Source organism: Erpetoichthys calabaricus, chromosome 15, assembly GCF_900747795.2.
Source record: "Erpetoichthys calabaricus chromosome 15, fErpCal1.3, whole genome shotgun sequence".
In the NCBI taxonomy this organism is placed as follows: domain Eukaryota; kingdom Metazoa; phylum Chordata; class Cladistia; order Polypteriformes; family Polypteridae; genus Erpetoichthys; species Erpetoichthys calabaricus.
This window is the reverse complement of record NC_041408.2, coordinates 72,447,314-72,681,512: the sequence shown is the minus strand read 5'-3', so window position 1 is coordinate 72,681,512 and position 234,199 is coordinate 72,447,314. Positions and strand designations below refer to the sequence as shown.

Sequence of the window (234,199 nt, the reverse complement as noted above, 5' to 3'; positions counted from 1 at the left end):
CCACATAATGCAAATGCACGCTTGAAGAGGGTCATGGGAAATGTAGCACATAATGCAAAGAACATTCTAGAATTTCATTATACAGGATTGATAAAAAAGTAACCGAGGGAAATTGAAATACATCCAATCGAGAGAGCGAGTCTTGTAGCTCAACAACACAGAAGTCCTGATCCAATGTGCGGCAGTGTCGGAGATGCCTTGTCTGTTTCTGTGTAGAAACAAAAGAAGTTAGCAAGTACCACCTCTCAAAGTTAAAAGCAAATATAAAGAAATGGTAATTCAAATTTGCCAGAGCAGCAGAGGAATAAGAGAACTTGCGTACAGGAGGAACTGCTGCAGACCCACTTCACTGTCTTTTTATTTTTTTATTTTTTCTAGGATGAATAAATCCGGAGGAATGTTAATTTACTGACCTTATAAATGGTGTTTCCTGTATTACTGAAGCACAGTGTGGTGATCTGAATAATTAAGGAAAATGTTTTATTAAGTGCCTGGGGTGTGGGGATAAATTGTTAGAACAATACACCCTATGGCGTCTTTTGATTATGGGGAATAAGTCCTGTAACCAAGGAAAAACTGATGGCCATAGTGTCTTTAGGAACCATTTGTGATCTCCTCCTCCTTCTACACTCTCCTGGATCCCAGCAAGACAAACATTGCTTCTTCCATTACTGTCTTCTAATTCTGTCCATTCAAAAGAAAGATTTGCCACTTGGTTTGAATCCTCTTGTCATGTTGGCTTACTGAACGTAGCAAACTTCCAGGATTGTAGAATGTCTGTTTTTGTTCATCTTTTATAATTAAGATATCCTGACGGATTATAGAAAAGTCTTCATATGGTTGCAGATATTTATCATGAAATCAATTTAAATCATTGTAGAACATGACCATGTTGGAATTGCCAGTATCCTTAGAGTCTGTGTGTGGGGATTTTTCACTTAAAATTCACTACTAAAATGTAATCAGTTGTCCCCATGGGGACTGTAGAAACACCTAGAATCTATCAATTATCGTTCTGTTTGTGAATGGAGAGTTTATTGTGATCTCTGTGTAGTTACAAGTACATCGAAGTGAGAACGAATAACTGCCACACAAACAAAAAAAAGGAACATAAAAATTGTGTTTACTGCTCAGGAGGGAGGAATGAACAAAGGGAGTATCCACAAAAACCAGTGAAACAAAAGGCCACCACCTCCCTGTGCAAACTTCGACAAGTGTGTTTGGGTCCATCGTACTCCTTTCACTTGACGTCTTTCTTGAGTTGTTTTCCTCTGACTGGTGAGGCCTCACCCCAGATTGCCTCCCAAGTCCGAGCTCATTGACCGCATTGAGGTTGCGATAAACCTGCTATCACTTCTTGCCAAGCCCCAAATTACTTTTTGGGGTCAAGGGTACATCTATAAAATCTTTGTGCCGGCCTGGCTATCTTCTGACTGCCACCGAGACCTCTGTGCCCAGTTTTAGGTACTTTGGCCTTAAATTTCCTCTGTGTGTGTTTGGGTGTTTATTAACTTTAGCATTTGTGTGCCATCTAGTGGACTGTAGTTGTAGTGTTCACTTTGTTTTGTAGATGAGATGTCAGATTGCAGATACTGAAATTTTTTTAATGGTCCACTTCTGATTTGTGTAATTGCTGACACATTGGTGCTTTGTGCCAGTGTATAGCCCACGTATCAAGCGGCCCGCTGCTTCTCTACTTTCATCGGCATCTTTTTGTGTTAAAACTGATTCACTGTTTGTGTTGCAATTACTTAGTGCGTTTTCTTTAATTTTTCATTTAAGCTGGCACTTAAGTCTTCAATCTGCCTCAAGAATGATTTAAGATATGAAGTGGTAGGGGAAGTGACGGTGAAGGTGGTTGGGAGGAGAACGGCACCCGTACACATGCACCGCATGGACGCCCTGCTGGCTGCTCCTGAGAGTTGATTCTACAATAAAATAAAATAAAAAGAGGAATAACATTTGAGGTCAATCATCACCCTAAAAGCAGATAGTAGACGTCACGTAGTATATGTGTACCAAATTTCAGCTCAATAGGTCAAACGGTTTGTGAGCTACAGGTGATTTAAAATCCTGGACAGACAAACAGACAGCCACGGTATGTATTATATGAGAAGATGATAACTCCACCATGAAACAACACAACTGCTTTAAAGCATTTTTGTAAACATTGAATTAAGAAAAAGCAATTTTAATTTTAAATTGTACACTATTTGTAAAACTGAATTTTAAAACGTACACTCTGTAAAACAACACAAGCCAAGATTAGAATATGCAAAAAGCAATTCATAATTTTGCTCAAATTTCTTGATCATTTCAAAAGCTCAATATTTCATAAATCCGTCAGTCAGTGCCATTTACTGAATAAAGACACCGAGCAGTGCGGATGCGCATTACTATGCAATGTCATTTTGTGCCACTAGGTGGCAATGTTGCTACACGGCTGCAGTACTGAATTGGCTTAATACGAACGGCTGGCTGTGCCATCCCGGGTCAGTTTCTGTTCTGTGCCCAGGCTGTCCAGTATAAGCTGCAGCTCCCCTGGTACAGTACATGAGCTTGATAGATTAGGTTTAATAATGTTGTGAATTAGGTACTGATGACTCTTTAATAACATTTATTCTTGCATTATTGAAGATCTCTGTCTGTGGAGATGGCATTCACTGGCTCCTTTCGAGAAGGTTCAGTGTTGTTTGCAAAACTCGGCCAAAATTTTGAAATCTAACTGATTTATGTTTCCTTTTCTTAACTATAATGGATCTTTCCACACAAGAAGGCAGTGGGTGATGTTTGTTTTTAGTGTGATGTATTCATTACTTTATTTTACAAAAACAAATCGGGTTGATGAAACACAGGATAAGTCGTTACTATCCATTGTGTGGGCGCTCACAGAGATGATCTTGGTGTTAAAGATAGTGAAGACTGGTTGGCACAAAGGTCTTTTCAAGTGGGCATCCTCCTCCTTGATATTTTTACAATTAGCCCACCACGTGTCTGAATTTGCCCCCCTCTGTGTCCACCTGATCTTCAGCATAACTATTTTGGAGACCACCTGACTGAGGTCATTGCCCCTTAAACCAAACCTACGGAGTGCCGGTTTCTCCCGTATCTCAGACAGATTTCATAGTTTTTGATCCACAGAGCAGCCTGGTGGTAGAAGTGGTCACAAAACATTTGTGTCTCACCTCCACTGGTTTGGCTTTACTGCTCCCACCTGAATCTTGTGCTTCACGTGACGTCACCCAGATGTCTTATCCATTGGTTCTTCCCAGGGTACAGCGAGCTGCCTGTATCCACTGAAGCAGAGCCGGGCACCAGGGCAGGCCCTAGAGATGTAACTCCAATTTCCAGTGGAATGGTGATCAGTTTGCCAATGTCTGCCTTCTTCTCCCAGTGAGGGTGAGTGTAACTGGTCAATCTCTGGGGTTGAGGAGACATTCCTGGCTTTTTTCCCTCAGTTGGGTGAAGGCTTTTGTTTTATGGGGTTTAATTGTTCTTGGGAACAAGAATGGATAGTAACTTGCTGGATTTCCAGGGCTGAAGCGAGCCACTTTTAGTTATACCGCCAAGTGTACGCCCTTGAACAAGGCTCACCTTACCCCGAGTTAGGATGTGTTTGAGGGGTGATGGCATGGAGATGGAGTACACTTTGGATCTTATCTTACCTGGGGCCAGGAGGCCAGAACGACAGGGAGGGACACAGCGACAACATCCCCTTTCTACAACCAGGACCCGGATGTGGAAGGACGTTACGTCATCCAAACACCATTGAGTGGCAAACTGGATGGACGGCACAGTGGGTGACTGCATGCTGTGGGCAGAGCGTCCCCCCCAAGCAATAGGTGGCAGTATCCTGTCTCTGTTGTCCCCAGTATGGACATCTGCAGGGCAGCAAGAGAGTTGTGGTCCCATGGCACTGCCCTGTCGGGTTCTGTGGGGGTAATCCATGGGGGCTTTTGGATAGTGATGACATAAGGACCATTGGGGTCCTGTCTGACCTGGAAGTGCTTCCTGGAGAAAAAAGAATAAGCATCCCCCCCAGGTCTGGAGTGAAGAGAGTCCTCAACTCTGCTTAGGGAATCAGGTGGGAGAGGAGATAGACAGCATTCACCTTGGGGGACTTCAGGAGCATGGAAGGAGCAAGGGGGCAACTAATGTTACTTTAAACTGGACTGACTTGTGAAGGAGCCACTCTGCCACCAAGGGAAGGACACCTGTAACTCAAACACAATATTGTATTGTTCTTGTACCTGCAGCTGCGTGTCTATAGCTGTGTCTGGGATTTGGGGCTCTGCAACGCCCCCTGCTGGCCCCAACATCTGTACGGCTGCATTTTGTCAGATGATGACCATGTCAGAGGTTATCACAAAGATCTGATGCCAGTCGACAGTTACAGACCAGGGGCCAGCATCCCACCCTTTGATTATTTTGTGATCTGAAAGGTGTTTTACTTTGGATGCTTCGCTTGTCGATGACGTGATTAGTTAGAGAAGTCCACACACATACTGGAAAATTCTTCCTCATGGAGGAAATGAACAGTCTAACAAATTGGGAATGGTGCTATAGAAATACAATTTATTATTATTAAACTGTTGTGAATGAGTAATTACTGAATGAAAGTGATGGAATGAAAACTTACTGGTGGTCAGTTAGTGCACACGTCTTTAATCCCTGAACCGTTTCTGTTGTGAACACACACACACACACACTTGTCTCGACACTTGGGCACACCAGCCTCAATGTAGCCCCTCATTTCTCGGTCTCGTTGCCCCCACAATGCTCTGCGCATCTTCCTCCTGGGCTCGGTCTTTTTAACAGTAGTGGTGTCTTGTTTCCTCTTAACAGTAAAAATGAGTAGTTTCAAGAATTTCCATAACTTTGAAGCATGACATATTGCACCGCTCTTAGAACCAGCATGATTATAATATGCGCTGCCCTCTAGAGTGGCAGCAAAGGAAAATGAGAAAATAAATAAATAATATGGGCGGTGAGTAACCAGCACTACTGTCCTACCACACCACCCCAAGTACGGAGACACACCAGTGAAAGCAGGATTAAGCAAGAAATGATTATTGGCAGAAGATACACGCACTTACTGTAACAAAAAAAAACTCCCATCTACATAATACCGCGCTGCCCACCCAACACAAATCACGGTACAAAACACTTCAACACACACACTACTAACACAGAAATTTGAGCAAGAGATAAAAGTCCTTTAAATATTCTCTGTACAGAATGACGACCTCAGTCTGCGGTGGGGAATGAGGCGCCAAACCGTACCTCCTGTTCCAGGAAACATACAGATTAACAGTTCCTTATGCTGTCCTGTCAGGTCCTCTCACAAATACCGTCACCAGAAAGGAAAAATAATTCGTCCTGAAATGTCAGGTTCACCTGACATTTTCCATGTAGTGTCAGTTCTTTTCCTCTCGCTTTTTTCCTGTGATGGCGTCCACTTCTCTCTTGGCTCTGTGCTTCTCCTCTCCTTTTTCCTGCCACCCATTTACATACCGTTGGCTGCTCCCCTTATAGTCGGTTGGCTCTTCCCCTTATAGTCGGTTGGCTCTTCCCCATATAGTCGGTTGGCCCTCCAAGTCAGGTGCTCACCTCCACCTGTACAATTGGCCAGCCTTACAAATTAGGTAGATAGATACTTTATTAATCCCAAGGGGAAATTCCCATACTCCAGCAGCAGCATACTGATAAAAAACAATATTAAATTAAAGAGTGATAACAATGCAGGTATACAGACAGACAATAACTTTGTATAATGTTAACGTTTACTACCCCCAAGGTGGAATTGAAGAGTCGCTTAGTGTGGGGGAGGAACGATCTCCTCAGTCTGTCAGTGGAGCAGGACGGTGACAGCAGTCTGTCGCTGAAGCTGCTCCTCTGTCTGAAGATGATACTGTTTAGTGGATGCAGTGGATTCTCCATAATTGATAGGAGTCTGCTCAGCGCCCGTCGCTCTGCCACAGATGTCAAACTGTCCAGCTCCGTGCCTACAATAGAGCCTGCCTTCCTCACCAGTTTGTCCAGGCGTGAGACGTCCCTCTTCTTAATGCTGCCTCCCCAGCACACCACTGTGTAGAAGAGGGCGCTCGCCACAACCATCTGATAGAACATCTGCAGCATCTTATTGCAGATGCTGAAGGACGCCAGTCTTCTAAGGAAGTATAGTCGGCTCTGTCCTCTCTTGCACAGAGCATCAGTATTGGCAGTCCAGTCTAATTTATCATCCAGCTGCACTCCCAGGTATTTATAGGTCTGTACCCTCTGCACACAGTCACCTCTGATGATCACGAGGTCCATGAGGGGGTCTGGGCCTCCTAAAATCCACCACCAGCTCCTTGGTTTTGCTGGTGTGCAGGTGTAGGTGGTTTGAGTCGCACCATTTAACAAACTCCTTGATTAGGTTCCTATACTCCTCCTCCTGCCCACTCCTGATGCAGCCCACCATAGCAGTGTCATCAGCAAACTTTTGCATGTGGCAGGACTCCATTAAGCCATTCCACTAATAACAGGAATGGGGAAAGGTACAAACTCACAGTGACACACACATATTCCAGGCGACCGTTACAATATAACCTCAGGTCGTATTAAATTTACAGTATCTAACATCAAATCACAAAAATAACAGACTGCGTTTACTGTTGCTAAAATACTGTATAAATTGAAAGAAAGGAGAGATTCTTAATTTAAATCACCGGGATTCTAACTTAAAGTTTAAAGTCTGAACCTTCCCAAGCCTCAAGTGGATTGAGTTGATTTAATAGTAAATAGTTTGACGGGTGGGACAAAGAAAGAAACAAAAAGAACGTCGCTCAGTCTTTGAGCACAACAAAGCAAAAAAGGGTTTGGTCCACGGGCTGCTCTGTCTCCATTGCTGGTTGGTTCCAAAATGAGCAGCCATCTTTCAGAAGGACCACCTGGTTTTATTGTGTCCTGACCAGAATGGGCGGAGCCTGCTTGGGGCTGAAGGCGGGCACTAGGCATCTAGGAAGGCGGTGTTAGAGACGGCGCCCCCTGTCGCTCTGGGATGGTACCACACTTACCTCAAGAGAGCCAGGGTGGTGATCTCCAGGCACATACATGTGTGGCAACAGATAAAAATGACGACATTTGAGCCCAGTGCTTTTTGTACGCCGTGTATGTCTTCTAAAGCAGGGATGGCCACCTCCAATCCTGGAGGGCTGCATTGGCTGCAGGTTTTCATTCTAAGCCTTTTCTTAGTTGGTGATCAGTTTTTCCTGCTAATTAACGTCTTTTGACCCTTTCATTATTTCTTTTTTTCATTAACCAGCAGCCAAACGATAATGAGATACAAACCGAGCCAACACATGACAAGTTAGCCAGCGTCCATCATGCAATATCTGAAAAAACAGAAAGGCGAAGGTCTCGGTAATGCTGATCTGCTCAGGTCACCAATGCAAAAGAAAAATCAAAATCGTCCATTTCAGAAATGAGAGCACCAGTGGGCTATAAAATGAAACGAACAACACCAAGAATCAACACAAATTAAGAAACTGGCTGGAGTTTGAGGCCCAGACGTAGCTGGTCATCTGTTGGCTCGCTTCACAGCTCATTTGCCATTTAAGCAAAATACTAAGCAATTCAGAGGACTGAATCTTACAAAACACGGAAATTAAAATGAAGGGAAAAGAAGTCGATTAACAGCAGAAATGTGTCCTCGACGGAGAAAGTCCAGGAAGGAAAAACCTGCAGCCATTGTGGTCTTGCAGGATCAGAATTTAGACCTCTCTGTTCTCGACTACTGCAGATACAATGTGATGCCACTAGAGGGCAGCCTGAGATACCTGAAATGCCCGTCACACGACAGTTTTATTTTTTTCAGATCTAAAATAAAATATTAACAAGATTGACAGGTTTAAGAATGGATTGTTACTCTTTGGAGATTCTTTACGAAGCTTGTGCTGTTGTACTGTATGTATGCTGTGAGGCCTCTTAGCTCCTTGTCAGTTGAGTATAGTGAGACCCTGTGTCAGGCACAATTAGTCATCATTATCATAATAATCATTTTTTAGGTTTTGCAATTAGTACTTCATTTGTTCCAACAGGGAAATTTAGTCCAAAGCCCATAATGCATTTATGACACAGTGTGGAGTCTGCATGTTCTCCTTGTGCACGTGTCGGTTTTTCAGGCTGCGCTTCATTTAGTCGCTGATTCCGAACTGGCTCTGCCTTTATGTAAGTGCGGGTGTGTGCAGGTGTGTGCGTGAGGGACCCCAGCCATGGATATGCGGAGTGGTGGCCCTGAGGCTATGGATCTACACTGGCAAGCAGAAGGTTGACAGTTCGAATCTCGTAAATGGACTCTGCTCTGTTGGGCCCTTGAGTAAGGCCCTTAACCTGCAGTTGCTGAGCGCTTTGAGTAGTGAGAAAAACGCTATATAAATCCATCCATCCATTTTCCAACCCACTGAATCCGAACACAGGGTCACGGGGGTCTGCTGGAGCCAATCCCAGCCAACACAGGGCACAAGGCAGGGAACCAATCCTGGGCAGGGTGCCAACCCACCACAGGACACACACAAACACACCCACACACCAATTTAGAATCACCAATCCACCTAACCTGCACGTCTTTGGACTGTGGGAGGAAACCCACGCAGACACGGGGAGAACATGCAAACTCCACGCAGGGAGGACCCGGGAAACGAACCCAGGTCTCCCAACTGCGAGGCAGCAGCTCTACCCACTGCGCCACCGTGCCACCCCGCTATATAAATGCAAACAATTATTATTATTATTATTATTACAGGCACTCCACTCGTCCCTGCCTTGATCCCACATCCACAGACAGGTTTGGGTACAGATGGGTCAGTGGAGGCCGCAGTAAGAGCAGCACAGCAGGTAAGGCACACGCTGCTGATTCACGTGTCCGTTAGCCGGAGACGGTGGTCCAGCATTTTTGATGCCCTATGCCAGGGGTGTCAAACTCCAGGCCTGAAGGGCCGCAGTGGCTGCAGGTTTTCATTCTGACCCTTTTCATAATCAGTGACCAGTTTTCACTGCTAATTAACTCCTTTTCCCTTCATTTTAATAGCCCTGTTTTTAAGGATTCAGTCCTCTGAATTGACTCGTTTCTTCATTAAATGGCAGCCAAACAGAAATGAGACGTGAAACGAGCCAACAGATGAGCAGCTAAACTGGGATTTTAAACGCTAATAGAACATCTGCAGTATCTTATTGCAGATGTTGAAGGACGCCAGCCTTCTAAGGAAGTATAGTCGGCTCTGTCCTCTCTTGCACAGAGAATCAGTATTGGCAGTCCAGTCCAATTTATCATCCAGCTGCACTTCCAGGTATTTATAGGTCTGCACACAGTCACCTCTGATGATCACGGGGTCCATGAGGGGTCTGGGCCTCCTAAAATCCACCACCAGCTCCTTGGTTTTGCTGGTGTTTAGTTGTATGTGGTTTGAGTCGCACCATTTAACAAAGTCATTGATTAGGTTCCTACTAGGGGGCTCTGCCCCCTGCCCGCTTTGCTCGCCAACCCCTGGTCTTGGGTAACCCGAAATAGATTTGAAAAAGATTATTGTCGGCGTAACCCGAAATACATTGATGAATGTATGTGATATGTGCCTGCATTGCTTGCGGCATTTCAGACGCGCGCTGTAGGCGCCTGCGTCAGTTGTGGTTGTTCGTTTTGAACCCGTGCCTGCTTTGCTTCCGCAGTTTCTGACGCGCGTTGTAGGCGTCTATGTACATTGTATTTGTTCATGTGGAGCTGTTTGGTTTTGGAGCAGAGACAATTTTGCTTCCGCGGTTTCAGACGCGCATTGTAGGCGCCTACGTCTATTGTTTTTATCCATGCGGGCTCGCTTTTGTAGCTCCGTTAGTTGAGCTGGATCGTTTTGTGACTCCATTAGTTATCCGTTGTCTACCGTTAGTAATATGGATAATTGCACTTACTGTTAATACGGAGCGTTTTCTGTGGTTGTACCGTTAATAATGCATCACTGTAATGTGATTCACATATGCTAAATGGTTTGGACGTGTGAGGATGCCGAACGTTTAATACAGAGAGTTCGTGGCGCGTTGTTGCTTCATGTCATATTCAGAAGCGCGTTTTGGACGCCTGCACCTTTCGTACTTTCCTGCGCCTTTCGTACTATCATTGTGGACCTGTGGAGCCTCCGTAGCTTCTTCCGTTTGACTCTGGGGTGCAGCGCAGATTCCTCTTTTTTGTGTGGTTGTGTCGTTAGTCGTTAGCTATGGGCGCGTTGTTGCTTCATTTCTCATTCACGTTAGTTGAGCTCTTTCGTTTTTGGGCCATGACTCCTTCGTTCGCGGTGGATAAGACTTCGCTTGCGGTTTATGGGACGTGCGCAGGCGCAGTACGTCTCATGGTCCCATCGCTGTGTACCTGCGTCCATATCCGGTTTATTCTCGGTTAGTAATATGGATACTCCTCTTCCTGCGCACTCCTGATGCAGTCCACGATAGCAGTGTCATCAGTGAGCTTTTGCACATGGCAGGACTCAGAGTTGTATTGGAAGTCCGATGTATATAGGCTGAACAGGACTGGAGAAAGTACAGTCCCCTGCGGTGCTCCGGTGTTGCTGACCACAATGTCAGACCTGCAGTTCCCGAGACGCACATACTGAGGTCTGTCTTTAAGATGGTCCATGATCCATGCCACCAGGTATGAATCTACTCCCATCTCTGTCAGCTTGTCCCTAAAGTGGATGCAACTGTCCAATCAATGCAGGACTTCAGAATGTTGTTCCGAGTGTCCAAGCGCAGATCTCATAGATTTTGGCCCAACGTTAATGTAAGCCCATCTGGAAGACGATAAATCAACCTTTGGCATGGCGTTCAAGAGCCGCAGTCCCGGTGACATTAAATCCTTTAATTTTGCCGTGTTCTGTGCCTTCTGTGCTATGCTAGTTTGAGAATTATTATTTCCATTATCATTACTGGTGTTGTTCATGTTTGGGTTATTATCTCTGTTGATGAAAACAAAAGTAAAACTACAAACCCGCAGCACATGAAGAAGCGTACGGAAGCTGAGAGCGGCGCATGCTGGGGTTTGAAAGGCCGCAGGGAAGTCGTCAGATCTGAAGGCACGCGATAAAAAACATACAACAGTGTATTGAGTCCGAGTGTCTGCAGGTCTGTTTTGTTTAAGTAATGCCGCCCCCCCCCCCCCCAAATTTTGCTACCCAGTTTGCCTAAATGGTGGAGCCATTCCTGCACCTAACTTAAAAAGAGAATGAGGAAGACATTACCGGGATATGATTGAGGCAGCAGCACTGGGAGCCACCTGGACGGGACACCCAATCCTTCAAGTGCTGGTGGAAGCCCCCGTATTCACATAAGTGGACTTCAGTGTTGTGGAAGGAAAATCCCAGCAGACTTGAGACAAACGGGGTCAGTGAGGCAGTAACGCCATTAAAAGCAGAGAGTCACACGTTACCCTTAATATCAACAAGGACACATTTGGTTTATTAACATGCCGTCTTTCCCAGGTAGTTAGCAATGTGAAGTCTGATTTAATGGCGCGTGGAGACGCAGGTAACGGGCTGCTGCTCCGCTCCTGTGACTTGAGTTCACTTTCAAGCCCGCTCGGTGTCTGTGTGGAGTTGGCATGTTCTCTTTGTAGATTTTCTCACCATACTTGGGCTTCTTCCCACATCCTAAGTATTCACACATCACTTTTATCTGCAAGTTTAAATCGGCGTCCCACTCGGCCCGACTCATTTATACCTTCGCTCTGATGCTGTCGGAATGAGCTATGCAGTGGAAGCATTGGGTTCAGATATGGACTTGTGGGCACACTCACACACACACACACACACACACGACTGCTCTGGAAACATGTCAGCCTGTTAGCACCCATTATATGCCCCTTAGGTTGAATGGAGACTCCAGTGTGCCAATGTATGAGCGAGTGTGGCTGTGCCCTGCAAAGGATGGCATCTTGTTCACGTTTAGCACTGATGTTGTCGGGAGAGAAAAAATAAAATATAAATATGTACCGCAAAATTGCCCTGCAAGCATTAGGAAAATTGTATGTCTGAACACCAATGGGAAATCAACGTTATATAGCGCCTTGCACATCAACCCCTCCAGCTCAGGACATTTCAGTCTAAATTTAAAGTTCATGGAAAACGTTATGGCCACACAGCCAGTAAAAAACAAACTAACCAAGGATTCACAGAAGAGAGGGGTGGCACGGCCATTCATTTCTGTCCCATTTATAGATTATGTAATGGCCGTACACAGGTATATAAAAGGGTGTAAATGATGGGATTTAATTCCACAAATGCCTCCAGGAAATCCATTTGCTGTAATTTAAAGGCCTTGGACGCGATTTAAATGGCATGGCTGACTTCACATCCCCACCACCCACTACCTTATCATTAGCAGCTTCAAATTCAGGAGCGTTGTGTCAGATTTAGTAAGTCCTGTCACGGTGTCAGTTTTATTGATGGAATGCGCTCAGCTCAGCAATTATTACATAAAATGTTTGATTACGGTGACAGGGCCCTAACATAGCGCACATCAGGAAAATTGACACTGAGTGCTGCAATTGTACATAAAATGAAATGAAGGTTTAAGTAAAATAATAAAAAAGACGTCCTGCCGGTCTAAGGTAGTCTGAACCCCTTTGTTTTATTTATAGCGCCTTTTACATTAACGCTGTGTCCAGCTCCCACATCCAGTGTTCTGAGGCCTACTCAGTGTCTATGCAGTTCTCCCCTTGTCTGGGTGGGTTTCCTCCAGGTTTTCCAGTTATTGTCCCACACTCCAAACATATGCATGTTAAGTCAATTGGTGCTTCTAAACTGTGCCAGTGTGGGAGAGTCGGGCATCCTGTCCTGTCTTGTGCTCCATGCTGGATATTTGACATGCGTACCCGGCATTGCCCAGGTATATGTGTATAACAGGTAAAGGAAAGACAGCTAATGTTTATACATCTTTTAAATGTTGACCCAGTTGTCACTGCTGGCTGTCCCATCTGTCACCTACACAGCAATGTCTCTGCTCTCACGAGTCGACAATTTATTCGTTTTTTGTTTGATTGGATTCCATAATTGCTGGGTTGGATCTATGTGTGCTTCTTCTTTGGCATGACATATTCTATCCTGCTTAATCTGGACCTTTGAATGGGCTTTGTTGGGACTCCCTGGAGCCCATAGGACACAACGCCAGTCAATCACAGGGTGAACTCTCACCAGGGCCGCCAATTCACTAACCTGCATGGCTTTGGACTGTGGGAGGGAACCGTAGACACAAGGAGAGAACCTCCACACGGTGAGGACCCAGGACACAAACTCGAGTCAGCAGCGCTACCACTGCGCCACCTGCTACTTCTTAGTATTTCCTGGTTTAGAGTTTAATCCCACATTAAGAAACTGGATTGGTTGTTGAATAACTCAATCCATGGACTGTGGAAAGCATCTACAGTAGAGGACCAGGACGTTCTGATTGGAGTTACATTGCGGCAAGACTCTGCGTTATTACAGGTGACCCCACCAGTGGTGACATTCAATAATTCAGAATTGATCCACACAGCAGTGACTTAAAATTGCTACAAATCATGACCCTGTATTGGCATCAAAGCCTAAAATTCTAACTGAACTCATCATAAACTGAACATGACCTCCTTGGCATTAATGCTCGGAATTCTGTGTAATCACAGATACACCTGAGTCCGACTCGGGGTGATGTATGATGATCCGCTTTACCAGGTTAAGCCTGAATAACTGTCGGGACAGTAGTCTGCTGCCATCTAGTGGCTGAAATAACATCATGCTGTAAAAAAATCATGAATATCTCTATGCATTCTGCCACTTTATGGTAACTCATCAATATTCATGAGAGGGCGGGGCCTGCAACCATAAACACAATGGCAAATGAAAAGCCGTAAAGCTGATTTTAGAACAAGCAGAAACTGAACCATTGCTCATATTGAGCGATGGTGATGGCGATGTGAGTTGGTCCTCAGACGTTGACACGGACAGTGAAACTGACCCCCGTTCGGTAGATTCCAACCCTAAAGTTTCAGTAATGTTTATGTTAGGTGGGTGACTTCATATTATTGCTGGTAATCCTGCACCTCCTCATTGCCCGTATGGGTAACTCCAGTTTAACGATGTCTGTTGATCAATTTGTCAGATGGAGACACAAACTGTTCTGCTGAGTAGTGTCGGAATAATCCCAGTAAACTTGCTTGTCGCAGTCACTGGCAGACAACATGTGGGTGTTTTTCAGTCTCCTGATACTGCAGGGCCAAGTGGATAAACCAGTGCGGAGATGATGATGGTCCACAAACCCATTGACGCAGACACCCACTTTCAGCAAAGTTCTGAGTATCATTTTTCATTCCTTATGAAATACCTGCATTTCACTGCGGAGAAGCCAATCAGGCAGCACCAAAACTGTATAAATGGGGGGGGGGGGGATACGTATCAGACGATCATCAAAAATATGCAGAAGGCACGTGATCCTGACTGTGACTATTGACGAAGGGCTGTCATGAGGAACAAGTAAGGCTGTTGTGGCTTACAGAACATCGCAGCCAAACAAACACAATTCACTATCAAGTTCTACATGCTGTGCGAAGCAATAGTGTCTCCTATCTTTCATATCTATCTATCTATCTATCTATCTATCTATCTATCTATCTATCATATAGTGTCTTTCACCCCATCTATCTATCTTTCTGTTATATAGTGCCTTTCACCCTATCATCTATCTATCTATCTATCTATCATATAGTGTCTATCTATCTATCTATCATATAGTGTCTTTCACGCCATCTATCTATCTTTCTGTTATATAGTGCCTTTCACCCTATCATCTATCTATCTGTCTATCTATCTATCTATCATAGTGTCTTTCACGCCATCTATCTATCTATCTATCTATCATATAGTGTCTTTCACGCCATCTATCTATCTATCTATCTATCTATCTATCTATCTATCTATCTATCATATAGTGTCTTTCACTCCATCTATCTATCATATAGTGTCTTTCACGCCATCTATCTATCTCTATCTATCTATCTATATAGTGCCTTTCACCCTATCATCTATCTATCTATCATATAGTATCTATCTATCTATCTATCTATCTATCTATCTATCTATAATATAGTGTCTTTCACGCCATCTATCTATCTATCATATAGTATCTTTCACACCATCTATCTATCTATCTATCTATCTATCTATCATATAGTGTCTTTCACTCCATCTATCTATCATATAGTGTCTTTCACGCCATCTATCTATCTCTATCTATCTATCTATCTATATAGTGCCTTTCACCCTATCATCTATCTATCTATCATATAGTATCTATCTATCTATCTATCTATAATATAGTGTCTTTCACGCCATCTATCTATCTATCATATAGTATCTTTCACACCATCTATCTATCTATCTATCTATCTATCTATCTATCTATCTATCTATCTGTCGGACTCTTTGAGATTCTATTTAAGAGTCCTAATAATGGATATGAATTCTACATGAAAGTCCTAATCAAAGAGACTTTTAAGGCTCAGGTGCCTCCGGTCACTGGCTAGCTGGCCTCCCCACTGAGGTGGTTTGTAACCCGTCACAGGACCACATGTCTGGTCACGTGCTGTGCCCACTGCATGCCGCCCTCTCATCTCCTCACATTTATGTTTTATTTTGGCCTTTGTGCCACGCTGCCCTCCGGCCCCTCAAACATTCTACTGGTCAAGGCAGGTGAAAGAAATGGATGAAAGTGATGGTGTGCAGTGCGCCGAGTTTGCTGCACATTAGGCCTACCGGCCCCCAATTAGCGTGATCCGCAGCTAACACGATGAAGACATGCAGACGATCACATCTGTGACTTCGCCCCGTGTCTACTGTGTCTCCCTGCTAAACACACCAGCTGCCAGCTGACCCCGGAGTTCTGACTGGTGACGTCCGAGTGCTGGGATGTGCCCATCCAAATCGTCCTGTGGGGGCTGCGCTTCTCCGTCCCGCCAGACCCTGGTGCTGCGCACGCCGACTCCCCTTCAGCCCGTCAACCATCTTCGCTTTCACATTTTAATATTCCCATTTTCTTTTTTTTCATTCAAGATGTTAATTCCTTCTGAAATCTCCAGCAATAAGCAGACGTGATTTCCTGTGTGCTAATTTTAGGAATTTGCTAATTAAAGGAAAATGAAAGAAATGACACTTGTAAGACGAGCATATGCTGCTGTGGCTCACACGATTCTTCTGTCATTAAATAAAGATTCCCACACGATGTGGCAGTAAGTAACATTCCATTGGCAGCTGAAGCAAACAAGGAGGTGCAAACTGATGGACAAATATGCGGCAGCCGACTCCGTGTCCACCGAGTGCTGGGCAAACTGCTGTATGCCAGTCAGTGGGCGGGTGTGTACAATGAAACACTGGCTACGGGTGCAAGTCAATGCCATTTGAACAGTTTATCAGTTCAGCACACACCATCAAAGCCCATCCACCCATCCATGAATCCATTTTCAAACCCGCTTCATCCTCCTCAAAGTTTCGGAGAAGCTGGATGCAACCCCTGCAAGCACAGGGCGACAAACCATAGCGGGGTGAAAACACACAAACAAACACACACGTGCACACACACACACGTGCACGCGCGCTAAGGGCTCCTCTCACAGTCCAAAGACAACTGAAGTCGTCCCAGCTTATTCAGCACTGCAAGTGGCCAAGCAGAGATGGGCGTCCGCCTGCCCACTTACCCGCACTGCAGTGCCACTTGTGCTGCCTGACTGAACACAGGGATCCACAACGACCACATTTACGGTACTCCTGTGGCACATTTTTATACATGGGATGATGTAGCTCAAAGCGCTTTACAAGACTGTGACACCCACTTCAATTGGGGTCACAATAAATAAATAAATCATGGAGAATCCACTGCATCCACTAAACTGTGTCATCTCCAGACAGAAGAGCAGCTTCAGCGACAGACTGCTGTCACTGTCCTGCCTCCAATGACAGATTGAGGAGATCGTTCCTCCCCCAAACTATGCGACTCTTTAATTCCACCATATGGGGGGGGGGGGGGGGGGGGGGGGGGGAGGTGGGGGTGGGTGGGAAACCGTTAACATTTAACATTATACAAAGTTATTGTCTGTTTTTCACCTGCATTATTATCATTGTTTAATTTAATATTATTTATTGTATCAGTATGCTGCTGCTGGAGAATGTGAATTTCCCATTGGGATTAATAAAATATCTATCTATCTATCTAAATAGTTTGCTAGGATTAGCGTTCTCCTTCCCTCCCAGATTGTGTATATAATATTCGTATCTGTGATCTGCTTCTCGCACCTGTGAAGACATGGCGGATGTTTACGGATTGGCAGTCCAAACACACACGTTACATGGAAAGTAACCATCCATATAACCCGATTGCCAGTCAGAGCTATGAATGTTACCGTATACTGTACATGTATATAAAGCCACTAGAGGGCAGGCTTCTCCTCACAGGAGGTATCATTACACTGCTCTGCCGGCTCACTCTCTTAAAACTATTGGTTGAGGTGAAGAACGCCACACTGTGTTCCTGTTGCTTAAATCGGACTTATTTTAAAACCTACATATATATGTTTGGTACCATTCTTTTCAGAATTTTATTGAACTTTAATGTGATGTTGTTAGTATTTTCGGATTCTTCCTCCATATATAATTATAAACTAAAAAATATCAAGAGATTTAACCACACACGGCCAGAAATAAAACACAAACGAGCAGGACAGCTGCTGTACAGGCTTTTAAATGTTCAAAGCGCCGCACGAGATGCAGATCACGCAGCACAGCAGCAGCAGTAAGCCAGCAGCTAATCGAGCAAAGAGGAGGTAAAAAAAAACTGTTTTTGTATCACCATTGTATCACCGTTTAAGAGGGGGTTTCGGAGGAGCGACCGCATCTCCTTGGGGTGCATTCAGCCCCCCTCATCAAAACATGAGCGGCAGAGACATGAAGTGGCTGGTGAGCAAAGCGAGCAGGGGGTGAACCCCCCTAGTACTACAGTATATATATATATATATATATTGTGGGATACAGCCCGGACACAGACAGGCAGACACCGATGGTTTACACCCAAACACACGTTTATTCATATTTACAAGTGAATATCCAACCGCACACAACCCAGTGCCCGAGCACTAAGCCCCCTCAGTCCAGACCTCTATCACAATGCCTTTCCTTCGCCGCCTCCACTCCTCTCCTCTGAGCTACAGCCCTTTTATGTTTACCCAGATGTGCTCCAGGTGCCTCCCGATGAACTTCCGCCGGCACTTCCTGGTGTGGCGGAAGTGCCGGCTGAGCACCCGGAAGCACTCCGGGTGTCCCTGGTAATCCTTCTGCCAGCCCCTCCGGGTGTGGCTGACGTCCAGGGCTCTTCAGGCATCTGGGCACCTCCTGGTGGTGACCACGGGCACCTATAGGGTTGATTTTCCATGCTCTGTTCCCGTGATCCCCATGCCAACCAGGGCTGCTGCCCTCTCGTGGACTGGAGGAGGCGTAATCCCTCTTCCGGTCCTTCCAGGCATCTGACTGGGTACTGCCCCCAGCCGCTCACCACAATATATATATACATACACACAGTATGTTATGTAAGCTTCTGTGGGTTTTTATGTATGTGTGTGTGTGTCTAATTAGTAGAAAGGTTGAGTCTTTATATATAGAAATTGTATTGCATTTGTCCAAAGATGAAGGAGTACAATGATAAGGTCAGAAGGCCCGGTTAAAGCATAAAGCGCCGGGTGTTTTGTCTTCAGAACTGAGTCTTGATATTTTTAGGTCACGTGGCGATGTTTCAGCGTTTTCATTTCTGTGTCAGAATGAACGTTGCTTTTATTTGCACATTGGTATTTCTCTCCATGAACAGAACACACACACACAGAGAGTCCCAGGGCCGTCTTAGCGTATGGGCACAATGGGCACTGGCCGGGGGACCCGTGGTGTTTCTGATGCCCCCCCCCCCATGTCTTGCTATCAAAACAGGGACCCCAGCTTGTTACTTTTCCTGCCTATGATGCTGGTAAGTTGGCCCTGCACAGTCCATTAATGGCTTGGTAATCACGCTGCATGTACTGTAAATCTTTTGTGTTGGTAAACACTGAAATCTTCACTGTTTCTCTGTCACTCGCATCTCATAGTTTTATAGAATTTTAAAGTATATTTTTTGGTATTGTGTTACAGCTGTCAGTTTACAGCCTCTTTCTCTCTCATCAAGTTCAGTGTGATCAGGTAGTCGAGACTCACATACGATTGGGTACAACCTGCTGAATCCGAAAACAGGGTCACGGGGGTCTGCTGGAGCCAATCCCAGCCAACACAGGGCACAAGGCAGGAACCAATCCTGGGCAGGGCGCCAACCCACCGCAGGGCACACACAAACACACCCCAAGCACACTGGGTAGAATATTCAAAATGAAATAAAACTCGATCTGCAATCTGGATGAAGTAAGACATGAAATGGCCTACTCCTCAATGACGAAGTGTGGCCTGAATTATGAATATCTTCCTGGCAGCAGCAGCATTTCTTCTCTGTGCACTTTGAACCCCAGCCTGTTGGCATCTGTGGAGTTTCCATGGCCTTTCTGAGTTAGTTGAGCTGGCGCAGCATGTCTGAGTGTGACCAGCTGCAGACTGCCGTCTCGGCCAGAGTTGGCACCTGCCATGTCCCTGATGCTGTCTGATTAGCCTTTGTCCCCATGGCTATACAAATGGCTTAGGTGGTCTTGTAAATAGGTGGGGAGTGGTGTTTAGTCCAATCGGTGCCCACAGTATGTGGCAGGCACAGCGTGGCAAACAGAGGTCTACTGTCTGGTCTGGTCCTGCCGTTAACACTTGAGGTGGTCACGTTAGGCCTAACAAAAATTTAGAGCAAAGCACAAAGCAGTGCTTATGTCATAATTAACATCATCCCGATTAGTGCCTGTAGAGGACACCAGGAGACTTGCCAAGTATCTCTCTTTTAAATTTAGAATGATGAAGGCACCACATTGACTTTATTAATTTCTCAACCCTCATTTCATTCCTGTCCATCTGAAATCTCATTCGTTATCTTCAAAGAGGCCATTGAAGTAGTGACCCTCTGCAATACGACCTAAGAAAACAAACCTGCTGGCAGGTGGCCTTGCCTTCCGCCTGCCCCGTGTCTGCCGGTCCTTCTTGGTCCACAAACTACAAATGAGACCTCAGTGGCTCCAGGATTAGAGTGCTTTGGTATGGTGGGAGTGTGCCGCTGCCAGAGATTAAGAAGACAAGCTATAGCCACGCGTCAAATCCCTCGCCTTCACTTATTAGCAAGCAACGGTGGGGATGGAGCTCCTCGTGACCCCGAGTGGGATAACCAGCTTATCATTAGGGGCCGACAGGTGAGAAGAAAGAAACAAAAACACCAATAAGCGAGCTCTCCGAGCCTGCTGGTCATTTTCAATGAGGCTCATGTCTCTCATTTCACTGACCTCCTCTCCGCTTTAAATGAGCTCCATTTTCACTGATGTGCACCTTTTCAATTCTTCCGGTAGCTGTGGAGTGGGCCGATAGACTACTGCCCGTCCAAAAAATAACCAACGAACCTCGAATCAATCTGCTCATCCAAATCTACAATTGCAGCTGGGCAAAGGGTAAAAGCACTGAGAAATAATGAGCAAGTCATCAATAAGGAAAAATGAATGAAAATACTAACAAGAGTTAAATACCAAGTGTCATTATCAGCAAAGACTGAGTTCTAATTAGGAACGTGGCTGGATTGAAAATCTGTAGCCACTGCAGCCCACCAGGGCCTCTAAACAAGTCAAAATATTCAGTTTCTCCACGAGTCTTAGCATTAGGGTGGATTTGGCGTCACTCTAAAAATTCACACATTTGCTGTTATCCATTCCTTTCTTGCTGCTACCGTGATCCTCTATGATCAAATGTTTATGAAGACGTTACTGGCCATGGACACGTGCAGGCTACAACATCCTTAACTGCAACCTGGTTAGGGATTAGATAGACAGATAGATAGATATGAGAAGCACTATATGATAGATAGATAGATAGATAGATAGATAGATACAGGATGGTCCAGATCTAATTATGCAACTGTTTGACTGACAACCGTCTCCCCGTCATTTTGGAATGCAGGGCAGGTGCTGCCATCTATCAGCAACAAAAAGAATTGTAAGTGAAATCTCTATGTGCAGGGCGGGTGCTGTGAATTCTCTATACAGTATAATAAACTTAATAATTTATAGCGTAATGAAAATTGCATAATTAGGTCTGGACCACCCTATAAATAGATAGATACTTTATTCATACCCTTCAAGGAAATTTAGACGTCCACTTACTCAAACACATCAGTAAAAATTATTATAAAAGCAACAAGATCAAACATAAATAAATAAATTAATGAATAAATAGTACTGCGGTAGGTTGGCGCCCTGCCCGGGATTGGTTCCCTGCCTTGTGCCCTGTGTTGGCTGGGATTGGCTCCAGCAGACCCCCGTGACCCTGTGTTCGGATTCAGCGGGTTGGATAATGGATGGATGGATGGAAATAAATAGTGAAAAAACAAAGTACAAATGGTCAATTGTAACATAATCACGTTACTTGCAGAGAAATCTTTAATGTGTTAACCCAGTTTCTCAGAGCATATATATATATATATATATATATATATAGTAATATATATATATATATATATATATTCACGGCATTCGTAGTCTGTGTCACAATCTGATTGTATGGGTGGTTACCTACCAGGTAACGCTTGTGGTTGGCCAGCAATCTGCTAACATCTGCCACGGTGCCCTCAGTTTGTGAGGAGCAGATCATAGAATGGTTGAAATAGTTTACTGTCAAATAAATGCAAAGAGTACACGACACGTGTTTCACCCTCATTCTGGGCTCATCAGGTGTACACACTCCACTGCACTCCATACAATCAGATTGTGACACAGACTACGAATGCCGTGAATGTAATTACCCCGATCTACATGCTGTCAAATAAACGAACCACACGCCGTGGCGCAACGTTAGGGGCATCGCCTCTGGCGCTGACGTCCGAGGTTCGATTCCCGAGAGGGAGTGCAGTGGAGTGTGTACACATGATGAGCCCAGAATGAGGACGAAACACGTGTCGTGTACTCTTTGCATTTATTTGACAGTAAACTATTTCAACCATATATATATATATATATATATATATATATATATATATATATATATATATATATATACTGTATATATGTACACCAGAGCACCTAAAGGTGTTTTGGAAGCCGGTTATTAAAGCACATGTATCTGCACTGACAGAGAGTGAGACGCCCGCTTAGTACTCCTTACCAACCCACTCTGCGTTACTCCCACTGTTCTGCTCTTTGTCACGAGTGCTCCTAGTACCAGCAGTCCAGAGGATCGAGACTCTGACTTTAAAATGAGGTCATCAAGAACATGGGGACACAGTTAGGAAACCTGTTAAGGGTAAATTTCACACAAACCTTAGGAAGTCTTTCTTCACACTGAGAATCATAGACACTTGCAATAAGTGGTGTGGTAGACAGTAGGACTTTAGGAACTTTCAAAACTCAACTTGATGTTTTCTTTAGAAGTGAGTAGGACTAGCGAGCTTTGTTGGGCCTAATGGCTTGTTCTTGTCTTCATTGTTCTGATGTTCCTCTTCACCACTGATTGACCTAACTATGAAAGGAACTCAGTAAACAACTGCAAAATGCAACCAGAGGAACAGACTCAATAAATTGTATTCTTCTACCAATAACTGCTGCCATAAACAAAAAGGAATCAGAGTGTGGCAATCCACATCACGCAAAGCAGACAAAGATCAGCAAACCATTCAGCATGTGTGTAGTCATTCCAGGGAACTCTTCTCTTATAACTTTGGCAGCGGAGTGGCTCTATGCATTTTTATTTTGGCTTCCCTTACTGATTGATCAGCTCATTATCTGACCTTTTTTAATGTATATTTGGATGTGGTGTGGTCCTGTTCCCTATGGTGGCTTAGTTAATGCTCACTCATCTTTCCTTCAGGGCTCATGAAACTAACATCTGCCTGTCCCCGAAACGACTCACCTCTCATTCATGGGCATATAAAGCGAAATCCTACCTGTGAACAAATATGACTCGCCTTTCTTTTGAGACTAACGTACACTTCTGACTTCAGACATGAGACTGCCGTAGAAAGGTGCATGTGTGTATATATCTTCACCCTGCAAGTTTTCTTATTTCTTAACTGTAAAAATTTACATAGCCAAGTAATCCAGCATACCTAAAACAAAACATCTCCGGACTTACAGTGCCACAAAGCCTTGACACTTTCTACTTAAACTAATTACCAAATTATTATTATAATTTATTACAAGATGAGTTTGAACAAAAATGTTTGGCCATGGTAAGGTCCATCTTTCTTGTATCATCACAGGCTTTATTGGCACTGAAGAGCACTGAAGTGACTTTGTAAGGTCCTTGTAAGGTCAGTGCCAGTCACAATTCCTCCGCAGTGCAGATACCTCGCTCTCCTGCACAATAAATCACTCAACAAAGAGACACAAAGGATGTAAGAAACGTTCTGCTCCTTCTCCACACATTTAGGATGAGCAACTTTTCACCATTCACAGAACTGGTGGGCTTCCAAATTATCCCAAGGAATGCCTGCTATTTTATCATTTTTAAAGTCTTATGTCTCAACAAATCATCTAATTGGGGACATACTTACTGTATGTTTAAAACTATTAATAATAATCTACGCTGACAAACGTAAAAACAACCAATGACATATTCCCCTTTCATGATGAACCTTCAGCCTTGAAGCGTTTCCTAGACGTCTTCTGCACATCTTTTGTGTAAAATTTGTGTGGCTCTGGCAACATTTTATGAACAAGCTAATTATTTTTTGTATTTCAATAAATAAATAATCATTATTCTTAGATTTCACAGTGGGACGTAAATGGATAGTTAATTCAATAAAGAAAGAATAAAGCAGTGCAAACTCCCAGCATGAAGAGGCTAGAAATTCTGGGCAGTATGCTGCAAGTTGGTCTTCTGTCTCACGTAAGCTGACGGATCAATTCAGTCTGCTTTAGACAATGAGCTGTGAAAAAAAATAATAATAAATAAGTGAAAGGATGTGTTTGAAAGCTGCCCCTGTGTCTCGGTGCCACAAGCGAGGGCATTCATCTTTAAAAAATCAATTTAGGGTCCTGAGCGCCCTCCAGACGCCTCCAGAGGAAATTAAATTTGATAGACAATTCAGGCTGAGACTTCATTCTGCACTGACAGGCATGAGATCTTCACTGAAGCAGGATGCTTACCTCTGGAGAGGAGCAGGTCCAGAAGGCAGTTTGGAATAAGACTGGTGTACCCCAGTGTCAGAAGTGCAAAGGCATGACAAGGGGCCATCAGTGAGCCGGCCATTTGATCAAGTCTGTTGGAACGGCCCCCTCCTTTAACCGCCACCTTATCGTGGTGGAGGGGTTTGCGTGTCCCAATGATCCTAGGAGCTCTGTTGTCCGGGGCTTTATGCCCCTGGTAGGGCCACCCAAGGCAAACTGGTCCTAGGTGAGGGATGAGACAAAGAGCGGTTCAAACCTTCTATGATGAATGAAAACTTTGGACGCCGTTTTCCCTTGCCCGGACGCGGGTCACCGGGGCCCCACTCTGGAGCCAGGCCTGGAGGTGGGGCTCGATGGCGAGCGCCTGGTGGCCGGGCCTGCACCCATGGGGCTCGGCCGGGCACAGCCCGAAGAGGCAACGTGGGTCCCCCTTCCCATGGGCTCACCACCTATGGGAGGGGCCAAGGAGGTCGGGTGCAGTGTGAGTTGGGTGGTGGCCGAAGGCGGGGACCTTGGCGGTCCGATCCTCGGCTACAGAAGCTGGCTCTTGGGACGTGGAATGTCACCTCTCTGAAGGGGAAGGAGCCTGAGCTAGTGCGCGAAGTTGAGAGGTTCCGGCTAGATATAGTCGGACTCACCTCGACGCACAGCTTGGACTCTGGAACCAATCTCCTTGAGAGGGGCTGGACTCTGTACCACTCTGGAGTTGCCCCCGGTGAGAGGCGCCGAGCGGGTGTGGGTATACTTATTGCCCCCCGACTTGGAGCCTGTACATTGGGGTTTACCCCGGTGGACGAGAGGGTAGCCTCCCTTCGCCTTCGGGTGGGGGGACGGGTCCTAACTGTTGTTTGTGCGTATGCACCGAACAGCAGTTCGGAGTACCCACCCTTTTTGGAGTCCCTGGAGGGGGTGCTAGAGGGCATACCTTCTGGGGACTCCCTCATTCTGCTGGGAGACTTCAATGCTCACGTGGGCAATGACAGTGAGACCTGGAAGGGCGTGATTGGGAGGAATGGCCCCCCCGATCTAAACCCGAGCGGTGTTTTGTTATTGGACTTCTGTGCTCGTCACGGATTGTCCATAACGAACACCATGTTCAAGCATAGGGGTGTTCATATGTGCACTTGGCACCAGGACACCCTAGGCCTGAGTTCGATGATCGACTTTGTGGTCGTGTCGTCTGACTTGCGGCCACATGTCTTGGACACTCGGGTGAAGAGAGGGGCGGAGCTGTCAACTGATCACCACCTGGTGGTGAGTTGGCTTCGATGGTGGGGGAGGATGCCGGTCAGGCGTGGTAGGCCCAAACGTGTTGTGAGGGTCTGCTGGGAACGTCTGGCAGAGCCCCCTGTCAGAAGTAGCTTCAACTCCCACCTCCGGCAGAACTTCGACCATGTCCCGAGGGAGGTGGGGGACATCGAGTCCGAATGGGCCATGTTCCGTGCCTCTATTGTTGAGGCGGCTGACCGGAGCTGTGGCCGTAAGGTGGTCGGTGCCTGTCGTGGCGGCAATCCCCGAACCCGTTGGTGGACACCGGTGGTGAAGGATGCCGTCAAGCTGAAGAAGGAGTCCTACAGGACCCTTTTGTCCTGTGGGACCCTGGAGGCAGCTATAGGTACCGGCAGGCCAAGCGGAATGCGGCTTTGGTGGTTGCTGAGGCAAAAACTTGGGCGTGGGAGGAGTTTGGGGAGGCCATGGAGAACGACTTTCGGATGGCTTCGAGGAGATTCTGGTCCACCATCCGGCGTCTCAGGAAGGGGAAGCAGTGCAGTGTCAACACTGTATATGGTGGGGATGGTGCGCTGCTGACCTCGACTCGGGACGTTGTGGGTCGGTGGGGGGAGTACTTCGAACACCTCCTCAATCCCATTAACATGCCTTCCAATGAGGAAGCAGAGCCTGGGGACTCAGAGGTGGGCTCCCCCATCTCTGGGACTGAGGTCACCGAGGTGGTCAAAAAACTCCTTGGTGGCAGGGCCCCGGGGGTGGATGAGATACGCCCGGAGTTCCTCAAGGCTCTGGATGTTGTAGGACTGTCTTGGTTGACACGCCTCTGCAACATCGCATGGACATCAGGGACAGTGCCTCTGGATTGGCAGACTGGGGTGGTGGTCCCCCTCTTTAAGAAGGGGGACCGGAGGGTGTGTTCCAACTACAGAGGGATCACACTCCTCAGCCTCCCTGGAAAAGTTTATTCAGGGGTCCTGGAGAGGAGGGTCCGTCGGATAGTCGAGCCTCGGATTCAGGAGGAACAGTGTGGTTTTCGTCCTGGTCGCGGAACAGTGGACCAGCTCTATACCCTTAGCAGGGTCCTGGAGGGTGCATGGGAGTTTGCCCAACCAGTCTACATGTGTTTTGTGGACTTGGAAAAGGCATTCGACCGTGTCCCTCGGGGAATCCTATAGGGGGTACTCCGAGAGTATGGGGTACCGGCCCCCCTGATAACGGCTGTTCGGTCCCTGTACAACCAGTGTCAGAGCTTGGTCCGCATTGCCGGCAGTAAGTCGAACCCGTTTCCAGTGAGAGTTGGACTCCGCCAGGGCTGCCCTTTGTCACCGATTCTGTTCATAACTTTTATGGACAGAATTTCTAGGCACAGCCAGAGCGTTGAGGGGGTCCGGTTTGGTGGGCTCAGGATTGGGTGACTGCTTTTTGCAGATGATGTTGTCCTGTTTGCTTCATCAGGCCGTGATCTTCAGCTCTCTCTGGATCGGTTCGCAGCCGAGTGTGAAGCGGCTGGGATGAGAATCAGCACCTCCAAATCCGAGACCATGGTCCTCAACCGGAAAAGGGTGGAGTGCCCTCTCAGGGTTGGTAGCGAGATCCTGCCCCAAGTGGAGGAGTTCAAGTATCTCGGGGTCTTGTTCACGAGTGAGGGAAGAATGGAGCGTGAGATCGACAGGCGGACCAGTGCGGCATCCGCAGTAATGCGGGCATTGCATCGGTCTGTCGTGGTGAAAAAGGAGCTGAGCCGTAAGGCGAAGCTCTCAATTTACCAGTCGATCTATGTTCCTACCCTCACCTATGGTCATGAACTATGGGTAGTGACCGAAAGAACGAGATCGCGAATACAAGCGGCTGAAATGAGTTTCCTCCGCAGGGTGTCTGGGCTTTCCCTTAAAGATAGGGTGAGAAGCTCAGTCATCCGGGAGGGGCTCAGAGTAGAGCCGCTGCTCCTCCGCATCGAGAGGAGTCAGATGAGGTGGCTCGGGCATCTGATCAGGATGCCTCCTGGACGCCTCCCTGGTGAGGTGTTCCGGGCACGTCCAACCGGGAGGAGGCCCCGGGGAAGACCCAGGACACGCTGGAGGGACTATGTCTCTCGACTGGCCTGGGAACGCCTTGGGATCCTCCCGGAAGAGCTAGAAGAAGTGGCCGGGGAGAGGGAAGTCTGGGCATCTCTGCTCAAGCTGCTGCCCCCGCGACCCGACCTCGGATAAGCGGGAGACAATGGATGGATGGATGGATGTTGGAACGGCACTCGACAGTCTGTGTCTAAACCTCAGTCACCATTCTAGTGGAGATCTCTGTCTAGACAGGGCGCCTCTGGCTACTGCTCCACGTGATGGTGTAAGCACTTGAACGGAGCACAAAAAAGCCAAAGACCACAGAAGCAGAGCATCAAGGGCCTGCAACTCCATGGGATTCGATTGGAATTGAAAACTGCAGCCTTACAGCGGAGTCAGGAAGTAGTCAGACTTTCTGCACACTTTATTTAGTTTTAAATGGATACATTTGCCGTTTTTGCTCATCAGTCTACACTCAATAACCCATCAAGATGAAGTGAAAACAGGTTTACTGAAAGTTTTGCAAATTTACTAAAAATCAAAATGTATATACTTGAGTTTAAGTTCTCCCATGGATAATTCGGGCTTGATTTTACTGTATAATTTTCGGTATTTTATAATGTCGGTCGTATAAATTGAATGTGGAAAACTATTGGACGCTATTGGTCCACGAGATTACGATATGCTAACACCCACCTGAGAGAGTAACCACGGAGCACACGGCCTTTTATGTCTATGTAGATAGATAGATAGATAGATAAGATACTTTATTAATACCAATGGGAAATTCACATGTATTGTGCCTACGTGACCACACAGTAATACCTGAACTATTCTGAAGCAATGTTTGAACTGTTTTGTGTCTTTTTGTATCTCACGCCCTCATACACCTTTATTGTAAGAGCATCCCTTATCTACAATGGGAGCGTTCGATCAAAAGAAAATATGAAGCTGGTTTTAGATTAAACGTTGTTGAAGTGGCGAAAGAAATTGGTAACTGCGCTGCTGCAACAAAATTCGATGTGTCTGAGAAAGTGGTGTGAGATTGGAGGAAGCAATCATATTTTTGAACGGGCGTATAATTCGGGATCTGATTTTATGATCGATTTTTCGGGTTTCAAGACCTTTTTTTTTTAAACCATCTCTTAATGGTGTCAGGTAGCACATCTTTTTGATGTTGTAGTTTTCTTTCCGGTTGTTTCCTTTTTTTCTCTCTTTAAAAAATACTAAAAATGTTGAAAACAAAAAAAAAATGCTTTGTTATCTGTGTAGGCCGTAAGCCTGCTTCTTGAATTTGGGTGAAAGGCTTATTTTTATGTCCTGGCTTCATTTGGAGCTTGAGGCCTAGTTTTTTTTTACTGCCAAAAAAGGCCACTGCTCTGCTGGGCCCTTGAGCAAGGCCCTTAACCTGTAATTGCTCCAGGGGCGCTGTACAATGGCTGACCCTGCGCTCTGACCCCAAGGGGTATGCGAAAACTACCAAATTCCTAATATAAGAAATTGTATAAGGCGAAATAAAGAACAAAAAAAAAAAAAAAGGTCTCAGTCTAAAGTTTTTGAGAGTCGGGTATTGGGGGGTCCAAGCTGACCAAGTGGTCTGCACCACTGCACCGCATGAAGTGAACTGGGGCCTGTGCTTTAAATGTCTCGTCACTGCCATACTGTAACTCTAAAGGTGTAAGCAAGTGTTTACGGTCTGCTTCAAGTTCTGTGAATGACATTTCTGCTTTTATAATCGTCCTGTCAAGTTCAATTCCAAAGAAATGTTTGGTGCAAAAACAGGAACCGACCTTAGATGGCATGCTGGTCCTTTTCTGCTCACTATGAGAGGACAACATGAAGATAAGGTCACTGATCCCTCTTCACCGAGAGGCACATGTTAAGGCAGGTGGGGTGCGTCGCCCACATGCTTTCTCTTGTTAAAACTACATTAGGGACCCTGGCGGTATTTTCCTTTAAAAATAAATAGCAAGTTAAGCACGCGGGACCCGCTGCTTAGTGGTCTGTGGCCGACTGAAGATGCTGACGCATTACTTATTGATGAGAACTCCTGAGGCTTGTGCTTTAAGCCGATTTCCGACTTCTGAATTCTGAAAGTGCTATTAACTCTATGTTAGAGGTGAGGGCGCAGATTTACCTGCTCTTATTTATCTATTTGGTGCCCCGGCATGGGGCTCACGTGTTTCCATATCTTATGTGTTCCAGTCAGTGGTGTGCTTTGGTTCCTTCCTGAATGTAGAAGGCTGAATTAATCCATCCATTTTCTAACCCGCTGAATCCGAACACAGGGTCACGGGGGAGGATGAATTAAGTAAAAGTAAAATTCAAATAGAAAGAATTGTAGCTCAGAATATTACTGATGTTGTCGTCTTGGATTTGTGAGTCTTTTTACGGTCTGCAGGATGGCAGAGCATTCTGGGGCACTGAGGTGGGTACTGAAGATGGGACAGGGTCATGTTCTTCACTTGGTGTTGTGTTCCAGCATTAGTGTCCTAGGTCAGGGTGGTCTCCAAAGTGCTCAGTGTGTTCTGCTTATGTCTCCCCACCCCATTGGTACTGAATCTGACCTCCATCCTTTGTCTTGCTGGTTCTAATGATTATCTCCATTTAGCCCTATTTTAGCCGACTAATCAAGTTGGTTGACATGGGGGTCTCGTTAATGAATACTCTTCTCCCACTGGCTTGACTTCCATTACCTGTGCCAGAATGACATTCCTGTTTTTCCTTATATGACCTACCATCAGGGTTTAGTTGTGGATAAGCCTTTAATGATCTCCTTGTCATCACAAAACATTTTGGTAAATCCGGTTATCCACACAATTTGGATGACATCCTTTGCATTAAAATGAAAAAATCACCAGAGTAATCAGCGAGAGACGGGTGATTAAAGTAAACCCGGGCTCAGTCAGATCAACGGCTGTTTGAGGGCAGCAGAGGAGCCGTCCAGGAGCTGCAGGCTGGGAGATCAGGCCATGTTAGAGATCCGGACCCCTGGCCATTCCGTGGTAGCAGATTTTGCATTCTGGACGACACCTTGACTGGGCTCCTTCGGTTTTCACCTTCTAACAGATATGCCACACAGTAACACAACATACTGTAACATTCTTATCCCAGCCCAATCCAGCTCACCATCTTGGAGGTCCCTATCCTGGCAGCAAAAAAAAAAAAAGGATGGCAACATTGGCACAGAATATGGTATGTGAGACCTTTAAATATATCACATCATTACGATGGGGAATATGTGACGCTTATATCACCACATGATGAAATAGGTGAAGAAAAGCACCATGAATACATTTGCATATCAGCACTCAAGTTTGATGATTTGCTTCACCACATCGAACCATTCATCAAACATCGAAGCACGCAGATTTATCCTGTGGGAGTGGCATTGTGGTTGGCCCTCACATGTTGATAGTAAACAACGATGCTGACGTCACGTACCAAAAGTTGAACACACACACACCACCCATGTTTTTGCTGGTACTGCAACTCTCACACGCATCGTGTTAATTCCTGAAGATGTGTTCAGAAGACGCATCAAAACAGCGCTGGGAACACCTGGCACCTAATGTGTGTGTGCGTACGCGTTCTAAGCGTGAAGAATAAACTGGCCTTTAGGGAGAGTCTAGCCACCACGTGGAGAAAGCTCATTTCAGTCACTTGTACCTAATTTATGGTTCATTGTGTCATGATCGTAGATGAGGATAGGGACGCAAATTGAGTGGTAAATCGACAGATTCACCTTTTGGCTCGGCTCCTTCTCCACTGCTACAGATCAGTGTAGTGACCACAAAGCTACACTCGCCACCCCTGTCTGTCTGTTGATCTCACCATCCCTTTTCTTCTCACCCGTGATCGAGACCTCAAGGTCCTTAAATTGCTCTACCTGAGGTAACCAGTAACTCACCACCCACTCGGTCCACCTTTTTCCTACTTAGGGCCATGGCGTCAGATTTGGGGGTGCTGAACCTCATCCCTCCACTACACACTCGGCTGCAAACCGTCCCAACACAGTTCACAGCCCGATGAAGCCAACAGGACCGCGTCATCTTCAAAAACAAGGGACACAATTCTAAGGCCACCGAACTGGACCCCCTGCACTCCCCGACTGCACCTTGATACCCTGTCCATGAAAATCACAACCAGGACAGGAGACCCAGCACAGCCCCATCTGCAACTCCCAATAACCATGCAACCTCGAAGAGGTGTGAAACTAACAATTAAATTAAAAAAAACAAAGGAAATGTTTTAAAGAATAAGGTTGTCAGCTCTGAGTATATTCATTGTTTTTTCCCAGCATTCCGATTTCTCTGGTCTGCTGTACCCCAGTATCCCAGCATTGGATTCCCGGCAGCTGCTTTTCATCTTACATTCGTCTTTGCCGCCACTCGCCTTTACTTAAGGCTTGAAATTCAATAAATCAAGTAAAACAAAAAGTGAAATCCTAATTAAATAATTAGGCCATTTATTTTGGCTTTGTAAATCTCAGAAGGACGTGGTCTTTGAGTGTTGGTGGTGCCTCTAAGTAGGCACTGGGGGTGTGTGGGGGTGCCGCAGCACTGATATGCTGCTCTGTAATCCATTTTTACTTGCCGATTTTTATCCTAATTAACTTAACCTTGTCTGTCTCCCTTTGTGTGCCCCCCAACCTCGCCCGCTCACATGCTGACGCAGCATTCCTCCTTGTCAGCTTATCAGGTGTGGCTTTCATTCCAATTTATGAACGCCCCAGAATTCACAGATGATGAATCGTTTGGAGTCGTAAGGTCCTTCAAGGTTGCCCAGCGAGAATTCATCGGGGAGCAGTCAATCCTCATCAAAAGGGAGAACAAGCAATTCTGACATTTCAGAAAGCGTTTGTGGTAAAAGGAAACTTTTCACGCATAGATGAGCACAGGTGAAGGTTTTACGCTGCCATTTGTGAGTTTGTCAAAGTGATTTAAATGACAACTCTTTTGTACTCTGTAGAGAGAATTCCTGCTATGAACAGCTGCTTATTATGTGATATTAGTGTCTTCTGTAAATCTGGGCTTAAATTGAACGTAAATGTTAGTTGATTTCCTTATGTCTTCGCATTGAAAAGAAGGACATGTTCTGACCGTGTCAGTCTGATTCATTTACACTGCAATGTGTGACGACTGTAACTTTATATGCACTGAGTGGCCACTTTATTAGGATCTTCCACTCGCTAACAGAAATAGCCAATCATGTGCCTTACCTGTGCATATGGTGAATAAGACACAAGCAATCCGTGTGATGCCCCATGCCATTGTCCATTGCTGGGGTATCTAGTAGTTCATTGACTGGGGGTGGACCAGCAAGTGAGGAGACAGACAAGAAATAAAGTGCAAAAAAGAATTAAAGTGTCCAAGCTGCTTCAATAAAATTAGTGTCTTCAGATGAGTAAATAACTCCATTAAAAGCAAGTGAGCAACATGAAACTGTCCGTCAGTTTGAAAGAGAGATCAATTAAAGTCAGTGCATTAAAAAGTCATTTAAAACAGACCTCTCGTCCCATCTAAAGTGTAACAGGGCACTGACCCTGTGCGTCAGTGAGTTCGGCCCCTCCCAGGAGTTCAGGTCGGACCCCGGGTGTCCTGCCCTTCGCTGCCATTGTCCCAAGCCCCCCCACGCTCAGCTATGCCTTGTATGCATCCTTCTAGACTGCTCCTTTCCAACCAGCAAACCCGCAATTCTCGAAAGAATCGCAAATCTAAGAGTGGCAATCACTTTCTGTTCCCTCCGATATTTGGAGGGAAGAAACATCATGGAGGGTGGGTGCGTCCTGGGAAAGTTTTCATTTAATTAAATAAACATATTTGCACTAGTAGCGCTGCTGCCTCGCAGTTAGGAGACCCGGGTTCGCTTCCCGGGTCCACCCTGCGTGGAGTTTGCATGTTCTCCCCGTGTCTGTGTGGGTTTCCTCCGGGCGCTCCGGTTTCCTCCCACAGTCCAAAGACATGCAGGTTAGGTGGATTGGCGATTCTAAATTGGCCCTAGTGTGTGCTTGGTGTGTGGGTGTGTTTGTGTGTGTCCTGTGGTGGGTTGGCACCCTGCCCAGGATTGGTCCCCTGCCTTGTGCCCTGTGTTGGCTGGGATTGGCTCCAGCAGACCCCCGTGACCCTGTGTTTGGATTCAGCGGGTTGGAAAATGGATGGATGGATGGATGTACTAAAGCGGTTTCTTTTTGGAGCCGTGACTCATCTGGTTCTCGTGTTTCAGAAGCACGTTGTAGGCGCCTGCGTTCATTGTTTTTATCCATGCAGTCTGATATTTGTTTTTCTATGGCTGTGTTGTTAGCTAGAAGTCGTTTGCTGACGACGGCGGATTCGCATGCTGAAGTGACCATGGCAGTGGATCCGGGCTTGGAGGGCTACATTACTAAACGAAGGAGGTATATGCACTGGTGTGTGCAGGTCGTACTGTGTACAGCTTGCTTGTGGCCTCTGGCATCTGTGCATATATACAATCTGGCGTGCACGCTTTACCTAAAGTTTAGTTTACAGGTCGTGTTGTGTTGTTTGGGCGCCACCTACTGACTCTGGGAAGCCGCTGGGTTTGACTCGGGGGCGCTGAGGCGCAGTGCGCATGCTTTCGGTGCGTCTGGCATCCGTGCATATATATAATCTTCGTTTAGTAATATAGATGGCCGGTCTGCTTCTGCCGTCACGGCTACTTTAGAATTGATCAGCAGATTTGGGCCTCTCCTCTTAAGCGCATGTCACACTAGACAACTTTTCCAGCCATTTTTTGTCGTAGCTTTCATTTACAGTGCATAATCTTAGCCAGATGGAGGCAGTCGGTGGTGCGCTCCTGTGAAGTCAATCGTTTAGGCTGTGATTGGCTAGTCTGAGGGGCGGGCTGTGCAGACTGAAAGCTAAATGAACCAATGAATGCTTATCCAGAGGTACAATGGTTAGAACATAGTGATGAGGAATATGGAGCATGCGCTTTTTGAACGTCACAAACAGAAGTGAAGCTCAGCTGTCTGATGTCTTGTGTTTTTTTTTTTGTTCCATAAAAGAATAGAAAAAAGAATTTAAAGGACTGAGCTCGCTGCAGCTGTTAAACGTCCATGAAGCGCTGCTCAGTCAAGCAACATGCTGCTGGGCTGTCAGAAAAAGGGATGAACACGACTGTGTGGGAAGAGCAGTGCTCAGTCAGTAAATGTGACACAGGCTGTGTAATTTGACATGCTGCAGCGACGAGATCAGCGACTGTGACATAAACCACAACAAAATATTGCGTAATGTGACATCAGCTTTAACTGGATTGCACCGTCTTTTTCCTCTGCATACCCTGAATAGAGCTGACGCCATCCTGTTCCGCTCTTGTTTTTGTTTTTTGTCTCGTGCTCACTTCCTTTTTTCCTTTCAATTTCAATTCTCCCTCCTTCTTTTTCCTTTTGAGTTAATGGGGGCTTGCACCAGTCTTAAAGGTGCACTATCACCACCTACTCTATCAGAATATGAAGGAGACTAGGTCATATCAGATTCTTCCACATAACCCTGTATTAATTAAAAACTAGTGGTATACTCTGCTCTCCAATTCCACAGCGATTTATTTTTACTAGGCCATGCAGCCTTCTACAGCCCCGACTGCATGTTGCCGACGTAACGCTGATTACCACCATCATGTAGCACACGTTTAGATGGAGTGTCTCCTCTGTTCAAGGGACAAACATGAGGGGTCTATGCTATGAGCCTGAGGTTCAACCACTTGGCTGTCTATCAATTTCTGGCACAGACTCTTCAGGAGTGTCGACCATCCTCTTCCTCTGTTATTTTATGGGTGGCCTCTGCAGATAAGCCTTATTGAACAAATTGTTACGGTGAGGTTAATAATCTCCTGATTAAACACGGTGAAAGCTCAGTGTAGCTCTAAAATATTTATATGAATTATGAGCAGGGTCATCTTACTCAGCTCCTCTGGTGGCTTGATCCTAATGAGCCAACTGATTTTTCTTTCTCTTTTTATGCTGATACAGTATATTGAAATTGATCATTAAATAAAAAAGGAACTACAGATAGATTATACTGTTTTCTGGAGCATTAGGGAAGGCTTATTGGAAATAATCACACTGGAAGCGAGCTTAATGCGGGAAATGGCTGTCGCTTTTATTGCCTTCCTTTAGCGAGATTATCTGCTAATTTATGAAGATGAATGTCTATCTGTCACTGTGCTCTTACTGTTGAAGCTGACCAAGCCATTCTGTGTGCAGCTGTGGATTACATGAGCTCAAAGGTCTTCGTTTCAAAAAAGCTAATTTCTATAGCACTTTAGGACGAACAGATGAAGGACAGACCGCCACTCCATGTCTTTAATCTGAATGGGGGGCACATCCTGGATGGACTTCTGACTTACAGCTTCACTCAATCCAGGCCTTTTCAGGTGTGTGCCACATGTAGCATGCAGGATTGTGCTGAAAAAGGAGGGCTAAGTTACACCTTAGAACTGGGTGTGCGGGACAGCTGGGCAGACTGGGGCTTTCTTTGAGGAAGTGTGTGAAACATGGATGGCTCCTACTGATCTCTGAGACAAAGAATGTCCAGCACTATTTTTATTTTTTTTTTCATTATTATTTGTAACCCTTGAATGAAAGAAAAAGTGGTCAACTAATGACTAGTCTTATATTTTTCATTTCAGTTGTTAATAAGGGGCGGCATGGTGGCACAGTGGGTAGCGCTGCTGCCTCGCAGTTAGGAGACCCGAGTTCGCTTCCCAGGTCCTCCCTGCATGGAGTTTGCATGTTCTCCCCGTGTCTGTGTGGGTTTCCTCCCACAGTCCAAAGACATGCAGGTTAGGTGCATTGGTGATCCTAAATTGTGCTTGGTGTGTGCCCTGCGGTGGACTGGCGCCCTGCCCCAGGGTTTGTTTCCTGCCTTGTGCCCTGTGTTGCCTGGGATTGGCTCCAGCAGACCCCCGTGACCCTGTAGTTAGGATATTGCGGGTTGGATAATGGATGGATGAGTTGCTAATGAAGAGAGAGCCCAGGGTCGACACTAAGACAAATTTAGCCGAAGGGCATTGGGCTTTCATGGTGGGTCTGACGCGTGATCACAATACAAATAAAACTCAGTATTTTTGATTTACAACAAGATAATCATTGCATAAGCAATGGTTTCAAGAAAGCAGAACTTCAATCTACACAACACAACACCTCTAGTGAATCCTGTCATTCAGCAAACCGAAAGAACTGGGCAATCCATTAGATGACATGTACTACCATCTGTGATGTAGATGCTGTTAACCACTGGGCACCGTTTATGAAAACAAGACTGTGCACGCTCTGTACACCAAGGGGCATACGCTCCATAAAGTCCATGGTATAGACACAAAGAGGTGCCATTTGTGCTACTGAAGGAGCGTGTGCTCCAGACACAAAGTAGGGCACCCACCCTGGTTGTCAAACTCTGATGATACAAAGTGGGCACTGTTGCCCGCAGGGCACCGTTTGTGAAAGTAAAAGTGCACACACTCTATACACCAAGGGGAGCATGCACCTTAAAGTCCACACACAGTATATACTCAAAGGGGCGCCATTTGAACTACTGAAAGGGGCAAACGCTCCAGATACTGAGCGGGGAAAAAACAGGGCGTCAAAGTCTACCAATGACTTGCTATGGACAATGAGGGGAAATGTCCATCCATCCCACCTAGTGCTCCAAATGGGCTTCGAACGGCACTGAATACACTGTTCTGAGCAACAACACATCATATAATAAAAATAAATTTAAAAATTAAGCATAAATGTAAAAAGTAAAGAATGACTCTTCTGTAGCTTAGCCTACTACTGCATGTTGCTAACAAGGTTACTAAAATAAAGCCATTAATGTACAGCGGCACGGTGGCGCAGTGGGAAGCGCTGCTGCCTCGCAGTTGGGTGATCTGGGGACCTGGGTTCGCTTCCCGGGTCCTCCCTGCGTGGAGTTTGCATGTTCTCCCCGTGTCTGCGTGGGTTTCCTCCGGGCGCTCCGGTTTCCTCCCACAGTCCAAAGACATGCAGGTTAGGTGGATTGGCGATTCTAAATTGGCCCTAGTGTGTGCTTGGTGTGTGGGTGTGTTTGTGTGTGTCCTGCGGTGGGTTGGCACCCTGCCCGGGATTGGTTCCTGCCTTGTGCCCTGTGTTGGCTAGGATTGGCTCCAGCAGACCCCCGTGACCCTGTGTTCGGATTCAGCGGGTTGGAAAATGGATGGATGGATGGATAAAGTAAAGTAAATCTGTAACCAGTCTGATGTCTAACATTTATTGTTGAATATGTTGTTAAACCACTGACCTTAGCAATTGGAGAGTTGAACTCAGTGAGCCTGAAAACCAAATCTGTACAACAACGATGTGATAAAAATGTGTAGTGCAGAATGCACTTAGTAGTGTTTAAACATTTACAACAAGGTAAGCCATAGAAATGAGCTTTTTTGAAACAAAGACCTTTGAGCTTGTCTGATCCATGGCTGTGCACAGAATATCTTGCTCAGCTTTCAATACACGTATAGTACAATATAAATATCATTTCAACTATAATCTACAAGCCTCTCATGAATTGTGATTTTAACACTGAATTGTTTAGAGGAAAGATTATTTCTTATTTAAAACAATAAAAAATAAAGAAACTGAAATAAGGCAAAATAAAACATATAATGCAAGAAAGAACACAATATACACGTGGATAGAAGACACAAAACTATATAAATAAGAAGGTAACTGTACTGTGGATGTGTGATGTGGAGTGTAAACCCTCACATAAGAAGTCTACAAGCAGCACCCATCCATTTTTTGGTGTTAACTGCCACAGGTAACAATTAACCAGGGGATGTTTTAATTTGGACACCTCTAGCTCTGGAGTGGGAGTATCCACAAGCTCTTCAAAAGCAGCAGACATGTAACCTCAAAACTTAAAGCACATCTTTTTTTTTTGTTTTTATAATTGTCATCTAAATAAAATTCCTACACCTGTGTTAATAAAGACTGCCCGTGAAAGAAAAAGCGACCAGTTAACTACGTCGTTGGGAAAGCAGTTTTGAATGCATTCTGGAAAATATGAATTATATATACCTGGATACCTTTAAACGTGAGCACATTTGTCACAGTACATCTTCTTCTTTCAGCTGCTCCCATTAGGGGTTGCCACAGCGGATCATCTTCTTCCATATCTTTCTGTCCTCGTCATCTTGTTCTGTCACACCCATCACCTGCATGTCCTCTCTCACCACAGCCATAAACCTTTGCTTAGGCCTTCCTCTTTTTCACTTACCTGGCAGCTCTATCCTTAGCATCTTTCTCCAAATATACTCAGCATCTCTCCTCTGCACATGTCCAAACCAACGCAATCTCGCCTCTCTGACTTTGTCTCCCAACCGTCCAACTTGAGCTGACCCCCTAATGTACTCATTTCTAATCCTGTTCATCCTCGTCACACCCAATGCAGAACTTAGCATCTTTAACTCTGCCACCTCCAGCTCTGGTCAGTGCCACAATCTCCAGCCCATATAACATAGCTGGTCTCACAACCGTCCTGTAGACCTTCCCTTTCACTCTTGCTGATACCCGTCTGTCACAAATTACTCCTGACACTCTTCTCCACCCATTCCACCCTGCCTGCACGCTTTTTTTCACCCCTCTTCCACAATCCCCATTACTCTGTACTGTTGACCCCAAGTATTTCAACTCATCCACCTTCGCCAACTCTACTTCCTGCATCCTCACCATTCCACTGACCTCCCTCTCATTTACACACATGTATTCTGTCTTGTTCCTACTGTCCTTCATTCCTCTCTTCTCTAGAGCATATCTCCACCTCTCCAGGGTCTCCTCAACCTGCTCCATACTATCGCTACAGATCACAATGTCATCAGCAAACATCATAGTCCACGGGGACTCCTGTCTAATCTCATCTGTCAACGTGTCCATCATCATTGCAAATAAGAAAGGGCTCAGAGCTGAGCCCTGATGTAATCCCACCTCCAACTTGAATGCATCTGTCACTCCTGCTGCAGACCTCACCACTGTCACACTTCCCTCGTACATATCCTGTACAACTCTTACTTACTTATCTGCCACTCCCGATTTCCTCATACAATACCACAGCTCCTTTCGAGGCACCCTGTCTTATGCTTTCTCCAGGTCCACAAAGACGCAATGCAACTCCTTCTTGCCTTCTCTAAACTTCTCCATCAAAATCCTCAGAGCAAACATTGCATCTGTGGTGCTCTTTCTTGGCATGAAACCATACTGCTCACTTCTTAACCTAGCTTACACTACTCTCCCATAACTTCATGCTGTGACTCATCAATTTTATTCCCCTGTAGTTACTGCAGTCCTGCACATCCCCCTTATTCTTAAATATCGGCAACAGTACACTTTTTCTACACTCCTCAGGCATCCTCTCGCTTTCCAAGATTCCATTAAACAATCTGGTTAAAAACTCCACTGCCATCTCCCCTAAACACCTCCATGCTTCCATAGGCATGTCATCTGGACCAACGGCCTTTCCATTTTTCATCATCTTCATAGCTGTCCTTACTTCCTCCTTGCTAATCCGTTGCATTTCCTGATTCACTATCTCCACATCATCCAACCTCTTCTCTCTCTGTCATTCTCTTCATTCATCAGCCTCTCAAAGTACTCTTTCCATCTGCTCAACACATTCTCCTTGCTTGTGAGTACGTTTCCATCTTTATCCTTTATCACCCTAACCTGCTGCACATCTTTCCCAGCTCAGTTCCTCTGTTCAGCCCATTGGTCCTTTTCTCCCTCCTTAGAGTCCAACCTCTCATACAACTCATCATACGCCTTTTCTTTAGCCTTCGCCACCTCTCTCTTCACCTTGCGCCTTATTGCCTTGTACTCTTGTCTACTTTCTGCATCTCTCTGACTATCCCACTTCTTCTTTGCCATCCTCTTCCTCTCTATACTCTCCTGTATTTCCTCATTCCACCACCAGGTTTCCTTTTCCTCCTTCCTCTGTCCAGATGTCAAGCCAAGCGCCCTTCTTGCTGTCACCCTTACTACATCTGCTGCAGTTTCCCAGCTGTCTGGTAACTCTTCACTACCACCCAGTGCCTGTCTCACTTCTTCCCTAAACTCAAACTTGCAGTCTTCCTTTTTCAACTTCCACCATTTGATCCTTGGCTCTGTCCTCACTCTCCACCTCTTCTTCTTGATCTCCAGTGTCATCCTACAGACTACCATCCTATGCTGCTTAACTACACTTTCCCCTGCCACTACTTTGCAGTCTTCAATTCTCCCTTCAGATCAACTCTTCTGCATAGGATGTAATCTACCTGTGTGCATCTTCCTCCACTCTTGTATGTAACCCTATGTTCCTCCCTCTTCTTAAAATACGTATTCACCACAGCCATGTCCATCCTTTTGGCAAAATCCACTATCCTCTGACCTTCTTCATTCCTCTCCTTGACACCATACCTACCCATCACCTCCTCGTCTCCACTGTTCCCTTCACCAACATGCCCATTGAAATCCGCTCCAATCACCACAGTACATAATTATTGGAATTCTTGTGTCTCACCCATGCAATACTGTCCAAGAAAGTTGTCACAATTCAAATTATTTATTTGCCAAACAGTAATTTATATTATGAACAACATGCACTAAGAACATATATGCATATATAAAAATATGCTTTTAATGAATGCATGTTGGATGCAAGTGTGTCTGGACCCTGCAAGCCCTCATTGGTACCAAATGTGAAAGGTGGAGGGCCCTGGATAGGAGTAGTGGACAGGAGCTGGGCTGTCAGACATGCTGGAGGAGAATGCAGTGTGTTAACGTATATTTGGCTTAAGACATTACCTAAGGTAATGTAGAAGGGTGCTTTACAATTGTTAAAGTACTTTGTTACAATTAAAGTACAATCAGGATAAGGGACTTGCACAGCAAAGCGGGAGTGGGGGGTTAATCAACAGCCTTGAAGTTGTTAAAGTTCAAAACCCAAACCACCATCCCACACGTCCAAAGTAATTAAAGGTGCATTAATTCTTCATGGGGTATTGGGCCAGCATCCAGAGAGGTTGATGTGCTTTTTCATTGGGGTGGAGATCTGGAGATAGTCAGTCTGGAAACAACTATTCAAAAGACTAACAGTGGGAGACATCAAGTAATGAGTTATGCTGTAGTAGAGAGACCTGTTATTCTGTATGTGGCTCAGTGATACCCATTAGAATGGACAAGGTATCAGGAAGTTAAGGCAAATTGGAGGTCAGTAGAGCTGTGGCACCTGTTAGTAATACAGTGAGCTGCATAGTATAGCACTAGCAAAATACCCGCGCTTCGCAGCGGAGAAGTAGTGTGTTAAAGAGGTTATGAAAAAGTAAAGGAAACATTTTAAAAATAACGTAACATGATTGTCAATGTAATTGTGTTGTCATTGTTATGAGTGTTGCTGTCATATATATATATACATACATATACACATATATTATATAGCAAAATACCCGCGCTTCGCAGCGGAGAAGTAGTGTGTTAAAGAGGTTATGAAAAAAAAAGGAAACATTTTAAAAATAACGTAACATGATTGTCAATGTAATTGTGTTGTCATTGTTATGAGTGTTGCTGTGTTTTATATATATAAAATACACACACACACATATAAACATATATATACATATACATATACACATATATATACATATCTACATATATATATATATATACATATACACATCCACATATCAACATATATATATACACATATATACACACACACACGCTTTATGGGTGATGATTGTTTTACTCTTTTTATGTTTATTTTATTTTATTGTAGAATCAACTCCTATCTGCGCACAGCAGGGCAGCCGTGGGCGGATGCGTATGGTGTATTCACTCCATGTTATCGTGCATTGCGCTGTCAGTGGTATTTTGATAAAAGAATTTGAACAACATATAAGAAGCGTATAAATTATTAAACAGTAAAACATTAACATTTAAGAAGTAAAGTTACATTAAGTACTACTGCAGTGCCTTCGGGTATACCTCATTTTTTGTTTGCCCATTACATGCTTAAATGTATACAGTTTTTGGTGCACCAACCCGAGAACACGCGACATAGAACCGAGCGTGGGAGAAGCATGGATTTTAAACACGCGTTCAGTTCCTCTGCTGGTCTCCCTCGTGGAATAACTGGTAATGTTTGACTAAAATGTATAGCGAGTAAAACGACATTACCTCTTTTTTTTTTTTTACGATCTCTGAGATCTTGCTTTTTTCGGTTCAAGGCTTCATAAGCTCTTTTATGTTGTATGGTGTACTTATCCCAAACCATCATCTTTGAATGTTGCAAGACTTTCGCCTTGTATGTAGATCGGGGTAATTACATTCATTGCATTCCTAGTCTGAATCACAATGTGATTGTATGGGTGGTTACCTGGCACTGTAGGGTTGCCACCCGTCCTTTAAAATACGGAATCGTGCCGCGTTTGAGAATGAAATTGCGCGTCCCGTTTTGAATCAATACTGGACGGGATTTATCCCGTATTTTTTTTATAATTTTTTTTTTAAAGCAGCGTCTCATGCAAATCATCCGACACGTATTTTATGAAGATGCCTCCTTTCCTACTTTTGATTGGGTAATACTTGATGTCATCATTAGTTTGATTGGTGTTTTTAACTGTCCAGTGAGGAGGGCGTGTCTTTTAAGTAGAGTGTGCAAAGTGTTGGCACTGAGATGTGGCGTCAGCGCCATAGTTGAAGCCCCTAACGTTGCGGTCAGCAAGTCGGCTAACATCCGCCATGTGCCGTCTTTCAGTTGCGAGAAGCAGATCATAGAATGGTTGAAACTGTTGCCCCTAACGTTGCGCCACAGCGTGTGGTTCGTTTATACGTCGTGTCTTCTTATTAAACTTTAATCTCAAGAATATGTTATTGCAATCCGCAGCGGGAGCGTTTCTATAAACTTAATTTAAACTTACGTTTTACACCGTGCTTTGTTTCCCTTATGAACATGCTTGTATGCTTAACTCGCTCCGTTCTCAATTGTTTAATTAATTTTTTGCTGTTCGCTGTTTGCGGGTGTTCCTCCATTTCCCCCTACTTCGTTCTTTTATCTCGCGAATATGTTATTGCAATCCTTAACGGGAGCGTTTCAATAAACTGATTGAAAATAGTTTTGCATTTACCTTTTTAGTAAAAGGCGAGCTTTTAAGCCTGAGAAATCACCCCGTAAATGCACACGTTTAATTGCACATGTGTTAATATGTATGCATACACAGTATTAAAAGACAGTCAAAAATTAACGTCATTTACCTTTGTTCCCGCGTGTGACTCGTGCTGTAAATGTCTTCCTTGTTTTTAGTTCACGTGATTACGTAGGAGGCGTGATGACGCGATACGTGACTCCGCCTCCTCCATTACAGTGTATGGACAAAAAATATGTTCCAGTTATGACCATTACGCTTTGAATTTCGAAATGAAACCTGCCTAACTTTTGTAAGTAAGCTGTAAGGAATGAGCCTGCCAAATTTCAGCCTTCTACCTACACGGGAAGTTGGAGAATTAGTGATGAGTGAGTCAGTGAGTGAGTGAGTCAGTCAGTCAGTGAGGGCTTTGCCTTTTATTAGTATAGATTCTCAACTAGAGTATAGCAACTAGAGTTTTAATCTAATTTAGAGTTGTGGTGTGATCAGGGTTTGTGGTGAAACAAGAAGTGGTGGGTGTTTTGGCTTCTTTAGCCCAGGTGGGCCCTCAGCTGGAGAAATGGGGTTAAGGCTGATAAAATTAAAAAATAACCAGAAGTTTACAAAAAATGAAGAAAACCATGAAACCTCAAATCCAACACAGCTAAATAAGGTCTTTTATAATCAAAGAATGTATTAGTGAAAAAAAGAAGAAGAAATAGGTGATACCTAATGAAAACAAATCTAGTGCAAATGCCAAATGGGATGAATGGGCATCCCAAACAAGAGAGGGGAAAGTTCCTTATCCAGATAGGAAGCCCCAGGTGGATGGACGGGCTTCCTGGGCAGATTTGTTTTCAGTACTTTTCCTAGCCAGGATAAAATGGAAAGACAAGGAAGGACTGTCTCTGGGGTCTGCTTATTCCCCCAGTACACTAGGTGGCAGCTTCCCTCAGGCAGAGATCCCATTCACACTCCCACAGGGCACCTTGGGAATGTAGTCTTGGAGAACAACCCTGTCTGGGTGTGTTGGTGCCGCCAGATAGTGTTTTACGAAAGGTACATGCCTCAAAAGAGGTTCTGCCTGACCCGGAAGTGCTGCTAGGCTGTAATCATTTGACACCAGAAGTACTCCCAGGTCCTGAGATGAAAAGAGCTACCCGGCCTCATCCAGGCGAGATGAATCGGTAGGAAGTGGACAAAGCTTGGCAGTTAGAGAGACAGAGGATTTATAGTGAAGGAAAGTCTGTTTATGGAGTATTGAGACCTGTGTAAGGTATTGGATTTAATAAAATCACTTTTATTGAAGCCTTTTGACTGTGTGACAGCACTTGTGTTCTGGGTTTGAGGAGCTGTAGTGCCCTCTAGTATCCACACCTGACAAAATTCAAAGACAGTACTTATCCAAGAGCCATGGGTCAAAGTCAGAAAAATCCTACAATCAAAAGTCAAAAAATGAAACACAAAAACGAAAATGAAGCAATTCAGAAGCAGACGTATTCCTCCACATCACCAGGGGCCTCATGTATAAACGGTGCCTACGCACAAAAATGTTGCGTACTCCCTTTTCCATGCTCAAATCGCTATGTATAAAAACTACACTTGACGTAAAGCCACGCACATTTTCACGGTAGCTCAAACCCTGGTGTACGCAAGTTCTCTGCTCGGTTTTGCAAACTGGCAGCACCCAGCGTCAAAGCAGTGATTTTGTTCCAGTGTGGTTTTACCTTTCTTTTTTAGATCCACATCATATACACTGAATTAACTGCATATTGTTTATTAGTTTAAGGCATCTGATTGTAATTAACCTGTAACAATATAATGGTCCACAGAATGGCCAAACTATTCCAAATACCATAGCTGCTTTAGTGTTGTTCCTCTCACTGCAATACTCAAGAGTATTTATCCCACTGTATCTGAGTGTGCAATCTGATCGGAAAGAGAATTATTGGTATACAGCATCAAGCACATGCTGCTTCAGCCATGCACACAGTCTATTGAACTGCCCTCATACAACAAATGCTTCAGAGCCTTTCCTGCAGGGACCTCGTGATTCAAACACAGTTTCATCCCAAGAACTCTAAATGCACTCAATCAGCCCATCAAGTGCTCCTTGTAGAACTGTTTGTATTTATAAGTACAATCACCTCACTGTAAACTTGCGATAGTTATAATATTGCACAACCTGAGCCACTTTATAAAGCACGTATTTACATATGATGGTGATATCATTTTTAAGATGAAATGCAGCAAAATATGTTTATTACATTATACAGATAAAATGTTAACATCATTTAAATAATCTAGTGACGAGCTGGTGCCCCATTCAGGGATTGTTCCTGCCTTGCACTGTATGCTTGCTGGGACTGGCGTGACCCTGGATGGATAGATGGATGGAATAATTAAACATGTACTATGAAAATATTTCAATGTTCCTTACAAGTTTTGAAGAATCAGAGTTCTAAGCTTACAGATGGCTTGACATCTATTACTGAGCTGATTGTGTGGTGATTGGGTACTTGGAGAAAGAAAAGGAAGGACAGGAATTGGGGGTTAGTACATTTGAAAGAGACAGTACTGCTGCAATAAATCATTTCATCGAAGGTTGCGCACAGCGCAGCAAGCATCTTGCGGGAGGCAGGAACAATCTCTGGACAGGGCGCCAGCTCGTCACTATCACTGCACCACCGTGTTCCCTTGTTTAGTACATGTTTTAACTCCTATCATCATGAAAATGACATCAAGTATACATCTCAGTATTTCAATTATTCAGAGAGCTGTAATATCACGAATGTAATGGATTCTGTGTCCTGTCATTGGAAGAGAAAGCCCATTTAAGAAGCATGTAGTGATTCACATACATAGAGCACATAGAACAACATATACAATACTATATACAATATAGCGTGCTACTTTAGTTATGATGGTATTTGAGAAGCTAGTAAATGAAACAATTTTAAGATGAAGTTTATGATGTTCTACTTTAATGACAACATAAACTATGTCATTAAAGTGGAAATTTCGAGATTAAAGTTGACATTTTGAGCTTTTTTCCCAGTGTGTGCCTATTTTTTTTTCTTTTCTCTGTACCCTAATAAGCTTTCATATGACACTCAGACGGTGGGCTATGACTCGCCTTTTCACGGCGACTTTAATATCTGAAAACTTCTTTTTTATTTCGGGCACTGTGTGACTTGTGAACTTGAGCTTTCCAGTTTCTCCGACACTCTATGTCACTCGATCAACTTCCTTTTGTTGTTTATATCACTGTTTAAACCAACAAATAGTACGTTTTCCTTGCCTCCACTTGGTATTTACTGAAATTCTTCTATTTTCCCCCATGCTTTTGCCATTGCCTTTTCACGGAACGTTGAGCTTAAGGGCTATTTAGATTGATTTGCATATTCAAAGAGGCGTAATTCTGGGAGGAGTTTGTGACTGGCGGCAGGTGCATGCACGTGCGTTACTTTTCACGCTGACTGGAATTTATAGAGTGGTAGAATGTGGAAGTTGGCGAACGCACAGATTTATGCATCTGGATTTTTTTGTGCATATGCACATTTTCACTTTTGTCCGTACGCCATGTTTTAGTGTGAATTCTACGCACGGCGTTATGCATGAGGCCCCAGGTGAACCTGCCACCTTGAGCTCCACATCAATGAGACATGGCAGATAACAAAAAACAAAAGCGTAACTAGACTCACAATAGCAAAATAATTCATAAACACAATATCAAAGAAAATCATGATATTAAAATTATAAAGAATGAAACCAAAACAAAAACAGAAGTAATAACAAAATTAGAAGAAACAGATTTAAATAAAAACAAAAAGACTAAATGAACAAAATGCAAACTTGAGCCAGGGCACCAACCCTGGCTTACCATAATAATAACCTGCTTGCATTCGGCCCCATAATTCCAAATTTGTCACCACAGTAGGAGCTCACATATTGCCAAGAGGGCAGGCCTCTGGCATGATGGACTTTGTGATAGTTGCAAGTTGACAATCACTTGTATGCCAGGCCCCAACTGAACATGCTTCTATCCCATTCCCCTACAAGTCCTTCAGTGAGTATTCCTCTTTTTTTAATTTTTTTTTTTGTTTTCTCTTTCAAAATTTTCCTTTAAGCAAGACAGAAGGAGCAGATCTTAACTTCAAAATCTACTGAAAATTAAATAACTGTAAGTGCTGGTATCGGAAGCTGGCAGTCTCTGAAGAGCCCTGCAGTGATTGAGAGCAGCTCTTACTGCCTGAAGCAATGGCGAGATCCCAGCCTTATTACTTTATTAAACCTTTGAAAGAGTTCTTTGAAAAATGAAAGACAAAATGATTGCTTAAAGCATTTTTATGTCGTTCTTTCGAGCCGATTGAAAAGCTAGTAATGACGGCCGAGGCAGACATGGCAGTGAGTAGCTAAGGTGAGAGTTGTTGCTGATTAGCAGAGTTTCAGTAAAACGAGAGAGTTTCATGCACTGAAGCCTCAGGATTATTCTGACCCTCAAATGAAGTCTCTGCTGCACTACGTGAAATTGTGTGTCATGATAAGAGGTCACCAGATTGTTTATTTCACAATTATTACTTAAAACACCACACTGCCTAACACAATTGATTCTGAGCACAGAGGGAAATCTCCTCATGATGGAAGCGTGGAATGTGAAACTCTTTAAAAAGCTTTAGAAGGTTTTTAAAGTTTTTTTGAGGGGTGGGAAACAAGAAACTCTGCTCCCTGATGCGTCTTCCACTCGTCAGTGTTTCCCTGTGTAATCTGTAGCACTCCACTCTGATCGATTCTGTTTCATTACCACAATAGGTTGCAGTGTGTTATTTTGTTGCAAATTTTCCACACCAAGACACACCAACAGACACCATCATGCACTTTACTGTGTTGTCAACTCTGCTGCCAACATCACACCATTCCCCATCCCCAACGTCTCTAGCAAGTGATCGCTTTATCCTAGTTGAGGATACGCACACTTCTGGTGATTTAATTTTTTTTTTCAGTAAAGGTCTTTGTTTTTAAAATACTAAATGACAGGCAGATGCATGCAAAATGAATGCATGAAAACATTTGCCGACAAGAACTAAACATATTTTCTTCTGCTGTGAATGGTACAGATTCCATTGAAAGTGAATCCGTTTATTTTGCCCACTTTTTTTTGCAAACCAAAACATTGAATTTCACTGTAAATTCTGTGCAAATTAATTTGCTCATCACTACTGCCAACAAAATCCAGGCATATGCTGGGGTATGTAATCATGAAACCGCATCCCATTTGGTAATTCCACCATATTCAAAGTTATTTCTCTTTTACGTCTTATTGGTCACTATATTATAAAATGTAAAGGGATACTTTACCAAATCATTAAACTATTAGTGGTACAAAATGTAAGACTACAAAACTTGGCACTGATGAGCTAACAACTCAAAAAAAATTAAAACCATGTTGAGTTTCAAATAAGGACTCTTCACTATTTTTCTGTGTATGATTGAGCACATCGACCCCACGAAGAAGTGAGAAAATATGAAGAGGAAGAAGAAGATAACTCATTTTTTATTTGTAGTCTCCCAAATGATCAGTTGTTTTTTGTCAAAGTGGGCCATTTGTGTGCCGTCTGTGGATTTAGAAAGCAGCAATGTCCTGTCCTCTCTTGGACATGACTTCAAGGCGCAGTCATCTAAAGCCTTGTTGACACCTGATGAGTCAGTGCTGGTTGCGAGGGCCGCATGGTGAAAACAAGATCAGTCTTCATTGACACGACTGATTGCTGAATTTTCACTGAGCACGGAATCTTTTTCTGACTGCATTCCAAAGCAGATGCTCCACCTTGCATCCCAAATGGTGAATTTGAAGGGGAGACTGGTGGCAGATGTGGTCCTACCAAGCTTAGGGGGGGGGGGGGGCCATGATGATGAACAAAGAGCTGAGTTTGATACAACAGGCCATTAAAGCTTAAGGAAGGCATGAAAAAAATATTTGAAGTGCATCTCTTCTTCATGCATGTCCCCACACACGAGAATATTCTTTCTTTTCACCATAAAGTCAATAATAATAGGCACTGTCACTACCTGACCACACAGGTGGTCTCTGCTGCTAACATCACACCATTCCCCATCTCCAACGCATCTACCAAGTGGCCGCTTTATCCTAGTTGAGGATACGCACACTTCTAGTAATTTAATTTTTTTTCCAGTGAAGATCTTTATTTAAATACTAAATGACAGGCATATGCATGCAAAATGAATGCATGAAATCACTTGCAGATAGGAACTAAATATACTTCTTCTGCTGTAAATGGTATAAATGTCATTGAAAGTGAAACAGTTTATTTTGCTAATTTTTTTGCAAACCAAAACACAGAATTTCACTGCTTTTCACTACATCTAGTCCTTTCTTTTCTTTCATAAAGTCATTAATAATAGGCACTGTCACTACCTGATCACACAGGTGGTCTCTGCTGCCAACATCACACCATTTCCCCATCCCCAACGCCTCTACTTGCTCTACCTGCCTGCTACCATCGACATCTTTTGCTGAACACTCATATAAACAATTTATTTCCTTTTGGGGAAAGTGAGTGAGATTGCAGAGTCCCAAAGACAGTTGGGGTGCCAATCAAGCCTCCCCTTTAAATATTCATTTCAAAATCAAAATAACTGCACTGAAATAAACAAGCGCACAGGTTGGTCACTAAAACACTAAGTACATTTTGCTTTGTCCAACTGGGAGCTCCGTTCTGCTGTGAGTTTTGGATCGAAGTAGGGCACCTCTTTCTGGGGGGCGGAACTTGAGGAAGGGATGGGGGCGTGGTCAGTCAGCTTCCTGGCTGGCCTTCTCTGTGCTGTAGAGCAGGGGTCCCCAACCACCGGTCCGCGACCCACTACCGGGCCGCAGCCGTCTGACAGCCGGGCCGCGAGAGAACTGCCGGCAACGGAGACTCACTCAGACTTTTCAGAACGCTTGGCGGGCGGGGCTTTGCAGCGGCGTAGGGAGAGGAGAGAGACCGAGGTGAGAGAGTATTACAACAAAGTTTTGTTACGGTCCCGACAGTTTCCCCATATGACGCGAGTCTATAGAAATCGCGTTACTACGAAGTACATTCAGCAGATGCTTTCATTACAACGAAGTGACCTTGAAATGCTTGAATGAATCATCCACAGAGCAGTTAGATCTGTGGTCACAGCTCAGTTGTACACATTTACAAAACGATCCCCAAACAGAAACATTGTAAAAAAAAATTCTTTCTTCGAACTTTCCTCGTACTGTTTTTTTTTTTTTGCTGTTTTTGTTTTCTGTGGTTTTCAGTGATACCTTTTACTTATTGCTTATCAACATTTGAAAAACATCCATTGGAATTTAACTCATTGTCACCCTCCTATAGAAATGGCAGACACGAAAAAAACGATAACAGTGTTAATGTTTGTGATGTGCAATCTGTTGGATTGGCAAATGCAAAGCATATGTCTTTGTTATATGCAAAAAAAGAAGAAAAATCTCGGGTTGCAAACGTATGCGAACTGCTTAATAATAAAAGAAATGTTATGTAAATTGTGTATAAAACTAACCCCCCCACCCCACCCCGACCGGTCCATGGAAAAATTTGCATCTAATAAAGTGGTCCTTGCTGTCAAAAAGGTTGGGGACCACAGCTGTAGAGGACAGAGACAAGTGAGTTAGACACAGTGCTCCCCTCTCACTCTGGTGGTGGTACCACATATTTGATCAGAGCTGTCAAGTTGGTCCTCGGACGTCCCTGCATGACAGACCGTTATAACATTGTAACGTAAGTGACACTGAACAAACACTGTCACCAACTGGCTAGGAGACTGTCATCGACTGCCTCTAGTAGGGAAGAGTTTTGGTTGCTGACCGCATGCGTTCAAGGTTCAAGCGATACAACAAGGCATTAGCAAATCGAGCTAAAGTGGGAGCTGTGTCCCCACAGGTGGTCAGTCATGCCTCTACTTGGAATGTGTCTTCTTTTCACAACAGGTCCTGTCCACTTCAGTGTCACTACACAGGGGGGAGCAGTTTTGTGATTTTAGATTTTTATTGTTATATATTTCACTGATTTAACTAAGGTGACTGTCAAGGTCAGGATGCATTACGGTTACTCGCATGTAATATTAACGGCTTTAGCACAGGCAGGTTAAGTGACTTACTGAGGGGCACAGAGTGAGTCGATGGTGGGATGCGAGCCTGCAGCCTTTCGGTTTGAAGTTGAATGCCCTGGGTACTGTACTGTAGTGAGGGGCATTGACAAAGCATTTGACGTGTTAATCAGAAGAGTCCTCGTAAATCAGTCCTGTGTGCGCCAGCCTCTGTACTGCTGTGAATATTTCATCATTCCCTTATCTTGGCTACAAAAGAGATATTTGTTTGTTAGCACATTACATGACGGGTGTGATTTTAAAGTACATTAACCACCGTATCACGCAATCTGCCTGACAAAGTAATCTTTCTTATACCTGCCCTTGAGGATACAGTCTTCCCAGTTTGAGATCATTTTAATAAGCTTCTGAGCACTATGTATACATTAAGGCAGAAGATGGGTGAAATAATCTAAGCTGCAGAGGGATTAAGCACATTTACAGTATTGATGGAGTGAAGCTCCAAACAGAAATTCAAGCAAACGACAATTTTGTTCAACACATCGAAAACCTCTCTCCTTCAGTCCACCTCTAACAGGCTTGTGAGTGACATTGACAGAGTGCGCCTCTTTTTGTACTCTTTTCTTTTTAAATAATTTCCCCATACAGTCACGCAGGATTGTATACTTCTGGACTTGGGTAACAAATGACCGCATGGGAAGGCACTATAACTTGCAGACTGTAAACCATCAGGCTGCCAAGTCAATCCCTACCACCGACTCAATGAGTGGCCCAGAGTTAACCAAGTAAAAAAGGGCATTCCAACATCGTAACATTAAATGAGCTGTGATGAGACGTGTGGAGGTGGCATGACGGAGAACACTGCTGCCTCTCGGGTTCAGAGCTCTTAGCTTGAATGTTAGGCCTGCTGCCTGTTTGAGTGAACTCCATGTCTATGTGGAGGAGGATGTGTTTGTTAAACAAATAGTCCACCCAAATATATTTATTATTAGATGTCGTTTACTCCATTTAGTTTGTTTTGATGGGTGAGGAAGAAATTTGAATCTCATGTTTTCATGGAGAACAGAGATCCGGCCCTGCGTGTGCTCACCAAAATCTTGGAAGCAAACAGGGCCTGCCCGGTAAAATCATGGCGGATGATCCAGTTTGTCAGGCAAAGGAGGCAAAGCTCAGAGCAGCAGCAGCATGAGGGTATGGACCCCCTGTCGCCAGATATTGTGCTTTGGTCCATCCCTTCAAAGATGATCATTATGGTAGGGACTGACTGTTCCATGAGAAGAGGGAATGGGGTCTGCCTTGGGGAGAAATAATTAAAAGTACACCAAGCTGGCAGCTTTGTGCTCACCAGCACGATGGAGGGTTGTTACCTATAAAGTTGAAGTTGGGTGCAGAGGCTATGCTGGAATATCGACACAGCAGTTCCTTGGGATCCACAGGCTCCAAACTGAGGGAGACTCTGAATAAATCTGGCGGATAAGGTGGAACAAGGGAGCTTCTTGCTTTGGAAAGGATAAGGCGTGGGGAAAGCAAGGATCTTAGGGCTGGCTGCAGGTGCAGGTGGGGAGATGTTCCCACTGCTACTCCACCACCTTGAGATGTTTCGGGACTAAAGGATCAAAGCAACCCTGCAGCAGGCACAATGGCATCATGGGAGTTGTGTCATGCAGAAATGTCCAGCAGATGGATTCACTTGTACTTATGTTTTGGTAGCATTGGCATTGTAGGGAGCCTCTATCAGGCTCAGGTATAGTAACACCTCCGGCACATGCGCTTCAAGACATGCATCTGCTAACACCTCCTTCCTTTTCACCCACAGAATAGAGGATGAGTCCTATGGTGAACTTTGACATCATTCCCAGATTTATTCTGGAGGTCCCTCTGCTGCCACCCTTGGACCCACTTAGAGGGTGATGGCGCCAAGAGTGCCCATTTCTAACACGTATTGAGCTCCCAGAGGAGACACTCAAACTCAAAAAGAGCACAGGCTCAGGAAAGGCTGGAAAAGCCTCTGCATTTTAGGATGACAAACGTCCAATTACTTTCTTTGGACTTTACATTCTTTATTTTCATTTTCGTTTGTGTTAAATGACTGTGCCTGGATGGACCCCAAAGCTCTAACAATCTCCCATTCACTTTTCATTTTACAGCATCTATGGTAACCACCTCTGGACAAAAAACAAGCAACATATAAATGTCCATGAAAAAAATCTCACGTCACATAATCCATGTCAAGCCATCCAGTTGTATACTCACAACATCCCAAACGCATGTATTTTTACTAAAATACAGTTAAATAAACCACTTTCAGGAAACCTGAATATGCTCAGAAGTTAATGAGCAGTTGAATTGTTAACCATCCTTCCGTTGTTACATTTATATTCAAATCTACAACTGGAGTACAGTAATCCCTCGCTATATCACGCTTCGCCTTTCGCGGCTTCACTCCATCGCGGATTTTATATGTAAGCATATTTAAATATATATCGCGGATTGTTTGCTGGTTCGCGGATTTCTGCGGACAGTGGATCTTTTAATTTCTGGTACATGCTTCCTCAGTTGGTTTGCCCAGTTGATTTCATACAAGGGACGCTATTGGCAGATGGCTGAGAAGCTACCCAACTTACTTTTCTCCATCTCTGTCTTGCGCTGACTTTCTCTGATCCTGACGTAGGGGGGCTGTTCGCAAACCTAGACGATACGGACGCTCGTCTAAAAATGCTGAAAGATTATCTTCACGTTGCTACCTTCTGTGCAGCTGCTTCCTGAAGCGACATGCTGCACGGTGCTTCGCATACTTAAAAGCTCGAAGGGCACGTATTGATTTGTGCTTGTTTGTTTTTCTCTGGCTCTCTCTCTCTCTCTGCTCCTGACGGAGGGGGTGTGAGCTGCCGCCTTCAACAGCTTTGTGCTGCGGTGCTTCGCATACTTAAAAGCCAAACAGCCCTATTGATTTGTTTGCTTTTTTTCTCTATCTCTCTGACATCTGCTCCTGACTTGAAGAGGAAGATATGTTTGCATTCTTTTAATTGTGAGACAGAACTGTCATCTCTGTCTTGTCATGGAGCACAGTTTAAACTTTTGAAAAAGAGACAAATGTTTGTTTGCAGTGTTTGAATAACGTTCCTGTCTCTCTACAACCTCCTGTGTTTCTGCGCAAATCTGTGACCCAAGCATGATAATATAAAAATAACCATATAAACATAAGGTTTCTACTTCGCGGATTTTCTTATTTCGCGGGTGGCTCTGGAACGCAACCCCCGCGATGGAGAAGGGATTACTGTACCACGAAATTATTTTGCGTCAATCTGAGAAACTGCATGGGTGAATAGACCGCCTGCTGATTGAAGCAACTTAGACATGCACAGGTACGAGGAATATTCTCTTCCTAATAATGTCTTCACTCACTTTCTTTAACTTTTAAATCTTTAGTTGTATACGTTTCTCAGTAAAGCTGGTTGAAGTCCATATGAAGCCCTAGGTGTGGTTGCACGTTCCTTTAGTAACCAAAACAGAGCCCCTCAGTGTCCACAGCGTGGATGAAAGGGGGAGGCAGAAATGTCTGGAGCACACACTACTTGAGTTACATAAACGGCACCCCACGGTGTCCATAGCGCATTTTTAGTAATACTAGACTTTGAGGACCGTGAGGGAGTCCCCCTCTGTGTCTGTAGTGTGCCACCCCCCCCAGACTTACCAAAACGGTGTCCCTCAGTGTTTATAGTGTGCTTTTAGTATAATTAGACTTGAAGTCCGGTCCCCCTCAGAGTCCATACCGCATGCCCCTCACTGTCCATAGAGGAGGCATAACAAAAAGGTACGAAAGGCACACCCCTTAAGTTATAAAAATGACATCCCTCTGGTTTCATAACTGGTACCCATCGGGCTGCAGCCACCTAATGGATTTACGGGTTCTGTCTCTCAGTGAACTTTGTAATATTGATATGATGTGGAACACAATGTTAGCCAATCAATAAATGGTTACTGGGCTGGACTCCTGACCAATGAATGAGAGAGGTGGGTCTACAATTCAAATGTTCGTTTGCATCTGAGTGTGTTCAGTTTTCAATGTTCAATCTTCTTGGTCGCTCACAGACTGCCTGTAAGCACTGCAAGCAGGGGCTTCCTGGTTTACTGGCTGAGCTTTCTCATTCACAAGAGCACTTGTTTAAAAATATTTTAGTTGAAATAAATGTGCTTGCGATGTTGTGAGCACACAATTGAACTACTTGAAATGTGGATTATGTAACACGAGAATCGTGAGATTTTTGATATTGTTTACTGCTGTCCAGCATTGGTCACCATAGGTGTATGGAAACATTGGATTAAAAATTTTTCTAAGAAATCCTTGCAAACTATATTGGATAAGTAACAAACAAAAAAAAATTTGGGTGGAGTATTTCTTTAACATCCAAATCTTGGGAATGTTGGAGAAAAATCCACACTGACATGGATACTGAGTACTGTGCAAATAAATACCATTTTTGGGTGGAGTATTCCTTTAAGTACATTGGTCCTGTGCTTTGTCCTTGGGCTACGCTTTGGCTTCAAGTAGCCATGAGCTGGATGGTTAAATTTGTAGAATCTACAGTGACATGCAATGGCTTCTATGTGGGCTTATGGACATGTAATACATACTCGCATATAAGTCGGGTCTTGAAACCTGACAAACCGATCATAAAATCAGACCCTGACTTACATGCCCATTCAAAACTATCACACTTACATTTTTTATTCTTACTTCCTCCAATCTCACATCAGTTTCTCAGACACATTGAATTTTGTTGCAGCAACGCAGTTACCAATTTCTTTTACCATTTCAACGACTTTTGTGGATAAGGGATGCTCTTATGGTAAAGGTATATGAGAATGTGAGATACAAAAAACACAAAACAGTGCAAATGTTGCTTTGGAATAGTTTGTGTATTACTGTGTGGTCACATGGGCACAATACATAGAAAAAAAAGACAGTGTGCTCCGTGGTTACTCTCTCAGGTGGGCGTTAGCATATCATAATCTCTTGGACCAATAGCGTGAGTTTTCCGCATTTGACTTATATGGCCAACATTATAAAATACCGGAAATTATACGGTACAATCAAGCTGCGACTTATACGCGGGTATATACGGTATGTGAACATACAAGTGTAACCTCAGATCTATTTAGGCAGATTTTACAAACTTCACTTACCTGATAGGTGGCCAGTCCTTCTTGCTGGTTTGAAGATGAATTTACTCTCAGTCCTCAACGCGGTCTCCAGTTTCAATCCACATCTCTTTAGTGCTGTAGAGTCTGGTAATCCATCACAAGGGGAAAATTAACCTGGGGGGATTCAACATACTGGAAGCTCAACTGAAGATGCAGATAATTCCTATTAAGAGAACAAGGCGCATGTGGAGCTAGGGGATGAATGGCCCCTCAAAGATACAACCTGCAGAAAGCTCACTTAATTATATCAGAGGTCCCAAGTCAATTCACTTTAGCACTTTCCAGCCATTCTTTATTTAGAGCCATGTGAAAAAATAAGCACACTCTCTTATAATTCTACATTTTACATAGTCCTTGCAGAGCACTAAAATTAGTTGAGTCTTACATCAGATGACAAGCAACGCCACACAGATTTTATTTTGTGTGTTGTCATGGGACCACACCATGATCCATCCCAGGCTGCACATATTGCACTATGGTAACTGTCGGTGGCCAGCTGCAGACCCACACCGTCTGGATTACAAAAGCCCTCAGAAGCAGCTTGTCTACAGCAAATAGATCTTCCATTCTTGGTGGAATAGACACCACCTGTAAGCAGTGCAAGCAGAGGGCTTCCTGGTGACATTAGCTGAGCTCGCTCATTCGGCCCACACCTTTCTGGGCAGCATGGCCACTACATCTTGCTATTTCTGTGTTCAGCCAAACAAAAGAAGCCATGTGTTGGTACACGTCTTGATTCATCATCTTGTAGAACTGCCTGTAACAGCCAGATTGCAGGATTCCATTTTTATTTAGTTTGTACCAATTCCTCAGCATCTGCTGGAAAGCCAATGTCAGGATCCTGGAATAGATACTCTTCACAAACCACACAGCAAAACTCTGGATTCTCTCTTGTATTTAGGGGACATTAGGACAGTTATTTGTCTTGAGCTGATACGTATTTGATAGATCATGCAAGCTTTCCAACCCTGTCTTTATGTGCATTGTGCTCTTGGAAAAACTTTTGGAGGTGTACCCTGTGGTATTTTGTAGAATGTGAGGTTCCAGCAGGGCTACCATTGTCTGCCATTCATTCCCCTAATTTGCCAGGATGGAGTTGCGTTTGCATATTTGTTAATAAGTTGAATTTGTCTGGTGAGGATGTTCAAGTATGTCAAGGTTGTGTCTTATCTACTGTCCTGTTTGTTATCTTCATAGATATGATATTAAGGTGAAGTTTGTAAATGACACTGTAATGGCTTGATGTGTCTATGATAGCCAGCATGCACTGAGAACAGTTCTCGTAGAATGTGATGCAGCAGGAATGAGAGGTCATGGTCTTCTTGTAGCTGTCCAATGTGGAGGAGTTCATGCACTCTGGGATTCCCACATGATAGTGAAGATGACTGTAGGACTAACCAAAGTATTGTTCTGTCAGTTAAGAATTGAGTACACTTGACACTTTAAAGGGACCAGAAGATGAAACATTATGTCATAATAGCCGGAAAAGTGTCAAAACTACGAATTCAAAAAACCTTCACCAAAGCTAAAATCCAAACCAACTTAAAGCCTAAAGGGGAAATGCTAAAGTTTTCAATACCAAAAAATAACAGTTAACAAACACACCGACACTCTTCAGTACTGTATATCTTGAATGATGCTTACCTTAGGTGATGGCTTTTATATCATCGCGTTTGTGATGCAATCATTGTATCTCGTTTGAAGCCACACCCTAACAACAGATCATTGTGATTTGATGATGATTATACAAAATGGCAGCGTTCACCAGAAACAAAATGGCGGTGCAGTAAACATTTATTGAAATAAAAATCAACATTAATGAATAGACATTTAAGAAGGAAAATACTAAAGAGACATAAACCTACGCCAACAAATCCCAAAAAAACACCTTTAAAACCTGGGAGAAAAATGTATTTACACCAAAATAAATTTTTAAATGCCTTAGATCATAACATACAGTAGTGCAGTGGCAGTAGTTTTGCAGACTGTGGACCAGATGCTGGTTGTGAACTGGAAGTTTGATTTAAAAGGTACATACCCATCTTCCTTGTGGTCACAAGCTCAGGATAGTGAAGGGCTGCTGGTTCACTCTCTACGTATGACAGATAGAGGAGCTCAGCAACACTAGAGGGCAGCAGAGGCGAGCTGAGGTAGTGTGGGCATTAGTTAGTTAGATTGCCCCCATGACTCTCCTGCAGTGGTGTACCAGTCAGCACCCACTGGGGGAAGGCCCAAGGGTAGACTCAGAAATTTGTCAGGAGGTGCTGGAAAAGGCTGCCAAGAACAGGGTGGTCCGGTCTGTCCAGTTTGATATGATGTCACTGGAAAAAAAAAGTGATGATGATGGGAAAATGACACAGAAAACGACACAATACTGACTGTGCTTCAAAATATTTTACTATAAATGCCAAAAGTTATTGCGTTATTGACAATATTGGCCATATGCAGCCATAGGTCCACAGAATTACAAATCAAGAAACTCACTACAGTCACTAGCACATGTACATGATATGGACAATAAAAGAAAAAAGGTGCTCTAAGTTATGAATAATAAATTAAGAAATAGGCAATTGCTTGTTTTTAAAGTCTTGGAAAGGCACGGCGGCCCCAAAGCATTAACAAAGCCACTTTAGAAATGTCTGTAATTTCAAAGCCTTCTAGAAGCAAAATATGTTAACATGAAAAATGAGAGACATGGGTGCAAATTACAACAAAAAAAGTCTCGTTTCTTACCAAAAAATGTCTGCTTTGAGCATCCCGACTTGTTATGGTGTCAGCACATAAGGATGCCAAAATCTTTCATCTCCGCTTTCTGACGGTTCCATCAATGGACCAAGCAGCTGCACTGGCTTCTACAGCTGCAAACATGTACACTGCAATTTTCTTTTCGATTGTATAACAGAAATAAAAAAACGATGATGCTTTAAAGTAATCAGTGCCATTGTCTCTTTTTAAATGACATTTTCAGACCTGCAGTATTTAATGAAGATTTCTCATGGATTGGATTTCTGTGAATTGTGATTGTGTGTCCATCTGCCATATTTAATAGAAGCACAGGAAGAGGCACAACCAGCCATGTTGTATTGGGATGAAAATAATGCTGAGGAAATAAGACTTGGAATATTTTAATTTAGGTAGTGTGTTAATTTTGGAATACAGGATTATTTAGATGAGATGCAGCTTTTAAGTGAATAAATAAGAATGCAGATCTCATAAGGAAAGGCTAACAGTATATTTTATGTGTATTTTGAGTAACACTTTAAAGGATACATTCTGTATTTTTCAAGTCAAAGTTATTTCTTCACAAACATGGTGTATATGAATTATTACCAGGTGAAACTGTGTTCCAAAGTCCAGCAGTTTCTAAAAATTTAAAAAACATCTTGTCCAAACTGGCATTTTACATTGGAGATAATAGGAGACGGGTATAGCTGGAAAACGAAAGCCTTAAAACTTACCAAATACAGTGATCCCTCGCTATATCGTGCTTCGCCTTTCGCGGCTTCACTCCATCGCAGATTTTATATGTAAGCATATTTAAATATATATCGCGGATTTTTTGCTGGTTCACGGATTTCTGCGGACAATGGATCTTTTAATTTCTGGTACATGCTTCCTCAGTTGGTTTGCCCAGTTGATTTCATACAAGGGACGCTATTGGCAGATGGCTGAGAAGCTACCCAACTTATTTTCTCTGTCTCTCTTGCGCTGACTGTCTCTGATCCTGACGTAGGGGGATTGAGCAGGGGGGCTGTTCGCACACCTAGACGATACGGACGCTCGTCTAAAAATGCTGAAAGATTATCTTCACGTTGCTATCTTTTGTGCAGTTGCTTCCTGAAACGACATGCTGTACGGTGCTTCGCATACTTAAAAGCTCAAAGGGCACGTATTGATTTTTGCTTGTTTGTTTTTCTCTGTCTCTCTCTCTCTCTGCTCCTGACGGAGGGGGTGTGAGCTGCCGCCTTCAACAGCTTTGTGCTGCGGTGCTTCGCATACTTAAAAGCCAAACAGAGAAGAGCAAACAAATCAATAGGGCTATCTCTCTGACATCTGCTCCTGACACACACTCCTTTGAAGAGGAAGATATGTTTGCATTCTTTTAATTGTGAGACAGAACTGTCATCTCTGTCTTGTCATGGAGCACGGTTTAAACTTTTGAAAAAGAGACAAATGTTTGTTTGCAGTGTTTGAATAACGTTCCTGTCTCTCTACAACCTCCTGTGTTTCTGTGCAAATCTGTGACCCAAGCATGACAATCTAAAAATAACCATATAAACATATGGTTTCTACTTCGCGGATTTTCTTATTTTGCGGGTGGCTCTGGAACGCAACCCCCGCGATGGAGGAGGGATTACTGTATGCCCATTTTCAAGCCAATACAGTTGTTGAGCTTTGATCTGTGCCTCTCCATTACATACACATTATAAAATAGCGTATAAATGTAATTTTTTCACAAACCAAAATCAATATTATGAGATTCTGTCTCAGTCCTTCTGCCTTAGTCCTTATCTTCTTCTCCTAATCTTTTTCCCCTGCCAGGGTGTGGTTTCCTGCAAATCGGACCAATCACAGCAAACTGTTCGGGTCACGTACTTAGTTTTGTTCCCTTTTGTTGGACTATTTTGTTACCTTTGTGCTCCCTGTCATTCCTGCACCCTGCCACATTCCATGTTTATTGGCAAACTCATACAAGCAAAAAGAAAATATATCCTTACCTCGACAAAAATAGTACCAGGAATATGCGTTAAAATGATTATTTTTAGATTTCTTTTGTTGTCACAAACATACGTCGAAAACACGGAAGGCAGGTTTTCTTTTATCGAAACTCAAAACATATTCGATAAGTTTTAGACTTTTATTTTCCAAGGGTGATTCATGCCCCATGTTCTACACTGTAAAATGCCAATGCAGACAGATATTTTTCAAAATTTACAGAAAATGTTGAACTCTGGAACACAATTTCACATGGCAAATACATACAGTATATCCCATGTTTGCGAAGAAACAACTTTGAATTGAAAAATACCAAACTTGAACCTTTAACATGGCTAGGCTACCAGACATTATGCTTATTCGGTGGCCATACTAAATATATGAAAAATAATTTGACGGCTGATGGGAGTTATACATATGCAAAAGCAAATACTTGTATAGTGACTACTGATTGCTTACTGACATCAGTTATCACCGAGGGGTTAGCGGTCGCTTTCCTGCCTAATCCAGGTCCTACAAGGACTCAAGGGAGTGCTCACAAGGGTGCAAAACTGGGCGAAGCCAAAGGGATGGTGAAGGACTGAAAACCGTAGTCCCAGAATTATGTGGAGGTTCCTGGAGTGAGTATTGTGGGGTGTGCATGTAAAAACTGAGGTGCCCATCAATTACAAAAGAACCTATTGGCCTTACTGTATATAGGGTCTTTCATGATAAAATAACACATGTTAAAGATAATTCACGATTCAGCATCTTCACTCTAAGTAGTACCACATTCCTTGCAAAAGTAAACAAGCTTTTTATTTTTTAAATCAAATGACTGCACGGACTACCAGATGTAGTTGAAGATACTTGACTCTTGCCCAAGTCACCACTTTTAAGGCTACATTTACACTGTCAATTTCACCCAAGCCATTCACATTTTTTGGCACAAATTTTATTACTTCCCTGCTTTGTAATCTACAAAAAAAAAACTTCATGGAACTGAATCCTTCGTGACAGAATGCATATTGGACTGTGCATCTCACTTCCAGCATAATTCCGATTCTGAGAGTGTGGCCAGGTTCAGCTGAAATTTTCTATGTTAAAACAATTTTTTTTTCACACCCGGAGAATCTGACAGAGAAGATTGGTGTCATCAGTGGATGCCTACAGGTGAAAAGTGACTAATATTACAGGAGGGGTGTATTTTATTTGACTTGGAGAAGCAGGCAAAAGTAGATGAATGTTAGAGACATAAAAGGAGCTTTAGGAGAAATATCAACGTGAGAGATCATAACTGCAGTGCCAATAAAAAAAATGATAAGCCTTACAGGCAAGAAAAATTTCATTCTCTTTGTTAATATATATATATATTTATGTTGCACTACTGCTACCAAAATAATGTCACCTGTCTAAGCTGTCCTTGTTGTTTCAGAGAGTTGTCTTTGCAGCATAAGGATCAGGAATGCATGTGAAAATAAGCCTGAACGGTGTGACAAAAGATGTTAAGTATTAAACACAAAATGACTGATCGTATAAGAGTTCAGCCCTTTTAATAAGACACCCCTAAATCTTCACTGGTGCACCTAATTAATTCAATGGCGGCCACCTGTCCGGGATTTCAGCTGACTGCAGTATAAATGCATCTTATCCAGTAGGTCCAATGTCTGGTGAGACAGTATGATGTACTAACCTGCACAATGAAGACAAAAAGAACACTCCAGCAACTCCCCAAAAAGGGTACTGAAAAAGAAAAGTCAGGGGATGGGGACAAGAAAATATCCAAATCACTGAATATCCCATGGAGTCCAGCTAAATTAATCATTAAGAAATGTAAATAATAGGACACACATATGTATATGTGCCTAGAAAAGACCATCCACAAAAACAAGAGTGATCATGCAAGTAGAAGACATTTTGACATAATCAGCGTCAAGAACCTAAATTACATCCCCAAACCCATTCAATCCAATTTAAAGTTGCAGGGGGCCACAGTCTATTCAAACAGCATTAGGAACAAAGCAGGGATCAGTCCTGGATGGGGTGTCAGTCCATCACAGGGTCCATTTATATACACACTGTCACTCACAAAGGCGCCAGATTTCATCCACATGCCTCTGGATATGGGTGGTAAACAGGAGTACTCTGAGAAAAACCCCATTGTAGAGTATAATATCCAGAGAAAAAAACATTGATTTATGGCTTTGACTAGAAAAGGGCCTGACTGCTTAAAAATTACACTTGTGTATTGAAAACAGTCAGCTGACTTTATAACGTCTCAGACTGATCTCAACAAATTCACACAAATGTCTCTTCCACTGACTTAATTGCTTTAGTCTCAGTTTATTCTTATGCAGTGATCTTCTCTGATGACGGAGTCAGGGTCGTCACACAGATTTGCAAACTTAAAACGGCAGCAGAAAATGACAAAAACCATGCATCAAGTATGGACACATATTGAATGTACAGTATTAAAGTATTAAAATGATCCATATATTTTGTCACAACTAATCCCCATGAAACATCAATCAACGTTAATTGAGCTAAATTTAGGAGTATAACTGAAATTAAGCTAACAAGAGATAAGGGCATGTGATAGCAATAGAGAAGTTCCAAACATTAGAGTTTGCAGGAAATAGAAACTTTGTGGATTCAGTGTTCTCTTGAATTATCAAACTCAAGATTTGACTGAACTAATTCACTTGGCTGCTTTCCTGGTCCTGGGCGTCCTACAGTATGATAAGACACATGTTCCTAACCATGATATTATCGTACAATGGTCTGATGATACTGTGTCTTTGTCACTATTAATGCTAAAAGTTCCACAAACTACAATGACATTAAGCTGCATGGCCTGGAGGAGCAACATGGTCAAAGGAGTCATGGCACCAAGCACCACAGCAAAGCACCAGGAGCAAATAGAGAATGGGAAAGGAATAATAAAAGGCAGAGAAGATGATTGCCTCAATTGCACTTTACACTTTAACTAACATATCTTTTGCTGCATGGACAGCTGGTCCGACAGCTGAAATAAAGGTCTGCAATGCTACACTAATGCATGTTTAGACATCCCTCAGATATGAAGGCTCTATCTTCAACAGCAGCCTTAATTATCCCTGGAATTTTAAGAAGGCCTGTGTCTTGGGATTATAACACATGCTCTTGAATACATGAATAATAGTTGACTCTACATGTTTCGCTTGTTCAGTTCTTTAACAAACAAATCAACACAGTGTGGGATGTGGTGATAGTCGCTTCCATCCATCCTTTTTCTACTGTACTTACTAGTCTAGGGGTTTTGAGCTTCAGTAACTGTAAGTGCTAATCAAACAGATCCTCATTTTACTTAAGGCAAATAGTCAGTGATTAAGAAGTAAAAAAGACTAAAAGACTAAAGCCACCAGAGGCCTTTCGTCCTACGCAAAGAGAAAAAATGGATTTCTGAAACCAAATGTACACTTCAAGAGCTACCGTCACGGATAACTGTATAGCCTAAAACCAGGAAAATACTGCACACCACCATTTACACATTAAATAGGTCTCAAAATTATACATTAAATAAGCCTTTTTAAAAGAGCATAATGTATTGCTGCAGTCACTTTATTTAATGGCATTGACACCACCAAAGACACACTGGGGCTTGATTAGTGCAGAGCATCTTTTTCGTCTTTTCCCCCATTCACAGATTTTATCTTGCTGCTGTCACCCTCTATTGCTTTATTTTCAGTAGATGTTTGTGTTTCATCAGAATAACTCTTCTCCTCAGTGTCCTGTTTCTCTCCAGATCCACCATTCTGCTTGTCACCTGTATAGACCTGGTCGTCTGTCCAACTTTCATCACTCTTCTTTGTTTCATCTCCTGTTTGCTCCTCATTGCTGGGAGCAGTTGGAGTGTTTTTTGAAACAGAATCCTTTTCTGGCTTTGATTTCACTGACATTTTATCCACAGGGCAATTAATTTTGGCTCCAGCTTTCCTTTTTTTGGGGGGTCCCCAAATGAAATGTTCAGACGGTCGATAGTGTAGCTGTGCAAACCTCAGCAAGCTTCTCCGCTCTTTTCGGTCTCGGATGGTATACACAAAATACTCCAGGGCACTTTGCTTCATATTGGGAACTGTCTCTTCTATAAGAGCCTCCTTCAGAAGAAACTTTACAAGAGGGGCTTTGAAACTCTCAAACCCCAGCTCCCCCAAGCTTTTTAAAATGCGAGTGATTCGTAAATAGTTGTGCTGAGACCTGTCAGAGTAAGAGGTGATGGAAGAATTGTTAGGACCTCCAAGTATACACAAGGGAAATAAAAATATATGTATTTTGTGATACAAAACAATTATTAATAATACCTAGAAATATGTTTAAACACTATTTTATAAGAATTCGCTAATCAGAATTGCTAGGCTAACTCTTGGAGAAAATGCTGTCTGCTTGCCATAAATTCTTCACTGTATTTTAAACTTTTTGCATTGCCTCTCTGCAAGTGAGTACTTGACCCAACTTACTTCTTGGCTGAAAGCTCCTATATTCATAAAAGGCCATTTACACTCCACCCTGATATCCTCTGGGTGGTTCCTTAACACAATCCAATCTAAATTACAGGATATCACTTCAATTTACAAGTGGGAAGAGTGACTTAACACCCAAAGGTTTCAACTGCAAGAGACGAGACTGCTGCTTTAATACCCCCCGCTGACTCCCTGTGTAACTCCAAGCAAGTAATTTAACTAATAAAAATATAATAGAGTTACTTTATTGTGATCTATTAAGTGCCAGACAGAAAGAGAGATAGGGCTCTATGATAGATAGATAGATAGATAGATAGATAGATAGATAGATAGATAGATAGATAGATAGATAGATAGATAGATAGATAGATAGATAGATAGATAGATAGATAGATAGGAAAGGCTCTATATGATAGATAGATAGATAGATAGATAGATAGATAGATAGATAGATAGATAGATAGATAGATAGATAGATAGATAGATAGATAGATAGATAGATATGAAAGGCACTATATGATAGATAGATAGATAGATAGATAGATAGATAGATAGATAGATAGATAGATAGATAGATAGATAGATAGATAGATAGATATGAAAGGCACTATATGATAGATAGATAGATAGATAGATAGATAGATAGATAGATAGATAGATAGATAGATAGATATGAAAGGCACTATATGATAGATAGATAGATAGATAGATAGATAGATAGATAGATAGATAGATAGATAGATAGATAGATAGATAGATAGATAGATAGATAGATAGATAGATAGATAGATAGATAGATAGATAGATATGAAAGGCACTATATGATAGATAGATGGATACCTCTTTGAAGTTCTAGGCCCACCCTACAGGCAGGATTGCGGTTGGTTGAATTATGTCATCAGAGAAATCTGACTTTGATTGTGACTTTGTATGTTCTAACTAGTGTTGATCGGTGAAATTTGCCAAAGCTTTTTGTGTAGCAAATTTGTTGAGTTCGCTGGTGACCTTGTTTGCTGCATTTTTAGTTAATATGTAATTATCTTTTACAATTTTTTATAAGTATATATAGATATGAAGCCATAACAGAATGAATTATTAAGCATAAGGAAAAGGACCGTAATGCATCTCAAGGTTAACTAAATGTAACTAAAAGCTGACAGCACATGAGGTCTCTGTCTCGTCTTACAGAATCTACCAACCTCAGTTTTCACAGTTAGAATGAGGTAAATGAATAACAAACACCCCTCCAGAAAGTGGGGATAAACTGATGGGAAAGCCCATACACCCTTCTACGAAGTGGTGCTAAGATCAGTAGGACAATCCGCTAAACGCCCCTCTTAATGAAGCAGTGTTCAGAATAATGGGAGAATAGACAGAAGTCAGAAATTACTGGTGGCATTAGTTGATTGTAGGACATGATAATGTTCTACATATTAAGAGTCGGATGAAGTGAGGTATTAGATGAGGTGATATAATCAGGAAAAAAAAGCATAAAAGCAGATGGAATTATTGAATTGAATGCTCACTCCATTGACTGAGACATTTGTCCATAACTAATTGCAAATAAAGAAATGTTCGCATTCTCATCTTGGTCTCGTTACTGTCTTCTTTGAAGACAGAGAAAGTTTTTTTCCTCAACATGTGCTGCCAGCATAGACTAACTTCTTTCCCAGTGCACCATGATGCTTTCCAAGGCCAGTGTGATGTCTTTGAACCGTAGCAGCTATGTTAGATGGGGATATCACTACTAGATATGCGCTACCTGCCTGATTTGCGTCATGCAGGCACAAAACTTTCATGTATGGGTACTGCAAACATACTTCATCTCACATGTTACAGCACTGCCAGATCTGTTTGCAAATGCATGAATAATTTAAAGTGTAAACATTTATGCGTGATATCACTACCCTATAGGTACTCTAGCTGGTTTTGCACCCTGCATGCATTAAACAAAACAAAAAAAAAACGTGCAGTATTTTCATTTTAAGAGTACAACAGCTAACCCTAATGAGAATATAATGATAATACTACTTTGTTCCGCATAAGTAATTGTACATTGTGTCTTCACTGCTGGATTAAGCATGTTATGCTTCACGCTACGTAGTGCAGATTGGGTAGTATGTAAGTATGTAATACTGATCCCTTGGATCATAGGCTTTGTGAGTGTTAGTTAGTCATAGTGATTGGGACTCAGGAGACACAGAGAAAGATAAAGGACTCAGAGTATCGTGCATGATTTTATCTCAAGAAGGTTAGCACTGTGGTCTCATAGCTCAGGTCACATTTTTGGTCACAATAATCAGTCCAGCGTACTTGGCAGATATTTCTCTAACACTCAGGGACACTTAAAAGACCCCTGCATCATTATAATGCACTCAGTTCAGTTCACTTTCTCCTTCTCCATGGATTCTGTTGGCTTCAATGTATTTTGCTGTGTTTGTTGAAATTCCCTAACATTTGTATGATTTTGACAAACGTGAGGCAAACTGAATTTAGGAGGGTGTGCCCATCACTAGTTCTAATCAACTGCAACATGTTATGTTGTTTGTTGCCTCTCCTCCACTGTGAATTATTATTATGTTATTATTGGAGTTATGATTACTTGTGAGTTTGATGTACGTTTTTATGTACTATATGAAAATGCTGTATGGCTTGTAATTTGCCATTAATACATTACAGCTGTAGATATATTCAAGGCATACTCAGTGAATAGTTCTATAAAAAATGGAACTTGCTACAAAGCTCACTGCTGAATAAGGGGGCCAACAGAACGACAACAACATAAACAGGAGTGTCTTATAGATATTTGGAAGCCCATACCAGGTATTTGGTTATAACAGGTTAGCTCTTTTTTTTATTTCTGACACTTACTCATTTAAGTGCTGAAACCGTTCACACCAGTTTGAGGCTCTGGAAACACTTCCATTTTTATCAAGCAGCTTTATTCCAAAAAAATCCAGCATCACAGTGTATGCTATTATAAATCTTCTTTTGGCTTCTCGGTTGTTCTGGAACTCCTACCAGGCAGAAAAAAAAAAACAAAAACAAACGAGTAAATCAAAAATTTATAATGTGAAGGGGATCACCTATTGTACTGTATTACATGTACAGTACTGCGCAAAAGTCTTAAGCACATGTTATGAAGATGCTTTCAAATATAAGGAAGTGAAAAATTTCTAAATTCAAACAATGTACCATCAAGAGCAACAGACAGTGAAAAACCAAATCAAATCAATATTTGGTGTGACCAGCCTCTGCCTTTAAAACAGCATCAGTTCTCTTAGGTACAACGTTGTGAAGGATTATAAGAATCTTGGCTGGTTGTTTGTTCCAAGCATCTTGAAGAGATTACCACCGTTTTTTTTTGCAGATTTTAATGGTCTTGCTTGTCTTTTCAAATTATCCCGCTACATAAATATGCAGTGTGTGTGTGTGTGCGTGTGCATTAGCCACTGCAGAGCACTTAATCACAAATATGTATATGTTTATATGTAATACATATTTATTTTCTTTTAAATTCATAGTTGTTGGTTATCTCGGTCCAAATATCAAATTATATTGAAAATATATAACCCTAACCCTACAAAAACAGATTGTCAAAAAGAAAGTTCTTGTTTTATTAACTTTATAAACACTTATTACAATATATCCATATTTATTAAAATAAACAATGAATCTATCACTTATTGAGTGCACTGCATGTGTGATTATTTTCCATTTCTACGGAGATAAACTTCAGCTCCTGCTTCCCTGGAACCCTGACCACCACACTGAAGGTTTAGAAAACAGACATGACAACTGTTAATAAGGCCGGCTATTTCATGGACGGCTGCTCCATCTGGTAGGAGTTTCTATGCTACTTAGTGTTGCCAATTTGAGCTCATAAAATACATTAAAAGATTAACATTATATTTACACTTTTTATTTGTTTTTAAAATTTTGTTCCATTGCACGTGCTATAGACTAGTAAAACAAACGGCATAAAGACTCCTTTTTGTAACAGACACCTTTCTCCTGCCCAAAAGAAAACAGCTAGAATGGGAATAATTTAACTAGGAGTAATCATTAAAAATACTGAAATCAACAAAAGGTTTGCATGGTTTTTATTGACACATTTTAAGAATGTATTTAATACACGTTTTACAGCCTACAGCACATTGGATTTCTCAGATCTGTCCCATTTGTAAATTTATCAACAGCTAAAAAATTTAAAATTTTAAACATGTAAACATTTTAACATTTAAATTATTAGCATGTATGGAGTTTCCCTTGCACTTTTTCACCTCCTTTATATGTTAAACATCCTTCAATCCATCCACTACTGAACCACTTTAGGGTTGTGATGGCTGAGGACTTCCCAAGCAGTACTGGGCATAATGCAGGCACAAACCCCATAGGAGATGCCAGTCCACTGCAGGACATGCCCACCCTCACTCCCAGGGGGCTAACACAGCATTGCCAATTACCCTGGCAGGTATAATAAAGGAATGGAGACACAAAGAAGCTCCACACAGGGAATGCCCAGGCCTGTATTCTAATGCAGGCTTCTGCAGTTGGACAGCAGCACGGGTAACTAATGTTTGGTTAGCTGGGTCACTCGTAAGGTAGCATTGATGCCATATCCACTCTGCAGCTGTAAGGCAGCATTTCTGACAACTGCATCGTATGCCATCCAGTGTTTAACGAATACCTTAAAATGCTCTCTACAAAACTCTTATCTCCATCCTAAAGAATTCCCTTTATGCCTGTCTATATTTTTTGAAACTGTATTTAATAAGGATACAGGTATGAAATGACTTAAAACATCATTCTGAAAAGGAGTGTAATGAACTTGAGACCTGTGGATTTGCTTAAATGCCACATTAAATACCAAAATAAACACTAAAACTGAAAAATTGAAGCTACCTCATTTAATATCCCACATTAAATGCACCTTTTAATAGGTGATCATTTTTTCCACTTGGATGGCGCTGACATGTTTTTTAGAGGTTGACACTTTACAACCCTTTAATCTCTGAGTTAAGCCTGGGATGAAGGTCTTTCTGTATACCCCTTAGTATCCTGCATAGAAAAAGTGTGGCAGAAGATAAAACACAGCAGCAACTGTAAAACTAAATCTCAACCACTGACCAACCAGGTGAATCTTATTAAGCCATTTAACCTACCTGTGCCCCAGGCAAAAAAACATGGAAACAGTTGCATTGTGGTTGGGAGGTGCAGTGGTTAGTGCTGCCACCTCACACGTTCAGAAGAATGGAGTCAAATCCTGACCTAAGCCAGAACATGTGTAGAGGGTGCAGTTTCCCTCCATATTTGCAGGGGTTTCTAAATGGATACCCCACTGTTTATCCAACATACGACAGATGTTCAAGTTAAGACAGGAGGTGACCCTAAGATGGTGATGTGAATGGGCTATCAGTACCTCCAGGATTGGTTACTCCTTTGCACTCAGTCCTGCTTTGATAGGTTCTGGCTACCCATAACCCTAAGGTGGGTTGACAAAGGGATGGATCTATCTATTATAATTTTGAACTTACTTTGGATAAAGATTTATGTTGAAGAATTCAAAGGACTCTTCTTAATGTAAAGCATAAGAAGCTCTTTCAACTGCACCAAATTCAAACAATAAAACAATGCACACCTGGCAGAACATTCAGGTACAGTCAGAGTTGATTAGCTGGCTTGAAAATGGGAGCATTTTTAAATTTTCTAGTCACTTTATTAGAGTTTGTTATCACAATTTTGTTTATGACATATTTTTATAACAGTAAGTCACATTTAAAAACAATAATGATTACATATATTATCTGCATACATAAAATAATGTTTTTAACACCATTTTACAGAATCGTGTGGCTGAAATTGCTTTCGTAGGCAACAGATTCCAACTCGAGTGATCAAAAACGATTCATGTGCTGTTGTTAGTTGTTGTTGGATGTGGCGGGCCTGTGGTTAACTGGAGTTTAAATTTCTTAAACATAAATTTTTTCAAAGTACTGTATCTGAAGATGATAAAAGGTTAGTGCTGCAATTGCTGGCTGCATCCCAACAGGATAGATAATGTATCATTGTGGTGCTTTGATAATACATTACAGTGTCAGAGAAATATTGAATCATTATGATCTTTAGATAACGCAGCCGTGAGGGTGTTTTTGGAGTACACACTCAGTCACTGTAGCATGACATGTCACTAAGCCATCTTTCATATATCTCTGAATTTAAGACAAAGTTAAGATGCTTTTTATTGTTTACTTGTACAGATATGAACATCATGTCAGATTGATTTCAAGAAGCAGGAGAAGTGAAATTCTGTGACAGAGGTTCACGCAAGATGCCATGTAGCTTAAGAGACAAGCGTGGGATTGAACAGAGGCAGAAGGCAGATGTTAGCATATAACAAGGCATTCTAGTACCATAAGGAGACATTACTTAATTTGTACTGTGATGAATAAATAAACACTATCATTAATAGTGTATTGAATAAATAAAGAATATCACTGAATTAACAAATACACATCTAACATCGTACCATCCACAGTCAACTATCCCCACCCACGTCTGACACCACCCCATCCCACGTCCTGCAGTGAGGTGTATCTGCTCCAGTGTGCTCGACTGCAGGTGTTTCCCTGTCTCCTGTCAAGAGAGGCTGTCAAAAGTATAAAAGGAAAAAATGAACTCTACAGGATAAGAGGTAAAACTGACACAGTAAATTAATTCATAGTTGAACCTGCACATGTTTGCAAAACTTGTTAATGCTTTTAAATGGGAGATTTTGAAATTTCAAAAACGTGTACAGCATGCTGCAGTCGAGATATTTCAAAGGAAAATTGAACCATCCTAACAAATGCCCTTGATGAATAAGTGTGCTAAGTTTAAAAAAAAAAGTGGTCCACTGGGATCCAAGGTGTTCCATGTAGACAGATAGACGTGGCTACCTCAGTAGGTGCTTTTCACATTATACGCAAACACACCTAAAACGCCATCTGCACAAAGCATGTTATTGGTACGTGTTGCTCACTCTCTAATTCACTTAAAGATTTTCAGAGACAGGCAAGGAGCTGCCACATGGGTGCCTGAAGCTAAGCCTTCTGCCGATAGTCAGAAATTCACTACACAGAGGAAGGAAACTCTTTATTTTGTTTGGATCTTTTTGTCCCAACCTGATAAGCACAGATCTCAAAGTTTAGCTGTAAACATTTTATGTGCAAATGTATTAGTACTGCTCTATCTTTACAATAGCATTTTTATGCTACATCATATCAGATACAAACCAATTTTCAAACAGAATAAAAACTGAGACTAAGATGATTACAGCAGACACTACCTGCTCTATAAATTATTTAGTCACCACAGCTGCTAAAATCTTTTAAATTATTGATGTTTTCTGTTTTACTCAGATCCCATGCTGTTTCTGGGTTTAAAGGGTTGTGAACAAAATGGTAGATTTCTATAATAATACCTGCATTTTTCTTACAGTTTTCTGGTATAAACAGCCTTGATGGAATTTATGATACTTCTGTTTTTGGATATCATTTCTTGAGAATATTAATGGCCTTTTCCTTTCATATAAGCTGTATAGCAGAGAGAATACAATTTTGTTGTCCATTTCAATATTTCAGTGAGGTTATAATGGCAGAGGTGTGCAGGGCTCTAAATGCCCAATGTAGTTCTTTGTTGGTAAAGCAAAACATTATCTATGATAATTAGCAACAGATCTACAAAAAGGAATTTTTATATATGCAAAGTTGTGTACATGTCATTAGGCATTTTAAACTGCTTAAGTTACACAAAGATACCAAGAAAATGTATTAGCTTAGTTCTTCCACAGTCAGTCAGGCCTAAGTTCATCCCTTCAGGCTTTGGCAAATCCATTTCAGAGGCTAAACTCAGCCTACACTGTCCAATTCTGCTAGTAATAACATTACCTTTATCTCATCTTGAGTTAGCTCCTGGGCATAAAAGTTTAATCCTTGTTCCCGTAGAGGAAAAAGCCTGTAAAAGAAAGGAGGAAGAAATCAGCGGGTTGAATCAACATATTATATTTCCCAGTTAGAAACAGTATTAGTACTGCTGCATCACAGCTCTGGCTTCATGGGTTCATATTCTGGCACTTTTACTGCCTGTGTGCAGTTTGCAAGTTCTCCCTGTGTCTACAGTAAGTGTGGTTTTTCCAGTGGGTAATCCAGGTTTACTCATACATTGGAGATTTATGGATTAGATGACCTGGACTCTCTAAAGCTGGCCATGTATGAGTGAGTGAGAGCAGGTGAGGTAGTGTGGCTCCTGCTTCAAGTGTAATGGGCTTTGATCTAGTTAAATTATGCATGTTTGACAATGCATTAATAACAATTGATAACATATTACTCCTGTGATGGACTGCCACCCTCTCCATGGTTTGTTCCTGCCTTGTACCCTATGCTAGCTGGGATAGACCTCAGCACCACCTGTGACCCTGTTCAGGACTAAGCCACTTAGAAAATGACGGACTGACTGACTAAAAAGATTTTAATAAAACATTAACTGGTTATTAAATTTGCACCAAATAATTCTGCACATTTTAATAAAATCCACATAAAACATGACACTGTATAAGAATAAAAAAATGCTGAAGTAAAACTGAATGAGATAAAAAAAAAAAAAAAAAAAAAAAACCTTTGCTTAGGTAATGCTTTCATGTAAAGGCACCGGCAAATCTCAAATTCATATTCTTATAAAATTCTTTCCAAATTCCTTAAAGCACCGGCAGATTTACTGATCTACTCAGGATAATATGGTGAGAAAGAAGTAACATCTTGACCACAAGAAGCTCACACAGCTTACATTGGTAATAAGAAAAAGTGAAAATATACTATCAGGATTTATCAGGATCAAAGCAGTGCACTTCGGGACAGAAGCAAGGCACAGATAGAGCCTACAAGAGACAGAAAAGGAAATGAAGATGTATACGAATACGCCAGCATGGGGAAAAGAGCCCCACTAGGGTGTGCTAAACCCTTTAACTATATTAAGTGTCTCTGTGGGATTTCACCTGGGACATCAGAACAGATGAAAAAATATGGCACCCTGTGAGAAAGAAGGAGAGATTCCTACAGTACGTTATTAAAATGAGGGAGAAGCTACAGTGACTTCAGAAAGTATTCAGACCCCTTCACTTTTTATACATGCTGTTATGTTGCAGCCTTATGCTACAATCATTTAAATTATTCACAATCAACACCCCAAAATGACAAAGCAAAAACAGGATTTTGAGAATTTTTGCGAAAATATTAAAAGTACAAAACTGAAATATCACTCTGACCCAAGTATTCATGCCCTTTACAAGGACACATGAAATCTGGCTCTGATTATCCCATTCTGTTGATCATCATTGAGATGTTTTTACACTTTGCATATGATTATGAAAGGAACATGCTTGTCTATAGACAGTCCCACAGTTGAACAAAAACCAAGCCATGAGGTTGAAGGAACTGCCTGCAGGCCTTAGAGACAGGGGCACAGATGTGGAGAATTTTACAAAACAAATTCTGTAGCATTGAAGGTGCACAGTGGGTTTCATAATTCATAAATGGATGAGATTTGGAACAACCACAGCCCTTCCTACAGCTGGCTGCCTGACCAAACTGAGCAATTGGGGGAGAAGGGCCTTAGTAAGAGAGATGACCAAGAACCCTGTCTGGTTTGGTCACACTCATTGAGGACTGGAGAACCTGTGTGGAGATGGGAGAAACTTCCAGAAGGATCACCATCACTGGAACACTCTACTAATCTTTTTTTATGTCAGAGTGGCCAGACTACACATGAAAATATTCTTGGTGTATGTAAATGGCACCTAAAGGACTCTCAAACTATAAGAAACAAGATTCTCTGGTTTGATGAAACCAAGATTGAACTGTTTGGCCTCAGTTCTAAGTGTCACATCTGGAGGAAACCCTGCACATTGCTCATCATCTGCACCTTATCATTGCAGCGGTAAAGCATAATTGGGGCAGCATCATGCTGTGGGGTTATTTTTCAGCATCAGGGACTGGTAGACTAGACAGGGATGATGGAAAGGTGAAAGGAGTGAAGTACAGAGACATCCTTAATGAAAATCTGCTCCAGAGCACCCTTGACCTCAGACAGGGCTGAAAGTTCAATTTCCAAAGGAAAGTGACCCTGAGCATAAAGGAAAGACAACAGGGTCAACTCTGTAAATGTCCTTAAGTTGTCCAGCCACAGTCTGAACCTGAACCCAATCAACAGAGCTTGAGAGGATCTGCAGAGAAGAAGGGCAAAAATCCACAAATTCAGGTGTGAGAAGATTGTCTTGTCATACCCAAGTAGCCTCGAGGGTACCATGCTGCCTATTAGAATGAAGTGTGCCGGGGACAGTGTTCCTGGGGGAGTTCTAGTATAAATAGGAGGCCAGGTTCATGAGAAAGAAAGACAAAGAAAGTTAGAAGGTTTGGGAATTCTAAAGAGGGAGCAAAGCAGGCAAGCCACTCCACTGATTTTCCAAGACGTAAAGCCAATAACCTGTCTCTGAACGTAGACAAAACAAAGGAGATGATTGTTGACTTTAGGAAGACTAAGAGTGACCATCTACCACTGAACATTGATGGCTCAACTGTGTCAATAGCACCAAATTCCTGGGTGTCCACCTGGCAGAGAACCTCACCTGGTCCCACAACACCAGCTCTTTAACCAAGAAAGCCCAGCAGCGGCTCTACTTCCTGCGTAGGCTGAGGAAAGCCCATCTTCCACTAGCTATTCCAACAACATTCTACAGAGGAGCCATAGAGAGCATCCTGAGCAACTGCATCACTGTCTGGTTTGGAAATTGCACAGTCAGAGATCGCAAAGCCCTACAACAGATAGTGAAGACAGCTGAGAAGATCATCGGTGTCTCTCTTCCCTCCATCATGGACATTTACACCACACGCTGCATCCGCAAAGCCACCATCATTGTGAATGATCCAACACACCCTTCACATTCACTGTTTACACTCCTGCCATTGAAAAAAAGGTACCGAAGGATTCAGGTCCTCACCACCAGAATGTGTAACAGTTTCTTCTCCCAAGCAGTCAGACTCCTGAACACTCATGGACTGGTCCGATATCTGATACAGTATATGTGTTCTGTTCTGCAGTGTTGCAAATGTTTGCACATTTGACTCACAGGCACCTTGTTATATATTATGTCTTTATGTTATGTGTCGTGGATTCTTCGTTGTCCTGTGTTTTATGTAGCACCATGGTCCTGGAGGAATGTTATTTCGTTTCACTGTATGCTGTACTACTGTATATGGAAGAAATGACAATAAATACTCTTGAATCTTGGAAAAAAAAAAAGACCTGTGGTAGCTTGGCCCAGTGGGGCAGCTAAAGCTTGGAGTAGTTGTGAACTGTTTATTTATGCAACTTGTGTTGTACTTTCAGTTTTATTTTAATAATAAACATACAATTTTTAAATCTGGAGTCTCTCTGGTATTATTCTAGCTATGGAAAGTCACAACCAGGCATCGTCTCCTATTGCAAAGCTCAGTTTTTAAACTTTCTGAAAAATAGCTGTCACGTGAGGCCATCACTATTAAGACGAACGCTATACACTTCTAATTGGATCTATGTTAACTCTAAGACACCCCTACTTGGTTGACCTCAAAATCAACCGGGCTAACATAGTAAAAGTAAGTAAATAAAAACAGTAAAACCAGCCAAAATGGGTAAAACTGGAGAAATACATGCATTCCCAAAGATCTGTACACATTACAGTAAACAACAACCAAAGGCAAACACCATTCTCTACAATCAAATAAAATATTATGTGCAAAATCTTAAGCACAATAATATATAAAACAATTCTTAAAACGCACTCAATCAAATCAAGTCATGAAAGTCACAGTCACCCATTTTAGGACAATTATTAACAAATTGACAACAGAAACTGATGCAGAAAAAATAATATTATGATGGGGGAAGAACATGTTGCCCCATTAATAAGGATAAACCAGTTATATTTCAATGTTTTGTAGGCTTCTCTGGATTCACCAAGAGGTAACCATGGAGACAGGACCCTTGGAGCTGATAGCTCAGGTGGATATTCAGTAATTTCCTTTGGGATATGATCTTTCTTCAAGACTTGAGCCTTGTTATTTTTCTAATCCAGCCAAAAGTGTAACTGTTAATCCTGATTATGGCCACGATACTCCCCCTCATTCTTTTTTTTTTTCCTTTATCAAGTATTGCAGCTCTTCCTGAAATTCTCCTGAAGCTGTGGGGGTGTCTTTGTCTCCCTATAATCAACTTGTGCTTGTGCAGTCCTTCCAGTTAAGCTCAGCAGCTGCCATACATATGGTTTACCTATAATGGAAGTAACATGTGCTCAGCACAAAGCAAAACAAAATTGTACGGACAGAGCAAATGATGTGCATGTCGTCACAGTGTGCCTCTGCATCAAAATTTAGTGTACAATTAAACCTAATAATGAGAGTGGGTCATGCTTGAGGCCAGCAGCACATGGCATGACTTCAGGTTCAAGAATTATACCAAACAATGCCTGCAGTTGCTGAATCTTGTCACCTTCAGATGTCAGATTATACGACAAATAATCTCAGATGGATTACAAGACTTCTCAGTACAGTTTCAGATTCCCAAAGTATTGCAATGTCTCCTCATTTTGACAGCAAATTAACAAGTGGACATATTGTATGCATTACATTTCTGGGTTGGAACTCATTGGTTGTCATCATCTCTTGTACACACAAAACCCTAAGAGATGTAAAATGTTCACAAGTCCTAAAAAATTAAGATGATTCAAAAAAGTACTTCAGGAAATGTGGACTTTTATTTTATCTCAAAATATAAAACTGTTAATTTATCTAATTTCTGAAGCTGAGTTTCAATTAAATAAATGTGTGACTTTCATCCATTTGTAAATATCCATGATATTTTTTCTGAATCCATGATGTCCTAATGGGATTTACATGAAGCTAGAACCTACCACTGAATTAGGGTAGGAAACAGCAAGTGGATAAGACAGCCATTCATTGCGTAGCTCACTCATATAAGGCTGAATTAGGGATGTTACAAGAAACAATACATCAATACCAAGACAATATCAAAGTCCTCAAAACACAAAAGTATTCGCTTTTTTACAGTATTTGTAGTAACGACTGAAAATCAGTACTGCACCCATGTGGGACTACAAATAATATGTACATTAATAACAATGTGAATAGATACAACATCTGCGGTGGGTTGGCACCCTGCCCGGGATTGTTCCCTGCCTTGTGCCCTGTGTTGGCTGGGATTGGCTCCAGCAGACCCCCGTGACCCTGTGTTCGGATTCAGCGGGTTGGAAAATGGATGGATGGATAGATACAACATATGAAAATGGCTCACAGTGGTGATGCTACAGCACCCTATCAACAACTGTCGAAACAATAAACAGCAGAAAACATGATTGGAAATGCTTTGTGTTCGAGGCTTGAGAATTTCAGGATGTGACTGCAGGACATATACTTGTAATCTATAATAATAAAAGGCAAAGCCCTCACTGACTGACTGACTGACTGACTCACTCACTGACTGACTCATCACTAATTCTCCAACTTCCCGTGTGGGTGGAAGGCTGAAATTTGGCAGGCTCATTCCTTACAGCTTACTTACAAAAGTTAGGCAGGTTTCATTTCGAAATTCAAAGCGTAATGGTCATAACTGGAACATATTTTTTGTCCATACACTGTAATGGAGGAGGCAGAGTCACGTATCGCGTCATCACGCCTCCTACGTAATCACGTGAACTAAAAACAAGGAAGACATTTACAGCACGAGTCACACGCGGGAACGAAGGTAAATGACGTTAATTTTTGACTGTCTTTTAATACTGTGTAAGCATACATATTAACACATGTGCAATTAAACGTGTGCATTTACGGGGTGATTTCTCAGGCTTAAAAGCTCACCTTTTATCAAACGCGGGAACAAAGGTAACTGACGTTGTTCACTGTCTTTTAATACTGTGTAACCATACATATTAACACATGTCCAATTAAACGTGTGCATTTACGGGGTGATTTCTCAGGCTTAAAAGCTCGCCTTTTACTAAAAAGGTAAATGCAAAACTATTTTCAATCAGTTTATTGAAACGCTCCCGTTAAGGATTGCAATAACATATTCGCGAGATAAAAGAACGAAGTAGGGGGAAATGGAGGAAGAGCCGCAAACAGCGAAGAGCAAAAAATTAATTAAACAATTGAGAACGGAGCGAGTTAAGCATACAAGCATGTTCATAAGGGAAACAAAGCACGGTGTAAAATGTAAGTTTAAATTAAGTTTATAGAAACGCTCCCGCTGCGGATTGCAATAACATATTCGCGAGATAAAAGTTTAATGAGAACACACGAGGTATAAACGAACCACACGCCGTGGCGCAATGTTAGGGGCAACAGTTTCAACCATTCTATGATCTGCTTCTCGCAACTGAAAGACGGCACATGGCGGATGTTAGCCGACTTGCTGACCGCAACGTTAGGGGCTTCAACTATGGCGCTGACGCCACATCTCAGTGCCAACACTTTGCAGACTCTACTTAAAAGACACGCCCTCCTCAGTGGACAGTTAAAAACACCAATCAAACTAACGATGACATCAAGTATTACCCAATCAAAAGTAGGAAAGGAGGCATCTTCATAAAATGCGTGTGGGATGATTTGCATGAGACGCTGCTTTAAAAAAAAAAGATAAAAAAAATACGGGATAAATCCCGTCCAGTATTGATTCAAAACGGGACGCGCAATTTCATTCTCAAACACGGCACGATTCCGTATTTTAAAGGACGGGTGGCAACCCTACAGTGCCAGGTAACCACCCATACAATCAGATTGTGATTCAGACTAGGAATGCAATGAATGTAATTACCCCGATCTACATACAAGGCGAAAGTCTTGCAACATTCAAAGATGATGGTTTGGGATAAGTACACCATACAACATAAAAGAGCTTATGAAGCCTTGAACCGAAAAAAGCAAGATCTCAGAGATCGTAAAAAAAAAATAGGAGGTAATGTCGTTTTACTCGCTGTAGATTTTACTCAAACATTACCAGTTATTCCACGAGGGAGACCAGCAGATGAACTCAACGCGTGTTTAAAATCCATGCTTCTCCCACGCTCGGTTATATGTCGCGTGTTCTCAGGTAGGTGCACCAAAAAATGTATACATTTAAGCATGTAATGGGCAAACAAAAAATGAGGTATACCCGAAGGCACTGCAGTAGTACTTAATGTAACTTTACTTCTTAAATGTTAATGTTTTACTGTTTAATAATTTATACGCTTCTTATATGTTGTTCAAATTCTTTTATCAAAATACCACTGACAGCGCAATGCACGATAACATGGAGTGAATACACCATACGCATCCGCCCACGGCTGCCCTGCTGTGCGCAGATAGGAGTTGATTCTACAATAAAATAAAATAAACATAAAAAGAGTAAAACAATCATCACCCATAAAGCGTGTGTGTGTGTATATATGTGTATATATATATGTTGATATGTCGATGTGTATATGTATATATATATATATATATATATATATATATATATATATGTAGATATGTATATATATGTGTATATGTATATATATATGTTTATATGTGTGTGTGTGTATTTTATATATATAAAACACAGCAACACTCATAACAATGACAACACAATTACATTGACAATCATGTTACGTTATTTTTAAAATGTTTCCTTTTTTTTTCATAACCTCTTTAACACACTACTTCTCCGCTGCGAAGCGCGGGTATTTTGCTAGTTTTTAATAAAATCTAAAACACACACACACAAACAGGGTCTCGTTATTGCCACTTTTACCTCATTACAGAATTAGTTCAGAAGCAGATTTGTTCATGCACTGAAAACAAACATTGTTATTATGAGGGGCAATTGTTTAATTTGTATTGTCAGAGGAGATGAAAAGATAACAAGATTAATCACTTTTTAATACATGGTCCTACACAGTCTCCAAAAATGAACTGAGGCATTGCATTCATTCTCTGATTGTAATGAGCACTTCAACACATTTCCATCAGTTTAAGTATCCATCCATTTTGTAACTGGCATATCAGTTCTGGCTTGTGGGTTTGGAGACCTCACAAAAAATTCATAAAATTTCAGTGGTATTGGAATCAAATATAAAAAATCTAGTATTGTGAGATCCCTTGGCTGAATTAATACCAAAATGAATCTAACTGTGACCATTGTAGGACAGACTCAGGCAAAACAGTTCAACATATTTACTTTAGATGTGTAAGGTGCCAATTAACATAATATGTAGGAGCAGAATCGGAGTACCTAAGGATACCCACAGAGCCACAGGGAGAGTACACAAACTTCACCCAATGGCCGGGGCAGAACCTGAACCCAGACTTTAGGAGCTCTGAGGTGGCACTTCTACTATTACACATAAAACTCAACATGAAATAACTAAAACAAACATTTCACATCATGTATATGGTAATACTTACTTGCACATTTTTTAAATGATTGAGGAAAAAGGTACAGGTTAGGCAATATTAAACTGATTTTGTTCGCATGATTAACACTACAATTAATCACAGTCCTGTCCAGGTTTGATCCCTGTCTCACAACCATTAATGTTAGTGAGATTAGCAAAATTGAGTAAACGAGGTTTTGGAAAATGACTGTAGAAATATTTTAGCCATTCAGTGAGTAAGAGTAATATATGAAATTGCTACCAAGAATTAATTCAGTTTTCCTACAATAAGTCACTTTATGGTGCTCCTTACACAATCCAGAAAATGTTTAAAGCAGGCCCTATAAACTGCCCCTCTCTGTGTCACATTTTTTTCTTGAGCTGTGCTCATTTTTATCAAGCATGGGTCTGACGTTCACTGAATGCAAAATCAACCTTACCTTACCCTCTTTGACATGGTGAGATCCTTTTCCTATTTTTCTTGTACTTTTGTCATCCTTGTGACACACTCCTTGTCAGAGAATCGCATAAGATTGATGGATCTAATGGCCCATAGCTTGCACACATTAAGCCCTCATACAAGTAACAGGCTGTCCGGGTAAATGTTGTCAATAGGATGGCTGTATATTTAAAATTTCAACATCTATAATTCATGACCTCAAACACATAACGATATTAAACATGAAGGCTGGAGAGAAATTTGCTTGAGCTCCAGTACATTCCAGACCATGCATGACCTTTATTTTCTACTTTTTGCAATGTTCACTGCCCAGAAAATGTAATAAGTGAGTTCTTTGTTACTAGCTAAGCAAAAGAACTGCCAAATACAGTATGTGTACTTCATCAGCTATGGTAATAAAATATTTTTTTCAATGCAAATCAGTCAGTATTAAACCCATAAATATAAGATTGCTAAGATATTTGTAATTTGACCATCTTTGTAGCACAGCACATCCATGATGAATCATGTTAGTAAACATTATTTCTTGGCTTTCTGGTAAGAAGAATGCTAAGTTTCTGTGGCTTTACAACGCACAACATCAAGAATAAAATATTTCTTGGGCAAGTGATTGCTTAGTCATTGTTTAAGTGACCTCTGATGTCCTTTATTCACAAAATGTGCCTAAACAGCACACGCCACAGCAATTTCACTCTTGGTAGCAGCAGGTCAGACTGTCATGGCGAGCAGCTCAGTGTTGATTGACAGTAACTAAGGTTTTTCTCCTCATTGTTTTTTTTCCTGCACCCACTTTTAACTACGCCGTTTCTTTTCAAGTTCAGAGAGTGACTATAATTTTGCCATATGGAGATTTACTGCCTGTCATATTTTGGGACATCCTCCAGGGCATGGAAAAAGAAAAATGCATTTAGATGAGTAAAGAAAAATGATAATAATATAATACAGAATAAAAAATGTAATATGCACTTATCCAATTGTATTTTTATTATCTGTATTTTTTTTCAGGAAATTGCTACCAGAATGGAACCAACCCTGGAAGGACCACCAGGCCATTCATCAAGGGGCACAGAAACAAACTCCCACCGGGGACATTTCAGGACCTTAGTCAACCTCAGTGTTTTGACTGGATGAGGAAAATGGAGCTCCCTGAGGAAATCCACACAAACACAATATGAAGGTGCAAACTCCATAATGTAATTTTTGTTATTTCATAGTAATTGTTATGGGCATAAGAAACAGCCTGAAGGACCATTGTGAGCAGGAGAAAGGAGCCCAGGAGAGGATCAAGTAAAAGAAGGAATGAAGTCAAAGCCAGTGAGTCAAAAGAGGATCAAAGTGATATTAATTAAAGAGCAAAAAGAAACTCAAGGATGAAGAAAAAAACTGATACTAGGCCTACTAAAAAACAAGGTAACTATCACTAATAAAGAATTAGATTTTATTTTTTCCAGAAAGGAACATCCATCGAGGGATTGCAGGCACACTAGTTGTTGTTATATTAATACCAGAGCTAACTTGACGTCATGGCTGGCAAAGAATGCAATAGCAGCGCCTAATTATGACATCAACGAAAACAAAGAATGAGATGTGAACATACAATAAAATATAACAAATATGTTGAAAAAAAATACATATCACGCAAATGGAATCTACAGAAAATCTCTTGTTAAGTCAGAATCTGCACAAAATGCATGGCAACAATCAACATGGTATTAAAAAGAAACAAAATTCATAACACACATTCCTACCGATGTGCGCACGCCCAGTGGAGGTGAACGGTTACATCATATGCTTGTTTGGTCATTTCAGTGTGGGCGGAAATATGTTCATAAACAATGTGAAAATGCTAGTGTGAATAGGGATTGTTTTCAGTTAAATGAAAATGTATTAGTGTAGACGTAGACCTATGAGCATCAATCTCCTGCACTGGTACCCAAGTACAGTTTGAGTGAAACAACAAGAAGCTCTCTGAATGTCTTTAAAATAAAGTATTTTCATGAAGAACGTGAAAAAAAAACCAACTTTCCTGGGTTCCTACTTATATTTTCATGTGCCCCTGAGTGAGTACTCCTAGGACACTCTGGTTGAAATTGCTTTCAAAGTCTTATGTTTAATTTATAACTGTCAAAATGGAAAACAAAATTGTCTAAAATTGCCAATACATAAATACGCATTATTATTTTTCCAATAGATCTTTTCATACTGTATTTGGTAGCATTTGCCTGTCAATTTGAATTGAAGGTCCCATACATTGGCATTGTCAAGTTGCATTTCTATAGAGGAAAATATATCTATTGAAAACCCTTTTTCTAATCTTTAATTAGTGGTTTTCAAATTTAGTCCCGAGGAACATACTGTGGCTGCAGGTTTTTGTTCCAACCAACTTCTGCTTTTATTTGAACTCCTTGCCTAACTAAGCAGGCTGCTACTTCCCATTTTCAAAGGTTTGGGGTCAATAATAGAAGCTACCAAACTATGTTTTGTAAATTTTGATTAGAATGTACCAAGCATTTATCTGCGTCACATGGGGATAAATTGGTGTTTTTTTGACTTTGTAAGATTTTCATCATCATTGTGATTTTAACTCTGTTTTTCCATATTGTTTTGGTTATTTAAAACATTACTTACTAATGAGCACAATAGTGTGCCTGATGCTGAAGTAGATTGCAGCATTCTGGCATTTGTTTTGTCATTTGCACAGGTCTCTGTTCTTGTTGCTGTTAGTCTCTCTAAAGTCAGATATATAATACAGTAATCCCTCCTCCATTGCGGGGGTTGCGTTCCAGAGCCACCCGCGAAATAAGAAAATCCGCAAAGTAGAAACCATATGTTTATATGGTTATTTTTATATTGTCATGCTTGGGTCACAGATTTGCGCAGAAACACAGGTGGTTGTAGAGAGACAGGAACGTTATTCAAACACTGCAAACAAACATTTGTCTCTTTTTCAAAAGTTTAAACTGTGCTCCATGACAAGACAAAGATGACAGTTCCGTCTCACAATTAAAAGAATGCAAACATATTTTCCTCTTCAAAGGAGTGCGCGTCAGGAGCAGAGTCTGTCAGAAAGACAGAGGAAAGCAAACAAATCAATAGGGCTGTTTGGCTTTTAAGTATGCGAAGCACCGCCGGTACAAAGCTGTTGAAGGCGGCAGCTCACACCCCCTCCGTCAGGAGCAGGAAGAGAGAGAGAGAGAGAGAGAGGAAAACAAACCGTGAAAAATCAATACGTGCCCTTCGAGCTTTTAAGTATGCGAAGCATCGTGCAGCATGTCGTTTCAGGAAGCAACTGCACAAAAGATAGCAACGTGAAGATAATCTTTCAGCATTTTTAGACGAGCGTCCGTATCGTCTAGGTGTGCGAACAGCCCCCCTGCTCAATCCCCCTACGTCAGGATCAGAGAAAGTCAGCGCAAGAGAGACAGAAAAGTAAGCCGGGTAGCTTCTCAGCCATCTGCCAATAGCGTCCCTTGTATGAAATCAACTGGGCAAACCAACTGAGGAAGCATGTACCAGAAATTAAAAGACCCATTGTCCGCAGAAATCCGTGAACCAGCAAAAAATCCGCGATATATATTTAAATATGCTTACATATAAAATCCGCGATGGAGTGAAGCCGCAAAAGGCGAAGCGCGATATAGTGAGGGATTACTGTATATACATCTGGAGATAACCATGTGTGATCTTTGCTTAAAACTGGGTGGAAACAATTAGACGGCTCACTGAGTGTCACGTTTCTAAACCAATCCAACACCTCACAAATGTGAAGCACAAAGTAGAGGTGGTGATTTTGAACTGCAAAGATCAGCGGTGCTCTTGTTAACCTGGTCTGACAGATACTAAGCTTCAGTTTACGATAGCCTTCCACAGTTGAAAAGTCTCCTAAATAAACCCCATATAAAATGTATAAATATGTGTCGCGTGTGCGGAGGCAGGTTACACTTTTTAAAAATAAACAACCTGATGCAAAGGAAAAACCTTTATGTAGCATCAGATTATACATTGGCATTTGATGGCCTTAATAGACGAGTAGTAAACGTGAACGAAATGTTGTCACAGATGCTGTGTGTGCTCTCTGTTGTTCAGCGTTACAGCAATACTGCAGGAGTCGACATAAGCTTGAAAGAAATGGAAGACATATTCATGAAAATATGAACAGCAAAGTTTGCATTTGAAGTCAATGGTATGTCACACTTCATGAAAAGGTCTACTATTAAAAGAGCCACAGAACATGTAGATTTCAGTACTCAAAACACCTGATTCAACAAATCTTCCAAATGACACCAGTAAAATCAGGGAGAAGACTGCACAGCATCCACCTTCTGACTACCCATCAAAATGAATAACTAAAGAAATTTAACATTACTGTCTATTTGAAGATGCAAACATGTCACAACAAAATAGCTACAGCATTTTATAATAATACATTTTAACACTTTGTATATCCATAGACCAAAGTCCTTATCAAAATTCAACTTTCTGTTTTTATGCCAAATAGTGATGCAATAGTTAAAATGGCAGAAAGATATCAGAACAAACAAAGGCTTTTCTCAAACATGTGGAGCCCAGTAGCTGCAGCGGTCTATGTTTTTTGCAATTTTAGCTTTTTGTTTTTGCTCAGTGTCGTGTCTTTTGTTCAGTATCTTTTAATGTCTCTGTGAAACCCTGGCGGCAGTTTAAAATGCACGGGCTGAATAAATTGGAAGTGGGTATTTTAGAAAGAAGGCCTGTGAGTGTAGCCTTTGCAGCAGAGGATTTTGCCACTATTCACTACTCACCTTTTAACAGTTTGACCCCAGATGTGTATTTCCGTTTGAAAATCACAACTGGCCCTGCGAGACTAGCTCACTGTTAACGATCATTATTAGGATACAACTAAGGAAGCAAACTACACAAGAAAAGGGCTAAGTACAAAAACAACAAAAGTGAGTTAAATATGTAAAACTATAAAAAAACAAATATTGACAAGTGTGTTATAAATGTAATGATGACACTGTGCGGCTTTCAGAGTGCAGGATTAGAGAAGACAAAACAAAGACGAGCTAATCAAATTACATTGGTTAGGCCAGTATTTCTTAAGCTGTGTTCCATGGGAACTCTAGGGTTCTGTGAAACCTTATAGGAGTTCAGTGAGCCATCAGTTATAATGCCTTGTATCAGCAGCAGCTACTGGAAAAATTTATGTCAATCAATGAAATGGTAGAATTTGATGGAACACTGATCTGAGCTCACCCAAACCAGAGAGCAGAGGTCCTGCTGTCTGTCATGGTAGTTACTGATCATCTTTGTTATTTGATGCATGCAGGGTTGTATTTGTCAACGCTCATCTAGTTATGCACATTAACTAAGCTGAATGTATTAATATTGCTATGGTTCATTTTTATTTCTTTATTTTTTTTTTACTAATGTCAGTATGCAACTCAAGTTCTATTTCTTAATTGTTATTACATGCGGATGTTCACTGGTTTTCACAAGATCAGATGTATAGACTTTGTGATGATCTGAAAGCAGAAATCATTCTATTCCTATCAAACAAAAACTGACCTTGTGCAGTTCTTCAAAGTTAAACACTGGAACAAGAAGTTTACCTTCCAGACATACTCTGCTTTTGAAAATGTTTACCTTAACACTTCAGGAAATGCTTAAAAAATATTTTACAGTCATAATAAAATAGAATGCCCAAAAAAGAAAATTATTTGGAGACAAAGAATTGGAAATAATTTCTTTGATAACTCTTAACTGACCACATGAATGATACAGAAAAGAGAAATGAAGATTCTAGTTTTAACCAACTAAAACTGTGATCATTTACAAAATGCAATTCGTCCGATTTGAAGGGTTTTTGTGGATTCTAGAACCACATAATGTCAATGAACAAGCAAATGAAGAAAAGATACTGGATAATTTTTCTTCAGATGTTAAAAATTTTGAAGACTACTTCTTGATAGATTACAATGCAGCATGGCACCTACATTAAATCTATATTTAACAAACATTATACAGTACACCATATATAAATGACAGGTGTCATCCAATACCAACACATCATTTTCATTTACATTCCATGCCTGAAGCAGTTTTTAGTATTTCAGTTTTTTTCACAAATGTACTGTATGCTGTATATGCATAGGTTTACAAATATTTCCTTGATTATCATATTTTCACATAACTAATTATTTTGTAATTTCATTTTTTTCATACTGTTTCCACAGATCAAAATTTTTGTTTAGGGTGCCTCAGTCCCAAAACGTTTATGAAACACTGGGTTAGATGATACACTGATCATGAAACTGGTTGGAAGAAAAACTTGCACCAACATGGGGTCCAGCAAAATGAGTTTCAGACCCACTGCCCTAAATTTTACCAGTTTATCTGTCTTGCCATAGTAGCAAAAAAATACATGAGCCTGTCCTCCCATGTCAGGTGTAATCTTAAGGCTCTGCTTTTTAAAACCACAACATTTGTTATTGTATCTTGTTGCATTCTGATGGTGCGCTCAGTGAAATATACGTTAATAGTTAAAAAATTTTGAAATACATAAATGAAAGGTAACAGTATTGTATGAATATGTAGAACAGTGTCTCAGACCAATATTTTGCCTACATGTTGTCAGATCTACAAGAAGACTAAGTTGTATATACAGTAGCATAATATTTTCCAACCCACTTAATCCAATTCAGTGTTTTGGGGGCCATTCTGTAATATAAAATGTGTACCTATTATTAAATAATAAGGACAAATCTAAATAAAGATTTGAAAAACATACAGTTCAGTTTACCTAAGCAAATATTCCAATTGATAAATAAAAATAGTATACAATAAAAAAAAGCATGAAAACAAAACACCAATTTATTTGTTGAATATGATTACTTGCTGGGTGATTTTTTTTATCATTTAATGTACTATAACTAACATTTTGTAGTTTAGATATATTTTTATAATTCATCAAATTACATTGCCTTTGTTAACACTGCATGCAGATTTCTTGTTCTTCAGGTTGGATTCTTCTCATCATTCTAGTTAAGCAACAACAAAATGTTCCAGGGGTGGCACGGTGGAGCAGTGGGTAGCGCTGCTGCCTCGCAGTTGGGAGACCTGGGGACCTGGGTTCACTTCCCGGATCCTTTCTGCGTGGAGTTTGCATGTTCTCCCAGTGTCTGCGTGGGTTTCCTCCGGGCGCTCCCATAGTCCAAAGACATGCAGGTTAGGTGGATTGGCAATTCTAAATTGGCCCTAGTGTGTGCTTGGTGTGTGGGTGTGTTTGTGTGTGTCCTGCGGTGGGTTGGCACCCTGCCCGGGACTGGTTCCTGCCTTGTGCCCTGTGTTGGCTGGGATTGTCTCCAGCAGACCCCCGTGACCCTGTGTTCGGATTCAGCGGGTTGGATAATGGATAGATGAATGGAAAATGTTCCAGTCAATTTCAGTCTATTTTCATTCAGGCTAATGGTTTCCATTAAACATCAAGTCTATTTCAGTTCCAGGTTTGAAGTGCAACTAAAAAAAAGTGCTGTGCTGTATGGTGCTTCTCAAGAATATAAATATGAGCAAGGCAAGATTCAGCTCTTTGAACATTGTTTGGAAAGCTCTGTATGTTAATCAGGTCTTTACTGCTTGCCCACTGGATGTCAGCTCTTAAACATCCCTTTGGCCCTCCGTTAGAAACAAAAGAGGCAGAGGGCAACAGAGTAGCAGCGGGAATTAAAAACAGTCAGCAATTATAAAATTGGCTGTCCATCAGTAAACAACAAAATAGACCTAAACATCCAAGACATGCGGAGCCACATGGTGCCTACAGTCCTGTGTGCCTTGATTATCATGTCACTGCGTCTAGCACGGTACACTGTGATTAGGTGCCAAGACTTATATTGTCATTCATCACAAATCCAAATGTGTGCCACTAGGGAATGCATACTTCAAATAAATCAATTCAACTAATGAAAACACTGCCATAAACAAATCCCTTCGTATTTTACAGATCCAGGTAGCGAGTGAGCCCTAGATCCCTTAAGGGCTCGTTGTACTCTCTATTTATTTTTAAAAAGACAGGAAACAAGACTCTGCCCCACAAACAAAGATGTATTTCTCTTTCAGTGTTGTTTATTGTAAATGTATGTCTGTTGTGTTTTAAAGTTGTAATCCATTTAAATTCAATCTGTGGCCATCATTACACCTTCTTATTATTGCTTTGTCATGAAATGATCATAAAACTTGACTAACCATGACTAGAGTACAATTATTATTTTCACTAATTTTCTTGTACAAAAAATCATAAGGTTGATTTAAATATAACAAAAGTAAAGAACTGTAAAAATTAATTAACTCTATTTTGAAACATTTTTTCTTTGTTTAGACCATGCTTTACAAGGTATAATAAAAGCTATTGTGGAAGACAATTGAGACTTAGGGGTCACATAGCCTTTTAGGGGTAATATAATTATTGTGTATAAAGTGTTTGGGTATGCTTTCCACATGAAAAAATAGCATCTATCTTAGAAAGGTTAACAAATGTTAGAAACATGTTCAAGCAAATAAGGAAAACCAGATAAAGGTCAAGTGAACAAAAAGAACAAGAAGGTTCTGAGTGATGGTTTCAAAAGTGGCCGACTATTATGTACCCAGTAAGACTTGACAGATGTCACGCACACAGGAATTCAAGAAGTATAGAAAAGTATTGTAAGGATCAAGAATGTAGCAAAAGTGAGACTTTTATTTTGGGGTTATGTAAGCTAGTTAATGCTCTATGTTAAAACATCTCATGTCTTTTCGCCAATCAGAGGTAAATCAATCAAGTCAACCAATCAGAACAAGCATTAATTTATGTAAATTCAGTTATCTATGAATATAGCACTCTGTCTTTACTTTGTGATCATTCTATCACAGGTTGCTGTGATGGAGTGTACACCTCTTCATGATGAGAAATAAAAGATACAATGGACAAGCTTCCTCCTGCCTGGTTCTTCGGGTTGATTATTAATATATATATATTTAAGGTAATGATTTCCTCTACACTAAGCATACATACATGTCTAAATGTTACATATGATTAAATATTTATAAACTTACAATATTTCAGATTTACAACTGTGCTCTCTGATAAACACTTCAGTGGCATGCTCCTTAAATCAAGGTATGTGAGTACAAAACTGTGTCAAGTAAAAATGTAAATAAGGTTAATATAATAAAACTTTTCTTTGACAAAGAAACATAAAAAATGCAGGCACACTTCCATCCTCAAACTCAGCCACTGCAGTAAAACTTACAGGAGTGAGAACTAAACTGCACCCTACTTTTTGGTACAAAGAAGCAAAGAAGGCAAGGTACTAAAAATATATTTTGGAATTAGAAAACATACCTTACAAATAAAATGTCACTTACATAAGCATAAACTGAATTGGAAAAAAATAGTTTCCAAAATTCCATACTCTGTTGTATTACCAATTTTGGATAGACATCAGCACTATTGATGATCACAAAAATTCTCTAAAGTGTTTTTTGCAGCAACTTTGCTGGGTTCACCATTGACCTTGTTCTCTGAAATGTTCTCATGTAGCTGGCTTGGGTGAACTTTTTTTCCCAGCACTCCATGATGGTCTGTGAGGTCAGCATGACATCACAGAGCTATAGCAGCCATGTTGGATAGGAACGTCACTACCCGATCTGTGCTATCTGTTTGATCTATGCCCTTCACACTTTACGGCACTACCTAATCAGCATTGCACATGTGTAAATAATTCATGGCCTATACGCTCATGTGTGATATCACTGCCTGTTTGGTACTGCAGCCGAATTTGCACCCCACATATGTTTTAAAAAAAAATGCATTATCTTCATTTTGACATTTCTCTAGCTGACCATAACAAAAATATTATGAAAATACTTTGTTGTTTGTATAGATTCATTGTATGTTGTATCTTCACTGCTGGATTAAGCATGCTATGCTCCTTGCAAATGCAGAAGAGGGAGCATTCATCTCAATAGTCTGTTACAGAATGATCAAAAAAGTAAGGGCAGAGGTCTATCTTACATGAACTGAATTTACATAACAGTGCTGATTAAATGCATACATTTACTCTGATTGGTTTGTTGGCTTACACCGAAATAACATTAAAATAAAAGTCTTATTTTATAACAGTCTTGTTTTTCTTATATTTCTTACATTCAGCTAACCCTTGAAATTTCTGTGTATGTGATAACTGTCCAGTCTTGTTGTTTACAGGATAGCTACTAATTTCTTAATCATCTTTAAGTACATTTTGTGTATGACATTAACCTTTTCCCTTAGTACCGGTACATTCTCCTCTTTTAGTGAGTTAACCATTTTACTTGCTCTCTTCATGACATTTCTAAAACAAATGCTTATATATTTCACCGTGTAACTATTGTTACCTCTAAATTATTCTTGCACACAGCCCAATTACTTAATGAGAAATAAAGTATTGTTGTTGAAGCACTTACTACCCAAGCAACATTTGTATGCTTCATTTTCATTATCTCATTTGTTAAGATTCCCCACCCTTAATTGCTTATTTTAGTCTTAAACATCTGCATTTCCTGTTTAAATTGTTCCTTATTCACAGCAAGGCACAAGCAACAAAGGGACCAGCAGTTCTCAATCCAACTTGTTTCCATTTAAATCTGTCTGTATTCAACTACCTGGTTGTAAAATATTTAAATTGAAACTGAAAAAGTGAAGGACTAAGATCTATTCATCTGCTTCAGACTAAAAAAATCATTAGATAATATACTGTAATTGGAAAGGAAATAATCTGTGATATAAGAACAACATGGACATGGTAGAATAAAAATAATATCAAGCAATAAAATTAATTAAGATCTCTTAATGGTTAATTGGTTTCTAATTAAGCAATCAGGCTGTAGCTAAAACCTGCAGTCACTACAGCCATCCAGGACCAGGTTTTCAGACCCCTCCAGGGGAGCTCAGGAAACACTGCCAGTTGTGTAGGTGAGAGCACCCTCCACCAGAGCAACCTCGTAAGACAGGTAGCCATAATATTTAAAAACCCACCACCCTAGATTTGCAGCTCCCACCTTGTTTTCGGGTAGTGGGACAGATTTTTTTGGTGTTCTGTAACAGTAAATTTAATTCTTTGTTCTTGCACAAATATTTGAGTGTCATCATAGTTTGCCATTCCTATTTAAAAAAGGTTGTGGGATTTTATGAGCATGAGATTTAATGCACAAGTGTAAGGTACTGTGACCCTGTGGGGTTCTACTGCTGCAGTTCTTATATTTATGGGTGACAGCTGTATTTGCATTCTTGGTTATATATTTAATTTCTTTAAAGTTCATGTAGGACTCTGTCTTGGGTGCATTTAGTCTCTTCTCATCTTTGTGATTTTCTTGGGCAAGATGTCATGGGGCAGCTAAGATTTACACCTAGACGTAACAGTGATCTCTGGCATGCTCTGGAGTGGTCTACAGCTGAGTTCGTCACAGTCATGAGGAGAATCAACATCTCTGGTTCTAAGATCATGAGTCTCTAACATGAATGAGTGGTTTGGTCCATACAGAGGTTTCAACACTTTTAGGCCTTGTTCATGGGAAAATGCACAGTTAGCCCAAAGACTGACCAACAGATTGGAGTAGCTGGGCCATTAATGTGACCGTTGAACCAAACGGAGGTGCAAAGCAGAAGCTAAGTCTTCAGAAGAAAGCTCTTGATTTACCAGCCATCCATTCTGCAAGCAAGTGGCTCAGATAAGGTATTGCACATAAACGGCATCCTCATCCTCCATAATATAGTGAATTGCTTAGAATTCGAAAAAGACCTCAGAGTACAGACACTGCACTATTACACTGAGAAAAAACAGACAACATGGTTAAGCTAGTGAGGATACCTTCTAAGCAGCATTAAGGTGAAGCATACTAGGCACGGCCTCTCTTCTGACACGCATTATTTGACTGGCATTTTCCATAAATATCCACTAATGTGAAAATAAAGCAATTTTATAAATGCCAGCTTTACACTGTGTGAACATAAAGCAGAAAGACAGAACAAAAGGTAAAATCTGAGAGTAATTCTGACTATGTCTTTTTAGAAGCCTAGGAAAGATAAAACTCCATGACATATTTTAATAAATTGCAGAACCGTTTTACTGGCACAGAACAATAATATGCAGAAGACAAACACCAGTTTGCCCTCATTTAATGAAAAAGTTCAGATTGTAAAAATAATGAAACATCAACTGCATTTAAATAAGGATTACTGCCTGATGGAAAAATAAATCATCATAAAGATTGCTACATGTTTGAACTTTAATCAATTGTTCTGTGTTTTCTTCACTTGTTTGGCACAGTTATACCAAAACTCAGAATACAGAAAGTGATGGAATTTTAGGATGTGTAACAGGAATCCCATGTCTCCAATTAAATTTCAAATGTAACATTTTAAGGGCTAAATGGCTTGGTAAAATACATTATTTCAAGGTACCTGCCATTACACTAAAGTTGGAATAATGTGTGAAAATAAATAAAAACAAGTTTTAAATATTTTCATACATACTTACAAGGCTTTCAGCTTTCTAAATTAGGCAGTGCGTCAAAGAACTAATGAGGCTTAGTCGCTGCCTCCCCCACCAACCCCCTACCTATTTGCAGCCTCATTACCTTTTGTCACATCTTAAGTATGTGCCTTCCTAGATCAGCACTGTGCTGTCATCATGGACTTTGATCAAACAATGGCTCATGCCATCTATTTCTGTAAACAATCAAAGATTCAGAAAACATAAGGGAAAGACATAAAAGTGAACCTGTTTATGGAGATAATATGATATTTACTTTAGGGATACATACTCATCACTTCTAAATATACTAAATGCGTTAAAGGACTTCAATAAAATTTCAGACAGCAAACGGCACTAAAGTGGATGGCAAATGCTGGCATGTTAAATAATGCCACCTGCAAATAACTTCCTCTTTTTTTTCACCACCATCAAAGATTTGATGCTTATACTCTTCATATTATTCCCTGGTCCTGGCAAGCTCAAAATATTCTCTATAGCTAGAAAAATGGATGCTGTGCATCAGCTGGATGGTGATGTTGTGTTATTTGCAAAGGACAAAAAGAATCATGGGTAAATCTTTAAAGGTAATTGTTATACTTCGATTTCACTGAATTTTGAGGTTACAGTGGGCTACTCAGTTTAGAACATTTAACTCAGCCTAAATACAATTTACATGGTTACAGTTTATGGGGATGCATAGTAAAAAATTTAACAGTGCTGTCACCATCACTGTAAGCTATCTGGCAGACAGGCGAGTTAAATACACAGCTGCCATAAAAAATAACTTTTTCACTCAGACTTAAATTCAATCTTTTTACAGAAATGTGAAATGCAAAAGGTAAAAGCCTCCAAACACAGCCCAATTACTACATGTTTTCTACAATGTCATGCCTCACTCTCACACTTTTCTGAGATGCTTGCAGACAAATTTGGCAGTGATGAATCCACTTACAGCACCTCTGAGCACTCACCTTGTGAGCGGATATCCTGCACTGTAAACAATTTCAAGTCAGCATATAGTTGGTATTCATGCTTGTTTATTAAGTCACATCTGTCTGATAAAATCATTTTTTATTAATTTTGCAGATTCATAATAGATATTGATACACATCAGATTTGAATCACACTTTAACTGCAGTCTGTTTTTAGCCTCAGTAGGCTGTATAGTAAAACACAGACAGTATGGATTTTTCAGCTTATTTTTACCATAACGGCTTTTCTCTAACTTCGCTTCAGCAGGTTTGTACCATCATAGATGGCACCTATGGAGATATGCACAAATCAGGAAAATAAACGCCAATACAATCTATTGACAAGTGGCTTCAAGATGTGCACACACTGTGGCTGATCGATCAGAGCATCCCTACCGTACACCGTTTGGATGCAGACAATGAAGAGACTAAAAAAAGGTACCTTTAAGCTTCAAACCTCCAATTGTGAGTTCAAGTCTAATATTTTTTACTTTGTATGTGTAACACTTTACATTTGCTTATGTTAAAATTCATCTGCCACAAACATGTCCAAATCTGAGTTCTGTCCAGGTCCCTCTATAACAATTTGGCTTATTCTACATTATCTAGTATTCCACCTTATTTAGCATAATACACAAATGTAACCATCTTATTCATATTCCTATCAAAACCATTTATATACTGTATATTCCAAAATGAATAAAGTAAAAAATAATTGAACACAAAAACACAGGTGACATTCAAAATGTAATACAATAGACCACTGACTTACTACAAATTGACCTGTCTCATCGAGCAACTGAATTAACTGTCATGTAATCAACTGTTCTTTCCAACAGCTGGCTCTTTTACTATCCATTCATTGAACCCTTTTCAAATCCACTTAAACTTAAACTGTGTGGAGATGGAACCGATGCTGGTACCATTGGAAACAAGGCAAGAAAGAATCCAAACAGTCTCTCTTACACCCAACCTTCTTTTACTCCAAATTAAAAGTCTATAACTGACTTAAACAATGAAAAGCTTAATTCTTCTCAAGTATTTTTGTTTCATACTTTTCTTCGCTCCTTGCTTTACATTATCATTTTCCTCCCTGCATCATTATGCCAGTTTTGCTACTGATTCTAGGGGAGCTGTAGTATATCAATGTGTATTTCAGTGTACAGCGGCATCTACTGTATTGCAATGGCATGGAAATCCTTATTGTTTGTTAGTGGGCTTCACAAGTTTAATGCCACAGAACCTTGGTCCCAGTGGTCCAAAGAAGCACAACAGGGATTCTGTAGAAACAAACGCATATACTGTCATTTTAAATGTGACATTTGAATAAGTACAGGAAACACTTTTTGAGTGGACTAATGTGGAAGAAACAGGCTCAGTTAAAACCAAAAAGTCACTCAAATCTGACTATTGTATTCTAGGCTTTAAAACAAAATACTAGCAACATCTGCAGTGTTCTCCAAGGCATCTCTTAACCTTTAACAAAGTGGATGTGGCACTCTGATTATTAATGCACTGGTTTCAAGTCTATGTGTGACACTACTGTCTGCTTTAAGCTTCACATGCAGTGTCTGTCACACTCTTTGTTTTGTGTCGGGCACTGGACACACTTTCAACAAAGCTTCTGCTGCTACTACCAATCAATAAAGCTTGCTTTTCCACTTCCTTACTGCTAAAGATAAAATATAAAGACAGTTTGTAGTAAATATTGATTAATTAAACATAACATAACAAGCCAATATGTTGCAACATATCTCTAAATACTAGAGGTATTACTGTTTATTTTAAAGTGCTTCCTAAAATTAGGCTTTAATTACCAAAAAAGGTAGCTAGCTGCTTTGATGGAACACAAAGAAAATAAGCAAATAGCATGTGCAAGCAATTTTTGCTGCCTCTACAACAGAATGTATGCAGTGTGGCCACCAGGGGGCACCCCACAGCTCCAAACAACACATACAACTCTGCCAAATACAATTTCAGGTAAAATAAAATTATGTTTAATATACAAATATTCCTTTACAAGGTTAAACCAGTCTAGCACAATAATAATATGCACAACTGGTCCCCTTCCATCTCTTTCCACCATCCCTTCCCGACTGTCATCCACCTCCTCCCGACTCTGACTCCCTGATGCAAATGAGTTTGTGTCTTTTATGCCGGGGCCACAGCACTGCACATTGGAAGCACTTCCAGGCCGGGTGGAAGTCCCCCAAAGTGAAGATAGCATAACCCTGCAGCTCCGCTTGGCAGTACCCTGGTATCCCAAAGGGGCTGCCTCTCAAGACTACAGATCACAATATGCCATGAGGGTGTACAGATGGGACTTCCACCAGAGATATGCTGCCAACCTGTGTATAGGAGGAATACATAGCCCCAGAATGCAGTCTCCCTCTGTCCTTCTATTATGGCTTCCTGGCCAGGTCGGGAATTAACCTCGATCCCTGTAAGGATGCTAGTCAATCCACTCCAACACTTTTAGCAGAAACATTGAAGCAAACAGTGCAGCTGTTCTGTGCGCATAAGTGAAGAAGGCAAATAATTAGTTCATATTAAATTGTGATTTGATTGAAAATGTAAATTATTAGGGCAGAAGTCTGTGGCTCATTGACATCTGAGTAATACTGAAAAGGTGAGAATTTTGTCTGTTGCATCTGACACCAGTTAAATCAAAGCTTTATTATAGTTTACTTTAATACTGAGACATTCTGTAATGGCCATGTCACATTACATGACTTTTTCAGCGATTTTCAGCCACAAACTTCATTTATGTAATCTTGGGCAGTTGTGCTACGTTTCTGTGATTATCTGTCATACAGTCTGACAAATAGTACCCAGACAGTCAATCTGCAACTTGTCACAAAAGAATTAAACAGATTTGATTATGCCTTGGGTTGTAAGGGTGTAAATAGGAGCATACTTGTAATACTTCAGAAAAGTGAAACAGTGCTAAAAAGTCATCATGCAGTCATCTTCACTTGACATACCCTGCAATTTGTAGTCATGTAATAAAGACTTTTGTGGTATAGTGGTACTAAAAAAGGACTGACCTACCAAATTTTTAAAATGGTACAATACCAGCACTATGTTTTTTTTTTTTTTTTGTTTTTTTTTTGTTCTTTATTTCGTCTTATACAATTTCTTGTATTAGGAATTTGTTAGTTTTCGCATACCCCATGGGGTCAGAGCGCAGGGTCAGCCATTGTACAGCGCCCCTGGAGCAATTGAAGGTTAAGGGCCTTGCTCAAGGGCCCAGCAGAGTAGGATCTCTTTTGGCAGTGACGGGGATTCGAACCGGCAACCTTCGGGATACCAGCACAGATCCTTAGCCTCAGAGCCACCACTCCGCCCTACTATGTTAAATTCGATATTGGCAGTAAACGGTTGCATACCAGCACTTCACGCTCTGACCCCTAAGGTGGACCTCCACTCTTCAAAGCAATATTTGTATATTAGCAGGCTCAAACACCAAAGAAGACCATCAACCTCTCTGATCCATGTTGCAATATACAAATGAAAGCTTGAGTAAGAAAATTCTAGCCTTGAATGGACCGTGGCAGAACTGGGGGATAATGTGGGAGTTAAGGGTGAGTGGCAGAGTTGGGCAACAGATGTGTGTGTGTGTGTGGGCGGGCCAGGGGGGGCAAAGCAGCTGGGAGCCAAGGGAGGTGGGGTGAGTCCTTTAGTTATTGTTTCATCTGTTTTGGTATCATTCTGGTACCTGAACCGAGGTGTGAAAGCTGTTATTGGTTCCAAAGTCAAAATTTTAGTATTGATGCCACACTAGTGTAATATGATAAACTCAGCTGATAAACTGAAGCCATCAAGTCTGACATCCCCTCCAGGTAGAAGTCATGCAATGTGATACCACTTAAGATCTGCAGCCAGGGCTATTTGGGCAGACAGGAATTGGGCTGGAGAACAAATAGTCATACTAGCTACAGTTAAACTAATGACAGCACAACAGATGTTATCAGTGAAAATGTAACCAAAACTTATTAGCAATTCTGGTAGTTTTTGTTGCATATCATTAAAATAAACTGGTTCCATATGTGGTAAGAAATAATAATTGATTGATAAACAATAGATCATCTCTTAATGTGAAACCCTGCTTGACCCTTCACTTCATAGGAGGTATGCAAAACACAAGAAACAGTACAGGCCATGCCACATTAGATGACTTTTGCAGAGATTTTCAGTTATAACCTTCATTTCCATAGTCAGTCCATAGACGGTGACACACTCTTGTGAGGGCCAGTCATCTACTCTAACATACTCAGCAACTCACTTCAATTAGTCCACTACTCATTCTGACAAAATCAAACAGGTTTGATTTAGTCTTTAGTTGTAGGGGCACATTCTGTGTGCATGAGAGCCGACGACCAATGAATGTTCATGCAAAAGTACAATGCATAGAATGCAGTGACACAGCGTTTTGGACATCACAAAGAGAAGAAAAGCTTATCTTTCTGAAGTCTCATGTTTTGTGTACCACGACAGAAATGAAAAAAGGGCCAAGACTGTAAATCATTCATAAAGCACTGGCTATGTTAGGCAACACGTTATTGGCTGTCACGCACAGATGTGAGAAGATTGTGCTGGAATGTGGGCAGACAGTTGTTAAGTTTGACATGTCCATTGAGTTTTAAGTAGTTTAAACTAACATTCGGCAAGTCTGACACACCCAAACACTACAATCTGCGTAATATGACATTGTCTTTTAATGTCTCAGCCCCATAATGTAAATGCAAAAGAGACAAATCAAGGATGTATTCAAAAGAATCCCTTCAGTACTGAGTTAGGGGAGAGGACATGCTCATGTATGTCATTTTTTTCTAGGATCACTGTCAAATGAATGTATAAAACTATCAAATCTGTAGCAATATTTAGAAGAAAAGAACAAGCTATTTCAAAAGCGTATTACTGAGTATTTCCGAAAGCTGTCAAAGGCCAAGTCAGTATGCTCTTAAAGGTTCCTGTCAAAATACTGTTTACAAGCAACAGTATGTGCGAGGAAATATGGCAATGTAGTGAACCTGTTACCATTGTCAGAAATAACAACTACTTGCAGAAATGACAAAATGACCTCAGATATGACAAGGGAATCTTCCATATGAGTGGATGAGTTAACTGAAATTAACTGAAATTTCTAAAGATGCACAAATCCTGACCTTCGTCTGTTTTTGTTATTAGCAATAAAATGTGTAAAGATATTCTGTCTTGTAAAAAAATACATTAAGGCACAACCAGGTCAGATATGTGTAATATGCTTAATGAATTTCTAAGAGAAAATCATATAGTCTTAGAAAAATATTTGTGTGCTGATGTCAAATGAACTATGAGCAGTTTATAAAGACTTGCTTATGTTGAATTAAAGAAGCTGAACTTTTAAAAGAAATGAATGCAGACTTTGCTGATGTGATTAATTTTGTATTGAAAACAGTCAATTTCATCACCTGTCTGTTTGCCTTTCTTTGTGAAGTAACAGGAACAGAGAACGCAGGATCTTTCGATTTTAGGGCAGTGTCTGAGCTGAACTGTTATTCACAAGTTTTCAATCAAATAGCACCTGAACCACTTAGTTACATAACATATTTCAGACAGCCGAGCAAAATGAAACTTTTTATTCCCAATACACATCTTTAAGTTGTCTAAGAAACTGAACAGTACTCTAAAAAAGTAGATGGAGTAAAGAGAGCAAGCGAGTCTTAGAAGGAATTGTTTAAATGCTTTTATCCATTTACAGCCAATATTGCAAGCACAGCACCTTGGCACTTGGATGCACTTCACTGTCAATGTCATGAAGCTACTTTTCAAAGGCTAAATACTGATGACAGGACAAAAATATATATTTGATGTCCATTACAGAAAAAAAAAAAAAAAAAATCAGACGACCAACTATAGTGCACACAAATAAATTTTACTACATGTGACATTTCGCGGGCGGCACGGTGGTGCAGTGGGTAGCGCTGCTGCCTCGCAGTTGGGAGACCTGGGGACCTGGGTTCGCTTCCCAGGTCCTCCCTGCGTGGAGTTTGCATGTTCTCCCCGTGTCTGCGTGGGTTTCCTCCGGGCGCTCCAGTTTCCTCCCACAGTCCAAAGACATGCAGGTTAGGTGGATTGGCGATTCTAAATTGGCCCTAGTGTGTGCTTGGTGTGTGGGTGTGTTTGTGTGTGTCCTGCGGTGGGTTGGCACCCTGCCCGGGATTGGTTCCTGCCTTGTGCCCTGTGTTGGCTGGGATTGGCTCCAGCAGACCCCCATGACCCTGTGTTCGGATTCAGCGGGTTGGAAAATGGATGGATGGATGACATTTCACCCAGTTCTCAATCGTATACTATAATTGGTGCACTTACATGCACTTCAATAACCCCACTATTCACAGAAACATCATTTCTAAAATACCATGTAAACTCTTATTCTAATTAGAGAAACAGGTTTATTGGCCTCTGATAAACCTGATTAACAGAGGTAGATTTCTCCACGAATAATCCGATTCTGTGGTCATGCAAACCCTTAATCAGGTTACTGTTAAGCATTTTGTCATCTGCACATGTCTGTTGCTCTCTGCCAGCCTGCACATGCTTTTGCAAATTATAAGCAATAATTTTGGCGATCACATTATATAATCTGCCCCAATATTTCAGAAATCACTAAATTTACACTGATGAGCTGAAAGTAAAGTGAAAAACTCAGCAGCACAATCACAAGAGCAGTGGGGTAACACGTTAAAAGTAACACATGTTATGTAGTCTGATTACTTTTTAAAGTAACAAGTGACTTAACACAATATTTATCTTATTGAAGTAAAAATACTTGTGTTACTATTATTACAGTAGCACTTGGTGAGAGGCATGAAGCACATGTACTGGTGTGCCAGTCCTTTGCAGGGCTCAATCACACAGCCAAGCAGAAAAGAGTATACTACATGCATTCAGGCAAACATATTTATAAAACACAAGAAAATGATCGTAAGTGTCATGCTTATTTTCTGATTCACAGTGGCCAATGACGACATTGAACTTTATTTTTTTTGCACAGTTAATTGATGTTGGAGCGTTTCGACAAAGGAGAAATAATGAAGATTACTTGCACGTGTATTTGTCTGTCTTCTTCACTCTCTTGCAGACCAGAACAATAGGCAACTCACCAGTGAAAATAATATCACTGAGGTATGGCTAATGATTATCAAAGATTACTGAATCAAGGTAAATTATTGTCTTTGTTCTGCCACATCTGGCATGGTAGGAATACGCTTTAATTGAAAAGTACCAGGAAATAGGTTGAGGTTGAGGTTAGGAGCATGCGCTGATACAGCGCGTTATCACACCCACCACATGACAACCCACCTCAGGTGCAACAAGGCAATGGATAAGAGAGACCAAAATTGCAGTAGTTAAACAAAGCAAAAAAAAAGTCAAATAATCATGCACCTCAGCCTTAACACTAACCCAAACTCAAAAGTCTTAGTCCTAAATTCTACTACAACCACACAGTCTCAAAAACACTTTTAAATGATTCACTATCTTGGATGGGATGGTTTAGCCTAGGGAGCAGAAGACCCCCAAATTACATACAAAAACATCTCTAGGAAGAGTGAAGAAGAGTGAAGAAGAAACAGCTGACAACATATTTTGCGGCCATTGTCTCTTCTTCAGTACAAACGAAGGTAATGCTCAAAGAACTGAAGCCAAATTTAAAACAAAAAGAACCAAATATACAGGTCTATAACTGCACTGGAGTAAATGTTACCATTTATGAAAGTGACTAAAAAATATTAATAAAAACACTTGACAAAGGCTGCAAAACTGACTTAAAACTACCATCAAGAAAGATCAGAAAGTTTAAAAAAATCTATAAATACTGAGAGATCATAGGCCCATGATTAGTCAAAGTAACTGTGTTCAGAAAAAGAAAGCAGGTTTTACTTAAAACGTTTCTGAAAAAGTAGGAACAACAAGTTATTAAATGATACAACTATCTCCACCTTTTATAGAAAACCAGTGAGGTCATTTGTTTCATTTACAAAAATCAAGTGATGCCTTTTGTTTCAGGAAATCCATTGGGAGTAACAAATAGACACACAAAAATCTTCAAACTATAAAAAAAAATTTCTACCTCTAACATAAGGTTTAAATTTCTTTAAAACAAATCTGATTACATTCCATAGACATATTATGGAGTATTACTTTTATTTCTATGAATTAAAAACACTATAGGTCTGAAAGTAGCAGATAAATATAAAATCTGTAAAAAGTGGACATCAAAATGTTCACCACTTACAAAAGACCTAGCAATCTTTTAAACAAATCTGATTAATAGACATATTATGGAGTACTGCATTATCTATGTTCCAAAATTCTATTCTTTACTCATCATAGCGTTTTCTCAATATAGTAAACCAGACAAGGATCAAGCTAACATAAATGCCATGCCCTTCCTGCCATAATCAGAATGGTACTTCAAATTGACCGTAAAGTTGTTAATGGTAATTTTATACCCTTTTTTAGCACACAGTTACAGCAAGTACACATTAGACATGGGAATGCATTCATCTATTAACTTTAAGAGGATTACCAAATGTATAACTCTAAATAGAAAGAAGACAGCCATGGTCAATTTGAATCATTAGGTCCTTAATGCTGAAACTGCTTGTGAAAGTAAAATGATTAAAATCTTGAAAAACAGGATTGAGCTGTGAGATATGCCAGTGTTTCTTAATAGATCTAATGACATAGTTGGAATAAATGGTGTAAGTCAATTTGCAAACCAGTTTTTTACAGCTTATTTCTCACTACTGTATGTTCATGAAGCCCACAGTGCTGCTTCACGTGTTCTTCTACGTTTGATGTAACTACAGCTTTACTGTAACCAACTGAAATGAAGCCACATGGCAGCAGCTTGCCTTATTTATACAAAGTATTCCAGTCTGTTGGAATCAATTCCTCTAATATGAAAAACCTGGGATACCAGGAAATTGTTAATAAGAGCCCATTAATGAAACATTATTATTATAGTCCATGGTTTTTGCTGCAGTAAAATAACATTTATTCCAAATATGAATAGAAATGCTCAAAAATGCCAATAAGAGAGTTACTGAAATTCAAATTAAAAGAGACACTCACATAACAGGTATTTAAAAAATCATAAAACAAATATAGAAAGTCAGAGGTTCTATGCCAAGTCATGAAAACATCCTCAATATAGCGGTCCCAGAGACTGCAGTCAGAAAAAAACTGTAGTGTTTAGTAGCTACATCAGTTTTCGTAATGTTTTGACTAAAGGCTTGGGCCATTACTACTCCTTTCAGCTGACAAAATTGTTGAAAGGAAAATATTTTCATTTCAGATCTACCTTTGGACTATTTATCAAGACTTAAAATTTTACTAAAGAGCTGATTGTTAGCAGTTGTTATATCTCTATCAGTTTGTGACTTTTTGTAGTAAAATACATCTGCATATCTGTTTAATATACAATAATTCTCAGGCTAAGATACAAGTATCCCTGGCATTCTTCACATTATTTGACTTGAGCAGATAGTTAATGGCAGACAAGAAAGTTAACTAAATATTTAAATTTCTGGTCACAGTGCATTTATTTTCTATGATATTTAATATAAACTACTGTACACTGGCTTATGTACTAACAGTCCTGAGTAATTTTCCTAGAATATTAATCTGTGCTTTAGAAATCTCAATTTGACTCTTATTATGTCAGTCAATAAATGCAGTGAACTAAAAGGCTGCAAATGGTATCTTTAATTTTATGGTCCACCGCGTACTGAAAGCGTGTGTGAATTTCCAGAAGTCTCCATGTTAACTGTAGAAATACCTTCTTAGTTTAAGTGACATAAAAAGTACTGGTAGGGGATTCAGGCAATGATGCATTCTGTCCTAATTAAAGGTCTGCACAACAAAGGAGTGCAGTGTGTATGTCAAGCATTGCAATCTTTCCTTTATGTTTACTTATTTTAATGTTATCATGTGGAATTTTCTTCCAGCATCATATTAATGTCAATTATCAGCGAGAATCACTAATTTCAACATCTAAAACACCCTTTAGAGATACAAACCATACAAGGAATTGCACATTAATTCTCCACACTAATCCCATATTTCATTAATTATATTTGAGGTCTGGATGTTGTTGCAGCATGAGAATTGACAAGTTTATTTAGAAGCAGCACTGAAATTCCACTGATAACAAATATCTATTCAAGAGAGAGAATTTTGCTACTCTACAGTATTTGTTTTTTACATGACAGTAAATATTAAGCATTTTAAGCTCATCTGGCCTGTTCATTAGGCTTTTAAGTCTTTAACAGTATATATGCAGATCACTACAACACAAAACAGATGACAAAGTATATGCAAATATGTACAGCTTACTTAATTTACAGCTAAATTAACATGTTATGCTACATTTTTACAGCTGTATGCTGTATATATAAAATATGTCCCCATGTTTACTAGATACCCCTCAAACATTAAACTTGTTCTTGCTGCTATAGTTGTCAGCATTTCTAATAACACCAAAATAAAGGACAGTATTGAAGAAATACATAGTGAAAACCCCCAATTTAAAAAATGTCACAACCAACAAGCTTGCTTCTTAGCAGTGGTGCCACATATTGCTGCTTGAATGTTTTGCCTGTTTACTCACTCATTTCTTTCCCATGGGATTTCATTCCTGCACCCCACTGAGTGAGCTCTGTCTACCCAATCTCTCGTGGCCCTGACGACTCTGAAGGTCTCTCAGATTCATTTTTTGCAGTACAAGATGGCAGGGTTAAACATACTTTTAAAAATGCCATAAAAATACACACTCCTCTAAAAACATAAAAATAACTGGCATACAGCAGATAATTTATAACAATATTATTTATATTCTGTAATATAAATATAATTCAATAACAATATTGTAACAATTTGTTGACCTGTTAAGACTCTTTTGTTGAAAAATTAAACTGATTTTATTAAATATATCAATCAATGTATCTTATTCAGCAATCCTCTTTACAGCAGGATGGTCTATAAATAAATAATTTAAAAGGAATAGAACATTAAATCAAAGTTTCTTTTTAATAGTGTCATATAATAGAAGTATTTAAATAACAATAAACATAAAAAACTGCATCTTTATTCAGGCATTCCTTTTTTTCTTTGCATGGTGTTATACTATAACTCTTGTTTGAGTCAGGTGTCAGTGTTCCCTTGGAACCACAGCTATGCTGACGACACACAACTGTATTTATCAACAGTTCAATTAGTGCAGAATGCAGCTGCCAGAATCTTAACTAGGAAAAGAAAATCAAAGCACATCTCTCCAGTTTTGATGTCACTACATTGGTTACCTGTGCCATTTAGAATTAACTTTAAATTACTGCTTATGGTTTACAAAGTCTAAAATAATCTTGCTCTATCCTATATCTCGGAATGCCTTTCATCTTACATCTCAGCACTTTAAAAAAACTGCTAAAAACCCATTATGTTAACATGGCTTTCTCATAGCTTCAATTTAGTGTAACCCTGATATTATGTATATGCATTTAATTATCTTTTTTTTCATGGCTCCAAAATCCGTACTAACCCCTACTTTCTCTGCTGTTCTTTTTCCGGTTTTCTGTGGTGGCGATCTGCGCCACCACTACCTGATCAAAGCACCGTGCAGTCCCTACATTGATGGATTGAAGGCTAGAGGTCCACATGACCATCATCATCTTATTCTTCCACGTGAAGCCTGAAAACCATGAGGACTGATTTAGATCATTTATGTTGGGTAGAATGCCTAGTGTGGGCATGGCCGGATTAAGGTGGGTGCTATTGATGCTGCAGCATTAGGCCCATTCCTAAAATAGGCCCAGTTGAAAACAGATGAGAATTTTCCGGAAGCTGAACAGTTTTCCTTTGCTATATTAACCTCAAAATAATTCTTAGAATGAAATTTGGAGTCCAACTTTCAGACGCCTAGACACAGCGTTACTTATTATACAGTTACTATTGTTCTTTGCGCTGTGACGTAACTATAACATCGTTGTGTTTATTGTTAACCGAAGATTTCAAGTTAATGCTATCAATTTTACGTTAAACAGTTTACTTAGTAATTTAGTTGCGTTTTTTGCAATATCTTGGGGATTCTTGCCACTTTATTATTGTTCGTTAAGTGCCACATAGTAAAGTTTTCACCTTGAAAGTTAGTTGTACAGTAAAAATCGATGGCTATTTAAACGGTTATCTGTAAAGGTAAAACTAGAAGCCGGCCCGGCATGGATGTTTAAAATTTTTAAATCCCTGACAGGATTCTGGTCTATTATGAAATTTAAATCGCGGACAAATTTTTACCCTCAAGAGCCTGAACTGAGTCACTTTGACCTAATGTCTCTGCAAATTCATTTTTTCTTACTCTCTTTCATAAGAGAATTGCGAAATTTTGTGTATTTCATTGTTAGGTTTTCACGTGACGTCACTTTGTGATATCTTTCTTCTTGTTAATCTCGAGTTGTTACGATACTACGTCGTTATTATTATTCATGTTCAATAAAGGCTGGCTGGTTGCATCGCAAGCAACTAAGGCTCCTTGGTCGGTCTGAGTGCGCATGTACGGTAAGTGTCAAATGCACATGCACCAATGCGCTGCAGCATCAGGCCCAATTTTGTCTTAATCCGGCCCTGAGTGGGGGCTGGACGGTCTCGTGTCTTGGAACCCCTGCAGATTTTGTTTTTTTTTTTTTCTCCAGCCCTCTGGAGTTTTTTTTTTGTTTTTTCTGTCCTCCCTGGCCACCTGACCTTACTTTATTCTTTGTTAATTAGTATTGCCTAATTTTTATATTTTTTCTTTCTTCACTTTGTAAAGAAAGAACTTTGTGCTACATTATTTGTATGAAAACATGCTATATAAATAAATGTTGTTGTTGATAAAATAGTTATAAGGTGGTAAATTAATTTCTCCCTATGCCTTTTGCCTAGCTTGAGAATCACTAACTGAACATCATATTTGTATTGTACTCCTTAGCATCAGTATGTTCCATTTATTTGTAGTAGATCTGTGGGTACACCGTGAAGATTTTCTAGATGGTTGATACACTCATCTGCAGCTGCATTTGATGGAATATTTCCTGGAGGGCTACAGTCCCACAGAACCTGAAATAAAAACTGGGTGGTCAATAAAGAAGTCTTGGCTGGAGTGGGTGGTCATAGTAGAGGCTATTTGAAAACTGCAGGACTGAAACAAATGACGTGCCTAACACAGTATATACAACCATTCCAACTATAACCTTCTAAAAACACTAAATCTTTAAATTAACAGTAGTTCTTCTTTCGACAATTTATTCTCCAGCATTGAGAGAGTATTGTCTATTAACATAACAACCAGTCAGAATGGCAGACATAAAGTACAAATGTATATTGTCTTTATAATAGCCCTGCTAGTTTTGCGCTTTTTTTTTTCTTTTGGGTTAAAAGGATTTTTTATGTTATGTTTGCACTTGTGAGGATGGCCGGCCTGTGATCCCGGCCAACACCCCCAGGCCGCCAGATGGAGCTCTCCCTGTGGAATAGAGGTTCCCCGAATTCCAGCAGGGCCTCATGGACCTTGTAGATTTTACAACCAGCCCTGCTGGATACCATGGGGACCTCCAGGAGACGCTGTAGGGAGGCTCAGGGAATTCTACATGCCGTATAACCTGGAAGTACGTCATAGGCAAAGCGACAAGGGAAATGACGTGCTTCCGGGATGAACAAGAGGATTTTTATCTGACCCGGAAGTGATAGGAGATCACATGGACTGAGGGATTGGAAACACTTCCGGGTCAGGGAATATAAAAAGACTATGGGAAATCCCAGACGATGAGCTGAGTTGGGAGGCAGGGTGGCTAAGTGTCTGGGAGTGGAGGGTTAAGTATTGTAGTGATTGATTTATTAAGTATTGTGGAGAGGAGGGTGCTGTGTGCACTTTATTATAATAAAATATTCATTTTGGACTTTTATCTGGTGTCTGATGTCTGGTCTGAGGGTTCCAGGGGTCGACAGTGCCTCTAATTGTCACACACTACATTACTTGAAACAAGTGTTCTGCGTTCTGGCTTCTAGAGCTTCTTTGAAGGTGCATTTAGTATCTGTAGCCATATATGGATGTACTGAAAATCTGTTGTGAGGGAAATACTGTTTGAAAACCGTACTCAAGTAGAATGGTGTCACTTTAAGGTTTAAATTTGCTTAACTGATAGTCCTTCCCTTCTGTTACTACCTAAGTTTCAAGACAAACAGCATTCTGGTAGCTTTTTGTGTTAGTGGTAACTAAGTTAAGGACGTGCTTAAATAAAAAGGGCACATAAAATATTTTTAAGAGTTAACTGCTTTCACAATAGTGCAGTTGCCACTTTTCTGATTCATTTTTTTATTTTTTATTCATGATTCGGTACCTTTTCAAGTAGCACAGTACAGACAGACACATGATATGATGATTGTGTATGGCGGGTCTCAGCTCTCTCCAGTTCTGCCTCAGTGCTCCTCATTTCCATCTGAGCCAGCGTATAAAACAGAGAGATTTTATACACAGTATATACCAGTGGTTCTCAGGCATACCAGTACTTTCAGACCTATAGTGTTTTTAATTCATACACATAAAACTAATACTTCATAATATGGCTATCAAATTTGTTTTAAACATTGACCTTATGTAAGAGGTAAAGATTTTTTTTACAGACCGAAGTATTTTGGATTCTTATGTGTTTATCTGTTATTCCCAATGGATTTACTGAAACAAAAGGCCTCACTTGATTTTTGTTAATGAAACAAATGGCCTCACAGGTTTTCTACAAGAGGTGGAGTTAGTTGATTGATTTGATAACTTGATGTTCACTTCAATTAGAATACCTTGTTTTTTCTACATTTTCAGAAAAGTTTCAGGTAAAACCTGCTTTCTGTTTCTGGAAACATTTTGCTTTTACTAATCATGCATCTATGATTTTGTTTGATTCCCTTTGATTTCATTTTATCTTCAGTATTACCCTTGTTTGTCCTGAAGAAGAGACAGTGGCCTCAAAATATGTTGTCAGCTGTTTCTTCTTCACTTTCAAGATGGAACTCCTAGAGATATCTTCTGTACCTAATTTGGAGGTCTTCTGCTCCTTAGGCTAAAGCATCCTGTCCGAGTTTGTGAATCATTTCAAAATGAGATTTTGTGCTTGTAGTAGAATTTCGGACTTTTGCTTGTAGTAATGGACTTGGAGTTTGCATTAGCGTGAACGCTGAGGTGCATCATTATTTGAATTTCTTTTTCATGTTTAACTACTGCAGTTTTTGCCTCTCCTATCTTCTTATCCTGAGGCATCTATAGGAAAGCACCAGGAAACACAAATGTCTGGAGCAGATGCCAAACTGAATTTTGCACCATGACAATACACCTGCACATACTGCATTGTCAGTCAAAGATCTGTGATCAAAAACAATGTGGTTGATCCGTCATACTGCTTGTATTTGGCAGATTTCGCTCCTTGTGATTTCTTTTTGTTCATGAAATTATAATTTAGACTGAAGGGAAGAAGAGTTGCTACTGTAGAAGAAATACAGGAGAACGCCCCAGAGACTTTAGACAAATGATGACTGCAGGAAATGTTTCCAGCAATGGGTGAAGCTCTAGGGCAAGTGTGTTGATCTCAAAAGGAATATTTTGAAGGGAATTTCTGAAAGTTTTATAATAAGTTTTTTTAAACAAATCCTGGAAAATTGTGGGTGCCCCCTCGTATCAACAGAATATGGCTTGATTGCTTTTTCCCCTGTGCAATATGTCAAACAAGAGGCTGTAAATAAGGCCACCACTTGCTTGATATGCAATCCATCTGTGCCCTCTCCCTGCTCATATTCAAAGTGATTAAGCCACCCTACATGTGCAACTCTCATGCTCATTATGAAATACACAATCTCCTCTTTTCTGCTGCCATTCTCTTTCTAATATTCAATGCCATTGTCTGTTCATGTAGCTCTCAGTGGGTGTGCTCAGCTGGTATTTATGTATATTGGGCTCATGGGAGGTGATCAGTTCTGCACAATAATATCTCTCTGTTATGGTTAAATTAGGGCTGTTATCTTGACTTAAGCTTAGCGATCTTTCCTTACTTAAAAAACCTGAACCTATTTTTGGGCCAAAGCTTACCTTGAAGCCTACCTTCTGAGTTGGGGATAGGCAGCCTGTGGTGAGAACTACTCCGGGGAGTCAAACCTGGGAGAAGGGCTGGCCCGGTTTTTCACTGCCTGTTCCTATTTTTACACCTTTGTGTGACATGATCACATCAACACTCTATATTTCTCACTCTCTTAACAATCTGAAAACAGCCAAAAAAGAGGCAAGGAGGTAAGCTGTGTAAGAAGGGAAATGTGTATTAAGTCTGCAACTAGTCTTGCAGAACATATGAAAACATACAATGAAGAAGAATATCCTGATATGCCAGATCTGGACCATATTCCGGTACAACATAGTAAATGAAAATGGTGTGTAATGTAGACAGAGGCTTTATATTCAATTTTGTTTGTGCAGAGTTACTATTTTTCTCTTAGACTTAAATTCTCCAATGAGCTGATCATCACTGGTACTGCACTGCACTGCATACTCTCTGCTTAGATCTACCATTTGATTGATTTTATAGTACAGAGTTCAAAGATTAAACTACATCAAAATCAGTGAAGAATGCCTTAAGACTACACACTTACATACCTGCTTGAGACTGCAGTATGATTCATCTGCCATAGTTCGCTACTAGCGATTCCTTGCTTGGTGATCTGCTAACAAGTAACTGACTTCTGTGATTTTTGAGAGGGTGCTCAAAAAGAAGTTGCCCCTGCCTTTTTCTGCACACCTCCAAGCAATAACCTTTAACCCAAACTTAAATGCACATAAAGCCTTTATTAGTAAATTTCAATATTTTTCTTATGTGGGCCTGGGAAAATCTCTACTGCTTTAATGACAATGGCCATGCTGATGCCCTAAAATAATGTTCTATACTTATTTGTTTTATTTACATTTTGAAATATAACTAGAGTTGAAAGGAGAACATTAGAAGAAAAATAAAATGAACATACTAACAATACGGGTATAATCACAATAGTGGATGGAATCCATTGGTCATATTTTCAAAAACTACTCAAAGTATTTCCATCCAAAACGCATTTAATTAGAATACTAAAATGACTCCCTGAATTTACATTGGTGTGTGGAAGAAATTTACCTGTTTTTACCGTGGCAGTAAACACATGAAGTATCTGGGCTCAAATGAAGTACAAATGTCTTCAGTAGACATGCATGTTATAACAAGAACTTCAAAACACCCAAAGGCACTGAAGCCAAGAGGTAAAAGATCACACAAATGACCAATAAAAGATGACTAGAAACAGTAAAAGAAGAAATTATGTGAGTTCAATACCAGGGATGCAAAAAATCAAGATATCTGACAGGAGAATGATGAAAGTAGATAACCTCAATAAAGGCAAAGAAGAAGAAGCTTATAAAAGTGTTAAATCTGCCAGTTTCAATATTTGTTAAAGCAACTACTACAATAATAAGATTTTTATAAATTTAAGAAATGCCAGTGTATTCTATATATGTCATTATACAGTATGTCTAACCATCTGTTTTATTAATGTTTCCAACACAGAAACCAAGGGAAGTTCTCAGAATAATAAAGTGCCAAGCAAGAACCAACCCTGCCCAGACCATCACATGGCACACACACACTGAAATTAACACATATCAACCCAGTTTAGAATTAATTAGATAGATAGATAGATAGATAGATAGATAGATAGATAGATAGATAGATAGATAGATAGATAGATAGATAGATAGATAGATAGATACTTTATTAATCCCCAAGGGGAAATTCACAAATTGTCAAATAATGTAATATTCAAGTCTATGTTCATTAATAATACGCAAGTCTATATTAATATACTCTGAGAAAATTTTGTGAATGGCAGAAATTAAGTAAATTCAACACAGACTGTGGCTCAGGTCCCTCCAGCTGAGAGTCAACAGCCTTAACTACTGTGTTACAAAATGGCCATTTTTGCAAAGATGCAAAAAAGTAGCCTGCAAAATTTCTGGTCCAACAAGGCTACCACATTACTGTACACTCATTATAATATTATTAGGAACACCTGTTAATCCATACAGTTATCTAATCAGCCAATCTTGTGGCAGCAGCACAATGAATAAAATGATGCAGATAAATGTCAGGAACTTGACTAGTTCTAGCTAACAGAGAGTCAACGGCAACGTAGATAACCACTCTGTACAACTGTGGTGAGCAAACCTTCAGTTGGATGGGCTACAACTGCAGAAGACCACGTAACACTCCACTCCTGTTAAATAAGAACAGAAAGATGAGGCTGCTGTGTGACAGCAGTTCACCAAAACTGGAGAGATGAAAACTGGAAAAGTATAGCCTGGTCTGATGAATCTCAATGTCTGCTGAGGCTCACAGATGGTAGGGTCAGAATTTGGTGCCATCAGTAAGAATTCATGCACCCAACCTGCCTTGCGTCAACAGTCTAGGCTGGTGTTTGTGGTTTAATGGTGTGGGGAATGTTTTCTTACGTACTTTGAGCCCACTAATAACAATCAATCATCGTTTGAATACCACAGCCTATTTGAGTATTGCTGCTAACCATGTGCATCCCTTCATGGCCACAATTTACCCATCTTCTAATGGCTACTTCCATCATGACAATGCACCTTGTCGCAAAGCAAAAGTCGTCTCAAACTAGTTTCATGAACATAACAATGAGTTCAGTGTTCTTCAGTGGCCCCCCCTAGTCACCAGAGCTCAATCCAACAGAACGCATTCTGGGAGAACTGGACAGTCGCAGCATGAATGTGTGGCTGACAAATCTGCAAAACTTGTGTAATGCAATCACATCAAGATGGAGCACAACCTTAAAGCAATGTTTCCAACATGTTGTGGAATCCATGCCATGAAGAACTGAGGCTATTTTGAGAGCAAAAGGAGACCCAACACAGTATTAGTATAGTGGCCCAAATAATTTTCTCAGTGCGTGTACATTCACCATCAAATTTGAAAGAGTACTTCAATGAATGAGCAGCTAAATTACGTGCATACAATAATAACAGCTTCATCCACTCACCCAAATAATGCCATCCCACCTGACACACAGTAGAGTAAAACTAGCATTTTAAAATGCAATATGGATGCCTATTCAATACACAGACTCGACATCTGCTTAAAAATATTACATAACTCTAAATGATGGTCATTTTGTTCAGCTTTGCATTCATATTCCATAACAATGTCCACATATTTAGAATTTTGAATTTGTAAAATAACCAAATTGTGTTACATAATGCATTTATTATGCCATCTATTACTCTGACAATTTAAAGTGCTCTGATGCAGTTTACCTTGAGTTGTTCTATATAAGAATAAGCTGCATTTTATTAATATATTGTATTATTTTGTTCCTTTTGGTTAACAAGTAAAAATGATTTATATGACTGCAGCATGACTATGTGATTTCCTTTAGATAAAATAAAAATTCATAAACAAGAAAAATTACATAGCATTAATAACTTGGTTTAGTGTATTAAAATACCTAACCATTGTATATAAGTGTGGTTATGCTCCAGCTTTTCATAATCTCCTTTCCATTCATTCAGAATTTCTTCAATATAAATACCTGTTGGAAAAATGAAATAAGGATTTGTAAATTAAACCGTTAACATAACGTTTTAACCATGTTAACCTTAATAAAACACAAACAAACCTTCTAGCCATTTTTATCCAGTAAACAGTCTATTTATCTTTCAGTCAAAGTTTCAGAATTAGAATGCAGCTCTTCCTGTGCCTTTTAATCTTGCTCCTCTCTTATATTACCTGGCAGCAAGATCTTGGATCGAGCAACACATCTTATCTTGCTAATCCATTTCTTTTCTACATCTTGTGTTCTGTATGCCAATTTAAATTTTGCATAATGCCAACACAACTCAGAGAAACTTTCAAACAATGGAAATTAAAAAGTCTAAAAGAGGCTTTGATGCAAAGGAAAAGTAAGCAATGAAAGACTAATGTAAAATATAAAGTATATTACGGGGGTCCTTGGGTTACAACGTCTTGACATACAACGTTTCGAGTTTACAACGCTCACTCCCATAACAACTTAAAAAAAAATTCAGACATGAGAAGGAATAAAGGTAAGGATTTTTTTACACTCATTTTTTCTGTTACTACAGTACAGTATATTTATGTCCTTTTCCTTTTTCTGTGTCTTAGTTGTGTTTTTATGTTCTAGATTATGATTTTGCAAATGTGTTAGGATAGTTAAGTAACTTAGGCTAGGGTGTGTTTCGACTTACACCAAAATTCAGGTTACATCAACCCGAGGACCTCCTGTATTCAAAATAATGTCCAATGTCACAAAAGAAAAGACAAACAAAAGCCAAATGTGGGTTTTACAATTAATAACGTCACTACTAAGAGGAGGAAAAACAAGTTGAGGTAATGGATTTTTTATTTTAATATCCAAAATATTTCAGTCATAGCATAATATTCATCAAACCACTTAATCCAATTCTCATTAATATTATAATGTCCAAAATACTTGCTAACATTTACTGAATGAATATGTTCACATTCAGAGATGTACGTCGATGCTCCCAATTCTTGTTTTCGTCCTGTTTCTTTTATATTAATTTCAGCCCTACGTTGAACATGGATGCCTTACAGCTACAAGCTAATCTCCCATTATACCCTTTTTCACTTCCTGACTCCTCTTTTCTGAAAAAGAGGTCTACCTTTGTGGTCTGCTATTAACTGGGTAAATCCCGGTATAAACTTCTGCCTGTTACAACAAAAAAGACTCAGGCTAGGACCTTGTACTCTGTCACTTATGCTGCTTAAAAGTCTCAACCAAGATGTCACGCAGCTGTAGTGGATCCACAGCTTATATCTAATCCCACCATCACCCTCAGGAATAATAAAAATGGACTTTGGCCACAGCTACAATTTCCTTCAATTGTGCATGTTTGACTGATGTCTCTTCCATTTTTCCTAATTTCTTTCCAAAAAGGGGTTTGGGATCTCTCACTACAAAAGATGCACTTACATCAAGAACGAGCGCCTCATAGCCTCTGAACATGCAGCAATGATGGGGCTCATTCTACAATTTAGTCTATTTGGAGTTCATGATCAATAATATATGCAGTAAATCCAGTAAATTCAGTAAAGGCTGCCAAGTCCCTAAAGCTTTTTATTTATTGATCACTGCCCTTGTTACTGAGGTGAGAGTATCTGCTTTTACTTATCATTACTTATATGCCCAACTGCAGTTCATCAACTTCAGCCAGGTAGCAAAAGCTCAACTGCTTTAAGTACTCAGTAGACATGGATGAATGTCTTGAGGTTTTATTTTGTCAAAGTTACATGCAGTATTAGTTGTTCTTGTATTTGCAGATCTTACTTCCTAGGTGGCGCAGTGGTAGTGCTGCTGCTTTGCAGTAAGGAGATTGTGGGTTTGCTTCCCGGGTCCTCCCTGTGTGGAGAGCGCTTTGAGTAGTGAGAAAAGCGCTATATAAATCCATCCATTTTTCCAACCCGCTGAATCCGTACACAGGGTCACGGGGGTCTGCTGGAGCCAATCCCAGCCAACACAGGGCACAAGGCAGGAACCAATCCCAGGCAGGGTGCCAACCCACCGCAGGACATACACAAACACACCAAGCACACACTAGGGCCAATTTGGAATCGCCAACCCACCTAATATGCATGTCTTTGGACTGTGGGAGGAAACTGGAGCGCCCGAAGGAAACCCACGCAGACACGGGGAGAACATGCAAACTCCACGCAGGGAGGACCCGGGAAGCGAACCCAGGTCTCCTAACTGCGAGGCAGCAGCGCTGCCACTGCGCCACCATGCCTATATAATGTAAAGAATTATTATAAGCACACAAAGGTGAAAACAGTATCAATTCTGTAGGTGAAAGTGTGATTGTAAGAAAATGTGTCATTTTTCACTGAAGGATATGCCAAAGTAAACAAGTTTAAATGCAAATTTAAATAACAAGATACGTGATATATTTGTGTCTACTCTAAAGGGGAAAAAACTCAAACAGGCTGTATTTTTATATATCTTTAAGATAAAAGTAACAACCTCACAATATATTTTATGTTTTTGGATTAAGAATTTCTTGGTCTAGTCATATGTATTTGTCTTGTGGTTTTGTTGAGTAATTGTAATACAATATGGCTAGTCTTGTGGGACCAGACGTGTATTCTCAAATGAAAAATCTGTAGTAAATATTGGAGAAATCTGCCACTATAAAGGCTCCGCCCACAGCACTTCTAGAAAAACACCTGCCCCCAATTCCTCCAGTCCATACACTTTAAACCATTGGGGTTTCAGGGAAAGAGCAAATCAAACTCAACAGAAGACCTGACGCTTAGCGAAAATAAAAAGTTAAAATTGCTGTTATCATTTCAGGAGCTCAGTAGCACAAGGTAACTAAAACTTAATGATTAATTTGTACATTGTAATGAGTGCAGCAACAGAAGAGAGAGACACACAACACACTATTTGACTCCACGCATTTGAGGTGTGCTTCGGTCTGCTACGATACCTTTCTGTCATTTTGACTGTTGCACCACTACTATATGGCATAATAACAGCAAGCAGAGTTTAAATAATCATTGTGGTCTAAGAATATACTATGTGTTAAAACACTGTAGCTATATTCTGGAAAGGCATGTTTGCATTTCCAGTTAGACAGTAATGTTATCCTACTTCAGTTATTGGTTTACATGTGCAGTAGGAAAGTGGATGGTCTGTGCATCTACTGGTGTCATTAGGCAGAATTGCTGAATCAGGTTGTTTGAGTACTGAAATGGCAGTGGATCTTCATTAACAACTCTCTTTACGGTAGTCCTTTCCACCTCACTTGACATCATTTACTTCAAATTCATATTTTGCAAAACATATTTTCACAAACATAGCTCCCAGTTCTTTCAAGCTTTCATTGACTCTGACATTACCATCCATCATAACACTGAACATCAGAGAGCACACACAGCTCCTTGTTCACTTTTACCACTAGTCCACTAATGTCTTTGAATGCTCATGTTTAATCAGATTTTAAAGAAAGGTTTTCTCTTGCAAAAAGTTGTCTTTATTTGTAATACATGCAATGTGCTCTCTTCACACACATCATGCATTTATATGTTTAATAGGGATCTTTTTAAGAGACCTTTTGCCTGTAGACAGTTTATTGTAATCAGATGCTTGCTCTCTGTTGGACCAAAAGCTCAATGACAGAGACTAGCAATAAAGTACCACAGAACAAGAAGCTCAACATTTTAAATAGATGTCAGATGTTGTAGCTCAAACAAACATCTAAAGCCACTCATTGTATACCTCAAATAATAATAAAAAAAAAAACTACAGACAACAAACATTCTATTTCTGCTTTCTCAGACTGGGACACACCAACACTGAGGACTTTCAGCCAATGAATCATTCAGCTCAAAATGTGTCAGGAAACGTTATTGGGGCTCCTTTATTCCAAAAGCAAAATGCCTGTATAATGCCTCTCTGGGACAATAACTGCTAAGTCAGACGCGGCGATCTGTACCACCACCTGATCAAGGCACCGTGCAGTCCCTACATTGATGGATTGAAGGCCAGATGTCCACATGACCATCATCATCTAATTCTTCTACGTGAAGCCTGAAAATCATGAAGACTGATTTAGATCATTTATGGTAGGTAGAATGTCCAGTGGTGGCTGGGTGGTCTTGTGGCCTTGGAACCCCTACAGATTTTGTTTTCTTTCTCCAGCCCTCTGGAGTTTTTTTTTTTGTTTTTTCTGTCTTCCTGGCCATCAGACCTTACTTTATTCTTCTTACTTAGTATTGTCTAATCTTATTTTTATATTTTTCTTTCTTCATCTTGTAAAGCACTTTGAGCTACATCATTTGTAAGAAAACGTGTTATATAAATAAATGTTGTTGTTGTTGTTTTCTTTCTTTTATTTTCTTCTTTTTCAGCAATTCTGGTGTGTGTTCAGACTATATTATGTGTATATATATATATATATATATATATATATATATATATATATATATATCTGTCTTTATATATTTAAAGAGCTTCTGTAAAAAGCAAAAATTCCCTCTCAGAATAAATAAAATTCTGTCTAACTATATAAAAATGAACAAATTATAAAAACAATTAGCAAGCTGATGGAGAAAGAAAGATACGTTGAAATCACACTGATACAAATAGTTGTGCAGTATAAGAGAAACGGGACACCGCTCTTATGTAAAAATCCAGAGATTCAAAGTGTAAGTACCTTTCTAGAGAATAGTTCTCAAGTCTTTTTTTAATAGTATATAATTTTACTGATTTGTTTAGAGATGTTTTATGAAATTTAACTTATCTGATGTACTGACTGCTCACCTGCTGTTGCATATGCCACCCACCAGTTTCTATAAGTGGGGTATTGCTGCAGGTTGTGATCACAGCAGTCAACTAGCCGTATTCAGTGGCAACATGGAAGACTGGCAGCTGGCAATCATTATAGTGGAACTGGCGAAGAGCCGATTGCTTATTCACAGAATGTAACATTGTCTCCATCAGGCATGGAAGAGTGTAACAAAGGAATGAAAGCTGAGCCACCATTTGCACAATATCTTAACATACACTTAATATACCGACTAAATACAGTACCCATAAAAAGTATTCATACCCTTAGAAGATTTCTCATTTTATTGTTAAATAACAATGGAATCACAGTTGATTTAATTTGTTTTTTTAGGTAATGATGAACAGAAAAAGACTCTTTAATGTCAAATTGAAAACATATCTCTGCTACTTGGTCTAAATAAATTAAATATATACAACACAAAATAAATGACTATATAAGTGTTCACCCCTGAATCATCACTGGTGTAGCCAATTAAAGTCCCAGAAAGAGTTCAATGGAGATCACCTGTCTGAGTTTCCATTCATTGTAATAACTGGAAGATCCAACTTGTGGTGATCAGTATGGTGGCCTAACCTACACAATGAAACAAAAGAACACTGCAGGCAGCTCCATGAAAAAGGTGATTGATAAGCAGAAGTCATGGGATGGAATATATTGCAAAGGAGAATGGAGAAAAATGGCAGTGTCCAGATGTGAAAAGCTGAGAGAGAGAGATGTGCACACAGACTCAAGGCTGTCATGGCCGACACTTATAATTAATTTAGACCAGTTTTCAGAGATCTGTTTTCACTTTGACATTAAAGTTACACTTTTCTGCTGATCGCTGTTATAAAAACCAAATTAAATCCATGGTCATTCAAGAGGATGAACACTTTTTATAGGCAGTGCAATAAAACTAGTGGTGTAGAAATTGATCAGTTATAGGAGGTGGAAGTTTTTCATTCTTAAATAGATATATGTTTATTTCTGAGTATTTAAGGCATAATTTAAACCAAAGGTACACTCTACGTCTGCTGTTGGTACAAGAAACCTGAGGATTGTTGGAATTAGGTGCAATTTCAAGGTTCAAGGACATGCTGAATAAGAGTAGCTTATTAACATCAGAGCCTTCAAGCTCCATCCATGAGATTCAGCACCATGTAAACATTCAGCTTTAAGTCAGTGTGATATTTAAAGTTAGGAGATGTTGGCTGAGAAAAACACCTCATTGTTACCATTATTGTGTGTTATGAATAAGGACAAAGGATTTCAGCAACCAATTTATCATATATAATCTCTAAATGTTTCCTGTAAGACCAACAAACAGCCAATATTTTTAACTAGTAATATGTACAGTAGTTAAAACATAAAATGTGATAATCACAATCTGCTTCCCAGTCAGCAGCAACCCTTCTCAAAATGTTTTCCTTTTTAGTCTTTTCACAGCCAAACCTACACTCCCTTGGTGTGATATTCATCTTGACATAACAACCATAAATTCTTTGACTCTCATCCTCAAACAAACCTAGGCATACTTTTTTAGATAAATGTGCCAAAGACCTCACATTAAAAGGTCTTTGAATTGAAACAATTATTTGTGAAGCACTTCTGTTTCTTTACACATTTCTCCTTCTCCTCAAAGCTAAGCTCCAGAGTGAACTACTGTACTGTGCTGCTGCAAGTAACAACAGATGGTGGCTGGCTAATGCAATCCTTTTTTTGTAAGGAAAAAATATCACCAAATTAACAAGAAAGACGGCTTCACAGAACTTCCAGATTCAATTTTACTTTTCTGCAGCAAATATATATTTATAGAATCCAAAATGTTTAGCTCAAGAGGTATGGCAGCAGCATGCAAAGGGAGGCTCTCCATTACTGGCCATGGAAGTGCATTGTACAAACTAAAGAGAAAAAAAAGAGCTACCAACCAGAGTCTGGAAGAAAATTCAGGAAGGATAACAACAAAACCCCATAATGGATGAAGGCAGGAGAATAGACACCTACATGCACTGAATTACGAAAGTGGCAATGTCATTGATAAATAGCAATGAGTACTTAAGCTTTCAAAAATCAGTTTCAATCAATGAGCTCTCATTACTAATCAGATATAGTTTGGAATCACTAACACTGCCTTTAAAATTTTGATTTTATTGAAGATTCCATTATTATTTTAAGAATACAAAATGTAAAATTTTAATACTCATTAACTTTCTTAGATGATGTAAATTAGGAAATAATACTAGAACTATTACTATGTAACATATTATAATTGCATTATTAACAGTCTGAATTGGAGGGCTGTTTGAAAAATTTTGAGTTACAAAACCATCTGACATGAGGAATTTGAACTTGTAGGGCAAACTCATTACACTGCATCATTTTTTTGCTTTAGCTATAGTGAAGAATGGAGCAGATAAACAAGTACTTGAAGAGCTTATCATTCCTTCTATAACATCCATTACATTTAGAATGCCAAACGCCAGCCATGCCACATTTCACCAACACTTACACCCATTAATGATGCATAATTTAACCTTTGAATGTAATAATTAATGTGTGACCTTCTGCATTACGGGCTTTGCTAGCCAAAAATGACTGGTAAATGGCTATCATGCTTCTTCATTTGTTACTGAAATGATTGCTTCACTTAACCTCTTCCTTGTTCTTTTAAAATCCACTTAATATAGTCACTTGCTGTAGTTATTTTGTAAAGTTTTGATGTGCTTGTTCTGACTACGCTAAGTTTATATACTTTTTAAAAAAGTTATAATGTTTTATACTTTCCACTGAAATCTTGAACAAGTAAAATGTTAGATTATGTTATACAGTAACTGTTGAATATAAATCAAGAGATGTTATGCTTAGATGATATAGCGCTCTACTGACAATGCATCTGGAGTACAGTGTGAAGTTCCGGTCACTACGGTATAAGAAAGCCATAGCAGCACTTGAAGCTGTACAGAGAAGAACTACTAGGTGCATCCCTTAAGAACGTTACGTATTTCAAGAGATTCAGAGTAATAAACCTGATTATTCTCAGACTGTGTGGGAACCTAGTCCAGGTCTTTAAAATCCTCAAACACATCATAATTTGTTTAACTTAATGGTGAATCACATGCCTAAGAGCACCAGTAGGAATAAAGGGGAAGCATATTCAGGACTGGACGCACTTTTTTTCGGAAGGAGTTGTAAAGGAGCCATAAAGATGACTAATTAACTGCAGTGCATAAGTATAAACACTTCAAAAGTAGAGGCAGAGGTATACAAGGGTAATGCTTCTAAATACAATAAAGAGACATTTAATTTGAACAAAACAAAACCAAAGGTGCCTTACAAACAGACAGTGAGCAGAACTAAGATGAATGAGCATTTGAAAAGCAGAGTAGATGCAGGGATAACAAGAAGGCTGTCTACAGAGTAACTCATGTGATTCACTCAACAACTACTGCTTCTTTTTCACAGTGTTTAGTTTCACTGGCTACTATACAATTTTGACACCTATTGTTAAAGTTTTAGTCTACAATGTATCATAGGAGGTGTTTAGGCTATCACGTTAAAGTGTTTTGGCCAATGCTGTTCTAACTCTTAACCATAAATTGCCCTAAAAAGGCTCAGGGTCAAGACGGTAGGTTCCCAGTAATTGCAGATGGGGCACCCATGCTGCCATCTTCCTGGCATGAAAAGAGAACATGTCCTCTAATCAGCTTCTGGAGCCTTGTATTCTCAGCCTGAGGACAGCAAGGACCTGCCAAATTCTTGTTTGGGTAACCTGCATCTTTCCACTGCTCTGGGAGGAATGTTGCACTTTTCCACTAAGCAAAATTTTGTGTTTTTGGGGCTGCTTTTGAAGAACTTACTACTACAGATCACTTTGTACCTATATGACATATTCACACTGAACCCCACACCCATGTAATTGTTATTGCTTTTTATGTTCAAGCAATGTTTAAATGATAGTGTAAGCAACCCGACCTGTGTGAGAATGTGCAGGTGGAGTAGAGGGGACTTGATGGCATGGCCAGAGCAATGGATGCAGAAGCATTTTAAGAGAAGGTGAAGTGAACAGCAAAGAAGGTCCGACCCGGAAAAAAAGTGAGTACAGCTTGAAGGGTGTTGAGGACAGTGATCCCTTGAACAAGCTTTAGATTTTAGAGCAGCGTCTCCCGTAGGCTACAGCAGGAGTTAATCTGTTTATTTTCTTTAAAGAGTAAAGAAATGGTCCTTTCAAGGTGGGTAATAGTATAAATAGCATATAGAGAGCACTTTGTATGTGTATCTACTTGGGCTGCCACTAAAGACATGAGTAGGATGGCAGAAGTGGCCACTGAAGAAGCCAATGGTTCTTTTTAGGGTGACTCACCACCAGTCTTACATAAACTGGCTGATTCCATTTCTCCATTACTTACACCCCCCAGGTTGTTACAATGCAATCATATTGTTTGTACAATTTATTGATTTTTATGCACCAAATTACTTTAGGACTATGTTATTGTACTGTTTATTAGATACTTGATTAACATTAAGGATCATACACTATGTCATTAAATGAGGTTTAATATTAAGGCTGTCAAAGTACAAGTGTTAATGCATGCGATTAATTTCAAAGGTATTATGTGTTATTTTTCCTTAATTGCATCTAATGTGTTGTTCAATGCCCCATGCAATCTAAGCCAATGGGTTTCAAACGTGGGGCTGTCAGGCAGTGTGTGGGTAGCTGCAGCAGTTCTAGCAAAGTTCCATCCATCCATTTTCCAACCCGCTGAATCCGAACACAGGGTCACGGGGGTCTGCTGGAGCCGAACGCAGCCAACACAGGGCACAAGGCAGGAAACAATCCCGGGCAGGGTGCCAACCCACCGCAGGACACACACAAACACACCCACACACCAAGCACACACTAGGGCCAATTTAGAATCGCCAGTCCACCTAACCTGCATGTCTTTGGACTGTGGGAGGAAACCGGAGCGCCCGGAGGAAACCCACGCAGACACGGGGAGAACATGCAAACTCCACGCAGGGAGGACCCGGGAAGCGAACCCATGTCTCCTAACTGTGAGGCAGCAACGCTACCACTGTGCCACCGTGCTGCCCCCTAGCAAAGTTGACTTCTTAAAAACAAATCAATTCCAATTTTAAAGATTGCCTTTAAATTCCCTAATTTTTAAATAAACACATAAGTAACTGAAAATGTTATTTATTTATTACATAAAAGAAGTTGCATATCAGTAGAGTTACACATTTGAGCAGTAGTCCTCAACAGATGTCAGGGTGGTACATAAGGAAACAGAAAAAAAAAATTGGGATAAAAAGAATAACTTGAAACGACCAATTGTTATACAGTGGTCGAACCCGAGTCTCCATGCTCAGCTGTGCTTCAGTTCCACTGCTCAGTCTTACGGTGTTCCTAATGAAGCTCCACTTCCGTCTCTCCCAACCTTGTTCTCCTTTTTTATGTTCATCACCCACCTAAATTCAAGTCCTCCAATCCAACGTTAAATATGTCCATGAATGAAACAAAATGTGAAGCACTACCTACTATTTATTGCAAAATCGATCACATCAGACTGCAGATCTTTTAATATAGTTGAGGATATGGGTCCAACAGACATTCAGTGAGATCTGACAATTCTTAAACATTGCCTTCACATGAGATAAATATGTCACATATCAAGGATTTATATGAACGACACAAGTCTTTGCAGTTTGAGCAGTTAATGAGTTGTTGAGAAGTAACATTTAGAGCTGACTACTGGACATCGCTGAACCACCTTAGTTAAATATGCAGTTAATCACGACTAATTGAATGACATTTGTGACTGATCGCAATTCAAATTTTTTATAATTTCACAGCCCTATTTAACATAAAATAAGCAGGTGATGCAATTATTTCGTTTGTCTGTTATGGGTGAACATTGACCATGGAGGATCATTAACACTCCTAAATATGCACTAGCTTTGACATGCATCGCCATCACACATTTTGAAATACAATTTAATGCTTCTGTGGATTAAATGGTGATAGCAGTTATTATAAAAATACCATTCTATATGAGTTAACACCTAACCTATCAGCCTAAAATATTTAAAACTCTTATAGCAACCTCACATATGCAATGATAAATATTTTATCTACAGTAGGTGACAAGTCTTTATTCAAAATAACTATTTCATCATTCCTCTGTTCGTGCCGCTGATTAAATTTTTGAATATGCATCACTTTAGATTTGTTTCAGAAATGAGTAAACAAAATTTAAATTACATGAATTTGCTTCTCATTAAATGTGAAAGCATACATTATATCTTCTTGAACTGAGGACTCATCTGCTGAGGAATATCATTAAGTTATGACATGGCCTATGGACTACACTGTATGCCATACTACCAAGGAAGCTTGTACCGTGTCTTCCAAACACACTCATTTTCAAATGTATTTCAATTTTGTTTATTCAGCAATAATAAACACACACCTTTTAAAATATTTTATTCAACAATTGGCCCTGACCTTTACTAAACTCATTGAACTGCTGGATTTACCTGACAATTGCAGCTCTTTAAACTTGAATAGACACCATCATTAGTAAAGCTGGGAAACAAAAACACTTTTCTCAATGGCTTTTTCAATTACCACAATTATTTCAATAACCAAGTTATGATGATTTTTCATTATGAACCTAAACCATTCGAAAGTTCTGAGGGATCTACATATTGTAGACTTCAACAAGTGCTCCATGTTTTAATTTGGGGATATGTTGCCTTAAAATATTCGTAGGACAGTATTGTCTCTGTTAACCACAACATAAATTATTTTAAATCCTCTTAAAACTTCAGTCAGTGCACACTGGTAAGACTGACATCAAAACAATTTTTATTTTTTTTTATTTATAGGTGGCTTTCAAGGCACTCAAGGACACCTTACAAAACACATTAATAGTAATAGTCAGAATATAGAATAAATAAAAAAATTACAGTTGCAATAAAACCAGTTAATTAAAATTAATTATATCAACTAAAGTTTATATCAAACAAAATAAGCATGCTTAAAGAAGTGTGTCTTAAAGCGGGATTTAAAGGTAGGAGGAAAGTCAATGCTACAGCTGTCTTGTGAGAGAGAGTTCCAGAAATGAGGGGCTGCTCGGCTGAAAGCCCCAAACCCCATAGTAGTTAGGCAAGCAGGAAGTATAATAAGATTAATACAGGAGGAGGAGGAGGAGGATCTAAGAATGCGGGAAGGAGAAGAGATATGAAGAAGGTCAGAGAGATACAGAAGTGCCAAACTATGGGGCGTCTTGAAAATAAAAAACAAAATCTTAAAATCAAGGTGGTATTAAGGATAGAATTACAATAATGAATACTAGATGTAACCAGAGCATGGCAAAGAACAGCAGTGCTATTAGCTGTAAGAAATGGGTGTAGAATGCTAATATTGTGTAGATGGAAATATGAAGACCAAGTGATATTATTATGTGCTTCAATTTTTAAGGTACTATTGAGAATAACACCTAAAAACTTAACCTGATAGGAAGAAGATACGGTATTAGAGAATTATCAATAGTCAAAGAAATATTGTCACATTTGGCCAAAACAGTTTTAGTTCCTACCAGAAGAACCTCTGTTTTATCACTGTTCAATCTGAGAAAGTTAGCAGACAATCATGACTTTAATTTCCTGCAAGAAGTCAGAGAGGGAAGAGGGTGGAAGAGTGAAATTGGGCTTAGCAGACAGATAAAGCTGGGTGTCATCAGCATAACAGTCAGTCAGTCATTTTCCAACCTGCTATATCCTAACACAGGGTCACGGGGGTCTGCTGGTGCCAATCCCAGCCAACACAAGGCGCAAAGCAGGAACAAACCCCGGGCAGGGCGCCAGCCCACCGCAGTCTGCATAACAGTGGAAATGAATATCAAATTTCCTACAAATATAACCAAGAGACAGAAGGTAAATAATAAATAGAAGACAACGCCCTGGGGAACACCAATAACAACTGGGCAAACTTGTGATCTGGAATTTTTTAACTGTACAAACAGGACAATCCGAGAGATAAGATTTAATGTGGAATGCCAATGATATCAATTGATTTTAATCTCTCTAGGAGTATATCGTGAGAGATACACATAAGGGACCATATAACACACTAATTAATACACTCTTACATGGTATACAGCAGGGAACCCTTTAACCTCCTCTCTATCTCTTTCTTTCCCAGGACACGAAGCGGAAGCAGAAGTGGACAACAGCCAACTGTGAGATGCAGTGTGTTGTCGAATAACTCCAGGCCCTTGAGAACCAGATCCAGCAATCACAACTGAGGGAACTGAAGGCTTTCCTTCTAAAAGAGACATCCTCAGCAGCTGAGATTGTCACAAGTCGACTAAATTCAGCAACTTCAACCCCATGCCATGCAACGCACTCACTTGGCCAAGTGAGTTTTACCCCTGTGCCCATCCAAAGTGACCACAATGACAAGGGAATCAGGCTGCTTCAACTATGAAGGCAGAAGCTCAAGGCTAGATCACCTCTGTTGGCTCAGGCAAGCATTGCCATCCAGAACCACTTCAACCCTCTCCACCATGCTGGCAGTCTCTGGTGATGTATTTGTTCACAATCTTAGTATTTCTTGCTCTAAAAAGAAATCTTTTGTTTCATTTTCCCAGTGTTTATGCACAAGATATTACGAGAAGAGCACCGACAGTCTCCGAGAAGCATAAGGACAGAGCTGTCAGGACCATCGTAATACATGCTGGAGTAAACAACATGCATATCGACAGTCGGAAGTTCTTAAAGTGAATTTTGTAACGTTCATTCTAGCGTCAAAAGACAGGCCCCTGGTGGCAAGACTCTTCATTTCAGGCCCTCAGTCTCTACCTAGAATGTCTGATGAATACTACAGTTGTCTGCTGGCATGAAACAACTGGTGGAGAGGCTTCTGCAAGGGACAAAACATCGGGTTCATGGATAACTGGGATCTCTTCTGGGAGAGACTGTGTTTCTTCAAGCCAGACAAACAGATTCAGAGTCTGAGTCATCTCCGAAAACATCTAGAAGGAAATCTGTCTTTCCTAACTACATAATCCTAATACTAATGCTTTCCATAATGCCTTGCTAGGATGTGATAATTCTGTAGCGAGTTCATCTTTAGATACGCACTGTATTAAAACTATACTAACAAACCACAGTTTAAGTAATAAACCTGGACAAAGCAGTATTTAATTACCATTTCACCTCTAGATGTGCACTGTATTATAACTATAACTACAGAGTATAGATTAAGTAAAAAATCGACACAAAGTGGCATTAACGTGAATAACTTAATTACCATTTCAAGCTGTCATAACACTCTTAATTCAGCTCTGCTCTTCTGAGACCTTAAATATAGCCTTACTAAATGTTAGAGCATTAACCAGCAAAACATTTTATATTAACGACCTTATTAGCAATAGGAAAATCGACTTTCTTACATTAAGTGAAACATGGCTTAGCTCAGATGGTGCCACAGTTTTAACTGAAACTGTACCTCCGAATTACAGTTTTACTTATGTTGTTTACCAAGGCAAAAAAGTGGAAGTTTAGCAAATATTTATTCAAGCCAATTAAAGTTTAAAGATGTCGTGTTTGGTACGTTTGGGTCTTTTGAGTATCTTGCCATTGTTATTCGAGGTGTGTCCCAGTCACTCCATTGTCTACTTATATGAGGGGGGACCCAAAAATAACCGGAAATATTTTTAAAACGTGTTTAATTTAATTTTCTGTACAAACTACAATTAGTCTCCTTCAAAGTACTCTCTATTGGCAGAAATACACTTATCTAACCGTTTGTTCCATTGCTCGAAACATTTTTTAAAAACGTCTGAAGTAATGCCCATTAATGCTCTGGTCGTTTCTTGTTTTACCTCTTCGACGTCAGCAAAACGCCTTCCTTTCAAGTCTTTTTTCATCCGAGGGAACAAAAAGAAATCACACGGAGCTAAATCCGGTGAGTAGGGTGGGTGGTTCAGGGTTGTCATACCGTTTCTTGCCAAAAATTGGCGAATGCTGAGAGCAGTGTGAGATGGAGCATTGTCATGATGAAAGAACCAATCGCCCGACTCCCACAAATCAGGGTGTTTCCTTCTCACACTGTTGCGCAACCTACTTTTACAAAAAAATTCACTGAACACAAGCACAACCTTCCAGACTGATGGCACTTGGCAGACTGACTTGTGAGGAGTGTAACTAGATCGCCCTAGCGGCCCAACCACGTACTACAAGTACCAACCTAACAACAACAAAATTCCGGTTATTTTTGGGTCCCCCCTCGTAGACCTACTAAATATAATGTTTCCTTCATTAAGGAATTCTTAGACTTAGTATCTATAATAATAACTATCTTTGACATTTAATGTAGAAATACTGATAACTACAACTAATGAGAAGTATATTGTTATAAAACGTTACTTTGATACATCTGAAGCTTCAAGGTTTTCTAATATTCTAAAAAGTCAGTCTGTTTGCAGTGATTACCTCAACGACGCTAACAATGTTAGTAGCAAAGTAAAAATCTTTAAGCTAAGGTAAGAGCTGCAGCTTTGTACTCCGTCTCAGTGCCCGAGTACTGATATACCCTGGAAAACACAAAGAGTATCTGATTTAAAGAGAAAATGCCAGAGAGCTGAGCATAAATGGAGAAAAACTAAATTGATAGTTCATTATGAAATATTGAAGGCTAAAATAACGGAATATAACAGTGTTATATTTCTCTTAATCTTTTTTCCCTAAAATTACAAATTATAATGCTGGTAATCCAAGAGTTTTATTCTCAACTATTGATTGTCTTCTAAACCCAGCTCACTCAATGGAATGCCTCCTAAACACTACTAGGAAAACTTGTGAGACTTTCACTATATTTTTTAAATACAAAATTAATGGCATTAAAAATAATATAGTACATCCACCCAAAGTTTATCTGACTGAATCCCACTATTACATTTTAAACAAGATAAATTATTTCCTACCTGAACTACGCAGAATAATTTCTCAAATGAAACCCCCCACCAGCATCCTTGACCCAATACCAACCGGCTTTTTCAAATAAGTCTCTGTTGTGCTAATTGATAGTATACTTGACATGGCAAACTCATCATTAAATACGGGGGGTCTTTCTGGACTGTCTTAAGACTGCAGTTGTCAAATCCCTGCTCAAGAAAAATAATCTCGACTCCTCTGTTTTTGACAGGCTAACCTACCTTTTTTAAGTAAAATTCTAGAAAACACACCTATTATGTAGTGTAACAAGACGAGACTTCAAATATGGGAAAGGTTTGGGGCAGCCACCCGTATAATATGTCCCTGGCTGCAGAAGTAAAGAATTGTAAGACCAGAGTAGTTTATAAGAGTGAGTCCAAAACAGAACTGAATTCCAGAGGAAGGGAGTGAGGCTTTATAGGAGGTCTGGGGGAAGTGATGTCATCCTCAGGGTCGGGGCCGGAAGTGATGTCGTCCTTGGGGCCGGGACCAGAAGTGACGTGTCCCCAGTTGAGGCAGTGGTTCCTAGTGGGATTTCCCGGGAAAGGTCTGCAGGGGACTTAGGAGAGTTAGTGTACCCCGCCGCTCCCTGGGCAGATGTGTGACCCTTATTCTTTAAGCCCTTCAGCTGCCTCCTATTCGCACGTGTGTGACAGCAGCTAAATGATTACTTGAATAAACATAGTGAGAAGTCAAGCAAAATGACACCTTTTATTGGCTAACTAAAAACATTACAATATGCAAGCTTTCTAGGCAACTCAGGTCCCTTCTTCAGGCAAGATGTAATAATTGAATAAACATTATATTCTTTACAAGTTTCAGTCAGGTTTTAGAACAAGTCACAGTACAGAAACTGTACTGGTTAAAATAGTAAATGACTTGCAGGTTAATGCGGACAGTGGCCATGTATCTGTTTTTGTTCTCTTAGACTTAAGTACAGCATTTTACACCATGGTTCACAGTATTCTTATAAATCGCCTTAGTCAATGGGTGGACTTCTCCGGCAACATCTTAAATTAGTTTCAGTCTTACTTAACAGGTAGAAAATTCTTTGTTAGTTGCGGTGATTATATTTTTGGAAACCCATGATATTTTATATGGTGTACCACAAAGATCTATTCTTAGTCTGCTGCTCTTTTTGATCTCTATGCTTCCATAGGGTCAGATTATCTCAAAGCACAAGACAAGCTACCACAGCTATGCAGATGACACTCAGCTGTATTTATCGATAGCGCCTGATGACCCTGATGCTCTTGGCTCTCGAATCCTGTGTCTTACTTGTATTTCTGAATGGATAAGCAGTAATTTTCTCAAACTAAATAAGGAGAAAACAGAAATCTTAGTTATTGGCAAAAATGGATAGAGTGAGTAGTAGAAATAAACCTTGATCCCTTAGGCTTAAAAGTCAAGTCGGAGGTAAAGAATTTCGGGATAACTATCTACCTAAGAAAGACATCAAATGGTTACAGTTAGTACAGAATGCAGCAGTAAGAATCTTAACTAGAAAAAAGAAAATCAGAGCACATTTCACCAGTTTCACTGTCATTACATTGGTTACCTGTGTCATTTAGAATTGACTTTAAAATACTACTAATTGTTTACAAAGCCTTAAATAATCTAGCCCCATCCTATATTTTGGAATGTCTATCCCTTACACTCCAAGTCGTAACCTCAGATCCTCAAATGAAGGTCTGCTTATAATTCCAAGAGCCAACCTGAAAAAAAGTATTATGTTTGCCTTTTGCTGTTATGCACCTAAAAATGGGAATACTTTACCAACAGAAATTCACCAGGCTAATACTGTAGAACAGTTTAAAAAACTGCTAAAAACCCACTATTTTAAGATGGCTTTTTCATAGCTACATTTTTTTTGTATCCCTATTAGTCTATATGGGTATTGATTTATCATTTTCCTCTTGTTTCTGCAATTCTTTACTAATCTGTACTATTTTCTGCTGTCTTTTCCAGTTCTTCTGTGGTGGAGATCTCCGCCACCACCACCTGATCAATGTACCATGCTGCCCCCTTCATTTATGGGTTGAATGGATTTATGGATTATGAATTGATGATGTCCACAAGATCATCAACATGAAATTCTTCCATATGAAGCCCGAAAACCATGAGGACTGATCTAGAACATCTATGTTAGGCAGAATGCTCAGTGTGGGCTGGGTGCTCTTTTGACCTTGGAACTCCTGCTGATTTTTTTTCCAACCTAAGTGGAATTTTTTTTTTCTGTCCTCCTGGCCATCCTACAGTACCTTTTTCTTTGCTACATACTGTATAATATTATTGCCTAATTTTGTTTGTTTGTTTTATAGATGAGAGCACCCTGCAGGACTGTTTTGCTCAGACATAGTGGGATGTGTTTAGGGTTGCAGCCACTCTAGAGGACTCTTCTATCAGCATACAGGACTATGCTGAGTATGTGACTGGGTACATTAGCACCTGCATTGACAACATCGTGCCCACAATACCAGTCAGGAAGTTCCTCCACCAGAAGCACTGGATAAACACTCAGGTACGCCACATGCTACGTGCCCGCTCTCTTGCATCTAGATCAGGCACTGAGACGGAGTACAAAGCTGTGAAGTACGGACTAAGAAAAGCCATCACAGCAGCCAAGAGGCAGTACAGAGAGAAGATGGAGGGCTTCTGTTCTACTGCTGACTTTGGAATTATGTGGCAGGGCCTACAGTACATCACAGACTACAGGACAACCACCAGCACAATCAGCTCCACAGACATTCTGCCGAATGATCTCAACACTTTCTACACCCGCTTTGAGACATCCAGCAACAGCACAGAGTGGACACACACACACACCTGGACCACCCAACCCCCCTCCCCTCCCCCAATGGTCTCTTCAGGTCAGGTACACAAAGCACTAAAGAAGATCAACCCCCGTAAGGCAGCAGGACCAGACAACATCCCTGAGCAGGCTCTCAGAGAATGTGCCAACGAGCTGGCTGATATTCTCTGCTTGATCTTCAACCTTTCCCTCAGTCAGAGCATCGTTCCGTCCTGCTTTAAGACTACAATCATCATCCCCCTTGATAAAACAAGTCCACCCACCTGCCTGAATGACTACAGGCCGGTAGCACTCACTCCAATCATCATAAAGTGTTTTGAGAGAGAGAGGTGCTGGCCCACATTCAGAGCAGCATACCAGACACTCTGGACCCCCTGCAGTATGCCTACTGGCCCAACAGGTCCACCTCAGATGCCATTGTGGCTGCACTATATTATTCCCTCTCCCATCTGGAGAACAAAGACTCCTATATCAGGATGCTCTTTGTTGACTACAGCTCCGTCTTTAACACGGTTATCCCCCAAAAACTCACCAATAAACTGTCTGCACTTGGCCTGCACCCCACCCTCTGTGACTAGCTCCTAGACTTTCTGACTGGCAGGCCCAAGTCTGTCAGGATTGGTAATAGGACTTCAGCCACCATAATCACAAACACAGGCAGCCCACAGGGATGCATCCTCAGCCTCATCCTCTACACCCTGATCATCCACGACTGTGTCACCTCCCACAAAGATAACATCATCGTAAAGTTCGCAGACGACACTGCAGTGATAGGATGCATCACTGGTGAGGATGAGGCGGCCTACAGGAGGAAGGTGGACAGTCTGGCGTCATGGTGTGAGGACAACAACCTCACACTCAACATAGACAAGACAAATAAGATGATAGTGGACATGAGGAAGGAGAGGAAACCTCTCCCACCACTGTTCATCCGAGGGCTTGAAGTGGAGAGGGTGAGCAGCATTAAATACCTGGGCGTCTACATCAGTGAGGACCTCACTTGGACACTTAACACCACACAGCTGGTCAAGAGGGCTCAACAGCGGCTGTACTTTCTGAGGAGGCTGAGGAAGTTTGGTATGTCGACTAAGATCCTCTGCAACTTTTACAGCTGCATTGTTGAGAGCATCTTGACCAGCTGCATCACCGTGTGGTATGGCAACACTACTGTTATGGACCGCAAACGCCTGCAGAGAGTGGTAAAGACTGCTGAGAAGATCACCAGGACCCCACTGCCCTCTCTGCAGAGCATCTACACCTGCAGAGTCCACAGGAAAACTGCCTCGATCCTCAGGGACCTCACCACCCCCAACACGAACTGTTCACACTTCTACCCTCAGGCAGGAGGTATAGAAACATGAAATGCAGGACTTCCAGGCTAAAGAACTCTTTCTTTCCCAAGGCCATTAGTTTATAACCATGGTCCACCTCATTCTATCTATCTCACACAACTGTACTTGACTTGTCCATCACACACCTACCTGCACATTACATTTTATACTTCTATTCTGTTTTTATACTTTATGCTGCCTCTGTTACTTATTATCTGTCTGCTACTTATTATTTATGTTTATCTTTATACGTTGGTTTTGTCATTTGGTGTGGACAGCAAAGAAAGAATTTCATTGTACAGGGAAACGTGTTTCCTTACTGTGCATATGACAATAAACTTTGAACTTGAACTTAACTTCCTTTTTATTTCATCTTATAAAGCACTTTGAGCTACATTGTTTGTATGAAAATGTGCTATATAAATAAAGGTTGTTGTTGTTGTTATGATAACAATACTAATTATATTTTTGTATGAAGATTAACATTTATACTAGATACAGTAAATATTTCAGGAAATAAACTGAAACCGTTAGTTTTCATGTGTTTATTTATTCATTATTAAATTACTAGCCATGTGCGCCCAACTACGTTGTGCATGTTAAAGTTGTCTGTGAAGGGCTCCCTGTTTAAACGCGGCTGCCAGTCGTGAACTGGGCACTTCATCGCACAGCATTATGATTTTTTATAAGGGAAACAAAATTACAAAACAAAACCCTTGGACATCGATTTGATAGGAACGGCCTACTCGGAATCACTGTCCAAATAGTAATTATGTGGTGGTGGAGGAGCATTTCTGCTTCTCTCCGTTCACAGTCCGTCTCGTTTTCATTACGCTGTCGTTTCCTCTCACAATCTCTTCTCAACCTTTCTCCAATCTCGCAAGTTGCTTTGTGGCAATCCAAAGAGTAAGGAAGAACCAATGCTTCTTTCTTGAACTCCAAACGCCGACTGATGGAAAATCACAGAAGTGTGTCCGACTTATATACTCTGACTGCCGACTCCAAGAAGTGGGTGAACATTCAATTTGGACGAAGTGCTGCCAACGACGGTCGATAGAAACACAAAAAACCACAGTCTCGACAACGAAGCAGGTGTCGACGCCAGATCTAAACACAAAGCACGGTGTCGACGCCAGATCTAAACACAAAGAGTGCTATCGACAGTGTTTGTAAACAAAAGTAACAACCAAGGTGTTGTGTATTCAGCCAGTACAAACAGCACGTAGTCTCCTTTAGTTCAATCCTCTTTAATCACCACACTCCAACCTCATCCAACGATCCTCCCCCTCACTTCCTCTCCTCCTCCATCACTACTGCCCTCTACTGAACACAGCAGGAACACCACACAAGGCAGTGAATTCGCGGACAAACAAAGATCAAGATCCAAATGAAGATTATATATAAAGATAGCATAAATACACAAAACTGCTTATATACATTTAAAAACCTAAAATTTACTTTAGTCATATAAATGCATATTTTTGGATATCTGTATCCACAATATCCAAATGAAAAATTTGAAAATACTGTAAGGCTCTAATAACTAACCTGTGGTAATATTCAGGAGACTTTAGCCGACTTTAGAAATGCTCATTTTCTCCTGAACATTGTCACAAAATTTCAGATTGGTATTGTCTTAATTTTCATTTTTAAGATTCACAACCATTAATTGTTTATTTTTTTCCTTTACCAGTAGCCAAACAATAAAGAGATTCAAAGGGAGCCAACAGATGGTGAGCTAACTCAGGGGTCAAAAACTCAGTTCCTGGAAGGCCGCCATTACTTGCAGAAACCAATTTTTTACTTTGAAGCCATTTTTTTTTACTATCAATGAAACACATTATTTAAATGTATGGCTTGTTAGTGCTCTAATTCTGCAACACCAGACATTTCCTAAACTGTTGGTTTTCTTTTTTCTGAGAATGTCATTAACATGTTTTGTGGAGAGAAGAAAAAGAATCGATTTTTTCTTTTCAAATATTTTATTGAAATAGATACTGTGTGATGGACACAGAGGTGAAAATCAGATCAAATGACCTGGACACCTGTTGGCTGCCTTCCCTCTCATTATTCTTTGCTGCTGGAAACCACTAAAGTTTCTGAATCTAAAAAAGCGAGTTACTTAACACTAATGCAGAAAAAGTCTGTTCTATTAGAAGCAGTAACTAGCCACTAATTAGGAAAAGCAAATGGAATAAAAACCTGCAGCAACCATGGCCGACCAGGATCTCACCCATGCACTACAATTTCCAAGTCTTTTCAGCTCCCGAAGCCCCACTGTATTGTAGTATTTCAACTTTTTTTACTTGCCACATGCAGTTTAGATTAAGCAAATTTGACTTCTGTCCAGGTTCAATCATAATGATTTTGATGATTATAGTTATAACTCAAGTGTAAGTTTTGTTGCATATTTTATTACATACATGTTAATATTTACATTAATATATGTCAGTTTACATATGGGAAAAACAGCAGCCCTTCTACTGACTCACAAAGGTCCCCACTTTGGTCTTCACTGAATTCAAGAAGTTCCCTTCAATATCACCATAACTGTGCTTAAATCAGTTCTGCAGTGCTATTCACACAACAATGTTCATCCCAGCCAATGCAGCTCCATCACTGGCTTCTTCATCAGAAGTCTTTTGAAAGTCAAGAATTGCAATTGACTTGTCAGAAAATTGTGGGGGCTGCAACATAAGTAATAATGATTAATTTTAGCCAATTTAGCCAAAGTCAATACCCTACTACTGGTACCAATTATTGCTTAAGTTCAGAGATTAGTCATTGGTATTGAAGCATTTAGCAGTAGGGCACTGTGCTAATATTTTTTAAAGAAGCCTTAAAAACTGCTGAGCATATGAGGAGGCTATTCTGTGATATGCAATGGAGTGGAGGTTTTAAGTACTTGTTTTGTTTCCGTTTGTAGGAATATTTGTGCTATTTGGAATAACCACAAGATCAACATGGATTTTTTTCTTGAAACTTTTTTTTAGTGTTTTTTTTTTTAAATAAAAACACAACCACATAGCAATAATACTAATAGTAATCCTTCAACCAGAGCAGCATATGAAATTCAGACATAGCAAAATAATCAAATGATCAACATGACAACCTGACTGTAACTCTAAGCTTTGAATGTCTAGAGGGAAGTTCTGTTTTACTAATATGCTGAAATTCTATGTGGAAGCAGCAAAAGAATACAATCAAACAGCTGCACATGGCATTATTAATTTTGATTTTCAGAAGACTTTTGATAGATAGATAGATAGATAGATAGATAGATAGATAGATAGATAGATAGATAGATAGATAGATAGATAGATAGATAGATAGATAGATAGATAGATAGATAGATAGATAGATAGATAGATAGATACTTTATTAATCCCAATGGGAAATTCACATTCTTCAGCAGCAGCATACTGATACAATAAATAATATTAAATTAAAGAATGATAATAATGCAGGTGAAAAACAGACAATAACTATGTATAATGTTGAATGTTAACGTTTACCCCCCCGGGTGGAATTAAAGAGTCGCATAGTTTGGGGGAGAAACAATCTCCTCAATCTGTCAGTGGAGCAGGACAGTGACAGCAGTCTGTCGCTGAAGCTACTCTTCTGTCTGGAGATGATACTATTAAGTGGATGCAGTGGATTCTCCATAATTGATAGGAGCCTGCTGAGTGCCCTTCGCTCTGCCACAGATGTTAAACTGTCCAGCTCCATGCCAACAATAGAGCTTGCCTTCCTCACCAGTTTGTCCAGACGTGAGGCGTCTTTCCTCTTAATGCTGCCTCCCCAGCACACCACTGCGTAGAAGAGGGCGCTCGCCACAACTGTCTGATAGAACATCTGCAGCATCTTATTGCAGATGTTGAAGGACGCCAGCCTTCTAAGGTAGTATAACCGGCTTTGTCCTTTCTTGCACAGAGCATCAGTATTGGCAGTCCAGTCTAATTTATCATCCAGCTGCACTCCCAGATATTTATAGGTCTGCACCATCTGCACACAGTCACCTTTGATGATCACTGGGTCTATGAGGGGTCTGGGCCTCCTAAAATCCACCACCAGCTCTTTGGTTTTGCTGGTGTTCAGGTGTAGGTGGTTTGAGTCGCACCATTTAACAAAGTCATTGATTAGGTCCCTATACTCCTCCTCCAGCCCATTCCTGATGCAGCCCACGATAGCAGTGTCATCAGCGAACTTTTGCACATGGCAGGACTCCGAGTTGTATTGGAAGTCCGATGTATATAGGCTGAACAGGACCGGAGAAAGTACAGTCCCCTGTGGCACTCCTGTGTTGCTGACCACAATGTCAGACGTGCAGTTCCCAAGACGCACATACTGAGGTCTGTCTTTAAGATAGTCCATGATCCATGCCACTAGGTATGAATCTAATCCCATCTCTGTCAGCTTGTCCCTAAGGAGCAGAGGTTGGATTGTGTTGAAGGCGCTAGAGAAGTCTAGATGAGGTACCACAAGATAAAAGAAGTGGGAATTCAAAATATGGTCCATAGGAGGGTATAGACTTGGGTCAAACACAGGAAGCACAGTGTTATGGTAAGGAGAACTTTTTCAGATTTAGGTGATGTTAAAAGTGGTGTCCCTCGGGGATCAGTGCTCAGACCGCTGCTCTTTTTAGTGTACATAAACTATTTGGACAAGATTATAACCAAAAAGCTGGTCAAGTGGGCAGATGATATTGTACACTTAGCCAGCTGTGTTAAACATACAATATCACCATTGTTAAGTGTGCAGATGATAACGCAGAATCAGCTAAATTGTTACAGAGGGACTTGGACAGCATACAGGCTTGAACAGATTTGTGGCAGATGAAATGTAATGTATGTAAATGTAAAGTATTATACATAGAATGGTTAAATGTTAGATCTGAATACACAATCAGAGGTTTGAAACTTAAAAATGCACCACAAGAGAAGGACCTGGGATTTATAGTGGACTCATCACTATCCACATCAAGACGATGTACAGAAGTGATCAAGAAAGATAATATGTCATCAAAGGCTATTTTTTAGGCTAAAGGGTCACTCCAGATCCACTTTTGTTAGCATCCTGTGGCAAATACATCCGGAATGGACTTTTCAACCCAAATTTACCAACATTTCTTTTCTTTAATGATACTTCAGAAATGGTGGGCAACTGGCCCAATGCCCCACCACAGACAGCACCTATGTGGCCACTATATATAATGTTGTAAGCTCCACTATAATTAAATGTTTTTGTTGCTTCCTAATACAACTCTAATGTGTCAAAGTGTCTCTACAAATTGAGTTTATATTTATTTGACTTGGCATGGCACCGGAAGCATTCCCAGGTCTGGCATAAAAGGAGCACACTGCCTCACATCAAAGTATAAAATATCTTATTTACCTGTTGTTATTTACAAGTTAATAAATAGTGATTGTTCCTTTGGATTACATTTACAACAAATAGGGCACACACAAAAGAGAGAACACAAAAATACTAAGTAAGGAAAGAAAAAAATAACACAGTTGCCTCTCTGGGCCTGCTTCAATAAGTGTAGAGCCAATGTCCACCACTTATTCACCTTTAAAATCCCCCCCCCCCCACCTCTTCCTGTACATCTGTATCCTGAATATTCTTCCTCCAATCAACAAGCCCTCTGCAGAAGAAGCAGCTTTAATGTTTATCATATCCTAAAATAACTGTCATCTTAGCCCCTGAATCACATGTGGAGTTAAGGACAACTCTGTTTTTGCCATATGGAAACCAAGAAACCAGGACTTCCTTCTTCTCCTGTAGTCGCTTCACCCCTGACCATTCAAAGATCTACAGTAAGTCTCTTTGGCAGGTGTTGGGCAGTTCTTCCCAAAGATCTAACACAGTCCTTCCACACTTATTTTGTGTGCTGTCTACCAGCAGGCTGGAATTTTACTGAATTACCATTTTAATTCACTGTCTTAATTATTCTTTATTTATTTATCTGGTTTGTACAATGCTATATACTGTATACGCTGCCGTTCTTTACTATATTCTGTAAGTGCCTTGAGCATGGGAAAGGCGCTATATGAATAAAATGTATTATTATTATTATTATTATTACCACTGGCTTCCTGGTAGTCTTACTGACCTGCATCCTTAAAGAGGCAAAATGGCTATCTATCTTCAATGACTTCACTTTCTCTTCATTGTAGGGGTATCCATATTTGGGAAATCCTTGACATTTCTTGTCTTGTTACACCTCTCTCCTGCGCTAGTGCCTCTGTATATTGCAATTTTTGGGCATCCAGTGCATCCACTGAACATAAAGTGCCATCCCACAGGTTTTCTTTTTTGCTGCAAATGAATACTGACTGGCATCTGCAGGTTTTTCTCTTCTCTGGATCCTTGCCCAACACCATTAGACCTATGTAACCCTCCTTGCCTGCCTATGCATTAACTATCACATTATATAGTAATAATGCAGTGTAAGAGATATTTCCCAAAACCTCAGTACTGTCTATCTATTATTCGTGAATTTGTTTCTATTGAAGGGCAGAACAAAACAGTGCAGAGTACTTACCATCAGGAACTAATGGAATCTTGTTTAAGTAAAATCTCAAGTTTTGGAATTCACTAACTTGTCTTGATTCTCTGTAATTCTGTTAGAGTGAAAAAAAATATTTTAAATTCTTATTTAATATTAGCATGCAAATGACAAAATAACAAACATAAAATTTCAAAAGTATACAAATTGATCACATAAATATTAACACAGGTTTTGGCTCACTATGAGGAATAATGATGTTGAGAGCTGAGGAACTATCAGTTCCACCTTACAAGCGAAAGACAAGTGCAGACCTGACAAGAAAAAAAGTGATGAATAATAATGAAGGAAGCTGTAAAAGACGTTCCAAGTATTCAGTGTTGATCTTCTTCAGGGACAGTTTTATTACAGACACTGAACCCAACAGTTAGAGACTGACATTTTAAAAATATGCAGTGCATTCACATTTACATAAAAGACATGTACAGCTAAAATACTCACAGGATAACTATGGCGATACTTATATAAATCTTTGGCTGCATAAAAGCTTCTTTTCAGTCTGGGTGCAGACTCCTGTGCGTCATCGCTCTGTAAACGACAATTAAAAGCGGATTTTAAACAATGCAACAAACAAACAAAAGTCAGAATACTTTCATAATAGAGCTGGTTTCTTCCTCCTACTAAGTTTTGCTTCTGCATTTCCCTTTTCTTTTTGAGGTGAACTGGAGTAATTGGTTATATTGCTTAAAATAACAAAACAATTTTTAATCACACAAATTACTGTCCTTGCTTGGCTGTATTCATTTTCCTGTTAGTACTCAGATTATTGTAAATACAGGTATGTGCACATTACACAAGTCTACAAAAATCACTGCAATATTGTTTGACATCTACTGCCTCTGCCTATCTATAGAAAACAAAAAAAGATGCCTGGATGTAATGTTTTCCAGCGTCCACAAGTGGGCTGCAATGTCTGATGAACAATGGCAACAAGAAGCACAAAGAGGGGGGGAACGTAAGGACTAGCGTATCAACTGAACAGAGATTCCTAAACAGATCGAAACAGACTCAATTCATTAGATGACATAGGAGGCTGTTTAGGGTGCCATTTATGAAACTTAAGTGGCGCACACTCTGGACACCGAAGTGGTCCCCATCCTGGATCACAGAAGTCTGATAATAATGTCGGTGCCATGTATACAAAGGGGTGTTGTTTGTGTTTCTGAAGTCGTGTGCGCTTGGAAATCCGATAGGGGAGGGTCGTCGAACTCTGATGGTACTTGGTGGGTGCCGTTAATCAAAGTAAAAGTGCGGACACTCTGTACACCAAGGATTGTGCGCTCTGAAGACCGTGGAATATGCATAAGGGGGTGCCATTTGTGCTATTGTAAGGGTGTGCTCTCCAGACGACGAGGGGGGGGGACAGGTTATTGAGTCTAAGAGTAATGACTACTATGAACAATGAGGGACGATGTCCGTCAGACCTGTCTAGGGCTCCAAATGAGTTTTGACAGGCACTGTACCATTGAGCAAATTTTAATAAACGGCCATTTCCCTATTATAGTTTAAGAATAAAATGACAATTGGAACATATATAGTATATGAATTTGCCACAGCCCTGAATTGCTCAGATATTAAAATTCATGAATGAATACCTCTGCATCCAAATAAGAAATCAAACAATTTTTGCATGTTTTGTTTCTACACCATACATTTCATTGTGAACACAATCCTAGAACATTTCATACTTTACATTTGAACATCAGAAAAATGTTGACAAGAACAGGCCATTCAGTCTAACAAATCTCGCCAGTCATGTCCAAATAACTGCTCCAAAATAACATCAGGTCTGCTTCTGATGGCCCCTAAAGTCTTACTCTCCAACACACTACTTGGTAGTTTATTCCACATGCCTATGGTCCTCTGAATGAAATAAAACTTTAAAATGAGTTCAAGAAGAACACAGAAACATGGTTGGAACCTTAAGAATAAAATTCGTATAAATGTTACAGCTTGGGTCCACTGGACTATTTCCTCTCATAATTTAGAAAACTTTAATTAACTCACCACTTAGTCTCCATTAGGGAATCCATTCCCGGACAGGTTTATCCATTCCCGGGAATTCGGGAATCCCGCATGTCATTCCTGGGAATCCCGTGCTCCCGGGGATGACACAGTGCACGGGCATCTCACATGTGAACGGTTTTAGAATGACTGACATTTATTTTTAATAAAACTACTACAATATGTTGACACCAATAAAAGACTAACCTTACCTACAAGCAGTTCATGCTGTCATATAAGTACATGTATCTTTAGTTGTGGTAATAAGAGCGTAGAAAGCACTACGTTTCCAGCGTGCGGTCGTCCAGACGAGAGCGCACCTTTGTGCAGAGTACGCCAGCCGCTGAGAAAGCACGCTCTGCCTCCACTGAAGTAGGCGGCGCAGTCATCAGATACTGATACACTTGTTTTAAACAACGCCGCGCTTGCCATTGCTCTGAAACACCGGCGTTTCAGCTTTTACTGATGCATCCAGTTTCTTGTCATCATTCTGTGATGGCAAGTTTCTTGGCACAGATAATGCGGATGCAACAGACTGACGCATTTCAATTTCAAGTTGCTGTTCAAAGCTGTTGTCTGATGAAGTGCAAGCTGCAGCAATGGTGCCACCTTAATTATTTTCAACTATAACTCTGTTATTTCTTGATTGATTTTTACACGCTATATATGCAAGCTTGGCCATTCCTGTTTACTCAGGAATTCCAGCAGTTTCATTCCTGGGAATGTGGGAATGAAAAATGTCTGGGAATCTGGGAATGGATTCCCTAATCTCCATTTGTTTAGACTGAAATGGTGATTTTCATTGTATCTGTCGAGGTACACAGGCAGATGAACTGACTAAACCTGCATCACTGTGACTCTTATTCATCCTTTCATCCATTAAACCATACTGCCTGACAGGAGGTGAACTAACCTGGTCATTTTTCAAAGCTGCTTATTCTGATATAAGGTTGCAAGGGATAGAATCGAATTTAATTTTACATAATTACTGTTGAGGGAGCAGCAAATATCAAGGGGTTTGTAGGCAGGAATGACCCCTGGACTGGGTGCCGGCACATACACACACACATAAACAAAAAAACACACACTCGGGCAAAGCCAGTTCACCTAATCTGCATGTCTTTGGACTGTGTGAGAAAACAGGAGTACCCGCCACCCTGCTCAGGATAAGCAAATATGAAAATGGATGGCAGGATGGATGGATAATTATTGTCATACTCGTACAATTACAAAGCACCTCTTGAGGCAAAACAGCATTGCAAGATGAAACAAACAACACAATTCAAGTGTATATTACTGGAATCCGGAGTAAAATTAGCAGGACAGGATAGTACAAAGTCAAATCTCTCTCTCTCTCTCTATATATATATATATATATATATATATATATATATATATATATATATATATATATATATATATATATATAAAATCCAACGTCTGTCTTTCTGTATGTCTGTCCACTTTTCACAAGAGAACTACTTAACAGATTTAGATCGTTTTTTTTTCTATAATTTACTTGAACATTCCGGTTGATTTTGCAGCTGCTCTCATCACACTATGTATCATAGTTCACTTGTGGCACTGATTTATTTGCGCGAATCTGAGAGACGTGCTGCGGGCTGAGGGGCGGGGCCCTCCTCACTCACGCTCCATCCTCGGGGCATGTACTTTACCTCTGCTTAGCTAGTGTACTTCACGGATTTAGATCGTTTTTTTCTATAATTTGCTTGAACATTCTGGTTGATTTTGCAACTTCTCTCATCACGCAAAGAATCATAGTTTGCTTGCAGGAGTGATATATTTGTGCTAATCCAAGACAGAGGCTGTGGGGAGGGGGAAGCGTGACGTCAGCAGTGGGGAGCCGGGCAGGGCCCTCCTCACTGTCCTTTTTCACTAATGTGTGGGCAGAGCTGCAGGGCACAGCTAGTATAACATAAAGATGAAGCATGATAGAGTTAACATAAGAATGCTGTTCAAAAGCTGCGGTGGGTTGGCACCCTGCCCAGGATTGGTTCCTGCCTTGTGCCCTGTGTTGGCTGGGATTGGCTCCAGCAGACCCCCGTGACCCTGTGTTCGGATTCAGCGGGTTGGAAAATGGATGGATGGATGGATGCTGTTCAAAAGGCTGAAGCCAAGACTGAGACTTTTACACAACAATGCCAGGAGCAAGAGAGAGATTCAGGAAACAAATCTAAGAAACAGCAGATAGCCTGGTGTGGTGGGTCGAATGATGAGGCAGGGCAATTTCCAAATGCTTGGGGTACCAACCGGGCAAAACCCCCTTTAATTCTAACTCTGTCATCGGGACAAGTCCTACGTTATAGTGGTCTATATAACAGGACACACACTTTCTCTCTGTCTAGTAGTCGGGTCGAAAATGAGACACCACTTTCCAGGATCGGCTCCCTTTTATACTGAGGAGCCCAGGAGGGCCGGGGGTTCCTTGGTTTGGTTGCCTTAAACAGAAGTGTCTTGAAGCTGTGAGGGAAAAAGGAGACAACACTGCCAGTGACATTGCCCCCTCTCATCCTAATGTGGTACCACATACCTTAGTTGAGCCCGGGAGGCGATCCTCTGGTGTACACACATGACACTGGCTATATAGATAGTTACTCTGGGTTTTAAAATGTTTTACATTTTAGGGAGAGAGTCAAAAGCATGGTCTTTAAAAGAAATACTGGTATGGCCAGCCATCTCAGGAGCTTTGAAATCACTGCGTATGGTTAATACCAAACCTCTAGCAGCAGTATTTTCAGTTAGCCAACATCAGTCAGTTGTCAAGAAAACAAGCCACCTCGGTCCACCAGCAAAGGCTTGGGCTAAGATCACTTCAAACATATAAAGCCACAAGGACAGGGTCCTTGTCGGAGGGCTGCAGTTTAAGCAACCCCTTTGCCTCTGACGTATCATGAACTACCTCCATGCTCGGAAATATTTACTTCACTTTAGAATGATAAGTAGCTATGTTTGTGACCCTTTTCTAATTGTAACCAAAAATAACAATCATGAAAATGCAATTACACAGGGAAATGCACTTTCTTTAAGTATGACTGCATTTTAGATACTGATATTAAATTAAGGATGAGGAAATATGAAAGTACAGAAGATGACTGCAGTGCTATCACAAAATAACGTTAAGCAGAGTGTCCTGCTAAAGCTGGGGGCGTTTAAAAACAGAAAAAAAGAATTAACAGATTTGTCTAGGATTTGATCAAAAAACACCCCGAGGACTGAATAAGTCAGATATTCCTGCTTTGAAGACGGAGGAGAAGGGCAGACTCTCGGTAGCAGTGCTGCAGGATGCTAAGGTCTGCTTCCTTAATTACTTATACTTTGAATTTGTTATAAATACTGTATATTAGATAGGAAAAAAGTACATGGTATTTTATATATAAACTTACTGTATACAATCTTCTTTAATTTAATTGTGTTGTGTACCTAATTAAAATAAGACAAAAAGGTTTTTAACATTAACAATGGCTTAAATAATAAAGGTGTTTCTTGTCTTAGAGGTTCAGTTGGGGTTTAATTAAATACAATCACTTGAATTAAATTTTTAAGGAACAACAACTTCAGTACTTTAAAGGTAAAATGAAACACTTTGTCATACAGAGACTTGAGCCTGCAAAAAGCACTGCTTAAAACAGGTGGGGTATGAAACTAGGAAAGTATGGAAAATTGGTATTTTTTGGATGAGACTGCGTGTGTAACTTGAATATTATATGAACAATACACAGTGGGCTGCTGAAGTTTATGCATGCATAGAGAAAGATTTTGCTTCAACTTTTTTCTGTTCCAGAAGCAACAAGTGAAAGGCAGCAAGCAACCCTGTTTACTAAGAATATATTATATGAATACTATTTTAACACTTTCTTCAACATCCAACATTCTTTTTAATTATAAGTCAATCTTAAAACTGACGGGGGTTTGCATTCCAAAGGCAAAATGCTTGCAAAGAAGCAGGTGCCAGTTAAAATATTATACAGTATTTAAATAAGGTCTTCTTTGGTGACTAAGAAATTCCCATTGTAAATAAAACAAGAACATAATCAAGAAAGGCAAGAAAGAAATTACATTTTCGAATATACACTGTGAGAGGATCCGACAAACACAGGAAAAGGTTTGGGGGCAGCCGCCCGTATACTTGAAATAGGCTACCAACGATGACAGTTTGGTTCAATTTGGTTCAACTTCAGTCCAACAACAGAACAACACAGACAGGCAAATATGGCAGTTTTAAAGCCAGGCAGGGGAAGTGATGTCATTGGAGCAGGGACCAGAAGTGACATCATCTAGTCCAGGCGAAATTTCCCATGGTTGGTCTGCTGATGAAAAAGAGGAAGAATTAGTGCACTCTGCCACCCCCTGGTCTGGCATTGAATTATCCCTTTGTGAGCCCTTCAGATGCACATGTGTGTGACAACACTCACTGAGAATTTTTTTAGGAAAACCTTTATACCTGCTTATCCACGCAATTATCTCATCAGCCAATGCTGTGGCAGCAGTGCAATCCATAAAATCCTGCAGATACAGGTCAGGAGCTTCAGTTAACCTTCACATCAAATACCAGAATGGGAAAACAATTGTGACCTCAGTGATTTGTACCGTGGCCTGATTTGTGGTGCTAAACAGACTGAGAATTTCTGATCTCCTAGGATGTTCACACACAACAGTCTCTAGAGTGTACTCCGAATGGTGCAAAACAAAAAAATGTCAAGTGAACGGCAGTTCTGCAAAAGGAAATGCTTTGTCGATAAGTTAAGTCAGAGGAGAATGGACAGACTGGGTTGAGATGACAGAAAGTCTACGGTTACTCAGATAACCAACTGTGGTGAGCGGAAAAGAATCTCAGAATGCACAACATGTGGAACCTTGAGGCAGATGGGCTACAACAGCAGAAAGACCACGTCGAGTTCTACTCCAGTCAGCTAAGAACAGAAAGTTGAGGCTGCAGTGGCATACATGCTCAACAAAATTGGACAGCTTAAAACTGGAAAAGTATAGCCTGGTCTGATGAACCTCGATTTATGCTGAGGCACACAGATGATGGGGGTCAGAAGTAGGCAAGGCATGAATCTATGCACCCAAAGTGCCCTGTGTCAATAGCTCATGCTGGTGGTGGTCATGGAATGTTGTGGGGAATTTTTTCTTGGCATACTTTGGGCCTATTGATGCCAATTAAACATTGCTTGAATGCCACAGACTATTTGAGTATTACTGATGACAACAGGGCAGAGTGGTGGCTCTGCCAAAAGAGATCCTATTTTGCTGGGCCCTTGAGCAAGACCCTTAACCTGTAATTGCTCCAGGGGCGCTGTACAATGGCTGACCCTGTGCTCTGACCCAAAGGGTTATGTGAAAACTAACAAATTTCTAATACAAGAAATTGTATAAGGTGAAATAAAAAAAAATGTGAATCCCTTCATGGCCACTATTTACTCATCTTCATGGCTACTTTCAGCATTATAATGCACCATGTCACAAAACAAGCCATCTCAAAATGATAATACAACTTATTTTTTGTATAGCGCTCTTCAGAGTGTAGGCGCAGAGCGGTGTGAACAATCCTCAGTAAAATACACATATAAATTATACTGATTACTAAATACACTAGCAATACACTAAATACATTAACAATGAGCCAAGTGTTCTTCAGCGGCCTTCCTAGTCACCAGATCTGAATTCAATAGAATACCTTTGGAATGTGGTAGAAGAACAGGAGAGTTGCAACATGAATGTGTAGCTGACAAATCTGCAGAACTTGTGTCATGCACTCTTTCCAACTGGACCACAGAGTCTCAAAGGAATGTTTCGAACATCTCCATGCCATGAAGAACTGAGGCTGTTTTCAACAGAAAATGGAGGTCCTGCCCAGTATTTGGATAGTGTTGCCAATAACTTGCTCTGTGAGTGTAAAACTCCCTTAACCTTTGATTGACTGCCATGAGTAACAACTCCCAGCACGTCTTCCTTGGATTGCAACCATGGCAAGCTGTTGTCAATTCCAGAAATTCACATTTGCACCCCAACAGAGGTAACTCATCACAATTCTGATTTATTTCACATGTTCTCTCAGCCTGCGGTGGGTTGGCACCCTGCCCAGGATTGATTCCCTGCCTTGTGCCCTGTGTTGGCTGGGATTGGCTCCAGCAGACCCCCGTGACCCTGTGTTCGGATTCAGCGGGTTGGAGAATGGATGGATGGATGGATGTTCTCTCAGTTCCAAAAATACAAAAGAAAATAAACATATGCAGAGATTACAACTGTACAATGTACCAATCAAAACGGTATAGAAAAGCAAAGATAAAAGTATATGTAATGTAAAAAGTATTCTGTTTGACTAGTTCACTATGAATGGATAGCTGAGTGGTCCAGCTGTGCAAGACACATACTGCTTAGGGGTAGAAAATATTTATGAAGCTTCTGGTTTGTGTTTTAAAGCTGCTTTGCCATCTGCCTGCCTCTGTAAGGGTAATAATAGCTTTTTTCCCTAAAATGACTAGATTTCTGACACTTTATTCTACAGTATTTGAAATGGTGATGTTAGTTAGATATGAGGACTTCTGCTTTTTGTAACAATTTCACAACCACCTTGATGTCTATTATGTCTTAGGTGTTTTTTTCTACCAGATGACTTATCACAGAACGTTTACTTTTGTGTCCGATTAGTCATCAAGCATTATGCCAGTCACTTCATACACAGAAAACAGTATTTTATTTATACAACCTTCAATGAATGAATAATTTAATTAAAATGCTTCATTGGCATAACACTGAGCAAAACAAAAAACAATCTCACCTTTCTGGAAGAAAATATCAACAAAAAGACAAACGGTGAAGGTGTCTCTTCAGCAGTTTAGATGAAGTGTTAGCTTATCAAACAACAAGAGAAAATGTATTCCAAGCTTTTGGTTTGCAAATTCAGCTGGTTACTTTCCTGCTCTTACACACTTACTTTCATTCATGGTCCAGTGAGCAAACCAGCATAAGAATGATTTGGAGCACAGACTGAGAGATGATCTGGAATGTTCAATGACGGCAAAACAGCAGGAAGTTTTCATTTTCTTTGCATATAATGTAACATTAGAGATGGTTTTACTCCTAATTATAATTTATAATACACTGTTCTGGATGGGCCACGACTTTAACATGTCCTGTCAAGGATGGCAACTTAACAAATTATCTAAGGACCCTTGGCTGTAATTGTTCAGAGGACATTGTAAGGGGCTTCTATAGATAGAATTATTTTAGTAACCCCGGCCAGTAGATGGCAGCAGGTAATCCTGCTATATGCCTAGACTGCTGCACCTCTGCAGCACAGTCTGCCCTTTTATTCAGGACTGAAGTTCAGGTATGCAAGGAGGCCAAAAGCTACTTAGAGTGCTCTATGAGGGGTCCTAAAGGGCATTTCTGTCCCCAGAAATGGTTCAAGGCTGTGACATGAAAGCAGTTTCAGGTTAATATTAAAATCTCCTTCAGTTCTCCGGCATTTGAGCTTGGAATGTGGAACAGAGTGAGTGGCAAAGTCTTACTTGGCATGATGGATGGAGACTAGTGTGGTTCAGGACAGAGAAAAGGGAAATAGGAAGCAGACCTCTTGTGAGTCTTGCAAGTAGACCGGCTACCCCATGGGTATTCAGAAATTCCTAAACATATTATGAAAGCTCTGGATTCTTTAGTTTTCTTTTAATGTGTATTGATGTACTCCTTCACTGTTTACCTACCCCCAAATATTTACCTGCCTTGGTTCTCTTGGTATTATTCTGCATTCAGGGTCAACTCAGAAGCACCTTCTGCACAGCACAATACGACTTTCTTGATCTACATGGATTGGCAAGTGTTTGGGGCTGAACAATGTCCAGAACAGCAACTTTATTGCTTCCTAAAGGTCCTAAACGAATTATATTCACATTCCCTCCTTATTATGTCACACCCCTTTCATTCCCTTACAATGGCCTCCGTGTATATTTTGGCCTCTCTTTCTGAATTGCCCGGTAAAATCTAACACAAGACTATCACGTGATGTGGATATTTTAGAAGAGTCTTTGTTCTTTGCCTGAATCCTTTGAAGCATTAATGTCCTTCAAGGCTCCAATCTCCGAACATAGCTTGTGACATCCTGGTGTTTTTGACACTCTTCACTGTATTTTTTGACTGCGTCCCCAGACTTATGTTTCTCTTTAGTGACAGCTTTGAATTTCTGGACTTCTGCCTGAATGTTGATTATAACCTTGCCTTCTCCTTTACACACATTCACTTGGTTTCTGATCCTGGCTGCTGACCTTCTGTTCACAAGTAACATTTCACATGTAGCAGCTGTTAAAATCAATTTTTATTCATGGACTCTTATCCTTTGAAATACTAACAACTTTAAAAATCCTTGAAAAGTCCACCCATTCTTTCTAAAAAGGAAGAAAAGGAAGTAAAACTTGGTGACAGGTAGGCCAAAGCTGGCATTGGCTTGACACATTTTTAAACCTTTGCTTAAAACACCTGTCAAGGCCAACTTTTGTAGCCATTTACAATACAAAGAGTGTATATTTAATATACTGTACATAAAATGCATATAAAGTGGTTTTCTTTCACATACCAGTGCACAAATGACAAAAAACAAGTAACATATTCAGCATTCTCAAATAAAAAAAAAATCGATTGTATTTTAGAGAATCCACTATCCAAGCTCGATCTCACAATTATTTGGATTGATTCAACAGTCTGAAATTATATCCACACTACTATGTTTTCATTTAAAACAGAACTGTGTTTTTAACCGAAAACAATTTCCGTTCACTTTAGCGTTTACAAAGGAATCGCCACCCACATTAAAATGGCAGAAAACACATATGAGGTAGACGTCCACCTACACTGGCCATTAGCGCATATGAAGAGGAAGTGCTCTGCTTGAAGGAGATTGTTACCCTGCCAGTCATAGGGTTTATCACAAAACCATAGCAACTAATAAATTATTTGCCTTGGTACAAGTGTGCAGCATGCAAACTGTGCAAAACATAATTTTGATGTATACAGGTAAGCAACACAACAAGCCCCCTATAAAGCAACTCCTCTGTGTCTGCTATCTTGGTACAGTGGAACCTCTAGATACGAGTTTAATTCGTTCCAGCACTGAGCTTGTATAGCGAATTTCTCGTATCTAGAACAAACTTCCCCATTGAAAATAATGGAAATCCAGTTAATCCGTTCCGCACCCCAAATATATTAACATAAAAATCAATTTTCCTAACAAATAACACTGATAAATTATATATACTGTAGTCTACCTTTAATAAATAACACTGGTAAATAATAACTGATTATTAAAAGAATCAAAACAGGTGTCCAAAGTGCAGTAGAGCATTCAATAAATCTTTAAATAAATAATCCTTAAAACAGTTGTGAAGTGGAGGTTTAAAATACACAAGAATAACAATCCTTTAACACGTGGTTAAAACGTCAAAAGGACGCAGTCTTTAAAAAACAGATGACAATCCCCGGTGCTTCTTCTCTGTTAGCGTCTCACCTGCGGGCTCTGCAACAGGCGAGACACTCTTAATGCAGCTGACCTTCTCTACACCGTCCTGCTTCAGCTGTTTGGCTTGCCTGTACAGCTCACTGTTCAGCTACACGCGAGCCTGCACTCGCTCGCTCGCTCTCCCGCACCGACTTCCTGCCTGCCTGCGTGCGCTCGCGCTCGCGCTCTCTCTCTCTCTCTCTCTCTCTCTTTTCTTTTACTTCTTCTCCCCCTTAACCGGCTCGCGCTTCTCTATATATGCGGGGAGGACATGGCAGCTGCAACCCATCAGCCACAGGAACAATCATGGATGTGGGCAGTTTCCCACCTGTGCACTTAAGTGAGAAACGCAGACACCGCAGATCGCGGCTCGCAACTGCTACCACGCCCCCTCGCTAAGCCGCGAGCTATACCCACAGCCTGGCTCGTGGCTCGTTACGCGAGCCAATGCTCGCATTTAGATCTGAATTTTTCGCTCATACTTTCCTCGTATTTTGAATTTCTCGTATACAGAGGTGATCGTATCTCGAGGTTCCACTGTATATGGTTTTCTTTTGTGAAGGTGATCAAACAGGGAACTGAATGTTGTTATAAGTAGGATTGAATTGGGAAAGGGCCACATAATAAGCAGAAACCAATCAGAGCACAATTAGAGTCTATGTTACAATATTGCACTGTGGAAACACATCCGATTCAGACAAAATCCTCTCAAAGTGAGGACAGTTCTACCCTATATCTCCCCCTGGTGGCACCCATGGCACCCAGCTGGGTTGCCCAATGGGACTACAATTCCCAACATACCCTGCAGGCGTACTCATGGGTGCATGCTGCCATCTAGCATATCAAGGGACTGACTATACAATCAATGACGTTTTCTCCCCATAAATCCATTTTATAGCTCTGTCTGAGAATAGGCTCACCCTCTTTCCCAGCTAGAACCTCATTCCAGTGCCATCTCCTATTACAATATTTATATATATATATATATATATATATATATATATATATATATATATATATATATATATATATACACACATATACATACAGTGGAACCTTAGTTTGCAAGCATAATTCGTTCCGGAAACGTGCTCGCAGTCCAAAGCACTCGTATATCAAAGTGAATTTCCCCATAAGAAATAATGGAAACTCAGATGATTCGTTCCACAACCCAAAACTATTCATATAAAAATGATCAATACAAAATATAAAGTAAAACTACATAAAACAAATTAACCTGAACTGTACCTTTGAAAAGAATCATGGCTGGTGTGAGTGAGTTTCTAAAATCTTGTGGGATTCCACTCAACGGGACGACACACGGAAGAGTGTCCCAAAGCAATCGCAGTCTCCCAGCGCTGTAGCAGTTCACCGTAAAAGCGAATCCAAAAAGATCGTGGACATGCTATAAGTGCCTGCCATCGATGGGTGATACAAGGAACATTATAAATGCGCAGGGCACAGTACTACTTGGCCACAACCCTGCCTGACTGCTGTGTCAGTGTATAGGAGAGTGGCAGATCCCGCTACAATAAATAAACTGCTGTTGCTGTCAAGCTGAATAAAGCTGGTGTTGCTAAAGTACTGAGACTCAGCTTTGTGTTTTGGGGTGCAAGACGGGGACTTGCACGTCACAGCACACACACACACACACGCGCGCGCACACACACACACACAGTCACAATGCTGTAGTAAACAGTATACGCTCGCACAGATGTTGACTATATGAGTGAGGCACGCCGACTCAGACGGAGAATAGGAGACGATTGCCCAAAATCCCACAGCGAGAGAGAGAGAGAGAAGAACCATTAGCTCAGTTGTGATCACATGACGCTCAGCAGACAAAGCGTATACATACTACTCGTATTGCAAGACCTCGCTCGTTTATCAAGTCAAAATTTAATAATTTTAGCTTGTCTTGCAAAACACTCGTAAACCAAGTTACTCGCAAACCAAGGTTCCACTGTATGTATATATATATATATATATATATATATATATATATATATATATATATATATATACACACACACACACACACATATACAGTTCCCGGCCACTTTATTTGGTACTCCTGTTCAACTGCCATGTTAACGCAAATATCTAACCAGCCAATCACATAGCAGCAACTCAATAGCATTTAGGCCTGTAGACATTGTCAAGACAACCTATTGAAGTTCAAACTAAGCATCACAATGAGGAAGAAAGGTGATTTAAGTGACTTCGAACTTGAAATGGTGGTTAGTACCAGATGGCCTGGTCAAAGTATTTCAGAAACTGCTGATTTACTGGGATTTTCACACACAACCATCTCTAGGGTTTACAGAGAATGGTCTGAAAAAGGAGAACTATCCAGTAAGCGGCAGTTCCCTGGACAAAAATGCCTTGTTGATGGCAGATGTCAGAGGAGAACAGCCAGACTGGTCTAAGCTGATAGAAAGGCAACAGTAACTCAAATCATCACTCATTACAACTGAGCAATGCAGAAGAGCATCTCTGAACACAACACGTCAAACTTTGAAGAAGATGGGCTACAGCAGCAGCAGACCACACTGGGTGCCACAGGCAACTAAGGCTACAATTCGCTCACTAAAATTGGACAACAGAAGAGTGGAAAAACATTGCCTGATCTGATGAATCACGATTTCTGCTGCAACATTCAGATGGTAGGGTCAACAACATGAAAGCATAGATCTATCCTGACTTGTGTCAACGGTTAAGGCTGGTGGTGGTGTAATTGTGTGGGGGATATTTTCTTGGAACACTTTGGGTGCCTTAGTACCACCTGAGCATCGTTTAAATGCCACAGCCTACCCAAGTATTGTTGCTGACCATGTCCATCCCTTTATGAATGCAGTGTACCAATCTTCTGATGGCTACTTCCAACTGGATAATCATCTCACAGGTGGCGCAGTGGTAGTGCTACTGTTTTGCAGTAAGGAGACTGTGGAAGATTGTGGGTTCGCTTCCCGGTTCCTCCCTGTGTGGATAGCGCTTTGAGTATTGAGAAAAGCGCTATATAAATGTAATGAATTATTATTTATTATTATTAAGTGGCTTCTTGAACATGACAATGAGTTCACTGGACTCAAACGGCCTCCACAGTCACCAGATCTCAATCACCTTTGGGATGTGGTGGAACGGGAGATTAGCAACTACATGATGCTATCATGTCAAATTGGGCTAAAATCCCAGTGGAATGTTTACAGCACCTTGTTAGGTTTAGGTTTAGGTTTATTTGTCATATATAGGTTAACACAGGGTCAACATACAATGAAATGTGTATGACGAGAAAAACAAGTCACTCAGCCTAGATCCAATAAAGCTTAAAAAAAGATTACAAGTTAAAAATAAACAAGTCATATAAAATAAAATGTGTATGTTTTAAAAGAAGTTATAGAGCAATATGAGTTGAATGAGCAGCAAGTACAAATGACAGTTATTGCACAGATAATGATTTATAAGTGCAGATGCATATTCCATAAAGTGCAGATGCATGTTCCAGTCAGTATTCAGAGTGTGTACAGGTACAGTTTGTGTGTGAGTAGTGCAATGTAGATGTAATGTAAGTGTGTGTAAGTGTTCAGGTGTTGCTGTTGTGGAGTCGAATGGCCTGGTGGTAAAAGCTGTTCTTAAGTCTTGTAGTCCGAGCAGCCAGACTCCTGTATCGTCTGCCGGACGGTAACAAGGAGAACAGCTGGCGTGCTGGATGGCTGTGGTCCTTTATGATGCTGCTTGTCTTACGCAAGCACCAATGGAGGTAAATGTCTTCAATGGCAGGAAGACTCTTGCCCGTGATGTGCTCTGCTGCCTTCACCACTCTCTGTAGTGATTTCCGGCTGCTGGCAGAGCAGCTCCCATACCAGACGGTAATGCAGCCCGTTAGCAGACTCTCGACCACACTCCTGTAAAAGTTTGAGGTGATGTTGGCATTCATGCCAAACTTCCTCAGCCTCCTCAGGAAGTAGAGCCGCTGGCGAGCTTTCTTGACCACAGTGTCTATGTGAAGGGTCCACGAGAGATCCTTGGTGATGTTTACTCCGAGGAACTTGAAGCTGTTGACCCTTTCAACTTCTATGCCACTGATGTAGATGGCCTGGTGTTCTCTGCCTTGTTGTTTTCGATAGTCCACAATCATCTCCTTGGTTTTGCTGACGTTAAGAGACAAGTTGTTATCTAGGCACCAATTACTCAATGCCAGCACCTCCTCTCTGTAGGCCGTCTCATCATTGTCAGTGATAAGGCCTATGATGGTTGTGTCGTCTGCAAACTTGATGATGGTGTTTGTGCTGTGTTTTGCAACACAGTCATGGGTGAACAAGGAATACAAGAGGGGGCTAAGCACACAGCCCTGCGGCGCTCCTGTGTTTAAAATGAGTGATGAGGATGTGTGTTTGCCGACTCTCACCACCTGGGACCTGTTTGTGAGGAAAGAGAAAATCCATCTGCAGATGGTCGTCCCCAACCCAAGGTCGTCAAGCTTCAAGACGAGTTTTGAGGGGATGATGGTGTTGAATGCCGAGCTGTAATCTATGAACAGCATTCTTACATATGTATTTCCTCTTTCCAGGTGGGTGAGGGCAGTGTTTATTGTTAGCGCAACGGCATCCTCTGTCGATCTGTTTGCTCTGTAAGCAAATTGGAGAGGATCCAGCGTGTCAGGGAGGGAGGAGCAGATGTAACCTTTGACTAGTTGCTCGAAGCACTTCATAATGAGCGATGTCAGTGCAACCGGGCAATAGTCATTCAGACAGGAGACCACCGGTTTCTTTGGGACAGGAATGATGGTGGATGTCTTGAAGGAAGTGGGAACCACTGACTGCCTCAGGGAGAGATTGAAGATGTTGGTGAACACACCTGCTAGCTGGTCAGCACACGCCCTGAGGGCACGGCCTGGGATGCCATCTGGTCCCAGAGCTTTGCGAGGATTGACCTTTTTGAAGGACATTCTCACATCAGATGTTTCAAGGATCAGAGTGACAGACTCACTGCCCACTTGAGGATATAGCACCTGTTCTTTGTTGGCTGCATCAAAACGAGCATAGAAAGTGTTGAGCTTCTTCTGCAAGACATGCAGTGGGCTGAACACTGAATGTGTTTTTCTTTTTATAGTCAGTGATGCAGCACAGTCCATTCCACAGGCGCTTGGTGTCAGAGCTGTGGTAGCTTGACTCCACTTTGTCCCTGTAGTCCCATTTGGCCTTCTTGATGGACCTCCGGAGGTCGTATCTGGCTGCTTTGTATGCATCAGAGTCCCCTGAGCCAAAGGCAGAGGTCCGCGCCTTGAGCTTAGCCCGGATCTCCCTATTTACCCAGGGTTTCTGGTTAGGATATATGCAAACGGTGGTTTTAGTGACAACATCGTCAATGCACTTGCTGATATATCCTGTGACAGAGTCTGTGAATTCATTGATGTTGCCATCAGCTGCATCCTCAAACATCTCCCAATCAGTTGTTTCAAAGTAGTCCTGTAAGACACCCTCAGCTTCACTGTCCCATTTGTAGATGTTCCTGTAAACCGGTTTTTCCTGTTTAAGTCTTTGTTTATATGCAGGCAGCAGCAATATAGAGCAATGGTCTGATTTTCCAAAAGCTGGTCGAGGGAGAGATTTGTAGGAGTCCTTGAATAAGGTGTAACAATGATCCAGTGTTTGATCACCTCTTGTGGGGGGAGAGATGTGCTGATAGTATCTAGGGAGAACTTTCTTCATGTTTGCTCTGTTAAAGTCTCCCAACACAATAAATGCTGCTTCTGAGTTAGCGTTCTCTAGTCCACTGATAACATCATACAGTTCATCCATAGCTGAAGCTTTATCAGCTTGTGGGGGGATGTAAACAACTGAAAGGAGAACTGAACTGAACTCCCTCGGGAGGTAAAAGGGTCTAACTTTAATGGCCAGCAGCTCGAGAACCGGTGAGCAGTGTGTTTTTAAGACACACACATCCGTAGCCCACGAAGAGTTAACCATAAAGCACACACCCCCTCCCCTTGACTTGCCTGAGTCCTTCGTTCTGTCTCCCCGATAAACTGTGAACCCGTCTGGTGTGACTGCGCAGTCAGGTACGCTGGGCTCCAACCACGTCTCTGTGCATGCCAAAACGCAGCAGTTCATGATGTCTTTCTGGTGCTTTATCCGTGCGCGCAGCTCATCTAATTTGTTGTCCAGAGACTGAACATTAGCGAGCAGGATGCTAGGCAGAGGAGGCTTGTTGTTCCTCTGTCGGGTTCGGCACAGAACTCCGGCGCGTTTCCCCCTCTTTGTTTTCCTTCGGCGTCGCGCGAGTAAGCAAAAGGCTCCAGGCAGTACAGTGTCCGCGATATCAAAAACTGTTGTAAAATCCAAACTGGCTGATGAACGTAATTCCAATAGTGTTTGCCGGTCATACTGAAAGTGTGATAAAGTAGAACGCACAAAAAGAGTGAGTAGTAAGAAAATAAATAATAACTTTTTGCTGAGATGACTCGGAGCTCTCGTCGGTGCAGCCATCTTACGGCGCAGCCCAACTTCGATGTTGAATCCATGTCATGACAAATTACAACTGTTCTGAGGAAAGGGGGTCCAACTCAGTTCTAGCAATGTGTACAACCTAATAGAATGTGTTTATACAGTATATGTATGTATATGTGTGTGCGTTTGTGTGTATGTGTAAAATAGCACTTTTCTCACTACCCAAATCAGTTCAGTGAGTGGGGAGCCACTTTAACCACCACTAATGTGCACCTTCCATCTGGATGATGTGACGGCAACCATTTTTGCGCCAGTATGCTCACCACACATTAGATATTAGGTGATGAAGAGGTGAGAGGCAGTTAGCCAATTAGAGACTGGGGATGACTTCGGACCAGAATGACTAGGCCATGGGGGGCAGTTTCACCTGGTCATCAGGATACACCCTGCTCTTTAGAAAGGATGCCATGTGATCTTTAATGATCACAGGACCTGAATTTTACATCTCATCCGAACAACGGCATGATTTTTACAGCTCAGTGTCCCCATCACTGTACTGGGGCATTGGGATCCACATTCAGACCAAAGGGTAATCGCCCCCTGCTGGCCTCACCAACACCTTCTCTGGCAGCAACCCAAGCTTATCCTAGATGGCCCGAACATGCGTAGCTTCAGGTGGATGACCGGTTCTGAAGTGCATGTGGTATGGCTCTTGTATATATACACACAGTACACACACACCCACACACAATTTCGTTATGTTATAATATTTGTTATTATGATTAGCTGTTCAGTAACCTTACAATCTGTCGGACGTAAACTTAGCCAATGGTCCTGTACTGTCTCTGCTTAAATTAAAAGTATTTCTTCTTTAAAACTGTTATCATCTAAACAGTATATTGTGCAAAGCATTGTGCACACCTTAAAATAGCTAAAAGGAGGTGTACGATATAGCACTGAGTTCAAAAGATTAATTGGTTTATTTTGCATTAAGTGTCCCTTATCTGCTAAACAAAATCGTTTTCATAATTTTAAGGTTTGGCATTTATATTTAAAAATGCACATGCAAAAACAGATCAATAATTATACAAAATCAGAAAGGTGTAGCTATAATAAAATTTGAATGGAATGATTATTTTTAGAAGGATGAATCAAAATGCTCTGTGCCAGCAGCTAGGGAAATGATCAAGGACTGAAGCTAATAAGAACCATCAGAACTGATAGTCCTAGATGTATGCATATTGTGAGATTTTCAATTTCTGGTACTTATTCATGCCAGGCATTTAAAATTGGTATTTCTGACCCTGTGTGTGACTGCAAATCACAAGCTAATTTTCTTCTTAAGGTGCATTTAATTTAATAAACATTTCAGATAGAAAAAAGGCTGTCATCCTTGTTTTTTATCCAGGATTAATAATGTATAACGGGGAAAATTTTAAATCTACTTATAAAACAAGTCAGTTAAAGTATTAACTGAGCATTCTCAGATTTATTTAATCCAATTGCATGTTATGGAGGCTGTAGCTCATCCACACAGCAATGAGTGCAAAGCACAAAAACACCTCTGGACAGGTCACTGGTGTAGCGCAGGGCTCACTCAAGTACACACCCACACTCGCACAGAGCCTGCTAACCTAACCAGCATGCCTTTGGTGAAATTAGCAGAAAACCAGAGCACCTGGGAGAAAAAAAAACAGGTAGTCTTTGGAGAGTATGGAGAAACTCCACATGGCCAATGACTGGGCGTGGGACTCAAACGCAAAGCCCTGGATCCGTGAGATGGTAGTGGTAGCCACTATGTCAATATTTATTAACTGAACTCTTCACAATATGTAACATAAGGAAGCATTTAACTTAGATAATCAAACTTGTACTTATGGACATTTAAAGTCATTTTCTTTTGCTTGGGGTAAAGAGAAATCAGTCACCACTTTAATACACAAACTTGTACTGCGTTCAACACTAAAATACGTTTCCCAAAGTGCACTTTCAGATACACTTGGATGAAAGGTGCCGACAGCCAGCATCAGACATTGCAAAAATAAATATATATATATCAGTTTCCTTAAATTTATAAAAGCTAAATGCCTGTGTCAGATTATCTGCTGTATTTTGAAATCATCGGAGTCCGAATTCAGCTACGGGGAGGAACTGCACATGCATCCCAGCACAGCTGAAGCCTCAATGGGTAGTGTTTGGGGGCTTGTATTCCTGTATAATCAAATAACTAACACCTAATTAAGGTGAACTTTAAACATTTTATCTGAGAGTATATAAAACAACATGAAGAAAATTTGACCTTTCTGGTCTACAAATGCATGACAATAGTAACAATATGTACCAAAAGAACCATATTACACATAGAAGCATCTATCTAGGTTTTAATTGTTTCATATAATTTGATTAAAGTGACAATTTTTTGCTGTAGGTTTTTTTTTTTATATTAGGACATGAAGTTGGTTTCTCCTACTTGAAAAAGTTATCAGCCAGGTTCTGTACTCTCTATTGCTATATAAAGCACACTCTGCTGAAAAGAGAAAAAAAATATGTGGCGGTGCTGTTTCAGTGACTGAATTGGCCACGTCGTCGCCAGCCTGCTATACCAGCACTTCTCAGTCTAAACAGATGTATTACCAGGGCCTCTTAGTTCGCCACCAGACGCCATGTTAACACGCTACTCACAATGTTACAATGTGGAGTTTCCACCAAGACAAAATAGGTGTGAGGCTTCCTAAAGCTACTGCTCAAGCAGACCGGGATCTTCATTGAGTCCAATGATTTCTTCTGCATTGTTGTAAATGACTTGCTTCTCTTTGTCCCAATATGTGGATGACATTTACATAAACAGTGCACATACCATAAATTGCTTCAAATTCTGGAATAAGCATCGTAACAGTAAGCAGGACTTGCACTGTCAAAACATGATAACACTGCCATGACAAGAAAAACAGCAAGCCAGTGAGAGGAGTTCTGATTAAATTTGGATTGTATCTAGCAAAGCTACCATCTTTAATTTAGTTCATTTTGATTTAGCAAACCCCTATTTATAACCACAAACTGTCAAACAAATTTATAAATAGTAAAATGAAACGTAGTATTGTCAAACCTGTTTAATCAAATTTAGGGTCTCAGAGGGCTAGAGAACAGCATAAGGTGCAGAATGGGACCAACCACAGCTGAACGATGAATTAATGGACAAATCCTGCTGGGTTTAATTTACGTTAAGCAGTTTCAAACCACTTTGTAAAAACAAATGTTTGTCTTTATCTGTATATATTATGCAAATAGTGTGACTGCCATAAAGGGTGGACTGGTATCTCGACTGGACTGGAGGGATACTCCTTGCCTGGAGGACAGTGTGGAGGCATAACCCAGCCAAGGAGGTCCTCAATTCATATCCGAGTAAGGGTGAAAGAATAATGGATGGACTGGGCTACAATGATTTATCAAGAACAGTTCATCCCTCTGTACATGAGGTGGCAGTGTTCCTCAGGCTTGCTCCCAGTTTTGTCTGGGACTTGTGTTTCGGAAGGGCAACCCTGTCAGGGTCCTTGGGGGCCACTAGGGAGAGGACCTCCCTACTGTGCGCGGCTTCCATGTGACCTAGATGTGCTTCCATTGTCCAATGTCGTGGTACTAGAAGCACTCCTGGGTCCAAAATAAAAGGAGGTCACAGTTGGAAGGAAGAGGATGACCCTCACAAGGGAGAAGGAAAGGAGACTGAAAGCGCATATTGTATTGTGCTGGACTGAGAAAAGCCAGTTAAAGGTACTGTCATAAAATAAAAATAAACTTTATTTTATCCTGGGTCTGTGCCTGTGGGAGTTGTGTCTGATGTTCAGGGCTCTGAGGCGCCCCTCAGTGGTTACATTAGTAATTTGTAAAGTTTGTATTTGTAAGTACCTGTGAACTTGTCACAGCATTGTATGTCTGCACTCCGTGAAGAGCACTATACAAAAATTAACTGAATGAAATCAAATTGAAAGTGAACCATGGAGAGGTTTCACTTTACTGAACCTGTCCACTGCAGCTCCCACTCATGCCCACAGCCACACTCATACTCTGCCTATTTAGAATTGGCAGTTCAGCTTTGGGGATGTGGGACTCTTATTTTTGCACAAGATTCTTGTTGCTTTTCACAACATTGCAGTCATATATAGGAAGTCCCAGGGTAACAGTAATAATGTGTAAGTAATGTCCGGCACATCTCTTTCCGTCGTTTTTTGGTGCTAAGCTGGACACAATGAACTTTTAGGATGAATGTGCATGAGTGTGAGTGTGAGCAGACTGTCACCATACCCAGGCCTGTCTTCTGCTTTATGCCCAGTACTGTTGGGATCGGCTCCAATGCCCTGTAACCCAGAATCGGATTAAGTGAGCCTGAGAGTCTAAATTATGCTATGTTGTGTTAGTAGTGGTATTGTCACATAAATAGATACAGTGACTTTTTTTGCATGTCCAACAAACGTACCACACATGACCTCTTATAAAGTGTGGCCACATTACTGAGGACAGGTGCCAACCTTCAGCTCTAACGTTAAGCTTATTTCCTTAATTAAAAATGTCCTCCTTAAGCTCGTAAAAATGGCATTGCAATTACTTTGCAAAAAGTACTGTATTAAATATTGGTTCACTTCATTTTTAATATATAGTTGCTCTCTTTATATTGGGTTGTTCTGAGCCTCGGACAGATAGTGAAATTGCAAAATAGCAATGAAATTATTAATGCCGAAAAATAAATATTGTAAAAGCCAAAAGGAAACAGAGGAGAGGAAAAGAAAAAAAAAAAGCTCCAGGCAGATAAGATGAGGAGAGAATAAGCTGCAGGAAATTCATAGACCCAGAAAATCAAAACTCGGAGAGATTAAGGTCAGGGTTGCCGAGCCCTTCTGTGGACATTTGAACATTATAAAGAAAGAAATACTGTGTAGCGGCGTCTAAAGCAGACCAAGCTGTGAAAGATGAGTTTTTGTCTGAACAGCAAGTGAACGGAAAGACTATACACTGACAGGCCAGAGTAAAATATTAACAGTCATGTGAAAAAGTAAGCGCCCACCCTATTAAATGTTTTTTCTTTTTTAACGTACATACTGTATCAAAACTTGATCTTAATTACACAGCATCTTTAGGTAAGGGTGACATAATTAAATTTGAATATTTGACTTTGCAGTAATTTATATTTTTCTTTATTCAGTCTGTGGAAAAAGTCCACCCCTAGTTGGTGTTGTTCCCTCAAGTTCAGTTTTTTGTAACGGTCTAATCATCTCTGACATTGACTGGGAGAAGGTTTTTCCTACCCCTCCATGCAGAATTCTTTGTTTGAGGGGCTTCTTCCATGCATAGCCCCTCCTCTCCAACAACCAGTATCTCAATGGGATTAATTTCCAGGCTTTGACTTGACCATTCTTTCTTTGCAGGTATTCCTTGGTGGTTTTGCTGGTATGTTTAAGGTCATTGTCATATTGTAAGGCCCACTTTCACATGAGCTTCAATCTTCTGACAGATGGTCTCACATTGTCCTCAAGCACCAATTCATAGTAGAAGCAGTGAAGGTGAGCTGCCCAGGTCCTGATGCAGCAAAGCTTCCTCAAACCAGAACATTTCCACCACAGTGCTTTCTAGTTGCATTAGGCTCTTCTGGTCAAATGCAGTCTTAGGTTTTCTCCAAACATGACTTCTAGTATTGTGGACAAATAACTCAATCTTTTCCCTTGCCTTTCCAGAACACTTTGCTTAGGTTAATAGGCAAACTTTTGTCTTGTCCTGGTATTCTTTGGGGACAACAAAGGTTTTCTGCCTGGCACACTTCCATGTACATCTCATTTGTGTAGCCTTTTTCTAATGGTAGGCTCATGCACTTTGACATCAACAGTGACAAAAGCTACTTATAGGTTCTGTAACAAAATTCTGGGGTACTTTGAAACTTCTTCCAGCATCTTGCATTCTGCACTTGGGCTGAACTTGCTGGAGTGGCCTGGCCTAGACAAGCTGGTAGTTGTTTGACATCTTCTCACCTTGTAGATGATCTTCTGGACAGTGGAATGGTTGTTTTCCAGTTGTTTGGAGATCTTTCTAAATCCTGAAACAGACTCTTAAGCAATTAGAACATTGTTTCTGCGGTACTCAGAGAGCTCTTTGCATCTTGGCATGAAGATAAAACACACTTCAACAACAAAGTGTAACCCAAACTAAATGTCTAAGGTTGAAATAACGCAGCGTCAGACAAGATCCTCTCTAATGATGTTCTAATCATGTGCACTGGATTCTAACTGTTTGAGGTAGTGGGAAATGTTGAGATGGACTTATTTTTCCACATGTGAAATTTGCATTTATGTTTATTTAAATTACACAATGGACTACATAATGTAAATGTGGCATGACATTTATTATATTATAGCACCTTGATGTATAGATAGTGTTTAAATGAAGATCAAATCTTGGTATGTGTCATATGTTAAAAAAGATAAACATTTCATGGCGTGTACTTACTTTTTTACATGCCTGCATAATGTGATTTTACACCAAAACTGTTGTTGACAAACAAATATTCTATGTTTAAGGTTTAAATCAGTCCTGAGTTTTCACAGTGCTGAACTTATTTTTACTTATATGATCACTGCATAGATAAAGAAAATTGTCTGAGCTGTGAACATGCGTAACTGTTTTATACCTTGCCTTGGCTCAGAACAGGGCAGGGAGATGCTATGTATTTAATCTTGTTACATATTCAGGTTCAATAATTAATTGACAACAGTTCCCTAAAAGAGATAGACATATTGTAAGTAAAACTGCATGAATGCATGGCAATACCCCAGAGTTACTGGGCGAATAAGAGAATCCAGTATGCCACATCTATTCAGCTTTATATACTATAAGTGTGCTAGTGTGCTCTGTAATATCTCATTCAAATGAAGTTAACTGAACACCAGGTTTAGTTTAAATATAACTAATTAAAAAGGTGTATGAGTTTTTATAAATATTTATAAGGTACTGTATACACATGGGTGTCTTGCATTTACGTGTGCAGTTCTGATTTATGCAGAAATTGACAGTTTTCAGAAACTTAAATCCTAGGTATGTGGAGGAACCACTTATTCTTGGCACTTACGACCTTAACTCCCACTCACAAATTGCTTTCATTTTAGTATTATCTGTCAATTGAAGGTGTTAAACAAGAAATCAATTTTCTTCAAATTTAAAGCTTGCTCTTTTTCATCTGCATTAATAAAAAACAACCAAAATATTTAGGGGCTGGGGAGCTGGGGTAAGAGGAACAGAGAGTAGGAACTGGGGAAGGTCCCAAGACCAGCAAACAAAAGGTGAAGATAATTAACTTTCTACAAATATTAGCATATGAAGCTCTGTTCCTGTTCTCTCATCTTTTCTTGTGAATTCTCACAGTATCAGACAGCTCCTCTGAATAGGAGCAGGCTTACAATATTTGTAAGGTGGATTGAAGAAAATGAAAGGGCTGCACCACTAAATAATCTGTACTGGTCAAATTCGCAAAATAAATTCTTCTCAAAAATTACTCAAATCTCTCACAAGACAACAATGATCATTTAACATGACCTTTTTGAGGCCTTTTGGACCATGTACAACACATGCTTAAAAGAATTCTCCACCCAAACACGGCATTTTGATTCAGTGTTTCTTATGCCATGTGCTTTATTGGTGACGGCTGAGAAAAAAATGTAATCTCATGTTTTTAAGCAGAAAGGAAATAATAAAGTTTATGACTCAATGGGCAAAGTTTGTGACCTATGCAGGACAAAAGCAAACAAAATCAAAACGTTCATGAAAAACTTTCACATTATTCATGTTGCATAATCCGCAAGCAAAGTCATCAACGTGTTTGCTCACAACACATAAAACATTTATTTTTATTAAAATATATTTAAATAAGCCATTTCTGGAAAACGCTCTAGTGAGCGAGGAAGGAATGCACACACATGCAAATGAGCATCTGAATTGAAGACCCACCTCTCTCCCTCATTCATTGGTTAAGAGCCCTGTCTTCAATTTAAAAGCTCAGACTTATGGGAATGTGTTGTACTGTTCATGAAGCATGCTGCTTTCTCCGGATATAAACAAAAATAATATTTTAGCCAAAAATGCATGCTTTTTGTACATTTTGAGCAATCGACTGGGTAATGGACATTATATGACACGAGTAACATGAAAATTGTTCTTCTTTTTACCATGGACGCTGTTTGTTGTTGTCTGGCATTAGTAACCATTAGGTTCCATTACATGATAAATATTTAAATTCATTCTGCATGATAACAAAACATTAAACATTTTTCTTGGCCATTACTATGAAGTGTGGTAACATTTAAACAAAAAATCATTTTAGGAGTGGAGAATTCCGTTAACTAGTAAGGTGTTGAAACATAAAACTGATAAACCAAAACGTATAATTCTTTATATTCTTTTTCTAACAGAATGTCTCTAATGGGATATATAATTGTGTACCTGACAATTTCCATTCATATCAAAGAGTACTGCATTTGTATTCTTCATAAAAGATACAAAGAAACTCCCCTCCAGAGTTAATTCCATATTCCACTCATGTAAAAAAATATCAATGGTAATTACTGTAACTGGAGCCAAAGTTCAGTACTTAAAAGTCTGATATCACAAGTGTACATTTTCAGTGAGTATTTTTAGAACATATAGCAACGTCCATTTAATATGCTGTTTATTACTTCTAAGTAAGCCAGCTCCCAGCAACCTACTAATGTTGTAAATGAGATTTTAAGCTCTGTAACAGTTTTTCAATTAAAACACACCTTTGTTTCAGTAAGATTTTAAAATCAGTTTTAATCAACCTCTCACATAAACAAGCAAAATCACGCGCTCTTTTGAGACACTGCAAATGGCGACATGATTCTCCTTAAGGATCCTGAATGTTTTCTGAGGCTGTGTCGGCTCTGTGCTTATGTGGAGAACAAAAGGTGCTAAATGTGCACAGTGCCTTGGCTTGAGCAAAAGGAAATTGCCTAGTGATGAAATATACAATTAACTGTAATTCTGCCATCTGAAAACATCATTTTAATGTTTTAATTAAATCATCTTATAATTAGAAACGTTCATTTCTTGGTCTGTAGCCATTTTGTTGCTTTGAGCTCTCAGCCTCCTGTTTCTTTGTGTTTCTTTTCCGTTTTTGTGACTGGAGTGTTGGCTACCCAGCCCCACACAAATGCAGCGTTTCAATGAGGGAGACTGCATAGTCTGTTGATCATTTCATCCTCCAGTGCACTAAGTTCCTAACAGCCTCTCATTTCAATTAATACATGTTCAGACTTACTGACGATGAACTGCTAGCACGCCAGTCGTTTTGCCACTGAGGCAGTGGAGTTATCACTTCTGTAATCAAAGTGTGCTTCCACAAGAGGACAATCATATGGCAAAGGCCTCTCTACATCTCAAAAATAAATACTGACAGTAAATGATTATACTGCCGTAGTCTGGGGGATATTAGTATAAGATAGTGTTGCTATCAATTTTTTAATTTAACATATGGTTTAAATAAATTTTTACATTAAAAGTGCCATTTTATTATATAAACAGTGCAAATTTTCAAATAAACACTTCATTGCAAAAAGCCTCTAAAGACTTCTTGGGCACAGCCATTGGCAGTGTGTCTGTCTGCGGAGAGAATGTCGACCTTGTTGAGGGATTTACTTACCTCAGCAGCAACATTCATGTCTCTGGTGACTCTTCCCATTAAGTCAGTAGACAAATTGGGAGAACATGGGGGGGTCATGAAGTTGCTGGAAAGGGGTGTGTGGCACTCCCGATATCTATGCAAAAGGACGAAGGCCCAAGTCTTTAGAGTCCTGGTGCTTCTTGTTTTTCTATATGGTCGCGAGACAAGGATACTATCAAGTGACCTGAGGCGAAGACTGGACACCTTTGGTTCTGTGTCTCTACTGAGAATTGTGGGGACCCCTGGTTTGACTTGGTGTTAAACGAGTGGTTACTCACAGAGTCTCGAATGAGGCACATTACCTGCACTGGGATGAAACGTCAGTTACAGCACTACAGCCATGTAGCGCGATTCCTTGAGGGTGATCCGGCTCACAGAATCCTCATTGTTAAGGACCTGAGCGGTGGGACCGGGCCAAGGGGATGCCCACATAACACCTAATTGCAGAAAATAGATAGTTATTTCCAGCATTGATGGTTCCCAACCAGGATCCTGAGCTGTTTCGTCATGTGGTAGCTGTGGAAATGAGCTGTACCACTGCAATGCACTCAACATGCCCTGACCTGACCTGATTTCAAATGGTAGCCTATAAATAACAAATAAATAAAAAAAATGCTACAAGAGTTAGCCTACACAGCTTAAATGGTGAAGCAGACAATGAAGAAGCAAAGGATATTATTGATGTGATCGTGCGAATGCAAACTGCTTGTGTTTGAAAATTTAAAAATGACATTACCAGAAGCAATTTTGGCAAGCAACCTCATTTAAGTCTTTTGAATGTACATTATTATGGGTTTGAAACCACAATGCAACCGAACTGCAGAAGTTACACTCAGCTTTAGAATAACATCTATCTTCAATGTGACTCCTTTTTATTATTCCTACCTATGGTCACTAACAAAGCAGGGTCTTTTTTCCCTGGATTGTTGTGCCAAAACACTAGAACTGGAACTAAGAGCAGAAACTGTCCAAACATCAACCGTATCAGCATTATGTAATAAAACCAATGTTTGGAGCTTTGGAAAGCCTGCTTCACTGATCGCGATTTGCTAAGAGAATCAAGTCTTTTGATGTGTGTGGTGAGCTGCTGGAAATGTTCTACCAGTCCATAGTAGCCACTGTGGTGTTCTACCCTGCAGTCTCCTGGGGTTTGAAACCTTAGCTCAAAAGAAGCACAACGCCTAAACAAACCAGGAAAGCCTGCTCCATCACAGGGCAAACCCTGGACACACTGAAAGCTGTTGTGGAAAACAGGATGGTGGCAAAATTGGACACCATCATGAAAAATCCCCTCCATCCCCTCCAGGAGGCACTGTCTTGGAGAACTTTTATTACAGGCTTATCTGCCACGGCGTGCTAAATTGTGCCTGTTGGGGTCTTTTCTGCCTACTGCTATCAGGCAATTTGATTATTCTACCCAATGTACTTGTTAACTTTATTTTTATTTATTTATTTTTTATATATTTATTTTTCAATTGATTGACTGGATGTATTACCTGTCCTGTGACTATGTATTCATGTTTCTGCCGTTGTATGTATCTGAATTTTCCCTTGGGATTAAAAGTTTCTCTCATCTAATCTAAAACAATACATTGTCCTGTTCTACAATATCTAAAGCTGAACTGATTCTAAAGGACTATTAGGTTGTGAAATACAGAGTTGGTGTTTAAATTCAGATGTGCAGCAGAGAGAGAGAGAGTTAATTGTTAATATGAGCATAAATGATATTGAACAGGGTCGCCAACTCCAGTCCTGGAGAACCACCATGGCTGCAGGTTTTCACTCTGACCCTTTTCTTAATGATTGACCTGTTTTTGCTGCTAATTAACTTCTTGTGAATTCATTTTACTTGACCTGCTCTTGAAGACTCAGGCCCCTTAATTAGCAGCCAAACAATAACGAGATACAAAATGCGCCAAAACAACTGGTGTCCATCATACAATATCTGAAAATAAAGAAAGATGAAGGTCTCAGGAATGTCAATCTGCTCAGGTCCAGAAAACATTTTACCAGTGCTCTTAGAAAAGAGAAAAATCAACAATTTCAGAAATGTCTGCTAATGCACCACGAGAGCAGCAACAAGCCACAGAATTAAAGAACGGGTTTACTTAACAACAAGAATCAGCGCCTAATTAAGCAACTTAAATTGATTGGAGTTTAAAGTCCTGACTTAGTTGGTCTTCTGTTATCTCCCTCACTTCACATTTCATTTCTGTTTGGGTGCCATTTAAGAAAAGAAATGAAGCAATTCAGAAGAACAATGAAGAAATTCAGGGGAACAAATCTTAAAAGAGAAGTCAATTAAAATGAATTAACAAGAAGTTAATTAGCAGCACAAACAGGGCACTCATTAAAAAAAACGGGTCAGAATGAAAACCTGCAGCCACGGTGGTCCCCCAGGACCAGAGTTGGCAACCCATGGTATAGAACACTATTACACATTGTGATCTCTAGGTAATTATTATAGTTCTGTTTGTTGCTGTATATAAAATGTAACATTTTAAAATGTTTTAAGATATTAAAAAATGTGTATTTCTTCAACAATGAAGCACACTGTCTCTGATTTAGTGTTTAACTGGCTTAATTAAGGGAGATTCCTGGTTATTTATGGAAATGCAAAGTAGCATACTGTACATGTGAAACTTCCCTTCCTGTACATGTTTTATACTTTGTTCTTGCTACAATGAATGAGCACTAGGAACTTACATAAATTATACATTTCTTGTAAAGACCATTAATACTGTTTAACTTACAAAAAAGTTTTCTTTTTACTTACAAATACTACTATTTACTACTGTGTATTTACTGAAAACATTTTATCTACTCTCTATATAAGAATTCCTAAGCCTAAAAGTGCAACAATTTTGTGCAATGATTTTATGTGACGTTTTAATGTGATTTTTTTGTCATGCTTTAAATTGGGCTTATTTTAAAACTTACAATTTGTGGTACGCAGCTGGGGGTCAGACCTGGCCAGGACGCCTGGAAGGACTGGGTCATGGCTTATTTATCCTCCGGGCCACGAGGGGACAACCGCCCTGGAGTAGAAGAGGCCCACGGAAGGGGAGCAGGGAGGCTCAAGACCGTTGGGGCCTCTGGTCACCGCCAGGGGGTGCCCCGAGCCTCATGGAGCCCGGGACTTATTCACTTCCGCCACACCCATGGAGGACGATCCTTCCAGGGTCACCTGGAATGCTTCCGGGTGCTCTCCTGATGCTTCTGCCACACCAGGACGTGACGTCAGGTAGAACACCTGGAGCTCATCCGGGTGAGGATAAAGGGGGCCGCCTCCCTCCTGTCAGAGAGCTGGAGTCGGGAGCAGAAGTAGGACGAAGCTCCTGGAGAGAGAGTGCAGGTGGCCCAGGGACAAGGAGAGAGAAGGCCCATGAGAAGGGAGACTGGGGCTAGAAGCACGTTGTGAGTTGTGCGGGACTGAGTAGTGTTGTTGTGGGGAGAAGAAAATAAAAGTATCTTGATAAAGATGTGGTCTCAGACTGGTGGTGTCCGGGCAAATATCACAATGGCGCCCGAATAGGGACTTCCCGCCTGTTCCAAGGCAGGGGACCCGTTAAACAAATATTTTGTGAGCTGCCCGGCACCTCAGTCCACCACACACACGCGCCGCGTGGATGCGGCCTGCACACGTACTGCGGACGGCTCGCGGATCACCCAGGGGCCGCAAGAGGTTCGTCGTAGCGACATCTCCCACCCGATGGGGATTGTAATCGTCGAAAGAGACCCGAGCGCTGTGGACTTACCAGTGGTCGCTGTTCCCGTGAGGATCGAGGTCGGCTCAGCCACGGATATGGCCGGCAGTATCTTGATAAAGATGTGGTTTCAGACTGGTGGTGTCCGGGCAAATATCACAATACAGTAATCCCTCCTCCATCACGGGGGTTGCGTTCCAGAGCCACCCGCGAAATAAGAAAATCCGCGAAGTAGAAGCCATATGTTTATATGGTTATTTTTATATTGTCATGCTTGGGTCACAGATTTGCGCAGAAACACAGGAGGTTGTAGAGAGACAGGAACGTTATTCAAACACTGCAAACAAACATTTGTCTCTTTTTCAAAAGTTTAAACTGTGCTCCATGACAAGACAGAGATGACAGTTCTGTCTCACAATTAAAAGAATGCAAACATATCTTCCTCTTCAAAGGAGTGCGCGTCAGGAGCACAGGCTGTCAGAAACAGAGAGGAAAGCAAACAAATCAATAGGGCTGTTTGGCTTTTAAGTATGCGAAGCACCGCCGGTACAAAGCTGTTGAAGGCGGCAGCTCACACCCCCTCCGTCAGGAGCAGGGTGAGAGAGAGAGAGAGAGAGAGAGAAAAACAAAACAGTGAAAAATCAATACGTGCCCTTTGAGCTTTTAAGTATGTGAAGCACCGTGCAGCATGTTGTTTCAGGAAGCAGCTGCACACAGAAAGTAGCAACGTGAAGATAATCTTTCAGCATTTTTAGACGAGCGTCCGTATCGTCTAGGTGTGCGAACAGCCCCCCTGCTCACACCCCCTACGTCAGGATCAGAGAAAGTCAGCGCAAGAGAGACAGAGAAAAGTAAGTTGGGTAGCTTCTCAGCCATCTGCCAATAGCGTCCCTTGTATGAAATCAACTGGGCAAACCAACTGAGGAAGCATGTACCAGAAATTAAAAGACCCATTGTCCTCAGAAATCCGTGAACCAGCAAAAAATCTGCGATATATATTTAAATATGCTTACATATAAAATCCGCGATAGAGTGAAGCCGCGAAAGGCAAAGCGCAATATAGCGAGGGATCACTGTATATAAGTTTGGTATCATTCTTTTCAGAATGTATCGAACTTTAATGTGATGTTGTTAGATTTTCAGATTCTTATTCCATTTTTAAATTATAAACTAAAAAATATCAAGAACTCACGTCCCGCAAGACGAGACTGAACCAAGAGTGCCAAGAGATTTAACCACGCCCGGGGCTGGAAATAAAACACAAAGATTAGGACAGCTGCTGTACAGGCTTTTAAATGTTCGAACCGATGCATGAGATGAAGATCATGAGGCACGGCAGCAGCAGCAAGCCAGCAGCTGATCGAACAAACAGGAGGTAAAAAAAAAACAAATGTATTTGTTTCCTACTGTATCACTGTTTAAGAGAGGGTTTCAGAGGAGCAACTGCGTCTCCTTGAAGTGTGTTCAGCACCCCTCTTCACAACGCCAGTGGCAGACTGGCCGCAACTGGGGGTTGGGCACCGAAGGTGCCAGGGGGGCTTGCCTCCCTTGTAACTATTATAAAAAAGAAACACTGAGGTGTGTTCAGCACATAACTTTTGCATAAAGCTATTGTAGGCTTACATTTTTTTATGTGGGTTGAAACAGAAGAATTACATCTTGTCAAAAAATACATAGTATATCTGCCTGACTATGTGGCTGTTAAGGCACATACATGCAAAAAAAAAAAAAAACTCGTTATCTCTGTAAAGAAAAACCACTGAAGCAATTTTAATGAAAAGCAATAGATGTCTAGCATTTTAAAAATCTAAGAACTGTTCCAGGTTTCATTTGATTAGATTCATCTTTGATTATTGTGTCCATAGACTCACATCTTGACAAACACAGACATCATTCCAAAAGTCATCAAATTTTAATCAGGAATGGCTAAAACGCCTAAATCTACAGAAAACAGATCAAAGCTTTCACACTAGGAGTAGAGGGTATGGCCAAAAATCCGTATGATGGCATAACTAAAAATTCTGATGGTTTTGACAGATACAAGTACATTGTATTTTTATAGTACTGTATATACTCTACTACTTATTTTTTTCTTTTAAAAATTCTTTTTTATTTTTAAAAAAGATTCAACTTCATGTATTTATCTCTCTTGCGACTTGTCCCAAAAAAACAAACAGGTTTGATTATTTCTTAAGTTGCAGTGGTGGGCTGCAGCATAGAGGACTAAGGAACATGGGTGTTCTGGACCTCGCAAACAGCAAAGAGATTCATCTGTGTGATGTCTCATGTTTTACCAAACGGAAAAAAAGGGCAGATTTTGCAGCTGAATTTCCTGTGCCTGTTAACCCTTTGTACAGTCAGCACATTATTGGCTGTCACAAAAAAGGCTGAACATGACTTTGCTGGAAATTTGGTATGCAGTCACTAAATCTGACATGATATTTTAGTCATGTAAACTGACGCAAACTCCAGTGACAAGATCGGCAGCTACACTCCGCAAGTCTGACATACCCAATGACTAGAAGTCGCGTAATGTGATATCAGCTTAAGCAGATATGTTCCTATCGGGTGTTACCTCAAAGAGAGATATTATGGATAAGGGTTTACTATAATGCAAAAGCTGTCTAATATACATGCAAAGATTTAATCTGAATAAGCTCAGATTAGAGGACATTCCTAAATCTTGACATCCTGAAGAAAACATATATATGTGTTAGACTGGTAAGAATGTACTTATTTTTCCTTTTAATTTTTTTTAATGTGGTGGTTATTTAGATGATTATTTACTAATAAGCACACAAGTAAGTAACACTGATATAGCTGCTCTTTTCTGAGTCACTGGTGTCTGCTCTGCTCATCATTAATTGTTGGCACTCAGATACAATTAAGAGAGCAAATGCCACAGAAAAAGTGTATTAAAAAACAGAAAAACAAACATAAAATATGATACAAAAAAACATAAAATGTCTTAATTTCCTATAAGGATCATTCTGACACTGCTGCATATTTCTAAATGCAAAATAAAAGGAAAAAATGGGTCAGCTGATCAAAGAATGTGATCAATTAAGTTAACAATGACTGACTGATTGAGAAACTTGTTGGAACAAAAACCTGCAGCAACAGGGGGCCCTGAGGACTGAACGTTGAGAATTCTTCATTCTTTTATCCTGGGTCTTTTTGTGTTCCAAGTGAATGAGGTTACAACTGCCTCCAATTCTTTATTTAACAAAATTAATTATCCTTGCTAATGTGAGATAAAGGCATGTCTAGCTGATAATAAGGTCTTGTTTAACACATTCCAACCTTTTCCTAATGTTAAATTGTTAATAGGTCTTTAATCTGTGGTGTAATAAAAATTTTACTTTACTCTATACATGTGACAATGCTGCTACTAATTAAGGTTTCTAATTATATGAACTGATATGAGATAGTTAAATAAGACTGTTCAAATGGTCTTGTTCAAATGGATCTTGAAATCTGAGCTCTGAATAAATCCTCAGGTAGATTTAGTGCAAACACAAGTGACGAGTATGAAACAGAAATATAAAGAGTCAAGTCATCTGCATAAAGGAGATGCCTCCTCTTTAACTCTATTCCTTATAATGCCCAAAATCTCTGGTAGTGTACATAGGTAAATGTTGAAGCTATCACTCAAAGTAACAAAATAAAATCAGGATCACATTCTATTGAAATGAATTTTATTTATTTAAATGAACTGAAACTTCCAGACTGGAGTATAGCAGTTTAATTTATGCAGATATAATGGGTCATAAGATACTGTGGTGAAAAAGTATTTGACATTATCAAAGGCTTTATGTGCATTAAAGATGATATTATGTCATGAGCCTCGATTGCTGAGGTATATACAGTACTAGCCGTTCCACCCGCGTAGTATTGAAATAGGACAAATTTTAAAAATCAACAAACAAAAAAGTACCGCAAGGTAAGCGGAGGCAAGTTACACTCCAAAACGCAGAGGAAGACCAATTCCCCACTCCTGACGTGACGCTTCACATTCCCCTCGGCCCGCAGCCTCAGTCTCGGATTAGCATAAATAAATCACTCCTGCAAGTGAACTATGATTCTTAGCACAATGAGAGAAGTTGCAAAATCAACCGGAATGTTCAAGCAAATTATTGAAAACAACCCGATCTAAACCTGTTATGTAGTTCTCTCGTGAAAAGCAGACAGACATATAGATAGACAGACATTGGATTTTATATATATACTGTATATAATATATATATATATATATATATATATATATATGTATATAGAGAAACAGAGAGAGAAAAAGAGAGAGATTATGCTGACAATACACGGAAGATTTTGATACTGATTGTCTTCTGCCTTTCTCGGAAAATAAAAGAAGATACAGTAGTTCTTTCTACATTTTGTTTTTTAAGTCCATTGATGTAAGAACATCAGTGTTTGGCACGGAATCTAGTCCAAAGGATGAGAATCTGGTAGAGAGTATTTGGTAGGACCATTTCCTCCATGGCTTTGATGAATATAGTTAACAATCAATGACCTGATTTGGCACAGAATTTTTAACAAATTCAGTTGGACGGACATCTGGGCCAGCAGATCTTTTTTAATTATTTTCTTTGTAAAGATTTAACAGCATCCAAGAATTTAAACAGTGTTAAAGTTTTATTCAAGTGGGTTATGCCTGATGCCTAAAGATGTAGCATTTCTTATTTTATTAACTAAATTGTAAAATTAAGGCATCTTTATCATTAGTTTACAATGAGTAAAGCAACATATGCCTTAAATATGTTGTTACTAAACAAAAAGAGGTAAACTTTGGAACTTACAGCATTGCTCATTTCTATAATAGTATTTTGAACATCTTATAAAAACTTTAAAAAAATTGTTTTTAAATAAATGATGGAGATGAAAAGGAACATGAATGTGTGAAACCATTTTGGAAAATACCACCCTAACCTACAGCACCAACCATCATTCTACTCCACCACCTCCACTCCCAAGTCCTTACCAAACCCAGTCTTATTAATAATCCTGTAAATATGGCTTTACTACAGAGCCCCATAAGTGTCAGGCAAAAAAAAAAATCCATTCATAATACATTTGAATGAATTGGTAGATAATTCAAAATAAATTATGTAATTTGTTCAAACAGATTATTTTTATTTTTTTCTTATTTCAGTAGCTATTTATTTTTCCTGGTATGCAGCTTAGTGAACCAGAACCAGAAAGTATACCCAGCCAATAGTTTCACTTTATTCTATGCTGTTCTGTGCAATTATAGACTACAGTTTAAAATTTCCTTTTTTTCTAATAATGTTTCCACCACTAACTCTGGAGTATCACATCCTCATAGAAAATTCCATAAATTCATTCTTGAAACTTCTCTAGTTTTTAAATTTCATTTCAGGACTCCTCAAAAGAACCGTGTCAACCGTGTTGGTCTTCCAACTAGTTCCCCTTCCAGTTCATTGATTTTAACACACACTTTACAGTTCACTTTCAGTTCCCTGAACTGAATACCAGGAAAACCATACAGGGCTCCTTAATAAGAACTGGATGAAAAGGGGAAAAATAATAATAATTTTTTTGTACGAATTAATATGGAACATGGCTCTGTACTTCTGAAATAAGTGTCGGGGAAAAAAATAAAAATAATCTGTTTTTAACAAGTTACGTAATTCATTGAACAGATTTTCTTTTTTTTTTTGCTTAACACCCACGGGGCTCCATACTTTATATGTTCAGCAATTTTAAAATAAAGGTTATGTTTTTAAAATATTGTATGGGTAGCTTAATGTGTACACAAAATCAAGATATGAAGGAATATGCAGAAATATTATCCGCTTGAAAGTTGATGTTCTTATGTAAGATTGAAGACATGTATTTCATATTTGGACCAATGTTACATTTGACAGTTTTTTATTTTGTTTTTATTGTTAATAAAGTTATTAGATACAGTTCCATTTAATGCAGCAACTTTTTGGGGCAAAGACAACAGATTGTGAAAAAACAAACCTTCCAAAATACAGGGCTGCTCTTTGCAATTGCTGGCAACATTTTTCCACAGACACAACAATTAAAACTGTCTGAATTGTGAGTGCTACCGGCTAAGTGCTATTTTATTACAATGAGCTCAAAACCACATTGTTAGCATGTTTTGAAAGAGGTGACCAAAAGGAAACATTCAGTGTAAGAAATGCCACATTATGACACCAGGCAGAGAGCTAACCACAGGCAGCTGAATTACAAAAGGATCAATTCTGCATCATAATTATCTCAGAATTACATCTGAAATGAAAAAAAAAGAGTGCAAGGCTGCTGCTTCCCTCACTACCTAATAACTGGATTCAAACGGCTTCACAATACTTCTGTCAGAGACCCGATTCAAATCAAATGTAACAAACAATTCACCCCTTAACTCACTCAACTGTACTTGCTATGCCATGGATGGACAAACTATGGCCTGAAGCCTGTGTCCTCAAAAAATATTAAATATTCCAGCCTTGGTGAGGTGATCTTAAACAGATAAAGCAGGAGTTAGTTGGTGTAAGTGTAGTAGCCTGTCAGAACACCAAAATCTGTAAAGTATGTTGATGTTTTGACGTGGGAGGTTTTTGAGGAGACCAGTGTAATTAAACCATTTCTTGGAGAATGTAATTTTAAAGCTAATGTTTGTCATTAACACATTTGCTAGATTGCCAGAGTTCACAGGCACACCTAGAGAATTTAGCAGCCCACTTTTACTCATTATTTACAATTCGGCCCACCACAAAAACTGTTTGCCCACTCCTGGTCTATACGGTGCTACTAACAAAAGGGGAAACTTTACACTCCTCATCACCTGTCCTCACTACTAAACAATTCAATTCTTTATTGTAGAAGTACAAGTACCATGTACAATGAAATGCTTGCTTGCATGTGCCCCCGCAGACAGTGAACATAGACAAAAAAAAACACACAATAAATAAATGAATATAAATAAGTATATAAATAAAACCAGAATCCTAGGAATAAATAGAGACAGTGGCAGAAGTATATGTGCAGGTAGCAGTGGAGGTGACACAAGGTTACTGATTGTTCATGAGTCTGATTGCAGTTGGGTAGAAACTGTTCCTGAACCTGGAGGATCACGTCCGAATGGACTTTAGTCGCTTCCCAGATGGGAGGAGGGTGAAAAGTGACAGTGCAGGGTAGCTGGGGTCCCGCCTGATACGGTTCACTTTACTGAGACAGCATGTAGTGTGGATGCCATGGATCGCAGGGAGCTGTGTTGCCGTGATCTGCTGTGCTGTATTCACCACACGCTGCAGAGCTCTGCAGTCCTGAACTGAGCAGTTGCTGTACCAGGATGTGATGCATCCTGTCAGGATGGATTCCACAGTACACCTGTACAATCTGCACAGGGTTGTGGGGGACTTACTCAGTCTCTTGAGGAAGTAGAGGCATTGTTGGGCTTTCTTGACTACTGCCGCAGTGCGACTTGACCCTTTAATGTCATTAGTGAGGGTGACTCCAAGGAACCTAAAGCTGCTGACCTGCTCCACAGCCTCACCTCCGATGTAGATGGCGCTGTGCTCTGTTGCCTGTTTGCGGAAATCCACAATCATCTCCTTAGTTTTGCTAACGTTGAGGGTGAGGTTGTTGTCCTGACCATTCTGCCAGTCAGGAGTCTGTAGGCCATCTAATCGTCCTCGCTGATCAGACCTATTACAGTGGTATCGTCAGCAAACTTGAGGATTCTAATCGTGGCTCTTTTAACTACTTCTAAGTTTTGAAATGCACCTATCAATAAGCACTTGTTTAGTTAAAAGTCTAATTTTATAAAAATTTTCTCCTGGGTCTTTCTTTAAGTCTCTGTTAAGGTCTGAATTGATCCTTTACTCTTATGCAATTTAAATCTGATCTACTAACGTGAGGTGACACGGTGACACAGTGGTACTGCCACTGCCTCGCATTAAGGAGACCAGGGTTCACTTCCTGGGTCCTACCTGCTTACAGTCTGCATGTTCTCCCCACATCTGCGTGGGTTCCCTCCAGGTGCTCTGGTTTCTTCCCACAATCCAAAGACACGCTTCTTAGTTGGATTGGTGAGCGTAACTGGGACCTGTGTTTATGTCTAGGAAATGTTTCTGCCTTGCACCCTGTGCTTGTTGGGCTAGGCCCCAGCTTCCTCGTGGCATATCCTGGATAAAGCAGGTTTAGAAAATGGATGGATACTGATGTGACTCTTTGGAACTAACTTCTTGTGCTGTATATCAAAAATTGTTGGTAGTTAATGTCTTCTTGTGCACATTTTGTCATTCATCTTGCACTGCTAATACAAGTTTGCTGCTGGGTACCAAAGCCTTCCCTGGCAGCGTAGTTTACAAAGCAGAAAACACACTCATTATGGGCCAACTAACCTAAACTGTGGAAGAAAACCCACAAAGCATGTGGAGAACATGCAAGCTCCAAATGGATTATGTCTGATATGTGACTAAAGATAGATAGATAGATAGATAGATAGATAGATAGATAGATAGATAGATAGATAGATAGATAGATAGATAGATAGATTTATTAATCCCAGGGGGAAATTCACATACTCCAGCAGCAGCATACTGATACCAAAAACAATATTAAAGAGTAATAAAAATGCAGGTAAAAACAGACAATAACTTTGAATAATGTTACCGTTTAACCCCCCACCCCCGGTGGAATTGAAGAGTCGCATAGTTTTGGGGAGGAACGATCTCCTCGGTCTGTTAGTGGTGCAGGACAGTGACAGCAGTCTGTCGCTGGAGCTGCTCCTCTGTCTGGTGATGACACTGTTTAGTGGATGCAGTGGATTCTCCATAATTGATAGGAGCCTGCTGAGCGCCCGTCGCTCTGCCACGAATGTCAAACTGTCCAGCTCCATTCCTACAACAGAGCCTGCTATTATAAAATAGAGCCAAATATTTGGAGCTGTGAGCTAATTATGGCACTTTTATGTTTATTTTATTCACTTACTTAACTTTAATATGATCTACCATTTGCTTGTCATGCATGATCACGTCTTGAATTGCTCATTTTATCTTGTCACTTTGAAATTTCTTCACAGAAAGAACCACTGACACGCAGAAAAATAACTAAGCGGTGTGCTAGAGAGCAGCACTGTAAGGACCTTCAAAACACACGCTTATTACTTTGGACAATCTAGGAGAGTAGGATGGACGAGCTTGCGGGGCTGAATGGCCTGTTTTCGTCATAACTTTTGTAATGTTCTTCCGCGCCCTGGACGCTACTTTGTGATGGTATGCTTCGTAAAGGCGCTATACAAGTTAAAGTCCGGCAGCGTGAAAGGATGAAGCCACGCCCACTCTCGGTCTAAATGCCACATGCCAGACTGTGAGAACCCATAGTACTTTGTCCATTTGTTTTTTTGCCTCAATCGATTGTCTCTGCTTAATACAATTAAGAGCAATATTGAATGGGGCGAATTAGCACTCCGGCGGCGCCAGGTATTGGGGTCGCGCGCACAGTTCCGTGGACGCGGAGCGGGCGTGCACCCCCAGGCCACAGGTACACCTCAGGCGGCACAACGTTGATTCGCCAGACTGACCTGATATAACTGCACCAAACAGGCGACCTAAACCGATGACACCTGACCTCACTACATCCCAGCGGCCGAGAGCTTCCCGGCTGAAGCAACTATAAGCATCCACCATGTCCTGCCCGTCCGGACACTATTCCTAGCCCTCCTCGCCCGCCCACCTTTTACTCACCAGCTGCGGAGTGGGCGCTTCTTCCTCGTCGGCGGGGCTGATGTCGCCTGCTGCCTGCGGGTCGTCACTTTCCGAGTCGCTCTCCCAGGTCGAGTCACATTCCTCCACAGTGCTGGGCTCCCTGTACTTCCAGCTGCTCAGCAGATTTCCCATTTAAAAGCCCTCCTCCCGGTTCAGAACTCGCCGCGTCCTTCCTTCAGCATGCTAGCGGATCGGCATGTCGCTCCGTCCCGCCCCCTCCCTCGGCCAAAAAAAAAAGCAGAAGAAGCAAAAAGCGATAATGGCAGAGACCGAGCGATTTCTGACAGGAAGCACCGCCGCACGTGCCCATGCATAGCACTCCCCCTTCTGTGCACATTAGTCCGAAAATACTCGCGGAGGCGGCGGCGGCAAGTGGCGTCGTACTTCACTGACTGGGTCGTAGTTGTAAGCAATAAAATGGAAATAAACAGAGGTCAGTGATCATTAAGAACACCAAAATGTTATATTGGCGGTATTTTGCTTTAGATTTTCTATATTTAACTCATATCTCAGGTTATTATAGCGGAGGCTGGCTTGCTTTTTTTAAAGAAAAAGTGATTAAAAGACTTTGAGCGAGTGGCTAGATTATTGTATTTGCAATTATTTCAATTAGACAATGTAAGTTGTCAGACTCATAACACCCATTCTTTGACAAAAAATTGATGCCCTGATGTTTACCCAGACAATAGTCAAATTCTCGAATAATATGTAAAAATCCAAATATGCATCCATAAAGTGTCTATAAAGTATTAACCCCCCTTGGAAGTTTTTAGATTTTATTGTTCTTCAACATTAAATCAGGCTTCTGACATTGATTAACAGGACAAAGGCTCTTTAATGTCCATGTAGTTTTGCTTATCTAATGATGCTCAGGGCTCTCTTATCCAGTACTTGTATTTCTGAATGGATGTGTAGTAAATTAAATAAGGAAAAAAACTGAAATCTTAGTTGTTGGTATAATTGTAAACAATAAGGTTCTTAGAAATAAACTTGAACCTTTAGCATTAAATGTCAAGGCAGAAGTAAAGATTTTTTTGTGTAATCATAGACGCTGATCTTACTTTAAATCACACATTAACCAAATAACTAGGAGTGTATTTTCCCATTTAAAGAACATTGCAAAAGTTAGACTGCTTACAGCACTGCAAGATGCTCAGAAGTCAATTCACGCTTTTGTTTTTTGTCTACTTGATTACGGTAATTCACTCCTACTACCTAAGAAAGACATCAGTCGGTTGAAGTTTAAAATGCAGTATCAAGAATCTTAACGAGATAAAGAACATCTGAGTACATCTCACTGGTCCTAGCATCGTTATACATTATTACCCCATGTCCTTTAGAATTGACTAAAATACTAACCTAATAGGGTTAGGGGTTAGGCTTAGGGTAGTGAATAGGGTTAGAAATTAGGGTTAGATAAGGATTAGAATAATCTTTCTCCTTTCTATATTTTGGAATGTCTGTCCCCCTACATTCCAAGTCATAATCTTAGATCTTCTAATGGTGGTCTGCTTATAATTTCAAGAGCTAAGCATAAAATAAGTGGTAAGGCAGCCTTTTGCTGTTATTCACCTAAAATCTGCTATACTTTACCAGTAGAGATACACCAGACAAACAGTGTGGAACATTTAAAAAAAAACTCCTAAAAACGTATCATTTATCTTTTTCATAACTACATTTTAGCTCTTCTCCTAATAGACTATACATGCATAGAATTGTCACATTTTTCATGGATCTGCAATCCGCTGTAATCTCACCTTTGCTGTCTTTTTCTGTTTTTTTTTTTTTTTTCTGATCAAAGCACGGTGCCACTGTGATGTTTGAACAAAAGCAGATACCCCAACTTTCCATGAGACCCTTTTGGACAAAGCCTAAAAAACAAGCAACTACTTAAGATCATTTACGTTACGTTGACTGCCCAGGTGGGGGCTGGGTGGTCTTTTGACCTAAGGACCTCTGCAAATTTTATTTTTTTTCCAGCTGATCTGGAGTTTTTACATTTTTTTTTCTGTCCTCACCGGCTATCTTATCTTATCATCAGACTCATCTTCAGAGACTTAAAAAAGTATTCTATGTGTAAGAACTGTGCTTTTTAATCAATTATATATCTATTTTATGTAAGTATTTATTGATTTTTGTACATATGTTGTTTATTCATTATTATTCTTATTTGATTTTATTCTTCTTTTCTGGTAACTATTCCTTTGAAATCTAATAAAGCACTTTGAGCTACAACATGTGTGTGAAAATGTGCTATAGAAATAAAAGTTGTTGTTCAATCTGTAAGTGGTCTGAATTAAATACAAATATAAAACATAAACTAGCTCATTGCATAAGTATTCATATGGCTCAATATGGCACCCCAAAAGTTGACATTAAAGAGTCTTTTTCTGTTGAGCAACGTACTGTAAAAAAATGTCAAATTACATCCATTGTGATTCAGTGCTGTATAACTAAAATATGATAACTTCCAAGGGGGTGTACAGTTTTTAAACGCACTGAACATCCAAACACTGTCAAAGCCACTCAGTCCAGATCAAAGATATGGGGGGCTGAAGCCTTTCCTGACAGGATCAGTTGCTACGTACAAACAGACCATGGGTGGAGCTTCAGCACATTGGAGGGCACAGACAGGCACACTCACTAATAAAAGACACATTTCGACTCACCAGTTTACATGACCGGTACATCTTTCAAGTATGTAAAGAAAACCCTCGTAGACATGAAGAGAAAGTGCAAACTTTATATGGACATTTGAACCCAGTCTCCTGTATTTCTGAGGCAGCAGCACCAATAGCTATGCCACCCAAATCCTAAAAATGCATGTGTAGTATGTTAAACACAAAATGCCTTCAAAGGAATTATCAGTTAACATATTTATTATGTAAGCTTGCATGCAATAAAATTAAGTACTGGAGGTTAACACCTCTGTGGTGGGCTGGCACCCTGCCCGGGATTGGTTCCTGCCTTGTGCCCTATGTTGGCTGGGATTGGCTCCAGCAGACCCCCGTGACCCTGTGTTTGGATTCAGCAGGTTGGAAAATGGATGGATGGGTTAACACCTACATTTACTGCTCAACTGAATGGACTATTTATAATAAAACTGATGTGAACAAAAAGCTGCGTCCACACTTCTACCTTTTCATTTAAAGATACAGACATTACTCCCCATTTTTGCTTTTCATCCACACTATCCCAACATTTTTTTAAACTCTGAAAACTGAGACTTTGAAAACCCTCTCCAGAGCTGTACATTTCTGAAATCGATGGCTCAGTGTTGCAATATGGACTAATAAACATGTACACCTTTAAAAATGCAGAATCTAATTGCACATCCCTGATTGGAACCTGATCGTTACAACATCTCATTCCTTAAATGGTCATCCTTCATGGAAGAAAATCAAATTCCCACATAGCGGACAAGGAGAGTTGCTATGCATGCATATGTATATTGGACAGTCTGAATACCGCATACAGGCACAAGAGGCAAATAATTTACTGGTTGCTACAGTTTTGTGATAAAACTGGCCAGCAGTGTTACTGTATCTTTGAGCATACCCAGTTAGGTAGACATTTGCATCATATGTGTTTTCATATGGATGGAGATAGTTTCATAAATGATGTAAAAATGCAAGTGTAGATGGAGACTCTTTTTGTTTTTTAAAACACTGCTTTTAAATGAAAATGTAGTAGTGTAGATTTAGCCTAAAACTATACAAAAAAATAAAAAAGGGCAGAGGGTGTATGTTAACTGTTGAGGAAGATGAAAGAGGAACACTTATTGAACATTAGTTGTCTTGATTCCACAATCACAGCAATTACCATCAATTGAAGTTGAGTGGCTCTTCAGCCCGAACCCCATCTCTGTCATCTATCCATAGACTGGAAATAAATGGACTGCTGGATGTTAGCAATTGCATTACTTGTTTTCCTGAATGGGAAATAAAATATAAGTAAAAAACATGAAATATTTAAAATTGTAGAGGGCCTATGTTTTTAATTAATGAAGATGAAAGGAGACTACTGTTTTAACAGCAGGGAAACTTCCCCACAATTACTCAATGATAATAATAAATTATATAGCACATGCTAAATGAATGAATCATGAAATCAAAAAGAGATCTCCTTTTTATTTTTTTCCTAGAAAACAATAAAATCAGAAAGAAATAAAATTGAGACATATGTTTTTTTTGATCCATGTTTCTCAAATTTTTCTCCTGAGAAAAAACACCCTGGTGGTTCTCACAAGTTTCAGCGCAGATCTCAGCAAAGTCTGCAATCTGAAAGTATTTGTATTGTGTGCTCAGTAATATATTGTGAAATATATAGATAGTTGTTTGTGGTAATAAAACACTTTACTATGATTGCAAAACTGTAGTCCTTGCTTCTGAATAATACCATTGGTTGCTCTAATTTATATTGTTGGGCCCCAATTAGACCATACTCATTGTGGAAGAAAAGCCAAACAGTGTGGCACAACAGATAAGACTTTGGACTTCAAACCCTGAGGTTGTAGGTTCAAATCCTGCTACTTATACTGTGTGACCATGAACAAGTCAGTTCACCTGCTTGCACTCCATTTGGAAAACCAAAAGAAATAACTACTCGTATCTTAATTGTTGTAAGTCACCTTGGATAAAGGCATCAGTTTAATAATAAGTAAAACATATGAAGTCTTCAAGGAGATTAAAACAGGACTAGAAACAGATCTCACAAAATATAACAAAGTCTCAATTTATTAAACCAAAGTCTCAATTTTGACTCCTATTACCTCAGTTGTATATCATGTCTCCTTTTTGTCTCAAGCTATTTCTCCAAAGGAATTTTAGGAGAAACATCTGTGACAAAATTGATTCTTAAATGAAACATAAAGGAGAATTTCTTTTTAAGTTTTATGAGCCATCAAAGATCAACCTTTGAGCAGTAAAATGTTCCTATGGGATATCATGCATTAAAAGCAGTGAGAAATACTTTGTAAGAAAGAAACGAAAATGATCATACTGATTAACATGGGAAACATAAGAAATCTGACAAATGAGAAGAGACCGTTCAGTCCATCAAGCCGGTTTGTTTAACTAATAGCTAAGCTGTCCCAATATCTCATCCAGATACGTCTTAGAGGTTGCAAAGGTGACTGCTTCAACTACACGTATTGGTAGTTTGTTCCATAGTCTCACAACTCTTTGCACAAAGAAGTGACTTCTGGGCTTCAGTCTTAAACACATTCCATTTAATATCCACTGAAGCCCTCGAGTAATTGATTCACCCTTAAGCTGAAAGACAGTTGCTGGATCTACTTTATCAATGCATTAAATACCTGGATTAGGCCCTAACTCAGTCTCCTCAGCTTGAGACTAAACAGATTTAATTCTTTGGGTCCGCTACAGTAGGCCACGTCCTGAAGTCCTGGGATGCTGCTGGTTGCTCTCCTCCCCACAGCGTCAAATGCTGCTATGTCTTTCATGCAGTGTGGTGCCAGAACTGCACACAGGACTCCAGATGTGGTCTTACTAGCGCATTATATAGTCTGAGCGTAACCCACCGTGACTTAAATTCAACAGTTTTAATGACATAACCTAAGATTTTATTTGCCTTTTTTAATTGCTTCTGTGCATTGCTTAGTCAAGGAAAATGTGTCAAAATAAACCCCTAAATCCTTTTCAGGTGTTGCTTCCTGTATGACAGTGTCTCCCATCTCGTGTTTCTAATTGATGTTCCTTTTACACTTTTCTACATTAAACTGCATTTTCCAGGTGTTTACCCAGTTCTGAAGGTTGTCCAGGTTTTTCTGGATTTGTTTTGCTGCCTACTTAGTTTCTGTCATCCCTCCAAGTTTAGCGTCATCTGCAAATTTGACAAGTTTACCAACTATACCAGAATTGATGTTATTAATATACTGTATATCAGAAAAAGTAATGTTCCAAGGACAGACCCCCGAGGGACTCCACTGTTGACGTCACTCCACGTGGAGCATTCTTCTCTTATCTGTACTCTTTGTCTCCTGCCAGGTAACCAACTTGAGATCCAGTTTTGTAGGTTAATTCTGATATCTCCAGCTTCTAGTTTCAGAATTAATCTTTGGTGTGGGACTGAAGGCTTTTGAAAGTCTAGGTAAATTATGTTGTATGCCTTGTTTTTGTCAACTATTCTGATTGCTTCTTCAAAAATTTCTAAAACACTGGTATGGCAGGTCCTTCTTCTGTCAGGCCCTACCACTGAAGCTGTGTTTCTCTTCAGAAGTGGAACTAGCCTACACCCCATCTTTGTCCGACCTAAATTCTGCCCCTTATCAGTGCACAACTCCATTCTGTAACAGGACCCAGCCAAGTTACGTCCATGGCTCTTCAGGCGTGACTACTGCAGTTGCTCAAACCCAGTCTTTGCCACATCCTACAAATTGCAGCCATCTTGCCACAATATTACCCCTAAGATTCAGTAACATTGTGAATGGTAGTCTTCCTTTTCACTGTCAACTGCTTCTTTTATTACAGCTCAGCACAAATCCCTCAGGACAGCCCCTCAATTCTCATATGAATGAACTTGAAGGTTCATGTTCCAGTTAATAGTTTCGTACTGGTAGCAGGCTGATACCAGGGTGAAATCTTTGCAGGGAATAATACGCCTCTGAGTAACTAAAGAGAATTTCGGTGTGACTTGATGGTAACTTCAAGATTGAGTCATAAGTTTAAATGGCTGTTCAGGGACATTCTGCTGTTTTACAGTAATTTCTTGCAAAACTGGAAAAACAGAGTTCAAAACTGTGACATCTGGTCACCATACTAAATCTTTAGGCTGTGTGGATGAGCGCTTATTTTCATGTTCATGTGGGTAGATGGCACAAGGTTGTGGTAAGGTGCCATCTTTAAAACAAACACTGTGAGCTGGTCTGTACCAGAGTGCAGGGATAGCTTATGCTATGGAGGATAAAGCACAGCTGAAAAGCTGATTCCAGGGCTTTCACTAGTGATGGACCTTTAGCTTGATAGGATGAGTGCTCTCATTTAACATCCAATGTGATGAGAGTTTGGGAGTTTGAGAGTTTAAGAGCCTTGTAGAAGAACTCCTTTCAAAATGGACCCCACTTCATACATACTGAGGCTGAACATTGTCAGGTCTGAAGTCACTGTTATGGAGTTCTCAGTTTTAGTGTTGTAGGTGTTGCCCAAAATGACCTTAAAGTAGTTAAGGTCTCATTGTTTTAAAATTTACCCAAGGAAATTGTGATGGCTACTTGAAAAGTAGATGAGCAGGCCACACGTGGCACTGTCAGGAGAGAAGGAGTTGTAAATAAAATTGTATGTTTGAGCATTATTCTTCCACCCTCCTTGGTATTTCAAAAATTATGAAGAATTGTCTTAGTGCTTGGAGAGCTTTTATTTTGTGAAGTTGACTCTTGTATTTGTCATTGGTTTATGGACTTTTTGAGTCTGAGACAGATGGTCAGAAAAAAAACAAATGAAAGTTCCACTTGTGGCCCTCTTGGATCTTGAGAACTTTAGAAGACCATCAGCCACGTATAAAGTGATAAAAATACAGAGCACATTGCAACAATTCTGATAATCATTACTGCATCTGTAAAAGAGTAGTTTACTGAAGACTCCGCTATGATCAGTTTGGTTTCAGAAGGAAACAAGTAGCTGTAATGCAAGTATGGAAGTAGGACAATCATCTAGCTACTTGCTGTGCTTGTAATATTGGGTGTTGAATACACCACTCAAAATGGTTGTGGAATTAAGGGCAACCAAAAAAGAGGGACACTGTCACAAAATAAAAATTTTTTATGTTGTTATGTCCTATCTGCTTGATACTATTTATACAGAAAGTCAATAGTATCCTGTATATCTACTCCATTTACTATAACATTCCTTTTCTTACTTAGAATAATAATCTTATTTAACACTTTGATCTTCCCACAGGAGCCCTTTTCTCGGTATCACCTGTGAAAGATAGCTGGCAGAGCAACTCAGCCCATCCAGGACGCCCCAGAGATGGAAGGATGGGGGAAGGCAGCTATGTGTGGGCACTGCCTCCCCCAAAACGCTAGATGGCAGCTCCCCTGGAATACAGCGGTGCTTGGAGTTCGGTTTCTCAGCCCTGTTGTGTGCCGTGGGTGCCTCCAGGGGGAGCTTTGAAAGGACCTGGGGAGTCATGCTTTCCTCATAGCCCGGAAGTACAAATGGATTACGATGACGGAACCTCTGAAGTACTTCCAGGCTGATTAAAACCTGAATTCTCCATCTGGGAAATCATGTGGGAGGAACAACAGATGGGTCAAGAACTATATAAAGGACAGCTGAGGACCCAGCAAGAGACCCAGAGATGGTTGGAGGTGGACGATGTTTGCTGGGAGGTGTGGAGGAAAGAATTGAGAATATTATTGTGCCTATTTAATTGTCTATTGGTGGCTATGGTGCTTGGAAAGCACTATTTTACTTTTTGGTGTTTTTAGCCTGTGTCCTGCGTCTGTCTGTTGGGGTTAAAAAGGTCAACAGTGACCCCTAGTGTCCACTCATTTACACACCCATAATCTGCAGTCATTAGTCTTGTAACATACAAAGGCTTCTTCTTCTCCATATCCCTTTTCACAATCCAGACCCACCATTCATGTCAGAGTATTCTCCTGTGACAGGTGCCAATGCATCACTTCTCCTACATTGCTGCCAGATTCCGATCCTCTGAACATTTTTTTAAACACAAGGGACCATATGCCTGTCCATTAACCTTATTTACTGTATTTCTTGTACAATGTGTCCTGCAATTTATCTTCAAGGGAGAGGAAAATAGCTTGCCAATTATATTGGAGATGATTTCAACATTGTTTCGGAGAAAAACCTCTACAAACATGTTGCAGCACATTATGCCTCTCTTGATCTGTCTACTTTTATTTTATCAGAATAATTTGCTGATGCCCATCAAAAACAAACAGAAATAGCTGGATTTATTTTTAAAGCTACTGCATTGATTTCCACAGCATTCAGAGACGGTTCAAGATCTATAAGTTCTTAGGCGGGTGACTATAATGCCTATTCTATCCTTCCACCCTTTGCATCTCATTTGCCCTCCCCACCTCAGTTAAACAACTGGTGAAGGTTCAATAACCAAAATGTCATCTTTATAACTTTTTTTTTTGTCACCATGGAGCATTCACTTTGCATTTCTTTACATACACTAATAATTAACAATTTACATACTTCTGGGCACTGTGCAAGCAGCAGCCTTTTACAGAAACTCCTTATTTCTATCTGTTTTTATTACTAAACTTACTTACTTTTTTACTAGTTACAAGTCTTATGTAAGATTAGAATTGATCTGGCATCTGGCTTGTCACTGATGGTAGCCACTAGAAACTGGATAAATGGATTTTAAATAAACGTTTGTCTAAAAAGCCAAATTTCCCCCTGGGGACAAATCAAGTTCTATTTACAGTATTGTGGTAATCAGCCCGGCTACAGACAGACACAGGACACCCAAGTCCAAAAACACACACGTTTATTTTCTTTTATAGCACATAGTGCACAAATCACCAACAATGTTCTGTCCTTTTCTCTCTCTTTTCTTTTGTCTTCTCCTGCCACCTCCACTCCTCTCCAGCAAGCTCTCTCCTTTGCCTCCAGACTCGCGCTCCCCAAATGGAGTGAGGCGGCCCCTTTTATACGGTACCCAGATGTGCATCCTTATGGTTTACGATCTTAATCTTTACCTACTCTGCCACATTGTCAACCTACCAGTTTGTGATATATTATTTTTCCAGGAATTTTCAAAGCCTCTATGTCCTGGTGAAAAAAGACTGCAGGGTTTCATTTTCCTAATTACACATAAGCTACTCTGCATAGCCAGATTGCTGTGAATCATCTACATTTAGACAATATTTTAATTCGGCAAAGAAAACAGCTGGCAACTAATCTAGAATGGCTCTAGTGAACAGCTTGCAAAATGTATTCTGCACATACTTTATAAGCCCATCTTCAGGAAGCCATACTTGTGGATTTGTAGGCATTTAAGAGATTTAATAACAAAGAGCCAAATAGTGCGTCTTTATAATTTCGACAAAGAGAACACATTCTAGAACTCAATAGTCTAAGGAGAGTATTTACATTACCTTTATTTATTTAGCTGGTGGTTTATTGAAAGCAACTTGCTAATCACAAGTGTACACTTGTACTACAGTTGTTTTCATATTTCTTCATTTGGATTACTGGCTCTCACACAGGGTCACAAAGTGACTCTCGTTAAGATTTAACCACTAATCTTATGATTTACAATTTATTGTATTAGCCACTCACTAGGCAACATGAAAATGGTAGTATTTCTTTACAGAATATGTTTTTCCAGTATTATTCACTTTAGAGTAGCTGTTCACACTGGATGGTCCTACAATTGCTCTGTTTGTGCCTCTGTGGCCATTCCTGTTTCAGATCTGCTGTTTACTTGTTCCATAAACTGAATTAACTGTTATTGTATATGTGATATAGCCGGATACTGTATAGTTATCATAGAAGCTGTAGAAGCGTAGTCACACAGGTTTCTGCCTCCTATATAGCAAAAGAAAGGGCAGGGCAGACTCTTTTGTCTTAGATAACCACGTATCTTTAATTTGGATAGTGACATTCATTACATGTCCTACAACTCTGTGATGGCCAGTGTGATTTTCTGTGTTGTGGTGTTTGAGCCGGTAACATCACTTCAGGAGAGGCCTACCAAAAAAAAACAAACTAACTGAAAAGGCAGACTCAGTTATGGGGTGTATTCTCGACCTGCTGGAGGTAGTAGAGTAGGATAGCACTAAGACAAAACTGATGGCCATTATGAACAATGCTACACATCCTCTCTACAACACACTAACATCGAGTACTTTTAGGTAGCAAATTATTCAGCAGGCATGTGTCAAGAAACACCAAAGGGGTTCCTTTATACCAACTGCAATACACCTGCATAATGTCTCACTGTGACTGCTCTCTCTTGTCATTAACCAAGTCAGTAGTTCTATTTAATAATTTTTGCATGTGTCTGAGGGGTGTTGTTGTTGTTTGTCATAATATGTCTATATTTGTTGAGCTTCTGTGAAAGTGAAATTTCCCCTTGGGACAAATCAGTCTATCTATCTATCTATCTATCTATCTATCTATCTATCTATCTATCTATCTATCTATCTATCTATCTATCTATCTATCTATCTATCTATCTATCTATCTATCTATCTATCTATCTATCTATCTATCTATCTATCTATCTATCTATCTATCTATCTATCTATCTATCTATCTATCATCTTTTCATCCTTGGTGGACAACAGCAGGGACAGGCAGGAATGTTGGTTAATGAATACAAAGTTTCTAAAACTTCCAAATGTCAACATATTGGAGAAAATAGAATTCTTCTGCCATATGTCCTTGGTCAGGCAGTCACCCGTCATCCATATAGGCATGGTACAATGTGCCATCAGCAGTTCAGGTAGAATGCAATACCATTCTGACACTTGGATCTATCATTTCTTGATGACATATCCACTCTAAAGTCTCCTTTCGCAGAGATTCTATGATGAAAATGGCAATGATAGCAAGTGCCAGCACAGCATACTGAGACAAAAACAAAGACTTGAAAAAGCTTAATTGAGTCATTTATTCCTCCAATATTATATCACTACCATACTACTTTATGACTTATTCCATGTGTGAAGAAAAAAGTCCTAATGTTTTTTGCGAATGTTACTCTTAACAATTTCCAACTGTGTCCCCATGATCTTTTTGAACTCATTTTAAAGTAACGGACAATATGTGCAGACTGAGATTACACTGTTATACAATGAAACGCTTAGGTTGCACCTCCGCATGATATCATTTAAAGAAACAAGGATGTAGAATATTATAAAAACACTAAGAACTAGGAATAAAAGACACATTACTATATATACTTACAAAACCTATAAATATGTTACCGAGTCTCTAGATTATCAGGTGCAATGACAGCAGTGCCTGTGCAGTGTTGTGCAATGAAGAATTGGTAGCCGCAGCAATAAACACAGACAAAGACGACTACAAGATTGCTGTGCAAAAATAATCCTTGTGCTAGGTCAGCTTATCAAGAAGTGGCAGGGGCTGCAGCAGACTGCGGTAGGTAAATGAGGTGTGTTGATGGAGAGGTAATGCATTATAGTCATTTACTTGTCTGACTGCCTAGTGGGAAAATATGTCTCTGAGTCTGGAGGCTCTATATCTCGCTATCTGGTCTGATTTTCCAGATTGTAGAGTGTGAAGAGACAGTGTTAGAAGTGGGAAGAGGCTCTTGTGAGGTATAGTATGTGTCCTGCAGTTGTGTGACGATGGTCCTCGTGATGGTCTACTGTAGGCTGTCATCACCATGGCTGGAGGACTTGTGAAATGTGATATTGTAGTTCCCATACCAGACTGTGATGCAGCTGGTGACAATACCTCCAGATGTGCTGAGAATTCCAGGAGGCATTCTGAATTACCTCAGTCTTTTATTAAAGTGCCAGCATTGTTGTGCTTTCTTTACCAGGTGGGAGCTGTTGTCCAGATGTGGCCCTCACTGACATGAGCACCTCACAGTTGCCATTATAAAGTGGCATATTCTCTGGTGCACAATCAACCCTCTTGTTTTTTGTGATAGTTTGGGGACAAGTTGTTCACCTGCAACACACCACTATGTTGGATGCATCTCTTCTGTAGATTGATGTACAGAACTATGACTGTAATGTAGTCAACAAATTTCATGATTGCCTGGTTTTATAATAAGTGAGAACCGAGGACACAACCTCATATCATAGTTCATATCAATGAGAAGCAGGCTGGAAATGATATTCCTAATTCTGTATATAAGAAAGTCTAAAATCCAGTGTCAGACCTGCATGTTTACAATCGAGAAGATTATCAAATAGTCGAAATATCCAACCACATGAAAGCACTGCTTTTACATCCAAACACTGACATTTCTTTGAAGTCCTACTTAACAAAGATACATCACCAATGTGATCAATGTCAAGATGGACTTTGAAATGTTGAAAACAAAAGAATGGGTTGCCAAAAACAGAAATCTTTCTCTTGCTCTAGATGATCCACCAGAAGTAATAAAATACAATGGAGGAACTGAAAGAAGTAACAGTAAGGTGTAAGTCCTTGGCGTAAACAATGGGTAAAGAGTTTACTGTTGTTTATGTCTAGATTTTTGTAAGATTTAATTTTAGGACCATAGGTCTGTGTGTTTCACTAAAAATAATTAAAAAAATAACAGAAATAATAATAAAAAGGAAAATAAATATAAACCAGGAAACAAACTCTGGCTGTAACATATGTCATGAAATAAAAGGATTTCCACAATGTACAAAGAGTTGGGGAATGTCCATGTATATTGCCCCAATGGACAAAGCAAAAAAATAATTGAAATAACGATCAAAAACTCAAAAAAGCAACTGACAACTGGAAATAGTGACATGGCGTTTTTATACCGAAAAAAATATGGCTGGCAGAAATGATGTGGCAGGACATGACATCGTAACGGGGGGAAGGAAGTGACGTCATCATCGGGAGACCGGGAAAGTGATGTCATCGTTATGTGACGGGAGTGACGTCGTCCTTGGAAGCCAGTAGTGACATCATCAGCGGGAGACCGGAAAGTGGCGTTATCATCTGGAGTCAGATGTGGAAGTGATATTGGGCGGCCATCTTGGGAATCTGGAAGTTTATGTAGTGAGTACATGGAATTATGGAAAAGAGAGAGAGGCGTTAGCACCATAAATCAACCCTTCATCTCACGATGTTTCACTTACCTCAGGGCTTGTTGACTGCCCCCTAAATGCACGTGTGTGACACATAACATGATGGGCTGTCTCTAAACCTCAAGAGAATTTCCCACAATATCCAGAGAGTAACTTCATGGTGGAGTAGTTACGGCCGCTCTCTTGCACAACACTTTTAATCTGGGCTGAGGTAGTGAAGGGTAGCAAACATTCACTCACCGTCAGGTATTGTTGGTAAAACTCAATATGAGGGAATGAAAAGGACAGCAGGAATGTAGCTGTTTGGCGTTCTGTTATGTGCAAGTCCATTAGCTCCGCAGAGGTTAGTGAGAGACTAAACTGCTATTTGGTGTTTGTTTTCTTGATGTGCTGTTTTTTTTTTTACTACCTGTAATCGCTCCCCTCCTACTTGGGAGTCTTGAACAAATGACCTATTTGTATAAAACTGTTTGTGCATTAGGCTTCCTGTAACAATTCATACAAGTCGACTACCACGTATTTCATTTTAGTTACTGAAGTACTTGTTTCACATTGATATGTTAAAAAAACAGCAAAGCCCGTCAGAAACAATCCATGGCAAGTCACAATATAATGATGCATTTTGGAGATGCTTGTACAATTGTAATATAAATCTGTCCATGCAGTCCCTTCTGTATATAGTTAAAATAATGTCTTGAAAGGTAATATTCAGCTGATTTGAGCCTGGAGTATCTGGAGGCTACACAACGCTTATAAGTAACAATCTCTCTGCCATCTGGGTCTTTTTTAATTTAGCAGTTTGGCATAAGTATGGCTTTTTTGCTTTTAGTGTTAGAGGTCATCCACAAAACTCTAGGGACGACTGCCAGAAGGAATACGGCCTCTAGTGGCATCAGCTTACCCATCATGCCTGACCTACTTACATGTCAATATTTCTCAGTGCGGGATGTGAAGAAAGCACAGCCACCTTTATCAGATTGTAAACCTCCAAGATGCTGCAATATTTGCCACTGCCGACACATATTGTGAGCCTGAGCAAGGCCCTTCATTTACAGTGCCCACACTATATGAAATGTGGGGGGCTCTATAACAACCATCACACAAATAAGTCTGTGAATAAGTCTTCTGTCTGGTTAAGCTGGAGATGCCTGCATTTAATAAATACACCATAGTACGTTTCAAACTCCTCTAGGAGATAACAGTTGTCATTCATAGCTCATAACCTTAAATAAGGACAGACATGGTGTCATTTGGCAACTTTTTTTGGTCTATCCCTGTCACAATGAATTTCTCTACTCAGATATAATCTGGAAGTATTAAAAAATGTCAATCAAAGGCAAAAAAGTATATTGACTTGCTTTACCCTGCATGGCATTAATCAATAAAACACTGAGGTGTTTTTCAGTTCTTGCTTAGTGCATCACTTCCAGGTCTGCTTTTTCAGATTTGATTCATTGGTTGATTTGTAGCATGTGTCATGCATGTGCATCAGAGGGTCACCCTCCAAGTTCCTCCCAGGTATGCAGTTCTTCCCCAAGCCGAGAGGGGGCGCTGCCACTCTGCCCTACTGTACCATTAAACCACTCAGTGAGGGCAACTGACTCCACCCCTTCTGGTCCCAGGGCCATAAAAAAAGCATGACTTCCCAGGAGGAGACTTCACTTCATGACGGAGCAACCGACAAGACGGAGCTCCACTATCACCTATCACCAATATCTAAGGATTGTATACTCTGTTGTTATTTTGACAGGATTGTGGGTTTGTTTATTTAGAATATTATTTGAAGTAAATGGTGATGGCCGTGTTGGTGCCCCAACATTTATATTGTCATGACTTGTCATTCCCTCTGACAACAACGCACGATTATGGTAATGCTTTTTAAAAGTACAAAACAACTTACATTGCATTATGGAAGCCTATGGTATATTTCAACTAGGATTTCTCCTGTGGCTGGGGTTCATATGCAGTTTTTTATGTCTTTTATGTCTTTCTTGTTAATTTTTGTTTCCTTTCTTTATGTTAATATTGTTGGTCATTTTGTTTTGTATATGTCTATTGTCACACACGTGCAGTTGGGAAACAACTTGTGGGCTCATCAGATAATAATTCCATGCCTAGTCAAGGATTGGTGCTGTCGCCTCTTGCTTCTCCTCCTTTCTCCCTAACAGATCTAACGACCGGAAGCACTGGTGAAGTCACTTTTGGGTCACCCCCTGATCCTCCCTCTTCTGCTACGGCTTTCTTTTAAGGGTTTCGGCCGACATCCTGAGTCAGTCTGGTTGTTGACTCCTGTCTAAAAAGATGTTCATTGTAAAACAAAACAAATATACAGGATTCGCCTTATGGTGCCCCGACTCTTCATCATCTCTCTTTTGTATTTCTTATACTATGTATGTGCTTTAATGTTCTCCGTGTTTTGTAGGATGTCCCTAAAAGTGGGGCTACCTGCCCATAACCGTCAAGGGACTGTATTTAGCCCTATAAAGGCTGAGGAAAATCCACAGTCCCATTATGAATGCTCCAGGGTTTTGGTGAGTTCTCCTGTTTTTGTGCTTTTGATATTTTTGGGATTTACTGGATTTTGGTGATCTTTTGCTCAGTCTTTTGACCATTCTTTGGATTTTGTGTATAGGGATTATATTTGGATTTGGGAATAGCCTATTTTGAAGGCATTGCCTTCTGTACTTTTGTGCTTGTTGGACCTTAATTATGTGCTACAGAGCATTTTTGTACAAATAAATCTTTTTATCTATAAAGAGTCTTTGTTACCCAATTTGTTGCTTGCTGGAGTTTAGTGGTATATTCCCCTTTAGTAGGCCTTTTTAAGATATTTTGGGACCTTTATGCTTGGGACTGTTTTGTTCATAACACCCCACTTTTTCCCTCCTGGAGCTACCATTGTACTAGAGGGCTATGCTGGATTCTCCTACACTCTGAAAGCCTCATTCCACTCCTACTCCTGCCTGCTGCTGACCTTAAAGTGTCTTACGAATTATAAGCAAACAGAAACATTCTCATCAATGTCAACAGAAAAGGACTGGCATATGTCTTACAATTCAATCTTTTTAATTATTTTAAAATGATCATTTTAAAAGAGCCCTTTCAACATCAGTAACACCAATTTAGCCTCCTCAGCTGATATGCAGTATTCCATCATTTAACTAGGCATTCGTTTCTTGTGAGACAGGAGCATTTCTGGCTGTTTGCATTTTAAATGCCTTCTGCAGTGACCCACATTGCCTTAAGGACTAAGGTGTAACTAAAAACAACGATTCAGGTCATAGGTATTGTCATGGACCCGGCTGGGATGCCTCTTCTCTGGGAGGACCGGGGGAGCAAGCCTGATCAGGACAGTACCTCCCCCGGAATGCTAGATGGCATATATAAATAAGATTAGGCAGTAATAACTAACAGAGAATAAAGTAAGGTTCAATGGCCAGGAGGACAGAAAAAACAAAAACAAAAAACTCCAAAGGGCTGGAGAAAAAAAAAAAAAAAAAAATCTGCAGGGGTTCCAAGGTCACGAGACCACCCAGCCCACACTAGGCATTCTACCCAACATAAATGATCTAAATCAGTCCTCATGGCTTTCAGGCTTCATGTGGAAGAATTAGATGATGAAGGTCATGTGGACCACTGACCTTCAATTCATCAATGTAGGGACTGCACGGTGCTTTGATCAGGTGGTGGTGATGCAGATCACCACCACAGAAACCCAGGAAAAGAACAGCAGAGAAAGTAGGGGTTAGTATGGATTGTGGAGCCATGATAAAAAAAGATAATTAAATGCATATACAGAATATCAGGGTTACACTAAAATGAAGCTATGAGAAAGCCATGTTAAAGTAATGGGTTTTTAGCAGTTTTTTAAAGTGCTCCACTGTATTAGCCTGGCAAATTTCTATTGGTAAACTATTCCAGATTTTAAGTGCAAAACAGCAGAAGGCCGCCTCACCACTTCTTTTAAGTTTAGCTCGTGAAATTCTAAGCAGACACTCATTGGAAGATCTAAGGTTACAATTTGGAGTGTAAAGTGTAAGACATTCCGAAATATAAGATGGAGCGAGATTATTTAAGGCTTTGTAAACAATAAGCAGTATTTTAAAGTCAATTCTAAATGGCATGGGTAACCAATGTAGTGACATCAAAACTGGAGAGACGTGCTCGGTTTTTCTTTTCCTAGTTAAAATTCTGGCATCTTAAAAGCACCCTGACCCCAAAATCAACAGAAATGGGATGCAAGCTTTTAACAGTTTAATAACACTTTAAATGCCCCAACTCTAAAAAAAAAGGGAAGAGAGAAAATCATAATACATCTGGTTTGAAAGGACCAGGCCAATGCAAATCTTATAATCAATCAATAAGAGAACAAAAAATGAAGAAAAAATGCAAAGTAAGGGCAGAAGGTTTTGCCTAAGGAGACAATTCAAGGCAAAAAAGTCCAAATCCAAAATCCAACAGCAAAATCTCAGAAATGAATGCAAAATGTCACAACAAAGACAAGAAAACTCTACAGTACTCATTATTATGAACCTTTCTCTACCAATAACAACAAACCTCTAAGGACTCACTGCCCTGTCAGAGTTTCTCTAATCATTTTTAGAACTGCTGGCTCTATACAATATTTATTTATTAATCTTCTAAGTGTGCTTTTACTATTTCTGTGTCATGAAGAGTAGAGGTCAATCCCAATAGCACAGATCCATCGTTGGATGGGACACCCGTCTGTGACAAGAGACCCTGACTTACAAACCCACAGTTGTACTGAGCTGATTACAAGTTTTAGATTTCTAAGCATTTCTTTAGTATGAGTGTTTTCTTTTATTTTTGTTGAGGCTATGTCAATTCTATTTCTATAATCCCAGGACATTCTAATTTACAGATTGTATTTTTCTTTCCTGGTACTGTATTCTTAGAAGTGGCATGGAGCTCATTTACACTAAGCTTTTTATGTTGCAGAAAGCAGGCCTGTGATACCTTGTGTTACTGAGAAGCCATCTGTATCTCACAGATGGCATTTCCTATCTTTTTAATCATTGGTTTTATAGGTAGACAACTGTTTCTGCAGTTTGAAGTTGTCTTTTGGAAGTGGTCACTTTATTAGGCACACCTGTTCATTAACACAGATTGCCTGCTCATCTAAACAGCTAATCATGTCACAGCAGCTCACTCTTTCTCTCTCTCTGTATATATATAGTTAGGTCCATAAATATTTGGACAGAGACAACCTTTTTCTAATTTTGGTTCTGTACATTACCACAATGAATTTTAAATGAAACAACTCCGATGCAGTTGAAGTGCAGACTTTCAGCTTTAATTCAGTGGGGTGAAAAAAACGATTGCATAAAAATGTGAGGCAACTAAAGCATTTTTTTAAACACAATCCCTTCATTTCAGGGGCTCAAAAATAATTGGACAATTGACTCAAAGGCTATTTCATGGGCAGGTGTGGGCAAGTCCGTCGTTATTTCCTTATCAATTAAGCAGATAAAAGGCCTGAAGATGATTTGAGGTGTGGTGCTTGCATGTGGAAGATTTTGCTGTGAACAGACAACATGCAGTCAAAGGAGCTCTCCATGCAGGTGAAAGAAGCCATCCTTAAGCTGCAAAAACAGAAAAAACCCATCCGAGAAATTGCTACAATATTAAGAGTGGCAAAATCTACAGTTTGATACATCCTGAGAATGAAAGCAATCACTGGTGAACTCAGCAATGCAAAAAGACCTGGACATCCACGGAAGACAACAGTGGTGGATGATCGCAGAATCATTTCCATGGTGAAGAGAAACCCCTTCACAACAGCCAACCAAGTGAACAATACTCTCCAGGGGGTAGGCGTATCGATATCCAAGTCTACCATAAAGAGAAGACTGCATGAAAGTAAATACAGACGGTGCACTGCAAGGTGCAAGCCACTCATAAGCCTCAAGAATAGAAAGGCTAGATTGGACTTTGCTAAAGAACATCTAAAAAAGCCAACACAGTTCTGGAAAAACATTCTTTAGACAGATAAAACCAAGATCAACCTCTACCAGAATGATGGCAAGAAAAAAGTATGGAGAAGGCGTGGAACAGCTCATTATCCGAAGCGTACCACATCATCTGTAAAACACTGTGGAGGCAGTGTGATGGCTTGGGCGTGCATGGCTGCCAGTGGCACTGGGACACTAGTGTTTATTGATGATGTGACACAGGACAGAAGTAGCCGAATGAATTCTGAGGTGTTCAGAGACATACTGTCTGCTCAAATCCAGCTAAATGCAGTCAAATTGATTGGGCGGCGTTTCATGATACAGATGGACAATGACCCAAAACATACAGCCAAAGCAACCCAGGAGTTTATTAAAGCAAAGAAGTGGAAAATTCTTGAATGGCCAAGTCAGTCACCTGATCTTAACCCAATTGAGCAGGCATTTGACTTGTTGAAGACTAAACTTCAGACAGAAAGGCCCACAAACAAACCGCAACTGAAAGCCACTGCAGTAAAGGCCTGGCAGAGCATTAAAAAGGAGGAAACCCAGCATCTGGTGATGTCCAGGAGTTCAAGACTTCAGGCTGTCATTGCCAGCAAAGGGTTTTCAACCAAGTATTAGAAATGAACATTTTATTTCCAGTTATTTAATTTGTTCAATTACTTTTGAGCCCCTGAATTGAAGGGATTGTGTTAAAAAAATGTTTTAGTTGCCTCACATTTTTATGCAATCATTTTGTTCACCCCACTGAATTAAAGCTGAAAGTCTGCACTTCAACTGCATCTGAGTTGTTTCATTTAAAATTCATTGTGGTAATGTACAGGACCAAAATTAGAAAAAAGTTGTCTCTGTCCAAATATTTCTGGACCTAACTGTATGTGTGTGTGTGTGTGTGTGTGTGTGTGTGTTTGCCACCAAACATTACAATAGTTATGTACTCTAAGCAGTTTTGACCATGAAATGATTGTTGGTGTTAAGCATGCTGGTTCCTGAATCTCAACAACAGCGTCCCTTTTGGGACAGTGATAAGCGCAGATGACTGGGAGGACAGAAAAAACAAAAAAACTCCAGTTAGGCTGAAGAAAACACTAATGATACAGCACCGGTCAAACAATTTAATTGAAAAGACAATGCTATATTAACTTTACCTCACTCAACACACAACTTAACCCCAAATTTCCCCTGTGGACCGACAGTCAAAAATTTCCACCAATCAGTGTTTTCCTTTTGTTTTGCCAAGGTACCTACCCTTTCCGTACACTTTTACTTGTTGTCACCCCTCTGATTATGAGCACGTCATCCCTAATTTTGTGCAGCACCACATTTAATTTTGAGCTTCACCTCGTTTGAATGTGCGTGTCACCTTTTTTAATTGTGCGGCACCACATTTAATTTCGTGCATCACTTCGTTTGAATGTGCACGTCACCTTAAGTGTGAATGTCTCCTTATTTAATTGTGCACATCACCTTTTTTTAATTGTTACAGCACCGCATTCAATTCTGCGCGTCACCTTGTTTGAATGTGCACGTCATCTTAAGTATGCGCATCTCCGTGTTTAATTATGTGCATCACATCTTTAAATTTTTTGTCACTTGCCCTTTGGGGCCACTGTAAATTTGTGAGTGTCCTCCTTTAAAGTTTATTGGCATCTTCCAAGATGGAATGGTCTTTGAACAGACTGTGACTATATCTGCAGTTGTCCTGGACTGTAATCCCCTAATCCCCTCTCTCTCTCTCTCTCTCTCTCTCTCTACTTAGCACAAGGTGATTCCTGGAATGCCAAAGTATGCCCTTCAAGGTTTCTGGGTAGCCTTGAGCGTGTGAGTACCTACAAGCAGTCTAATGAGCACCAAGTTTCGAGTCACAATTGCTGGGCACACACATTCTCATATTTTATACCAAAGAGTCCAGCAGGGTTTGTGCACCTGGGCTTTCCTAGAAGATGCAAAGTAATGTTTCCTCCTCAGCGGTACTGTAGAACTGGGAGGGTCTTGTTATGCAATATCAGTGTTTTGACATCTGATGGTGATGGTGATGTCTCTGAGGCACTAAAGGCCGTTCTTTGATCTGACCTTTGCCATTGTCTGATCCCATGATTTATGGGCTATACATTGTCTTCCATTCCAGACGCCCAGGATCTTGATAAGGTCCAGTCTGATGATATGGGGATTTGGAAGACACATGCCACTGCCTGAAAGCATTGCCTCTAACTTCCTATGGCTGACCTTTGTCCCAAAGCTCAGATGAAGTCTTTGCAAGTACATACAGAGCAAACACTCTGCCTTTTGTCTGTCGGTGCCAATGTGACTCCCAGACAGACATCATGTATTTCAGAGGCTGAAGATGAGGCAGCTATTACTTATCATTCTTTCTTTCTTTCCTGTTTCAGATGATAGCATGTAGTAGACTGAGATTTGATTCATTGTCACCAATTAAGCTTGCCATGAGCCAAATGACCTCCTCTCTCTTGCCTGTCTCATGTTCTTTCTAAGGTCTCTTTATGAATTTTAGGCATTTTGTGCAAATATTCAAAGACTTTCTACAGTGGTCCTCAGCTACTGATTTGCATATTCTATAAATCTAACAACTACATGAAGAGTCAGAATCACTCTTTATTTTTCCTGCATTATTCACACAATTTATTTTTATAAAAAAAAAGACAAAAAACAGAGGTGTTTGAATAACACAAATAATAAATGCACGTAGGAGTTAAGATTTACATGTATAGCAAAAGAAGTGGATGCAGCCCCCAGAAAGAAGCCATTATCTGCATGAGAGCGTGAGTCATCTCTTAGAAGCCTTTAGTTTTGTTTATTTACTACAGAATTTCATTGAGGGTCTAAGTGAGTAACTTGGATGAAGTTGAAGAGGATGTGATCTGTGGTGGTCATACTACAATAACCTACGAGATTGGGACTTGACTGGTCATGAATGGACAAGCCTTTTTGGGGCCTCTGTAATTTTTAAATATGCATTAATAGTTTTACCATTTGGCCCCTCGGGCTCACTAGCTAAAGGCTAGGTTCTCCCGGTATCTCATGCAAGTAATTTATTTAAAGAGATAAGGATGTCCACCTCAACTAAATCACTTAGTAGTTTGTTTCAGATTATTATGACCCTTTGTATTAAGAGGCACTTCCTGGTTTTTGTCCAATCTTAATTTTTCTTCAGATAATTAGGAGCCATACTGGAACAATTATAAAAAAGATGGTAACCAGAACAGACAAATGTGAAGACTTCTTTAGGGAAATAGATCTGAACATATGGAATTTGTAGAAGGTACTACATGATGAAAGTGAAATATTTGGTCTGTTTAGTAGAGTCTGCCCCATGAGGAGATGAGGGCTCGATATTTTTTATTAGTTGCGAGAAACTATGGTAGATCAAGGGAGTTTTACACCGGTACTTGATTTAACAGTTTGGTGGAGCAGAGCGACCAGGAACATTTTTTTTGTGTTTTCTAATGGTTTAGTTCTTTTTTAGCTTTGCTGTGCATTGAAAGCAACTTGTATGTGTCTTAAGAAGACAAAAGTCTTTGACTTTCCCACAACATTTGGAAAATCAATATCTCCCAACAAGATATAAAATGCCTATAAAAAGTTATGACCCTGGGAAGTCTTCACGTTTTATTGTTATACATCATTGGATCACAGCAGATTTATTTTTTTTGAGACTCTTGAATATTAAGGTGAAGACTTATTTCTGGTGTCGCACACATGCGCTTAGGAGGCAGTCAACAAGCCCTGAGGTGAGTGAAATATTGCGAGACAAGGGGTTGATATGCGGTACTGAAGCCTCTCTCTCTCTTTTGTCAGACAACAAGAAGAAAAATAACTCACCTTCCACACTTCTGGGTTCCCAAGATGGCTTCCAAATGTGACTCCCGATGATGACGTCACTTTTGGTGTCCTCGCCATGACGTCAATTCCGGCTCCATCTGATGACGTCACTTCCATCTGACTGTTATGACGTCATCTCCTGCCAACTCACTTCCACCAGCCATTTTTTCACTGTAAAACAATGCCATATTTGTTATGTACCATTGTCAATTACTGTAAAGTACTTTGATTGTATTTTTTGCCTTTATTGTATTCATTGTCCATTGGACATTATATGGGGACGGTCCCCAACTTTTTTTCTTGTTGTGGAAGATTCTTGTTTTATTACACTGGAAAGTGGTCTAAATTAACTACAAATATAAAATACAAAATAATTATATCGCATTAGTATTGACCTTTTCAAGTCAGTATGCAGTAGATGCATCTTTGGCAGCCATGGCAGCCTTGATTCTGTGTGCACAAAACTATCTCAATCAGCTTTGCACATCTGGATACTGCATTTGCTCTCATTCTTCTTCTTCTTTGCAAAGCTGCTCAACCTCAGTCAGGTTACATGGAGATTCTGAGGCAACGGCCTCTTTCAAGTCCACCCACAAATTGTCACTTGAGATCTGGACTCTGACTTGGCCACTCCAAGACATTAACATTATGATTTTTAAGCCAACCTTTAAGCTTTGGCTTTATACTAGGGGTTGTTGTCTTAGTGGAAAATGAACCTTTCAATTCACAGGCTTCCTGCAGGACTGCATCAGGTTTTCCTCCAGGATTTAGCTGTGCTCATTTTACCCTCAGCATCCTCACTGCATGATTCTGCCACCATTAGACTTCACGCTGGGAATGGTATGTTTTTGGTAATATACAGTGTTTGGCTTATGCCAAATGTGGCATTTAGGATGATTGTCAAAAAGCTCAATTTTAGTCTCATCAGATCATAAAACTTTCTTACCTCTGACTTCAGTGTCTCCCATGTGTGTTCTGGCAAACTCTAGCCAAGAGCCCACTCTCCTATATAGCTACAATTGGTAAAGCACCCAGGTGGCAGTTGTTGTCTGCATTGTCTCTCCAGTCTAAGCCACTGTAGTTTGTTCTCACAGGTCTCTTGGTGGCCTCCCTCACTAGTCTTCTTTTGATCTTGTGTACGGCCTGATGTCTCCAGATTTACAGTTGTTCCATACTCATTCCATTTCTTCATGGTTTATTTAACTGGACTCCAAGGGATATTCAGTGACCTGGAGATTTTCTTGTCTCCACGCCTTGACTTGTGCTCTTCAATCACGTTTTCACAGAGTTGCATGAAGTGTTCATTTGTCTTTATTATATACATTAACCCACCATACTAACTCAGCGCAAGTTGGACCTCCCAGATAAGGTTCATTTACATTGCAATCAGTTGAAACCCCAGACAAGTGATCTCCATTGAACTCCATTGAAGCCAATTGGCTCCATCACTAATGATTTAGGGGTATCATAGTAAACAGTTTGTATACTTATGTGCTCAATTATTTTGTGTTTCAGAGATTTGTTTTCATTTTAATATTAAAGTGCCTTTCTCTGTTTATCAGTGTCAAAAAAGCCAAATTAAATCCCTGTGATTCAATGTGAAAACTTCCAAAGGGGTGAATATTTTTGAAATGCACTGTCTACACATAATCTCTGTTGAACGGGCCAATGCATCAAAATGCCCAATTCCTGTCTCCCTGAACAAGTCTACCATTCCTATCTGAGCCAAGGTCATCATACATAGGGTGGCCAGAGGAAACATTTTAAAGACACCCTCAAGACGTTCCTTATAAAAAGGCAAACGAAAATGACCAAATGGGAGATGCTGTTCACAGACAACCCCCTATTGTGCCTTATGATTCAAAAGGCTGCTTTTTTGAGAAGACTATGTTTCTGATGAGGTGGACAGAAAACTCAAGGACAGGAAAAGGAAACCTAGAATCCCCAAATCCACACCCATACATAACCTCCTTCCACAATATCCCAAGGGTTTGTGCCTTAAGGATTGGACACGTCAGCCATCAACAAGTACTATAATCCTGACAAATGTCTTTCTCAGTTTGAGTAACTGCCAAGAGAGAGCTTCTGATTGGTTTATCCATGGAAATGTTCCTTCACTGGAAGAAGCAGAAGATGAAGGAGGAAGCTCCAAAACTAATCACCACAAATCTGATAAGAGTTTATGGTCAAGCTGGCTTTCACTTGGAAATGCCTAAGGACAGGGTGGCCTGCTTACCATGGAAGAGCACTCCTTCAAAAATCCAAGTTAAATTGTTGTTTGGGTTCACAACAGTAAAGGTGTAAGGTTTCACTGAGTGAATTAAGGGCATGAGCTGGATGGATCTGAACAGACTATCTGCTAACTGTGGAACGTGAAACTGAAATGGGTTGTGGAACATCACTGGCAAGAGGACATGTGGAGACTGTGTGCAAGAGTGCCAGCACCAGTATGTAAGAATATCTGTAAGTACCAGCCTGATATTATTAAACTTCTCACGGTGATATCAAGGAAATCATAGGTCTTACTTAGGGTGGTTTCACTCCTTAATAATAATAATAATAATTCATTACATTTATATAGCGCTTTTCTCAGTACTCAAAGCGCTATCCACACAGGGAGGAACCAGGAAGCGAACCCACAATCTCCTTACTGCAAAGCAGCAGCACTACCACTGCGCCACCTGTGAGCTACCCTTTGGGAGAAGCAGGTGTGGGGATAATAAGAAGCCCCTGCAGTTGGGTGTTTTATGTCTGTTGTTTACACCATTTCTTACCCCTTCTTTGCATTATTTTTGTCATTTTGTACATTTTCTTAAGATTTTGATACTCAGAGTATTCATTAGTAGTAATTATTTTGTGCTATGTCTGTCAGGTCTGAGGAAGAGAGAGGTACAATAGATAGATAGATAGATAGATAGATAGATACGCATGCTAGATTAAAAAAATCAGGAGTATTGACAAGAGAAAGATTTCAGTACTGGATTAATGATTCTGTAAAGTCAATCCAAGTATAAAAACAATATATCAACAGCAGAAACTGAAATCATTGTGCTCCTCCTTTCTCTCGCACTGCCTTTTCATGCCAAGCTATAAACCATACATTATACACATCTGTTAGCTATGCATTTTAAAGTGACATAGGGGAAAGAAACGTGTAAAAGAAAAGTCAAAACTTGCCCAGAGTCATCTCTGCCATCAACTTATTTTCAGCTCTGTAGCCACTAGGTCAGTCCTAACTGAACCCTGGGATTTCTGCTTTTATCATAACTCAGCATTGGAAGGCTAATCCCAAATCATTAATGCAGCTACTATCTTAATTTTAGGCATCTTCTTTGTTAATTTCATTCATTTGTCTTGTTAGGCAAGTCACTGGGCATTTATTTCCTCTTAACGAGTTCCTTTTTATTTCGTTAAATGATGTTAGTAACTTGTCATTTGTTGTTTTTTTCTGTCCTCCCTGGCCATCAGACCTTACTTTTATTCTATGTTAATTAGTGTTCCCTAATTCTATTTTCTTATTTATTTTGTCTTTTTTCTCTTTCTTCATCTTGTAAAGCACTTTGAGCTACGTCATTTGTATGAAAATGTGCTATAGAAATAAATGTTGTTTTAATAACTTGTATTTTTAGTGCCTTGCCATTTGTTGTTTTAATAAATGTAATTTTTATTTTCTTTATAAAACACACAGATTCAGTGACTAGTGCCGTTACCTTAAAGCTCCAAGGACCCCCGATCAATGCCATGTCCAGTCTGAAGTCTGTGAGGAGTATGAATGTCTTCTGTGTGTCTTTGACTTTTTTTCCTCCTCTGGATTCTTCTGTTTTATTCCACATCACAAAGAACTGCTGGTTAGGTTAACTGGCAGCTCTAAACTGAGTGTCAATATCTGTGTGTGCGTAAGAGCGTTGGTATCTTATCGCGGATTCATTCCTATGTTGTGACCCTGCAATGGAATAAGCGGCTAAGAAAAAAGGATGGATGGAAGAATCTTATGATGGTACTTTCTGTGAAATACTGTATAAAATAAACATTGATTGATTGATTAATTGATCTGAAAATTTAAGACAATTAAAACATAACATTATAATTTTTGTGCTTGCAGTAACAGGTGTTTGCATAAGTGTGGCCTGTGATGAAGTGAGATCCAATTCAGGGTGGGTTTTGTCGTTGCGCCCAAAGAGGCGATAAACCCTGTGAAAGGTGCCCGGACACAGACAGACACGGAGACAGCCAGATGTCCAAAGGCACACACGTTTATTAACACTACACAGCGTAAACATCCATCCATCCATTTTCGAACCCGCTGAATCCGAACGGAGGTCTGCTGGAGCCAATCCCAGCCAACACAGGGCACAAGGCAGGAACCAATCCTGGGCAGGGTGCCAACCCACCGCAGCAGCACAAACACAGTACACAATTTAGCCTAAACACAGCTCATAGTCCTTTTCTCCTCAGTCTATTGCCGCCTCCACTCCACTCCTCACAAGCTCCGTCCTCTTCCACCCGACTCCGGCTCCTCGAATGGAGTGAGGCAGCCCCTTTTATGGCCCACCCGGATGTGCTCCATGTGCTCCCTGATTATCTTCCGGCAGCACTTCCTGGTGTGGCAGAAGTGCTGCAATCCATGGTTCAGGAACTATCCAGGTGCCCCCTGGTGGCAGCCACGGACCCCCCCACAGGGATGAGCTTTCCAGCTCTGTATCTGTGGCCCTGATGAAATCCAGGGAGGCTGCCCTCTTGCGTCCAGGGGAATATATTGCCCCTCTCCCAGTCCTTCCGGGTTCCAGGCGTCTTGGTGGGGCAAGATCCCTGACTGTCTGCCACATCCCCCAATCACCCACCACCCCCCAAATACAGAATTATCCATGGTGAGTTCTTTCCTTGCACCCAAAGCAACTCTGACCTTTCACAAACCTGAAATGGATTAAGTGGGCTTGAAAATGCGTTGATGGAAGGGGTTGAAAGTCCTAAAGCTACCTCCATTTTTTGAAAAAAAAAAAACCCTTAAAATGCGAAAGTAGATAAAATTAACAATCTAAAACATTCACCTTAATAATTTCACAGTGCCATTGACTGGCACCATCCAGAATACAGAAAACTAGGCATGAAAGTGTGTCTTGCCATCCATGCAATGAAGGCTGTTATAATGGACAGGCGCACAGCACTTACAGCTGTAAACATCAGAGAAGGATGAGGAGATGGATAAATAACTTATACGCTTACATGCTTCAATGTATACATGCAATTTGTGTGCTGAAGTGCTTGTTATATATAGATATACTTATATGCTTGTATTTGAGATTTCATTTTGTTAATTTTAATTCCTAAAATCCTGTTTTGGTTTTGTACTTCTGGGGTATAGAGTGTTGCTTGATGAATGAGAAAATGAATTTAAATAACTTTAGTATAAAGTTGCAACATAATAAAATGTATAAAAACTGAAGGGGTCTAAAAGCTTTCTGAAAACACTGTATGTTTGGCCATGTGTGAAAACTGGCGATGATGAACAAATACTAAAAATATCTAATGTTTGCTGAGCGGTGGAGATGGAGGAAATGAAACACATGCTTGCACGCTGAAAATTACTACAAAAATGAATACAGTAATACTATTATAAACACAAAGATCTGCATCAGCCTTAAAATCAGCATTCTGTATACAGACTGTCCAAACTGGAGGCTCTGGTGGATGTTTATTAATATTTACATATTCCTGAATTCACTTCTGCGCATTGCATAACTTTATGGTATACACTGCTTGGGAATAAACACACGAGATTCCAGTTTGTGAGTTCTGTCATCTGTGAGCCGTACATAGATATATTCATCCATCCATTTTATAAATATTATGGCCAGGTTCATCATGGTTGACATCTTTTTCAAGGTTTCCCAAGCAAGCAACCTCTGTAGTAATCGTGCATTTTAGCAAAACGATCGTACCCCATAAAAATCAAACAACTGCGTGGAACTCCAGAGCTTACTTATGGATGGATGGATGACACTGTTCCTTTTCCATGCCTAGGACACAATGCTTTCCCACGCTCTCTCTCGAAGACTGGACAAGTGCCTATATTAGGAAACCCCCACTGCATCAAAGCTTTGACCAAGAATTCGATCTGATTATTCTTATTATCATTTTATTGAAGCTAAAATATAATCAATCTTCCTTTAGCATTACTGATTCTTTCTTCCTATTAGAATCTCCGCCATACCACTAGGGACTGATATAATGCTTTATTTTATATATTTTTATGTATGTTAGTAGTAGAGTAAAGGCTGCAGTCTCTAATGAACCTCAGAAATCAGTTGGCACAAGGCAATGGCAGCATGCCAGTCCATCGTAGGATGAACACACATGCATGCATGCACTAGGGACAATTTAGCAACTTAGGGAAAACTGTGAAAACCGAACTGGCATCAGGACATTACAGTGGCTGCACAGGAGCTGGTGCCCTAACAGCAACTGAGCGACACCTGGGGTGAAGTTGAGGACCAGGAAGGACGGCACAGTGGGTGACTGCCTGCTATGGGAAGAGCCAACTCCTGTGCACTGGGTGGCAGAATCCCATCTGGCAAGCCCCATTATGGATGCCTGAAGGCAGCACTGGAGTTGTGGTGTATATGCGGCAGGGGTGGGCAAAGCCAGTCCTGGAGGGCCGCAGTGGCTGCAGGTTTTTGTTCCAACCCAGTTGCCTAATTAGAAAACAATCCTTGCCAATAATTTAATTTCATGGCTTGTTAGTGCGTTAAATCTGCCATGTCAGGTCATTCTCATATCTTAGAATTTTTTGTCCTTTCTAAGGATATCATCCAAATGATTTGAAGTCTAAAATGTAATTCTCAGTCCTTTACTGTTTTTCTCTTCACTTTCCTTCCAAGTATTTGATTAAACCAAACTAGTGTAAATGGGTACAAGCTAAATGGAGAAATGCTGGTTTCTTTTTATCATTTGCATCTTATTGCTAATAAGGAGCAATTAAAAACCAAAATACAACTGTTTAAGACTAAAATAGGCAATAAGGGTTCAAAATCTTAATCTTAATGAGCAAGACAATTCAAATAAAGCAGAAGTTTTACTTGAGCAATAAGTGCTTCTTATTAAGCAATTGGGTTGGAACAAAAACCTGCAGCCACTGCGGCCTCCAGGAATGACTTTGCCCACCCCTGATATAAGTTATAGTTTGCTGTTTCCCAGCATTTGGTGTCCATTCTGTCAGAAAGTTTGTTATCTCCATTCTCAATGAAAACATGACATTAAAAATCACTACAAACTACAAGGGGTAAGTAACATCGCTATATTATAATAAAAAAAATCCTGGGCAGAGAGACAAGACGTGACTTTCTCAGAGAGACACTTTCACGTCCCACGAGATGAGACTTTGTGCCAAGAGATTTAACCAGGCCTGGAGCCGGAAATAAAAGTCAAAGAGTAGATGACAAAGTAGAACGTTGTAAAGCAGGTATGTCAAACATGCGGCCCCCAGGCCACATGCGGCCCGCAAACAGAAATCTGTGTGGCCCGCATGACAGATCCTAGTTAGCACTGAACTTGTACAAAATGATTACTATCGTTTGTGATTGAATCATTCTGCATCTTCGGTGTTACTTATTGACTTTTTTGACTTCTGCCTTCTGACAGAAGCACGTTTTCCCATGGCATTACGGTACCGGAAACGTCATCTGCTAGTATAGCCATGAGCCTTGACCAAAGTTAATGAGCCGCAGCATCACAACTGAAGTGCTAGGCTGCAGCAGCGGGCAGCAGGGGCGGCCTTAGGCATGTGCAAACTGTGCACCTACACAGTGCCACCAAATCCCAGGGGCCGCCACACCAATATATATTGAATATAAAACAGAAAGAGGAAATAACGAAACAGCTGACGGCAATGTGGCCGAAAAACATTGTGTTTCTTGTTAATTAGTACGCTGTATTTACAAATGTCGATAGAGTCAGAGCAGTAACCTATATGTAGTATTATAACGTTCTGCCGTAATGAGAATATCATGGGCCGCCACTTGGTTTTCAAGTTACGGACACGCGTATATAGAAGCGTGTCATGAGCACGAGGCAGCTATGCAGTGTCCGCAACGGATGTGGCCATCCACCATGCATAAGATACCGTATTGACATTGCCAGGCGAAGGGGCCACTGATTCTTTCTCTGCCCAGGGCCGCCACGAGCCACCCCTGCTAAGGCTACACTACTGACTGGGCTGCTGAGACTTGCCACTGGGCAGAACTAACCATCACGAGTAGTATTAGCCAGCATATTTTCATGTTTTTTTGCTCTAGTTTTATGTAATTTTGTGCTAGTATTGTAACGAACAGTTAGTGCAGACTATAGCTGAAGATCTGAAGTGGACGCGAGAAGTTGGTGAGTTGTTTATTAACATATTTTTGTGATTTTGAGTTTGTAAAATTATTGTAGGTCAGGTGGCTTTTTGCATATCGGCTTATTTTACAATATAAACTTTGAAGTAAAGTTAGTAAAGTAAAATTTGATTTTTGGAGGATTTGTTTTCCAACTTGAATTTCTGAGCAATGAATTCAGTGAGCATTTTCGTGATTTCAGTTCACACAAACAGGGCATTGCACTGTTCTCTTACAACGTTGAGAATGCGCCTGAGAATATCCAAATGGAATTGATTGAAGTGCAGTCAGATTCTATTCTGAAGGCAAAATACAACGAAGTTGGTGTGCCAGGCTTGTATGTTTACCTGCCACCCTCGTATGTGCAGATCTGTAAGCTGGCATCGAGAGTACTGTCTATGTTCGGTAGCACTTACCTTTTTGAGCAATTGTTTTCGTTAATGAAAACTACCAAAACCCCACATCGCTCAAGACTTACCGTCGAGCACCTTTCATCCCTCATCAAAGTTGCAGCTGCACAAGATTTCAAGCCTGATATTGACGAACTGGTTACTAACAAGAGATGCCAAGTGTCGGGACAAAAGAAATAAATCTTACACTGTAAGGCTCCTATATAAGCAATGAATATAATATAATGAATATAATATAATAAGGGCCTAGCTAAGAGGCTAAGACTCTAATTCTACACTGTTATATGGAGACTGTATGGAAATAAATTGCTTTTCTTTAAACTTTAAACTTTAAGTGTTACATTTTTTAAAGTTTTCAGTATTGGAAAGAAAGCTACAGTAACTTTGTATAATAGTATAATAGTATTTATTACAGTGCGGCCTGCTGACGCACATATGGCAGTCGAAGCGGCCCACCAATGGTAGTGAGTTTGACATGCCTGTTGTAAAGAATTCAAAAACGTTGGGGCGATACACATAATGGAAGTATAAAAATTCGAAAGTCTCAAAAAAATGATAGTAAAGATCGCATTAGCGCAAACAAAAGGAAATTATTACTCGGTAAAATAATGGAACAGCAAAAAGAGACCCAGTGATCATCAAAGCTGACTGTGTGCAGATGGTGCAGACCTATAAATATCTGGGAGTGCAGCTGGATGATAAATTAGACTGGACTGCCAATACTGATGCGCTGTGCAAGAAAGGACAAAGCCGGTTATACTTCCTTAGAAGGCTGGCTTCCTTCAACATCTGCAATAAGATGCTGCAGATGTTCTATCAAACAGTTGTGGCGAGCGCCCTCTTCTACGCGGTGGTGTGCTGGGGAGGCAGCATTAAGAGGAAAGACGCCTCACGCCTGGACAAACTGGTGAGGAAGGCAGGCTCTATTGTTGGCATGGAGCTGGACAGTTTAACATCTGTGGCAGAGCGAAGGGCGCTCAGCAGGCTCCTATCAATTATGGAGAATCCACTGCATCCACTAAATAATGTCATCTCCAGACAGAAGAGCAGCTTCAGCGACAGACTGCTGTCACTGTCCTGCTCCACAGACAGATTGAGGAGATCGTTCCTCCCCCAAACTATGCGACTCTTTAATTCCACCGGGGGGGTAAACGTTAATATTTAACATTATACATAGTTATTGTCTGTTTTTTTCACTTGTATTATTATCATTCTTTAATTTAATATTATTTATTGTATCAGTATGCTGCTGCTGAAGAATGTGAATTTCCCATTGGGATTAATAAAGTATCTATCTATCTATCTATCTATCTATCTATCTATCTATCTATCTATCTATCTATCTATCTATCTATCTATCTATCTATCTATCTATCTATCTATCTATCTATCTATCTATCTATCTATATACTGTATTGTTTATATGTAAACTTTAAGTGAGAGACTTGTAGATCGTCTAATTTGTGTTGCCATCAGGGAAAAGTAGTGTTTCCTCCCAATGAAGAGGCATATCCGTGATATAATAATAATATAATTAAAAGATTTCTTGTTTGGTGAAAGTGAAATCCACATACGCTGTCATGCTTGGGACATAGAGTTGCACAGATACACATGAGATTTTAGAGACAGAAACATTATTCAAACACTTCAAACAAACATGAGTCTCTTTCAGGAGTGAATTGAGCTCCATGTGTAGTTGGAGGGGACAGTTCTGTCTCTTGATTAAAAGAATAGAAAATCTTCCTCTTCATAGGGGCATGCCTCAGGAGCAGGACCCCCAACAGGAGCAGAGGGTGTCTGGGGGAGAAGAGAGACAAGGCAGTGAGACAAAAGGACAGCTGCTGTACAGGCTTTTAAATGTTCGAAGCTGCAGATCACGCAGCACGGCAGCAGCAGCAGCAAGCCAGTAGCTGATCGAGCAAAGAGGAGGTAAAAACAAACTGTATTTGTTTCCTATTGTATCACTGTTTAACAGGGGTTTCGGAGAGAGACCGCGTCTCCTTGGGGTGAGTTCAGCGCCCCACTTCACAATGCGAGCAGCAGAGATATGAAGTGGCCGGCGTGTAGCGCAGGCCTATTGGTGAGCGAAGTGAGCATGAGGCGAAGCCCTCAGTAACATATAAATAATCACTTTTGGGTGGAGTATCCATTTAATGTTTTGTTGCTTTTCCTCAATCATTCTTTCACACTAAAAGTTCATGTTTTCATTTTCTAAACTCCACTAATTCCAACACCAGAGCCTATCCTGGCAGCAGCGGGGGCATCATAAGACCGAGCACAGGAGGGAATGCCAGACAACCATGGTACACAATGACTTACACACTCCCAGCCCAACAAACTCTATTTTATGTTTAGGCAGCAGCATGTATCAAAGACCCAAGCACATATAAGAAAAGTGAATGGAGGAATCATTTAAGAACCAAATGACTCAAACATTACTTTTCCATCACAAAATAAAAATGTGCCTTTATCTATACAACTCTCAGAAGAGGAGATCCTCATTTTCACATAATGTCAATAAAAGGGCAGTCAAATATCAGTCTTCTGCATTTCAAAGGTCACCGCCTGCTGTCATACAACACAGCGGCCCTGGACAATGTTTGATTCTTACCCTTCTAGGGTTTCTTGATAGCACAGATAAGGCGGAAACACAAATGGTCGTGCGGTTCTGGTTGCAGGAACACAAAGCAAAGCAGAGACACATGAGTGTAAGGTTTCCCAAGTGACATTAGGAAAAAAAAAGAAGTGCAAAAATAATGAACGACCTGACACTCAAAGCCCTGAACAGCATGGGAAAGGCAGGCGCTTGTTAGATTCTCTCTTCTGTATTCTGAAAGTCTTCTCTCAAAGGAGTAACTGGAAGCAGCTGAAGAAGAGGAATTGATTTTGGAATTTCTACTTTTTTTCCTTTGAGAGTGTTAATAAGAGCAGAAACGTTTGAATGCTATGGTGATTTTCTTTGTAAAGTGACAAGGATGGAAGTTGCTATATCTGTTATTAAACCTGCTTATTCCAGTTTTGGATTTTGAGCACCAGGGAATACAGTATTGGTAACTTTAATGTAGAATGGTCTGCAAGATCGTCACTCTGTCTGATTTTGTCCTTTCACTTTGTCTGTTATGACTGATCATGGACCCCCAGAGGTTTACCTTCTTCAGGGATGCTGTTGACTTTAGTTTTTATTTTCCTCTTTTCTGCTGTCAACTAGCCATAGTTCAGAAATAATGTTAACGGACTGATATTGTTAGGTTCCATTTATGCTAATCGGTTTCAGACTGCTTTGTTTTCCTGTCTGTTTAAACAAATCAGTGTCTTTATGTGTATCCATTACGTAATTAAAACTTTGTAAAGTTCATCATTTCATTTACCTATGAAACCATCACAGCGGTCTGAGCCTGCACTCAGTGAAGAGCGCTATACGAAAGTTAAATGAATTAAGTTGAGCTGTGGCAGCACAGGATTTGAGGAAGAAATCGACTTTGCATTTCAGGGCACATTCACTCAGTTGATGCCAATTTACAGTTATCCATTTCCCTAACAGGCATATCTTTATAATCATGTGGGATGTGTAAACTCCTGGAATTATTATGAGCAAAAAGACGTGACTGAGAGATAAAAACACCCATGAAAAATGTGTCAAAAAGAAAGCAAGCAGCCAAAGCTTAAGGGCTGACCAAAAATTTAAATTCAAAGTTCAAAAAGGAGTTCAAAACCCCTGACACTTGGGCCTACTTGAAATTAAACTATTGCTAAGATTCTTGTAATAACATTAAACGAAGTAACCCATTAAAACTTATTCAGACATGGAAAGGGCAAGCACACTTCACATGCATAGCAATTGAGCAATGAATTTAAATGTAGGACACTGGATTCATGAGGCCGTAGTAATTGTTACACCGTCAGCTGCTAACCTGAGTGATTGATTGATGGCCTTAAAAGGCCAGGAGAGAAGGTATGAGTAGGATTTTAGGAAATCTGACTGTTTGGTCCATGGTAGTTTGATTCTTGTTGTGTTTGCGGTGTTGTTCATTTTTGGGATGTCTAGCATTTTATGGAATTTATTTCACAACTCTCTACTGGGGCTTTCCCACTGGAGGATCTTTTTTCAACAATCAGGGGCTTTTTAATATTAAGGAGCTTTTGTAGTAAGCATATGACAGGTGTGCCTCAAGAGGAGTTGTGGTATTGTATGAGGAAGTCGGGAGTGGCAGAGAAGTACATAAGAGTTGTGCAGGATATGTACGAGGGACGTGTGACAGTGGTGAGGTCTGCAGTAGGAGTGACAGATACATTCAAGTTGGAGGTGGGATTACATCAGGGATTGGCTCTGAGGCCTTTCTTATTTGCAATGGTGATGGACAGGTTGACAGACGAGATTAGACAGGAGTCCCAGTGGACTATGATGTTTGCTGATGACATTGTGATCTGTAGTGATAGTAGGGAGCAGGTTGAGGAGACCCTGGAGAGGTGGAGATATGCTCTAGAGAGGAGAGGAATGAAGGTCAGTAGGAACAAGACAGAATACATGTGTGTGAATGAGAGGGAGGTCAGTGGAATGGTGAGGATGCAGGGAGTAGAGCTGGTGAAGGTGGAGGAGTTTAAATACTTGGGATCAACAGTATAGAGTAATGGGGATTGTGGAAGAGAGGTGAAAAAAAGAGTGCAGGCAGGGTGGAGTGGGTGGAGAAGAGTGTCAGGAGTGATTTGTGACAGATGGTTATCAGCAAGAGTGAAAGGGAAGGTCTACAGGACGGTAGTGAGAGAGGTGAGATTGCGTTGATTTGGACATGTGCAGAGGAGAGATGCTGGGTATATTGGGAAAAGGATGTTAAGGATAGAGCTGCCAGGGAAGAGGAAAAGAGGAAGGCCTAAGAGAAGGTTTATGGATGTGGTGAGAGGGTATGCAGGAGATGGGTGTAACAGAGCAAGATGTCAGAGGACAGGAAGATATGGAAGAAGATGATCCGCTGTGGCAACCTCTAACTGAAGCAGCCGAAAGAAGAAGAAGAAGGAGCTTTTGTAGTGTTCCCACTGCAGGAACTTGGGCTGAGCTATATATAATACCTGGTAACTAGTTCCTGGAACTTTCTTTAGCTCCTATCCAGGGTATGAACTTTTCGTTCAACCAGGAATTATCATGAGTGGGGCTTGGGTAATGGATTGTGCTGATTGGTTGAGCACAAGCACTGATGCCTGTAATGAGAAGTCCATGCCAAAACATGATTTAAAATAGATAATCAGGTCCAGGAGTGTTTGGGCTCCAGTTGGGTGCAGGTGTTCATGTGAATGTGCATGTGCTGCTCTGAGGTTGATTGGGGTTTAGCTGCTTGTGCATTCACGTGCAAATGTGATTGGGTTAGTCAAGTGCTTCATTCACACCTCAGAGCAGGTGTAGGACAGCACCTGCACCCAATTAGTGGTATAAAATGGGTCTGAATTGCAGAGAGGAGAAGAAAAAAAAAGGAAAAGGAGGTTAAAGAAAAAGAAAGGAGGGAAGGTCAGGAATTTGATGGACCTGGTGAAATATGAGAGAAAAGCAGGTAGGTGGGAAAGTGGGCCCCATGAATAGAGCATATGACCAGACACTGAAGAAGGGGGCCAGAGGGCCACTCCTGCTGAGCCCCCTTTGGAAGCAAGAGCGATCAAGTGCTCTGGCAGGATCCAATGGGAACCCAATGGAGTATGGAATGAAGGGAGCAAAGAGCAACGCTTGGCACTGTACCCTGAGAACACTGACAGAATAGAAACAGGGGCCTGAGCTGGATTGAAGGGTTATCCATACCTGCTGGTGGACATCTCCTCGGACTGTGGAATCCATATAGGGTAAGTAAAGGAGACATTGGTTTTAGAGAGAAGCACAGAGGCTTCTGGTTTTTTAAAACATGACACATGTCCCCTTGATTTTAACCCGTTTTTATGGAATATATGTATGGAATATTTTATCCTCCACTTGGCACTTGGCTTTTATAGATTATTTATTTAGTGACTGGTTTTGGAAGGACTGTACATTTTGGACACTTTGTCTTTTTTTTTGTTTTTTTAATAAAAGCACTGAACACTTTGTGCCAACTCCTTGCTGATGGTGTGTGTCTGTCCTTATTTGCCCAGTTCATTCTCAGGTATGTTACAGATGTTTCCAGGTTCAAGTGTCTTCTGTATGGGATCATGGAGTATGGAGCAAATCCAGACCATGACAGTACCAGCTTACAAATGTGTTAGTAATTTGGACTTTGGAGAGTTATCGGTGAACATTGAGTGCCTTACTTTGCACTCATAGCCGCCTCCCTGGTGTGCCGCATGATGCACCACATCGAAGCAATAAGTGTGTGGGATAGGGTCTTCTAAATTTGCACTGCATCACTCTTCTTCACATATTTTTCATAAATGTTAAAGCTCCTGCTGTATGGTGGGAACGCAACAAACCAAAGTGGCCATGAACCACAACTGGCCCCGGGCCTACATCACACAGGAACTCATTGGCTCCTGAATCCAAAGTTGCTACAGTGGGAAGAGCCTTATGAGTCAAATGGCCTTTTTCACTTTCATGTCTCAAGTAAGAGAAGATGAAAACCATGGCAATACTCTTCTCTAAAATATTACAGGTTGACTGTAAATGATTCTTGTGTGTAGTCTAGTTTGTTTTGATCAAAAAGTTACAATTTGCTCATCATGCTGTCCATGGTGTGTTCATTAATCTTCCAAGTGAGACAGTTTCAAATCATTGCCTTTCTTTTCACAGTCTGGTCTTCAAGATCCTTCTTCTTCGCAGTCAGGAGACAACATGGCTTCATTTGTTTTGACTTCACTGTCAATACAGCAGCTTTAGAATTAGTGATCCTGTGTCTGATTGCTACAGGATTTTGCTCTTAAAGAAAAATGCTTGCCTGCTTGTTTTGTGCCTGCAGTCTCCATTCATGTGCTTATTTGAGGTAAGATTTTTTCTTTCCAACGTTTTATACAAGATGTTGTCATTTTGTATAAGTTACTCTGTGCAAGAAGAATACACAGCCTACCCACCCAACACCTACTGAGCCAGTGCCAATCAAATAGATTCTGCAAAAGGTTTTATAAAAATTATTCAGTTGAACATAAATACATCTTGAAATGGAATAGTAAAATATATAGACGTTAGAAAATGAGGGTGGGACAGTACGCAGAGATTGCTGCAGGACCCTCTACTACAAGAGACTGCATAGGAAGCAGTATAAAGAACAGCCGTGAAGATAATTAAATATCATTCACTCATAGCTGATTTAAAATTGCTAGGCGTCACAGAATTGTCTTATTATATTATGAACCTGAATAATATCGACTAATTATTTTTACTCACTTGAACACACAGTCCTTTAACATTCTGTCTTTCTCTACCACATTTCTTAAAAAGTGCCACTTGCTATACACTATAAATAAATCACTAAATGGGACATGTTACATCATCCGTGTTTTTCTTATTTCCTCATTGCTTTTTTTATTGTGTGTGCACATGCCACCTTATAAAAAGTGTGTAAGCTGAGTGTTGGTTGGCATCACAACCCTAGCGGCAATACGCAGTTGGCTGCTGGAGTTAGCGCTTTCAAATATCTAAAATCTGATTTGGCAAAAATGTAATGCAGTATAACCAGCAGAGTTCCGATTTATTTTCACATGCAGAGAGGACAATGAAATTCTTATTGAGCTGTCTGACCAACACACAACCCATGCCACCATTCAGTACTGCAAATCATGCTCCATAGGTTATATAAAATACTAGCAAAATACCCGCGCTTCGCAGCGGAGAAGTAGTGTGTTAAAGAGGTTATGAAAAAGTAAAGGAAACATTTTAAAAATAACGTAACATGATTGTCAATGTAATTGTGTTGTCATTGTTATGAGTGTTGCTGTGTTTTATATATATAAAATACACACACACACATATAAACATATATATACATATACATATACACATATATATACATATCTACATATATATATATATATATACATATACACATCCACATATCAACATATATATATACACATATATACACACACACACGCTTTATGGGTGATGATTGTTTTACTCTTTTTATCTTTATTTTATTTTATTGTAGAATCAACTCCTATCTGCGCACAGCAGGGCAGCCGTGGGCGGATGCGTATGGTGTATTCACTCCATGTTATCGTGCATTGCGCTGTCAGTGGTATTTTGATAAAAGAATTTGAACAACATATAAGAAGCGTATAAATTATTAAACAGTAAAACATTAACATTTAAGAAGTAAAGTTACATTAAGTACTACTGCAGTGCCTTCGGGTATACCTCATTTTTTGTTTGCCCATTACATGCTTAAATGTATACATTTTTTGGTGCACCAACCCGAGAACACGCGACATAGAACCGAGCGTGGGAGAAGCATGGATTTTAAACACGCGTTCAGTTCCTCTGCTGGTCTCCCTCGTGGAATAACTGGTAATGTTTGACTAAAATGTATAGCGAGTAAAACGACATTACCTCCTTTTTTTTTTTTACGATCTCTGAGATCTTGCTTTTTTCGGTTCAAGGCTTCATAAGCTCTTTTATGTTGTATGGTGTACTTATCCCAAACCATCATCTTTGAATGTTGCAAGACTTTCGCCTTGTATGTAGATCGGGGTAATTACATTCATTGCATTCCTAGTCTGAATCACAATGTGATTGTATGAGTGGTTACCTGGCACTGTAGGGTTGCCACCCGTCCTTTAAAATACGGAATCGTGCCGCGTTTGAGAATGAAATTGCGCGTCCCGTTTTGAATCAATACTGGACGGGATTTATCCCGTATTTTTTTTATAATTTTTTTTTTAAAGCAGCGTCTCATGCAAATCATCCGACACGTATTTTATGAAGATGCCTCCTTTCCTACTTTTGATTGGGTAATACTTGATGTCATCATTAGTTTGATTGGTGTTTTTAACTGTCCAGTGAGGAGGGCGTGTCTTTTAAGTAGAGTGTGCAAAGTGTTGGCACTGAGATGTGGCGTCAGCGCCACAGTTGAAGCCCCTAACGTTGCGGTCAGCAAGTCGGCTAACATCCGCCATGTGCCGTCTTTCAGTTGCGAGAAGCAGATCATAGAATGGTTGAAACTGTTGCCCCTAACGTTGCGCCACAGCGTGTGGTTCGTTTATACCTCGTGTCTTCTCATTAAACTTTAATCTCAAGAATATGTTATTGCAATCCGCAGCGGGAGCGTTTCTATAAACTTAATTTAAACTTACGTTTTACACCGTGCTTTGTTTCCCTTATGAACATGCTTGTATGCTTAACTCGCTCCGTTCTCAATTGTTTAATTAATTTTTTGCTGTTCGCTGTTTGCGGGTGTTCCTCCATTTCCCCCTACTTCGTTCTTTTATCTCGCGAATATGTTATTGCAATCCTTAACGGGAGCGTTTCAATAAACTGATTGAAAATAGTTTTGCATTTACCTTTTTAGTAAAAGGCGAGCTTTTAAGCCTGAGAAATCACCCCGTAAATGCACACGTTTAATTGCACATGTGTTAATATGTATGCTTACACAGTATTAAAAGACAGTCAAAAATTAACGTCATTTACCTTCGTTCCCGCGTGTGACTCGTGCTGTAAATGTCTTCCTTGTTTTTAGTTCACGTGATTACGTAGGAGGCGTGATGACGCGATACGTGACTCCGCCTCCTCCATTACAGTGTATGGACAAAAAATATGTTCCAGTTATGACCATTACGCTTTGAATTTCGAAATGAAACCTGCCTAACTTTTGTAAGTAAGCTGTAAGGAATGAGCCTGCCAAATTTCAGCCTTCTACCTACACGGGAAGTTGGAGAATTAGTGATGAGTGAGTCAGTGAGTGAGTGAGTCAGTCAGTCAGTGAGGGCTTTGCCTTTTATTAGTATAGATAACAGACAAAACCATAGGCCAAACTGAGCCAAGGACCAGACCCAGGTGGGCCACCAATGCCCAAACCCAACACAGTTCAACACTTCATGTATGTATTGTGGCTGGGTTTGTGAATGACAACTCAGGATGCAGTGGGAACATTTTGGGGTGCCAACCAGGTCATCCCTTTAATTGTCCAGAGACAGCAAAATAAACAGAAACAAACAAAAATAATGGTCATAGACTAGCATCCCTTCAGTGGGGATCTCAAAATAAACAAGGGTTGTAGTCACTGTAGTGCAGCTCCACCCAGCGGGATGCTCTGGCCAGTAATGACGCCTCCTTCTGGGTGCCCCGGGATTTTATGGTGGCTGGACCAGAAGGAACAAGGCTAAAGGCCTTCGCCAGGCGGCTTCTAGGCACTGTGGGAAAAGAAGGAGATGACAGCGCTAGCAGCAGCGGCCCCATTCATCTTGGTGGGTTATTACATACCTGACTGAGAGTGTAAGGAGGTCCTCCGATGTGCATGCGTGACAATATGTATGTAAAAACTGTCAAATGTGTGAGCCTGGTGAGTGTCTCATAGAGGTTCTTTTCCTTAAACACAAGGAGGTTGGTGAAAAGGATTGCACTTCCTCAACAGTAATATTTCTGCTCCTGTTCCCAGTGTCGAACACACGCGCTTAGAAGGCAGTCAACAAGCCCAGAGGTGAGTGAAACATCACGAGACAAGGGGTCGATCCACGGTAATAACGCCTCTGTCTCTCTCTCTCTTCAGACAAAAAAAAGAAATATAAAATACCTGCAAAACGTCCGGGTTCCCAAGATGGCGACCGATCGTCACATCCTCCTCTGACTCCCAAACACAACGTCACTTTCGGTACCCTTGTCATGATGTCACTTCCGGCGCCCTCGTCACAATGTCACGTCCGGTTCCACCCCAATGACATCACTTCAAATTCCACATCACTTCCGGCTTCCAAAGATGACGTCATCTCCTGCACTTCCATTGGCCATATTTTTTGGTGTAAAAATGCCATTTTCGCATATGTAAAACTGTCAATTTGCTATACAGTATTTTGATGTCAAATTCTGGTTTTTTTTTCTCATTAATGTCCTTTGGACATTATACAGGGACGGTCCCCAGCGATTTTTTGTTGTGTTGGAGTCATCTAATTTATCACACCAGGCAAGTCCCATACAAACAGACCAGATGTCACTTCCACCTCAACTTGTCTTATTCCCTTTATACCTACAGATTATAAATTCCTTCTGCACTGGAAGATCAGTGTCAGCTGACCAGAGCATGTTGAAGGCAGCAGAACTTCTACAATCTCAGACAGTTCCCACACAGGACAGTCCTGCCTTTTATTCCTTAAAGATATTCCTCTTGAACTTCATACTTGCCAATTAAACCAACACTAGCAACCCCAATAATTCTCTTGCTTTTCTGTTGTGTCCAGCAGGGGATGCAGGATCCCTGGGAATGAGATCTTTTTAGAAAAGCATCCCATAGCTTGAACCTGTACAGTGTGTATACGTCCTCAATAACCATGATGGAAATATCAAGATGAGGTAAATGCGACAAAGAAGAAAGGATATTTATTTAACTTGCTTTAAAATGCAGCTTTCGCTCCTAAAATACATTGCAGTATAATCTTTATACATACATAAACAGCCAGAGAGAAGCCATTGGAACAGTGCAATCATTGTTCGGCTCTTCCGTGGAGGTCATTGATGACTGAAGTTCAGTTCATTAGAGCGTAGGAGACATTCTTCTTGGCAGAGTCAGTTTCACATCAATGCTACAATCTTCTGGCTGGACGTTCTCTGACAAGCCTTAAATACCCACACGGTTGGCATATTCAGTTAGCTACAGTATTTGTGACAAACTGCCAGCTATGGGATCTACCAACGGAGCTGTTTGAATATGCTATATATGGGATATGCTCTTCTAAGACCCCAACACAGCACATAAATGCCACTCTCTCTGAACAGTGCATCTGTTGTAATCTGTTAAGATGCCTACTTGAAAGAATTGTGCTTGCTTCAGCTGCAGGATTGTTTGCTAAACATAATTAGTTTCACATAACTAATTCAAATAACTATGTTTCAATTCTGTTTACATGTGTGGTGTTTATTCACACAATATATATTGAAGTGATACCAGTTTTGTCCCTGGTAGTGTTCCTCCATTTTGGAGAGGGAAAAAAGGAACTGTTTAAATAACTGTTCCACTTTACATATTTGTCCACTGTGCACCCGTCTATTGGCCAATGTAAGAGAGTCACTGCTGTAATAAGAAATAAATCGATCTCCAGTCATTTTCAAGTGTTGGGGAAATTGCTCCGTATAATGTCCAAAGGACAGGTCAAAATGAAAATGAACAGTGGGTTCAAAATAAAACTTTCGACACAGACATCTGAAACATTGGGGCATTTATAGGAAAATCAAAACAAGCAAGATGACAACCGGAAGTGACAAAACAGGTAGTGATGTCATCAGGATGGGTGCAAAGGTGACGTCATCAAAAGGGAGGCGGAAGTGATGGTGTGGACCGGCCATGATGGTTTCTGGAACGGAGTAGGGTGCTTTTATTTTCCTTGTTTGTTTCTGAAGAAAGAGAGACAGAGAGAGAGACAGACGTTAGTACTCCTTCACAACCCTTTATCTCGCGAGTATTCACTCACCTTAGGGTTTGTTGGCTGCCTCCTACTCGCGTGTACGTGACACCGCATATCCGTGCTCAACATTATAAATATTGTTGTATCGCTAGCTGAAGGGCATTTTCTGTTTATTTCACTTTTTTGCTGTCTTTTATTCTGTAATATTATTGATTTTGTTTTTGTGATTTGAGTAAGATTATTTATTTTATTGATAATTTTATGCTTGTAAGTAATGTTAGTTTGGTGGTGTCCAGCCCTTTAAGTCACCTTACACTGCAGCTGATGAAGCACACCCACTGGAATTTAAGATGATGGAACTGATGAAATAGCACGCTTCAGTACTGATGCTATTCTTGTCTTTATGTTTGAGGTTTTGTGATTATTGGATTATGTGGTTTTAATCACTTGCTATCTATTATGTGTGTAGCATACAAAATTGCAAAAGTGGTGTGAAGCATCCAAAACAGAGTTAAAAGCAGGCCAGACTCCCGACTAGCCTGCCCAGATAAGGCTTACTTCCTGTTTGCCTACTCACTTGGCTGGCTTCAATTTACATCGGGCCAAATGGGCTTTGGCTTCAAAAGTTCAAAAATATGAGGGGCATTCCAAAAGTCCACTTACATGGACTTTGGCATTTGTTCCCTATAGCTGATAAAACATATTCAACAATTCACAAAAACTTCCTGAAATTTTCAGGTTCGTTGATCATCATGGAGACAGGAAATAAAGGTAGAAGTGAATGTGGTGCGCACCGGTGAGTGAATTTCTCTGATCATGACAAACAAGTGTTCATGCTTTAACACATTCTCATTGTGGTTTATCGGAAGGAGAAAGCCTCAAAAAAGATAGAAGCTCATCTTGTTAATTAAGCACTGACTCAGAGAACTGTCGAGAATGGTTTGCCCTGTTCCAGACATCTATAAAAAGAAATGCTCAGCTGAAGTTTTCCAGAATCTCAAGAAAGGTTGCCCTACATGCAAAGTGAGCAACTGGTTCCTTCACCACACTCCTGTGCATCAAGCCATCAAGACCATCTTTCTCATTGATGCCTCTTGGATCAACCTTTTGGATGCCCCTCTCTACTCCTCTGACCTGGGCCCTTATGATTTCTGGGTCGTCCCCAAAATCCAGTCTACATATACATATGTTTGGTATCATTCTTTTCAGAATTTACTGAACCTTAATGTGATGTTGTTAGATTTTCAGATTCTTATTCCATTTTTAAATTATAAACTAAAAAATATCAAGAACTCACCTCAGAAAAAAGACGGGACTTTGTGCCAAAAGATTTAACCACACCTGTGGCCAGAAATAAAACACAAAGAGTTGGACAGCTGCAGTACAGGCTTTTAAATGTTCAAAGCACCGTGTGAGATGCAGATCACGCAGCACGGCAGCGGCAGCAAGCCAGGAGCTGATCGAGCAAAGAGGAGGTAAATAAAAACTATTTGTTTCCCATTGTATCACCGTTTAAGAGGGGGTTTCGGAGGAGCAACCGCGTCTCCTTGGGGTGCGTTCAGCCCCCCTCTTCACAACGCAAGCGGCAGAGACGTGAAGTGGCTGGCGAGCAAAGCAAGCAGGGAGGAACCCCCTAGTATTCTTATATCTGTCTGCTGGTAGACCCTTCCACTCTTCAGCTGCAATTTCTTCATGAATATTTCTAGGATTCCTTATATGAATGGCAGATTTGACCTCTTTTCAAATGTTCTCAATTGGATTGAGATCAGGATTCACTGAAAACAGTCAATTTATGCATCTTTAAATACTCTTTTATGCATTTGGATGTATGTTTTGTGTTATTGTCCTACTGGGGGACTCATAACCTTCAACCCAGACCTCGCTTTCTCACACTAGGTAGCACATTTCACTCCAAAATGCCTTGGTAATGCTCTAACTTCATGATTCCATTAATATGTTTAAGGCCTCCAGTTACTGAGGCAGCAAAACAGTCCCAACAACAATATTGAGCTACCACCATATTTAACTGCTTTAAGGGTGTTCTTTTCCTTATATGCTTCATTACTTCACCTATACATGTATTGCTGGCCTACATTACCAAGGAGCTTGACTTGGGTTTCAACTGGCCACCGTACGTTTTTCTTGTGGCTTCTAAAGGTAGGTTTGGGCAAAGGTTCAGGCATGCCATTTAATGTCTATCTTTGAGCAATGGGTTCTGGTTTGTTTTGCTTTGTTTAGTGTGTGATGTATGGTGCAGGTCGAAACCACCATTCTAAACTGGTCCAGGTCAGACTTGATCTCTTTGGATGTTGTAAATGGTTTTTATTAACAATTTGCATTAAGCTTTGAAGACTTCTCGGATTAATTTTCCTCTTCTCACTACATCCTGTGAGGTTTTTCACAGTTCTCTGAGCACAAAACTTCTTAATAACATTGTGAACTGTAAACACAGGAATATAAAGATTTTCGGAGATGGCTTTGTACCCTTTTAAATTGTGATATTTGGTGATAATGACTTTTCAGACATTCTTAGACAGCTCTCTTTTCTTCAGTATTGTGGAAAAGGAACAGGGAGGGAATGTAGCCTCTCTAAATATTAAAGTCATTGTTCATTGGTTAATTCAAGTCACATGAGTACTGACAATTAATCACAGGTCAGTTTACAACAACAACAACAACAACATTTATTTATATAGCACATTTTCATACAAAAAGTAGCTCAAAGTGCTTTACATAATGAAGAAAAGAAAAATAAAAGACAAAATAAGAAATTTAAAATAAGACAACGTTAGTTAACATAGAAAAAGAGTAAAGTATGATGGCCAGTGGGGAAAGAAAAAACAAAAAAAAAAAACTGGAGAAAAAAATAAAATCTGCAGGGGTTCCAGGCCACGAGACCACCCAGTCCCCTCTGGGCATTCTACCTAACATAAATGAAATAGTCCTCTTTGTATTTAGTTTAGTTTTATTGGGAATAGAATTCTTTTGTAAGTGTGCCAATAATCATGCCAAGATTGTAATGGCCGACCCCTTTACCCAGACCGGTAACTACACTACCAAGACTATTGCCTTGGCTAACCTAAGGAATCTCAAGATAATACTAAGCCATACTCCTTATAAAATGTCTTTCTTCCCCCAAACAATGCAATAACAGGCACTAAAAGTCAGCAATGTAAAATCAAGTGAAGATGTATTGGCAGTGGATAAATATGTACACACACAAGGACAGACAAATACTTAATACTATATATGTGCATACAATTCACCACTATCCCAAAAACACCAGTGAATAATTATATATTGTGGAAGCCGGCCCAGACACAGACAGGCGGACACCAATAGCTCACCCACAACACGTTTATTTACAAGCAAAACTGCAAAAGTGCACCTCAAAACCCCCAAAAGTCCCCAAAGTCCCGGCCAACAACAATGCCTCACTTCTTCAGGCCGCCTCCTTGTCTCTCCTCCCAGACCTTGTCCTCTCTTCTCTCCCGACTCTCTCTATGAATGGAGGGAGGCGGCCCCTTTTATAATCACCCAGATGTGCTCCAGGTGCTTCCCAGCAATCTTCCACCCGCACTCCCCAGTGTGGCAGAAGTGCCGGCTGCGCACCCAGAAGCACTCTGGGTGTCCCTTCTTCTCTTCCCCCCAGCACTTCCAGGTGTGGCAGAAGTGCTGAGGTCCAGGTTCTCCAAAGGCATTGGGGCACTCCCTGGCGGTGACCCCGGGCCCCTACATGGTTGAGCTTCAAAGCTCTGTACCCGTGGTCCCCATAGGTACCAGGGCGGTCGCCCCCACGAGGTCTGGGGAAGGCATAAGCCCTCTTCCGGTCCTACGGGGCATCCCGGCCTGGTCGCCCCCACAGCCACCTGCAACAATATATATATAAATTATTTATATGAACATACAAATAAATAATAATAATATTTACAAAAGCCCTCCCTTGCCCCTAAACAATAAATAAATAAACATGGAACACAAACACAAACAGATTAATGATAAATGGCAGTAGAAATGTATGTGTTGAATGAGTCCAAAGCTAATAAAGTCCAGCGGTATTTGAATATTGACTGAAGTGATATTTTGCTTCTTTCCGGAATACAAAACAACCTCACCATGAAAGTCCTTGGCAATGGCTGGTATGAATCCAAACCCCGGGGTTTCTCTGCACTGGTTATCACGATGATGATCCGGATACTGAAAAAGCAAGCAGTGGAATGGACTCCTTGCTTCTCTCGATCTCCTTTCTCTCTCCTCGCCTCTCTCTTCTTTTCCGCTCCTCTTGTTTAAAACTGAATGACTCAGATGTCATTGGATGATTAAACAGGAAATGCCCATCACTGGGTTGCGGTCTCCCTTCATCGTCCTTCCCCCATTTGATTAATGGGGACAACATTTACTTATACACCCATACATAATTGTAAATGGGACAACGAAAACAAAATGCAACTCAACACAGACACATAAAAAAAAATACTTATTATTATGTAGCCCCGCTATAAGGTTATATATTGTTTGTTCTCAGAAATTACTACATCTAAGTTGCATAGACATCATCATTTTTGTTGTATGTCTCTGAGAATAGTATTAAAATATCATGAGATTTAAAGTTATATTGTGGTATAGCAGCTTTTAAATAAATAATTACCGCACTCGCGGGACTTATAGAGGGGACCCGGTAGTGTGGCCGGAGCGGTTCTCGGATGCTATGTGGTGCGGGCGTTTCCTCGCTTAAGTGCACTGGTGAGGAATCATCCGTATCTGTAATTGATGCCGGGAGCTGCTGATCACTGCACCTGTGCCACGTCCCCATTATGAATAGGGGAAGCGCAAGTGCGGAGGGGGAGAAGAAAGCTCAGGAAAGTTAACAGAGGTTAGAGGAGGAAGAAGAGAAAGCTGGAAACTGAAAGCCGGTGCGTGGGTGAGTGAGCGAGCGATCGATGGCAGGCTCGCTGATAAGAGCAGGCAGCTGTGAGGAGAGCCCCTCAGGAGTGTTAGGTTGACACTCGGGGGCAGCAAGAAGTGGTCGCTCCTGCTGAGTGCTTTAGAGGAGCAGGAGTGACCAGAAGGTGGTTGGCTCACAGCAGGAGTCAGAAGCTTGGGAGGTGGAAGCCCCAGCGTGAGCGCCCTGGTTGCTGGGGAACCCAAGTCTCGGGCTGGTGAGAGCCCTACAGTGCCAGGGACCGAAAGGCGAGCAGATTAGAAAGAGAAGGTCAGCTGCAGGTAGGGTGACTCCCTTGGTGCATGGCCCGGATTGGAGAAGCAGGGGAGCCGCCAGCTGAAGAAGGCACCAGGTTTTGTTTTTAAAGCATTGCATCCAGCCATTGTTTTAACCTTGTTTTAATGGATTTATTTATT

At 40.5% G+C, this 234,199-nt stretch overlaps 1 protein-coding gene across 1 annotated transcript; it reads right to left on the bottom strand.

Moving 5' to 3' along the window:
- Nucleotides 1–64,102: 64,102 nt before the first annotated feature.
- Nucleotides 64,103–184,458, bottom strand: ogfrl1 (opioid growth factor receptor-like 1). Its single transcript, XM_028820397.2, has 7 exons — nt 184,006–184,458; nt 143,327–143,413; nt 142,862–142,940; nt 116,318–116,396; nt 74,207–74,273; nt 69,150–69,295; nt 64,103–66,015 (listed from the first exon to the last, which is right to left on the bottom strand). The coding sequence occupies exons 1-7, from the start codon at nt 184,156–184,158 to the stop codon at nt 65,424–65,426; spliced, it is 1,203 nt and encodes a 400-aa protein (XP_028676230.2). The 5' UTR covers nt 184,159–184,458; the 3' UTR covers nt 64,103–65,423.
- Nucleotides 184,459–234,199: the final 49,741 nt, after the last annotated feature.

What these genes read in the sequence shown, in the direction of transcription:
- ogfrl1 (XM_028820397.2), bottom strand. Translation starts at nt 184,158, where the DNA reads ATGGGAAATCTGCTGAGCAGCTGGAAGTACAGGGAGCCCAGCACTGTG. An exon ending in AAGCGCCCACTCCGCAGCTG is followed by an intron (nt 143,414 to 184,005) that starts GTGAGTAAAAGG and finishes TGTCGTTTACAG; the next exon opens with AGCGATGACGCACAGGAGTC. An exon ending in GATTCCATTAGTTCCTGATG is followed by an intron (nt 116,397 to 142,861) that starts GTAAGTACTCTG and finishes TTTTTCCAACAG; the next exon opens with GTATTTATATTGAAGAAATT.